The sequence below is a fragment of the Amblyomma americanum genome, chromosome 10, assembly GCF_052857255.1.
Source record: "Amblyomma americanum isolate KBUSLIRL-KWMA chromosome 10, ASM5285725v1, whole genome shotgun sequence".
NCBI lineage: Eukaryota > Metazoa > Arthropoda > Arachnida > Ixodida > Ixodidae > Amblyomma > Amblyomma americanum.
This window is the reverse complement of record NC_135506.1, coordinates 117,431,669-117,689,265: the sequence shown is the minus strand read 5'-3', so window position 1 is coordinate 117,689,265 and position 257,597 is coordinate 117,431,669. Positions and strand designations below refer to the sequence as shown.

The window sequence follows — 257,597 nt, the reverse complement described above, 5'->3', positions numbered from 1 at the left end:
TTAAAGAATATTGTTTGCAATGCTCGCCTCGGCGGCCTTGGCGAGACGGTTTCCACTGCCCAAAACAGAAGGCGCCACTGCCGGTTTTCACCGAAAAAGCGTCGTCTGCGGGTTTTGGCTCGCCGATCTCTCGTAGACGCTTACGTTTTCGCATCATGTGCGCCTGAACTAAGTAAGTACCATTGTCAAACTTGCTACGATACATAAGTCACCATAATACGCAAGCTCTGTGTGCAGTTTCACCGCAAACGAGCCAGCGGTTGAGGCGGAGAAATTTTTGAAAGTGTCAGCGATAAAAACGCACAATACTGTATATATGGTTAGTATCTAAACAGAAAGCGTTTCTGCCGTTGATTTCTACGCAAGGCATTGAATAAAATAAAATGGTTTTCAGATTTTGCGCTTGCCGGAATGATTTCACTTCGGAACAGTAGTGCCGGGAAGTGCTGGCGTTCTTTCGGCGGAGCAGACGTCTGCTGACATACGTACGTGTCGCGCTGTGCGAAAAGTGGGGACAACGTTGTGTCCCCGATCTCCTCTGCCTCGCTTAGCGCTGTTTTTAGCCGCAGGATCACGTACCAACCAGACCGACTTCCCTTGTTAAACTGGTCGATTTGATGAAAATTTCTGATTTCTGGAATTATTTACTTTCCTATCCCTGCATGGGGTCTTCTGTTTTGCGTCGAAAAATTACAGCAAAAAATTCAATAGAGGTCTATAAATTACGCTCTTTAGCTAGATGTGTGGTCGTCGAAAATTGTGAGGTAATTTCTTTGATTTCTTTGAGGCTTTCTTTGATTTCAGTGCCGCATTTCTTTAACCAAAGCGAAAGCGAAGATGCCATACACGAGGGAATAAACTTTAAGGTTCGTTTTGTGACCTCTCACATTTTTTTGCTACTGGATCACTCACCTTCGTAATTCGCATGAAAATCAGATGATTCCATTTGTCGCAAACTATTCCTGAGACGTTGAGGAGCGTAATAAATCTCTCGATTTTTTTCTGCACGTGCAGTAACATATGTTAGCTATTTTTTAAGAAATGTTGTCATGCAGCTATATGCAGCATAACTACTGACCATCTAAAAAAAAGAATACCGTCATCATACAGAGCAGGGCTTTGTGAACATGCTGGCATAAAAAAAATTGCGCCCATTCTACACAATTGTTTAAGATCTTGGGGTGACTTGACGAGGGTGTTAATTATAATTAACCCAACTGCACGAGGTATAGCTGAAAATAAAACGCATTACTGAAACTAGCGTAGAAAATTCATGTTTGCACGAAATCTAGTTTTTTTAAGCGAAATTTATTGCCCCAGGGCATCAATGATGGGTGAAGGTGTGATGAATGATGTACTAGAGATTAAATGAATGAAAACAGGTCAGCTGATTTGATGAAGTCCAGTAGAGAACGATGGTACGATCCCTGCATCCAGTGTTGCAAATGGGTTGCAAGCCCCAAGGGTAGCGTTGGCCTGGCGGCCTGGGGCACAGCTGGAAACATCCGAAGGTCCCGGCAAAGGATGAGTCGACTGGCAACAGAACAACTTGTTTATTCTGGCATCGCAAAAGAGCAGCCGGTCAGGGCGACCACGTTACTCGAAGGAAGAAATCTAAGTCTCTCTTTGGCGTCCGGGGCAGCTGCCTTTTATACCCTCGGAGTCGAGGGCAAGAAGGAACGGCACGGGATGAGGCGCCCGATACGGCGACGCTCGGACATGTTCAGACGTGACGTGCGCGTCCGCCGGGCCGGCGCCGGTCAGACCTCCTCGCCTCCCAGTTGGGGAGCTCCTCTCCCCGGCTGCCGCGCTTTGACAAGCGTGGGCACCAACATGCACACACACACACACGCACACACGACGACACGTGGCATTGAAACCTGCCTGGACGCGCTTGGCGGGAGGCGTTACGGCAGCACTGAACGGGCCCAAAATGACCGCCACTTTGAACGAAGCCCCGGCGTCCGTTGCATCCGCGCCGGCTATACCGCGAGTCGTAGGCGAAACGTAACAGACCGCCCCGCCGGGAGAAGGAGATCCCGATGGTCAGGGGACTGCATCCACTGTCCGGAGGGATGTCGCTCGATGATGCTCGTAATCGAAACCGGTCGTCCCTCGACGTTGCTTGAGCGCAGCGCACAGAGAAGGCCTCGTTCTCAGGTTCAGGTTCACACAGGACACTGCAAAGTGACTTCGGGAGAGTTGCCATTTTTGTTCTCGTTCCCAGCAAGCGGTTAACTACGCCGAAACGCAACTGCTCAGTCAGCAAGCACGAGACAACCCTCACTAAGCTCTGCCAGGCTCTTTCCCATTTTATACTACTGCCTAGTTCCTTACAGTAGTCAAGCAGCACTCAGAACGCGTCCACAAATTGGAAAATTGCACTAGAAAGCACATCATCACTTTGAAACACTAACAAAAGCAATATGTTAAAAATCCTGCCTCAGGAAGAAAACATCAGTAACAAACAACTTTGAGGCGGATTCCTACGTTAGGGGCTTCGACTTAAGCCATCGGCGTTACCGTTGAGACTCCCCTTTTTGTAACGCACCTCAAAGGAATATTGTTGCAAAGCGAGGCTCCAGCGCAGGAGGCGGCCATTTTTGGGAGAGATGGTCTGCAGCCATTGGAGAGGGCAGTGATCCGTCTCAATGATAAACCTCGAGCCGGCTAGGTAGCATGACAATTTCTGAACGGCCCACACGAGACACGCACACTCTTTCTCAGTGGCGCTGTACGCCTGCTCACGACAGGTCAGCTTACGACTAGCATACAAGACGGGGTGTTCCACTTCTCCATTTTCCCGTTGGCACAGTACAACGCCCATGCCTCGCTCACTAGCATCGCACTGAACAACGAACCCTTTTGTGTAGTCTGGCGATCGTAGCACAGGCTGGCTTGTTAGGGCGCTCTTTAGGGCGCTAAAAGCTCTTTCCTTTGTCTCGCTCCAGACAACTGTTTGGGGCTCTGTTTTTCTTAGAGCATCCGTCAGGGGAGCCGCGATATCGGAGTACCTGGGGATGTACCTCTGATAGTAGCCGGCGACACCTAAGAACGACCGAATATCGGTCTTCGTGCGCGGTTGCGGGAAGTCTCGCACAGCGGCCACCTTTATTTCAGAGGGGCGGCGACGACCCTGTCCAATCACGTGACCGAGGTAGACAACCTCGGCCTGTGCTAATTGGCACTCGGGAGCCTTGACTGTCAAGCCCGCTTCGCGCAGGCGGGTTAGCACTGCCCGCAAGTGTGCCATATGCTCAGACCAGGATGCGGAGAATATCGCTACGTCGTCTAAATACGGTAAAGCGAATTCTTCCTGTCCCCGCAACACTTTGTCCATGAGGCTTGAAAAGCAGTATGGCGCGTTCTTCAAACCAAAACTCAAAACTTTAGGACGGAATGTTCCCATTGGTGAAATGAACGCCGCATACCTACTAGCCTCTTCTGTAAGTGGAACCTGCCAATAACCCCTGACAAGATCTAGGGTGGAAATAAACTGAGCGCTACTAACTTTCTCAAGGCGCTCCTCGATGTTAGGGATCGGATAAATTTTATCCTTAGTGATGGAATTAAGCATGCGGTAGTCGACGCAAGGACGAGGTTCCTTGCCCGGTACCTCAACTAAAATCAAAGGGGAGGTATAATCACTCTCACCCGCCTCAATAACTCCGAGCTGTAGCATTTTCTTTACCTCAGCCTCCATAATATCGCGCTGGCGGGGTGACACCCGGTACGCCTTGGATCGTACTGGCTCTGGGGAGGTAAGTTCTATATCATGAGTAAGGACTGAAGTCCTACCAGGCCTCTCAGAGAACTGACCTTGAAACTCTTGTAAGAGTTGGTGTAGTTCGGTTTTCTGCTCAGGCGACAGCGGTGCTTTACTGAGTAAGTCACTAATGACCTGATCGGTGTCTTCCTTGTTCGTCACTGAGCCTAGTCCCGGAAGCTCGACCGGAAGCTCTTCTAACTTTCCCGTGTCGGGCATTTCCTCTCCAGTACCTGGTGCCTTCAACGCTACAGGCTCAATTTTATCCAGTTCGGACGTGCTCGGAATATCACCTTGCTGCGCCTCCGACCCTTTCTCATTGTTCGACAACGTCGGCCCCGCAACTACCGCCTTTGCAGCGAGCTCCCGAACTCTCGATCTGGTTAAGGCCTGAACGCTAGCCTCACCAAACAAAAGCCCCTTCTCGCGCAGGAGGTGATCGGACCTGTTCGAAAATAGGTACGGGTACTGGGGGGGCAGCATAGATGACACTACGGCCTCCGTCTCAAGTGCTCCGAAAGGTCCTTCAATAAGCACTTTTGCTACGGGCAGACACACGCTATGAGCTTCCACGGCTTGCTTGATCCATGCGCACTCGCCCGTGAACATATCGGGCTCTACGTAAGAGGGGTGAACTACATCCATTGTAGCTGCGGAATCACGAGGCACTCGGCACTCTTTCCTGTTCACGAGGAAGTCTCGCATGTAAGGCTCGAGAAGCTTCATGTTCTCGTCAGTGCTACATAATGACGAACACACGACTTTTCTTTTTGTTTCTGGACACTGCGCCGAAAAGTGACCCGGCTTCTGGCACGTATAACACACGCGCGCTTGCCTCCTCTCGAACCGCTTTCTGCGTTCGGCTTCGCCTGCCGCCGTCTCCTTACGTTCGGTCGGACTGCTTTCACTCGCATCCGCACTACGTGTGTCCCCCCTTGCTCTCATGGGTGTGAACTTCGGCCTCTCAGACTCGGAGCCAAATTCACCCTTTTGACCGTCCTTAGCTCCGCGAGCCCGACGCGTCACAAACTCCTCGGCTAGCTCGGCGGCTTTAGCCACTGTACTAACGTCTGGCCTATCCAAGACCCAGTACCGCACGTTCTCAGGTAACCGACTATAAAACTGTTCTAGCCCGAAACACTGCAGAATTTTCTCGTGGTCACCAAACGCTTTCTCTTCTTTGAGCCACTCCTGCATGTTTGACATAAGCCTGTAGGCAAACTCTGTATATGACTCACTTCTGCCTTTTTAATTTTCCCGAAACTTCCGACGGAACGCCTCCGCTGACAGCCGGTACTTTTTTAGCAGACTCGATTTCACTTGGTCGAAATCCTCTGCCTCCTCTCTCTTCAAGCGAGCGACTACGTCGGCCGCCTCGCCGGGTAACAAAGTGAGCAAGCGCTGTGGCCACGTTTCCCGAGAGAACCCCTGCTTCTCGCACGTTCGCTCAAAGTTAACCAGGAACAAACCAATGTCCTCTCCAAGCTTAAACGGCCGCATCAGGTCAGTCATTTTGAACGATACTCGTTCTCCTGCACTGTGTGCCTGACTTCCATTACGAGCGCGTTCCATCTCTACCTCGAGACGCTTCATTTCCAAAGCGTGTTGACGGTCGCGCTCTTCTTTATGTTCGCGCTCGTCTTTCTCTTTTTGCTCTTTACGTTCGCGCTCGTCTTTCTCTTTTTGCTCTTTACGTTCGCGCTCGTCTTTCTCTTTTTGCTCCCTCTCCTCAATGGTCTCAAGGCATTCCGACAGCTCGTCAGCCTCAGCCTCCAACTCAAGAATAGCCCTTAGCAGTTCTGGTTTTCTGAGTTTGTCTGAGACATCCAGACCCAACTCTCTTGCAAGCTCCAGCAATTTCGGTTTGCGCAACGACTTCAAATCCATGGCTGCTCCGAATGCTGCTTTCTCTACTGCCTACTATTGTCTTGCCGCAAACTAACCCGGCAGCAACGACAACCACAATTACCAGCTCTGTTTCTGACACTAACAAAAGCCTGGCAAAACTCAGAAGAAGAAAGTCCCGCACTCACCAAACCTCGCAGCCAAGAATTCAGCGCAGTCGTTCCGCTGCAGGCAACCAGTCATCACACAGGGCTCGTTGCACTGCTCCCGGATGGTCGTTGTGCTGCTCAGCATACAGTTGACCGCACATCTTCGCTGCTGGCCTCCGTTGTCGCGATCTCACCGCTGGCAACCAGTTGTTGCAAATGGGTTGCAAGCCCCAAGGGTAGCGTTGGCCTGGCGGCCTGGGGCACAGCTGGAAACGTCCGAAGGTCCCGGCAAAGGATGAGTCGACTGGCAACAGAACAACTTGTTTATTCTGGCATTGCAAAAGAGCAGCCGGTCAGGGCGACCACGTTACTCGAAGGAAGAAATCGAAGTCTCTCTTTGGCGTCCGGGGCAGCTGCCTTTTATACCCTCGGAGTCGAGGGCAAGAAGGAACGGCACGGGATGAGGCGCCCGATACGGCGACGCTCGGTCATGTTCACACGTGACGTGCGCGTCCGCCGGGCCGGCGCCGGTCAGACCTGGTCTGTTACGTTTCGCCTACGACTCGCGGTATAGCCGGCGCGGATGCAACGGACGCCGGGGCTTCGTTCAAAGTGGCGGTCATTTTGGGCCCGTTCAGTGCTGCCGTAACGCCTCCCGCCAAGCGCGTCCAGGCAGGTTTCAATGCCACGTGTCGTCGTGTGTGCGTGTGTGTATGTGCATGTTGGTGCCCACGCTTGTCAAAGCGCGGCAGCCGGGGAGAGGAGCTCCCCAACTGGGAGGCGAGGAGGTCTGACCGGCGCCGGCCCGGCGGACGCGCACGTCACGTCTGAACATGTCCGAGCGTCGCCGTATCGGGCGCCTCATCCCGTTCCGTTCCTTCTTGCCCTCGACTCCGTGGGTATAAAGCGAGCTGCCCCGGACGCCAACGAGAGACTTCGATTTCTTCCTTCGAGTAACGTGGTCGCCCTGACCGGCTGCTCTTTTGCGATGCCAGAATAAACAAGTTGTTCTGTTGCCAGTCGACTCATCCTTTGTCGGGACCTTCGGATGTTTCCAGCTGTGCCCCAGGCCGCCAGGCCAACGCTACCCTTGGGGCTTGCAACCCATTTGCAACACCAGGTATAGTACAGGCAATGTATGAAGCAGGGTTGCTTGGTTAAAGACCTGCTACCATCAGGTGCCGGATCCTTGTAGGCTTGAGAGCTGGGCAGTCCCACAGTAAGTGATGAATGTCGGCCTCAATGTCCTCGTGTTTACATATCGGACACCCTGGCCGAGGAAACACTCTTCTTTGCCGCGTACGTCCTCTCTCAATATCGCTACGTGTATCTGTTAGTAGCCCAGCTGCAGCTGCTTCTTTCCAAACAAGCTGCGCGATCATGTGTTACCTCATGAAACAGCTTATCACACATGTATGTCGCAATGAAAAAGCATGTGTATTTTAGCACACTTAAGGTACTCTATTCCAAGCACGCCAACGTGACGTACGCGCAAGGATGACACAACTTACCAGACTTCTTTCTACTTGAACTAAATAATTACGTCGGTCATATTAAGAAACACTTTCAATTAAGTAAATATTAAATGCCATAAAACGCGTCATTAATTAAAACATGCTGTGCTGTTAATAAAGAACGCATTGGTGGCGAGTGAACCTTCTGACACCCCGTGCACACCGGCTCAAGGTGACAAGGCAGTTATAAGCCTACTATGCTGATGTTCAGCTAGGTGAATGAACACAGCAACTTGCATGTCATTCAAGTACATTGAGTGGCAGTGCCGCTCGACTCCCAGACTTCGCGCTTTACTACCGCGGTTATCCAGTTTTCTAATGCGGTATTTATCTGCGAGAAACATATCGAGGCTAATTTAAATTTCCTTTTATGCTACTACGCGGATCCAACAGTAACCCAGCTGGTCAGTATACATGCTGCTTCTTCAATGCGCAGGCATGATGCAGCCGCCGGTATCTGCGGCAGCAGCGACGTACAGGCACGGGCAGGCGACCTGTTTTGCATACCACGCGAAAGTCGCTGCTGACATCAGCGCCACCGCATCTTCGTGACGTCGCGGGGTGAAGGAGGTCTATACTATAGTTTACCAACTGCCAACCACCTACCGACGGCTTCGTGTTCGCAGGTTCGCATTCGATGTGAGGTAGCAGGGCTTGTCGCAGCGATGGACATGAACGAAATTGGTTTTGGGGGGTAGGAAATGGAGCAGTATCTGTCTCACATCTCGGCGGACGCCTGAACCGCGCCGTAAGGGAAGGGATAAAGGAGTGAGTGAAAGAAGAAAGAGGTGCCGTCGTGGAGGACTCCAGCATAATTTCGGCCGCCTGGGGATCTTTAACGTGCATTGACATCGCACAGCACACGGGCGCCTTAGCGTTTCGCCTCCAACGAAACGCTGCCGCCGCGTCGGATTCGAACTCGGGTACCCCGTGCAACTAGCTAGAGTAACTTCCAAAAATGTCTGCCGACGATTCCCAATCCAATCGCAGCTCCCAAATTGTCACTTTATTGATATATCTTTTAAGCTGTGCTGACATTGACAAAGAGTACAATGTCATAAACTGCATGCATGCCGGATGAACCGCATCTGCCGTTCGCTGGACTAAAAATGCCAAACATTTAATTTTCTCTTAAGGAAAAGGCACATGGCTTACCGGCCGGTGGCTGCGTGATTGCAGCGCGAATAAATGAATTGCAGCCGCTACAACATTCAACATCTATTTAAAGCATGCCCACTTGTGATGCTTCGTCTGTTTTTCCTCTTCTTCGATGCTTCCTATCGGCCACTGTGTAGTGAAACTGTCTGCGCCAACAGCGTCGTCTGCCTGCGACGTCTGCTAGTGCGCGCTGCACGACGGGATTGCACCGCGCTCCACCGTCGGTCTCCACGGTGGCGCGCACTCGCGCCGTGCTTGTCCCAGCCGAACGTGGGGCACCGCACGAGTGCGTGAAAAACTCCACGAGTGCCGTCAGCTGAACACACGAATATTTTGCTCATTTATCTCCCCAGAACGACATAATCGTGTGGACATTTTTTTTTCTGACGCGACATAACCATAATTATGCTTTCGTATTAATAAGATCCCAAGCGGAGCGGAACATACGGAGCGCAACGTTATGCCCACTAATCTCCACTATGTGGCTGGATGCCGCATTCCCGCTTTCTGAAGTGGGTGTAAGTGAAGCCATCGGAAGTTCAGTGGCATGTTCGGGAAGTTCGGTGTCTGCTGTGTATTTCAGTGCAACAAGTCTCGTCTTTTGCCCTTCCGTCCTCAGTTTTTTTGCGTTGTTTTCGTGTAAAGTCTACTGTAATATCAAGGCAAGAAGCAAGCTCAACGCGAGAAGTGTGTAGATTGTTTCGGTAATCCTGTAATTTGAGAAACCAAAGAAAAATTGGAGGACGCCTAAGCTCCGCCTTTAAGAGTGGAACGCGACAGCGTGTTCCAGCACTGCCAGGGAGTCCACGGAACGCCAGCGCCCGTTCGGCTCGACGCCTTGCCCGTTAGACGAATCGCTCTGCTACGTACGGTGAAGCCGACGCGCGGAGCGGCAAACCACGTAGAAGCGCTGCCAGGCGCCTTGCCGAAACGCACGGGACTCAAGTTGCAGTCGTAGTTTGTCGCTACATCGTTCTCGGCAAACCCGATGCCATGAACGCCAGAATAGCTTCTGCGCCGAACGAACGGGCAGCAAGCCGCAAGCTTCGTGGGGAACGCGCTTTGGAAGTGCGCTGCGTTGTTCGCCGCTCGCCGCGTGATTCCTGCGTGCCCGCACGGCCCCACTGCGCCCGAACGAGACGAGCGGGAAGCGCTAGGAAGCGCTAAAGTAACGCAAAGCTTTGAACTTGCCGGCTTCCCTCCTCTCCTAGCGCTCCGCCGGATAATCGAGCCTCCCATTGGCAGAGGCGCCATGGTCACGTGTTAGCGCGCGCTTTTTTTGATCCGCAGCAGACGCCGGCGCCATTGCCGGGAGTAGGAGTCGCGCTTCGTTTTCTTTCTGTGTAACAGTTTTGGCGGGAAGTGTTTTTCCATCTTTGACGGCGTCTACGCGTTGCGGCGATGCCTAGCTTTTGTTGCGCGTATGGATGCAACAACCGAGGAGGCAGTGGGAAAATATTTTTTATAATTCCGTCCGGGAAAAGCAAAGCGGCTCGTCGAAAGGTTTGGATGCACAGGGTCGGCCGGGCAAACTTCGATAATGTGCTGGATCCGCCAGTTTGTGAGGTGAGTGGATATTCTTCAGTTGTCAGTCGTGTTTTCTTTTTCGGGTGATTTGGTGCGAAGCACGAGCGACCGCAGTCTTTCTTCGCAGTAAATGCTGTTTGGCATAGTTGTAGATGTACTCGTTCGTTCGTAGGCTACGAAAGCTGTGGTTCTTGTTGTCTTATGCCCACAGTGCCAGCTCTGCTAGATTCTACAAGTGCAGCTTTGATGTTGCGCGCATTTTGTAGCGTGCCGACGTGGTTGCAGTCAGACTCGTTCGCAGGCTCGACTCGAAAGTTACGCTTCATATTGTTCGAGCCCCCATGTTTACGTTGCTCGCGTTGGAGGTCTAGCTTTCATCTTGCGCACTGCTGCAGGAATTTTTGTCGCAGTTGGACTCCTTCGCTTACGAACCCCATACTGAAGAGGCGGTTCTCGCTGTACACACTGCTCGCAATATAGGTCTAGGTTCTGTGTTGCGCGCATTGCTTGCCGTATTTGTGTCGTTACAGATGGACTCCTTCGCTCACGAATTCGATAGTAAAAGGGCGGTTCTTGCCGTCTGAGCCTACGCTGTTCATGCTGCTCGCGGTGCAGGTCTATCTTCCATGTTTGTCGCATCACTGGACTTACTTGTTTTGTTGCAGTGGGACTCCGTCGCTCACGAACTCGACGCCAAAGGGGTGGTTATCGCTGTTGAAGCCCCCGCTGTTCGTGCTGCTCGCGATTCCTAAACGAACCAACGTATTTGCTTCAGATAGAACTGAGTAAATTCTAGTTTTGATTTTTCAGCATTTGAGTTTTTTTCTGTTGCACGCTACTTCGACCGAAAGCGATTAATTGCGGCAGCCCAGGCTACTGCGCGTTAGGCATGGATATTACAAGAGGGAAGGCAGTGTTCTCTTACAAGCCATTATTGCATATGCTGACCCAATATTATATTCGCCTAAACAAGCAGCATTCGAATGACTCATGCGGCGCTGTAGTTGCTCACGAAATAGCGTTTAAATGCCTTTTTTGGTTGCTGTTAATCAACCCAAACTATTAACGCTACATCAAAATTCTGATCCCAACCGTGTTATAGTGCGCAACTAAAGGGCTTCGTATTCGCCTATTTACAAACAAACATTACGTGGCTACCGTCAGTCGGATATTTTTAACGGTAGCCTGCGAGTTGTCCGAGGTACATTAACTCCGAAATAATCTCCAAGCTTTCCTGCACTAAAATAATTGAAATTCAGACGAGTAATCACGTACTCACTGAATAGCACAGCCCGTTGCACGAGCGAACACGCCTTTGATAGAATATATTATAGGAGCATTAAACCACCATCTGTTCAAATGAAGCCTAGGCAGCACATCTAGTCACATCTCGGTCCAAGTTCCTCTTTGCGGAGTTATATTTTTTATAAGATTGGGCAAAAGACGCCGGTTGAAAAACACGACTCCGAGGCATTCACTATAGTGCCACGAGCTCGCTCGCTCACTCCACTTGCACCGTGTGCGCTGCGATCAAAGCGATCGCAGTACGAAAAGTTCCGATAAAGCAGTGCAACGTGGGTCGGGGCAGTTATTATTTGGATACGTAATTGTTGTATCTCCCATGCCTTGCGGCCGGATCAGAGGCAGAAAATGCAACAACAAATTCATTCGGGTGCGCGGTCCGCTGCGCGCCAAAGCGCGAGCGTTGTGAGCACAACACGCTGAGTATAGGAGGTATTCACGTGACGTCATCCGCAAGGTGCGCTAGTGGCCGGCGCGGCATTCGCCATGTTGGTGGTCGCGCGCGCGGCAGCCGCAGCATTTACCTCGCTTGTGATGTGTGAAATGTGAGTGTATTTAGCGTCTCGCCGCAGATCATTTCTGCCCGACCCGTAACACCGTGTGACTGAGTGTATACGCCGTGAACTAGGCGAAGCAGAAAAGAGCGGGCACGCTGAAAATGTTACACTTTGTGAAAACGTCGACGCGTAGGAATGTGCAGGTGCCGGCGTGGTGTGCGACGTACTACAAGACGGCTGCCGTGCGTTGAATTCACCCATATTAAGGTTCGCCTTGTGCACGGCGTAATTTTGCCGACAGGTCGAGGAATTAAAGCATGCAAATCTATGAGAGTGTGCAATTGCTTGACAAGCGGTCGACCCCACATCCGTGCTGAGGGTGCCGACGGCCGAAGTGCCGTTTTTCACCTAGGTGAGTGAACAATGAGCGGGTGCCAACCGAAATGGTTATTGCCACTTTTGCGGGTACTGCCTGCCCCTCAGAAATAAAAGCATGGCCCCTAATCTTCCGTGTGGATCCCCTTCCGTCTAAGCCACTGCAGTGCAGCAATTGCTGGCGATATGGCCATAGTGCTCGTGGCTGCAAGTCCGTCCACATTGCGCTGTTGCAAATGCGGCAATAACCATCCAGAAAATTTATGCTCTGATCAAAACGAGAAGTGTTGCCTTTGTGTGGATCTCACGCTGGAAATTCCATAGAGTGTCCTTTTTGGAATCATGAATTGCAAATTCTAGACATAACCGACTGCAAACGCTGTTCGCGGCGCGAGGCAAGACAGCGTAGAACACTACATATTATTGCAAAGATTATATACTCTGCAGTTTCCGAATTACTTACTTGCGTGGATATCTGCGTTCCTTGAAAACAGAGTTTTTTTTTGTATACTAAACGGTGTGAATTCTGGAAGATATAAACAATCTAGAGGTATTCCACAAGGGACAGTCTTGTCGTCTGTGCTCTCTAATATTCTAATGAGCGCTATTCCCAGCCATCAAAACATTCGCACGTATGTCTATGCGGACGACATTGCATTTTTCAATGCTGCAGCTGACATTCAATCTCTCTATGTGCGCCTGCAATCGTATACCTGAATTTGCTTGAAAGTTGGTTGTGTGACTTACGTCTCACCTTAAATGTAAACAAGCGCGCTTTACTTGTTTTTCAAATGAAAGATCCTGTTCATCTGTCTCTCAATTACCAGCGACAAAATATTCAAGTTAAGCCATTAAAATAGCTTGGTGTCATTTATGATGACTGCCTCACATGGCGCTCTCACATCGACCGTGTCGCAGCGAAAGGGGCTCGTGCTGTGGGCATGTTGCGTGGATTAAGTAATCCCCGGTCTGGAATGCGAAGAGATGCACTTTTGCTGATATATGTTTTGTATGTCCGACCAATTTTAGAATTTGGATCTGCGCTGTTTTCTGGTACGGCTGCTTACAAAATTCGCCCGCTCGTTCTTTTGAAGCGGGCGAATGTGTGGCCTTCCCAAATGTGTGGCCAATAACGTGCTTTATCTTGAAGCCCGTATTCCTCCTTTATCATCTATAGATTTCAATTCCTAACTGTTCAGACGTTCCTAAGGATATATGAATCAGATTTACACCACTCCTTGTCTGTTTTTTGTTGCCAGCCGACTTCCTTTTTTGGAGTCCACTGGCCTAGATTTCATACTCCGCAGGTAGTTATGGTACAAAATTTGCTTGAACCTTTAAATGTTCTTTTGGATAATATCCTTCCGACAAAAAACGGTGGGTACTCTGTAGAAATTGTCTGTGATGACATTTTCCCGAAAAACGCTAAGCATTTACCACCCCGCATTTTAAATGAATTATTAGAAGACCGTTTACAAAGCCTACCTATTAGCTTAACGATAGCTACTGACGCCTCCCAATGATATGAAAAGGCAGGGGCGGGAATATATTGCCCGCTTCTAGATTGGTCTTTTTCTGTGTGGCTTCCCGACTACACCCCAATTTTCTAAGCAGAGTTTCTGCCGGTCGTGCTTGCTCTTCGCAAACTAGAGTCAGCTTTCTCTTCAGTGGCTGTAATTACAGGCTCGCTTTCTTTGCGTTCGTTCCTTGCTTCGGCTGTATATTCGCCAATCCTAAACACCTTCCATTCATTACTCCCTCCGCATTTGATACTCGTTCACATGATATGGGTGCCAGGTCATAGCGGTGTGACAGCCAATGAAGTTGCGGACTGCCTGGCGAAAGCGTCCCTCAATGGCCCCGTGCTACCTATCGTTCCGGATACAGCGCACATTACAGCAGCGAGGTTCCGGCGACAGAATTTGTTAAGAATGACGACTGGATCTCTTTTAAGATCTGATGATTACCTGCTCCTGAGGTATTCGTGGAGCAGGCAATCATGCCATTCACGGTAGGTTGAGGTATCTCTATCAAGGCTCCGCTGCCGGATCCCACCCTTAAATTTTTATTCGCACAGATCTGGGTTGGCGATTAATCCAGTCTGCGTATTTTGTGGTGAGCACGAAACCATAGACCATCTTTTGTTGTTTTGTCGCCGTGTCACGGATCTCTCCGGAGAACACCCGGACTGAAAGAATGGACTAGGCGACGGGTGTACCCACACAAACGCACATTTAATACACCCTACGTGACACACACACTAGAACACAAAACTAACACAACACACAAAGGCTATAAATACACACGACCTGGGCACACTACTACCAGCGTCTACTACTAGCGTTCTACTATTTGTGGTCGGCGTTCGTGCTCACGGTTGGTTCGGTGCGGCTGCGGCATTGTATGGATCCAGTATCCGGCGTCGAGGCGGCGTTCGACGTGCTTGGGCTGGCGTCGCTGGCGGCGTTCGACGCGCTTGGGCTGGCGTAGCTGGCTGCGTCGTACAAGCTCCCGGTCCAAGCGCCCGTAGAGGTGATGCCGGTGTTGTTGGCGTGGGGGCACCACCCGGATGGGTGGCAAGAGCGCTGGAGGCACTCCTGGCAGGGCATAGCAGGTGGTAGCGTCCTCTGTTGACTCCCCGGAACGGGCTCAGGCACGGCAGGATGTCCACGACGCGAAGCAGTAGGACGCGAGCTCACCGGAGCAGTAGCCGGCGTCGCTCTCTTCCAGCCGATGTGTCCCTGAGCTGCCGGAGCCTCCGCTTCTCTGCTGTTCCCCCCAGTGCCTCGCTCTCACTCGCCCTTTATAGCCTCGGTGTTAGTCCACGTAAGCCTTATCGTCGTCTTCTCTTCTCCACCAATCACCTCTCTCCTCCTCACAGAATGCTTCTTCTTCCTCTTCTTTATTCTTCGGTTAATTCGCGCCGTCTTCTTCACACCTTTTTCCTTTAAAATTTAATTTAGGCTCCTTAATACATGTGACACGCCGGTACACCATGATGCGAAGACGGTTTTTAGAGAAACCACTACAATAGTTTGGCCTTTGTTTGAGCAGCCCAATCATAGTGTCATTTGGAGCCACCATACTTGGGTACAGCCACAAGTACGTTTTTACCGCAGTGCAAAATTTTTTAATGGAATCAAGACGGCTACCTTGTTATTTTTTAAATCTTTTCAATATTATTTTAATTCTTACAATTATCATTATCATTTAACAACTCGGCTATAAACATCAGTCTCGATCTCCTGCGTGCTTTCTGCATTGTCCGTTTCATTTCGCTGTTCCTTTTTGTTTACTCCTTCCGTCCTTACCATTCATTTTAATTTCGTCCAGGAAATATTTACCTGAAAAACTCTCTGTGCCCCCGAATTTTTTGCCAACCCCCCTATGTGGGCATGTGTCATAGTATGAGGACAACAACAACAACAGTAAATCTGAAAATTGTCGTTCCGCATGAGCTTCGATGAACGCCATGCCGCGGAAGAAAACGTAAGTAATATAAATTCAAATTCATTCATTCATTCATCCAGAATTTATTTCAGACAACGAAGAGGTTGTCCAGGGTGACGTGGCAAAAGGCATACATTGCCTGACGAGGCCACGCCACCCGGATGACAGGCGGCACCACTGGCTACACAAAATCAAGAAGAGCATTACATAGTAGAACACACTTTCAGTATTTTTACACAATATATTAAGACATCTTTACAAAACACTGGCTTTACAAAACACACACAGCATACATTAACCAGAATTCGACCATAGCAATATTTACAAAACATACACTAGTGATAGGTATACGTTAAGTTTTTATCTTTAAGGTTCATTTATGAGCATTGCTTTAATTAACATTTTGTATTTACGTATAGAGGGGGTAGTGCGTGCAGTATCCAGAATAATAGGGTATTGGTTAATTAAGTCAGGAATTTGCCATCCTAACCTCTGAAAACCATAATTTGTGCGTACACGAGGTGTTTCCATACATTGTTTTCGAAGTTCGTATGTGCTAAGTTTAGTGTGATAGGTGGTTTCGAAGGTTATTTTGTCTAGTTTGTACTGGCGTAATATTTCGAGACATAGTTTGTAGGTGTGCAGTTTACTTATTTCTAATATTCCATAAGACCTAAATAAAGGCCGGCAGCTGCGCAATAACTGTATTTTCCCAACAGCTCGTAATGCCCGTTTTTGAATTACAAGGAGGGAATCTCGATTTGTCTGCGTCGTCGTTAACCACACAAGGGAGCAGTAGCTTAAACGGGAATGTATTAATGAATAGTATATTTGCCGCTTTACGGACGCCGGAAGATAATATCTCAGTTTGTTTAAAATGCCAACCGCCCGACAAAGATCACTGCGAAGCTGAACAACCTGCGAGACATGCGAGTTCCAAGAGAGATTTTCTTGAAACAGAACACCTAGAAAACGAATTTGTGAGCACTGTTGCAGCTGAGTGTTTTCAAAGTTTAAGTTTAGGTTGTCAGGAGCTTTTACACCTTTTGCCCTGAAGAGAATGTATTTGGTCTTACTAGCATTTAATTGCAACCTGTTTAGTTTTAACCATGTACTCAGACCAGTCAACCGAGCGCGTAGGGGTCTTTCGAGCGCGTAGGGGTCAATACCTGAGAAAAAGACATTTGTGTCATCAGCGTACAACACTAGGTTTTCGCTGCCTGGTATATTCACAACATCATTCAGGTATAAAATAAAGAGTGCAGGTCCGAGAATAGATCCCTGAGGCACACCATATTTTATTGTTTTTACATGTGAGGCTGCAGCATTTATGACAGTAAATTGCTCTCTTGACGTTAAATAGTTCTCAATTAAGGTCAACGACACGCCGCGGAATCCGTAAAATGGAAGCTTTCTTATCAGAACATCGTGCTGAACGCAGTCGAATGCCTTTCTGAAGTCGAGGAAAATTCCCAGGTTGTGTGCCTTTTCTTCAATGTTGTTTAGAATTTTTCCTTTATCCCAAGGAGCTCGGTTTCGGCTGATCTATCTTTCCTAAAGCCAAATTGCTCATCGGCTATAATATTTTGCGCGGTGAGAAATCGGACGAATCTTTTGTTTATAACCTGTTCGGCTACCTTTGCAAATACTGGTAGTACTGATATGGGCCTATAATTTGTTAGTTCGTTCGCGGGCCACCCTTGTGCACAACAGTCACTTTGGCCAGTTTCATTTTCTGCGTAAAAACGCCCGTAGATAAAATAATGTTGCAAATGTGAGCGAGTGGGCAACTGATTATTTCACCTACAGCCTTTAGAGGTTTCGGTTTAATTTCGTCTGCTCCTGGAGCACAGCTATTTTTTAGTGCCAGAATAATATCCAGCACTTCACGTTCGTCGGTGGGTGCTAAAAACAATGTGTTTGCGGCGTTTGATACAATGAACTGCTCACACGGTAAATTAGCTGATTTCTCATCGCATGATCCGACTGCAATGAAATGGTCATTAAATAAATTTGCGACTTCACTGTCAGTCATAGCATCGTTTTGATACGGAACCTTTTTGTGCTGGATGTTTTTCGAGAGTACCTCCCTCACGGTTTGCCACATTAGCCGTGAGTTACCCGTAATGTCTGCAAATTTAGCTATGTAGTATTCAAATCTTGATTTTCTAATATCTGTATTTAATTTGTTTCGAACTTTTTTAAACAGTGTAAAGTCATTTTCATGCTTGGTACTCAGGAATTTTTCAAAGAGCCTGTTTTTATGTTTGATTCTCATATGCAGTTCATGAGTGATCCAAGGCTTCCTTATCTTTTTTCGTTTTACCCATGGCTCGAGGGGAAAACACTACTCGTATGCAGCCATGAAGCAGGAAAGAAAAGCCTCGTACGCTTTGTTTGCATCTGTTTCCTTTAAAATGGTGTCCCACCTTTGATTTGAGAGAAGATATTTGAAATTGCTGATATTTTTTTCAGAGTAATGGCGGATAAAAACTGGTTGCTTATTTGAATTAGGCCTTTTGTGAGGTAAAATGCAGTAGATTGGCAAATGGTCACTTAAATCGCACATCAATACACCCGATTTGACGACGTCAGGGGGAAAGCTTGTAATACAAAGGTCTAAAGTACTTTGAGAGGTAGGAGTAATCCTAGTTGGCATTTCTATTAAGTTACAGCACGCGTATGACACAAACAGCCCTTGCAGGCGCGAATAGCCGGAGGTATCTGATGAAACATTTAGATTAAAATCGCCAACAAAAGCACACTGTAGTTTTAACTCAAGACTTAGTTCAAACAGTTCTTCCATAGAGTTCAAGAAATGGTTCAAGGATCCAGATGGCGGGCGATAAAACACTCCTAGCAGGATGTCATGAAGTTGTACAACGACACATTCAATGTTTTCATTTGCAATATTATACTCTATGAGTGCATTGTACTTGAAATCTGAGCGAATATACATCGCAGTACCACCACCACGTTTGAAAGCGCGACATACGGATATGCAGTCGTAACCATCAAGAAAAGCACACTCATCACCAGAGGAAAACCACGTTTCAGTGAAGCAAAGAATGTCAAAAGAATGGTTAAGGTCATTTAGGAATAAATCTACCTCATCAAGTTTACTTTTTAAGCTTCTAGCGTTGAGATGAAACAGGTTCTTCCAGGTTAGTTACAATGATGACCCTTTATCTGCTAAAACCTCGAATCGTTTTTTGTTCGTGGTGTCGTGCCCCAGACACTGGTTGCATGTTCTTACGGGTTGTAAGACTAGAATGGCACTCTGTATTAGCAGCATCCTTTTAGCGCTCTCTGGAGACGTAGAGTCAAATCCCGGTCCGCCTGGCACCGATCAAGAAAGCGTCCTGGCAACTGTACTCGAGACAGTCCAGAGAATTGAATCTGGCCAGGATGGTATCAGGAATGACCTACGCGCCCTAAAACAATGGCAGGCATCAGTGGACGTTGAACTAAAACAGCTATCTGCCAGAATTCGCACAATCGAGGTCGAAATGGTAGAAATGAAATCTACCATTTCTACGCCATCCACAGAACTGTCTACAATAGGTCCCTCAAATATAACCGAGCAATTAAAGATAATTACCTCACGATGTGACGACACAGAAAACAGACTTCGCCGCTCTAACCTACTTTTCTTTGGTATACCTGACAACGAGTCCGAAACATGGTCTAGCTCAGAAACAAAGGTGTTGGAGCTGTGTGCGGAACACCTTGGCTGCACACTTGGGCCAACACAAATTGAAAGGGCTCATCGGCTTGGTCGATACCAACCAGAGAAGTGTAGGCCGATCATCGTCAAGTTTGCTCACTACAAGGACAAACAGCAGATCATAGATAAAGGTCACAAGTTTAAAGACACACAGTATGTCGTTCGCGAAGATTTTTCTTTCCCAACACGCCTGGCCAGGAAAAAACTGATAGATTTCGCAAAGTCGGAGGGCGGATCGTTTAAGCTTAGGGTCGATAAACTGCGCATGAACGACACTGTATATATGTACGACGCTGCTTCTGACACTGTCAAACAATGTACCCGATAGCAAAAACGAAGAGCGGTTGTACACAATTCTGACTATCAGCCACAACCTTCATACGGCGGCACTGCCCACCCTTCGCTTTCCATATCTTTCCATAGCATCCTTCCAAAGCGCACCGAACTTTACTCATATCTTGAAGATAGTAACTCTGACATATTAACTTTAACAGAAACGTGGCTGCACTCGGATATAACTGACGACGAAATCTTACCTGACTCTCGTGATTTTGTTATCTACCGGAATGACAGACCTAATAAAAGAGGAGGTGGCGTGATGATCGCCATAAAAAAACACATTCCTTCCTTTCGTGTTAACATTTCGTCCCCTCTAGAAATTTTATGGGTTTGCATCATGTCCTCATCGCTTAAGTCTCTTCTTGGCATATGTTACCGACCACCAGATAGTTCAGACTCTTTCGTAACAAATTTGCATGCCAACCTCTTAGATATAAGAAGTAACTTCCCAAAGGCCGACATTTATTTATTCGGTGATTTTAATTACCCGAATATCAACTGGAATACCTTAACTGCATCGGCACAGGACTCACTTAATTTCGTTGAACTAACATTAGACTTTTCTTTAACTCAGCTAGTTTCTCAACCTACGCGCGACCTTAACATATTAGACCTTGTTCTCACATCGGCTCCAGACAATATAAGCCCGATCTCCCTCACGGATGGTTTCAGTGATCACGAACTGCTCCATTTCACTCTGAAAATGCCGTCACACCAACGCAGACCACCTCAGAAATATATCTTCGACTATAACAGAGCGAACTACGATGCCATTAACCTCGGCTTACAAACATTCTGTGATTCCTTTCTGCAATCCTTTCCTAATCAATCTGTTAACGAAAACTGGCGTCACTTTAAAGATAAGCTCACGCAGTTAATGAACACCTATATACCCCGCATATCTTTCCGTGCTAACTCATCTAAGCCGTGGTACCACAGGAACCTGCGTACGTTGATGAACAAAAAAAACGACTTTTTAAAACAGCTAAACGGCTCAAAACACCCGCATCATGGAAAAAACATAAAAACGCTGATAAAGAATACTGCGCGGCCATACGGAAAGCTAGGCATAAGTTCATGGCTCACGATCTGCAATCCCTCCTTAAGCACAATCCAAAAAAATTTTGGAAAACATTATCACCTTCCGAAACTTCTTCAGATTTTACGTTGATTGATGAGGCTGGAGACCCCATTGCTCAAGACGAACGCCCTCAGACTTTCAATAACTTTTTCGCCAATATGTTCACGAAGGAAGACTATTCCAATATTCCATCGCCATCAGAATATGACTATGACTACATGAGCCCAATAGACGTTACTGTTGATGGCGTTGCGACATTGATTAACAATCTGAAATTAAGTACTTCATGTGGTATTGACGGGATTAATTCGAAAATTTTGAAACATACCGTGGCTCATTCCAGCGTCATACTCATATATTTCGGCAATCACTTTCAACAGGCGAGATACCATACGAGTGGAAAATTGGAAAAGTTATTCCAATTTTCAAATCCGGTGACCGAACTGACGTTGCTAACTATCGCCCAATATCTCTGACATGTATATCTTGCAAACTTCTCGAACACATCATTGCATCTAACACGGCATTACATTTAGAAGGCAACGGTTTCTTCTTTTCAAAACAACATGGGTTCAGAAAAGGGTTATCATGTGAAACACAACTACTCGAATTTACTAATGAGCTTTTTCACGGTATGGACGAAAATTTCAAATCGACTGTATATTCCTAGACTATGCTAAAGCCTTTGACCGCGTTCCACACTGTCGTTTAATAGCGAAACTCTCATCATTGCGCCTCGATTCATTAACAATTTCTTGGATAAGAAACTTTTTATCATTTCGAAAACAATTCACTTCTATTGATAACCATTCATCCCATTTAATTTATGTAACATCAGGCGTACCGCAAGGTAGTGTAATAGGCCCGTTACTTTTTCTGATTTACATCAATGACCTCCCATTAGGCATTACCTCAACACTCAGAATGTTTGCAGACGATTGCGTTATTTATCGCAAAATCCGCTCCTTTAATGACCACATCGCCCTTCAGGAAGATCTACATCGCATTAATAACTGGTGCTCATCATGGCTAATGTCCCTTAACACTGATAAATGCCAGTTAATGACATTTAGCCGTAAACGGTCTAATTACCTTTTCACTTACTCGCTTAACAACAGTCCAGTCACTCTTGCGTCATCGTACAAGTACCTTGGCGTTCACTTTTTATCTAATCTCTCATGGAAAACCCACATAGAAAAAATTGCTGCCAAAGCTAGCCGTACATTAGGTTATTTAAAGCGTAACCTCAGAGGTGCGCCTTCTTCCACACGCCAGCTCGCATATCAGACATTCGTCCGCCCTCAAATTGAATACGCATCTTCCATTTGGTCACCTCACCAACAGTACCTAATTAATTCCCTAGAGCGCGTACAAAATCGTGCTGCTCGCTTCATTTCTCGCAACTATTGCCGACATTCCAGTATAACTAACATTAAGGCTTCGTTATCCCTTCCATCCTTAGAATCTCGCAGAACAATAGCACTTATCTGCCTCTTCCATAAAATTGTTTACAGCCATCATTCCTTCACACTACCCCTTACAAAACCGGCCCGCACTTCTCACCGATTGCATAATCACCTCAGTTTTAAGCGCCTTTCGGGAAGGACCACTGCATTCAACTCATCAGCCCTGCCCCGTGCAATCATTTATTGGAATAGTCTTCCTGATAACATTGTTCACATCTCAGATCATGTTATTTTCAAAGAAAAAATAAGTAGCATTTTCTTCTGAAGTGTGTTCTGTAGTGCGTTTTTCAATTTAGTTCTATTTTCTGGTTGGTTTTTGCTTGTTCTTTGTATAACGATGTTAAAAACAACCATGTTCTACTTGCTTCTTTTTCCCACCCCAGTTATGTAACCCCCCTCACATAATACTCCAGTCGGAGCCCGTGAGGTATTTGAATAAAAAAAAATAGAAAGTGTGTCTTTTTTTGAGAAAGCAGGTTCACAAGGAAGGACAAAACTTGAGTGCATCATTTTGCACTAAAGAACACAAATGATTTTTGATGTCGAGATTTTTGTCAGTTATTCCCGAGTAATTGAGTATGCTCTGAAAACAATATTATTGTGATATATGCAAAGTTTTCTTGTTTTTTTTTTCGGTCTGTCAAACAGCGCGGTGTCAAACGTCAGGCCGTGACGTCAAAGAGATGCGGCGGCGCTGGCGTCACCAGTGACTTTCGTTGTGTAGGCAAAAACCGGGAGCTTCCGTATTGGGTGCGCCACGCTTGCGTGTTTTCGGGCACAATTCACCGCGTGCCGACAAATTGTGGTGCGATTGGTTGAGCCGCAATGCAGAAGAAAGGAAGCTGAATAAGTTTCCACAAGTTTATTGCAGTCAGGCGCGAAAGCGACGGGCAGGGGCCGATGAGCAAGTCAAGTTCGGCGACGGATCGGCTTCGCGGCTAATTATTACCGCCGAGCTCGTTTCGGCCCTTGGGTTATTATATTGCGTTTCTGAATTCAAATCTAATAAGTTGGTTCGTGTTTCTGACTTCGCATCGTTGCTGTTCGGTCGCGTGGCAAACAGTGCAAAAAATCAAGTAACGCCTGCCACTCGTTCTCAATCTGTCGTGCTCTCAGCATATGTTTAGGCACGATATTCCGTGTGCTTGGGATTCGTTCTCAATCTGTCGTGCTCTCAGCATATGTTTAGGCGCGATGTTCCGTGTGCTTGGGATCGTAAACCGAACCCAAGGGGCCATTTTCAGATGCTTATCCCCCGGACAACGTCCCCATCACTTCGCGCGCAAAAAAAAAAAAACAAAAACAGAAAGCTGCCGCCAGTCGCCTTCAGCGTTCACACCGTGCCGAGCTTGAAGAAGCACCGAACCCGGGTAGTAACACGCACGACGGTTTTTTCTCTGTTTTCATTTTCGCGAATTTCAACAACTGTGTCGCTTCAACATCGCTCCAACGACGCTAGGATCTCGACAAAGTCGCGCAGTGTTATTTCCTAAATTATTTGAATTTTCACACTGTGTGTCGATCAGAACCTGGCGAACACAGCAAATTCCACGCCAAAAGCCACTATGATCAAACAAAATGCTCACACATGAATAAATTCTAAAATAAGAAGAAAAATTTTATAGCTTAGCAGATTCAGCGTAAATTTCGTTTGGAGCTCGAGGAAAACGTCTATGCATGCGCTCGTGGAGCTCTCGGATCGAATTTGCCTCATTCAAAGCAGCTATATATTGTTCTTTAAATTCCAATGTCTCCGGAGTGAAGCGGCTCGGTGAGAATAGGAAGCACATTACAAGGTTCGTCGTGTGATAAAGCTGATTCATGTCGTGCATCACGTTGTCCTATCTTGCACTAGCAATCGGATATGCTTTATCGGCCCATAAGTTGAGAACTGTGGACGACTAGTTCCTCCCCATACCTCGCGCTTTCACCCGCCGTAGCGCTGCGCTGTTGCTTGTCGCCAACTAGGAGCGCACAAGCGCCCGATGCAGCACTCCGCCTACTAATTCCTCCCGGCGAACAGGCTGAAAAAGTGCGGAACTACTCTCCGGGCATCAACAAAATGTTTCCAACAAGAAGCGACGCGCACGCTTTGAAATATTCGCATACCTCAGTTGGTTTCGAAGGCAGAGTCTCTTGGCGCAGTGTAGGCGTGCTGCGTTTTGCCTACACCCCGTGTCGCTGCCGACCGCGGCGCCACCTTTGTTTACAAACAAGACGCTTGTCTATATGTAGGGCGCTAGGCAGATCGGGGGTCGTTGTTCTGTCACTTGGGAACGCGCGATGCGTCGCGCGCGTAGTGTTGAAGCGACGTAATGAAAGACAAATGGACGTACAGTAGAATTTTTTTTCCACTTGCAGTCAGGAGATTCTCTGCAGTTCATTTTACCGCAAAGAGATCCACAAACACTCAACGACATTCTAAACAACATTGACGCTGAGGATGATGTATCGTCTACTGCGGCCATTCTTGCACCCGAAAATCACGCGGCGGCAATGACAGATGAAGAAAGCGGTGATGAAGAAGGCACCAGCATGGACCATCTGCCAGGAAGCACTCTTCGTGCTGAAGTTGTGGACGCTTGTTCAGGGTCAAGTGAGGACGAGAACGACCAGGAGCCACCAGCTAAGCAACAGAAACGACGTGTCAAATGGGAATAAGCGCGACTTGAACGCGAGTTTCCCAACTCGCCACTCGACCCGCCGCGGTGGCTCAGTGGTTAGGGCGCTCGACTACTGATCCGGAGTTCCCGGGTTCGAACCCGACCGCGGCGGCTGCGTTTTTATGGAGGAAAAACGTTAAGGCGCCCGTGTGCTGTGCGATGTCAGTGCACGTTAAAGATCCCCAGGTGGTCGAAATTATTCCGGAGCCCTCCACTATGGCACCTCTCCCTTTCTTCTTTCACTCCCTCCTTTATCCCTTCCCTTACGGCGCGGTTCTGGTGTCCAACGATATATGGGACAGATACTGCGCCATTTCCTTTCCCCAAAAACCAATTATTATTATTATTATTATTAACTCGCCACTCGTGTGATTCAGACTCCGCTGAATTAGCACCGCTAACTCCAGTAGAGGCATTTGAAAAATTTTTTGACGATGAAGACATCAACCTCTTTGTTGAATACACGAACACCTATGCACAACAGAAGAATTGGTTGCCGAACACGAACGCAGGTGAGATTAGATGTTTTTTCGGCATTGTGATTCTCAGTGGCTATGCGCCGGTTCCAAGGCGTCGCATGTTGTGGGAAAACTCACGTGATTCTCATAATGAACTCGTCGCGGACTCAATGAGGCGTGGCTGATTTGAAGCCATTTTCACAAACCTACATGCGACTGACAACAACATCCTAGTACAAGAAGACAAATTCAAAAAACTGCGACCACGGTTCAGGCTCTTCAATGAGCGGTTTCTGCTGTACGCTCCATTACTAGACTGCTTCAGCATTGATGAAAGCATGTGTGAGTACTTTGGAAAGCATTGATGCAAGCAGTTTATGAAAGGGAAACCAATCCGGCTTGGCTATAAATTGTGGTGCGTTTGGACCCCATTGGGCTATTTGCTTTCTGTGGAGCCCTACCAAGGGAGGTATGGCGTCAATGTGTATGATAAAAACAAGCTTGGTCTAGGAGGGTCTGTTGTTACAGAAATGGTGTACGTCTAGGATCAAAGGAAAGCTTGATTACTGTTTTCATGTGTTCTTTGACAACTTCTTTTCAAGTCTCAAACTTGTTAGTATGCTTTCGTCAATGGGTGTGAAGTGCAGAAGCACTGTGTGGGATAACTGAATAGAAAACTGCCCAATCCTCACACAGAAAGAAATGAAAACTTACTTTTAATTTCAAGGCTCGAGGCTTCTACGATTACACAGTCGACGCCGAATTTGAAATTATCGTATGTCGCTGGAAGGACAACAGCACAGTGACCGTCGTCTCAAATGCTCACGGGGTCGAACCAACGCAAATGGTAAAAAGATATTCAAGAGAGAACAAGGCAAAGTCACGGTCGAGCAGCCATTCTTGATTTCGAGGTACAATGGCAACAAGGGAGGAATTTATAGACTAGACCAAACTATTTCCAAGTACCGCACAGGCATTAGAGGAAAGAACTGGTATTCTTCATTCCTAACGTATCTGATTGATGCATATGTGAATAATGCATTCCAGTTATGGAGAATGGGAACGGACAAAACAGAGCTCATGAAATTTCGAAGGACGATAGCCATGTCATGCATGAAGAGATATGACTCCAAGCCATTGCGTAAAAAAAGCCGGCAATCATTACTGGAAGCCCAAAGCCGATTTGACCGCATTGGCCATACAGTGACCCCTCAAGACAAGTAAACAAGGTGTGCTCATTGCAACGGGAAGACCACCACCACCGCCATGTCAAATGCTTCAAATTGCATCATGCAAAATAGTAGTATATGTGCCTTGTGTCCTATATGTGTAGGACGGCTACGAAAACACAGTTCGAAAAATATTTTTTTGAATAAAAGGTTTATTCTGCTTTCTGAGGTCCCAGAAGCAATTATTACGTCAAAATAAATCACTTTTCTTAATTTCCCCAAGTTCAGGAATATATGAGTTAACAGGCACACTTTCAAAAAGAAGTATGTTTTTGAAAAAAAAATGTCGCTTCAATATTTACACAGCATTTCGGAAAACAAAAACCTTTTATTGGCGTCGTGTGCTGTTGCGTTTTCGCTACTATGGCTTTTGCACACTACTTTTATGCCAAGTCTGCGCGCGGAGCGCCCCGTGGATACGGAATGGAACATCTTAATGCTGTCTTCTTCTGGTCGCTTTAGATCGCTCTAGAGCGCTCTGAGAGGCGACCGCACATTCTGCTGGTCGAAACCGGCCGATCTGACTACATTCGGCTGGTTCTTTCCGAGCGCTCGCCTCCAGCTCAGAGCGCTCTGAGGCGCTCCGAGAAAAAAGTCGGAGAGGCTCCGAGATAAGGCCACGTGACAGAGCCACTTCCGCCATTTCGCGAAAGCGGTGCGAGGCCTTATTTGGCGTCCCCTGCGCGCAGGCAGACGCAAGTGTAGGCTTTTGACGCAGTAGTAGCGTCCTTGCTGTGTTGTGTTTTTGGGTGCCGCGCTGTGTGAGGCAAAATGTACAAGAGACGTCGTATAACTACGCTAGGAACGCGGTCTGTGTTGCTGTTGCAAGACAACAGCGATTCCAGCAGCAGCTCAGACGAGGACGATAGTGCTATCCACAAGGCGATGTTCGAAAAATGAGCGTCCCGTGGGACGGAAAGCCGGGGTAGCGATCGATACAGGCTAAGCGGCGACCGAGATGCAAACTGTGTGCGGCCACGTGCGGCTAGAGGTAATCAAGGGACCTTACGTGCAGCTACTGTTGACATCAGCAGCGGTGCCGCGTAGTGGCTCCGGAAGTTACGTCCCCCTTCTGCCTCCTGCGCTTCCGCTCTAAAAACTCGCTGACCATTCGGCTTGACTAGTCTCGTTATGCGCTCGGAGCGAGAGCAGCTCCCACTCTGCCAGATGCTAACCATTGGTACGCACCCCCAGCGAGGAGTCGAAGACATCATTAGTAACGCAACTCTTGTGTTCCTGAGATAAGCCTACAGTCCCACACCAAGTTGCTCATCGCCCCATGATGCTTTACGCGCCCATGCAGGTTCAGGTGCAGCGCCGCCAGCTTTCCCTCTAGTTAATAGCAAGAAACTCTATGGATGCTTCTGCCTACGCGTACGTAAGGGACGCCGGGCATGGAAGAAGAAAAACGTCGTCCTCCATGACGCCGGGCCCTCGCACCGCTTTCGCGAAATGGCGGAAGTGGCTCTGTCACGTGATCTCATCTCGGAGCCGCTCCGACTTTTTTTTGGAGCGCGTCAGAGCGCTTTGAGCTGGAGGCGAGAGCTCAGAAAGAACCAGCCGAATGTGCGGTCGCCTCTCAGAGCGCTCTAGAGCGATCTAAAGCGACCAGTCGAAGACACCACAATTGCTATTGACTAGAGGGAAAGCTGGCGCCCCGCCTATGGGAGTTTGCATGCAGCTTCCTCGAGACAAGCGTTTCCAACGCTTCTTCCTCGAGACCACCTGTACCACCATGGGCGCTCTAAGCCTCATGGGGCGGTGAGCTGACGACTGCAGAACCACAACTTTTGGCCAAAAGATAATGAAAAAACAAACGTTTTTCGATAATTAAGAATCTCCTATCATTCAATATGCTGTCTATAAATCGTAACAAACCAGCAGCAAAGAATGTAAACGCAAATTTTGCTCAAAATAAGCAATGGCTTGCTCTCCTATTGGCCAAGCATTGCAGACCACAAAAGCCAATATTTCATGCTTAAAAGGCGCATTTTTAAAACAAAAATGTCTGTAAAAAATGTTGTCGCTTCAACATTTTAAAATGTTTTTCCACAGCATTTCGGAAAACAAAAACCTTTTATTGGCGTCGTGTGCTGTTGCGTTTTCGCTACTATAGATTTTACACACTACTTTTACGCGAAAGTTTTCTACGCGCGGAGCGCGCCACGGGTAGAGAATTGGGGCAGCTTAGTAACGCCACTAACGTTTCTAAAAAACCTACTGTCTCGCACAAAGTAGTTCATCGCCCCATGATGCTTTGCTCGCCCATGGATGGATGGATGGATGGATGGATGGATGGATGGATGGATGGATGGATGGATGGATGGATGGATGGATGGATGGATGGATGGATGGATGGATGGATGGATGGATGGATGGATGGATGGATGGATGGATGGATGGATGGATACGGCTGAACCCTTTACATCGGGCGGTGGCTCAAGCCACCTAGCCATGTCTTGTGAAATTTTACTCCTGTCTTGCTTTTAGCCACCAATCAGATAACCTTCGCTTGGTTACTTCTAACCTCTTAAAATCCACTTTCCCTTCACTATCCCTAAACCCCAATACCTTGGGTAAGTCAGCCCCGCTGCTTTCCACTGTAGGGTGAAGCCCTTTACAGATTAGTATCAAGTGTTCAGCCGTTTCCTCCTCCTTTCCGCAAGCAATGCACAAAGTGTCTATCTCATGGTACCTGACTCTATACGTCTCAGTCCGCAAAACTCCAGTCCTGGCCTCAAACAACAAAGAACTTCCCCTACAATTATCATAGATATTGTCTTTGACAATTTCCTGTTTAAAGGTCCGGTATGTTCCCAGTGCAGATTTCGTCAGCATCCCTGTTTTCCACAAAGCTCTCTCTGTTCCTTTAACCTTTTTCTTAACCGATAATTGCTGATTTGCCCCCTTACTGCTGTCCAGATATTTGCTTGTCAATTTTCTAGTTCGCTTTCTCCATTTCGTGTCAACATTCATTATATACAGGTATCTGAACACTTTCCTAGCCCACCGCTTTTCCTCCATCTTTCTCAATCGTTCCTCAAATGCTATCTTACTGCTAGCCTCTCTGCTCTCGAAAGACGCCCATCCCATATCACCCTGTACCTTCTGATTTGGTGTATTGCCATGTGCTCCGAAAGCTAACCTCCCTACTCCCCGTTGCCTAATTTCCAGGCTTGCTTGAACATCTGACCTCATACACAGGACCGCATTACCGAAGGTCAGGCTAGGGACCATCACCCCTTTCCAGATCCCTCTTACCACCTCATACCTATTGTAATTCCACAGTGCCCTATTTTTCATGACAGCTGCATTCCTACTCGCTTTATTCATTACATATTTTTCATGCTCTGTCAGATACTCAACACTGTTATTTATACACACCCCAAGATACTTGTACTCATTCACTACTTTTAGCACGAACTCCTGTATTCTATGCTCGCCGCCCTCTTCATTAAATATCATGACTGCAGATTTTTCCTTACTATACTTGAAGCCTAATCTATCTCCCTCTGTACTGCATATGTCTAACAACTTCTGCAGGTCTTCCTTATTGTCAGCCATTATCGCTATATCGTCCGCGTATATTAGTCCCGGCAATGTCTGTTTAATCAATTCCCCTTGCTTGAAAAAAGATAGGTTGAAGCCTAGTCCGCTCCCCTCTAGCTTGGTCTCCAACCCTTGCAGGTACAACATGAACAACAAAGAGGACAGAGGACATCCTTGCCTAAGCCCCCGCTGTATCTCTACAGGCCCAGATACATTTTTTCCTCATTTTATGAGCACTCTGTTACCTCTATATATATCTTTTAAAAGATTAATTACTCCATTTTCCACATCCAATGTGTCCAGTATGTCCCACAAATGCTCCTGAGTAACGTTGTCATAGGCTCCCCTAATATCCAGAAATGCTAGCCATAAGGGCCTATGTTCCTTTTCCGCAATTTCTATACATTGTGTCAATGAAAATAGATTGTCCTCCAACCTCCTTTGTTTCCGGAACCCATTCTGTAGTTCCCCTAACACCCCCTCGTTCTCTACCCAAGCCTGCAGTCTATCCTTTATAATTTGCATCACCACCCTGTAAAGCACAGATGTCACTGTTATGGGACGATAGTTACTTACGTCTGCTTTGTCCCCCTTTCCCTTATATATCATGTTCATTCTACTTAATCGCCATTCATCGGGGACTTTCTCATCCACTATCATTTTGTTCACTACCTGTATTAATGTTTGCTCGGATTTTGGTCCTAACTTCTTTATCAACATAATCGGGATACCATCTGGTCCTGTTGATGTGCCACTAGGAACCTTCTTCTCTGCCCTTTCCCACTCTCCTTGCTCAAGTGAAGCTATTGCTGTAACCGGTCTATCCTCCTTCGATAAATTATGTACCACGTGCTTTGCTGTAAATTTTTCCGTCATCCTTGTTCCTATGTGTTTTATTGCTTCATCCCCTTCTAGTCGAATACCCTCATCTGTAACAATAAACCTTTGTTCTAGCCTAGTTTTATTACTCATTGCATTTAGATGTTTCCAGAATTTTTGTGCTGCCTTTCTATCCTTTTTATTTACTTTTGACATCCATTGGGCACCCTTTCTTCTAATTTTCTCATTAATCAAAAAGGATGCGTCTCTTCTACACTTTATGAAGGTATCCCATTTTCTGTCTACTTCGGGTTTTGGTTCCCCCCTCTTCTTGGAATATCTGTGTTCCCTGGACGCTTCCTGGCGCTTTTCTATTGCCCTCTTGACCTCCTCATCCCATCAACTCTTGGGTTTGCATCTTTTCCCTTTTAGCTTTACTCGCACCTTAGCTAGCTCTAGCTCCAGTAATCGAGTTAATTTGGTAGAAGTCCATTCTGTTTTACTATCCTGAAAAATTACTTTCTCGATTTGTTTGGCTGCTGCTTCCAATTGCTTTTCTGAGTAAAAATTCCCCCTGATTGTTCATCTTGCTTCAGTCCTACATTGCTTTTTCTTCTGAAGCTCAACTTGATACGCTTGTGGTCACTACCTAGACTTCTGGAATCATCTTCATCTATGCTCATTACCCCTAATCTATTATACATCCTCTGTGACATTAGCGCATAATCTATCGTCGAGTGCAGACTCCCCGCCTCCCATGTTATGAGCCCTTCACACTTCTCGGTGCTGTTGCATACAACTAAATCATGCCTGTCACACATGTCCTGCAGCATGCTTCCTGTCGAATCCGTGTACCCATCCAGGTCTTCTATGTGTGCATTCATGTCGTCTATAATTATCTCGCCCTGTCCTCCTAGCTCATCAATGTCGCTAGCAATACATTCTAATATTTTCCTGTTTTCCTCTTTGGCATTAACCCCTGTCCGCAGGTATACAAAGCCAAGGAGTGTTTGCTTGCCTGCCACTGTTCCTTTTAGCCATAAATTTTCCCTGCATCCCAGTCTAACCCTTTGAAAATTCATACTTTTATGAATGAATGCCCCAATTCTACCTCCATTTCTGCTGCCCTCTGTTCTATTGCAATATTCCCATGCGTAGTCTGGGTTACAGGGTGGTTGCTCCATGTCTCTAAGATGTGTTTCCACTAAACCATATACCATTAATTCCTCCTGCCCTAACTGCTCTTCTATTTCCTCCAATTTCAGTCTATTCCTGCCACCTTGCATGTTAATGAAACCTATATCTGAATTAACTTGGCCCTGGCGCTTGCGTCTCTTTCTTCCCCTATGGTTCCATTGTCCGTTTGGTCTTAATTCTTCCTTCTCCACACTGGTTCCTTCAGAGCTCTGGGTCCCCCCAAAAAAGCTGTTGCCTGGCGACCTATCCTATTACCCACCTTCTTGCCAGTGCCACCACCGTAGTGGATGCCATCCTGTGCAAAAGGGTGGGGCCTAACCTCGTACACTTCCCTGTTGACCTCAATCACCTCGTATCTTAGTCGTAGACTCAATAGTCTAATTACCCGATTAGCCTCAACGACCCTCCTTTCCGTTTCGCGAGCCTGCCTCTGGACCTCTGGGATTGTGCATATGGTCACATGCACACTCTCAGAGGCCTCTCTAAGCCTACGCATCCCCACCTCCAACTGCGTCTCAAGATTCTGGCTACTCCCCTGCAGTACATCATCGAGACCAGCATGGATGACGACAAGGTGTTCGCCATCCATGGAGGTTCAGGTGCAGCGCCGCCAGCGTTCCCCCCCTAGTTAATATTAAGAAACTCTATGGCTTACCCCTACTGGAGATCTGTAGTTATGCCTAGAGTCACTAAAAAAAACTTTAGAAATGATTTTTATTTAGTGACTCTAGTTATGCCGTCTGCGATCTCGAACTCAAGTTTCGCATGGCGCTAGCGTTGGCAGCGCTATTAAGGTTTCGCGGCAGGCAACAAAAGGGCCTAGCGAAGTTTAATTACATGACTATGTCTTGAACGCTCTATTATCGCTAAGATGGATGCGCGCAAGCGTCATTTAGCCGCTTTGGTGGTACTTTTGCGTGAACTGGAAGAAGAGGAGTCCTTTTATCCTGTCGCAAAACGATCGCGCCGTCTGGAGGAGAGCGCACAAAAGCGGATCCTCAAGGAGCGCCTGGACTCTGACCCAGAGGAGTACAGAAATTTGCTGCGTGTGAGCCGGGAGCAGTTCCTGCACCTTCTCGCGCGAGTGCGCGCGAGGATCGAAAAGGAGTATGCCGCTACAGGGGCACGCCGTCCAGTAAACGCTGAAACGCGGCTGCAAGTGACCCTGCGCTACCTGACGTCGGGTAAGTGTCGTCCGTGCGACTGTCCCTTGCATGCCTTCAGTGCAGGGTTAATTACATGTGGCCACGCTGCCGCCACGTTTCTGACCCCGCGGCATGATGACAGGCACAACTGAACCACTGCGCCAATCGAACGGGGTAAATGCCCCGCAGGGATTTGCAAGCAGTTTGGTGATGAATGCGAGTACGCGGTTTAGAGGCATATCGTGTGCTAGTCTTCACTGTCTTTTGGTTTGCATTTTAATTTACATCTGTGGCCCGAACATGCGCCCACTGTCTCAGTGGCGGCATTCGCTGCGTGTACTAATGTAACTAGAAGATAGCGAATGGCAGGGAAACGCAGAAGTGGCTTTCATTCACACAGCGCAAAGGCGAACACGAACAAGGGGGGAGACACCACAGAGCGCCGACTTCAACAACGTTTATTGCTGCGCGCAGCGCAACGAAAAGGGAAGTCACGCCGAGACTGGTAGCAGCGCCTAACCGCGTGAGGACACACTTTCGTCGGTACAAGAAAGAAAACAAAGCTAAAACCTAAAAAGCAAGATGCACAAAAATACGACACTCAAGTACGAAATTCCGAGGACACGACGCTTCTTATCACTTAACATGGACACAGTCACCTTTTTCCGCGATCTCACCAGCCTCAGCTCTCCGGCTGATTTGCTAACATACATTTGTTAAGTGATAAATTGTCTTAGGAATTTCGAACTAGTGTGTCATGTTTTTGTTGTTGTCTGCGTCTTGCTTTTTAGGTTTCATCTTTGTTTTCTTTCTTGTACCGACGAAATTGTGTCCTCGTGCGGTTCGGCGTTGCTACGAGTCTTGCGTGATGTTTTTGTTCGTTGCTGTGCATGCGCGCTGTACTGTATATTGCCCGCACTACTAACTCCTTTAGTGGCGCCGTATCGCGGCTAAACTGTATTAGCTGGCAGTTGGCAAGCCTTGAGCCATCTCTGGGCTAGATGTTCTGTCTTTTGTCGGGCTGCCTGCTGCCTTGCGCGTCCCAACAGCGTCTCGCGCGTATAAGCAAATTAAGTAAACCAGCCCTGCGTACGTCAGCCGTTTCTCGGTAACAAGATGTACGTCGTCACCCCTCTTGTTCGTCTTTGCGCTGTGTGAATGAAAGCATGAAATAACAACTCGCCCAGCAACTGATTTTGAGCAGAATTGGCGAAGTTTGATGTGCGAACGAAGTTGGTTTCGTGTACCCAACAAAAATCTCGCTGGTGATTCGAGTGTTTGGCAAATTCGACCGGCGTTGAAATCTAGCTAGCCATTAAGGCCAGCTGAATTTGGTCTTGTGGCTGTCCTAGTGTGGCGGTGGCCCTCAAGCCTTGCACCAGTACGAAGTGTTCTGCTGAAAAACATTCAAACAATTCTGTTGCTTTGCACTGTAGCTTTATCGCACATGCCTTTATTGGTACTACTTGTCAGCCTCCAGGTTGGGTGTTTGGTCTGAACACAAAGGATGAATACATTACGCTAGAGACATTCTCATCTTGTCCAACCCCTTATTTTCACTAACAGACTGCACAGCATATGTTGTCTCAGTGTTCAGTATGCCTCAACATGTGCATAGACATCCCAAGTTGCATATTCTGCTCTAACTCGCTAGTAGTAATCACTTATTGTTAATGCAGGCATGTGGTGTTCTGAAGCACTAATTTCTGCTCCGGTAAATTTTAGCTTTTCGATGTTCACTGAAATGAGAATTGCAGATGTCAAGATGTTGTTTTAACCTAGACCCACTGAACTACAGATTTGCACAGATGGTGGGGTTCAATGGAGCGCACACCATCTTTCGTTAGCTATCTGGCCATTGAGGGCACTCAGTTTCCCTGTCTTCTGATATGATGACCATCAATGTCTGCTATTTTGTGCTCGCAGTTTAAGGAAATTTACTTTGTCTTTCCCTGCTCTCTCAATATCAACAATGAAAACAGCCGTAATGACAACTTTTCCCATTTAACACTCGTCCTCCTCACTTTGTTTCATGGTCGGATATGAAGTACTTGTGCGACGTCTCTTTTTCTCTCTGCATCTGTGTTTGCAGGAGAGTCGCATGAGTTCCTGAGCGAGCAGTTTCGTGTGGCGCGCACCAGGGTGCGTGATATCATCCACAAGACCTGCGTCATCATTTTTGAAGAATTGAAAAAGGACTTCATGAAGTTGCCTAGGACCGATGAGGACTGGAAGGAGGTGATGAGACTCTTTGGAGACAAGTGCAACTTCCCAAACTGCATAGGTGCGATTGGTGGCAAACATGTCACCATCAAGAAGCCGGCGAGAGCCAGCATCTTGTACATGAACCACAAGAAGACATTCAGTGTGATTCTTCTCGCAGCTGTGGATGCAAACGGCAAGTTCATCTACATTGAGGCAGGTGTCCCGGGTGGAGAAGAAAGTGGTGAACTGTGGCAGAAAGCAGCTCTGCCAAAGGCCATAGAGGATAAGAGGACCCGCCTTCCTAGACTTGTAGAGGTGGCAAGCTCACCCAATGTTCTCCTGCCTCCCACTTTTGTCACAGACAGTGCGCTGCCCCTGCAGAAGCATGTGGTGAAGCCCTTCGCAGGTACCAGCCTCAGTGAAGACAAGGTAGTGTTCAACTACAGGTAAGGGCTTTTGCAGCACAACTTCTTATGGCTGACCTGTCGAGTTGCAAGGTTTCTGTACTTCCTTGTGATGAACCGGGCAATCTTGAGATCAGCTATGTGATCAGTGATGATCTTAAAGAAATTAGTGCTCACACTTTGTACAGGTGTTTGACAGTTTTTCTGTTTAGGTAGGTAAGTGAGCTAGTTTGAGTTTTGTTCTTCAGGAAAATTAGGAAAAAAACAAAAGTGAACAGAAGGGAAGCCGCACCGGAGCAGATGACGTTAGAGAAGCATGTAGAGTTATGCCGAATTCTACTGGTTGATCTGAAGCAGATTTTTTTTTCTTTGTTGGAGAATATGTCTGTTACTGGTCGATTCGGATTAGGTTGGCATGTCTGGCTGGCCAGTTTGGAGGTGCTCACGCTGTTGAGGGAGCACTTTCTTGACCTGCTGAGCAGAGCCAGATTTTATAATAATGTTAAATGACACAAGGGCAGTTTTGCCACAGTGTGCCACGGCTGACCTGTTAAGTATGTATGAGGTGGGGTGAAAGATCTATTTTCTCAAGCACTTCATTCACCCTAGAGAAGCCAAGCACTAGGCCAAGAGAAGGCTTGCACACATTGGAAAACCTGTGGATACCTGGCAGCACTGGGGATCAAACCCTGCATGCCCTGGGTGCGAAGCGGATGCTCAAACAACTGGACCACTAGATTTTGTCAGACTTTTCCTCAACTGTAAGCGAGTAGTGCTGCCAATTCAGGAATGGCTAAGGCAAGTTTGCCTGTTTTAAACAGTTCTTGGGACATGCTGAATAAACCTGTGCAGTCTTTTGCATAGCTGAAATGGTGTTGTCCAGCAGCTGTGCTTCTCATTTTTATCAGCATCAGCGCCGTAACATAGGATTTTGACAAAAAGGTATGTATATCTATATGTTCCTGGAGTTGGGCTTCTTGTCGTTGACCAAAAGGCCTTGTGAAATGTGGTGCAGCCCCTGCTAAACACAGGACTTGACTGTGGTGCCGCATTGTGACACACTGCTGAGAACCAAAATGTTGCGGACGGATACTTGCTCGAACCGGTTGTGTATTGCAACTCTTACCACACTTCCTGCTGGAAAATATTGGATCATCTAGTGGTCAGCCAGGTCCACTCCATGGTGGATTTTGTTGTCAGTGCATAAATTTTAACAGTGCGTTCTAAATCAACCAGTCGAAATTGCTATGTTATTACTGAAAGGCTGCTGTGTCAGTGTGTCTTGAATGCTTCTCACTAGGAAAGCGCATTTTCATTAGCCATGCATGCACTCTGCTAGCTGTACAAGGCGGTTGTTTGCTAACCTTTTTGCTGCTTCCCAGTCTGTGCTTTGTATGTTCTGCTTCCCTTTTATCTGCTCATGTCTTGACATCCCAACCTTTTTTTCATTGTGTTCCAGGTTGTCGAAGGCCTGGCTGGTCATGGAGACTGCCTTTAAGCAGCTGGAGGATCGCTTCAGATGTCTTCGAACTGTCATCCAGGAGCAGCCAGAAAAGGCTGTCGCCATGGTGACTGCTTCGTGTGCACTTCACAACTTTCTTGGGAACAGTGTGCCGTGTGTGCCAGACGCAAATTTTGATGAGGCCAGTTCACCGTTTTTTGGTCTTCGTACGTCCTGCGAAACTGGCTCGTCGGATGCCATCGCTGCACGAGACGACCTGTGCGCGTTCTTAAATGGCCAAGGTGCTGTGCCATTGCAGCGAGAGTTTGGTCGTGCAGTTGTCAAGTACAGCAGGGAGCCCTGACGACTTGTTTTAAAAACATCAAGAACATTTAATGACTCTGGCTTCTTTGTTAGTCATGTTCCATGTTGTTTGTTTTGATCTCTTGTCTTTTTTGTGACCTGTCATGTCACTGAAAGTAAAGTGTTAGTGGCTGGTTTCGTTATATGTGAAGAGAGGAGAGTGCATCTAAGAGTGCATCATTGGGATGCTAGCAGTAAGTAGCTCCCAGACTTGCCTGTGTGTCCAGGGCAAACATTTGTCAGCGATAGCTGTGATATTTCCCCTCCGTCCCACCTTGCACTGCATGACTGCGCATGAGTGGTGCATTCTTGTCGGAGGGCTGGCATGCATGTCAGTGCTGAATGCTTAGTGGTCAGAAGGGGGATGCTCTCATCCCCGAGAAGTGATGTTAATAGCTTAGTTTCTTTTGACACATTGTTACTACCTACCGTATATACACGATTGTAAGCCTACCTGTTCTTCAAAATTCGAAAATCTGAAGTGGGGGGTCGACTTACAATCGAAACGAAAACATGGCACTATAAGTAAAGGTAAGACAAGATATCGGGCATGCTACAGCGTGGTTGCATTTTTGCTGCGCGCTCCGTCGCATCGCTCTTGGTGCTGGCCTTGAGCAGCTGAGGAAGAGGAGAACTTTAATGAAACAGGACTTGAGCAGCTGCTATGTCAACACGCAGAACTGGCATCCCCTCCCCCCCGCGGGCGGCGGCCGATGGCGGCTATCGATAAGCAGCAAACTCAAACTGGCATCCCACACTCCCCACACGTGGCTGTGGACCGGCTGCTGATAAGTGGTGGCGGCCCGATAACGCAATTGCATTCTAAGGGAAGCTCAAGCGTTCAACACATTTTCTTTTTACTTTCAAATGCGCGCTGAAGGGAGCGTGGATAGTTGTTGGAAGGGCCGCTGTTCCAATCGAGGCGGCGCACCCACTCGGAACGGCAGCGGTGTTGGTAGCCGACGGAAGAGCCGACGCCATTCACGCGTAGTTTCTCTTTGGCTCTGATGTCTTTGACTACTGCCGGCCCGCTAACGCAAGCATGTTCGATAAGGATCTCAAGCGCCCAACACGTTTTCTTTTTACTTTCAAATGCGAGCTCGGCGCTCAAGGGAGCGCTTATAATTGATGGAAGGGCCGCTGTTCCAATCGAGGTGGCACCCCCACTTGGAACGGCAGTGGCGCAGGGTAGTGTCGGTAGACGATGGAAGAGCCGACACCATTCATGCGTAGTTTCTCTGTCGCTCTGACGCGTTTGACTACTGCCGGCCATGCTTCATAAGTTTTAATGTAGTGCTTCGTCAGTTGACATTTGTGCTCAGTGTCCCGTAAGCGACCGGCGCTCGTTCATGGCTACATTCAAGATGGCTGTCATTCTTTACGCCGAAGAAACGAACAACTGCGCGGCGGGCCACAAGTTCGACATATGCAACGGGTGATACAGGCGTGGCAGCTGCAGCGAGGAAAATTTTCAGCTGTTCCACGTGATGTCGTAATGTCGCTGTTTGCGAAGTGCGGGATTTCGCTCGACGACGACGTTAGAATGACGTGCTGTGGGACCGCAGCAGCGATGACGACGGCAGCGCTAGTGAGGATGATGGCGCAAGTGTGGACGAGTCCAGTGGCTAACACATTTTCGTTTTGGAATGTGCCCACGGGCACGACCGCGCGCGGCAGCCGATAGCGGCTGGCAATAAATGGCGGTCGCTGGATAATGCTATCGCGTTCAACTATTCAAAGCCAAGCTTAAACGACCTCAAAGTTTTTTTTTTTTCAAAACTGTTATTTGGGGGGGTTGACTTACAATCGTGTAAATACGGTACATAGTTGTTACTGTTACCACCACTACATATGAGTGTTACTACTAGGCTAATGGCAAAAAACAATGTAAATCTTTATTCCGAAACATGCACATGTTCAGATTAGGCCAAAGGCCAAGAAAAATGGCTTGAAAATTTCTCTGGCCTTTACAGAAACAATATATTACATACAGTAGAGGCAGGTCTCACACGAGCTCAGAATTTAAAGCGATGCACAATGGTCACCATTAATAACAGCGGAAAGGGTCCACATACACTACAATACAAAAACTTTACAAAATACATTATGATTAAACAAAATACATTCCAAGTGTCATAACACTGCTGAAAAACGAAAAACTGCCTTTAGGAGAAAACGAATAGCCCTGTCACCCTCGAAAAAATGAGTGATTTTCGCATGTCAAAACGCTGCCCCCACTCCTGACAGATTTCACTATGCTATGTTTGCACACCTTTCTCAACCCACTGTAGTGGCGCTTTTCAAACTTTTCAATAAAACATGGGGGAAATGGGTAAAATGCTGAAACATAGAAAATAGCAGTTAATGTTCCATTTTGAAAACTTGACAAAATGCCATCCCCTTGTAGCTACAGACTGATTTCACTCGCACGCTGTCTTGTGAAATCATTTGAAAGTATTATAAATACTAGGTTTACATCCTTGAGTCAAGCTATCTTGTCATTGATCAGTGTGGGATGCTCAACAACGGATCACCTTGTCCACTTTGAACACATGATATGGGAAGCCTTCATACATAAACAACACTGTCTTGCAGTGTTCTTTGACCTAGGAAAAGCCTGTGACACTTGGAGACGGCATCTACGCAACCTAGTCAACATAGGGGTTCGTGGGAAACTGCTGAACTGTCTGAAGGATTTCCTATCGAACCAAACATTTCAAGTGTGGTTAAGTACAGCACGATGAAAAAGTTTCATTCAAGAGAATGGTGTTCTGTAGGGCTCTGTCATAAGCACAAAACTGTGTACAATCAAAATGAACTCCGTAAGCACAGTAATATCTAATCTATCATGTATTTAATCTGTGTGGATGACCTATAAACCTATAAATTGTATTTTTGTCTTTCGAGTATATCACCTTTCGAAAGGCAAATACAGATTGCAAAAATAAATTATTTGATTAAGCCAAAAATTTTTTAAATTTTCACCACAAAAAACAGCGGCTGTGCTATCCTTACTAGAGCAAGGAGTACAAACTGATCCTAGTCTTTCTATGAACTGAACCCAACTACCCATAAATCTGAACAAATTTTTGGATGTAACATTCGACAAGAAACTCTTCTTTCCTACCACATATAAAATGAAAAGGTAGGACTGCGTGAAAAGACGACAGGAGACATAAGAACGAAAACGACACTACGAGCACAGTTCCTGTATCCCCTGTCCTTGTCTTATTCACGCAGTCCTAACTTTCAATGAAATGAATCAACAAGTCCGCAAGAACGTTCTGCTACCGCATATAAAAGCCCTGAAAGCTAAAGCTTCTTGAACCATGAATATTCTTAGTTTTGTCATGCAAATATCGGGGTTCCGACAGGTCTTGTCTTTCACATACAGTATTGTGCATTTTTATCGTGAAGACTAAAAAATTTCCCCACCTCAACCGCTGGCTCATTTGCGGTGAAACTGCACAGAGCTTGCATATTATGGTTACTTTCGTATCATAGCAAATTTGACAACAGTACTTACTTAGTTGAGCCGTGCTTGATGCAAAAACAATTGCCTGCATCGAGATTGGCGAACCGAAACCCACAAACACCGTTTTATCGCTGGAAGGCGGCAGTGCCGTCATCTGTTTTCTGCTGTCACCCTCCGATGGTTTCGGTGAGTCACGAAAGCAGACGATATGAGCTGAATTGGATAAAGTCACTCAGCAGAAAAAAGAGATCAAACGATATCCTTTGAAAGGTAAAGCCTCGTTAAAAAGTTGTTCTAATATTTTTTTCTGCTCATTAGCTGAAAATGTTGAAAGCGCTTCAGGTGAAGGAGACGAAACGGCCGAAACTGCGTAATCAAAGGGCCCGCGCTTCTTGCAACGCTCACCTCGGCGCCTTGTCGTGATGCTTTCCACTCCAGAAAAGAGATGGTGCCACAGCCACCCTGCAGCGAAAAAACGGCGTTTGCGGCTTTCGGTTCGCCGATCTCGATGCAGGCAATTAAGTTTTTGCATCAAGCACGGCTCAACTTAGTAAGTACCACTGTCAAACTTTCTACGATACAAAAGTTACCATAATACGCAAGCTCTGTATGCAGTTTCATCGCAAATGAGTCAGCGGTTGAGGCGGGAAAATTTTTGAGTCTTCACGATAAAAATGCACAATACTGTATATTGCTCCCTTGTATTGATCCACTTCAGATTATGGGCATACAGTATAACAAACAGCGAGATTGTCATGCCTGAAACAGACCTGGTACAGAAATTGGGACTGCGCATACAGAACATCACCCATACCTAGCCATTGTATTGAAGCTAATGATCCTCCCGTTGAATATAGAAGCACCATGCTGACATGCGCATACGTCTTTAGAATTCGATCACTTCCAGATAAGCTCTCCTGCCTCACTGTCACCCACTGCGGCTCCAGAACAATATTCTGTTAAACTAAGAGCAGTCAGACTAATTGATCTGAGGATATAGACTATGAATTAGAATTACTGGAAACACTACCAGGTACAGTGCACAAACCCAATCCATTGTCCCCATGGAACATGCTCCCCACGATGTGCGATCTGTCACCGACACTTCCAAATGAAACAAACTCCACAGGAACACGTCATGCTACTTCACACTAGACGAAAAGCACGACAAATACACTCAGTTTTACACATGTGGATGAAAAACAGCCTGCTATGTTGGAAGTGCATTTGCACAATAAAGCTGGGAGAAAGTAATACTATTACTGCAGAGCTCATCCATTTTTACAGCCAAATGCTACGCTGTATGTGTCGTAATCGGAAAAATATTACAAGAGGATATTGAGAGCAGTATAATCTACACTGACTACGCATTCTAAAAGCACTGCATTCCGCCAATGTAATCCAACCGTCAGTGGGATATTCACAATATTGCAACAGCCGAAATGTACGGAAAAAAATAAAATAATGCTGGGTCCCGAATCATATTGCCACAGCTTATAACGAAACAGCTGATGCGTGTGCTGCAAGAGGTCACCAAGTTAAGCTAGAGAAAGTAGATATTACATACAAAGATTACTTGAAGCTGGTGGAGACCAAACTAATAAAAATACTGTCCACTTACGGTAACAATATTAACAACAAACTACACCCGGTAAAGCCGATCCTCGGCAAATGGAAGTCTAATCAATGCCAACAACACCTTATTGAAGTCATTTTATGCTGCCTTCACATTGGACGTAAGCGCATCTTGCACATGACTTTATTGCCATCAAACAAGGAAATCTCTGCAAATTATGTGGTGAAGCAGTCGCAGTAAACCATATTTTATTTTCATGTAAAAAGCTTCAGAAACTAAAAAAAAGGCATTTCATAGTATTTTGCGACAAACATCCCTTTCCACCCCAGTTGCTCTCAGGAGAGAACATAATAGTAGTTTTATCACAAGTATTTAGATATTTAGAAGAAGCAAATGTCGTCAGCAACCAGTACATCAAAAACTAGAATAGTCTGCCAGCACAACAGTGAGATCCTTCTAACCTTGTGTTTGGCACATGATGGGCTCAGATGACACATGATAAAACCCAGCACACCAATCAACCAACTGGTGGCCAATGATGAGAACAGAAGAAAAGATACAGAAATGAAATAAAGTAGGAGTTGTGAAACTATTAACGAAATACAATTTGAAATCATGTCACGGAAGGTTATACACCCTAAGTCAATTGGATTCATACCTGTTAAGAGTGTCGGATATAAGTGACCAATTATCAGTGGATCAGGTTTGGACATACTTTTCCTTCTGCTCTAACAATGCGGTATTAAGTTAAGTATTACAAATTAATGACAGAAAATTTTAGATAGTACAATAGACAACATTCAAGAAAAATATTTACACGAATTAATTCATAATGGATATACAAATCAGCTGTATAGGCAGTAAAACTAGCCCTGCGATAAGCTTGGAAGTTTTCTTTCGATTAAAATTTTTTCAAGGTTGGTTTTAAATGTAGTGGCCCTAACTAAGTGCACAGTGACTGGAATAGGGCATGATAAATGGAGTGTGTGAATATTGAAATTTTCGATTATGAATTGAATACGAATATGAAGATGGCTTTGAATATCGAATCCAATATCAGTTCAAAATACAAATATTTTAGAAAATGATAAACAAGCAAATGTTGTTGCCCTTATTTTTTTCCAAACAGTGTATGGTCTTTGCAAATGAAATAAAGAACACTAGACTTACTCGACAGTGTATAAAGAAACACGATGTGCTCAGAAATGTATGTCACTAGACTAGACAGCATAACAGTGTCCAACCTGTAATGTGGCCATGCAAAATGAAATCCGTAAATGGACAAGACTGGCACAAAAAATAACATGATGGCAAGTAAAACCTCATTAATTCGGGTTTCAAGGAATCGGGAAAAAAATTTATGAGAGTCGGTGCGGTATACGATCGCTGGCAAGCATTCGGGAATTTTTGAATATTCGGAAATTCTCGAATACGAATCGAATGAGTTTTGATATTCGATTCTTATTCGAAATTTCGAATATTCATTTCTGTACTCAACTATGGGGCAGAAACGTGAAGGCTAACTAAAAGGGTTCAGCTTAAGTTAAGGCTAGCGGAGTGAGCTATGGAAAGAAAAATAATAGGTGTAACGTTAAAGGAATATAGACAACAAATTTTGGTGGCATGTTTTCTTCTGTATAATGATGTGGAAGACACTACTATGCATGAATCGCCATGTAAAATTCGTCTATGACCACTACATAATTTCTAATCAAATTTTTCTATCATGTTGTTTCGGTTTCAACAGCTGAACGATGGCTCTGACGTCAAAGTGCGGTTATATGTCACGTAAGGCATGAAAAAACCGATATAATAGTTGCTTCATCGTTTTAATTCACTACAGTGCTGAATTCAGCCTTCCTCGAGAGCTGGAAAGGCAACGAATGTAGAAGCAGCGGTTATATTGCATTTTTTTTCATGTCTCGGGTGACCTATAACCACTTTGACGTCGCAGTCATCGTTCAGCTGTCGAAACCGAAACAGCAAGAGAAAGAAATTTGATTATAAATTATTTAGCGGTCATAGGAGAGTACCACGTGGTAATCCATGTGTAATAATGCCTTACGCATGCATCATTGCAAAGAAAACACGCACAGAAAAATTTAGGTGTCTGCACTTAAAGAAACCTGAAGCGGGCAGGGTGCCATGGGTGAGAGAACAAACGTGGGTTGCTGTCATCCTAGTTGAAATCAAGAGGAGGAAATGGGCTTGGGCAGGGCACGTAATGCGAAAGCAAGCTTAGCAGGGGACGGCAGAAAGTTAGGTGGGCGGATGAGATTGAAAAGTTTGTGGGGATATGGTGGCCGCAGCTGGCAAAGGACAGGGTTAATTGGAGAGACATGGGAGAGGCCTTTGGACTGCAGTGGGCTTAATAAGGCTGATGATGATGGTGGTGATACTTAGCATTAGACACGAGGGAAATTCAGCGTGGCAGCAAGCAAGAAAACCAACAGAAGGTGCTATTTTCTTAGTACTGCATGTGCGATTTAGCTCGTACAGGTGTAAAGTAATACACCTATTTATTTGAAGCTGTCTACAATTCATATTTTGTGCTTCTTATACTCCGTTTCATACATAGCAGGCAACGCTGCCAAAGCTAGTGCGCCTGTTCGTGCGTGCCAAGTCCGTGCTCTAAAAGTAGTTCGTCATACCACCAAAATGAACACAAGCATATTTCGTTGTGATAAACATTAAGTGCCGTGACAGGCACCTCCTGGACTTCGGTTCCAGTGCCGTAGCCAGAAATTTTGTTCGGGGGGGGCTCATGTTGCAGCGCGGCCTCCTCATAAAATTTGTGGAAGGATAAAACGCAACAATAATAACTGCATTGTCATTGATAATGCCATTGTGTATTTGATAACGCTATGCGCTGTCTAGACAAGTGAAATATGTATTTTTTTAAATAAAAGAATGTATTCGTATGTCTTAAAAATCGTGGCAGACATGATTGCAAAATATAAAACTGAGCAGGGGACAAGACACAGGAGGGAAGGAAACAGGACGAGCTCGTCCTGTTTGCTTCTCTCCTGTGTGTTGTCCCCTGCTCAGTTTTATGACTGTAATCATGTCATACCAACTATCCCCTTATCGTTCACTCCTAGCTGACGTAACTGATACCAGTGCTTCCATGTTCTTGCGTATTTAATAAGTAAAAGAAATATCGCACGAAGTCTAGAACTATATCGGTCTGGAACCAGCAAAGCAGTGCTTGCCACTGATATGAAAAACGTAAAGGCCATGAAATTAGCAAGTAGCGGACAAATATTTTAATGAATGTTTGTCGTTCAAGAACCTTTACATTTTTGTACATATGCAACGGCCACGGAAAAATTTCTTTGACGCTGTCCTTCGTTCCAGTGTACTGCGCAGCAGCAGCTGTCACCAGTCATATATTGCAAGTAATTGCGCCGAAATTTTAGTTGCAACAGCAAGCCATCGATAGGCCTTTGAAAGTTTGTGCTAGGATGGGGCCCCTTGCATTTCATGACTCCAGGTGCATGGGTGTTGCCAAGAAATCCAACCCGTGTTAGCAATGTTCGCGCCAAAATGTCTTTTCTAGTCTGAAAAGGCACTGTAGGTAACGGAATCCAGAATGACTTCCGGCGCCGGTGGTTGTTTTGGTCAGCAGTGCGTGACAGTTCGGAAAAATTTCTAAGGGGGGGGGGGGGGGGGGGGGGGGGGGGGGGCTGAAGCCCCATAAGCCCCCCCCCCCCCCCCTGGCTACGTCCCTGTTCGGTTCACCTCTTTCCACATCTTCGTCCTGTGACTCATTCAGGCTTCACGAAGCACGTTCAACATGTGGCAATATGATATGCTGTTAGTAAGGTGAATTACTTCTACTCAATCCGTGACCAAAAAATAGTTCACACTCCGTGAAAATTATAGCCAGAGGACCCGAACACTGAGTGCCTCACAGCTTTGACTATGATTTTCAATGCTACAACATCGTTTTATACCGCTCTGTCTTCTCTTCCTAACACTGACTTGAGTTTCAAGAGGAATGAATGATACAAAGGCGGAGCAATATGGTTTCGTGGACGCACTACTTCTGCAGCCTCCGCAGCGTTGCCCACTATGTATGAAAATGAGTATAAGTAAGATATCTTCGCTTGAGTTAATTTTGAAATTCTTGTGGTATTAAAGGCAAGCCATTATGAGAGGACCACACATGCTGTGCTTCAAGAACAGGGTTGCCGCGATTTAGTAACTTGTCTGTAGAGGGGCCCGTAAAAAAATACTAGTGTCATCAGTGTACAGAATGTGCTTCTTGTTATTGGCAATGTTTACAAGGTCATTTACGTCCACGTTAAGGAGAAAAGGACCTAAAAAGATACTCTAGAGCACACGACAATTTATGGCCTTAAGACTGGATCCAAATCCATCACAGAAGATGGCGTGTTTTGATCAGTAAGGTAACAGTGTAAAATATTAAGATGAATTGCTCAAACAGCACATTTTTCCAATTTAGCAATCAAATTATGGTCAAGAAAGTCGAAACACCTTCCTGAAATCAACAAAGATGCCGAGAGTTGAAAATTTTGCAAGATAAGTAATTTTTGTGACAGAAGAACAGATTCAGTAGAGTGATCATTTCAAAACCCAAACTGTGAATCAGTTAGCAAGCTGTGTTTAATAAAAAAAAAGGTTGTCCAATCTTTTCAGTGTTATCTTTTAATATATCTGAAGAAATCGGAAGTATGAAAATCGGACAGCAGTTGGCTAATGCATCTTTACCACCTCCTTTGAAAATAACTGCTACTTTGGCATTCTTCATTTGATTAGTAAAAACAGCGGATGAAAGAGATAGATTAAAAATGAAAGCTAGATATGGAGCTCTTCAGGCAGCAGCAAACTTAAGTGGCTTTATTTGTAGCTGATCATAATCACCACAGCATGCTGATTTCAATATCACTAATACCGCAAAACTTTGAAATCCGTTCAATAAAAAACCATGGATTCATCAGGCATATTGGTAATTATACGGCATTTCCAGTAGGCATAAAGCGAGTGAAGAAACGGGTAAATTTTTCTGCGAGGCCCCGGATAACAGCTCATTTTCATTAAATTTTCAATAAAACGACATGATGTGGTATCATTGGCAAAGCATCATGGAAGGCTTAGGGTTGCTCACACCTAGCACTCTGTTCTAGGCTTGTATGGGCTGGTGTCTGAAGTGTCTGCTCTGCGTCATTGTCCCTTTTGCTTTTGCGAACTTATTTCCAACCCCTTTTCAGCACAGCTGCCTTAACTATCAGCATGGTGCAAGTAAAGAAAGGAAAGTAAAAACCTTAAAAGTAAAAAGACAAAGGCAGCAACAGCTTGGGCAACAGGTTCCTTGAAGAAGGTTGCTGACGAGTAACACACATGCACCGAGAACCGTGAGAATAGGCCATCTTGACTAGCCTGGTCTGTTTTGCCAGGCAGTTAGCTCGAGATGAAGAATTTCTTCGTGCCCCCAGGAAACGTGCAATCACTTGCTGGCTGACTACATGGCAATAGTTACATGTGTCAACACTAGGTACTTGTCCGCAGTTGACCTCCTTATGATACAGGAATCTTGAGACTTGTGTACAGGCCTGTGGAATCTTTTTGGTGGCTCAGTTCCTTGCGATTCCTTGCTTGCAACTGCTGCACTACTATTTTAAAGCTGTGATTGGTTAAAACTAAATGCTAAAAATACAGTCGCTTGCTAAGCCACTTCTAATTCACCACTGCTCTTCTCAGGCCAGAACATCTGCATGCGTGAGCACATTCAGTTGAGCTTTCACCTCTTATGTTGCAGTATGCTCTATTGCATCCTCTTTCATTACACAGCCACAAATATCTATTGGCTACATGTTGCTGTGAGGTGATAGTTGGTGTAGCACTGCTGTAGTTCACAAGCCAATGTGCAAAAGTTAGGTGGGTGATGTTAACCACATTTGTTATCTCCCCCAAAGTTTGTTCTCTTATCCGAGAATTTGGTTTGCCAGAGTTTACCTTCCAGAGAGTCCACCGCACATAACCGGAAAGAAGAGGTGATGCGACACCACATGTAAATTTCCCTGCGTTGTGGTGTGCTGGGTATGTTGAAAAAAAAAAAGTGAAACAGCCTAATTGTTTGCATTTGTTTTCAGCTTGACTAACTTTCAATTATGCATGCCTCATTGATCGAAACTAAGATGATCTTGAGGTAAGATGCACCAATACATTTCTTCACTTTTTCTCGCTGCACATGTACGAGATGAAGTTCGAACACGTAACTGCTTTATGCACGGAACAACACATCCCTGTGCATAGGCGCCTGGATATTCGTATGCGGCACACTGTGGAAGTTTAGCGTGACAAGCTGTAATTAGAACGCATGGCTTATGACCGGCTATTGAAATGAGTAAATGCATTTGCACCTTTGAAGTGACTTTTAAGTGAAGTGATCAGCTGGGCAGTGTCATAAATAATAAGTTGATAAATTTTGTTAAAATTTAATATGATTAGACATGTGCGATATCAGCCAAGTTTTGTGAAACTAAAGTTTCAACTCTTCTCTACAGGAATCTACATTCCTCGTCAAAAATCCAGCAATAATCATCCAGTGAGCACAGCTGGATGTAATCATGGCTAAAGTTTAGAAACCTGTTTTCTGAGCGGTGCTACGCTGTCTACTGTTCACTTATACAAAGGTTCAGTAACAGCTAGCTACCATAACCGCTCTTACAAAAAGTGAAGCTCAGGCTGTGCCAAACAAATAACCATACCAGAAAGGTGAGACTGGAAAGGAGCTCTCTACATTTGCAAAGTTGTATAAGCTGGAAGAACACAGTAGATAGGTGTGGTATGGCATGGCAGTGTGGTATGTTCAGCCCTTTGCAAGTTGGCTGTGCTACACCCCCATAACCATGCACTTGGCAAAAAGAATGTCAGACAGTGAAAAGTGGAACGGTACATGTTTTGCAAAGTGCAGGGCTACAATTGTACATGGAGGTATGCTGACTTTTGAGGATATGTGCATCAAACAAGGTGGCTGCTTCATCAGTGAGCATCTCTAAGCGGACCAGCTTTTTGTAAAAAAACGAAAAATGGGGTCTTGTCTTTATTTGCGCGGCTGCACATCTGAGCCATAGTAAAATGAAACAAGGGCTTTAGAACAATAGCACAACATGGAAGTTTCCTGAGGTGTTTTTCGTTACTAACAAAGGGAGTGTTCTCATAACTGCACTATTGGTTGAGCAGACAAGGGAAGGAAAATGCGGGGGGGGGGGGGGGGGGCTTGTTACAATATGCATATTAAGGAAGCCAACAGTCACTGAAACCAAGGATCATAGAGGAATGTTTCAATTTTAAATTTGCAGTGTTGATCAATGGGAAATTAAGAGCGTTGTTATTAAGGCATACCTTACTTGCCCCACTGAACAAAAACACATTGTGTGCGTGTGCATACCCATAAAAATTCCTCGTGCAACCTGGCAGGTGACAGTTATATTAATGATTGGACGTAAAAGGTTGCTTGGGACAACTTGGATCGCGCAAGTCCCACCAGTGGCAGCACCTGCCACCCCAGGGTAGTGGTATGAGGACTCCCAGGGATTTTAAGTCGAGAAAGACGAATTCTGCATATATGGGCCCATTAGCTATCGTGTCGTACCCTAAAGGCTGATCATGGGCTGTGGTACAGCGACGACTGCCTTTAAAAAGTTAGTGCACAGATCAAAAGCGCTGCGGCAGCGGCTACGTAAAGCCATGCAGAGGTAGAATTGACAGCTGCGTGGCATCGGGTTACATCACACCGCAGCGCATGGTGACTGTGTTCGCAAACTGAGCAGGCGGGCTAACGGTTTCTTACACGTAAGGGGTCTTAGGTGTCCGCCGACGTTTTTTACCACTGAAAGATCATTGCTTAGAAGTATAAGGAAAAACAACCACATGCCACCAGTGGGATATGAACCCACGACCTCCAGATTTTGTGTCCTGTACTCTACCAACTGAGCTACGGCGGCGGTTGTCCAATCTACTTTCTGGGGTTATTCATATGAATACCCCAGAAAGTAGAAGACTAGACAGGCGCCGCCGTAGCTCATGGTATACATACGACTGGAAGTAGAAAAAAAAACGTCTAAAGCTTGTTAACAGGCAATGCTTCCATTTATGTTTATGTTTTCTTCTGTGTCTGAGGGCATTACAAGGATGTTACATGGCACAATCCCAAATAAAATGGGACACGAGTTTTTGCTTCTCCTGTCTGCTTCATTTTGTGTGTGTCTCCGCTGCACAGTATTTCTGAAGGGCAAAGTTTTACTTCACGTTATACAAGTCACCAAGCCATGGACTGCTCTGCACTATGGCAGCAACACTTGTAGGTTAAAGAACATAGAGGTAGGAGAGCTGAAGAAAAGTTTGTGCTTTCTTTCTGGATATTGTTGGTCAACTAGGACTTAAAATCATGCAATAAGGAATAAACTAGCACCACACGCCGAAACAAGACAGTGTGGTGAATGGTAATGTACATAACTTGTAGGCAAGCAGAACAAAAAAACCCCAGGAGTAGAAATGTACCCAACAGCATAGAAATCGTATATCATACTGACAATTAAGGAATCATATTAAAACAGCAAACAGCATAGTTTCGCTGTCCAACCACCTTCACAGTGTGCATTGAAGCCACAATTTTTTAAATTCTTTTTGTGCAAATAATTACCAAAACAAAAATTTCTAGAGAATTCTCATTAAGAAGTTTATTATTTCTTTATTTTAGTTTGAAAAGTTATACACAATTCTTGGCCCTGAAATCTTGTGTGAATAGAACAAAAATGACGACCACAGCTGTATTGTGTGCGGTTATGGAAGTGCATTGCAGGATTGCAAGCAACTCTACCATTGCTAGGTCTACTGCAAAGAACCCTATCAAACAATGATTGTGTGAAATTGAAGAATGGCTACAATTTATTACAAAATGCAAGGATAATGCCTGAAGCATAAAAAATCACAAATGCAAATGTAATGTGCATGATTCTAATAGTGACATTTACATGCTGTAAACATACACTAACAGAGCTGGAGCGAAATTCTCAAAAGAATATATGGTGTTTGTGAAATAAAATCCGCAGTAAGAAGTTTAAAACCACAGCAACTTCACATTGCAATGGTAACAAAGCTGTTACGTTCAACCCTGTAAAACCACCTGGAAAAAATCTTTAAAATCCTACATGCTCGTACAAAGGGTCATGCCACACCATAAGTTGGTGCTTTAGCACCATACTGATTACAGCACTCAGCAGGCGTGATTGAACACAAACAGAGAACACGTACATGCACGCTTGCCTGCCGTGCTTTCTTTCAGTTCACCAAATAAAGTAAAATAAACTTCAGCTAGTGCGAACGTACCTACATTTGTCTATAATTGGACAAGACTACAAATATGTGACAAGCATGTGGCATTTTGAACAGCCTTATCATTACTATGTCAGATGCAAAAAAATTTTGTTGAACATGTATTTTCTCAGACTTAAGATCGGCTGCAATTTATAATGAACAGAAGGAACAATAGGTGAAGCACCAAAAGACCAAATCCATGTAGAATACGCTCGATTGTGACAGTATTAATACATCTGCATCAGTGCTGTGTGCATGTGATCTGCATTTGGGTTTGCATCTGTTCAGCACTACGAGAAGCATGGTGTTTTGCATTTGAACTTTCAAAGGCAGTTCCCACTTTCACAGGAGAAGCAAGATATGATGCATTAGGAGCGGTGAACACACGGTGTGAGGACAGAAATGCCTGAAGGCGCAAAGATAACAGCGTATACACATTCTTGCAGCAGAGGTCACCAATGCAAGCACACGTAAGCATAAAACAAAAAAGTCCACTGCAAATGCACTGTGATGAGGTCTCATGCCTACAAGAGCAACACTCAGAAAGCAGCGGTGATTACCACTTGGTCATCCTATTTTCCTCAAACAGTCATGAAATGCAGGCCACTGCAGCTGCTGCTTGGTCCACGGTAGAACTTGACTTGTTATTTTTTCCTCTGCATATAGTAAGCTAATGAACAGCATGAAAGCTGGCAGCTATATTGCTCAAATTCAAGCTTTACAAAAAAGAAAAAAAAATATCTCAAAAAGACTAAGTTGACACCTGGTTGCACGGCAGCTCTGCTCAGCAACATATTGTACCAATACCACGTGTTTCACCTAAGATGTTGCGTAGTTTTTAAAAACAAGCTTTTTGAGTTCGAAGAGCACTTCTTTTGGCATAGCATCGTTAGCTGTGAAGTGCTTCGGAATACAGCTAAGATGTGCTAATTAGTGGGCTGGTTAACTTCTTAATTATTACTGTTAGTCTTGTTTATTGAGAGGCGTGCAGCCCACCATAAGCAATATCTATATCAGTTTTTATAATTTCAAAAATGCAGTTACCCTTGGTACTATGGCCCAACAAATTTTGCCTACATTGCACCAAAATGCCTGTGCTTTAGAAAAGCTTGCAGGCAAAGCAACCTCTCCAATGCACACGACTTGTCGAAACGGCCAAAATTTGCTGGGCCACAGCTCGAAGGGTAACTATGTTTTCAAAATTCTAAAAATTGATATGGATATTACTTATGGTGGGCAATGGGCCTCTCAATAAGAAGACAAACAGTAATTGTTGAAAAGTCAGCTACTCAATTTTAGTTTAATGGCAGCAGAACATATAACGAGGTTCAAAATGCAAGTTTGCACAGGGCCCCTAACTATAATAGCTGTCTCAGTACTAAACAGAAAGCACTAAAAAATTTCAAGCATCAGAACAGGCGTGTACATTCTCTGTTTTTGAGAGTACATTATTTTCTATTCAGTTAGCCGGCAGCAAGTACAAAAAAAAAAAGCCAAACAAGAGATTTCAACTAGAGCAAGGCTGCAAAGATGATGGTATGTGCCTTAGGTTTTAGAGCATAGTGGCTTTCTGGGATAATGTGAGAAGGGCATAAAACCAACTGAGTGACTTAACTGTGCTACAAGATAAATTCAAAAAAATTAAAAACCTATTAAAATCACAAAAATCATGAAACAATGGTATTCACAAAAAAAAAAAAGAAAGATGCTACAAAGCTCTTTCTCGCCTCCATCGCATCGCAGTGCTTTGTCTTGTTTGCAGGTTTTCTGGTGTGTGGTTGCCGCAGCAAACACCCATGGCTGAGGACTTTTTTTTGGTCTGAATTTGGTGCTCAATCCAGGTTTTGCGTCTTGAGCCAGTCATGGTACTTGTTGAGCATGTGGTCATTAGGCTTCACCTGGGAAGGGAGAAGAAATGGCACAAGCCAGCATGGAAGAGCAAGCAGTTAAATGTGGATAGCATGTCGCAATCTCTCCCACCTCCCCATCTCTCCTCTCTCTCTCACACACACACGTGCACAACAATGCCATTCTAGCAAAGATTGTAACATTTTTGTTGAGTAAATACTAAGAGGCCCTCGAAATAAATTCAGTTTTCAGGCATCTCTTGCAGTACCTATACCCACAGCAGCACAAATCTGGGCTATCTTTAAACTACTGGCCCTCTCACCGGTGTGAGCTGATAAACCATGTGCTGACAATGCTTAGTCCTTGCTGTCAAGGCTTTCCTTCTCCCTAGTATGATGCCGTGGATGGTGTACAGCAGCAAACACAGCATGGCATGTGTAGCTCTCCAACTGTTTGTCAAGCCATATGTTACACATCTGAACAAATTCTCCTTTACTCTAGTAAAAGAAAGCTGGCCATGGTACTAACAGCACTTTATTTTGCTAACCAAATAAGGATCCCTCTGGAAACAGGAGAGGCAGTGAAACAAGTATGAAAAGGACTGAGAATTGCATTGAAAGGCACCTTTAGAGGCTTACCTGACTTGTACTGAAATCGAAATTACGCTTAGTTACTGAACGGGCAACAAAATAAAAATAATCGATAATCGAGGTTCGTGCTGTCAGGTTAAGATGCTTGCCAGAACATAGCTCAGGCTTGTTTGAGTGAACTTCACTAAAAATGACTCATATTAAAGGGACCAACAACTGAATTTTAAGCAAGTTTTTTTTTTCAGAAAACCTACTGCCTAAGGTGCTTGAATCCACTATGGTTTTGTCTGAAACGCTGTAGAAGATATTTACCTAGAATTTTTCGATCAGTGGATGCACCTATTTTTATGTATCCCGATGCTGGAAACCATGGCAAGGAAGTGTGACTGTGATTCCATGCCAGCAAAAGTGATGCACCAAAAACTAACATAAATCTCACATGCCAAACAGCAATTAGACAGCTTTAGCATAGAATAGTGGCCATTTGAGTTTCCACACCCACAGCTGTTATATGGCAAAGTGACGTGCTTGTCGACGAAAGCTTTAGTGGACTGTGGTTACCGTCTCATCCAAGAATGTAAAACACTGTGGTGGCATCTAGTGACAAATGCTAGAGGCACTCCACTAACAATGCAAAGAGAGTGTTGCTGTTTGTTGAACTGTACACTATTGGGGAGGGTAAACTAAAATGAAATGTGACAAACACTGCTGGAAGAAAAAACTGTGCATTTAACAACAAATCAGTAACAACTTAGCGAAATGTGCTCACATCGTGGGGTACACCGATAATGGCAAGGTTTCACGGCAAGACGGCACTTCATTCTGTTTTATCCGATTTTAAGTGCAAACATAAAATTATAAATCCTTGTTTCTTCGATATTGCAGTGCTCAGTTGTCACAATATGAGGCAAGATCTATTCCCACCACAATCTCACGACGCGTTTTTCAGAAAAAAAAGAAAGCAGACAGGAAAGACAGATGTTTCACTCAAAGCACGCCATTAACTTAAACATTACAAAGTGTCAGGAGCTAACAGCATTCTTACCAATGAAACAGCAAAAGCTGCTTAAATATCTGCCTCACCTTTCTCCACTCGTTGATGCAGAAGATGCGATATGAGTCGTTTCCGTACTTGCCGATGCCATGCAGCTCATTTGGATACCGCCACTCCTTGGTCAGGTACTCCTCTGCACAGAAACCACGCCAGTTGAAGCCAATATTCTAATAATGCAGTCAATAATGGCAGTACAAAAACATTCTTAGGATGATTACGACACTCTTTAGTGCAATATTTGAGCGCAGCTCTGTAGTTGTTTTGATTTTGCGATACATTGATGTAAGAAGTTGAGATATGTGTATGTGTTTGCAGTTAAAGCTGTGAGTGGTGTGGCCAATGCGGAGAATCTATTGCATGCAGCACATTTCACAGCACTGCCTGCCAATGAAGTGGAGCGTGGTGCGACTGCGAAAGGGCAGCGTATGGGTGCCGCTGCAGACAGACCTCCCCTCCCCTAGCCACCCTACCTATGCTCATGCAGTGGTGATGGACGACAGTGTGCACGGTGCGCACCACTCTAGCGCCATTTATGAGCGAGCAATGGTACTCTCGTTCGCTCGACTACACCAACAGCTGCGATAGCAACGCGGCTCAACCCACGAATGAGTGCTTAAGAACTGCACTCCTCCTTCAACAACAATAGCAGTAAAATGAGACACGCTTTTTTTTTTATTTCAGAGATGAAGTCAAACACTAGTGACTAATAGCAACAGAACCAACGTTTATAGATAAACTTCAGTTTCGAAACTCTCCCGCCGGAGCCAGGCGTGACTTGCTTCTAGGGAGTGTGAGGGCGCTGCAGTCGATACTTGCGCCGTCGTGGCCGTCGCGTGGTGCGGGTGACAGTGAGCCTCTCGTTGGATATGGTGGTAGAATATTTCGTGCCCGTTCACACGTCATCCATTCATTTGTCATCCCTTCACACGTCATCCATTCATGACTCTTAGTAATGGCTAGTATATATCTGTCAAGGAGAAGTTTGAAAGGTGTGCCATTAACGCTCATGCATATGCAGCCGTTCCCTGTCCGGAACTTATTCTCATCGAACTTCCAAGCATTTAAGCCGTGTGGCACTGCTTTATCATCCACGATAAGCTCAAATTCAACAAGTATGACTACATGCATCATGCGCAGTTGCACCAGCGGCTGCGAATGTAAGAATGGAAGCTGTTTGCTTCCAATGTGACCCTCTGATCCTCAAAAAGTGAGAAACAGGACAATCTCTATGCTGTCAGGCTGCCCGAGGAAACACGTAACATATACGATTAAGTTTCAATCACTTCGCCTAAAAACGTAGACATCAACGGTGACGCCACGGATGTAAACAGGAGTGCACACGCATTGAAGAAAAAAGATGTTATGATGCAATTTCCGATCAATCCTGCCTAGCCATCTGTGGTTTACCAGTATCTTTTAGTCAGCAGCCAGTAACTTTTAGTCAGGTTAAGAGAGTTGAGGCACAAAATTATTTGGTGAGCACTTATCTCGCAGCTGTTAGTGAAAATGGCGCTTTCGTGCGACTTCCACAGAAATGGAAGACACCGCAAGGCCAAATTGCTTTGATGCCGCTTTTAGAACTGGAGCCTGATCTTCGGGAAGTGCACTTTCATATGAAATAGAAAGGTGAGGTTTATCTTCAAGAGTATCGAGCATCACTTTTCGATCGACTGCCTGGTAAGTTAGATGAATTTACATCCCATTAGTTGATTTTTGCTTGGTATCACACATGAGTTTGTTATTTTAATTTTTTTTGCAAAAGTAAGATGGCAGAAAAAGAAAAATCCCATCCAGAGAGAGCGTCTACAGTGTTAGGTCGCCCCAGAATGAGGCTGGAGCAGTCTGAAACCGCCTGGAAAACAAAAAGAGCACTCATAGGACTACCTCTCAACGGGCCCACAGTACAAATTAGTAATAAATTTAGGTGCTTCCCTTCAATTTCAATAGCCTTAATCTCGCACTTTTAACATTCTCAGTAGTTTGCGTTGTGTCACTTACATTTAGTCATTGCGTTTGTCCCCTGCGATCCTTCATTAGGAATTTTCGCATTCAAACGAAGGTACCTTTCCCAGTGCTGCAGTGATGAGTATTTCATGAAGCAGTACGTTGAGGAATGTTGCATCATGAGAAACAACAAAACCAAAAGAACGGGGCGCTGAGTGCACTTAAAACAATTGGACATCGCCAGGACATGTGTGCACGGGGCTACGACGGCCTGACATGACAGGTGACGAGCAAGAGATTTTCAATGTATTCCGCAACACGCCTACACTCGTGCAATTTCACGCCACTTTTTGGGCACACTTGTCGCAACTGTCAGCACAGTGAACGCGACATGCAGGAGCATGTCTCTGCTGTGTGACAGAAAGAGGTGGTGCAGAACACATGCAGTGTCAGCAAAAAATCAAGCCAACCCAACTCAAACCCTGGTCCACTAATTAAAATAATGCCGCAAGGGGTCGCAAAACAAACATTCTACCAGCGCACTCGGAGCCCCCTGTGCAAGCACAAAGTCGGGTGCTAGCAGATGACGCTTCCTCCAATAGCTCAACCGTCGACTGCAGCGCCGCGGTGGCAGGAATCACGGTGGGCAGGCTCCTCCTCATGAGGAGGTTCGAAACTGAAGTATATCTACAAACGCTGAGCAGAACCTTGATACAGGTAGCAAAACTGATGTTTCCAAATAAACACGTCTTCTGAGTTACTGTGGCTTAAAATTTTTATTTATGAAGATTGTGAATTCTGATGCCACAAAGGCAGTTTTTTTTGGTGTGACAGCCTTTCTGCAAATGTCATGATACAGCCTGAAGACAGGGTAGATAGAAGTAAGGCATGATGTAAACAATGTGAAACAAACACCTAATGTGAAGCAAACAGCAGCAAGAATAGCAATAAGGAATGTGAAGTGTGCAACGTGCCTTTCAGCACAATGCACCATTGTCAACCTAGCTAGCTAGCTATGATGCCTCAAAGAAACCAATCTTGCAGCATGGAAGAAAATCCACCCTAACGTAATTATTCTCCATGCTTAGACAGTCTATACACAGAGTATCAGAAAAAAAGACAGTCAAAATCAACAAAACAAGGATGGCTGACCAGAAAACTTCTGTATGATGGCCGCGCGCTTCCTGTGCAACCCAAGCGGTTGCAAGAGCTCAGCAATCTCATTGGTGTCTGCTTCAATGGCTGCCTGTGCGGTTGGGTAGAGGGCCAGGAACTGCCACAGGACAGGAATGGCCGCCTTGCCTGCATTCGCATGAAGGGAAGTTCACATCACCTGACATGCAAGGTGCAAGCTGTACCATTATGAAATATTGCTCACTGCTCAGGTTGCGTTGCGCATGACATGTGACATCCGGGGATTACTCGATTAAGGACGGCCATCACTGTCACCTCTTTTCCTCGGCAGAGTGGCTTTCCATTACAACTAAAACAGCTACAAGTGAGGTACTTGTGCTACTAGGCCGAGTTCAAATGCAAATGATGCAACATGTCATTCCTCTAGCATACATAATGTGATGCTGATATGCAAACAATTGGAACATTAATTTCTTAGAATTGCTAATTACAGTAACATATATTGCACAATTAGGTTGCTCGCTAGAAAGGAGAAACATTCTGCTCCATGGTCTTATTCCATCTGGATAGCACATTGCAGTGCAAACTTCCCCTGCATATACAATGTTTCTTAAAACAAGTGTAGGCAATAACTGATATGAGCTGACTAAAAGCTGTTGAGAGAGCAATTACAGAGGCTAGTTGGTGGTTCATCGTGTGGGAACCACGCTGCACTTAAACAAACAAGACACACTGTAAGGACGACGAACGAAGTGCAAACTTTCAACTAATTTTATTGTGGATGGGTTCCCACATGACGGTAGAAGCTGTTGTCCCAAACAAGAACTACAATCGCCCTCTGAGAGCTCTACATGCTAACACATAGGCGTGCACTGCAGAAATATACTTCTGCCTGGACTTTGGAGGTATTCTTAACGCTTTGAGGGACAGCATATATTTTGCGAAATTGATGAAAAAGTTTTTGCTGCAAGAACAAATTAGGTGCACAGAAACGGTTCTCAACTAATTTCACAATCTTAGTACAAACAGTCAAGTGGAAAAAGTAGGACATATTTATCCTGTTGGCACTAAATAGGGATAAAGAAAATGGGACGTATTCGTCTCACTGACCTACATGAGTTTCCTCTCTCAGTTAGTTTCTTCTAACCACATCATCAACCTGTTTGTACTTGTTCGCTCGTTGTTGAACTTGTTTGCGCTACTTCTCCTGTCTTGTAACACTAACGGCATCTACGCCTTTGTTCGATTTTCTCAGAGGTTGTGCTCTTTGCCGATGAGCTGAACTTCACCCGAGACGCTAACTATTTTTGGCCATTTTTTTTACCCTCTATCTTCATTTCGAAGGGCTTCTTGCTGCTGGTGGTTCTGAATGTTTGGCTAGTGATGATTTGGCACCCAAGAACGAACCCTAGATACAAAGTTTGAAAATTACCACTCAATATTCAGTCATTAAATGTCCAACCATTTTCAGCATAGTAAAAAAAAGTACTTTCCTCTCACTAGTTCCCATCTCAAATCTTCGGAACAAGTGCACATTGTGATCTAGAGTTGTTCCTCTCTATGCAGAAAAAAGGAATCACTCACGGGGCATTCCTATCGTTTTTTTTTGCCAGGTCGAATATAGCCATAAACGTGCAAAGCACTCGAAAAAAAAAGAACTAAGCTTCAAGGCCTTGACTTGCTACCTCACCTACTGGACATGGCTGAAACCATTTGTAAACAAATGAACGAGACCTTTAGATGGGAGCACAGCATAAGTGAGACTGCTGCGTCCCACTGCCTCTTTAGAGCTTTTCAGTATGGGGAACAAAGCAAAACTCAACAAGCGATCTCAGTGCTGTGGTGACACCAGGCATAATACACTTCATGCAGAACACATAAAGCAGTCAACGGATGCAATCTTCACTTTACCAGTGGTGCGATTGAGGAAGATAGTTGCAATCAAGACCTTCCAGGGATCCCTGTACAGCTTTTCCTGGATGAGATTGTGTGGTGACTTGGGTGGCACCCAGGGCTTGGCACCAATAGTAATGCCTAGAGGCTGGCCTGCTGCTCTGAAGTAAGGGCTCTTGCTCAGTCTTGACCTTTTCTGTCTTACTTGCTCCTTCTCTATTCTTGCAGTGCCTTCACTTTGCTGTCCTTCAACTTCAACTGCACCGTGAAGGTCTTCAACTACTTCTTGTTTTCTTCGAAGAGCCTTTGATCCAGAGGACCTTGCACCCTTTTCGTTGCTGCTGCCTGCCAACCCTTTGTCCATGTCAAGCAAAGAGTAAACTGCATGGCTTGCTTCAACTCTTTCGGCGTCCTGCGAGCCCACCTCATCATCCGCAACTGGGTGGTCCATGCTCAACTCACTGATGCATGATCTGTACCCAGCTTCACCTCCCTGCGACTCCTGATCTCTCGTTTTTAAGCCTGAGTGCCTTTTAACAGCAACTCTACGTCTACGTGTTGTTGAGCTTGTAGACTCTGAGAATCTGCTGTAGAGCCCGGTACTGCATGGCAGTTCTCTATCCTTGCCCACTGCAGAGGGCTTGTCCACTTCTGCAAATGAGCACATGCTTTCTTGAGATGTTCTATACAAGGTGTGATCCCCACTTTCCATCCAAAGCAAGTCATCATGCTCCTCAAAGTACAAGTGCCTTTTGACAACCAGCTCATCCTGTTGATGAGCTGCTGCTTTAAGCTGCTTAGATGACCTTAACCTTGTGCTTTGTTTAAGAACTGCAATATCCTTCTCGCTTTTGTCATTTAAAGACAACTGGTTGACTGCAAGCTTGGTTCTACGAGCAGGCTTAGAAATTTGCAGGTCAGCTTCTTGACAAGCTAACTCATGCTTGGCTAACTTTACTGAAACTTCACGCTCACACTGATAAACTTTTTTGTCACATGCTGGTTCTTCCCGCTTTCTTCGATGACCTCTAACACGAGTTGCAGGCGTAATTCTTGCTGCAGAGACTGAAAATGATGGCATGTCCATCATCGGGCTTTCTTTGCTTCCAAATCTATTTCCTGGTTCCTCATTGTGGTGCCTTGCCTCTTGAAAGATCATGCGTTCAGCGAGCTTTGCAAACCGTGAACCTTGTGAGAGAGAGAGAAAAGAGATTTTCGCACAATCAGCACATTATTTTTGAAGAATCAAATGCACTACCATGAAAGGGAATGCTTTATAGATCTAGTATCTTTAAAACAGTGTTTTGCCACTACTATCTTACTGTAATATTTGCTGCAACTCAGGGACTCACTTGGCTATTAAAATGATGACATCCGAGAAAAGCAAGCCTTTGGATGCCATCACTGAGATTTCAGTAACATATCCAATTAAATGTTAAGCTCTAAGGCTCCACCATTCACTCGATTGATATTTAGTCATAATTGCAAGAAATGGTCTCGCGTTCATGATTCTCATATAGCGGGTTCATAGTCTAGTCAACAGGTAGGCGATGAAAAGCTCTGTTCTCATGAGTGCCAGATCAGTGTAAAAAGATGGTTCAGATACGAACCTCTAATACAGTGCACAAGGCTCGCAACATAAAGGCACATTTGTACCTGGTCAATGAAAGTAGGCAAAGAGGAAGTGTAAATACAATTCTGCAAACTCAGACAACTCAGGCCGTCAGGAATAAAAACTCCATGAAGAATTATAGCCTCCCTACTATGTTCATCATGCACAAAAAAACAAACAAAGCAAAATTTTATTAAACAAAGCGTACAGATTTATAATTCGAGAAATTTAAACACTCTTTCATGTTTTCATACGTTTTCAAGCACATCAGAACTACGCTGAAAGTGCAGCTTTGAGCATTTTTTTTCAACTACCTTTCAAGGATCAGCTGTGTTGCACTAAAACATGCAAACAGCAAGTTCCAGGGAGCCTTATTTGCTGGCCACTGCCCACAATATTTTCAACCTTTGCAGGCATCCAAGTGAAACCTTCAAAAACGAGTGGAACTTGACACAATTCATTTGTTTCCGATTGATTTCCAGTTAGTTTCAGAAAGTTGTGATTCGTTGCCTCCCGGTTGCGTTGGTTCTGACATTTTCTTCAAGATGGTGCTTGGTAGCTTCCACTTTCTCAGTGCACGCACTGGCTTTATCAGTCAAGTCGTTAAGCATTGTTACCAATTTCTTCTGCCTTTGTGCCAAACTTATGCTCAGTAAAACAGTTCCTGCTTTGACTTTTGTATTCGCTGCTTACTTTGTGCAACAGTGTGAAGAGCATGGCCATAAGCTTGCTCGCAACAAAGGGGTGTCCAGGAGGTGATAGTAATTAGTGTCCCAAGGGAGATTAAACACTGTTTTCACAGTAGGAGCCGTGGCTGTGTGGTTGGTAAGGATGCAAGCAAGGAGCTGTTGAAAATGACAATGCCATATAAGAACGGTGGTGCCACAAACAGCAGAGAAGTGATGAATTGTACCAGAGACTTGCACAAATACCCCACTTGTTCATGCTTAATGTTCACTAAAAAATGCTAAAATTCAAGACAAAAAGCAAAGCTTCCCAGTGGAGATATCTCTATGATGAGGTCAACTCATTTTTGTAGAGTGCAGCTCTCAAGCACCCGTCTGTGGGCTGAGTAGCGTCTCTTGCCGTCAGCCTCGGCGTAACTGGCAGAGCAAACAAGCAGCATATGGGAGAATGAAGAAGCATGAACACAGAACACAGAAGACGATAAAAATATGGTGACAGTGAAGGTACATGAAGAGAATTGCGGAAAATGAGGTCAAGTAAAAATTCGACAGAAATGTGAACAGTGACACTGTCACAATAATTTCAAACAACCACACACATTCGCAATAGTGACCATGAAATACTCAAGTAAAAAAAAGAAATGATGGTCGATTTGCATATTTAGGCCAATACAAATTGGGCGCACAAGCAGTTCGGTTTTCTCTTTGGTTTCAATGGTCAGATCCAGTGTTCACGGATGGCAGTTGTTCGGATAGCAATAATGGGTTAACGTCCACATATGCGGAATTGGTCATTCTCTCCATTCACTGATCCCTGAGAGACTTCCTACCATTTCTGGCATAGTGCCGCAGCAGTCAAGTGATGCGCCACTGCCCTTCTATGGCAGGTACTGCCATCGGTGGGACTTGGGTTGGGTTGCAACCCAAGTTGCCCTTCCCGAGCAGCCTCTCATGACTAATTGAGCTGCCGCCTGACACGGTGGGCAGGTTGATAGGTGTGTGTGTGTATGTGTGTGTGTGTGTGTGTGTGTGTGTGTGTGTATGTATGTATGTATGTATGTATGTATATATATATATATATTGTAAAGACGCAAATCAAACAAGAAATGTGGACAGCCAAAATCTTTGTTAACACAGTGCAGCTCTGTAGCCAAGCGCTCGTGAGCTTCGTCTCTGTCGTGAGCTTCATCAGCTTTGTCTTCCATCGGCTTTCTCTCCTTCGGCGGCACTGGCCGCTGGGGCAGAATTGTATGCATAGGTAACGAATGGTAGGATGCGTTGCAGAATTGTATGCATAGGGAACGAATGGTAGGATGCGGTCCCAGTTGGAGTGATCGGATGAAATGTACTTGGCCATCATGTCGCCGAGTGTCTGGTTAGAGTGCTCGGTCATGCCGTTCGTCTGGGGATGGTAAGATGATGTTGTACGGTGAACAATGGGACACTCCCGAAGAAGAGCCTCCAAGACGCCGGACAAGAAGACGCAACCTCGATCACTGAGCAATTCCTGAGGCGCACCGTGGCGAAGAATGATGTTCTGAAGTACGAAACCGGCTACGTCGGAGGCTGTTGCAGCTGGTAACGGGGAAGTTTCCGCATAGCGCGTGAGATGATCTATGGCGACAATAATCCAATGATGCCCTGCAGAAGTGCTAGGAAGAGGGCCATAAAGGTCGATTCCAACACGGTCGAAAGGGTGGGCAGGACAAGGTAAAGGTTGCAGAGGAGCAGGTGAGTGCTGTGGTGGAGCCTTGCGACGCCGACACTCCAAGCAAGAGCGGACGTACGCGGGTAAAGCAGTCTGGCATGAGCGCATTGCGGGTCGTCAGAATAACTGGAACAAATAGCGGAGCGGAGATGCCGTGCAATCACGAGCAGCCATTTGCAACCATCTGGTAGGTAGTTGCGACGGTACAGCAGCTGGTCACGCACGCCAAAGTGATGGGCTTGACGACAGAGTACTCCAGAAGGGGGCCGCGCTGAGCGGTTGGCTAAGGCATCCAGAACAGAAGCTATCCAAGGATCCTTGCGCTGCTCAGAAGCCATATCAATGGTATTAAAAGAAAGCGTGAGGCTGGAAATAGAGGGTTGGTCAAGTTCAGAGGACACAGGGGAGAGTGAGAGGGCATCAGCATTGGAGTGTTTAAGTCCGGAGCGGTAAATGACCTGAATGTCGTAATCTTGTAAATGGAGAGCCCAACGATCGAGGCGGCCGGAAGTATCCTTGAGTGAAGACAGCCAGCAAAGGGCATGGTGATCTGTTATGACAGCGAACGGGCGCCCATATAAGTAAGGGCGAAATTTTGTGATCACCCAAATAATCGCCAAACGTTCTTTTTCCATGACTGAATAATTAGTCTCCGCTTTTGTGAGTGCACCTCGCATAAGCAGCGACATACTCATAGAAGCAAGGTTTCCGCTGAGCAAGAACAGCACCCAGACCGATGCCGAGGGGCAGAAGGTTCGAAATGGCGCAAGAACGGAGGAGAAGTGAGAAGATGGCGCAGCGTTGCAAAGGCTTTGTCGCATGCAGTGAACCAGGCCGGTAAGACGTGGCCGTCGGCGAGGAGGTGTGTCAGCGGGGCGATAATGGCAGCAAAGTTCTTGATGAACCGACGAAAATACGAGCTAAGTCCAATAAAGCTTCTAAGTTCTTCAGGGAGGTGGGCTTCGGGAAATCAGCAACTGCTCAGAGCTTGGCAGGGTCCGGGAGGACACCATCCTTGGACACGACGTGGCCTAAGATAGTCAGCTCTCGGGCGCTAAAGCGACACTTCTTCAAATTAAGCTGCAGGTCAGTGTTGCTGAGACACTGAAGGACACCCTCAAGACGAAGAAGATGAGACGGAATATCCTGGGAGAAGACGACAACATCATCCAAGTAGCAGAGGCATGTTTGCCATTTCAGCCTGCGTAGGATGTTGTCCATCATGCGCTCGAAAGCTGCAGGCGCGTTGCTGAGACCGAAAGGCATCACATTAAATTCATACAGCCCATCAGGCATGATGAAAGCGGTTCTCAGGCGATCAGCTTCGGCCATCGGTGCCTGCCAGTACCCAGAGCGCAGATCTAATGAAGAAAAGTACTCCGCTCCCTGCAGGCAATCAAGCGCGTCATCTATACGAGGCAGCGGGTAGACGTCTTTCCGTGTAATTTTGTTTAGCCGGCGGTAGTCGACGCAGAATCTAATGGATCCGTCCTTTTTCTTGACGAGTACAACCGGAGAAGCCCATGGGCTTTGAGAGGGCTGCATCACTCCACGGTGTAGCATGTCACTCACCTGGTCATCAATGATGCGGCGTTCAGCGGAGGAGATGCGGTAAGGACGCTGGCGCAAAGGTCCATGTGTCCCAGTGTCGATATGGTGGTGAACCACTGTTGCACGACCCAAGGTGTCTTGGTGATAATTGAAGGACGCGCAGAAGCACTGAAGCAAGGCGATAAGCTGGGCGCTTTGGAGAGGTGGAAGAGCGGCATCGATGGAATGGGCAAGCCGGTCGGGTGAGGTTTGGTTGGCTGCGTCGATGGGAGGAGTGAGGCCGTTGATGTCACACATGGGAGGGTCATCCAGAACAGGAGAAGCATCACCGAGATCGATGACATCAACCGTGCCAAGCGATTTGCCTCGAAGTAAAGTGGTCGGGATAGGAAACGGGTTCACAACGTACAGGGGGCTACAACCACCAGAAATTGTGAGCACAGCATGCGGGAGCATGACAGATTTGCAGTGCGCACAAGGGGTGAGGGCGTATAAAGGACAGTAGCGTCAGAGCGTACAGTACAAGTAAGGGGCACAAGAACAGAAGAGAAAGCCAGCATGTCGGTGTCGTCAGCGGCGAGATTATGCGCATCGGTAGCAGGGGAGGCGTCCACAAGAGCATCACACAGCGGCGACAAATCAATTTGAGCACGTGCACAATCGATGATTGCGTGATGCGCGGACAGAAAGTCCCACCCGACGATGATGTGAGAGGAGCGGGCAAGAATGAAAAACTCAATGGTGTAGGAGAGGCCTTGGATGATGAGGCGAGCAGTGCATGCTGCGAGAGGTCGAATGGGGTCAGCGCTGGCGGTTCGCAGGGAAATTTCAGAAAGCGGTGTCATCACTTTTTTTAGTTTGAGGCATAACTTGCGACAAATGATGGACACGGCAGCACCAGTGTCAATAAGCACATGAACAGGAACACCTTCAACCAGCACTTCGATAACGTTAACAGGAGCGGTAATAGAGCTTTAGACGGTCGTTGACGGCGCAGTTCTTGCTTCCGGAACTGCGGCGCCCAGTTTTCCGCTTGGAGGGGTGGTGACTGGCGGAGCATAGGAGAGACCGAACGGCGGCGAGGAGACGGTGACCGGGGGATTCGGTAATAGGAATCGGAGCGATACATAGACGGATGCTGGGGCAGAGGAGAAGAGACAGGTGCGGAGGGCACGGGAACGTCGTACGTCGGCGCTCGCCCGTAGTCGTGAGTACGGGATCTATGTGTACGGCACCAACGGGCCACATGACCAGCGAGACCGCAAGTATAGCAAATTGGGCGGCTATCTTGCGTGCACCACAAATTCTAGGGCATGGAGCGGTGCGAGGCAAAGGCTGGTGAGTGAGTGGCATTGTAGGGGCGAGCAGCGGCTGAGAGAAGACGGTGCCGGGTGGCGCATAGGCCGGAACAACTGGCTGAGGTCGTGGCCGGACGACAGCTTCAGCATATGTCAGTGGTGCAGTGACCACAGGGGATGGATTAGCGGGCGGCAGGACCTCTGCAACCTGCTCCTGGAACGCACGCTGAATGCAAGGCGACAGCGTTGGTGTTAGAGTGCGTGTGCAGGTAACCAACGATAACTGGCGAGCGACCTTCTACCGTACAAACTGCTGGATATGCTGGAGGTGTGACTGTTGGTCCAGAGCACCGTCCCCTGGGAAAGCCAAGCTGGAAAGTGTGGCCTCCTGAAAGCCAGCACGCCGGGTAGAAAGGTGCTGTTTGCAAAGCTCATCGAAACTTTGGCAGTAGCCAATGACACCGGAGACAGTCTGGGGATCCTTGGCGACGAGCATCTGGAAGGCATCATCCTCATTGCCTTTCATAATATGCTTGATCTTGTCAGTCTCGCTCAAAGAAGGGTTGATACGCTTGCAGAGGTCGACGACATCTTCTATATAACTGGTGAAGTTTTCACCAGTTTGCTGGGCCCGACTTCGCAAGTGTTGCTAGGCGCGAAGCTTGCGCACTGCGGGATGGCCAAAGACTTCTGTCAGGCTGGTTTTGAGAGCTGCCCAGCTGGAGATGTCAGCCTCGTGGTTTCGGAACCAGAGATTGGCTACGTCGCTCAAATAAAAGATAACGTTGGTCAGCTTGATGCTGTCGTCCCACTTATTGTATGCGCTTACGCGTTCATAGGAGGCGAGCCAGTCTTCTACATCGGTGTCGTACGTGCCGCTGAAGTTCGCAGGGTTGTGCTGACGCACAGGACCGGAACAGACGACGATGGCGGGAACAGTTGGGCCAGGCTGTCAGTCATCGTGGTAGAGCCTGGTAAGGGGTGTAGGTCTTCAGGTTCGTAGCTCCAGGGTGGGAACAGGCGGCACCTCTACCAAGTGAAAAGACGCAAATCAAACATGAAATGTGGACAGCCAAAATCTTTGCTAACACAGCGGAGCTCCGTAGCCAAGCGTTCGTGAGCTTCGTCTTCGTCGTGAATTTCATCAGCTTTGTCTTCCGTCGGCTTTCTCTCCTTCGGCGGCGATGGCCGCTGGGGCGTCAAACCCCAATTGTCTGTCTTACAATATGTACATGCATACCTGGGCAGGTTGCTTACCACCTGGTGGGCAGGTGAGTAGCCTGCCACAAAACCGGCTTGCGACAAACACACAAAATGCGAGGAATGCTCACGACAAGTACTAGTGCGCTAAAAAAAAAATGGAAGACTTTCAAGGAATTGAAAAAACATTTTGATATCCAAGGGCTTTCAAGGTTTCCACGAACCTGTGGAATTAATGCTTTGCAAGTGGTGCAACTGCAAGAGTTCCTGCTCACTGCAGTAGTGCTTAATCTGATACATCTGAGTGGATCCGAGAGAAAAAGGGACGCACTCTACTGAAAAATATGGCAACTAATATAAGGAATTAGACACACATTGTCTAAAAGAAAAGTTGACAGCGTAGGGTGCCCTCAAATGAAAGCAAATGGAAGAAAGCTTTACATTAACCAAAACTCCCTCCAACATTGCTAGGCAATCCTGTCCAGTAGTGTAGAACGGACTCACGAGTAATGCATTGACCAGCAGCGAGAGTGAAGGCCTGTGACGATTTGTTCGTGACAAACTGACAAAAAGATGTCTACTTGAAAGCACAGTTTGCAGCAAGTGCCATTTCTCTGAAGGGATGTGGCAAGGGTGGCAACACCAAACCCTAGAACCATCTAGATGAATTGACAAGCGGCCACCGAGAACTCCTTGTTAACACAATACAACCCGAGACGGCTCGATCTGCCCAGTTTCTGTCACACTGGCCAGAGGGAAGGAAAGGAACAAAATAAGTGATAAAGATGATCTCTAATGTTGCCGGAGATGCTGGCCAGGGGACATAGTCAGCTTATCTGAAGAGCTCAACGCCAACAATGTCCATTTGGTACCAGTGGCAACTGCTGCAGAAAGGGCAAAGGCAGAATGACGGCTGCTGCAAAGCCTCGCACATAAATGCAAACAGACGAACGCAAGAGCCAAAGGGGGAGCCAAGTACCTGGAAAGCACTGCTGAGAACCCACCATACCCGTCATAAAAGAATAGGCAAGAGAAATTGTTCTCCCATATTGCCTTTGCCTAAAGCCCCGAGTCACTGACAGCGCAAAGATGTCAACAGGAATGATCACCCGAAGGAGCCGTTAAACGATGGTAACCATATGTGGACTGTTATGTGCCAGGCCATAGCGTGTTAATCCATAATAAGCCTACGTACAGAACCAGCAAGCGACAGCTTTTGCAGTTGTATGTAGCCTCCCCAGTGCAAGGCTCAGCGTGGGATGTTGCCGCATTGTTGAAGAGGCAGACAATGGCTGGCCAATTTTAATCACACTCTCTGTGGCCTCTAGTGGAAATGCACACTACATTGAAGCGCCCGCCTAGGTTGTTGGCAAATGAAAAATTTGAAATTGTTAATGGAAAGATTTTGCTCCAGATTTCCAGTTCAGCTTCCCACATTCTCTCTTCCTTCGCCTTAGATCAAAATCTTTGACTGGCTGGCATGCATACAAGTTAGGAATGAAATTCATAATAAAATGCTCTTAAGTGATCAGCAGATAGAAACAAGTGTTTACAAGACCAAAGTGCTGACAGAAAGCATCATATAAAACACACGAGTTAGTGAAAAGCAAGGTATGCTTTTATGTGCCCATGCAATCAGGGGATTGCGCTGGCATGTCACTATAGCATGTCACGGAAAGACATAGCTTCCCCTTACTGACAAATGAGTATGTCATCCATACGAGTTTCACGAGACATTGAGGATATGGGGTGCCAGTACACATGCTGCTATCACCTCTTCACTCGTGGAAATGGTAAGAAGGTTGGCTGTCTTTGGCAGTATAGCAAACACTGAATATTAATGCAAAAAAGATTCTTAATAATGATCTATCTTACGCATCAGTTTAGCTTCCAGAGTAATTGTTCTGTTACAACTTCTCGTGTCATCTCCGCTGTGGGCAGCATTGTTTTCTGAAAGCAAAAATGAACCACCTGACCAGTGGTTAATGCTGAATCACACATCAATACATAACTACGTGCGTTCCATTTCCTTTTCTGCATGTTCAGCACTTAAAGGGCAACTGCTTAGGTTTTAGAAATCGACGAGCTTAAAGGGGTCGAATGTGTGAAACTTGCAGGTAAAGTATGTGAAGTCCTTTTAGGCTAGCACTTGAAATGGTGACGTAATCGCTGATTAAAATCGTGACGGTCTTCAAGCTTCACTGCAGCACACAGTGAGAAATTGGGGTCGCATGATGATGTCATCGAAGGTACCAACATATTACCAATGCATAAATGCTTGCTTTGAAGGAAAAAACAAACGCCACCAAAGGCAAAGCCCACGTAGCATTGTTTGGCAGCATGCGAGGCATGGCAGGGTGTGGTCGATGGCAGCGGTAATCCGAAATCGTAACTTTCCGTGATGTCACTCCGAGTTTCCCCGCACTCCTCCGATGCTTTGAGGAAAAGTATAAATTTCAATCGTCGGTTACGTCAATAGTTTAAATGCTGGCACAAAAACACTTGGCATGCTTTACCTACAGCCTCTGTAGATTTGAACCCTAGTTTATCGCGGAATTCTGAAAAAGTGATGCAGTTGCCCTTTAAATGGGGAAAGTCAAATTTGACAACTTACTGTGTGGACAAACAAAACCAGATTTTTTTCTCTTGGAAATGGTGGTGTCCAGATTCAATCTGATTGAAATCGAACACAAAAAGAATGAAAAAAATCAGACAAACATGCTTGATTTGGTAGCAAGTAAAGAAAATGAAACAACCACCATTTCCTTTTCTTGTAATTTGCTGACTGTGGTATTAAAAAATGCCTTTAGAACATATGAAAAAGCATGTTTTAAAAACTACCACAATTAGGGGGACACTTAAGCTCCATCTTAAGGGTATGATGCGATAGCGGCCGGTGGTCCTCTCCAATTACGCACATACCCATTAGCATACAGTCATAAGATACCACTTTATGTGCAAGACCACACGACGTACATGTAACTCGCACTTGTTCCCAAGTTGTGCAAGCGTGCCTTATGTGGCCTAGTCAATAGCATGTCTGGCTTGCAGCCAAAGCGATCTGGGTTTGAATCCTGCCTAAAATTAAATTTTTTTCTTTAAGCCAAATGCATTACTTTATAAAAACCATTTGAAACACGGGGTGACTTTTAATTTTCATTACGTGTCATGTTTTTTTATCGTTTTCATTCCACTCGTGAAATTTTGTTTTTTGCGAGTGTTGTCGGTTGTTTGAAATTCCCATGCGAGGCCATATGGCCGTGAGATGACCCAATCGACCAATCAGGATTTTCGTGTGACAACGCAACTGAAGCTGGCTTTTCTGCGAATTGACCACCTTAACGCTATGACATTGAAAAAACGAAAACAAAGATCTGAATTACCACACCCATTCATACAAAACTGGTGCATTATGGTCCGTGTGGTCATTGTTGCCAACACCCAGAAACCTGTTTAATACTTATGTAGATTGTTACAGTACATTGATGGCAGAGTGTTAGAGCTGTTGCATGAATAGAGTCCACAGACACTTCGAAGTGATGTCAAAAATATAGCAGCCTGCTTTTTTGCAAATGAAATACACAGTAACAAAAGACGGTGTAAATACATTTTATAAATCTAACAACGAAGGTCAGTCTTGCTGATATGGTATCAACAAACCTTTGTCGATACCACGTTCTCACTCTTAAATATCCAGGTCAGCATTTTGAATGTTGCGTGCGCTTGTATTCTAAAACTGATCATTTAATCAAACAGCTTTGTGCTCTTTCTGGGCAGCTGTATTTTGTATAGGATAAAATACAATACACCTGGAAACTTCCATCAGCTTGTATATGTGGCTTCAGGATATTTATCTCTTGAATATCATGTTTCAGTTCATGCTTGGCATGTGCCTTCTAGGCTCACGAATACTGACAGATTTACTATGCAGTATATGAATTTACTGCGCAGTACACTTCATGAGAAGTCAGACAATGGCACAAGAATGGCTGTAGAGGAAGTTAGTCTTCTTCATGGCTTGCACTTAAAGGGACTATGCAATAAATTAATTGAGATTACGTAAAGCAGACCGGAGATAGGCATTCCATCACTCGTCACCCTAACGCAAGAATTTTTAAGCTAGCATCAACAACAACGAAGATATAGACGATTAAAAATTACACTCCTCTCCCCCCTCAACTCGTACACGCGGGGCACCAGAAAAAAATAAAGAAAACAGCTCCGGGACTGGGCCCCGCCCATGAATGCGTCATCCGCCGACGTTCCTTTTGCAACTTCCGGTTGTTGCTCCTAGCATCCCAGCAGCAGCGTCAGCGGCATGATTGCGGCGTGCGTCGGGTTTCTTTGCTTGCCGTCTGTTGTAGTTAGCCGTAAAGGACCGGGACCTCGAGGTGCGACTGCTCGCTCTTACGGCCGCCGCGATGGGCATCGAGCCCTAAACGTTCACATGCCGTACCGGCTGAACGCCAGCGACGACAGTAGCGACTCGTCGAGCCACTGCGAGTGGCTCCGGATCTCCCGACAGAAGGAGGCGGCAGAGAAAAATTGAAACCATATGTGCGAAGGCAATGCCCTGGCTCGCACGGCGGCACGAGCGTAAGCGTGCCCGTGACGTCGTGGCTGCCGTGGCTCCAGCGAATGAGAGCGTGTGGTGGCCTGGTGACGTCATGGGTATAGCGACGTCTTTTTTCACGATTTTAGTTTCAAAATCGGTCACTACGAGCACACCAATCGGCCCGCGAATTTTAAAAAGCATGGTTTTTAGAAATTCAGAATAAATTACCAGCTCAGTTCTGGAGACTCATACTTGGTGTGAATGCTTCTTAGCATCATTTCTAAGTATTGAAAACATTTACAAGCGACTTTTTATTCATTGCATAGTCCGTTTAACACGCTGTAAAAGGAGCTATTTAAGAGTTTAGAGAATTTCATCGTAAAAAAAAAAAGAACGATGGCTACCTTAACTCCTAGTTTTCACTGGTTCCTTTGAAGTAGTCGCCTTGAGCATTGATCCCAACATTTCTCCCATGATTTCATGCATCCATGGAAGCTGCCAAGTGCGAGTTCATTGAGGAGCTCCTGCGATTCCGGCTGGATCTCTTGATGTTAAACCAATGCATTTTCACCCTCAATTTCATTTTCAATAAGATTAAAAATTCATGGGGACCAGATCAGGTGAATAGGGCGGGCGCGGAAGAATTATGACGTTTTTGAAAGTCAAGGACTGCTGCACCAGTGATGTGTGAGCAGGCGCGTTCTCGTTGTGAAGCAGCCAGCTGTTCAATTTTTCCGGACGTTTTTCCAGAAAACTCGCGTATGACTGTCCTACAATATCGTAGACACTTTGCCTATGATCTGCAAGGGCAGCCTCGTGAACTTTTGCTATTATTTGTGGTGTTATCCTTGTTGGTGGGCGTCTGTAAAGCACACTGCCAACGATAGAGACATTCGACCATCTTTGAAGCAATTGTACCACAAAAACATTTTGCTTTCGATCATGAAATTTGCAGTGAAAGCTTTCTGTAGCGTACAATGAGTTTCTGCAGCTGTTCTGTTAAATTCTAAACAGAATTTGATGCAGATTCTTTGCTCTTTAAATTCCATCATTTCAGGTGAAAAGAAATGAACTGACTCACTGAACCATACGCTTGCAAAATTGAACAGGAAAAAAATAAATGTATCTGCTCAGCAGCATTGTTGACAGTGCATTGATAAATATGGCAAACTGCAGAAAAGCACAGCACACCAAGCTCTCGCGCACTTTATAAATTCTCCGAACTTTTGGGCAGCACTTCGTATATATTGGAAAATTTCTCAAATCAGTGGTAACACCCCGAGAAGAAATTTAAGCCACTGGACACACACTGCCTTATGAGCTTCCAAAAGTTTGCATAAAATATGTGGAAAGAACGACAATTTTTTATTTCCTAATGTGTTAACGAACTTCCCGACGATCTGCTGTGCTCAGACTCAAGTAGGACTCCAAAGTCTACACGAAAGTGCTGGTGAATAAACCTAACTGAAAGAATTTAATATGCGGCTTTGCAACTTTTGTGGAGTTCTTGCTGCACCATTTTCTGTCCATTGACCGCAGACCATTGCAAACCATTGGATAAACGACACAAAGGAAGGCACCATCTTTACGTTAGCGCAATAATTTAGAGGGGTGTATATGCGTGCGAAAAGCATACCATTCGCTTGCCCACAGGTGCGTCTGATAAGAAGTCTCATGCTGAGTACATTTCATTCATGTTAACCTAAATTCTCAAGAACAAGTCACTGGGCGTGGAGGCACGAGCTCCTGCGATACGATGGAGAACATCCAGCTTTATCTTTAGAAGTTGTACAAGTATGACGCAATTCTTTCTGAAGAAATTAAGGGCTATCAGGCGCATTAGCCCACAGGAAGCAGTTGTCTACCCACCTTATATCTTGCCTTGCTTGTATATGAGCAGACCACAGTAACAAGAACTCATTTTTTGAACCTGCGCATTTCTCAGAATATTAAAAAAATACTAGATCACTTTGAAACTGGTCTCCTGTAGGCACAAAAAAAAAAAAATTCTCGCCACAGTTTACATTGTTTCATACAGTTACAACACTATGAAAAATAGCTTTACATCTTGAAAGTGCTCTTCCGAGATTCTTCATACAGTCATCCCACTCTTGAAAAATTGCTTCACATCTTGAAAGTGCTTTCCTGAGGCTCATTTTAAACCAGGAACTGAAGAAAGATGCACAGGGCAAGGGTTAGGTGACTGGAAGAAGGTGGAGGACACCGCTGTCATAGTTGATTAAAAACAACTTCCACAAACTTCAGGCTCAGTCAATGAAGTCAGCATGAAGTAAGCTTTTTCTGTTAAATGACCCCCTTAACTTGTGTGCTGAAAGAGCTCGTGAAACAGTTTGCAGCGAATGCAGTGAGGCACCAGAGTGCATTGTAAAAAACCAGTGCACAAGGAGACAAAGTGAGGTTCCGCACCACACCGGCCTTCATTACTGTTGTCTCATCCTTAAGCGCGGGTTCTTTTCAATGTACAACCAATTGGCTCATCAAGCAGCTCTTGCGAAGGATGATTCAGTTATGCCGTGTTACTCAGTGTATTCACAAAATCTTGCTGAAGCCAATGTAGTCATTTTTTTTCGACACGTGAACGAGCTGCCTTCAGACATGGGTTTATTACTAACCGACAACATGGCTTCCACTAGCGAAAGACAAAAATTCTGATGAAAGCAGTAGTTGAATGTCGCATAAAAAAAAACCAATGTCATAGTTAAGGCAATACACTACAAAATTCAGAGTCAGCTGGAGGCATGCCGCTTGTGCAACAGCAGAGTGTTATCACCAGCTTTCCCATCACATCCGAGAGTGAATGCTATGCATGTGCCTTATTCTACAGTAATGATGTCATCTGCTTTACGCTGTACAATGTGGGCAGCAACCAATCTGCATTCTCCAAAACCAACCACAGCCAACTTCTGCATTTGTCATACCTCTCTGCATATAATCCAGTTGCTCACAACTACCTATGCCACTGAGAAGGTCCTAGCACAACCTCCTTTCACAGGCACCTATGAGACTAGTTTGAGATGACAGTCATGGTAACGTTGCATGGGAAGGGTCGAGTCGGCGCAAGCCTGATAGGACCAGGCAGGCACATCCACTCTATTTCACGTGTGTGCATACCCTTGCAGCTGTGCACCATGCATACATTTCTATGGCGGATGTATTGCAATTTTGGCTACTAACATCTGTCGCCATGAAATACTCTACGTAACTGTACTTTCCTGGCGTTGTACAGTGGCCTATGTGCACTATATGGCGTCTACAGGCTGCTGCGGTGTTAAGAAGTACCGAAATTAGGAATTTGCCTGCCGATAGCTTGTGTGGGGTACCCATAGACAGATCAGTGGTATGTGAAGGTTTGTCTCTAGTCATTAGATGCTTGTCTAAGCATGTGTTGACGTGGCATGTTTGTAGCTGAAGCTGCAACTTGTCAGTTGCTGCATGGTTGGTTTTATCACCTGGAAGAATTGATGTTCCCTACAATAAGCTCAGAAGCTATTCATGAAACCAGGGAGATTAAGCTAGGTGTCAAAAATAAAACATAAGATGTTTGACTGCAGCAGAAACGGGAGGGCGTGGAGCAGAATCCATTTTTTTTCTTCTAGATGAAAGGCGTGAGGCAAGGTTAAAAGGAATCTTATAAACAGAAATTAAACCTCAACATACCACTAATCTATCTATAGACCTTTTAACAAGCAGCTCCACGGGCACTGCCACATTGGGCACTGCACTGTGCTCTTAGTATAAAAAAGAGTTGAGGATTTAGCTCCCCCATGCTCTCCCCACAGCCCAGAAGACCGGTTTTCCCGAGGGTCGAGAAAATGTCTATAGGTATCTCACACAAGCCATCAGCAGCAAACGAATTTTTGATGTTAGCATTCTTTGCTGAACATTGCAGCAGCTTGTAGATGGCACGCAGTGCATTGATTTGTTTCACTGTATTGTTGACAGTGTTGCGATATTCCATACTTTTCACTCGGTTGCCTGCAGATTTAAAATTTAACCATAAAAATGTCTACTTGGAAATCTTATGTAACACCCCTTTGAACTGCATTTTGTCGACCTCCTCCACCAAGAAAAAGGGGTCACAGAGAATGGATCCGTTGCTCCGGTCAGCTGCACTTCTCCAACTACCAAACCACAAACCCTTCTCCACTCAGTCGTGCTTCCCGAACGCTTTAACTGTCAGCACAACCGTTCGTAAGTTCTGCTTTCCCAACCCCTCAACCATAAGCCCAATCGCTCGTTCATCAGCTCTGCTACACCAACGCCTTAACCATGAACCCAGACGGTCAAGTCAGTTGCACTTCCCCAACCACTCGTCAGCTGTGCTTCCCTAACTCCTCAACCGTGAACCCAACAACTCCAGTCAGCCGAGCTATCCTGAACCTTGCCACATTCATGTTCCTTGGTGCAGTGCACTGCAGAAACAACACTGAAAACTCCTCGAGGACAGCATGATAATGAGTTCTTTATTATACTAAACAGTGATGGCTCATGAGATGCTACACTGGGACTATACCAAGAGAAAAAGCAGGAAGTAAATGGGAGTTCGAGACACAGCAATTTACAGCAGGGTTGATGGAATCAGCTGAAAACAGAAATAAACACAGAGCAACAGCTGTGGCTGCTCACTGCATGTTTACCAGGCACGGCACCATCAAGGCAACAACTGAAGCCCTGGGGAGCAAACAGGCCACAATCCAACAAGAAATGTGTCATGAAATTGCCAGCGGCAGTATTTTGCTGCCGCATCAGCAGATATTTTTTAGCAACAAGGTCAGTGGCCAAACACTCCACGAGAATGAAACAGTGGAAAGTCAAAATGTTTTGAGAACTGCACTGTGCCATGTGCATAATGTGGAACAACAATTTGTTCCAAATGCTTATCACCTGGACTTGAAAACAGATGCCAGAGCCAGCTCTCCTCCAGGGAATTACAGTAAACCCTCATTCACTCAATAGCACATCTCAAATTACTGGCCCAGGCTGACGTGTTTTACATCACACCAAGTCACGTGTTCACATCTACGTACCTTAAAAGGTTTGTTCACAAAATGTGGGTATCTCGAAATTTGGTGCGTGAAAACACATGACAATTGACAACAGCCAGTGGTTTGTGCTGAAGTGCCGCAATGCATGCCGCTCACCAGCGCTCCGGACCACTCTGTACTTAGTGAAATTCTGGTGCCAATGTCGAGGCCCTCCATCTTCGCTTCCAGCTTTAAAGCTTGCGGAATGTTGCAAGGCTCAGACAGGGTGTGGTTAATGCAGTAGCGGCTGGACAGACTAAGAGAGAGAACAAGTGCAGTGGGAGCCTTTGACACAACCCCCGGTGCAGTGGCATCATCTCAGCTGTGGGAGTGATGGTGGCAGCTGTTGCCAACACCACATCAATGCAAATGCACTTTCAAAAACTCGCGCAATTTTTGGTAGCAGTGCTTGCTGCGCTGATCTAAGTGCTCAACTTCCAAAGTGTAGTTCACAAAACAAAACAGCTGATATTCACAATGCACTGTAAGTGTACTGAAAGTATCAAAGCTTTCCTTATTTCAAAACTATGTTTTTACCTGAAAATTTTTTGCCACTTCAGCGGCTTTGAACCAATGAGGGTTTACTGTAGCCCACTATGACAGAAGCTTGTGCAAATGGCCAGCAGCAGGTTTCATGGTTGGCTTCGTGTCAACGGTAACGAGCAAACCAGAACTAACATTTGCCAGGACGTATGCGGCTGGTGACAGTGAGAGTTCATTCTGCGTGATAATGCTGCCACGCAGTCCAAATGACATGACACTGCGCACGGGGGAAAAGCCTTGCTGCAAAAGTGTGATGAGGTTTGGCTCGTCTTTTTCACTGACACGTCGCACCTACACTCGCTGGAGCGAGAATCCAGATAGCGACACAGACATGCTCCTGCGGAACCACCCCAGCACGACTCAAAGCAATGCTTTTAGGCGTCAAAGCTGACCTGACACACAAAGCTGATGACCGACAGAGCAGTCGGGGCTGCTTAGCACGACTGCGATAACTGTACAGAGAAGTGGTGAGCTGTAATAATAATGGGGTGTCGTGCAAGGAAGCGCCGTGACTTGAGGAAAGCAAGAAAATAATGGATATGACAGTAAAGTGCTATGATGGGGCAGCAAGCACCAACTGGATGAGAAAATAGCCATGCTATGTACAACTTTATACAGTGATGCCCCTTCTTCCTCTCTTGTTGCCACAGGCTGTGTGTTTTACCTCAGCACAAATGCAAACACCAAAAAAAGAAAGCCCCAAAAGAACCCTGAAAGAGTCGATGAACGATGACGTGCTAGCTTCTGTCAAGGCCTCCTCCCGACACGCAAAACCACGAAGCAACCAGGTTTCGTTCCCTGCAATGCTTCATTTGCACAAGGTGCCAGATTGGCAAGCCTTAAACCAGTGCACGAGAAGAGTAAAACATCAACCAATCCGGAGAAACAGCAGCTGCAAGTGCACAGCTTGTGTGGCAATGTGACACGCAAACCGTTTGCCGACTGAACCGAGCTTAGTGTTGAACAGTAACGATGCTCACTTCAGCGCAGTAAGTCGCTTCGCACTTTTTAGGATAGCTCATCCATGAAACTACTCCAGACAAGGGAAACACCCGAGCCTATCTAGGCCAAGGGGAGCACTCATTATGGTTCAACACCTCAAAGACACTCACTATTCCCAAGGTTCACATTGTGCAGCTTTGTGAAACAAAAAAACCTGTAAATTGACGCTGTGCTTGTGAATTCTCCGGCTAAAATGCCTGATGGGCCTCGCCCCTGCTACCAATGCCCAAAATTACAATAGAAAATGTGTGGCCAGGCTCTTTGAATAATCCGTTTGAAGATCTCGGGGATAACAGCACTTCTAATGCCAAGTATGTTTTCTTGGACGTACCTTGTAAGCTATGGCTATTTTAAGAAACAGTCCCTTTGATTCAATCAGAGCTGTGCTCTGTGAGAGAACATTGCCTTCGAATTTCTGCACAATGAACACAGAGAAACAATGTAACACTAGGTCCACAGTGTACGAACAACCCCAGTGAGACCATGTACAATGCATTGTCAGTGAACCAATTCACTAGTTTCAGTCGCATGCAAGTCATGTTACACAACTAGACAGTTGCAAAAATTCAAACAAGAAATAAAACAAACGAACCTAACAAGAATAAAATGCAGTCCCACTTCCCGCAATTTCACTATTCCAAGGCAGAAGGTGTATTAGTGGCCATTTAAAAACAAGCCTCAACACTTATTTGGAGGAGGAAAAAAATAAGATGAGAAGAAACCCAAACTCGGAGGAGCATGCGCCTCCCAGAACCCTCTGCTTTCTTTTGCAACCCGTTCCACTACAAAGAAAAAAAAAGGAGACAGCACTGCAACAGGGCCGAAGTGGCGTTTCTTGCTGCCACCCAACATCGCTGTCTCGCGGTAAATACACACAAGGCTCTTCCCTTCACATGAAAGAGTGCCAAAGGCAACACTGAAGAAGTGCAGGACACGCACATGCGCTGATGCGAGCCTTCCGCCACCCTGCTCAGCTCTGGCCCACAATGAGGGCCGCAGACTCCCCCTTGGGCTCGCTGCTCTCGCTGAGCCCCTTCTTCCGCCGCTGCCGTCGCCGTGGTGACTTTGCCTCTTCACCGGTCTCCGCCTCATTCTCTAGGGTTAACGAGCGGCCTCTCTTGCGTGTTGGCGAAGGAGAGGTTGCCTGTGGCTGCTGCTGCTGCTTCTGCGTGGCATCCACACCTTCGTCCTCGGGGATCTTTGTGTAGCTGTGCTCGATCAGGTGCGGGCTCACCTCGTACAGCTTGAGCTCTCGCTGCGTCAGCTCCAACATCGACGGTGCCTCTTCCATGATCCCGTCGTCCTCCTCATCCTCATCGGGTATGGACGGGACGTCAGACGGCGGTGGAAGAGGGATTTCATCCAGATCCACCGGTTTCTCGCCGTCTGCTCCTGGCTTTGCTGTTGCAGCGTCCTTGCCCTGCTTCTCATGAAGACGTGAATTGGCGCTGCCTGCAGACAAACTGCCATCAGTATCACCTTTCTTGTCATGCTTTGAATCTTGGGACAGTGCCTTGTCCGCCTTGGTGCCTTTCCTCGGTTGTCTTTCAGTGCTGTGCTTCGCGTCTAGAGAAAGCAACTTGTCTGCCCTGCTACCCTTCCTGGTTTGTCGCTCTGTGTCGTGCTTCACATCTGCAGAGAGAGCTTTGTCTGTCTTGGTGCCTTTCCTGGACTGTCTCTCAGTGTCGCTCTTTGCGTCTGGAGACAGAGCCTTCTCTACATCGGCGTTCTTCCTCGAATGCCTTTCAGCTTGTCGCTTGCTTTTTTCTCGCACTGGTTTGACTTCGGCGTCTGTTTTTTCTGCACCCTTCTTTTTTTCACGCTCCTTTTTGCCTTTCTTGGGTGATAGTGGTTTTCCCTGACTTTCAGCATTAGTTGGTTTGGGGGTTGCCTCCTCTGCTTCTGATGGTGCCTCAGGTGTGTCCTTTGCTGTGTCAGCACCGTTTTCAGATACTTCCTTAGCAGTTTCCTCAGTCTCCTTCTTTTGCTCACTGTCCTTTCTGGACCGCTTTGCTATGCGGTTCACAACATCTTCCTCCTTCAGCCGTCTCTTTTTCTGCTTCTCGGCTGGTTTAGCCTGCACTTTCCCCTCAGCCTTCACTTTGGACTCGGCATCAGGCTGGGCTTCGACCTTGGCTTGGGCTTTGCCTCTCGAGAGGGCCCTGCCTTTGGGCGAGGATTCAGGCTTGTGCTGGGCTTCAGCTTCAGGCTTAGCACCATTCTCTGGTTGGGACTCAGCTTTGGTCTCAGCTTTAGTTTCGGATGGGGCTTCGGCTGGAGCCTCAGCCTCGGATGAGGGCTTGGCCTCAGAATGCTGTTCGGTCACAGGCTCGTCTTCGGCCTTCGATTCTGCTTTGGTCTTGTTTGCTTTGGTGTCCGCCTTCTTCCTGCCCTCTGGCTTTCCCTTCGCATGCTCCTTGGGTTCTTCAGGCAGTGCGGCCATCTTTGCCTCTGTTGCTGCTTTGATGACAGCCACATCGTCTTCCAGCCTGTCCTTTGCCTCAGCCTTTTTCTTGTCATCAGCTGGCTTTGCCTTGACTACGGGCTTCCGTTCAAGCCGGTCAAACTCCTTGAACAGCATGTCCTCCACCTCCACAAGCTTCCGTTTCCGAACCCGGCCCTCTGGCTTAGATGGAGCTGCATCCTTTTTTGCTGGTGCCTTGTCAGCCTTCTTTGTAGGGATATCTTCTTTCTTTTTTTTCTTCTTCAACGAAAGCTTGTCTACCGCATTCTCCTTGTTCTTTTTTGCGGCGGGCTCACTTTTTGGTGTGCTGTCTCCTCCTGAAGTAGTATCGGCATCTGCATCGCTGGCACTCAGCCCGGTGTCTGCCGGCTTCTCGTCCTTGACTGTGGGAGGAGGGGCTTCGTGGCCCTTTGCAGCAACATCACTCGCCGTACCCCCATCAGACCCACCCCCTTTCTCCCCGCTGGTCTCGACCTTATTTTCCGAGTAGTTTTTGAGGATCCGCTTTTTTGGAGAAGTGAAATTGAGTCGGACCATCAACTTACGGCCCGTGCGTGGTGCTAGTGATGACCTTGGCTTGGTTCCGGAGGCCGCCTTCCTGGCTGACTGAGACTTCTTTTCCGCTGGGGTCTTTTTCACTACCTGTGGCTTCTTCTCAGCTGGGGTCTTTTTCTCCGACTGCAGCTTCTTCTCTGCCTGAGGCTTTTTCTCCGACTGCAGCTTCTTCTCGGCCTGTGGCTTCTTCTCGGGCAATGCTTTTCTCTCTCGTTTCACTGGAGTTGATCCTACAGACTTCCGAGACGGTGGTGGAGGCAAACCAGCCGACTTGGCTCTGGACTGCTCCCCTTTGACGGTGAAGTCGAAGTCGGATACCGAGAGGGGACTGTTCACTTGCTCCAGATAGGCCGATAACTCATTCCGTGACCGAAACTTCTTACCCTGCGGACTATGTTCGAGGATGGGAGAAGAAAAGAAAGAAAACAAACTTTTAGTCAATCTCTACAGTCAGATGTAATAGTCGAAAAATCACTCTGAGCATGCCCAAGTGTGTACTGTGTACTTTCCTTGTAAATCTCCTTTGAAGAAAAATGCTGCTCACAAAAAAAAATCCCAAGCCATATTTTATGAACCAGGCATTGGCAACTGCCACATGCCATAGGGTATCTCTAAAAAAAAAAAAAAAAGGAACTTTAATTTTCGAAAAGTTAACAAGAACTTCCTATATTCAACACTGGTGTGGCCAACTGTCTGTCGGGCCTTTATCAATGCAGTAACTCCGGCAAGGGGACACGGCAATTACAACATGGTGAAGTTTTGTGTATACTTCAAAGCAATGTCAAATTAAGACAATACACAGCACCATCTTTAAACAATGTGAACACACTCTGGCCCTCCACCACGACTGCAGAACAAAGAGGACAAGGCGGGTGGCTCTCGTACCAGTGCCATGTGTGCATAAGATACAGCACCGGGTGCTTCATTACATCAACTTCATTTTTTTCGTAGGCATTGTCGTCGGTTCAGATCTAACTTCATGGTGCACCTAAATGATGATGTCACAAGTTAACTACCTAAAACATAAACAAACGTTTTGCCCTTCATCGAAACGTGACTGCCAATGGGCGGGATTCTAATCCACAAGCTCAGCAGATGGGCATGGTAACTGCTGAGCCAGCACGGCACGTTTCATTTAATGAAATGCTCATTTATACCCACAAAAAAAATGAAAGAAAGAAAGAAAAGAGTACCTGAGTGGCCGTTTTTGTGCAGTGTTAGATCAAATGAAAACGAGAATTGTGCCAACAAAGCTGGTGTGCAGATGACAGAGAGAAAGGCAGCAAAAGAATCCAAATGGACCAGTACGCAGGCCATTTTCTCCACTTACACTACGTAGTATTAGGAAGGCTTATGTCATATGAAGGGCATAACATCTGCACCACGGCAACAATAACAAATATATACTACCGGCCTTTTGTACATATGCCCATGCCGAATGAGGTGCCCCATGAACAAGTAATTATGATTTGCGTGTTATACTTCGGGGACTGGCAAAATATTAGTAAACTTCATGGTTTTCAGTAAGGTTTTCAATAAGGCTTCAGTGCGATGATCATTGCTCCTTAGCTGAACCTAAATGTAAGATAAAGGTAACTGCAAGCGTGGTTTGCGGAGATAACGATTTTCCGGTGTATAAGTTTTTAAAATTGTTAGTAGGACATGAAGCTGGGCTAGTCGATTCATAGTTGATGCGAACAAAAACTTTCTTCCCGGGCTTTCCGGAGGTCCTAATCACATGTGGCTCTCGATACTGTCGTCGCCCTGCGCTCGCTGTTCCCTTTGTGCTGCGCATGTACCGTGTTCGTCATGCCGTTTGCCTTTATAAGCGCCCTGTTTTCGAAAAATAAAATCAGTTGGAAGTTCTGTGCTTTGTGTGTGTTTTGTGTGCGTCTGTCATTGTCCCTTCAAATTCGCGCAGTTTTTTATTCGCATCAATTAAAATTGTTAGTTGGTGCATCCGGTGCAACTTATATTTTGTGAAAAACGATGTACCATCACACAATATCTTTTGCCGTGCTCAATAACTATGCACAAAAAAAAAAACAAGCGTAAAAGAGAAAAAATCGGATTATTAAGAGACCTTTAGCACTGCGCGGTCTGCTACCGTGATCCGCTTCCATGGAGACTCAACTGTGCCTGCACTGGTAACACCCCGCTGATGCGTAGCAGAACAGGGATCGCACTAGGCTACAACTGTACATTTTTAAAACGTTTCCTAGGGTAGAAGTGTGTGCCACCGCCGCATCGAGTTCAGCCGGTCTAGCCACATTCTAAGAAGTTTCAATTTCAACACTGCATCCGCATAGCTACGTGCACATAGAGCGTTTTGCTCAACGTGATAATGTCTGTGAGGAGAAGCTGTGACGCAAAATTTAAGTTGTGTGGCGTTTAATATGTGCTGGAGAGCAGGAACTGGGCAGCACGAAGACAGTTTGAAGTGGGCAAAAAAATTATCTGGGACTGGCACAAACTTGCAAGAGCGCTATGGTCGACGAATACAACACAACGCAGGCCGCGAGAAGGAACCCCTTTTAGGGCTTGAGGATCGTCTGCACACGGTAGCTGGCAATTGCTAGCAGCCACAAGTATGTATTGTTGTTGCACTCTCCGCCTAAGGGATCCTCGGCACATAAATATAGAGCTCACTGAATGAACAGGTGCGCCATATACACTGGTGTGACTTAAGTGCATTTTTTTCCCCGGAAAAACTGCCATTTACAGCAGGGCAGGACTTCTAAACTAGAAAATACGGTGCTAATTCAGGGCCCTGATCAGTACAAATTACTTTCGTGATTAATAACAAGAGCCCTATAACGAAGAACTGTGTGCATTTGAAGGAGCAAAAAGAAGCTGCTGAGTGAGTACCTACCACCACTGGCCATAAATGAGGTATCGGGCTTTCACTTCGTCTTATCTAGTTTAAAACAAATTGCATGAGCGGTAAATTTGCTTTATTTCTTATTTTGAGTGACGATTCTGCCACTTCTAGGCCTAAAAGGAGTGTCAGCTTGTTGACAAAAATGGTTTCCATTCTAACAGCCAGATGGCGCCACTACGCTGAGCTTATCGTTGAGTCTTCATTTGCATTTGCTGAACTAAATGTGCGAGTCTAAAAATGCCATAACATCCCGCAAAATGCTTGTGTTGTGTTTAGCGTACCTAAGCATGCATACACTTATGGTACGCAAACAATACTGGTTTATACTTATTTCTAACCATGTCTGAGTATGCTGCGAGCAGATGACATAAAGACGACAAGGCCCGAAGGAGCACGCTTAACGGGCTCTCCTGATTGGTTGAGGAGGTCTCTGCCTACCACCGTGCAGCAAGGAACTTATGAGATGGAGTACAGAGAAGCGCTCATAGACATCGGACACCTGATAAAACCTTGCTAATTTCTTACATGAAAGCACTGCAAGGTAGCGCCATTCACTGCCAAGCCAGTAGCTCTCTTCTGTTTGGCATTTCATATTTTCGAGCTCTTCAACAAAACACACTATGCTCCAGAAGCCACTACACATATTCCAGTTGGCAAATGAAGCCCTTAACAGCATGTGACACTGGCTACTGCAGCCAGTCAGCCCAGGAAAACAGCAGATAAGTGCGTGGCAGCACTCTTGGCATAAGCTCTACTGGGCTGATGAAAAGGACTGACGAGTTATGCATAAGCTCCATTTGATTCGCCTGCACTCGCTGCACCAGCTCTGTAAAGTTCTGTGGCAGTGCAGCGAGGGTGCAGCGCCAGGTCCGGCAGTTCACGTACACCTTGGCACTGCCTGCTTCCAAAACGAATGGTAGAGTGCAGGCCTAGTCGTCTTCCAGCCTTGGCGTTGCCCCCAAATTGCAGCCAGCTGTGTGCCATCCACCTCTACAGCACCAACATCATGAACCACATGAATTTTCAAACAGCATATATTGCTGCGAAGTGTTGTCATGAAGAATTGGTCTCAATGCATGCGTTGTTGTTGCCCTCAAGTGGTAAATACGGCACTTACCCACTAGGGGGATTGGCCAAGACACTGACACAAGTTCGAAAACTGCTTTTGAATAAGAAAAAAAACAACCTAAAGACATTACGAAACTCCCTAATGCCTCTGCTCTGCTCAGGAAGCTTGTTTGGCAGGCGCGGCAGACGAAGCATTTCCACGGTTTATTTCCGTCACGCTTATACTATACTATATACCACTCTAGCATCGTTTTGTTACCACCCAAGTAAAAGTGCATTGAAGATAAATTCCAACTGCGCAGCACTGCTCACATATATTTATATCGTCGCTGTACATTTTCCTAATCCTCTTAAGCTCGTCAGCATTCAAGCACAAGGGAAAAAGCATGTGACTGCGTAAACAGATTTCTAGGCAGGCCAACGTGAGCAGAACATATGCAAAACTTGCATTTTTCAAGAGAAAGCGCGTTACTCGCGCAGTTACTCAATAGGAGGGGTGACCGGCCTGCCCGGTCAGTTGTGGGGAGTCGGCCCGGAGACGGCGCTTTTCACTGGTGCCTGCAGCGCCTCCCTATGAAGCTGCGGTCCCCTATCGTGGTGCACCGTCCTCGCCAACGAGTGGAAAAACATCGAGTCCCTTCACCGCGTTTATCACAACTCACAGGCCATTGTCTTCTTCCATAGTGGCTACAGCTGCATGATCTGCACTACTTCGGCACTGGCCACTAAGGAGGGGCACAGTTTTCCTGAACTAGACCTGCATGATGTCTGCACTTTTTTGGAACGAATGAAGTCATGCAGAGGGCGCCATGTTGCATCTCCGAGAGACCCAGTTCATGTAGTGCAGGCGAGAACGAATCTATATGCAGTGGCATCTCACTGACCGGACAGTTGAATGAGGTTCAGGCTGAGCAGTGTCTACAAGACATCACATTGTTAAACGCTTTTTTCACATATCTGCTCTGGAATTGCGTCCCCTGCCTGTATGATGAAATTCATGAAATGTATGTCATGTTCACGTGGGCCAGACAGTACCTAGCAGAAGGGGAAACCAGAGTAAAGACTGGACACAGTTTGGTCAGTGCCGAGTGCACGCGCCTCTCTTCAAACTGTTCTTGCCACAAATGAAAAGCATTTGACAGAACAGGGCCGCACATAAACAATTCTTCAACCTAAGCGGATACAGCCAATGCATGAGGGACTCAAATGCCAGCGCAACGCTTACGCGTGGCTAAAACTGAGTCACTGAACCAACAGCAGCATGTGCGCATCTGCAGCACTGGTGGTCCGCTTTTTAGAAACCCTTATTGCATAGGTCTATTCACTGCAACTTGAAAAAGAAGCACGAAGAAATGAACAAGAGCAAGCCAACGGCTGGCCCATATTTTTAATTCTTTAAAATTTTGTCAAGAAGTAAGTTCCGGCAAAACCACCCTACATTTCATTCTGCTGCAATGACTTGCATTCTAGGTTGCTTATGATCCGGCGATCAATTTTTCGAACTGTGATGACTTGGACTAGAGCGGTATTTCAGACTTTGGTGATGTGCGGGCAGACACCCCAAAGGAATGTGTATATGTTCACGACTGGCATTTTAGACTCTGTATTGGCGATTTTCATGACCTGAAGGGGCGCCTCAATTGGGGCAATACAGCGGCACTATGGAAGACTGTCAGCCATTCACGATAAATTGATATTCGTTTGCCGATGAAAGTAACTTAGCAAGAGTCAAACAGTCTCACTTCTCAAGAGCGACAAAGAATGAACGAGAAACAACGAAGCTATGCTGCCTGGCATTTGGAAACAGCCGGCGTGAAGATGGAGTGGTAGACGGTCGACGTGTGCATGGAGGGAACTTAAAATCAATGACACTCATGATGAAGGATTTTGTACAGTGGTAAGCGACAAAAACAGGCGATTAGATGAGCAAAACCCAGCGATTGTCAAGCCTAATGGTTTGAGCATTTGCCTCGCATGCGGCAGGAGGTGTGGGGGTGCGATCCCCGGTGCTGCCAGGTACCCACCGGTGATACAATGGGTGCAAGCTTTCCCTTGGCCTGGTCCTCAGTTTATCTGCGGTGAAATGCTTGGAAGAAGGGTTTCTGAACCCACCTTGCACAAATAAGAAAAATCTTGCACCACGATGCCTCGCACCATAAAAATTCATCATCAATTTGCATGCAAATTGATCGCCATGCAATTGCCATGCACTGGTAGTTAACTTCTTGCCCTCCTTCTGATGGGATAGCTGGTTTGGGCTGGTCGTTTGCTCATCGCGAGCGGTAGATGGTGATAGCACGCTGGCCAGTGATTGATACACGGCGGTTAGCAGTACGAAGGGATTAGCGGTCTGGCAACACGTTGCCAGTTGGGGCAGCAATTCCAACTTCTTGGCAAACAAACTGATTTATTCAAGACGGGATTGACATAAAAAGGCACGTGAGCAAAAGGCAGTTTAAAACGGGCGGTTTTGAAATGGCTGTTAAAAATGGCTAAGCTTGAGACTCGGCGTGCTCGTACCAAGTCAATGTCTCCAGCGGGTTTTTAACCCCTTCGATAATTTGGCGGAGCTTTAGTAAACTAGCTCTTGCCCAATTTTAACCAATAGTAGTGCAGTGGCACCGTATGTGCAAGTGGGCAGAGCCCAGGGCTCCCCGGTCCGAGCCCAGTGGACCCCGCACCTCCTGGAATGTGCAGGGCGCGTGATTCCGCGTGCGCAGCTCGCTGCATATGCATTCCATCGAGTGCCACGCATCAGATTTGCCGTCTCCGCTGACAGAAAAAGAATGTCTTCCGCAAGACAAGGTCCTGCGGAAATCCACAGAACCTCAGATGAACGGATTTCACAGACTAGCAAACCAACCTGGCAACTGCTATGCATAACATGCACGGGTGATGACAGTGCTAAAAAAGAAAAAAAAAACAGTAAAATGTATGTGTTTTTAGCAAGAAGAAGGCGTGGCAATCCAACCATTTCAAATGTCAAGCCACACGTAAATGTGGAGGTGTGCATCCTGTTCCCACAAAATCTTAACAATCTTAAAATCTGCCAGCTATAACAGACATAACTACTTTGAAGTCTGTAGGCCGTTTGAAGGAAAACTTCTTTCAGAAACTGTGTGTCTCGGCCGTGGTGCTATATAAATGCAGTCAATCTCGGATATATCGAACTCGGAGGGGACAGCGAAATAGTTCAATATATATAAAAAATAAAATGAAACTAGATAAGCTTGTCTGTAACCTAGGAGCAAAAATACCGTGCTTCAACACACTGGTGATGTGCGTCTTGAAGCGACGTGCCACACTTCCGTGTGCTAGGAATAGCTAGGCCTAGCCTGCTTGACAATGAAGCCGCTGTCGATGGTGGTTTTCGAACTAGGCAATGCCGCTAATAAAAGGTCCAATCCTGTTACTGGTACACTAGAAACAGAATAATATTTCATGAACATAGATGTACAGTTGGTTTTCAGACTTTCCTCTATGCCTTTGGCAGCGAAGCATGCCTCTCATGGGCTGCAGCTAGGCTTTGGTCAGTACGGTTGGTTTCCTCGCATCAAAAGCTGCCTCCGTTCAGCACTATGTCTTCCGTATGCATAAAAAGAACAGAAAACTGGGCAAGTTGGAACAGATTCATCTTTAAGCAGAGCGAAACTCACGACAAAGTGGAAGAAACAAGAGACCGCACGAGTGCTATGTCGTCTTTCTTCCACTACGTCCTGTGTTTCGCGCTGCTTAAAGATAAATCCGCTTCAACTTGCCCAGTTTTCTGTTCTCGTTAACCAAATTTTTTTGTACAATGGGCTCTTTTCATTCCGTAGCCTATAGCTTTCACAACCCAGCAGTGGTGACTGCTCTCATAGCAATCTGTGTGTGCAGAGCAAGAACGGCATCTTGGCATGCAAGACACCAGCAGTGCCCTACCAACATCCAAGTTTTGTGCGGTTGGCTGCAGCCCTCCCCTGGGCACACGAGACGGTTGTGCCGTGTCCTTTGCTCCGAGTGGTGGAGACAGGCACGCTTCTACAGGGTTTGTCTTTGCGTCCACTGTGGCCTTGCAAAGAATGAGCAACACCAACTCCGGCTTTACGTCGGCTGGTCCAAGACAGTGAACCGCGTAAGTGAAGTTTTGTGGAATACCGTGCGGCCTACGTTACCCACTAGGAGAAAAGCCTCAGCAACGAGAGGAAATGTTTGTTTTCTTGGCAATGGGGCGACTGAAGATTGTCACAGACGTACTCTGGAGCTTGGTAGCGCTTTTGTCGTCTCGTTTCTTCCACTACACCCTGTGTTTCGTGCTGCTTAAAGACAAACCCATATGCAGTCGCCTACAATTCGAGTACCACGGCAGCTGCACTCAGAAATCGCATTACCAAGAAGCACAATCGTTGGCAAAATTTTTTTTGTGGCGATTCGACCTTCAGATAATTCAGACATTTTTCCCTGTTCCTTGGGGTTTTAATGTGGTTTTACTCTATTGGGAAGATGTTGATAACTATTCAACTCCACATCATTGCCTGTTACTCATATTTTATGTTGTGCTAAAGCTTTTAGCTACATTTGCTCAAAGAAATAGATCCAAAGTACAATTTGTATGCATGGATACCCTTAAAGCAAATTGCATCTAGCTTTGAATCACGTTAAGGTGCACTTCTGACAGTTAAAACAAAACCTCCGGCCCCTTGAAACCTCTGAGCCCTTTCCTCTGCACCCACTGCAGAGGAAAGGGCTCTCCCATGTCTCTCCAATTAAACCTGTCCTCTGGCAGCTGCGCCCACCCTATGCCCACAAACATCGTAATCTCATCTGCCCACCTAACTTTCTGCCGCCCACTGCTACGCTTGCCTTCTATTGGAATCCACTCCGTTACCCTCAAGGACCCGTTGGTTATATTCCCTTCGCATTATATGCCATGGCCAAGCCCATCTGTCCACCTTGATTTTGACTAGGATGTCATTAATACGCGCTTGTTCCCTCACCCACTCTGCCCGCTTCCGGTCTCTTAACGTTACACCTATCATTAATCTTTCCATGGCTTGTTGCGTTGTCCTTAAGATGAGCTGAACCCTCTTCGTTAGCCTTCACGTCTCTACCCCGTAGCTGAGTACCGGTAAGGTAGAGCTGTAGTACACTTTCCTCTTGAGGGAAATTGGTAAACTGCCATTCATGATCTGGGAGAACCTGCCATATGCGCTCCACCCCATCCTTATCCTTCTAGTTATTTCCCTCTCATGATCCGGATCAGCGGTCACTACCTGCCCTACGGAATATATATTCCTTTACTACTTCCAGCACCTCGCTACCAACAGTGAACTCCTGATCCCTTGCTACACTGTTGAACATTACTTTGGTTTTGTGCATGTTAATTTTTAGACCCACCGCTCTGCTCTGCCTGACTAACTTATTGATCATGGTCTGCAATTCATCTCCTGAGTGGCTCAGCAAGGCACTGTCATCAGCGAATCGCAAATGACTCAGGTATTCTCCATGAACTCTTATCTCTAACTGTTCCCAATTCAGGTCACTGAATACCCCCTGTAAACAGGCGGTGAATAACATTGGCAAGATCGTGTCTCCCTGCCTGACGCCCTTCCTTATTGGAATTTTATTGCTGACTTTATGGAGGATTCTGGTAGCTGTGCAGTTGCTATATATATTTTCCAGTATTTTGAAATAAGGCTCTTCTACACCCTGATTACACAATGCCTGTATGATTGCTGAGGATTCCACTGAATCAAGTGCTTTCTCGTAATCAATAAAGCCTATATACAAGGGTTGGTTACATTCTGCGCATTTCTCTTTCACCTGGTTGATAGTGTGAATATGATCTATTGTGGAATATTCTTTGCAAAAGCTGGCCTGATCATTTGGTTGATTGAAGTCTAAGGTTGCCCTGACTCTATACCTTGTAAGTAAGGAACAGTAAGCTGATCGGCCAGTAATTTTTCCAAGTCCTTGGCGTCTCCTTTTTCATGAATTAAGATAATGTTAGCGTTCTTCCAAGCTTCTAGTATGGCCGAGGTCATAAGGCACTGCGTATACAAGGTGGCTAGTTTTTCTAGCACAATATCCCGCCCACCCTTCAACAGATTTGCTGTTACCTGATCCTCACCAGCTACTTTTACTCTTTGCATTGCTGCTAGGGCTTTCTTTACTTCCTCTTTTGTTGCTGATGGGATGACGCATTGCTGTTCGCTGCTCTCTCTCATTAACATTCTGATTACATTGGATACTGTACAGATTTGCACAGAACTCTTCGGCTACTTAACTATCTTACCCATATTCCTAATGACATTGCCTTCCTCGTCTCTTCCCGCATACATCTGAATTTTCCCTATGCTGTTTTTTGTTCGCTGCTTTTAGGCTGCCTCCGGTCTTTAGAGCATGCTCGATTCTCTCCACGTTAAACTTCCTTATGTTGGCTGCCCCCTTGCGCTTATTTATTAACTTTGTTAGCTCGGCTAGTTCTATTTTGCCTCTAGACACCTTCATGCTTTGGCGTTAATCAGATCTTTCATCTCCTGAAATAGCTTGCCGATATCCTGTCGAACCGTCCTACCACCTACTTCTACGCGCACTCCTTAACGATAGCAGTGATATTATCATTCATTGTTCGAGCACTAAGATCGCCTTTCTCAATTAAAACCGAATATCTGTTCTGCAGCGAAATCCTGAATTCCTCTACTTTCCCTCTCACCGCTAACTCGTTAATGCTAACGTTACTGCTAACTCGTTAATAAGCCTTTTCAAAGAGCGTAAAGAAAAAATTTCTAGCCCGAAAAGTATCTGAGTTATAACTTTTGCACTTTAGTGCCATGTTATAGAAGGATTTGAATCATTTTGGAATTGCTAGAATTTTTTTAATAAATTATATTGAAGTTATTGTCATGTAAAACGTGACAATAACTCTCATGTTCATTTTGTTCATCTCCAATTTTTTGTTTTTCGATTTTTTTCACAATATTTAAAACAAATATTTCTGTTGAAATAAATTTGAATAGAAAGCTCAATCCATTCCAACCGGTGTTATGCATTTCGTATACTTTTACTTATCATACTTTTTCTAGAAAAATGTTTGTCTGAGACCTATGAAAAACAGTCCTTTTTCCAGTGGTAACGAAAGAGTTAATGCCCGCTAGTTCAAAGAGCAGTGTTGCTAGGCTAGCCTCACTAGATGAAGTTCTAGCATTCCAATGGCGGCCTGTCCGGAGCCAGTGAATCTTAGCACCCTCCGCTGCACCACAGGTCTGACTGCTGCCTTGTACAGTTGCTCCGCAGCCGCTGGGGACTGAGGGCCGAGGGTTAATTGGTTTGTTCATAGAAGGTTGTGGCCAAGTACTACACCAGGGTGGCCAAATCCCGTTCTGGTGAGGGAGTGCATTGTCGGTTCTGGTCATCAAGATCAGGCCGCACTCCAGGCCTGGATATGCAATTTTAATGACATGCGGAGTTTTTTTTTTTTTCAAACCCAATGGAGAATTGCGCTGCCCTGGGATTCGAACCCCGGTCCTCTTGCACGCGAGGCGGATGCTCCACCTCTAAGCCTTCGCTGCCTGAGTCTACTGTACAGTATAATCTTGATGATACGAATCTCACAGGACTGCAAAATATATTCGTATCATACAAAATGAATAACATTCACAAGCAGAAGAATGTAAGTGCACCAGCACTTATTATGGCTGGCGGGATATATTTATGGCCACGCGCCTCCGCTCACTGTTCGCAGTTTGTATCTTGCAGAGCTTAGTGCTTGAGGGTATGGTCACGCCTCACATGTTCGTATCGTCCATAATGGCATGGGCAAGTTTCAGAACATCTGATGTTGAATTCCAATGGCACATCCGGATCAAGCTTTCTGCTCTGTTGGGAGCAATCGCATTCTAACGGCAAAATGAGAGTGCGAGTTGTCTGATCCAATGGCAGATCGGGGCCAGGCGTCGATCCCAGATCGCTCTGTGGAGCAGCGATATTTGCTCCGTCGAAGTCGGGAGATTTGACCGGAACCTCGTGTGATTTTCTCTTTCTTCATGCGTCTGCTTCCTGTCATGACCACCTGCTTCCTTCTTGTCGCTGCTACACGGGGATGGAGGCAACATGAAAAAAACATTTTTGACCTTTTTTTTTTTAATTGGATTCTCCCAAATGTACCATATTTACTCGAATTTAACGCGAGTTTTTCCCTGCTTGTTTTCCCCTTAAAGTCTACCCTCGCGTTATAATCGAATACCACACTTCGATTGGCCTAAAGCAGTGCCGTGGTGCAGCCATTTCAAAGCAATCAGCTTGGTTTCGGTTTCCGCAGTTTTGCGATCTTATGCTGACAACATGGGTACCATGGAAGCCAAATCCTCATCCATTTGAAGTCAAAGCGTTGTTCTCTGTTATTTTTTTGTGTTCGTTGCGACCTCGTGCTGAACGCGTCCTCGCGTCGTGTTCTTGTGGCGTCACTCGCGGTGTATTGATTCAGTGCACACGATGGCACCGCGTCGTGCTCGGTACGACGCTCGTTTTAAGAGAAAAGCGATCCTGTTAGCTGAAGAGTTCGGGAATTCTGTGGCAGCTCGAAGACTTGACCTCAACAAGTCAACCCTAAGCGGATGGCGGCTGCAGCGGCAGAGGGCTTTTTACATGTGAGCCCGACCGCAAAGGATTTCGTGGGTTTCGCTATGGCCATCACGTTGAGCTGGAGAAAAAAGTGGCGGAGTTTATTATCGAGCAGCGCAACCGTCCCATGGGGGTGTGTCGAACTGATCCGATGGAAAGTTGCTCGGGAGGTGGGAAGTTCAGAGCATCTTGTGGGTGGGCCCAAACGTTCATGAAAAGGAATGGATTCTCTCTGCGGCGAACAACATCGATACGGCAGAAGTTACCGGGAAAAGAAAAAAAACGACTCCGTTTCCGAAAACAAGACCCCCGAAAGCGAGGAAGATGAGTAAACATGTTGGCCACGATGTCTATTAAAGGTACTTTGTTTTACATCCTTAAGCCTTGCGTTACATTCATGGTTTTATTTTTTCGCGCTGGGCAGTATGTAAAGTCACCCCGCGTGTTACATTCGAGTAAATACGCTAATTATTTTTCATTTTGTTCGCATTGCATGAATAAAGAAAATTGTTTTAACAGAATGTAAATTCTTTGCGACTGCTCTTTTACAGCAAAATCGTTGACCCGTTTGAACCTCCCGCGCTTTCTGACGTCAGCCGATGTGTCCTCGCTCATCCTAGCAGCTCTGTAAATATGGAAGCAACCCGAAAATTTGGCACGTTTTATCGGTAAAATTTTGTGTTGTGGACATCTTCAGACAAAGTGAAAGCTGCGTGTACCTTTCGTTTGTCGTCAACGTGAGAGACAAAGTGGCAGCAAGAAGGAATCTGTGATGAAGCGAGAGGCCCCGCCTCGACGGGTACCGCCACGTTGCCTGAAAACAGAGCTATTCTTGCGATGCAGTGCCCCGCAGGAGAGCATGCATTCCATTCGCAAAATGGGAGGAAGTGATCTCTGCTGGAGCTACGTGCTCCGTTCGTGATCTGCCGTTGGAATTCTGCGGTGTACACAATGTACTATGGCCAGGGAATTTTAAAAATTCATATAAACCATGCTCATAGCATTGAGAGACTAAGGTAAAAGAACCAGACAGCTCACTGCATTGTTCTGAAGTCCATGAGTGCCATAACAGCTTTGTCCAATACAGTGAAATTAACCTTAAGAACAATTAACATTACTCTAACAAATAAACATTTTGTTTATTTAATAATTTTGCAAGCTGACTGTTTGCATACATTCAAAATAGACAGTAATGATAGTGAAACTCCATAAGGCTGGTTTGAGATAACAGAATCTCTTGATGGTGATTTATTTTGCTGTCTAGCAGTTGTGCAATTGAGAATATCAAAGGTAAAGGACCAGACAGCTCATTGCATTGTTCTCAACATCCAATTGAAAGTGGCTGTGTGACAGTGGCATTATACAGCAATGCAGCTGTTTTCCCAAGCAAACATCATCACTTTTCAAGGGGGGATGCAGATTTCAGAGATTAAATTTTTTTACTTTTTGGCCTAGAGTGATGAAAATTGGCAGAGATACTGGCAAGTGCACTAAATGAGTAAATGCAAATTTTCACTCACATATCTTCAGTAGTTCAGACATTACAAATTTTGATGTGCTTCATTGCTATGCCAAACTTGCAGAGAGCCTGGCGTGACAACAAAGCAAGGTAGGAGCCTAGAGTCGCTCTAAAGTTTTAGTCAAAAGAATGGTTCATGCAGTGACATTCCCCAAATATTTTCATCAACCGGAGTTTTTCTCTACACACAACATTATATCCATCCTTGCAAAATGCACTCATTACTATCATGTCAAATCAGTGAGAGAAAAAATGAGAAAGTAATTCAGAATTACAGGAATGTCACTGCATGAAGAATTTAAAAAGGAACACAATGCAACAAACTGCATGAAAATCCATGAAGCCAATGTCATGCTATGCTTTCTGCATGCAGGTCAGTCAGGTAAAAAAAAGTATTTTAGAAAACTGGCATTTTCTCGATCTAAGCCTGTTTTCTGCTACTTACGGTCACAAAAACAAAAAACAATATTTAATGTCACCTTTAGGCTGTTTTGGGGTAAAAATCTTTTGCAATATAATTAGAAAGACCTTATAGATACGAAATGTGGTATTTTCTAATATTAATTTTTATAGAGATTTTTGCAATTTGAAAGCCCCCCCCTTAAGCAGATGTGGTTGGCACTCAAGACCGAGTGGCCAGCTTGATGAAGCTTTATGTGTGAAAACAACACTGTGAGGTGCGTCATTTTGATAGGCTGGCTATAAATTATACTCGACTACCTGTAGTTCTTTAACATGCACCAAAATCTGCGCACAGCAGTACTGTAGCATCCCACCTCCATCTAAACGTAGCTGCTGCAGCCAGGAACAAGCCCGCAGCCTTGGGTATAGCAGCCAAACGCCACAACCACAGAGGCATCGCGACGGCCAGTCATTCCATTACATAATGGCGCCCGCATTACCTCTCACTGAGGCTGTCCGTTTCTGTGCTTCTCACACCTTGCCTGTGTTGGCATTGCTTTTCTAACAAAAGCCGCAGGATTATAGCCGCTGCAGAAGAACACTGCTCTTGAAGCAAATACCATGAGATACCAGCATTCTGCGTGCTTGCGTGGAAAAGCCAGCCAACATGGCATTTTTCCTTTTCAGTGTTGCGTCAAAGGTGGTCTCGGTAAAGTGGAAGCCGCAGAGAACAGCATGAAAAGACAAAAATAATCCAAAAAAGGGTGCTTCGGCATGCTTCCAGCGGCCACAAGAGCATGCTAGTTTTGCGATGCTGAAGGTCTTGGTTGGTTCTGTGTCATACGGAGTGGAATGACTCCAGGAACGTACTTGTATATGTAGACGTCGAACTTGCCAGCCGAGCGGCCGCTCTGCCGCTGGCAGACCTTGCGGTACCAACCCTCGGGAAGGTTCGGGTCATCAAACATGGCCGGACTGTCCAGCTGCATTGACAAGACCAAGAACAGGCTGTGAATGACACTGATTTTATGAAAGCTCCAGGCTGTAAGCGACGGAAAGGATGGCAGACCCACCTCGGTCGTGAACACTGCTGTTGTGGTCGGTGTCTCTGATCCATTTTTGCCGTCACCGCCTGCCATGACTCAGGTTCTGCATTTGGAGAAAGGAAATTCGTAAACCACCTTCTGAAATAACCATGACAAACCAATGCTAACCAAAACAATAAAGGTCCACATATACATTTAAAGGCACTGAACCAGGCTACTAAATCACTGAGCAGTTTGGAGAGGGAAGCAAACAAAACTATGCCACATTTCACAGACGACAGCTGCCGAGCTTCCTAGCGCGTCTGATAACACGCGTCAACAGTTGCATGCCAAATTCGGCACTGCATCCATCGCATATGCCTCCTGCACACGGAACGATCGCGAGGGAACCTGAACGCGCGCTCCCCCCGTTCTCTGAAAACCTACACCAGCCGAGGCGTCCCTCGGCAACGCTTTCTCACGCAGCGTGCACCCAGCTCCGCAGCGGCGGCGAAGGTCAAAGGCGGCGGCGGCAGCTTCCCACTGAGGTTCACTGCCAGCGCGCGCGCCACACGTCCGCTTCGGCAGAGAAAAGCCGAGTTGGCTGCCGAGCCAGTCACGGGCGCACGGCTAGACGCTAGATGAAACGCGACGCGCGCGCGGCCCGCCAAGAGCCCACGCTCGTCGCCGCTTCGCCTGGCGGCTTCAGCGCGGGCCAGAAGGGCTCTGCCGCGGCGCATTTCGCGCGCCTCTGCAGGAACGCGACATTTCTGTGGGAGAGGCAGCACTAGGCGACCCTTTATTCCCGTCCGAGGTACGAGGCGGACGTCGCAGAGCGCGCATAACAGCAAAACGGCGCCGATGGGGGGGCCCCAGCGACTCGGGCGCGCGCGCTCTACTCTCGAGGTGGCCGCACACACAACGGCCGGAGCGCCGCCACCGAATCGCCGCCAGCCCCGCGCGACTCACGGTGAGGCACGCTGCCCTGTCTTCTTGTCTTTCGAAGCGCGCGATGCGTCTCGAAGACGACGACGGAAGCTTTTTCCAGCAGCTCGGTTCTCCCGCGACGATGCGCGATTTGTAGAAAACGTTACGATGACGGAACTCAAAAATTTTTCGACTCTTCGACGATGTCAACACACTTCCATTGTGAAAAACGAAGCCAGGTTGGACGCTAAAATTGACGGGCGGGAGTTGCGCACTCAAGTTCCATGGAAGAAAAGTTGGGGCTAGCACAGAAATGTCTTTGCTGGTTTTCTTGTGATTATCCGCTACGTGCCGCCAGCAACAAAACAACCACACGATTACTAAAACTTACTCGTCGAACTTAGGATTACCAAACCTTTTTATAACTGAATTGATTTAATTTACAAGTTGCATTTTAAGCACTGCTATTTTCTTAAATAAGCTATAAAATCACAATTATCATCATCATCACCGTTTCTTTTTTTTTTTGCGAAGAGCCGTTGCGCAGTTTCTCGCCTCGTAATGCTTGCGCGCAAGTAATGAGTTTCAAATTATTCCTGTTCGTGAAGTTTTGTTTCAACTTTGTATGTAATGTGAGAGCCATATGAAAATTTAAGTTTCTTTTGGATGTCCAATAATGCTGCAGAGGATTGTTCGAAATCTTTATGCTTTAGACAGCCGACGATGAACGCGGCGTGTAGCCACAGCGGCAGTGCGTATGGATACATACAATCGTGTAGACGCGCGTTGTTCGTCCGTTGTCCGTCAAACGTCAGGCAGTGGCGCGAACGCCCGAGCCGCGGGAAGGAAACTGCTGGACTTTCGCTGTGCTGCAAAGGTTTGCTGCGTCGTGCCCAGCTGATTAACCTCGCAGCGCGATGTTCGCCACCGCGGCCGAAGACGTCCGCGTCTGGTCTTCGGCGTCACTTCAGCAGTGCTGCCAGTTTGACGTCGTGAGGGCGCCGAAGGTTTCGAGCGTCTCTTGGAACGCGGACGGTTCGTACTGCGAGTCTGCGAATCGTGCTCGCGGCTTCTCGGTGCCTTCTTTATTTAAAGCTGTTTTTATGTTTTCCTTTTAAATTTATGTCGTCTCTATACTGCGGCGAAGAGGCGTTTTCTACCTGCTTTCACTGCTTGCCTTGCTGGAGCAGGAATACAGCCTTTACAAAACAGGAGTTTTCACGCTTTCCGTGTAAGTGGCTCGTGTGACAGGCCCACTAACGTGAACAAAAGCGTCACTTTTGTGCTTGCTGATGACAGTTTTAAAATATTTAAGTTGACCAGGTTTTTACGTGATAGTTTTTGGTTAGGCCAACGCCGCTAAGATGGCGACTACTCGGAACGCGTCTCTTGGAACGCGGACGGTTCGTACTGCGAGTCTGCGAATCGTGCTCGCGGCTTCTCGGTGCCGTCTTTATTTAAAGCTGTTTTTAGTTTTCCTTTTAAATTTATGTCGTCTCTATACTGCGGCGAAGAGGCGTTTTCTACCTGCTTTCACTGCTTGCCTTGCTGGAGCAGGAATGCAGCCTTTACAAAACAGGAGTTTTCACGCTTTCCGTGTAATTGGCTCGTGTGACAGGCCCACTAACGTGAACAAAAGCGTCACTTTTGTGCTTGCTGATGACAGTTTTAAAATATTTAAGTTGACCAGGTTTTTACGTGATAGTTTTTGGTTAGGCCAACGCCGCTAAGATGGCGACTACTCGGAACGTGTTCATAGTGGTGGGGGGAATGCGGGGCTTGCTGATTTTATTGAGAGCTAAGAAAGATGCGAATTATACCTAGGCGTGAGCAGAACATGTCAGGCTCATTTGCTGCATTCCTAGAAAATGCAAAGGCTAGTGCAACTGAAACTGGCCCCATGTTCATTTTCGTGCCGCCCATTTCGCACAGACCCTTCTATTTTGGTGTGAGCTTTGTTTCTAGAACATTGCCACAGACGCTGCACAAGAGCTTCTTCGCAGGTTCCACTGCTGACTTTGTCTGACCCCTTTGAACAGACTAAAGCGGAAGTGCCACTGAGTATTTTTGATGTGAATAACGTGCTACACACTGACAAAAACAACTGAAACGGTGGACCCAGGACAAGCACCGTTTTCACTTGTCGTTTTTGTCAGTATGTAGCGCGTTATTCACACCAAATTTACAACCAACTAGCCCATATTGCTGCCTTGCTTACCACTGGGTATGTCGTTTATTTGAACTGCAAAGCCTTGCCCAGTTTTTTTTTTTTACTGCCTGTGGATCTGAACTGAAAATTGAAATAAGTTCTGGTGATGGCCGCAGTTTCCAAGATGCTACAGAAGCAAAAAGGAATATATAGTTATTTGTACCGGTGCCACATGGACCAATTTAATTCTATTAAAGTGCTTAATGGCTTAAATTTTAATGGCATTTGCATGGCGTCACATGCGTAAATGTAATCGCATTAGCCGTACTGCCATTTGGGACCTACAGAGTTCGCCACAACTCATTTGCCTGATCAGTGATCCTCTCCATACACACACAGAAAAGCATGTTAGTAACAGCTTCCTATCTATTTGAAGGTGCCTGATTTGTAGCTGTCAGTCATGTGAGGCATCTATACTGCATTTACGACTCGAAAAGCAATTTTCTGCAAGATTAAGTTTTATATTACATTTGGGTGACTTTGCGGAGATATTGTGCCCACTGGCACTGTTTACATTCAGGTGAAATTTGTCTGCAAGACTGTCGGCATTATCATTGTGACTTTCATGTAATGACATTAACAAACTTAATGCCGTAATCACTTACTGCGATTTCTTGTGCGTGTGTGGCACAGGTATTAGTTCTCAAATGGTGAAGCTCTGCTGCAGTTTGAAGTAACATCTTGCTGCTGTCCTCATTTCACTTTTATCTTCTTTTTAAAAGCGGCCGGATGCATATCATTGGGAGTGGTGAGTTGTTTCTCTTGTAATTGTCACTCTGGAGTAGCTGTTTTCAGGGCACAACGAAAAAAATCTATGAAGGCAAGCTGCACTTAATTTTACTCATTCGATGGGCATGCTTGTCACTGCGGAGGTCTTTTCACTATAGCTAAGGGGTCCTTTGTTGCTGTTCTGACATGTGTAGCACATTTCTCGTGCGTACTGTGCAGATACAACACATTGTGAGCTCTGGGCCAACGCTTGTGCTGAATATATTCAACTGTGCCTACTTTGATGTGGATTGGGCTCACTTTTCTAGGAATGCCTGTTAAAGAAGAATCCTTTGTCTTGCTTGCAAATTTCATTTTCTTAAACACCGGAGGTGCGGCTTGACGACTATCTGTTCTGCAACATTGTACATACAGAGGAATTTTTGCAGCACAAACAGTGCTAGCGTAGGATCTCACGACTACAAATGGCAATGGTATTCAAGAGGAGGTATGCACGTGCAGCCATGGGTGCCATATTGTTCAGCATGACAATTATGGGTATATTTGCATCCCGTGAGGTGTTCTGCATGGCTGCCGTTTTTGAACAGAACATTTGGGTAGTGAGGTGTTTTTTGCCACACTCTGACCACATCCTGCTCGAGAAGGCCTGCTTGCTACAATTGTCCCGGATATCCTTGGTGCTCTTTGCAGAAACTCTAAAGGGGTGGTAGGGATGACTACTCTTTTTAAATGGAGCTTTTATTGTATAGAAAAGGCCAAAAAAGGAAATACAGGTGTCGCCACCACTAGCTGTGTGAGCGAGCAAACTATGGTGTCTCATGAGCTGGATATTCACTTCCATATGGAGGTTACAGAGTCCTTTTAATGCGGAAGCACTTTTTGTCTCGCGAGTGGCGTGCGCAGGAGCTGTCAGCAGAGAGTGTCCGCACGAAAATGACCATTTGAAAAAGAAATTCGTTAGGCAGGCACGCAACACATGCACCACGATAGGTCGTTGGCTAAATTGTGTTAGAGGGGCACGAAGGGAACGTGTTGTGGTGTGTACGACGGTAAAGTGTGTTGGGGATATGTGCTGATGTTAGACAACAATGGTTTGCAAAAAAAAAAGTTGCTGACGTTCGGACGTAAATGCTTTCACATTTCTCCAATGCAGCAGATTGCAGTGCTCTACAATTTTTGGTCTGGTCTTGATGTTACGACTTGTAGTGGAGTTGCAGGAAAATTGAAATCTAATTTTCTGATAGACAGATAGATGCCTTTTGCTGCTAGGCAAACACCAACATCTAAAAAGCCACAGGATCTATTTTTTTTTTACTAAAAACTAGAAGTTGGATGGTGTCCCTTCATCAATTCTGGCGCTTTTTTTTTTTTCTTTCAGCGTCATTCCACCCATGAGGTGAATGCTTGTTCGTGACCTGTCGCGTGCTGCGCTTTGTTTTCAGGAAAGCAGCTGGCATCCATTGCACGGAACCAAGACGTTGTTCTGTTCACGGCATTTGGCAGCGGACAGCCGCGACACACACTGATGCAAGTTGAGGTGAGCTTGTCTGAGCGCGTCGCAGGACCTGCTGGTTATAGTTATTCTGTGGGGTGCAGTGCACAGATGAGCTATATTTAACCTGGAGTAAGCGCAGTGTGGCAAATTTGGGCACAGACTGGCTAATTAATTGCACAATAGTTTGTAGCCTAGTGATCTCTGAAGTGTGTCCCCTATGAATGCTACCAAGCTGCCTGCACCAGTCCTAGTTGCCAGTGCGAAGCTGTCTTCAGAAATTAGTCACATGCATGTGTGGAGTCTTTGGTTTTTCACAGCCCAAAGTGTGAGCGGAGATATATTACTGTGAGCAAATTTACCTAGTAGTTTGCTGCTACCTTTGCAATATTGAGCTGTGTATTAGTGCAGTATGGTGGCATGTGAGGTAAAAGCCCAGTGTGTACGAAGCTTAAACTGATGCTTTGTGATTGCATTCTGCTGTGGTGTGCATGTGTGTTTTTATTGGTGAAACTGTCCTGGGCTGCTGCTATGTGACACTATTGCACAGAAGGTGGGTTGTTGGCTGCATTTTTATTCATTTACTTGCCGCATAGGGGGAGTGAGAAGAGTGGGAGCTACCAGAGTTCTTCGACACTTGCTATGGTAGTACACTGGTGCTGCCACTACACTCTAGACACGAATGTGCCTGTATGGGAACAAAAAGGGAGTGAACTGCTTTCTAGCACACAGAGGACGGCTTGTTTCCTTTTTACTCCTCTGTGCATTGGCCCATAACCATGGAACCTCCCATGAGTTGTGGAAGCCATTGTTTTATTAGCCTTGTCTCTTGTCTGTTGCTACTGCATGGCTTAGATGGAGGCGATGGCCACGTTGATTGCAGGTTGGTGTATAATGAAGTAGGATCGTCCTTGCTTCAGATGGAAGTGAAACAGGATTGGTGATTTTGTCGTAGAAAGGGGAGTGGTAGGACAGTGTACCGTATGTATGGGGTCATTATAAGATTGCCTGTTGATGTGCTGGCAGCATGGGTTGCGTACGAGGTCATTGTGAAGAGTACCACTTGAAGCCAGTATGCAGCTTGAGTGTACCCACCTGTGCTCAGATTTCCCGATATTAGTTAAGACACTCGAAGGACAGTGCTCGTTTCGGTGTGGAATTTGAAGGGTCTCTCTTTTGGACGTCTCAAAACTGGCAGTCATAAAAATTGCAGTTCAGCGATTTAAAGATGCTTGTGCCAGCATGGAGAGCTTCCACGGGCTGTTGTGCTTTTGTTCCCCAGAGTGCGTGCGTGTGCTGCCAATTCAGCCATCGTGACACCGACTTTGTCTGCCTGGGCCTGTGCGACGGCACGGTGCAACTGCTGAAGAAGGGGAAGGCTGTCTACTCCTACAAGGTATGCAAAAGTACCAGCAGGTGTTGCCATGCCATGGGGGTAAATCGTGAAGCCAGGCCTTTTATGAGCAGTTCAGAGACGCAGCATGTAATGCGGGACGCAGGAAAGAAAAAATCTAAGCACCTCTACAGTAAGAGCTTGTGAATTGTAACTTGAGTAATTTGAATTTTTGGATGATTCAACATGTACTGCTAGGTGAGGTGACTCTGTACATGCTCCATTAAACTGTGCATAAGGTAGCTCATTAATTCTAGTGCACATGTGGTCTACCACTGGTCATCCGAGCTATGCACCCCATGCCTGAGTGACTGGGGCACATGGCCAACTGAGCAATGTACCCGTGAGGTAGCATCGCCTCTTCAGAGGAGATGTAGAAGCACCACGAGACAAGGCGAGGGTGTGGTGGCTCTTTCTCAGTGATCAGTGACAGAACAACTGTATCAGCTAGTGATCTATGGTGCGTTTTGGACTTGATATGCAACTTTACAAAAGCTGTGAAGGTAATGCACATATGAAAGCATATCACTCATACTTGAAAACTCTGTGAGCGTTTGGATGATAGCCTGGAACAGTGCAGTAAGAGCTTATTAATTCGAGCCCCGTTAATTCAGAAATTCGGATAAGAGCTGCTTGCTTGGTTCAGACAGCGCCCATGCAGTTCTATGATGTCGCACGGTTGCTAATTCGGACGCCACAGGTGTCACACCGGTTAATTTGAACAGGCTTCCAAAGGAAGGCTGCGTCCAAGTAGGACCAGTGGGGTGAGGGATCGTCGAAAAAAACGTGAATTTCATGCTGCAGAGTCGCATCTCTGAGGTGTGCCACGGCAGGTGAGACGACGAGTAGATGGCCCTTCTTCGAGAACAGTCCGTCCACTTAGTTTGTTTCACTTTTCTGAACGTCAAACCAACCCGCATTGTCGGCAATTTGAAACACTTATTGGCACATGGCTGGTGTGTTCTTACCCCATGTTTTTTTCTCGTTGCTTCGCCCCTGCTAAGTGTTTCCTTCGTCCAGAGCGTCGAAACTGCGCTCATGTCGCGTGCCCTTCACTGTTTGTGCGGTGAAGCTTCCTCATGAAACTGTGCCGCTTATGATGAGTATGATACGGTAGCAACGGAGCTACACCACGCCGCATCCTTAAGGATGTCAGTGAGGCTCATCCGATTTTGTAGCAGTTCTGCTTCGGTGCTCCGGACAGCATGCATGCAATAAAGCAGTAATGGAAACTTGAAAAATGGTCACCACCACGCTGTTCTCATCTCGGAAGCAAGCAATGATTACCAAGTCTTTCACGAAATGAATTTTGCCGTGATGCGAGCAGTTCTTGAGTTTTTCGGCGTCATTCGATAATCTGCACTTCTGGATAACTCGAACATTTTTTCCGCTCCCTTGAGGTTTGAATTAACGAGCTTTTAATACAAAAATGACATTCTAGGCAGTGCAAATCAGTCAGCACAGTCAAGTGTTCAGTTATTGAATCCTCTGATTACAATTTTCACTGCTGGTGAGCGACCTTTTGGACGCAGATGGAGTGTGAGTGAATAGGCAAGCCAGCTGCATTTCACTCTGCCGCATGTCACTCTTAGTTCTAGAGGTCTCTGAAGAGCAGCGGGAAACGCGGCAAGAGGTAGACCAAAGTTCAGGATGTTGCCGGTATTGGCACTTAAACTGAGGACAACTCTATCAAATTTTTTTCGTTAGCAAAATCTGATAGTTCAGCATTTCATGGCTATATTGCCGCTTGTCCGGGAGCGAAAGATGCATTTATTTCAAGGAAATTTGGATTCGAAGTTGAAAAAGTTTTTCCCGCCGCTCTGATTCAAACTCGAGAACTCTTATGACGTCACGGTGAAGTCTTATCACGTCGTAGGACGGAGTGACGTGAAACGTGACGTTAACGCAGACTCCGTGATTTCTGGTGGCTAGCGGTGCGGTTTAGCAGCTGTCGAAAAAATGAAAGCTACCGCCGCCGCACGTTGAAGGCATCTATCTGGGGTCACTACCGTCGCTTCGCTTACGTTTGCACCGGCGTCTTGCCAGCGTTACGATGAATCCCGTTCCCGAACCCGACGACGAAGTTCTCGCAAAAACTCCGGCCTGCATTTCAGCCACCTCAGCCCCACAGAGCGTGCGATGCTTTTGAGGGAGCACGGTTAGGTTAGGCGCCGGTGGGTGCTTTCCCCCTTCCTCAGTGAGCAGCCATTGCAAACTAAATATCATAACCCCAGTGCGGGGAGTCGCGAGGGGCCAGGACAAGGTCGGCGCGTTGCACCCATCAGAGGCTGGCCGGGGCTTTGGGGCCAACGGATTGTGATTCCTTGAACGGCGCGGAAGGACCAAGTTATTTATTTTTTTTGCCACAAAAAAACGGGCGGGTGCTCAAGGGCGGTCGCGTTTAAAGTTTGTGGCTTGAAACTAAAGCCGGCGCACGACGCGTCTTCCGCTAGATCCAACGGGTCCACGGGATCGGGCTCTCTCGCCCACTTGCATGTGCCTTCAGATGCGTACTATGAATGGATTAAATTAGCCGAGAGCTCGAAAAGAAGAGCTCCGCCCAACTGCTGAAGCTATTGAATTAAGTCACAGCACGCACCTCGTCGCGGAGCCGTATCAGTCTGGCCGGGCCGGCGGCAGCCGGCGCACTCGGTGCGAAATAGAGACATGCTCCAAGTCTCCACCAGTGCAGTCTGAGTGCGCCGTAGCCGCCGAACGCATCGGCGGTCAAGCGCAGTTGGAGTATAGAGGGTCTCGCTTTGGCCGACGTGATGTCGCCGTGCAGCGCGCGCGCGCGTTGCGCAGGAGTGTAAACGCGCCTTAACAGAGCCTGCGGTTAACCGCTAACCAACGTATTCGGTGGCGGCATCTATGGGAGCCACTGAAACCCCCCGCCCACGCACTGAATAAAAAAAAAATCCTGTGCCGAGGCTCGGAATTGAACCAGGGCCTTTGATGTTTAAGGTGGAGACGCTACCACTCCGCCACGACATCTCAGGGTAAATTCATCGATAAAGGCGCATCTAGTGAATGCACTCTTCCGATGCAGAAATCTCCGCGCTTTCGCAACGTATATCCTGGCCTAACAAAGCTAGGTCATCAGCAATTTTTCTTAACTGCCTTGTACCTTGGCACCCGTCCCTAATAACCGATTCCCGTTAAGTAGTTTGAAGTTGACTGGCACAGCCGGGAATGTTTCGTCGGGTGAGCATGCGAACACACAAGTGCTCTTTATACTGCGAACTGCCTTGTACGATCACCGACCGTCATGTCATCATAGTTTTTCATCGACCGTGGCGATCATCTGACCAGCCTTAACAGGCTCCTTCAAAGGTTAACTAGCACTTGAAGCGGCACTTGGAGTTGCTCTGCTTTTCGGTGCTTGTAAATCGAGGTGCGTCAAAAACAGTACCACAGGGCAACCAAAGCTCATAGACGCGAAGCGCCATAACAAATCAAAACTCTCCTGGCCGCCTGTTGGCGCCGCCAAGCATCGGTTTTCTTTGCTTCCAACATTCAGGTTGTCTTTAGTCTGTCTTCCTTGTGTGATAAAAGTGCACTATAGGTTTTAAAACAAAACTTACATCAATATTGAACCGCGCAACCTTCCTTTGTCAGCCTCAGAGATTCGCGGTTTCCATGTAAAAAGGAAAATTCCTTCAAGGTGGCGTCTCTTGTCCTATGACGTCGCCACAATTGTACTTGCGAGATTGGCCTGTGGTGGCGATACCTGTATTTTGGTTCTTGCTATTTTCTACCTTACGAGAGCTTTGTTTTCAGTAAGAGCGGCGTTTTTGTGATCAGGAGCTGGTATTCTATCGATACAAGCCAACTTCAGTTTCTCCTCAGTGTCCCTTTAAGCTTTGCCACAATGAAAGGTGCTTGTTTTTACTTTTATGCATTATTGTTGCATGCTATGTGCGAGTATGGTCTTTATGCTTGGGCACGGAACGTAATGCGAAGCCTAGATAACAGATGGTCTTTGAGTGTAACTGATTGGATTTCAAGGGAAAGCAATCTTTAGCGGGGGTGGCAGAAAGTTAGGTGGGTGGATGAGATTAAGAAGTTTTGCGGGACAAGGGTGCGCAGCTGGCAAAGGACAGGGTTGATTGGAGAGACATGGGAGAGGCCTTTGCTGCCCTGCAGTGGGCGTACTCAGGCTGATGAGTATGAGTATAGCTGCATCACCGCTGACACTTGACTGACTGTTGCTTGTCAGCAGTTATCTCGAAGGGATCAGTAGCTTGCTATGTTCGCTGTTGTTGAGTGATAGATGGTGCCACTAGAACGAGGTCCAGCGAATCAGGTGTGTTGCAGCATCACTGGCACTCTCAAAATGAACGAATGGGAGCTTTCACTGATGTTTGCTCTGTTTCAGTCTGCACTGAAACACTTTAAGAGAACATGGAATATTGAAATCCTGCTTGAACTTGATATTGGACTGTTTTACAAGCAAGACATCGCCAAAAAACACATGATACTGAAAAGCACTGTACTGACCTTCATGAAATAATAAAGCAACCTGAGTAGCAGCTCTGGTTGTTGTAATGGCTTGGGGTTGCAAAGGTGAAAAAAAAATTGAGAAGGTTGCCAGAGTTACTGCTACAACAATCAGCGATGCCTTCAAGGCACCGCCGTCATTATTAAAATAATAAATCTGTTCACGTGAAATGGCAGTGATAACCTTCAGATTATGTTAGGCTCTGTGGGATGAGTAACTTGGGACCTCTGGGCAGGCACTGTAATTACTGGAAGAAGGGAAATGCCTTTGGGAGGGAAGCGGAGACTAGTGGAAAAAATTAGCTAGGATGGGGCGTCTGCAGTTGGCGCATTTTGTTGCCTCCCGTGGCTTATGGGCCTGAAATCTATCTATGGTAAGCAATGTGCAAGAATGTGTGCAGAATGTGTACCTGGGTGTCTGAAGTGGTGGAATTCAAGGTGACGCGAAAAAGAGACGGAGGCTCATTTTTGCTTTCAAGGAGAGGGCTGAGGAGAGCGCATGTGTCTGTCTCGCCTTCTTCCGTCCTGTCCATCAGCGCTGTTTTGCATACCTTTTCATTTTTGCTTGTAGTCTTGCGTTGCCAAAAAAATAAATTTGTTGCCTGAGAGGGTGTTCAGTTTTTTTGCTTCTGCTGCCTAGAACTGGAGGTTGATGTGTCTCACATTGTTTGTGCTGCTTTTTATGGCCTCCTTACAGGTGCACAAGGAGACAATGTGTGTGACCTTCAGCAGCGATGATGGTTTTGTGGCGAGCGGGGCATCTGATGGCAGTGTGGCCCTGCTCCAGTTGGAAACCAAGTGTGCCCAATGTCTGGGTGAACCGACTGGTGAGGTAGGTGGGCCTGCCAAATACAAACAGAGACTCGGCAGTGGCGTTTACATGGCCGTGGCAGGAGTGTGGCAGCCAGCTGGCACAGTGACCGCTGTAGTAAGCCTTCATTTACAACAGGGTAACCATGTGGGCTAGTTGGTGTGTCTCAAACAATGTAACCAGCAACGAAAACGCGAGTACACAAATACACAGAACAGCATTTACAAGAGTGCACATCAGTGTTTTTGCAGTGGTGGTGCCCCCTTGTGTCGAAGATAAAAGTTGGGTGCTGTGGCTTGCCCAATTCCGCTGCTGGATTCAGCAATTTTCGGTTTCTTGCCGGTGTTGCCAGCTCATGCTCCAAGAGAACACCCTCGCTGACTTGCTCAGTTAATCGGAAATGCTTAATATTTTTACTGCTCCCCTGAGAATCCCACAACTGTGCACTCTCTTTGCTGGGACGCACCTTTGCGTTCACATGCATTTCTGGTTGGCTCAGTGTGTACACTCTCATGCTGTGACTGCACCGTGACTACGTAATGAAGTGAGCCATTTACATGGTGCCAGCACGAGAAAAGCCACTCTTTCTGCCACTTTGTTGTAGCCATGTAAATGTCGTTAGTATTTAAGGGGGGATGCGGCTTTCAACTGGCGGAAAATGGTTTTTGGTTTTTGTTGGTTTTTGGTTTTTTTTGAGGAAAGGAAATGGCGCAGTAAATGTCTCACATATATCGATGGACACCCAAACAGCACCATAAGGAAGAGAAAACGGAGGGAGTGAAAAAAGAAAAGAAACAGGTGCCGTAGTGGAATAATTTGGATCACCAGGGGATCTTAACATGCGCTGACATCGCACAGCACACATGCGCCTTTTGTGGTTCCCCTCCACTGAAATGCGGCCGCCGTGGTCGAGTTCGAACCCAGTTACTCCGACTCAGTAGCCGGACCCCTTAGCCACTGAACCACCACGGCAGGTAGGGAGGGTTGTCCTAAGGTAGTTTGGACGAGTGGCAGGCATACAGCGCAATCCACTTACAACGGCATTGGGAAAACCGGAAAATTCGATCGTTGGTTATACAGCATAGACCGCTTATATGCATACCGCACAAATCAGGAAAATCCACATTATGAGCGGTACTGCACTGTAACCAAAATGTAGCTTTTCTATGCATTCGCGTATTCAGTATGGCCAGCCGACCTTTCGAAGTGCACCTGAAAACGCATCAGACGAAATGCCATAGTGAATAAAAGAACGGCGTTATTTTCGTCTTGCGCTGCAATTTACCGTAAAAACCCGCGTATAATACAAACCCGAATATAGTACGAGGTGAAGTTTTAGAGACGTGACATGGAAAAAAAGTTTTACTCGCGTATAATACGAGTGACGAAAGCTCAGAGAGACATTTATTCAATTCGCATCCCGCACTTCACTTCAATTTCATCTTCAGCAGCACTTTCTTCAGACATTTCTTTGTCTGACAAATCATCCCAAATTTACTCATCTTCCGTGCCATCGAGGACGTTTGATATGCCGCACTTCTTAAAAGAATGACGCACAAGATCTTCTGGGCCACCCACGCTTCCACAATCCATTTGCACAGTGTCGCTGGTGAAGTCCGCTTCAGCCGCCCAGTTAGCGTCACTGCAGGCTCGCCTGAGCGCATCCACTCTGCGTAGTACCGCTCAACTGCGTCCTTGAAGGGTTTGTTTACACAAACATCAACGGGCTCATCCCAACCATAATTACGTTTTCAGTGCCGCAGTCTTGTAGCAGCCTTTTCACAGAGTCTGCCCAAATGGCAACGAAATGTATCCAGCACAAGGATGGACGGCATAGACAACAGTGCACCAGGTCGCCTATACCACAGTCCATGACTAGATCTTCATTCATTCACCCTTTCTCGTGACATCTCACGTTGACATTTTTCAGCAGCTCCTCACCTTTTCGTATTGTTTTCACAGCCATCTGCCGTGCATGATAACATGACTGTAACTCGCGTCTTCTCGTTGCTAGTGGACCGTACGCTAACTTGTTTAGGCTCCCTCTCGTGCACGGTGAGGGGCGATGGCATGTCCAGGTAGACCGGCGTCTGATCGGCATTGCCTATTTGACCCTGCAGAAAGTTCTTCGACTTGCGCAAAGAAATAACATGGCACTGAAAACTCACAAGCAGCTCTTCGAGCGCTTCAAGCAGCTTCTGTGAAATTGAGGTCCGCCGGTGTAGTGAAAAGCCAGTATGGCACATGTAGCGATGGATCCAGTACTTGCTCGCTTTGAAGGCAGAGCGCGGTATCTCTTTCTTTCTTTCTTTTGCACGCTTTCTAGCTTTTGCCTGCATAAGCTCCGCGCTCACAGCTAGATGCGCGGCTCGCTGTTGCCGTACGAACTCCGTCAGGCCAAGTTCAATTTCTGGTAATGCGCCATTTTTCGGGGCCATGAAAGCTTCGTTGCTTTCCGCTGTACGCGAAAAGGGCTTCTTTCTGTCACCGCCAACCACGAATGCTTCCCTCGACGACACTAAACTGGCTCCTGGCCGCACTGTTGCCGATGTCTCCGCAGCCAAAATCTTTTTCGCTTGAATGCAGCCGAGTACGGTTTTCGAGGCCCTGACATCATGCTCCCCCAAAAAAACGTCCACTTCACGAAGCGTGGCTTATGCGAGCACGTGCGTTGTCAACAGGCACTTGGCACACCCAGTGGATCAACAACAAAGAAACGACATCGTGACGTTGTTTGTCGAGAGTAATGAAGCCAAGCTGTAGCCACGCCGCAATTACGAAACCAAAACTTGGAGCAACTTCGGAAATTTTTGTTCGGATCCACAAATAGTACGAGGCAGAAATTTAGGACGCTAATTATGGGAAAAAAACCTCGTATTGTACGTAGGTTTTTACGGTAATGTTGAGCCAGGCCTCAATGCAGAGTCGTTGACTTCAGCGTTTTGCTGGAGATAGCCTGTCAGCTTATCCCGTGCTGGTCCTTGAAACACTGAATCCAACCGTTCAATGGCTTGAAACCATCATGCCCCAAAAGGTTTGAAAAGCACCTGGCCTTGGCTTGCAATTTCGGGCCACTCACAGGAGCACATTGGGCTCGAACCTCTCGAAATAATTTAAACGATACGTTGTTAGATCTGGTCTTGTTATAAGTGGATTACATTGTAGTATGCGCCCCTTGCCGGTGCCCGTTCCCAGCATGCTGCATGGGGCTCCAGGCATCAAAGAAAGTCAGTTTGTATGCAAATCAGTTCCTCTACAGAAAATTTGAATTGCACGCCGTTAGCCTGGCTCATTTGCTCTCGCTTCTTCGGACGAGCAGTAGTTAGTGCGAGAGCAGGCTTCCAATAATCACTGAGGTGTGTATTATGCTGGAATCCGAAATTACAGGACTGTTTGCAGTTTGCTTTGCCGCTTGTCAAATGGGCTGCAGGCAATTCTGGAACACTGGACGGAGCACCGTTTTTCTCCTTTCATTCTGCACAGTCTTCAACACTTTTGTCCTTGTGATCGCATCATTTATTGTTTTGAGTTGCATGCGTGCTGTGGCGCCATCTCACGAATAACTACAAAACAAGGTGCAGCGGCGTGGCAATGTGCGGGAGTGGAGGGGGCACATAGACTTGTACAATCGACGACCAATTTTTCAGACCCTCTTAGGACTACAAAAACGAGCGAAAAATCAGGCAGTCCGGAAAATCAAATTTCACTGGAAAAATCACAAACTTATTATCAATATGGCGGAGGAAGGGGTCAGCTTTATTGCACACATTCTAAAGCTCCTCATGACTAAATTTCACCGCGTGACATATGGACAGACGGGCGGCGACTGCTTTCATGAGCTCGGCCTGGCTGTGCTGCCCTTGGCATGTCGCCAATGAACGCACGGGTTGGAACACTCTTAAACGGGAAAGCTAACACTGTTTCCTCCCGCGCTCACACTCTCCGTGCGGCCGTATGCCTCCCATGCGCTTCGCTGCTAACTCATTCCCTATTCAGGACGAAAGTCTCTGCACATGCGAGTTCTGCGAACTCTGACTGCTGTTCAAGTTCGTGCTGCGGAACACATTCAAGAACAGTACGAATTTGAAACCACGCGGGCGCAATGTGCCGACTCGCGTAGAATTTCAGCATCGCAAGAGGCTCCCTTTAAGCTTGAGTTTTGTTTTGTTTGAACAAGTTTTCGATCTCTCCTGCAGTTTGAATTAATTAGGTCCTACTGTACGCGTTACAGTCGAACCTCGTTATAACGAAGTAGCATCGGGACCGTAAATCAGTTCGTTATATCCGATGTTCGTTGTAACAGTAGACATAAATATCGGCTGTGACAAATTCGTAATTTGGCTCGCGCAAATATTCTAGACACTAAAATGCATTATATACTTGGCTTTGAACCCACTACAAACGTGGTAATCCTTACCTGTCTCCTTGTGGCATTCAATCAAAATAGGCCGGAATATGGGAAGGTTGACACGACTGTTCTTACGTCGCCGCGCACGTGAAAGTGCGTGGCGCGAAACGACTGCACCATGTGTCTGCGCATAGGCGACGTGGTGTAGAGAGAGGAACTCGAGTGAGACACAGCGGGAACCATCGCGCCTGCGTGCTCTGCCGAAGCGCGATTGGTGGCCCCGAGAGGGACCGTTGAAAAAAAAAAGCTGCCAAAGCAGCTTTGAGAGAAGAGGAGGAGGAGGAGAGGGGGCGTTGGGCGAGAAGAGAAGGAGGAGAGGCGGCATTGGGCGAGGAGACATATGCAACGCCAGCCCGGGATCAGCCAAACAGGTTTGCATTCGTTCATTTGAAGAAAGATGTTATCTTCGTCTGGTGGCTTTTCACAGCGCTGCGCAGAATGAAGTTTTCTACATTGTCCATTCTCAAGAGGGCCTTTTCTACGTCAGCAGTTTTCGTCGTCGGGAGTTTTTCCAAATATCCTTTCAGCCTCCTGGCCATGTCCGCGGCATCCGCACTGCTCATCGTTGGTTCATCCCGTTCACTCTCACCGCTGTCGCTGCTGCTGTCATCCTCGGGCAACAAAACGCGATCCACAATTTCTTGATCCGTCAGCTCGGGCGCCACGGCCAAGTTCTCATCGGCCGAAACGAAATCGTCGAATTCGACGCCTGGGACTGCCAGCCGATCCCAAGTTCTGTCCAGCTCTGCCTGGTCTTCGGGCTGCACTTCTTCTTCGTCGGCAGGCAGAACAAAACCGGCATCCGCGAAACAGTTCCTTATTGTCGACTGCCTCACCTCATTCCACGACCCGTACAACATTTCGAGTGTCGTCTTGATGTTTATTGTCGATCTATGTCGATCGATGTCAAACACCAGTTGCGTCACCAAACGCTTCCTATAATTGCACTTAAGCGAACGAATAATGCCTTTGTCTAAAGGCTGCAAAGCAGAAGTTGCGTTCGGTGGCAAAAACTGCAAGCGAACTGCCTTCAGCACGATCGAAACTTTATGCGCCGAACAGTTGTCCAAAAGCAACAGGACCTTCCTGTGCTGCCTCTCCATGTCCTGGTCGAACGCTCTCAGCCAGTCCTCGAAAAGCTTGGTCGTCATCCACGCTTTTTTGTTCGACGTGTATTGAACCTGCAAATTCCGGACGCCTTTCAGGCACCTCGGATGTGCAGACTTGCCGATGACGGTGAGCCGTCTTTTGTCGGAGCCGTCCATGTTCACGGCAACGACGACAGTCACCCGGTCTTTGTTTTTCTTGCCCCCATGGCAGGTCTCGTTCTTCATCGCCAGTGACCACTCTGGCAACAACTTGAAAAACACGCCGGTTTCGTCGACGTTGTATACGTCGCACTCGTCGTACTCCTGGAGCAGAGGACGAAAATTCTCCAGCCACGTTTGACATGTCTCCATGTCGACAGCGGACCCTTCGCCAGACAAAGTGTGGCACGCGATCTCGTGCCTATCTTTGAAACGTTGCAGCCAACCGCTGCTTGCACAGAAATCGTCATGCCCCAGTACGCAGGCCAGGCTGTGGGCCTTCCGTTGAAGAAGTGCTCCCGACACCGGCAAATTTCGCGCCCTCACATCTTTAAACCAAGAAAGCAAAGCCGCTTCCACGTCCGGGTGATGGCAAGGCCTAACTCGTTTACGGTCGGCTTTTATGGCGTCCTCGGTGTTGCCCTCAATCTTCTTTCTAGTGGCCAAAATGGTGGATAACGTACTTGGAGGAACGCCGAATTCCGAAGCAATATCCTTTTTCTTGCGGCCACTGTCCACAGCTCTCAGTATCTGCAGCTTTGTCTGGAGCGAGATCGCTTTCCTCTTCGATGCCATTTCGAGCGCTGCAACAACAAGACTGGCCGCTGTGCTGATGTCAGAACGCCGGCCTCAAAGTTGCCAATGTTGCTGCGCTTGCCTTTCTTTACCGCTGGACAAGTGGCGCCGCCTTTCGGCCCTCTGTCATGTCATGAGCTTTCAGAGTTTTCGCGCTCTGTTCACAGGTGGCGCGACCATCCAAACGCGATTTTTGTGCCAGACGGCAAAACTTTTTCAAACGATAAAAAAAAAATTCAGCTGTGTATCGGCCTTCGATTTTCATTTTGTTTTTTTTTTTATGCTACTTTCAAGTTCTGAGCCTCGTGTAAACCAAATATTTCTTCGTTACAGCCGATATCGCGGCGGATCTCGCGTTTTCGGTTTCGTTATAAAAGAATAAATGTCACTGAAATGAAGCATGACCAACCAAAATTCGTAATTAGTTCGCTATAACCGATAATTCGCTATATCAGTGTTCGTTATAACGAGGTTCGACTGTATATGGTGAGTTGGGTACTGGCGGCGAGTGCGAACGAGGTACGAAAAATCGAGCAGTCAGTTGGGGTGCGTCCGAAATTTCAGGCGCTCTTATACATTGGCTGCATGGGCCATGTCGTGGTGCCGCGAAAAAGTCTGAATAATCAGATGGCCCTTCCATCAAATATCGACGCTCCCTTGAGTGCCGAGTGCGCGGTTGTAAGGGAAAAAAAACTTGGATGATGCCTATTAAAGGGGCTGCGAAACGCAGCTTGAATGGATGGCGGTTACACTTCAGATGGATTCTTTGTCACAGATGCTGAATCAAAAAGAATTACAAAAATCGATGCATAGGAACGGGAGTTATTCAATGAAGAAATTTCAAAATACAAGCAACAAAATGCTGTCCTCAACTCGATTTTTGCTCAGCTTCCCCTTCCCATTTCACTCTCCCAATGACGACAACAGCCTATCTGAGCACGTCGCGAAAGTTTGCACTCAATGGTTGCCTGTTCTCTGTAACTCGTTCTTGCCAAGGCTGGCAGCGCCGTTTGCATGGTTACAACCACCATGTGAATGCCCAGCTGAAGGCACAGAAGGGAACACTGATAAGTGACGTTCCCTGACTTATGGATTCGAACTCGAGTGCGAGATACTGCGATGGTGTGATGGCTTGCATAAGATACCAGACACATTTAGCATGGCGCGTGCGATACTGCTTACTGCCTACCATGGCCCGTCGCTCCTAGCGTGCTGGTTGGGCACGGCGAGCAAGGAGTGCGCGCTGTTGACTGGAACATGGCGCCATCTGGTGCCACCGCCCTGTCATCCTCCACAAGCTGACGATGCGCACTGCTAAATGTGAAACGAACAGCTTTTTTCTTTGCATCCTTCCTTTGGACCGAAACGAACGTTTATAGAGTGCAATGGCTCGATCGAATCGATTCCGCACAGCCGTTCTCAGATACATAGAGAATAGCCATAAGTGTTTAGTGCTAGGTCGTAGGATGTTTACTGAGAGGCACAAATTCCTTTGATGCAAAAAGTAGCCAGAGCCTCTGGTGGTGTATTTTTGTTTTACTTGCCTTACAGTGTTTTTATCTAAGGCAAACAAGTTGGTTTTGTTGATGTAATATAAAACACAAAAACTTGACAAAACTTATCTCTAGTTATTAACCCAATTTGAAGTATAATTACTCTTTGTCCAATCATGAAGCTTCCACCGAGCGATCTCATATTCACTGCTAAAAACTGTCACTGTATGGTGACACCATCAGCGCCAGGAATTTGTTTTTGCAAGCTAATTAAAATATTAAAAACCGTAGTATACTAAGTACGACCGATGCTAATTGCATCACTATAACTCATTCTTGGTATGCAACCAAGAGGCAAAACAATGCACTGATTGTGCCTCGGGGCCCCTTTAAGTGTAGAAGGGGAATGTGGTATCGGCCCACCGCTGCTTATCAGCACACACAATCCGCGGCCACGTGTGGGCAGTGGGCTGGTGCTGGTTTGCTGCTTATCGACAGCCACCTTCGGCCGCCTCACGCGAGGTGGGGTTGCCAGTTCTCCGCATTGACATAGCAGCTGCTAAAGGCCAGCACCAAGAGTGATGCGACGGAGCCGCGCAGCAAAAATGCAACCACGCTGTAGCATGCCCGATATCTCGCTTGTCTCGCCTTTATTTATGGTGCCATGCTTTGGTTTCGATTTTAAGTCGGCCCCCCCATTTCGGATTTTAAAATTTTGAAAAATAGGTCGACTTACAATTGTGTAAATATGATACTTGTTACCATGCTGTTTTATTTTTTACCCTCCATACTTTCTACACATTGCGCATTCGAGCTTTACTGCAGGTGCCATGGTTCCGTCTTTATTTTGCTGCCACTTTCGTATCTGCTACTTGCCACACTCACCAGATGAGTGTAGTGCGGTCAAGATGGCGACGAAGCAGCAGCAAACCCATGTTGCAAAAATTGTTGAAGAAATGTAAAACTTTGGTTGAGTTGGTGGCACATGTTAGGCGAAGAATGGCACGGCAGAAAAATGCAAGGATGACTGGGTAATACGCACACAAACACCAACGTAGTTGTAAGCTATCGCAATGTGTGTGTTACCCTCTCATCCTTGTCTCTTTCTGCCGCGCCATTCTTTGCTTAAGGGGGGACACGGCTCTTTGGCACCAAAAATCGGCCCAAAAATCACATTTTCAGTCTTTAAATTTTCGTGTTCCTCGCACCATTCCGCATCTGTATGCAAATTTTCATCATTATACCACACGTAATTAAGAAGTTATAGCGATTTAAAAATGCAGTACCACACCCACTGCCCTTTAAATTGTGGGCAAACGACACCCAGTTTCGATCACCCGGCGCATCGAAACTACGTGCTCTACCGCGGCCATTTTGGTCTCGTTAGAAAGCGCGGGCATTCGGCTTAATTTTTCTTTCAAGCAGCAACCCTGTACATGCCGCCTTCGCCAAAAAAAATGAAAGAAAAAATAATAGCAGCGCGCGCTGCTATTGGTCGGTTTAGGCACGTGATCAAAATGGCGTCGTCTGGTTGGTTCCGGCAAGCTAGCCATGGAAAGCGGACGCCCGGCGACGCCATTTTGTCTTTCTGCCGACCACGCTAGTGCAACACGAGAACCATGCCAGGAGGCGCGAAGAAGTACCACTCTGTGCACAAGTTCAGGTGAAAACGTGCAAAAGGAAAAAGAACGTGTTAATGGCGCGACATTGTTGCATACTGTGCAACAAGCAAGCACCAGTGGTACGGGATTGCGTGACGGTCACGTTGCGGGTGGCGACGCTTCTCCGTCTCCGCTGGATAACGGCGGTGTTCTTTGTGCCGATTGTAGTCGCGTACGAATTGACACCGCGCCTGTCACTAACAGTGACATAACTCAAGCGGGTGCCCATAAGCAGTGTACACTTGATCGACTGGAATCGACGCCGGCGACGGCACGAAAGACCGCACTGTTCGCCGATGCAAGTGTTGCGTCCACAGGATCAGGCGCAGACGGAACAGCTTCCTATGCAATAATTGACCTCAGCGTTGTGAACGTCCTCTTGGATGCCGTGCGGTGCAAAACGTCTCACAGATGCGTGAGGTTGATTACCAGCGGCCAGAGCTATGGCCACGCCATGAAACTGATCGTGCTATGTGACAACTGTGGTGAGATTGCGGCCGAGTGGAACTCGCGGAGGTTTGACGGTGAGAAAAAGTGCAATCCTTTCGAGCTCAATATTCTTGCTAGTCGAGCAATGCTGTCGATCGGTAACGCCCAGACAGCAATGAATGATATCTTTTCGGCGATGGGATTGTCGTGCCGTGGCATGCACAACAAGATGTTTCAACGGCACTTGAAAAACACACTGCAACCTGCTGCTACTTGAGCAGCTGCGACAGCTATGGCACAGGCCGTGCAGGCAGTGGTGAAGGTATATGACGACTTGTGTTTTGGGCACAGGGGGAAAATTGCCGTGTGTTACGACGGCACATGAATGACGCGTGGGCACTCGTCACATATCGGTGTCGGTGCCGTAGTGGAACTCTTCACTGGTTATGTGCTCGATTATGTGGTGCTGTCAAACTCTTGTCTGGGCTGCGAAACTGGCCCAAAGCCGAACACTGACGGCTATGAACTCTGGAAATCGCGCCACGAGTGCCAAAAGAACACCAACTGCAAGGCTGGCCAAATGGAGGTGGAGGCAGGCAAAATTCTATCTGAGAGGTCTCTACAGCGCCACAACATGTGCTACACAACGATGTTATGCGATGGGGCAGTCGCACATTTAATGCCCTTCAAGATGCTAAAATCTATGGCTATATTGAACTAGTCAAGGAGGGTTGCATAAACCATGTGCGCAAGCGTATGGGAGCAGCTTTGCGCAACCTCTTGCCGAGGCACAAGGGTGCAGGAAAACAGTCTTGGTGGCAGAGGAAGGCTCACAGCTGATGTAGTTGACAAGCTAGCTATATATTATGGCCGAGCGCTAAGGTAAAATGTAGGTAATGTGGATGCCATGCAGCGAGCCGTGATGGCGACATATTACCACATCACGTCTACTGATGACTGCCCCAATCACACTTTGTGTCCCATTGGTGAGCAGTTTTGGTGCCGCCACAACGCTGCAAAAGCAAAAGAGGAGCCCGAACCGAAGCATAAGTACAGTCTGCCAAGCGATGTGGCTGAAGCTCTTTTGCCTGTGTACAATCGCTTATCAGAAAAGAGCCTGCTGCAGAGGTGCATTCGGGGGAGGACCCAGAATTCAAACGAGAGATTCCACTCGATCATCTGGACCTTGATCCACAAAGAGCGGCATTCTTCACTGTTTGCTGTGGAAGCAGCCACAGCAGAAGCTGTGCTGCGCTTCAATGCCGGCTGCAAGCATACAGCAACAGCAATTCTGCAAGAATGCAATGCGAATGTGCCAGCGACTGTCTCCAGGAGAGCTGAAGAAAAGGACTTGCGCCGTAACACGCGTTCTGCGAAGAAGCGGGCGGCTTCGCTTTGCTTTGCTAAAGCGGAAAAAAAGAGAAGCACCGCGACAGCATGCACCCTGACTATGCTCCTGGTGCATTTTGAAAGCATGCGAAGGTCTTTGGGGTTTTCTTTCCTGATTAAATATGCTGTGAGGCTTGAGTGCTTCTCACAATCCCCCAATTTTGGTGGTGTTGCATTTTTGAAAGATTAATATCTCTGGTCCTGTTCTTGCTATTGATATATATTTTTTTTTTTTTGCTAGAAAGGGAACCTTGTGAGTCACATGACACCAAGGTAAATGCAATAACCACAAGAAAAAAATTACTGAGAAGGTTATCTGTCTTGGGTTGGGTACCCAAATGGACCTTTCCTTTCAAAAGTTTCCTATTGCATAACTTAGGCTGAAATTGGCATAAGCCATTAATTTTTGCCTTAGTTCACTTTCCACTAGTTTCTGATCATGTTGACATATCAATCATTGACATAATTTACATGTAGATACTGTTCGATATATCGATAATTCGAAATATAAAATACGTCTATTGGGTGCTTTTTTCAAAATTGCGCACATCTTGGACAATTTCCTTGGGATTGTGACAAGTGGGAACTTAAATTGATTTGCTCCTTCAAAGTCCGCAAAAAACGAAAGCACAGCTCCAAGGCCTCTGCACTTTATTTCGTAAGAAAAAAAGGTCCGTGAGCTTAGCTTTCCTGTTCTGCACAATGGAATTCATTAATCTGTCCTCAAGCTTGTTGATGGTATCCAAATGAGAAAGTCCAGTGCCTTCCATTGCACCACAACAGCGACGAATGACGCTGAATGCGGATGAAATTTCAGCCGCAGCGCATGGCGGCTGGGTCTCTTCGCCACTGCTCGGGTCCGCTTCCTCGGCATCTATAGTGTCAGCCACAATCTCAGCATCAGCATGATCCGCAATGGCTTGCACGTCGTCAGCCACAATCTCAGCATCAGCATGATCTGCAATGGCTTGCACGTCGTCGTCAGCACTGACAAAATCTTGTGCTGTTACGCCATCTGGAACGGTGCCTGCAAATGCTGAGAGCTCACGAAACTCGCTGTCCAGACATCCAGCGCCGTCGTATTCTATGTCTAAATGCCCGTCGTCTGAAGCCACCACAAACGCTGCTTTGTGGAAGCAGTTCACGATTGTGCTTTGCGTCACGTCATTCCAGGCACCAGCCAGCATCAGTATGGCTCCGAGGAGGTCCACCTTGTGTTCGATTCTCAACCGGAGCCTTTGCACCAGTCGGCGTCTGTAATTAACCTTAAACGCTTTCACTATGCCGTTATCGAGAGGTTGAAGCTTTGCCGTTATATTTGGCGGCAGAAATCTGATGATCTGCCTCAACTGGCAGACGATATGATGGGCACAATAGTTGTCTAGAAGAAGACAAAACTTGTGGCCTGACTTCTCCAGTGCGGCATCCCAAGTTCGGAGCCACTCGATGAAAAGATAGCGCGTCATCTAAGCCTTCTTATTAAATGCGCATCGAACCGGGAGGCCTTCAGTGTTTTTGAAACAGTGTGGTGACCTGCTTTTGCCGATAACCATTGGCCGCAGTTTGCATGACCCATCCATATTTGCAGCGAGCAAAATCGAGACGCGCACTTTGCTGTTCTTTCCATCATGGCTTGCACTGCCCTTCAGCTGCAGTCTTATTTGGCAGCATTTGCCAAAACAATGCGTCCCATTTGCATTGAATATTTGCGACGGCGAAAAGCTATCGCAAATCTCTGTAAATCTCTGGCCATTCTTCTGACAGCCACTTCTCCTGCCAATGTTGCTCGTCGCCTCGCTTTCACCCAAGAGGGTCTTTCCGACGATGCTGTAGCGACTCTTAAAACGCTGCAACCAGTGCCACCAGTGAAAATCTCTTCTCCAAAGGCTACAGCAAACCATTTCGCTTTCTCCATGACAGTTGGGCCGTTGACAGGGATGTTTCTGGCACGTGTCTCTTAAAACCAGGCGTACAAAGCTTTCTCGACCTTGTCGTAGGTCGAGGCACGTATATGACACACTCCAGGGTGACTAGATTGTGCTGCCTTCAGCTTCATGCAGCGCAGGCTTTGTTTTTCAGGATTGTACTCAGCATATTGCTAGGAATTCCGAACGTATCGGCGACCAACTACTTTTGCTCGCCGGCCTCCACGTGCCAAATGATGTCCGGCTTTGTTGCCAAGTCCAAATTCTTGCGGTTTTTTCGCTTTCATGGCTCCCGAACGTGCGAATAAAGCGAAAAGAAAACGCACGCCACCTCACACGTGAACTCACATTGGCCTCGCGAACGAAGTGAAAAGTGAAAGCAGCTCCAACAGCAGTGACAGCCAAAATGGCCAAAACGTTGGTGACAGCTAGCTGACGTTGCTTGTTTTGGCTGCGCCAGCGTAGTCAGTCAACCAGCATGCAGAAATCGCGGTTTCCCTGCGGCCAACGCGGTTTCCCCCCTTCCCAGCACCTTGCATGCCCCTATGGCCATTTCGATTTTCATTCACACCCCACGAAGTTCTCCTCACGTGACTCTTACTTGTGCAGCTCTGCACCAAAGTGCCCGAGGCCAGCGCCGCGCTCGAGATGCGATTTCGCGAAGATCGTGGCTCCATTAGGAGAAGCCCATTTGCAGGGGTGCGCAGCGATGGGAGAAGCCCACTTCCAGGGTGGGCATGTTGGGAGAAGCGCACTTGCAGGGTCGTGGCGTGCACGGAGTTCGATATGTGAAACATGGGGTGCGCTGAAGTTCGATAAACGCAAACAGATTCAATACTTTTGCATGGGATTCCGAAGGGGATTCTACAACTGTTCGATGTTCGATATATAGGCAGTAATTCGGTATATCCAGGATCGACTGTAAACAGAGTTGGCTATACCGAAGTTGAACAAAATTGCAGTAAATTGTGCTGTTCTTTATAACCAGGTTTGACTGTATACGGTTTTGTGTCAGTTATTAGTGTGCTAGCACTAGGGCTTCCACTCAGCCAAAAAGCCGTTGTCTTGTGGGCAGGCTCCCCACCTGCCCTCTGGGTTGTGGACATCCTGCCAGGTGTGTGTGCATGCATGCATGCGTGTGTGCCCTGCCCACAGTGGCAGGTCACCAGGCGGTTCAGTTGATGACTGGTCATGAGTGGTTGTTTGGGAGGAGAAACCTGGGTCTCCCAAGCCCCAGCACCTGCCATCGCAGGGCAGTGGCACATTGCTTGACGGCTGCACTACTGCACCAGTGGGTTCCTGTACGAGGGTTCCCGGGAATCTGTGAATGTTTAGTAGAGAGTGACCAGTTCCTCATATATGCGCATTAACCCATCATCGCTATCCGGACAACTTCCATTCGAGTACAGTGGATCCGAACACCGGAACCAGAGTGCTAGCGGGCCTAATTTGCATTTGGACCAGCTGTGCAAATTGACTAGTTTTTTTCTCTGGCAGCAAAATGCACTTCTTGTGAAGAAAAATGCATTTGAAAACTTTCCTGCCTTTTTACTCGAATCCGTGGTGCCAAGAATGATAAGGACTGCATGCTTGCCATCTTGAAGTGAATGGTAGTGTAGTCTAGCTTCAGCTATCTACGCCAAAAAACAAACTGCCGTGCAGTATAGGTAATGGTAACATGGTACACGGTATGCTAAAGGTGTCTAATGATGAGGCGTTCGCTGCGCATACAAGAAATTGTTACGGTGTTTAGGGAGAGAGCATCACAGTAAACTCGGTAGATGGGCGATTTCTTAGATATAGTAATGCTTTATATAGGCTGCTGATGCAAACGTGAAATATGTAGGCATGCAGATTGCTCTGTAGGCTTCACATGCCTCGTGTTTCAGATATTGAAATGAGTTAGCGAATGATTGGGAAATGTTTTGCGTTCATTCATGGATGACCTTTTTTTCTCCTTGCAAGCAACTGCAAAAGTCGGAGCAGTGTTATTTGATTTGCAATGCACACTCGTTGAGCCCTTGCAGGCAGTGATGGGCCTCCAGTGGTCCCCGCATGGCCGCTTCCAGCTGCTGTCCTGTTCGACGGACGGCCAGCTGTCCGTATGGGACGCCAGCACCCGGCGCTTGAAGGGCAGGCACTGCCTACACCCTGGACGGGTCGCCACCGCCCTCTCGCTGTCGCCCGTCAACGAGGCGCTTGTCGTGACCGTGGGCCTCGACAGCAGGCTGGTCCTTTTCGACATGGCTACAGCCAGGTGGGTGACTGGCATAGTATCTCAGAATTGCCTGCAGGGAAAGAAGTCTATGCCAGTTTCTTAAAGGCCCCTCAAAAAAACTTCGTTCTAGTGGTACGTCAAGAGACAGTACCAAAAGATGGCGTTCTTAATAGAAGTGAGCGCGGTGAGCATTGCTTGCAAAAACCGTAGCTTTTCAAACAGAAACTTGGAAAAGGCCAGCCATTACCAAGTGCTGGAAATGGTTGGTTGGTTGGTTTATGGGGGTTTAACGTCCCAAAGCGACTCGGGCTATGAGGGACGCCTAGTGAAGGGCTCCGGAAATTTCGACCACCTGGGGTTCTTTAACGTGCACTGACATCGCACAGTACACGGGCCTCTAGAATTTCGCCTCCATCGAAATTCGACCGCCGCGGCCGGGATCGAACCCGCGTCTTTCGGGCAGGCAGCCGAGTGTCGTAACCACTCGGCCACCGCGGCGGCTAGTGCTGGAAATGATGTAAAAACGGACCACTTGGAACTACTCGGGTCGCTGTAGTTGTGGCGTTTCGGCAGCTCACCGCTGGCTCCAGAAACCAGAAGAAATGAGCAGGGTGTAGTCTTGTACTGTGAGCAAGATGAATGTTGATCGCATTCATTCACTGCACTGCGAATGCCCGCAATGGGGACTACTTTTTGTTTTGTGGCGCCGGATTTCATCCTTCAGTCATGGATGAGATGGAGCTGCTAGTGCAGCTTTTGCGAGAACTGTGGGTTTTGGTTGTGGAATTTCAATTCCTGTATATATACTCTTGTTTTGTCCCCTTTCCTGCGTCCTTCGTCCGTTTGCGCTGAATTTTACCGCCAAAATGTTCTCCAGAACTGTGCTAATTCGTCGCAAAAATGCATGTCGCAGCATAAAAAGGCAGGGGACTCAGCTGTAGTCTGAAAAATTTTACAGAAAAATGCCAGTCCCGTCCGTGTAAGGTCCACACCCCACCAAAACCATGGCCCGTTACATGAGTATATATAATAATAATAATAATAATTAATAATTGGTTTTTTTGGGGGAAAGGAAATGGCGCAGTATCTGTCTCATATAATGCGCCATTTCCTTTCCCCCCAAAAAACCAATTATTAATTATTATTATTATTATATATACTCATGTAACGGGCCATGGTTTTGGTGGGGTGTGGCCCTTACACGGACGGGACTGGCATTTTTCTGTAAAATTTTTCAGACTACAGCTGAGTCCCCTGCCTTTTTATGCTGCGACATGCATTTTTGCGACGAATTAGCACAGTTCTGGAGAACATTTTGGCGGTAAAATTCAGCGCAAACGGACGAAGGACGCAGGAAAGGGGACAAAACAAGCGTTGTCTCGCAACTAAGATTTATTAAGATAGAACGCAAAAATATATACAAACACAGAAAAACGACACAGGTGCAATAGGTACGAAGTACACAGATAGCGATGAGGGCACTATCACCTCACACGTTCAGAAACCCGAATGCACTGCGTCACAGATCAAACAAAAAAAAGTGGTACATCAAGAGGCATCTAAAAAACCTCTCACTATCATATAACGCAACCGAGTGAGTGCTGACACAGACATCTGTTTTCTTTTCGATGAAATATGCCTCCACTATCTCTCTAGTGCTCTGGTCGCGATGCCGGTGCAACACGGTGGTTTTTTTTTTGAAATCAGGTTTGCACACCTCTTCATTTTTCTTGGTGCACTCTGCACAGTATTGAGCGATGCTTGAACAAACGTTGTCTGAAGAAATGTTATTGTGTTCCATGAGCCGAACGTTCAAGCATCGCCGGTCTGTCCAATATACACTTGTTTGCAAGAGAGCGGTATCTCGTAGGCAACACTGCAAACACAACCTAAAAATGAGGAGCGGTGATGCACTGTGCACACGAACAGGCTGAACAGGCTGACGTTACTCCGCCTATCTACAGTGGAACCCCGTTCATACGTTTTTCACCGGACCGCGAAAAAAAACCGTAACAGCCAGGAAAACGCAACAGTGAGGAAAGGTCCGAAAATTAATGAAAACAGTGCAGCTTTGCCTTGAAACAATTTATTTCGACATCAAGTGAGCTTAGGTCTTAAAAAAATCGAGAATGGTTGATTGCCGTTTTTTCCGCTCGCTGGAATACACCACGCGTTTCTCAATGGCCTGGAAAGCCGCATTGCTCTCAGCGTCGCTTTGAGGTGCGACATACCTGCAGAGGAGGTCCAGAGCCGCGACGGCTTCTCCAAAGCTCGGGTCCGCGAACTCCCTGGAATCATGCGGCTCGTGCTCCTCGTCGTCATCAGTCTGGGGCTTCACTCGCGACCGAGTCTGCAACGATCTCTGCGATACTCTGACACTCGGACGTCACGACAGCAGCATCCACGGCGACGTAGTCGTTTATACGTGACTCCTGTGGCACCCAGCGCATTCAAAGCTTCACTCAGCTCTTGATCATGAGAGGCTGCTTCCGTCTCTTCAGCTTCCGTGGCAGTTTTCTCTCCGCCGTCCATGCGAAAGCCACACCGCGTGAAGCAGTGCTGTGCAGTTGACGCGCTCATTGCAGTCCACACTGGAGCGGCATTCCCTTGTATCTCGGCACGCTTCGTGACGAGGCTGTTAAGCGTCGAGGGTGGCAGACCAAGATCCTTGGCGATGTTGACTCTTTTCCGCGCTGGCTGCCTGTCGACTGCGTTGAGAACATCCAGCTTTTCCCCGAGGGAAAGCGCCTTGCGCTTGCGCGACGCCATCAAAGGACGACAAATCGCTCGCGGTGTTAGCGAGGCCCGACGAGGCGTAGGCAGCGTAGGTGTTGACGGGAGGACACGGACGACTCGGATGGGTTGAACCGCACAAACAAGGACTGGATTAGCGAGGCCTGACGAGGCGTAGGCAGCGTAGCTGTTCACGGAAGGACACGGACGACTCGGATGGGTTGAACCGCACAAACAAGAAAGACTGGATTAGCGAGGCCTGACGAGGCGTAGGCAGCGTAGGTGTTGACGGGAGGACACGGACGACTCGGATGGGTTGAACCGCGCAAACAAGAAAGACTGGATTAGCGAGGCCTGACGAGGCGTAGGCAGCGTAGCTGTTCACGGAAGGACACGGACGACTCGGATGGGTTGAACCGCACAAACAAGAAAGACTGGATTAGCGAGGCCTGACGAGGCGTAGGCAGCGTAGCTGTTCACGGAAGGACACGGACGACTCGGATGGGTTGAACCGCACAAACAAGAAAGACTGGATTAGCGAGGCCTGACGAGGTGTAGGCAGCATAGCTGTTCACGGAAGGACACGGACGACTCGGATGGGTTGAACCGCACAAACAAGAAAGACTGGATTAGCGAGGCCTGACGAGGCGTAGGCAGCGTAGCTGTTCACGGAAGGACACGGACGACTCGGATGGGTTGAACCGCACAAACAAGAAAGACTGGATTAGCGAGGCCTGACGAGGCGTAGGCAGCGTAGCTGTTCACGGAAGGACACGGACGACTCGGATGGGTTGAACCGCACAAACAAGAAAGACTGGATTGCTGCGGGCCCGCGGGTATTACTCGCTTCGGCTGACGAGGCAGTGGCCATCTAGTGGCAATCTCTCCAACTCGCGTGCAGCTTTTTATGGCCTCCGAGATTACCCACGCGCCTGCAAGGGGGTGATCTCGGAGGCCATGGTCTTGTAGCCAATTCCGTAGCCAAGCCTGGCCAACACTCTTCAAAATGGCGGTTGGCGCGCGTTGCCCGGCCGGGTTCGGGGTGCCAGGTTGCGACGTATCATGCGGGAACGTTTTCACAGCTACAATGTAACAGCGGGGTACCCAATACATTGGATCCTATGGGAGCTATGCCGGGACCGGACGAAAACGACATAACAGCCGGGAAAACGCAGCAGTGAGGAACGTAACAGCAGGGGTTCTGCTGTACTCTACTTTTAGTCATGGCACAAAGGTGTTGCGCTTTAAACGGTGCTGTGCACACGACGTCAACTCCAAACTTCCTCCCAACATTTCTAAGGTTGTGCGACATGCGATGGACATACGGAATATCCACGGTTTCCTTCTTTTCTCTTTGTTCTTCCTCCTCACCGTTCTTAGTGTTCCCGGAACGACCAGCCTTTACCGTGGAGAGGAGCTTCTCACACGCTCTTGAAATGACCGAGTCTGGAAACTCTGCGGCTGTAAGCCTGTGTACTTGAAAGAACACACCTTCAGGAACGCTATGCACACAAGACTTGTCAAGTGTGGAACGTAAACACGAGAGAGTGATGCTAATCTTAACCAACTTGGAATGCCCTGACGAAAAGTTCAGTATCGGCTTCTTGGACCTAGGTTTTTTCACCCAACACACATGTCCCTCCTTGAACCTGAGCCTGAGGTCGAGAAACTGGAGCTCGTCGTTTACTGGCACTTCTAATGTGAACTTAAGGGGGGACACGGGTCTTAGAGGTAAAAAAATTGCCAAAAAAATCGATTTTTTTGAAAATGCTATTTCTGAAATCTGTTGCCTGTTCTTCTCCAGTCTGCGAAGTTTCATGCATCTAGGATAAGTAGTTTTCGCGCAGTACCAATATTACCGCCGATATCGACTGAATCTGATCCGAAATTGAGATCAAAACGGCGCGCAGCTCCTATTCTATGCATGCTATCGGAGCCATCTTGGTCTCGTTTGAGAGAGCGACCTTTCCTCTTCAATTTCCCGCCACCGATGTTTCTGTCCGCCCATTGGTTGCAGAAAAAAAAAGCGCCAAAATAAAAGTCCTACGCGCAACCTCATTCGTTACTCGGGGCACGTGACACGTGTGCGCTAGCGGATTGGCTAAATCTGTCTCTGTCGTCTGCAAGACGCGCTGGCCGTTGTTGACGCGGCAGACCAAGTGCCATTTTGTTGTGCGTTGACTCCGGTGCAGTACGCAATGAATCGCAGGTCGGTAAAATTTCGTGCCAGGCACCAGTTCGGGAAGAAGATGAATCGTTCATTGAGCGATAACTTCAAACCGCGCACCGCCTCACCGCAGTGTGCCCAAGGAGACGAGCTTCATGCGCCCAGCGACGGCTGCCGGCACTGCCGCGCTAGGCCTAACGGACCTAACAGCCGAAAGCGGTACCAACAGCGGCCGCGTACTCCACGACACAATATTTTTAAAGCCTTCTGAAGCAGAAGAACGCAAAAATATAGCAGCGAACTTGGTAGAGAACCTTTCAGCAACGGCAGCAACAGTTCGCCACGCGTCGAAGGTATGCAGAAAGTGAATCATTTCACCGTGAACGTCCTCGCCACGCGTGCGATGCTGACCACTGGCAATCGCCAAACGGCATTAAATGATATTTTTTCGGCAATGAATATCAGCCGTCGGGGTCTGCACACAAAAACGTGGCAGTCGCATATGAAAGGCAAGTTGATGCCTGCTGCCAGTCGCGCGGCACGAAAGCTGACCAGTAAGTGCGCGCAGTCCATTTGCGAACTTTACGCAGAACTGAACGTGAGTAATCCTGGCAACATCGCCGTTTCATACGACGGGTCATGGATGACGCGCGGGCACACTTCCCACATTGGCGTCGGGGCGGTAATTGAACTGTTCAGTGGCTTGGTGCTTGACTATGTCGTGCTGAGCAATTTCTGCGCCGGATGCGAGTCGGGCCAAAATGAGGACGACCCCTCATGAATCGTGGACAGCCAGCCATGTGTGCCAAAAGAACACGACGAAAAAGGCAGGAGAGATGGAAGTGGCGGCTGCCCTGATCCTGTTCAAGAGGTCCATCGAGCGCCACAACCTGCGGTACACTACTGTACTTTGCGACGGTGACAGCAGGACCTACCTTGCGTTGGAAGAAGGGGTGTATGGGTATATGCCCATAAACAAAGAGGACTGCGCCAACCATGTGGAGAAACGCATGGGTACTGCTTTGCAGAATGCAGTAGCGAAGAACAAAGGCTGTGGCTCCAAAAGCCTCAGTGGAAGGGGCAACCTAATGGGAGATATGATAAACAAAATGAGCTCCTATCATGGGTGGGCTCTGAAGACCCACAAAGATGTAGATTCCATGCAGAGGGCGGTGATGGCCACATTTCATCGCATCACATCCAATGATGCAAAAAGCAACCATACATTTTGCCCAACGGGGCCGAGCTCCTGGTGCAAGCAAAATGCGGCAAAGGCCAGGGGTGAGCCAGCACCAAAGCATCCCAGGAACCTGCCCCCCCATGTTTGTGAGGTCCTGCTTCCCATATATCAGTGCCTCTCGGACAAGAAGCTGCTGGAGCGATGGCTGCGTGGCAAAATGCAGAACAATAATGAAAGCCTACATTCTATGGTATGGGCACTTGCTCCCAAGCACTCCCATGCCTCACTGTTCGCGGTGGAGGCTGCTGTAGCTGAAGCCATTCTCAAATTCAATGCTGGAAATGTGACAGCATTAAGAGCGATCCTCAGCGAACTGGGCTTGAATCCAAGCAACGAAAGTAAAAAGCGCTTGCTGGAGAAGGACCTGCGCAGAAGGAAGGCATCAGCACGCAAGCGTGCTGAGAACGCGAACATGCAACGGGCCCTAAAAAAGCTCCATGATGGTGGCAAAAGCCAATCAGATTATATGCCTGGTGCCTATTAGCCCTTTTTGAATGTAAATATGTAAATATTTTTAGCTTTTCCTCATTAGATATTGTTCTGCTTGTTTTTTGCCATTTTCTCAAAACTGTGTTTTGTGTCAAGTTGGAAGTTTGCTCAAGGTGTATCTCAGCACTTAGAGCAGCTAGAGCTACAATTCTTTTTGCATTGTGCAGCTGGAAGCATAAGGCATGCAACGCTGGGAACAGATTTTTAATTTTTACCTTCAAATGTTTTTTTATTTTCTTGTTTTTTTTCACTCCAATGACCATGTTTCGAGCACCAAGTTCATTAGGCTGCTAAATCTATATCATTAGCTTAATTTGAAAACTGCTTCCAGCGTTGCATTCCTCACACATTGTAGTATCTACCCACATATTAAAATTAAATTTCTGATGGCCCATTTTATTGTTTGAGCAGACAATGGCATGATATATATTATCTCAGGAGCTAATTGGCCTAGATATAAACGAATTGCATATTTGAAATCAGCGAAAAAAAGTGAATAAGTCTGTACAGTTTCATCAAATTTAATCTGTAAATAAAAAAAGCTCAAAGACCCATGTCCCCCATTAAGGCCCATGGCATTCTCTTTAAAAACCTTCCAGACATCTGCAGTACGCCTCGCCTGTCCATCCTTCTCAATCAGTGCAAGGAAATCGTCCACATACCTCCAAATCCGTAATGCCAGACCATTAAAGTTTCGAGATATGGCCTCATCTACTTTTCCGAGGAAGATGTTGCTGAGAACCGGAGCTACACAGGACCCAATGCATACGCCCTGTTTCTGAAGGAAGATTTCATCACTCCATCCCACAAACGTCGTATTTAGGTAGAAAGAAAGCAGCTCCAAAAAACTCTCAACCGAAATCCCACTTCTACCTATAAACTGCACTTCGTCGTTTTGTTGGGTGATACACCCCTTTACTGCAACTATGAGTTCGTCATGGGGAAGGGCGTAGTACAAATCCTCTACATCAATACTGAACCCAAAACACGTTCCTGGGTTGCTATCCAGAAAGTGCTGCACAACTGTTCCCGAGTTCCGGACCCCAAAAGGGTCGGCAACTGTTAACTGGTCAAGTTGCGTTTGCAAGAATCCGGACACAGCATGTTGCCAGGTGTTACGCTCGGAAATTATGGTGCGAAAAGGGATGTCCGGCTTATGCGTCTTGGCAGCAAAAAAAACATCTAGTAGCGACAGTTTAGCCTTTTTTACACCGGTGGCGAGCTTCGCAAGGTTCATCCTGGATAACAGTTCCACTGCACTGCCTTTTACTTTATCGCACTTGACTGTCATCTGCTTAAATTCTTATCAAGGGCGCCCCATGCCTTCTCCGACTACGCATTCTCCGGCATCAACACGAAAAACCCCTCTTTATCGGATACGACTAGACGTAGGCTACTGCTCTCAAGATACTCGGCCGTAGCACGCAGGCTCCTTGAATTCTGCGGCCTACCTACAGTTCTTGTCAACGCGTCGACGCACTCCACAGCGATGTTGGTCTTCCTCGGCTACGCGGCTGGTGATGCTCTTCACCAAGGCCACCTTCTCGGGCGGCGATATCGGAGGCTCCAGGCAAAACTTTGGGCCCAATTTCAGCATGTCAATATGCCGCTGTGTAACCGGGTCATCCCCCAGCACCAGAACGTCCGGACTGGATTTCACCTTCGTCTTCTGCTTGGGTAGGTGAGGACGCACCGGCGCCCAAATAAACTCGGTAGTCTGGTCCGCTGTGACTGTCCACTCCCTGAAACGTGTGGCTTGATGACGCTTGTCCCCATTCGTGTTGTAGGCGACGCGTAGGCAATCCTTGAGAAATAGGGCTTGACGCCACAGCTCAGAACGAAACATGCGGCACATCCTCCTCGAGTGCCCTGCTGACGGAAGCAAAGGCCCGCACAAAACTTGACGTTCGGAGGGGCAGGTGGCAGTCTTAATATGCCAAGATGTCATGCGTGCCCTCCATACGCATACCATGTACGTTGAGGCCAACGTGGCCGGATTGAACAGAAAGGCATTAGACCAAATAATAGAGCTTGATGAAAAAGAAATCTGTTGCAGAAGAATGGTGAGTTGGGCGAGTTAGATGTAGTAGTTCATTTTGGCGGTAAAATTCAGCGCGAACGGAAGGACACAGAAAAGGGGACAAAACAAGCGCTGTCTCGCAACCAAGATTTATTAAGAAGGAAGGCAAAACTATATACATATACAGAAAAACAACATAGGTGCACAGATAGCGATGAGGGAACTATCACCTCCAATGTTCAAAAACCCGTCACAGATCAAACAAAAAAAAAGTGGTACATCAAGAGGCATCTAAAAAACCTATCTCACTATCATATAACGCAACCGAGTGAGTGCTGACACAGGCGTTTTTTTTTTGTTTTTGATGAAATATGCCTCCATTATCTCTCTAGTGCGCTGGTTGCGATGCCGGTACCACACGGTGGTTTTTTTTGAAATCAGCTTTGCACACCTCTTTATTTTTCTTGGTGCACTCTGCACAGTGTCAATTGAGCGATGCTTGAACGAATGGTGTCTGAAGAAAGGTTATCGTGTTCCATGAGCCGAACGTACGGTTTTTTAGATGCCTCTTGATGTACCACTTTTTTTTTATCTGTGACGCAGTGCATTCGGGTTTTTGAACGATGGAGGTGATAGTGCCTTTGTCGCTATCTGTGTACTTCGTAACTATGGCACCTATGTCGTTTTTCTGTATATGTATATATTTTTGAGTTCCCTCTTAATAAATCTTAGTTGCGAGACATCGCTTGTTTAGTCCCCTTTTCTGTGTCCTTCGTCTGTTCGTGCTGAATTTTACTACCAAAATGAACATCCAACTCGCCCAAATCACCATTCTTAGTCCTGGAGAATCCTTCCAATGCATAATGCATTGAAAGTGTAGATGATGGGACGCACAGGCCACAACTGTTAACCGCATAATGTAAATCAGGTTGCTAGGTCAGTTTACCGGCAAACGTCACCCGATTCTAATACCCCTGTCAGGCGTACAAAATAAAGTGCACTTATGAAGAGTGTCACTTGCTAAAGTGCACTATAGCACAGCTAAACTCATATCTGCACTCGCTTAAGTGTGCCGTTAGGTCTGAGTGTGTTTACAAAACACACTTCGAGGTACGCAGCCTTTATGGCAGTGATTTTTTGGGCATGATGTGTAATATATAACAAAATACACATACAACTTGATTTTACCTGTTGCATATATTTGTGCAACAATATTATGATAGTGGCAGGCTGTAGTCTGCCATGTTGTTTGTTGTCCAGTATCTGGATGTGCTAGGAACTTGTCTTGATTTGCTACACTATTACCATAAAACAAATTTAATGTGGCTGCCTAACATTAAGTTGCGTTCATTTTTATATGATCTGCCGTCGTAAACAAGCATAATTCTGCAGGTTATGTTTAGAGATCGTCATATTGTAAAACTTTGTTTTAGTCAGCCGCCAATTTCGTATCTGCGAGCGCACTCTGCTTTCCCATTTAGCACGGCATAGCGTAAAGTGCACTTCGAGGGGCAGAAGTTCGTTCCCTGTAAGTGCACTTTATTTCGCGCACTTGACAAGGGTATTACCTTATTTACTTGAATCTAGGCCGACCTCGATTCTAAGCTGACACCCGAAAGTTGAAGGCCAAATAACTTCCTCGAATGCAAGCTGGCTGAAAAAACGATTTAGAACGACAGCAGGGGCAGCACGCAAGTGGCATGTATTTCCAGGAACCTGCTCCTGCTCACTCGTCCTCGTTACCACTGCCCTCTCCGTACAGTACACCTCTGCACGGGAGCGGCCCTTACCAGAGTATATCTGCCGTAATTCCAGCCAAACCAGGCGAGGACCCAGAATCAACACCACGTGAAAGAAAACCATATAGTCATATGCCGCAAAATGCTTGCTGTTCGCCGTACTTGGGAAAGGCACACGGCGCGCGCGTCTGTTCCCCAGCGGCTACACAGCATTTTGGCATGGTATTCACACCTGAAATTTGTAAAGGCTTGCCATAATTTTAAACCTAGGACTGATAGCAATACATGGGTGCTCACCACGCTAGCGAGTGCCCATTTATTGCTAATAGGAGTGAAAGGCTGGAGGCTGAAATGATTTTATCAAACACTCAACTAAGCCTTTCACTTCATGCTGTCTGTAAACCATTCACTCCTAGTGGGCCTGGTTTGAGGGAGGTTCTCTGGGGCCATGAGGTCTGGTAAGTTGCCTAACTGCGTGACACGCCATCATGTGCACGCATCATCTGCTGCAGAGTGCTTTGTAACAAGTACCCAACATATTAAGAAGCATTCTAGCCAAAGTAGAGTTTTGTTGCAGTTGGCCATTTAGTTGTCACAATGGTAACGTTTGCCATAATGTGTCAGTCATTTTGTGCCAGTTCCATTCTGTAAAGCAAGCTCTTTTGTTTTTAAATGATTTTGTAAGCCTAGTAAAACATTCTGCAGTCTGCGTTATGCTAAACCACTCGATACCTTCAAAGAAATGCCCTCCTGCACAGCGTCACTACTAAGAACCACTAGGCAAGCAATAGTCTGATCCTTTTGCATAGAAGGTATGAGAGCACAATTCGCCAGCACGTATGCAGTTCAAATGAACATCACTATTTTGCCGGGATTTTCATTGAGCATCATTCTTCACACATTTACTGTATTGAAGGCGCTTCATTGCGGTGCCGCATTCCTCTGCATGCCCACTATTGTGAGTGAAGAAATTGGTGCTCAGTTGCGTGCTTTGTTCTGGAAATGTTTCACCACTGCATTACCCAGCTCCTTTTGCTGACCTGCAGGCTGTCCAAGCTTGTGTGCTTCCAGTGTTTTGCCCTACCCTGTCCTCGGGAATGCTCTCTGATCTTGCCTCGGTGTTTGTTGTCTGCGCAGTGAGCAGGCGAGTGTCAGGACGCCAGAGTGCCTAGAGTCGGTGGCGTTTCTGCCGGATGGCCAGCGGGTAGTGGTTGGTGCCAGCTCGGGCCGGGTGTACCTGTACGACCTGCGCAACACCCGCCAGACGCCACCCACTGTGCTGGGAGCGCACACGGCGCCCGTCACTGCCATCGCCACCATGCAGAGCACCCAAGTGGAGGCACAGGTTGGAACTTCAACAGCTATACAATAGGCCTGTTTGAAGTAAAAGTTGGGATTAACATCAGGAGAAAGGCATTGTAGATTTTGGTCTTGTCTAACTTGATAATCTTTCATGAAGGCTGCACAAGACCCCTTCGTTTTTCCAGAATTCAGCTTTTTTTCCTCGTCTTCAGGAATGTATGGTTGATCGCCTTCCCATAGGTCTTACTTAAGCAACTGGAGAATGCTATTTGGGTATAGTTTTCAGGATCTGAGGGACTTTCCTGGCTTTATGAGGGGCAGTACAGTCGAGCCCGCTTATAACAAACATGAGCGTCACGCGGCATCCGTTCGTTATATCCCGCAGTTCGTAGTAAGTGGACCACAGCTTTAAAAACAGTTGCTTGTCAAAACACAAAATTTTTTATTTGCGAAAAAGTCCGTGATGGACATCTGTTTTTGCAGCGCAGATCCGATGAGGGAGGTTTCCAGTTTATTTAAAGCAGAAGCATGCTATTGCCGAGTCCCTCGGCATGGACAAGTTGTCTGAGGCTCTCTATGTAGCCCACTGCTGCAGGCGCGCTTATGGGTGCTGGCTCCGAAGTCTCATCCTCATCCAATTCCTCCGCGTCATTCTCGTCCCGCAATTCAGAAACTATGCCCTCGTCCGTGCACAGTTCGACGGTATCTGCGTCGTCATCAACAGAAATAAAATCATTACAACCAATGACATGACCCCCCATGTCGGAGTCGACGACGCGGTGCCATAAATCGCTGCCGGGCTGGTCATCTTCCGAAGCATCAGGCTCGGCAACAGACACCGTGTGGACGAAGCCGGCCTTGCAGAAGCTATTCTGCAAACCAGCAGCGGTCACCTTCGCCCTGGCCGCTTTCATCACCTCTACCACTGATTAAAATGGCAAATGAGCACAGTGTTCCCGTCCGCCATCCTAAATTACAACCAGGGCCCGAGATTTGAACAAAGCCAACGAAACGCATCATAAACAACAAGATTGACAAAAGCGCGCGACGGTGTAGACATGCAATGTGCACAGGCGGCAATCAAGGCAATCAAGCTAAAGATAGACGCGCAGCGCCAGTGGAGAGACCAATGAAGGGCGTCCGTGAGTGTCAGTGCAGCCACCTTTTGGCTCCCACGGAAAGCCTGCTCCCTGGAGCGTGGCCTCCGCGATCGGCACCTGCGGCGGCACGGTTGATCGCGGAGGCCATGTGCGGATTTGTAAGAGAGTGAGGAGAGGGGAGCGGAGTTGCGAGGAAGGCAGGGAAGGCGTGTCGGCACGGAAAGGGTAGCTCGCTTCAGAGCGGCGGGCAGTTTGCCTGGGATGAGGCTCAAGGAAACATGCCGCGCGCCGGCCGCACAAAGGGGTCGGAGTCAGGTTATCTCGCATTGCGGTGCCGGGCTTACGCCGTCCGTTTGCTGTGACCGATCAGCAGGGTTTAATGACGTTCGTTATATGTGTGATTTTGTGCCATTGAAACAATGTATATTTTGACGGTCACATAGGTCTCGTTTGTTATTAGCAAAAGTTCGTCTTAAGTGGGGTCATTATATGTGGGTTCGACTGTACTTGCCTTGTTTTTTGTAACATTCACCGGTTCTGTGGTCTTATGGTGGCTATACGCCATGCGTAGCGCCTATAGGGGCTAGGGTGCCTTGATGCGCGTGCCCCTCTCCGCCACTCTGTGGAGGGTGGGGACATCCTTTGAAAGGGTCAGTGCCACCTCGGCGAGGGCGCGTGCCATATTTGTGCCCACCCCCTGTCCCGCGTGCGTCAGCTGCACATGCGGCGGCCTTTTTCCGGTCGATTGCAATTTTTTTTGGCCTCAAGACGGGGAAGACGTGCCGGGGGGTTGCGTGCCTGCGTGCACAAATCACTCCTGAAATGGCTGGAGAATGTTTGCATATCCAAGAGATCCGAAAAGAAGGCTCCTGTGGACTGTAAATTTGAAACCTGACAAGTGGCAACATGCTGAAGACAACCATCTATGCTGTTGTTGATTCGGAGTATCCGGTCGACCTTCTAACACATGGCAAGCGCGCGCTAGCTGAGCTAGACCTATATGATATCAGACTCCGAGATACGCTTCATCGAAGAGCTGACATTTACAGAATGTAGTGGAATGTAGCATCTTCTTTCATATTGGCGGATTCCTCGTGAAAGGCATTATCTAAGAGATAAACACTTGCGAGCAGTGCAAAGCTGCTCACTAGGTTCTAGACAGTCAGCATTCATACCTGACGAGTCTAAAGGAGTACATCCAGAACAGTGACAACCTGCATTACCCTAGTGCTCAAGTTAAGAGTAAGCTAAAATCTTGTGAGGAACTTTTTAAGGGGGGACGTGGCATTCGGGATCAACTTTCCTATTTCTTTATGGATTCTGATAAAAATTGCCAGGGTTACTGGTAATGTTTCTGTTATATCACCATAAAAATTTCAAACTGATATCTCAACAACTTTTTTATTTAAAAAATTTTCCTCCTTTTCATCTTGTACCAGGCTTGAGCGACTTACAAAAAATAAGATAGAAGACTTCTTCAAAGTGTGTTGCATTCCAAAATGAATGGATGAGGTCGTGACATTCTTAGATTTTTTATTTACAATGTAAAAGTTTTTAGTTTTAATATTTTATGAGCAGACATTACAATGGGCACCTAAACAGTGAACAACTAGTCGAATCAGTAAGTCAGCAAACGGGATGCCGGAAAACCAAGAATGTCACGACCTGAAACATTTCTCAAGGAATGCAGCGAAAAAAACCGTATCAAAATAGCCCCAGCGGTCGCAAAGAAATCAGCGGAACAATCAGAGCAAATGACAAAAAAAAACAGTTTTGAGAAAATGGCTTCCGAAGTTGCACCTTGTATTTCACTCATCAAAAGGCACCGGGGTTGTAGTCTTCTTGGATGCCTTGACTCGAGATTGAAGTGCTTTCGCTGCCTTTCTTTTCCGCAAGGCGTCCTTTTCCGCTGCTCTGCGAAGAGCATGTTGGCCAGTTTGCAGCCCAAGTGTCGAACAGTACTCTGTGTAAGCACGGCGGGTCCCTGCATTGAACTTGCAAACCGCTTCGTTGAGAGCTGTCTCTGTTGCAGTCAAAGATGCGTTTTTATCTTTTGGCAGCAGCGACCAAATTACTGAATGAAGGCTTTCAGCCGCATTCTGGGTTTTTTTCCCCAGACAACGGCTGAGGAGCTGGACATCCGATAGCCGCCGGTAAACAGGCAACAATGCATCTGTGACATGCCTTGCAAGCTGGTACTTGTGGGAGGGCAGAGGTTTGCCCTCTGCTTCTGCAGCCTGGTGTTGGCACCAATTCTGTGGTCCTTGGGGGCAAAGCTCGTGACGTGGGCGTTCATCGGTAGATGTTACGTGATAAAAAGTTGCCATCACAGCTTTCTGCATGTCCTCAACATTGTCGTGATCGTGCAGGGCCTTGCCATAATAATTTGTTAACTTCTTAAAGCCTGAGTGAGGCCACCTTTCCCACCTATAGGCCGACCCTTTTCGCCTGGTGCCCGTGGACGGCGTGGCGTCGTCGCGTGAAGTGCCAAGAAGACCCGCGACATGCGCAGTGCCTTCATCACTTGATTTTTTCGACACAGAACGCGGCTCCAGGTGCGCCTGAATGGTGCACCCGGTGCTCGTGGACGGCGTGGCATCGTCGCGTGAAGTGCCAAGAGAACCCGCGACACGCGCGGTGCCTTCATCGCTTGATGCTTCCGTCGATGCAGAGCGCGAAGTAGAAAGTTCAGAAGAGTCCCCCGTGCTCGCACACGATGTTTCGTCCGCGTGTGAAGTGCTCGGCAGCGGCTCTGGAGCGGCGCCACCAACAGTCGTAGCCGCGCACGAAGTACTCGCCTGCGAGCCCGTAACTTCGTCAGTGCGCTGCACATCAGAAGTAATTGAAGCAGACGACTTCTTCTTCACCATCGGCGATTTTCGCTTACGGGTGCCATAGGCACGCGCCGTCTTGTACTTCAGAGGTCGCCGACCCATGACCGCCAGTGAAAGCTGCTTCCGAAACTATGCTCCGCGCGTGCTGACGAACATGGCGGCCGCGTAATCCGTATTCGAAACTAAGCTCTGCGCTAGAGACAGTCACGGCGAGCCGAGGTTCTCTGCTCAAATGACTAAACCCCATCATACACGACGAGCAGCGGAGCCGCAGAGTCCAGAGGCACGCGTAGCAGACGACGCACCCGCCAAGGAGACCAATTGTGCAGCGCGCTGCTGTCACGTGACGTGCGGAGCCAATCGGAAATCACCGTGCGACCGTGAAACTTTTGCTTTTTATGCGTTTGTTTCAGCTCTGAGGAGACCGCTGAAGCGGGAAATTTAAAGTCGGAGGAACACGCTTTCCATAGAGACCAAGATGGCAGCGCTACGTTGGGCGGTTGCCGAGAGATCGGGGCTTGAAAAGCGGCGTTTTTTCGCTACTTGGAAGAAATTTTCCGCCACCCTTGATTATCAAAACAATGATTTGGCGCACTTCTTGATGGTTTTCGACGATGAAAACTTGTAATCACACAAAATATGACTTGTAAAAGCAGAAAATAAATATTTCAAAAAATCGCTTTTTTGACCATTTTCCGCGAGTTGAAAGCCGCGTCCCCCCTTAAATACTAACGACATTTACATGGCTACAACAAAGTGGCAGAAAGAGTGGTTTTTCTCGTGCTGGCACCATGTAAATGGCTCACTTCATTACGTAGTCACGGTGCAGTCCCTGTGTTAAACTGTGTTAAACCCGCTCTCCAAAATAACGGCTCTCGCTGAACGGTTGGACACGGCTCACTGAACGAGAGAACCTGCTCTCCAAAAGAACGGCTCTCACTGAACGGTTGGACACGGCTCACTGAACGAGAGAACCTGCTCTCCAAAAGAACGGCTCTCACTGAACGGTTGGACACTGCTCACTGAACGAGAGAACCTGCTCTCCAAAAGAACGGCTCTCACTGAACGGTTGGACACGGCTCACTGAACGAGAGAACTCGCTCTCCAAAAGAACGGCTCTCACTGAACGGTTGGACACGGCTCACTGAACGAGAGAACCTGCTCTCCAAAAGAACGGCTCTCACTGAACGGTTGGACACGGCTCACTGAACGAGAGAACCAGCTCTCCAAAAGAACGGCTCTCACTGAACGGTTGGACACGGCTCACTGACCGAGAGAACCTGCTCTCCAAAAGAACGGCTCTCATTGAACGGTTGGACACGGCTCACTGAACGAGAGAACCCGCTCTCCAAAAGACCGGCTCTCACTGAACGATTGGACATGGCTCACTGAACGAGAGAACCCGCTCTCCAAAGAACGGCTGTCACTGAACGGTTGGACACGGCTCACTGAACGAGAGAACCCGCTCTCCAAAAGACCGGCTCTCACTGAACTGTTGTACACTACTCACTGAACGAGAGAACCCACTCTCCAAAAGACCAGCTCTCACTGAACGGTTGGACATGGCTCACTGAACGAGAGAACCCGCTCTCCAAAAGAACGGCTCTCACTGAACGGTTGGACACGGCTCACTGAACGAGAGAACCCTCTCTCCAAAAGAACGGCTCTCACTGAACGGTTGGACACGGCTCACTGAACGAGAGAACCCTCTCTCCAAAAGAACGGCTCTCACTGAACGAGAGAACTCTCTCTCCAAAAGAACGGCTCTCACTGAACGGTTGGACACGGCTCACTGAACGAGAGAACCCGCTCTCCAAAAGAACGGCTCTCACTGAACGGTTGGACATGGCTCACTGAACGAGAGAACCCGCTCTCCAAAAGAACGGCTCTCACTGAACGGCCGCACACGGCTCACTGAACGAGAGAACTTGCTCTCCAAAAGAACGGCTCTCACTGAACGGTTGGACACGGCTCAGTGAACGAGAGAACCCGCTCTCCAAAAGACCGGCTCTCACTGAACTGTTGGACACGACTCACTGAATGAGAGAACCCGCTCTCCAAAAGACCAGCTCTCACTGAACGGTTGGACATGGCTCACTGAACGAGAGAACCCGCTCTCCAAAAGAACGGCTCTCACTGAACGGTTGGACACGGCTCACTGAACGAGAGAACCCGCTCTCCAAAAGAACGGCTCTCACTGAACGGTTGGACACGGCTCGCTGAACGAGAGAACCCGCTCTCCAAAAGAACGGCTCTCACTGAACGGTTGGACACGGCTCACTGAACGAGAGAACTCTCTCTCCAAAAGAATGGCTCTCACTGAACGGTTGGACACGGCTCACCGAACGAGAGAACCCGCTCTCCAAAAGAACGGCTCTCACTGAACGGTTGGACATGGCTCACTGAACGAGAGAACCCGCTCTCCAAAAGAACGGCTCTCACTGAACGGCTGGACACGGCTCACTGAACGAGAACTTGCTCTCCAAAAGAACGGCTCTCACTGAACGGTTGGACACGGCTCAGTGAACGAGAGAACCTGCTCTCTAAAAGAACGGCTCTCACTGAACGGTTGGACACGGCTCACTGAACGAGAGAACCTGCCTCTTCATGGGTTATTGGATCGTGTGCTTCGAAGCCTGCATGGTGGAAGCACCTCTGTACTGTTGTTGCCTGAACTTGTTCCCAGGCACGGGCCAATATGTGGATAGCAGACAGCAAGTCAATGAAATAATCCTTTCCACTGTCAGCACAAAGCAGCATGCGGTGAAGCAGTTGGCGGCGGTAGTGGACCTTGACGTTCTGGATGACTCCTTGGTTCATTGGTTAGATGACAGCAGTTGCATTGGCAGGGAGGAATTCAAGGCTGATGGACTTCAGCCCTTCCACCTGGCCATGGGCATTGCAATTATCTATGATGAAGACAACTTTCCTGCCCTGTCTCGTAAACCTTGCGTCCTCCTCCCGCAGCCAATTTTCGAAAATTGCTGTTGTCATCCACGCTCTCCCATTCGCAGTGTAGGCCACAGGTAGATTTCTAATGCCCTTGAAGCAACGTGGGTGTCTCGATTTTCCTACCACCAGCAGCTTTAACTTTTCATCGCCTGCCATATTAGCGCCCACCAGCACGGTAATGCGCTCTTTGCTGCGCTTCGCCTCTGTGGGCGAGTCTTCGATGGAAGCGCCTTGTAAAAGAGGCAAAATCTGCCTCATGCGGTAAGCCCACTTGTGGCCCTCTTTAGAACCGCAGCGGTGGCCATGTGGTACTGCATCCACTTAGCATTCGGGTGGTGCCGGATTCGATCCCCAGTGCCCCCGGGGACGCACTGCGTTTTCTTTTGCTGCTGGCTGTGGCCTCCATGCTGGCACCACTGGCACGCACAAGGACAGCCATCTGCAAAAAGGCACAGTGGAACGAATCGCTGGCCCATCAACACAATGGTGCGGTGCAATACCTTTTCCCAAGCAGTTCACTCCAGAAGAGCCGAGCACCAGGACGGGGGAATCTTGTACCCAATAGAAAACCGGCGCACACCCGCTGACACTGGGGGTATGAGATTTCCTCCGGCCTGGTGTGCGGCTCTTATGGGGTGAAATGCTTGGGACAAGGGTCTTGGACCAAATCGTTCAGTCCAAGACCCTTTATTCCAAGCAGCTTGCCCCAGAAAATCCGAAGTCCAGGCAGGGGGTAATCTCGTACCCATTAAAAAACCAGTGCGTCCCCAGCGGCACTGGGGATAATACCCAGCTCCTCCCGAATGCAAGGCGGATGCTCTTCCACATGGCCACCGCTTTATTAAAAAGGGCCACAAGTGGTGTTTTGCCGCACGAGGCAGATTTAGGGTCTCTTGACGGTGGAATGAGTCAATGGCCCGTCAACGCAACGGTTAAAAACTTAATTGGTGCTCCACTGTAGTCTGAAAAACCTTACCAAAAATGCCGGCCCCTTGTAAGGTCCACATCCAGCCATAACCGTAGGAAAAAAAAATTGGCCTTACATGAGCATATACGGTAAGGAACAAATAGTACATGGCAGTCATGCTTGTACAGTTGGCTCAAATGTAATTTGTGTGCTATGCATCCTGTGAACAGAGCTTTGTATTGGCACTCTTGCAGTGCTCGCGAAGTGTAGTGTTAGCTGCCCCAAGCCTTGATGCCTCTGTGCGTTGCAGTGTTGGAACGAAAACATGCTGTGATGGCCCTTGTTTGGTGCAGTGGAAGGTAGTCATTTGTGCAGCCTGTAGCATGTGGTGTCGGGTGCCTTTTTGCAGATGGCTGTCCTTGAGCATACCAGTGGTAAGCAGCTGCCTGTTTGCTTTTTTCTGGGCTTGGGTGAGTATCCCCAAGATCGTTTCCTACTTGTCGTGAAAGGTGCACACTGAGTTACGGGAGAGCTTTGTCTACCTGGAGTGTAAGTGTTTATTGGGGGGCGCAGCCTTCTCTTAGAAGAAAGGATGGTACCATTTAATACACTTGCAGTCTCTGGATTACTAACACAGTGTTGTTCTGTAGAACATGTGCAAAAGCAGCGGGAAAGCGGACAGCTTGCGTCTCAATTATGCCTTTTCTAGAATGAAAGAGCTGTGCTGCCCACCTGTATTCTGCTCTCTGCTTAAAGTCATTAACTCACCATGTGCGAGAATTCTTTCATGGCAGACTAGCAGCTATGCTGTCGCCCTTCATAGAGATCTGCTCTGTCCCTGTGTTAAACTTGTGGAAGGTTTATAGCCAGTAAGCCTGTCGAAGGAGACTGGTACTGTCCAGTAGGCATCCAGTGGTTAATTTTGTTTCTATTGATATCTGTTTGGAAGTGAAAGGCACTTTCATTGCCGATCAGTTTGGAGCTAAAGTTTGAGAGTTATTTCTGCCTCTCTGATTCAAATTCATGACGTGGGTGATGCTGTAGTTCTTAAGTTTGCTTTTGTGTTTTATATCTGGCTTTTCATTGAGGAAACAACAAGTCAAGGGGAGCAGGTGATCTGCTGTCAGCAGAAAAGCGTAGCACACAAACAAAAACATGATGAGAAGGTGGAGGGCCAGCTGATACACTGCAGTAACCTGTGTTCGGCCCATTGTCATGATTCCAGAGCCGCATACATTTCTGTGGTTGTAGAGTTGTAGATTCAGCGGTGGCTTGACGTGCCAATGACTGGGCATCTCAATCTCAATCCGACATTTTGTAAGATCCAAAGTGGACAAAATTCATATGCAGAACCTTGGGAAATCCATTTACACAGATCTGTTTATGGCTGATGGGATTTATGACCCCGCGGCCACATCTTACTACTCGCTGTTCTTGCAGCATTTCTAGCAGTCGAGATGTCAGCGACATTCAGGCTGTGTGCCCATGCTCGCTGCTTCCTCTGTGTACCCCTTGCACCTCAGGCGATGCCGGCCGGGCAATGCAATTTTTAGTTCTTGTTAGCCCAATCTATTCTTTGTGTGACTAGAGATTGCAGAGGTGGTTATGTGCGAGCAGAACTTAATGCTAGAGGATGCAGTCACGGTGGCGCATTTGGATCGTCTATGACACAGGAGAGTTTGGAGTGTTTGAAATTTTGCAGAAGCATGCGAGTTTCATATCGATCAAACACTGACTTGCATAAAAGGAACGGCTACGGTCACAATGAGCGACCACAGTTGACACGGGACGCCATGCTCCAGCGCCGTTTTGGCCTCTATAAGGTACACACACGCAGCAGTCTCTGCGTCTTTCGCTTTTGTGACATCACACCACATGCCACTGCTGTGGCTCAGAGGTTATGGCACTCGGCTGCTGAACCGAAAGACGCAGGTTCGATCCCGGCCACAGCGGTCGAATTTCTGTGGAGGCGAAATTCTAGAGGCCCGTGGGCTGTGCGATGTCAGTGCACATTAAAGAACCCTGGATGGTTGAAATTTCGGAGCCCTTCACTACGGTGTCCCTCATAGCCTTAGTCGCTTTTGAACTCCCATTTCAGACCCGTTGTGATTGCTGCTTAGTTCCCATTCTGGAACTGACGTCGCATAAATTTCTAGTCTCCTCTACAACTGCTTTGTGTCATTGCAGATGCCGGATCCCGTGCCAATCTCATTCATTCAACACCAAGTGGTGAGTTATTGCTCTTGCGTTTGACTTGGTGACTGCACCTCTCGGTAATTCGTGGCCTGCATGCCATCTTCATGTGCCAGGCCTAATGCATGGTTTGTGAAACACGCCTTAGCTGTTTCTGTGCCTTGCGGCTGTGGAGATACCGAGTTAGTCTTCATGTTGCTGTTTTATTTTTACTGAGCAAATTTGGAGGGAAGGCTGAGGAACTGCAGTGTTCGCAAATCAATATGGAGTCAAAGTAGGACTCAGTCATGTAGTTACAGTAGCTGCCCGGTTTTTCAGACTGTGATAATGAACAATATGCAAAATTCGCAGTGCCGTCTCTTGGCGCTCCAAGAACTAGGCCCACCATGTTGGATCAGTAGAGAAAACGAAACCGCTGCCGAGCATTGGCTTAAAACTGCTGTGCTTCGTTTGAAATGTGAAGTGCCGATGCACTGTTGTGGTACGTTGTGCACTCTGCGAATACATTACGATGTGTGCGGAACCAGATAAGTTTCAGCTTCTCAATTTTTAATTTTTTAAAACTCTGTGCCAACACTTTAATAACACCAAATCCCATGCGATGTCATGTGTTGTCACACTGAACAGTGCGCAGCTGTTTTGCTCTGTGCTGATTTTTCAAAGCTTTATAGGTGATTTGCGTTTAAATTAGCATCGGGATCAAAGTTTTTGTCCTCTCTAATCAAATTGGGAGCCAATTTCGAGTATTTACTAACTCTCAGACAGCGCATAGTCATTCAGACATGAACATATCAGCGCATACTTAAGGGGGGACGCGGCCCTTGAAAACCGAAAAATCGCGAAAAAGTCGATTTTTGGAAAAGTGAATATTCTGACAGTTTGTGTCATAAACTACCGGTTCTGCAAATATCAGCGCCTAATTCGTCATGAAAGTACTTCAAAATAAATATCGAACAAGGCGCGGCAGCCGCTGAGCTGCGAGAAAGCGCCGAAAATAAGCCAACTTCGAGCACATGCCGTTTCTCAGCCAGCGAACCGAGCGCCGCCATCTTGGTCTTGTTTTGTTCGTGAATTCTTGCTCTTATTTTTGCCTCCTCCGACGACCGCGGCGGCAGCATGGTGGAAGCGTGGCTCGCTTGTGATTGGGGCCCTCAAAGCGCCTTTCGAGCTTCCCGCGTTTGAAATGCGAGGCTGCGATTGGGCGAAGGGCGCGCTCCTCGAGAACGCGGGGGATCGCGCGGCCGCTATTTTTTTCTGCTGCATGCGCTGACGAGGCGGTAACCTTTCGGCGGCGGCCAGCGCATCGTCTGCACTGGCCGCCGTGGCTATTTCATTTTCTTGTTGCTGGCGGTCTTTGTGGTTTGTGCGCTCTCCACGTTTTGCCAGGTTTGTGTTCGCTGTTGTCACCGTCTTTACGATATCTTGCCGTGCCGTTTGAACAGTTTACTGCAGACTGTTGCGCGGTCAGTCACGATGCGTCCAACAAAGCGATAGACGCTACACGCGTTCGGTGCGCGGAAGCGTGCTATGAAGTTGGTTCGTGCGGCGAAGCGTGCCATCAACAGCCACTGTGTCGATGCTTCCAGCTGCGTAGCTTCTGCTACGTCGCTACCAGACAGTGATTGCGTTGCCGCTTTCAGCGATGTACCAGCAGCTTCTTCAGTGCAAGAAAGCGTTGCTTCGGGCTCGCCTTGTGTACCGAACTCTTCAACCTCTGCGATTGCGGCCTCCAGCTCCGGTCTGGAATCTACCCCGAAGCGTGACAACGCGTCGCGTGCCATTCACTTGGAAACGCATTTCCTGACGCGCGAGGAGATCGAGGCGGCGGATGCACAACGTGCTGTTGTTCAAGAAAGACTTGGCACCATGCCAGCGACACAACAGAAGTTTGAATCGATGACGCCCGATCCCAGATCTGCCACCGCTACAAGTGGAGGTGCGAAATTTTACCTTGTGCAAATGGATACCCTAAGCGACCTGCTCTCTAGCACATTGTGCAAGCATTGCCTTGCGCCCGGGTTGACCGTTCAAGAAGGCACCCAGCTTGGACTGGCAACAAAGCTTGAACTGATGTGCCCACATTGTGGGATGGTTGCAAGCTCGTGGAACTCCCAACGCCAGAATGAAGCAATGGCCTTTGTAGTGAACATACGAGCCGTTATGGAAATGAAGCGGATTGGCAAGAGCCAGACAGCTCTCAACGCCTTCTGGGCAACGATGAATGTATCTCACAGAGGGCTTCATCATAGCATCTGAAGAAGACATTCAGGGACAGAGAGATCCAGTGCATAGACAAGTTCTACGCTGAATCAGCTGCTACAGTGAAGGAGGTCTACAAGGAGATGGACCCAAGCTTTTGCGGAGACATCACTGTTGCATATGATGGAACTTGGCATAAGCGTGGCCACACATCCCACATTGGAGTTGGGGCGGTGATTGAGTACCATACAGGCCTCATCATGGATGCTGTGGTTCTGTCTAACCAGTGCCTTGGTTGTCAACTAGGACCAAAACCTGGAGATGCAGATTACTCAAGCTGGCATGAGCGTCATGTTTTCCAGAAAAACACTGATGCTAAATCCGGGAGGATGGAAGTAGAAGCAGCTTTGATTCTTTTCAACCGTTCAGTCTCAAAGCACAACCTGCGTTACACAACGCTTGTTTCTGATGGAGACAATGCCACCTTCTCAGCCCTTGTGGAAGAGAACGTCTACGGACTAGTCCCCATTGTTAAAGAAGAGTGCCTCAACCCCGTCCAAGAGAGGATGGGCACGGCACTGCGGAACCTTGTGCAAAAAAGTGAAAAGTCACTGGGAGGGAAGGGCAGGCTGACAAAGGCTCTCTTTGATAAACTGACGGACTATTATGGCTGGGCCCTGAGAAACAACTCCAATGATGTGGCTGCAATGACGCGTGCAGCGATGGCATCGTACTACCATGTCACATCAACTGAAGAGGAGCCTCGCCATGACTTCTGCCCAGAGGGTGCCAACTCGTGATGCCGTCATAAGGTTGCCAAGGCAAGTGATTCACCACAGCCAAAGCACAAGTACAGCCTTCCAGGTTACGTCGCTGAGGCTATGCTGCCTGTTTACCAGCGCCTCTCACAGGCTTCTCTTCTGCAACGCTGCCTGGGTGCAAAGACGCAAAATGCGTCCGAGTTTTTCCACTCTGTCCTATGGTCCCTGATGCCAAAGGAGCAGCGCGCGTCTTTGATTGCTGTACAGACAGCACTGCATGAAGCAGTGCTGAGATATAATGCTGGTTGTCAAAGGGCCACCAAAGAAATCTCTGTCAGTGGGGCTCACACCTGGCCACCAGCGAGCTGCAGAAAAAGATGCCCTGCGCATGGACAAGGCCAAGAAAAGGAATCTGGTGAAGAATGAGAGGCGGCAAAGGAAAAAAGTCCGCAAGGACACCACCAGCTATTCTGCAGGGTCATTTTAGACCTAGGAATAGGTTTGAAACTTTCACGAGGGCCATGTTTAGAAATGACTTTTTTCCTGGTGTGGCTGCTCATTCTGACTGCATTTCGGGAACCACTTATTGGATTTCGATGGTTTTTTATTTATTTCGTACCTGAATAAATTTCTGAGGGCAAGACAAGCCTTCTTTTTCATGTTATTGTATCTGAAATTTGTCATAAGCAAATAAAATTTACCTAATGAAGGTCTAATTAGTGACACTGTGCTAAAATTTTTCAGCAAGCAAATTCAGTAAAAGGGCCTTGTCTTGCCCTGCAGTACCTATCTAGCAATAACCATAATGAATTTCGCAGTGACCGCGCTGTTTTCAAATTCTCCAGGTCTGGAATAAGGGACCTATGTGAACCATTTTGATATACTCCCGTAACTTTAGAACCATTTTGATATACTCCCGTAACTTTAGAACCAGCGTGCACAGCTTCATGAAACTTGGTATTTCTACAAATGTTTCAGATATCTCAAGAAACAAGAAAGCTGGTGTTCTCGCAACCTTTGGGGGCTGTTTTCTCAATGTATTTTTTGCCTGGCGTGGCTGCTCATTCTGGCTGCTGCTCGGGAACTGCTTATCGGATTTCCATGGGTTTTTTTTTTATTCCGTACCTGAATTTCTGAGGGCAAGACAGGCCCGCTTTTTCAAGTTATTGTGCCTGAAATTTGCCATAAGCAATTAAAATTTGCCTAATGAGGGTCTAATTGGCAACACTAGATTCAGTGCTGTGCTAAGCTTTTCCAGCAAGGAAATTTAGAAAAAGGGCTTTGTCTTGCCCAGGGGCCCTATCCAGGAATGACCACAATGAATTTCACAGTGCCAACACTATTTTCAAATTCTCCATGCCTGGAATAAGCGACATATGTGAACCACATTGATATACTCCTGTAACTTGAGAACCGGTGTCCACAGCTCCATGGAACTTGGTACAGTGGAACCCCGTTCATACGTTTTTCTCCGGACCGCAAAAAAAAACGTAACAGCCGGGAATACGCAACAGTGAGGAAAGGTCCGAAAATTAATGAAAACAGTGCAGCTTTGCCTTGAAACAATTTATTTCGACATCAAGTGAGCTTATGTCTTAAAAAAATCGAGAATGGTTGATTGCCGTTTTTTCCGCTCGCTGGAAAACACCACGCGTTTCTCGATGGCCTGGAAAGCCGCATTGCTCTCAGCATCACTTTGAGGTGCGACGTACCTGCAGAGGAGGTCGTCATCACAGATGAGGCTTCACTCGCGATCGAGTCTGCAACGATCTCGGCGATACTCTCACACTCGGATGTCACGACAGCAGCATCCACGGCGACATAGTCGTCATACGTGACTCCCGTGGCACCCAGCGCATTCAAAGCTTCACTCAGCTCTTGATCATGAGAGGCTGCTTCCGTCTCTTCAGCTTCCGTGGCAGTTTCCTCTCCGCCGTCCATGCGAAAGCCACACTGCGTGAAGCAGTGCTGTGCAGTTGATGCGCTCACTGCAGTCCACGCTGAAGCGACGTAGTGCATAGTGTCCAGTATTGAAACGATCATAGGCTTCTGTCCGCGATCAATACGCGCCAGACAGCGCTTTACGATGGACTTCCTGTACGAGTGCTTTAAGTTCTTTATGACGCCGGCATCCAACGGCTGCAAGTGGCTTGTAGTGTTTGCAGGAAAAAAAAACAAGCTTAACGTTCCGAAGAAATGACGGGTCTCTCGGGTGGGCAGCACAATTGTCCAGAAAAAGGACAACACTCCTGCACTGGGAGCCCATCTTGTTGTCGAAGTAACGAAGAAATTCTTCGAACAAAGAACCCGTCATCCATGCACGACTGTTGCTCCTATAGTGACATGGCAGCAGGCGAATGTTCTTTAAGCACCGTGGGTTTCGGTATTTTCCGATTACGCATGGCTTCAGCTTGTCCGAGCCATCCATGTTGCAGCAAAGGAGCGCCGTCAATTGTTCTTTGCTGCATTTGCCTCCGTGGCATGCTTCGCCCTTCAGGCTTAACGACTTGGATGGCTGCACCCGAAAGAAAAGACCCGTTTCGTCGGCATTGTAAATGTCACGAGGCTGACAACACCCCTCATTTATGGCAGATAGTGTGGCCTTCCAATCATCGACTGTTTCCAAGTTTACACTTGCTGCTTCCCCGGATACCGTCTTTTACGCGATGCCGTGCCTCTTCCGGAAACGGTCGATCCAGCCATATGACGCTGCGAAGTCACTCATGCCCAGTCGGTTGGCTATTTCCATCGCCTTCTCGGGCAAAATGCTGCCGTCGAAGTTAACACCGGCAGCGCGAGCTTGTTTAAACCAAGTAAGAAGCGACTCGTCGAGGTTTCCTACTTGGCGCCACGAGCCTGCTTAGCTTTCGGACCGAAGAGCGCGGCATTCCCTTGTATCTCGACACGCTTCGAGACGATGCTGTTAAGCGTCGAGGGTGGCAGACCAAGATCCTTGGCGATGTCGGCTCTTTTCCGCGCTGGCTGCCTGTCGACTGCGTTGAGAACATCCAGCTTTTCCTCGAGGGAAAGCGCCTTGCGCTTGCGCGACGCCATCAAAGGACGAAAAATCGCTCGCGGTGTTAGTGAGGCCCGACGAGGCGTAGGCAGCGTAGGTGTTAACGGGAGGACACGGACGACTCGGATGGGTTGAACCGCACAAACAAGAAAGACTGGATTAGCGAGGCCTGACGAGGCGTAGGCAGCGTAGCTGTTGACGGAAAAACATGGACGACTCGGATGGGTTGAACCGCACAAACAAGAGACTGGATTGCTGTGGGCCCGCGGGTTTTACTCGCTTCGGCTGACGAGGCAGTGGCCATCTAGTGGCAATCTCTCCAACTCGCGTGCGGCTTTTTATGGCCTCCGAGATTACCCACGCGCGTGCAAGGGGGTGATCTCGGAGGCCATGGTCTTGTAGCCAATTCCGTAGCCAAGCCTGGCCAAGACTCGTCAAAATGGCGGTTGGCGCGCGTTGCCCGGCCGGGTTCGGGGTGCCAGGTTGCGACGTATCATGCGGGAACGTTTTCACAGCTACAATGTAACAGCGGGGTACCCAATACATTGGATCCTATGGGAGCTATGCCGGGACCGGACGAAAACGACGTAACAGCCGGGAAAACGCAGCAGTGAGGAACGTAACAGCGGGGTTCTACTGTACTCTACTTCTAGTCATGGCACAAAGGTGTTGTGCTTTAAACGGTGCTGTGCACACGACGTCAACTCCCAACTTCCTCCCAACATTTCTAAGGTTGTGCGACATGCGATGGACATACGGAATTGCCACGGTTTCCTTCTTTTCTCTTTGTTCTTCCTCCTCACCGTTCTTAGTGTTCCCGGAACGACCAGCCTTTACCGTGGAGAGGAGCTTCTCACACGCTCTTGAAATGACCGAGTCTGGAAACTCTGCGGCTGTAAGCCTGTGTACTTGAAAGAACACACCTTCAGGAACGCTATGCACACAAGACTTGTCAAGTGTGGAACGTAAACACGAGAGAGCGATGCTAATCTTAACCAACTTGGAATGCCCTGACGAAAAGTTCAGTATCGGCTTCCTGGACCTAGGTTTTTTCACCCAACACACATGTCCCTCCTTGAACCTGAGCCTGAGGTCGAGAAACTGGAGCTCGTCGTTTACTGGCACTTCTAATGTGAAATTAAGGGGGGACACGGGTCTTAGAGGTAAAAAAATCGCCAAAATATCGATTTTTTGAAAATGCTATTTCTGAAATCTGTTGCCTGTTCTTCTCCAGTCTGCGAAGTTTCATGCATCTAGGATCAGTAGTTTTCGCGCAGTACCAATATTACCGCCGATATCGACTGAATCTGATCCGAAATTGAGATCAAAACGGCGCGCAGCTCCTATTCTATGCATGCTATCGGAGCCATCTTGGTCTCGTTTGAGAGAGCGACCTTTCCTCTTCAATTTCCCGCCACCGATGTCTCTGTCCGCCCATTGATTGCAGAAAAAAAAAGCGCCAAAATAAAGGTCCTACGCGCAACCTCATTCGTTACTCAGGGCACGTGACACGTGTGCGCTAGCGGATTGGCTGAATCTGTCTCAGTCGTCTGCAAGACGCGCTGGCCGTTGTTGACGCGGCAGACCAAGTGCCATTTTGTTGTGCGTTGACTCCGGTGCAGTACGCAATGAATCGCAGGTCGGTAAAATTTCGTGCCAGGCACCAGTTCGGGAAGAAGATGAATCGTTCATTGAGCGATAACTTCAAACCGCGCACAGCCTCACCGCAGTGTGCCCAAGGAGATGAGCTTCATGCGCCCAGCGACGGGGCCGCCGGCACTGCCGCGCTAGGCCTAACGGACCCGACAGCCAAAAGCGGTACCAACAGCGGCCGCGTACGCCACGACACAATATTTTTATAGCCTTCTGAAGCAGAAGAACGCAAAAATATAGCAGCGAACTTGGTCGAGAACCTTTCAGCAACGGCAGCAACAGATCGGAAGAAGGAGCTTCTTGCTGACAGCGACGGCGCCGCGGTTCAACTGCACAATGGAACTTCGTTCACGATTGTGTGTTTGGATTCATCTGGCCTGCATCTGTGTTGCTTAGTCATGTGGTCGAGTCGCGAAGAAGCGCGTTCATTCATTTACCAGCAAATTGTGGCCATGGCCACATCTACCTCGATCGCTAGTGCAGTGGCAAACTAAGTGCACTCTGAGAACTGTATGCAGATTACTGGTTAGTTTTCTGTGTGTTCATTTGTGTTCTACGTGTTTGTGTCAGTTACTTCTAGAAGGGTTAGAAAGCTCTTTCCACCGTGGAGGCGTTACAAGGTCCCATGCACCGTTTTCCTCTAATGCTGTGCAATCGCGCTGTTATGTTATATGCGTTTATGTGTCTCTGTTGTGTAATACACATTATGTATAAAAACTGAGTTGTGAATGTTTTATTTTTTCAAGGTTGCTGCAGTCGATATCCGTGGCTATGAAAAAGTGTGTTCAAAAAGTAGGAAATGCAGCTATCTTATTTTGAAGGAAGGATTGTTTCAAGTTAGATAGTTCGTCAGGCAGTCTGAAATTATTATCACTGTGGCAAGCTGCGACAGCTTGCTCCGCGACAAAGCCACTTGTCCAGCTTTACACACCTGCACACGCAGCTTGACCTACGTATCGAGTCCGTGCATGCATCTGCTGCTGTAGGCTCTTCCTCTAATCAAGCATGCTCTTCATGGCAGCAGGGAAAGATCCATGTTACCATCAGTGCTGTTATATGAAGAGGAATTCAGGATCTCTCAAGCTGTTAATAATTTTTTCCTTGCTTTCCTCACAACATCTTGCCGCAAAATAAAAATGAATTCAATTTAATATCGCAAGTAGGAAACTGAAAAAAGAAACCGCATCTTTGCTTACAATATTTTGAATTATCTGTTTTCCCCAACAAATGTACCGGAATGTGGGAAGTACAGCCGTTTACTGGGGCGAGGCTTGCTGAACAGCCGCGCTCATTCAAGACAAAGAAGACGTTCCGTCATGCGCTGGGAAACAGGTTTGGCTACCAGGTGGTGCCAGCAGAATGTCAGCAGTGTGGCATTGCCCCCCTCCCAAGAGGCATCGACTCGATGCCGCACGCGAGGGGGGAAAAAAAACATATGCAAGGCGGAAAGTTAACGGCGTGAGTGTCTTCGTGGAAAGGGGCTAACGGGAGTAATGCGGCTTCATTCGCGCCACGTGGACTACTTCGGACGTCGGTTGTCGAGACGACTGGACAGTTCCTTGAGGGAGCACCTCATAGGTCACTGCGCTGAGGTGCCGTAACACCTGGTATGGACCAAAGTAACGGCGAAGAAGCTTCTCAGAGCGCCCTCGCAAACGGATCAGACTCCATACCCAGACTTGGTCACCGGGTGTGTAAATCGCCTCCCTGTGGTGGAGGTTGTAGCGCTCGGCATCACATTGTTGTTGGCACTGGATTCACTGGCGAGCAACTTGGCGAGCGGCTTCGGCGTCACGAACAAATTGTTCAGCGTCCACGACAGAAAATGGAGTAGGATCCGGAAGAAGCATGGCGTCCAGCTTGGTCAAGGCTTCGCGACCGTGCACCAAATGGAACGGAGTGAAGCGCGTTGTTTCGTGGAGCGCAGTGTTGTACACGAACATGATGTAAGGCAGTATCCGGTCCCAGTTCGCATGGTCATCGTCGACATACATAGCAAACATATAGGCAATTGTCTTGTTAAGCCGTTCAGTGAGTCCATTTGTTTGCGGATGGTAAGCTGTAGGCTTGCGATTGCTGGTGCCACTGAGTCGAAGTACCTCGCTCGTAAGTCCCGACGTAAACGCTGTGCCCTTGTCAGTTAATACGACTGTTGGGGCTCCGTGACGAAGCACAATGTTGTGAATGAAAAAATGTGCAACTTCGGCGGCAGTACCACGGGGAAGGGCCTTGGTCTCGCAGTAGCAGCTAAGATAGTCAGTGGCAACAGCAATATACCGGCTACCCATGGAAGATGCCGGAAATGGGCCGAGTAAGTCCATACCGACCTGTTGAAATCGGAGGCGCAGGGGATCGATAGGTTGCAGGAGCCCGGCTGGTTTAGTCGGCATCTTCCGCGCTGACACTCGCGACAGGTTCGCACGTAGCGGTGGACAACCGCAGCAAGCCTGGGCCAGTAGTACTTGTGGCGTATGCGCGCCAACCTGCGAGAAAACCCTAGGTGGCCCGAAGGAAGGTCGTCGTGGCACGCACGCAGAACTTCGTCACGAAGTGTTGTTGGCACTGCAAGGAGATTGACAGTATCCGTTGGGCCGTAGTTCTTTTTGTACAGAACACCATCGCACAAGCAAAACGATGACAGTCCGCGCTTGCGAAGAGTCGAAATGGAGATGGAGCGGTTCCTTCGAGGTACTCGATGAGGGGCAGCAGCTCGGAATCATCCCTCTGTTGGCGAGCAAGGATGGATGCTGTGGCAGCACCGAGAAAAGCGGAATCGTCGTTGGACTCGTTCGTGGGGCAGGGAATAAGAGCACGGGAGAGACAGTCAGCATCACTCTGTTTCTGGCCGGACTTGTGCCCAATGGTGACATCAAATTCTTGTAAGCGAAGGCTCCACCGAGCAAGCCGCCCCGAGGGATCTATCAGGTTCGCCAGCCAACACAGTGAATGATCGCTGACGACCTGAAACGGGTGGCCATACAAGTACAGTCGAAATTTCGTAACTTCCCACAGCACAGCCAGACATTCCTTTTTCGTGGTGGAATAATTGACTTCGGAACGGGATAAAGTGCGACTGGCATAAGCAATCACACATTCTAGACCATCCTGCCGCTGAGCAAGGACTGCACAGAGACCAACGTTACTGGCATCAGTGTGCAGTTCCGTATCGGCCTCTTCATCGAAGTGGCCAAGCACAGGCGCACATTGGAGATGGGACTTGAGTTCCGTGAAGGCTCTTTCCTGGTCCTGGCCCCAGAAGAAGGGTTCAGCGTCTTTCGTCAGGCGGGTCAGAGGCTCTGCCAGATTGGAGAAATTGCGAACAAACCGGCCATAGTACGCGCCGGCCCAAGAAACGACGCAGGCTCCGTTTGTCTGGTGGCTTGGGGAAGGCAGCTACGGTGTCCGTCTTTTCGGGCTCTGGACTAACACCTCGTGCGCTGATGATGTGGCCCAGATACTTTAACTCATGAAACGCAAACTGACATTTTTCTGGCTTGAGAGAGAGACCAGCGGAACGTATGGCCTCGAAAACCGCACGCAAACGTCTCAGGTGCTCATCAAACGTATCAGAGAAGATCACGACATCGTCGAGATATACGAGGCACGACTGCCACTTCAGGCCAGACAGCACGGTGTCCATCATTCGTTGGAATGTGGTAGGGGCCGAGCACGAGCCAAAAGGGAGCACCTTAAACTCGTACAAACTGTCAGGAGTAGTAAAGGCGATCTTCTCTCGGTCGCATTCTTTGACCTCTATTTGCCAATACCCACTACGGAGGTCAAGGGACGAAAAGTAGGTGGCATGGCGCAGACGGTCTAGGGAGTCATCAATGCGTGGCAGAGGATACACACCCTTTTTCGTGACGTTATTCAGGAGTTTGTAATCCACACAGAACCTGAGGGTGCCATCTTCATGATGAGGACAACAGATGATGCCCAGGGGCTTGGGGACGGCTGTAAGACGTCGTCCTGGAGCATTTGTGTAACTTGGCAGCGGATAGCGTCACGTTATTTTGAAGACACCTGATAAGGGCACTGACATAGTTAGTGGTCTTTGGTCGTCAGCGACGATAATTCCGTGCTTTGTAAGTGGCGTCTGTCGCACTTTGGAAGTCGATACAAAACAGTCACGGAAGGAATAGATGAGGTTTTCCACGCAGCGTTTGACTGGCCAAGAGGTGCGGGTTTACGTCGTTCGGAATGGCTCTAGCCATTGCATCGTCGAGGTCTGACGTGGCGGACAATGAACACTGCCTGGTACACTCTCCAAGCTCGTCATAATAAGTGACGGCCTCTGTCTTCGTTAAATGCTGCGGTTCACGGGTAAAGTTGGTGACTAAGATGTCGGTTCAACCGTTGGCAAGTTCTACTAGGCCTCAAGGTACACAAACTTGCCGAGCGAGGAGGGGCGACATGTCCGCTTCGGCGATGCCAAGAGTGCCGGTGCTGTCATTACACTCAACTGTGATGAACTTGCTGGCTCGGGGAGGGATTGTTATGTGGTCGTCACATACGCGTAACGTTTCTCTGCTGGGCTCGGTGTTTGTGTCAACGGCTTGCTGGGCGGAAAAAGATGCCATGAGCTCCCTAAGGTCGATGACCGCACCATACTCTTGAAGGAAATCCATGCCCAGAATGAGATCTTTTGAACAGTTGCATAATACGGCAAAGGAACCAGTGAAAGTAAGACCGGTGATCTGGATGTGACAGGTGAAGATGCCGCACTACATGGCCACCGGCGATGCGGAACGTCGGTGACAAAAGCAAGTTGACGGCGCTGACAATCTGGCTGCCACCTCAGAGATCGCAGGGACCTCTACTGGGAACTATGAGGTACAGAAAGTATGTCAAGCCAATCCAACTGCAGTGTAAATCTACCTCAATCCAAGATGGCGCCTTTTGCGCCGTCGAAAAGCCTATAAGATGGCCGATTTTGGCTTGCAGGCGACTGAAATTAGTCTGAAGAATCGAACTTTCGGACTTTTGATGTGCGAAATATCCGTCGCGAATATGTATGTGCTCCAATGGGATGACTGACGGTGCCTCATCGAGGTCCGAAGTATCCTACAAGCCTGAATTATTGGAGTCTGAATTACCCGTCGGCTACTGTGCTAAAATTTCAGCACAAACTAATCGTTCACAGCACGTCTGTGAGGTCGTCAGACCGGATCATCGCCGCTCGGGCCATTGTGTCGAATCGTCGGGCGCAGGCTGTTGACTCTGTGCAGTGGCGGCAGCCCTACCCCCAGAGGACGCCGTTTTCAGTTTTCTTAGTGAGGGGACGTGCCTCTGACCTGACCAGAGGATGAGGGCCGACTGGGCGAAGCAAAGCACCTTGGGGACGGCAATCGCGATTGGCGCCGCTGCGAGGTCGGGGGCAGCACCTGAGTGGCCAGGTACTCAGGTGAGTGGCATGGAGCACATTGCCTGTAGAAGGTATGCTTGCCGACGGAGCATCCAAGTGGAAGTGTCGCAGTTCTTCGCGGACAATGCTCCACACAAGTTCCCGCAACGCCTCGTCCCCAGAGGCTGGCAAGGATGTGTAGTAGTGAGCGGCCGTTACATTTGCCTGACGGCTGTATTGGGTACTCCGTTCCTGCATTTAACGTTCCATGCTCGTAACTTCCTTGGCGAAAGCGGCGACTGTTCTCGGAGGGTCGTGCATGAGGCCAGCAAACGGCTGCTCCTTTACCCCCACGCATAAGGTGCCGCACCTTTGTAGCTTCGGGCATGGTTGGGTAGGCCCGATTGAAGAGGCGGGTCATGTTCCCAATAAACATGGTCACGCTCTTGTTGGACTGCTGTGACTTAGGGCGAAGGGTAATTCCAGCATTTTCCTTTCGCTCGCTCGAGCTGAATGTGGCAAGCAACTCAGGGCGAAAAGCGGCCCAGTTGGAAAGCACCTCCACCAAATGTTACCAACAAAAGTACCGGGACGCGGGAAGCACAGCAGTTTACTGGAGCAAGGCTTGCCGAACAGCCGCGCTCATTCAAGACAAAGACGTTTGGCCACGCACTAAGAGACAGGTTCAGCTACCAGGTGGCGCCGGCAGAATGTCAGCAGTGTGGCAATATGCATATTTTCTTGTTTTTAACGTTGACTGCTAGCCGGAGTTGGTCGCGGCGCCCACAGCGCATGCATTCGGAATGCTATTCTCGCGTGGGTCTTGGAAAGTTTGGGTGCGGCCTTTACACGGATATTATTTTTTTAATATTTCCTGCCAGAAAACGGGGTGCAGCCAATACACTGGTCCGGCCTTTACATGCGTTTATGTGGTATATTGCAATGGACGTAGCTGCTAGCGTCGGCATGCACACTGCCACTTTTGGTTCACACTGCTACCGAAGCTGGTCAACACATCTGTGATGATGATGATGGTTTTTTATGGCACAACGGCATCCGTGGCCAAAGAGCGCCATGGACAAGGTTTCTTCTACTCAAGGGGTGGTCAGAGATCCATTTCCAAGCATTTTACCCCAGATAAGCCGAGCACCAGGCCAGGGGAAAGCTTGTACCCACTGCACTATCACCGGTGGCTACCCAGCGGCACTGGGGATCGAATCCCATACCTCCCGCATGCGAAGCGGAGGGTGTGGGGTTCGATCCCTGGTGCGCCGTGTCAACACATCTGTGCACTTAGCGGGAAATAACTGCTTGCTACCCTAAAGAATGAGTTTGCAACCACTTGAAAAGAAAATAGCGATGTTAATGCACAACTCTTAAACCGGTTGCTTAAATGCGTGCATTAAAACAATGGCACAGAGTTGACTTTCCAACTTCATTTCCATTGTCGATTCTGGCCATCATCAGCACCAAACTTAAGCGAAGCTGAGGGCATGGTAGGAGTATGCTGGCGCGGCCTGAAAGTCCCTACATTTGGTAAAAGATGAACAGTGCAAGCAGCGCAGCTGGTAAAGTTTGGCTCTTTAAATTCCACTCTGAGAATCATGACAGCTGCACCGGTATCAAGAAAGTACGCATAGCAAACGCTGCACCAGCTCGACGAACCCGACTGAATCAAAATGGAAAACGGAAACTGTGGACGTGTTGTTGACAGACCACCATGTAGTTTCACATGTTGTCTGTTCGAACGGCATTCTGTACTATATTTCGGACCTTGTAGAACCCAAATTTCGATTAATCGGAATAAGTAAGCCGCGAGCGAGCACTGCTGCCACTGCCGAGCCAGCTCTTTGGCGCCGAGGAATGTGCCATTCTGGATTCTATGTGCCAGTGCAAGGGCTTAGGTAGGATGGCAATTTCTGTGCCTCATTGCTGCGACTTGAGGCAGTGGTACACGCAGCGATTATTTTTTTAATTCCTGTGTATTGATAGCAGCAGCGCAAGCAATACAGCCTACAAAGATAGTGCTCTGTCGAGCCAATAACGCAACTGTGGGAACATTCATTACAGCTCGGTAGCCACTACGTCTATAGAACGAGGAGTGGGGAAATGGGGTGAAGGGTTGTTGTAGCTGTCAGCTTTCTGTGTGTTCCCTCTCGGTCCTGTGGACATGGCCAGGCCACCGTCGCCCTGGGTATGAACTCTGTAGTTTCGACATATTCGTAGACAACAGCGCAACGCCTTTAGGCCAAAGATACACAGAAGGAAGGGCTGAAAATACTAACACAGCGCTGCGTTCGTCCTTTCCACCCTTCCTTCTGTGTATTTTCTTCGGCCTAAAGCCGTTGTGCTGTTGTCTATGAATATGTCAAAACTACAGTACCGACCAGCCCAAAAATTAACACTTCTGAACTCTGTCCACGACTCGCGGAAGAGAGAGGGGAGGCCGAAATCTAGCATTGCAGAGAATGTACAGCCAGGTGGCAAGAGGCGTGCGCTACAGCACAGTAGCACAGAATTCGTTCACGACATGGTTTGTGGTATGACCTGTGGGCCGCCCGCGCAAATGGTCTCTGTAGCATGCGGTGTGCGGTCACACCTGCACATTGGGCATAACATAAGCATAACCCCATCTCGAATACAAGGTTCATTTGATTCACTTGCACTACGTGAACTGGCTCTCGAGGTGCTGCACTTTGCCATTCGTTTCAGCGGTGCAGCATGGTGCTCTCTGCACGACTCCGTTCATTAAAAAAAAAAAATGCTGATGTCGTGTGGGTCTACTTCAGGAGAAGTTGAAGAAAACTGTGCACCTCCTCAGTGTTCAGTGCCGAAATCATGCAGATTGTGCAGTTGCATTATGCTATGGAAAAGCCAGAATTGGGTGCACCCACGCTAGCACCGCATTTCCTTGTGGCGATGCGCCACCCGCGAGGCTCGGGCACTGGCGGAATATGTGCCATAATAGCATGCAGTTCGTTTACCCACCACTGTGGCTCAGTCGTTAAGGTGCTCGTCTACCAAGCCGGAGTAGCTGGGTTTGAACCCGACTGTGGTGGCCGCATTTGTTGGAGGCAAAACACAAAAGGCGTGCCCGTGTGCTGTGCAATGTGTGTGCACATTAACGATCCCCAGGTGATCGAAATTGTTCTGGAGACCTCCACTACGGCTGCACATTAACGATCCCCAGGTGATCGAAATTGTTCTGGAGACCTCCACTACGGCACCTCTTTCTTCCTTTCTTCTTTCATTCCCTCCTTGATACCTTCCTTTACAGCTGTTTGGTTCCCGTGCCGAGATATGTGAGACAGTCACTGCATCATTCCCTTTCCTCAAAACCAATTTTCATTTTTTTTTTACGCAGTTTGGTTGGTTTCGCTGGGCCTAGCATGCTTCACATCGAAACCACAATGAAAGTACTCAGAATCTAGTCAAAGTTTATGATAAAAGACGTAACCTTGTTACCAGTTTGCTGCAATAATCTCGCATCAAAATGAACATATAATTGATTTCCACAAGGCCTTCGACTGTGAAGCGTGCAGAAAAGCAGGCCAGGCGCAGGTCATCCTTACACCGATTGCCGCGGGTCACACGCATGGAGTGCCGCTCCGAACCGTTGGCCAGGGCATCATTACTGACATTCAAGCACCGGATCTTTGCGAGGATCTTAAAAACTTATAATCACACGATGCTTCCTAGTAAACTGATCTAGCAACCGGTTTTACTCCGGACGGTTAATTCGTGCTGGCCGTCAGGCATGCGTCCTGTCATCCATAGTTTAGTACATTATGTATTTGATGGATTCGCTGCGACTGTGCTAATGCATCATAAGTGTTTCTCGGCATAAAAGGGGTCGCGTAATTTGGGCCGAACTGTAGTCGGAAAAATTTTATGAAAAAATGCTGGTCCCATATAAAGGCTACACCCTGTCAAAACTACGAAGAAAAGCTTGGCCCCTACGTAAGTATATACGGTACATTTCGTGATAATGTTGGGCTTACTGTTATGATAATGGACTGCATAACAAAGATGAGAGCTGAATGGCAAGTTAGGTACAATGACTTTTTCAAGACTTGTGTTTTGAGTGATTCAAGCCTCACTTAAGTAAACTGCTCCAAACTGAAGGTTTTGTTTTATTGTGCTCTGAGCATTATTTTTTGATGACCTACAAGGCTCAGAAAGTCAACTTGTCTGAGCTTGAGATCTGCAAAAATGTTTAATTGTATTTAAGAGTATGGCACTCCATACCGTACAGTGTACAGTATCATGTACAGTGCCTTGTTGCAGTTCGCACGCATAAAACGCATGTCTGCTGTCACTTTGGGTACAGGATTGTTGGCGCACACGACACCTTTGCCACATGCGGCTGCTTTCAACAGAGGTTCGAACACTCTCTAAATCAGGAGAGCAATGATACCCCACGAGCGTCAGTAATGAATAAAGGGCACCGCCAATAAAGATTGAGGTCAGCTTTCGCCAGCCTCTAAGAAAATGCCATGAAGATAAAAATCAACTTTCGCCTGCCTTCGTTACTATCACTTGAAGAAATAGAAACCACGACAGTGCATCAGTGCAAACCACTCGACTCATGAAAGATCGAAATCTGTTCTTTCCCCACTAAGGTAGCATGAGAACTGCTCGTTCACTCCATTAAGCTTGTATTTTCATTAGGGCATGAAAGTTCAGTCACAAGGCCGGAATCGTTCCCATAGGGCAAATATGCTGTGGCACGGAAATTGGTCGCTGTATATGAATGGAAAAACCAACGAAGGGTTAAGGCAGTTCTGTTTTTGTTCTTCTACCCTAGAAAGGCAATTTATCAGTGCCGAATCAGTTTTTTTAAGTTTATAGCCCCTGTAACGATCACTGTTACGTTGTGCAGTGGTGCTCCAGCTGCGCCATTTGTGCCATTCTGATACATTTACATTTTGCTGTGCCACTCTGCTCCAAAAGCGCCAGATTGGTCATTTTTGCAAAAGAAGACGCAGTGACGGAAAAATAATAATAATAATTGGTTTTTGGGGAAAGGAAATGGTGCAGTATCTGTCTCATATATCTTTGGACACCTGAACCGCACTGACATCGCACAGCACACGGGCGCCTTAGCGTTTTTCCTCCATAAAAACGCAGCCGCCACGGTCGGGTTCGAACCTGGGAACTCCGGATCAGTAGTCGAGCGCCCTAACCACTGAGCCACCGCGGCGGGGCACGGAAAAATTGGAAAATTGAAAATCACGGCGTGGAGCTGCGAAGCTAGCGAGAATAGCCACGTACGCACAAGTTTGCTGTCACAACGATTGTCTTCTATGGGCAAACTTGTGCGCACGTGGTTATTCTCGCTGTCTTCGCCCCTCCGTGCCGTGATAAGGCGCTGACAAGCAGTTTGAAACTTGCCGTATTGTTGTGATATCCCATCGCAAGACACAACCGAACAATGAAACACAAGCCATCAGAGCCACCAAGAAAAGCGTAGCCGGCAGTCGAGTCGCATGCATCAGCCAAACAAACAGCGGTGTTGGCTGTTCTATCAGCTGCCGACCCTCCCCTGAAGCGCTGCTGGTCGTTCCGAGTGGCGATGCCGCTGGTGCCGCCGCGATTGTAACAGCATCCTCTGACACCACCATGAACGCCCATTGCACAAAAGATTCAAAAAGTGTGCCGAATAAGCGCGCAGAATAGCCGGATGCTACTGGGTAGAGTAATAGGGTAGAGCCCGCGTGCATGATGGTGGTCTAGCGCAGCGTCGTGCATAAAATATGCGAGTAAGAAATGTTTTTTTGTAAACCTGGGTCATAAGTTAAGGGTGCGCAAATTATGTGCGTAAATATGCTCTACTGTGCGATGGCAGTGTGCACCCCAGGTGTTCTAAATTTCCGGAGCCCTTCACTGCAGAGTCCCTCATAGCCCAAGTCGCTTTGAGATGTTAAACTCCCCATAAACCAAGCCAAGGCACATAAGAGCCTGTACAGAGACTGCGTTGCACTGTGAAATAGGCCACGGAGAGCATTGTCATTATGAAGCAGTTCAACTTCCGACACTCCTGTTAGTATGTGTGCATTAAAGCGTTTGATGGAACAGTGAAAAATCGTCATTGCTGTGCACTTTTAGTCTCAAAAGCAGGTGATCTTTGCACAGTTAGTTACTAAATAAATTTGCTCTCATGCAGATGAATTTTATTAGTTTTTTGGGGGCCATTTGATCATTCGACCTTTGTATATTTCAGATGTTTGTTTTGCTGCATTCAAGTCCGTATCAGTGTGGTTCTACTGCAGTTCATGCTGCACCATTTGTGTTTAAATATTTGGCTTCATTGAATGTTTTGGTACAATTTGTGCATTCTTTGCGCCCAAAATTGACTTTTCCCGGTGTTCTTGGTCATGTTTGCCTCCTTGTTGTGGCGCGTGATGTTGGGGGACTTCATTTGGCTTCCCAACAATGGCTTGCAGGTCCTGGTCTGGAGCAAGGAGATGCAGGCGCTGCCCGCTTTCAGTTCGACCTGGTAAAACGTGAGTGCAGTTGGGGCACCTTACAACTCTCGTCATATCACGGTGATGCCACAAGCCTTTTTGTATGCACATTTGTTAGGCGAGGCTAAACAGCCATCATCTTGTGACGTCACTGTGATGTCGTAAGTTCGAATTCAGTGGCGGAAAGAAAAAAGCTGCATTTTTAACACGTTTATGTGGCAGTGATATTCGGAGCCTGAATCCCTGTGATTATTGCCACCACTGGACCCCCCGTAAATTTCCTTGGGCACAACGTGACCAACCAGTGAGGCACTGGTGAAACCAGTTTGAGCTGCCACTGGATAGGAATCGGGACCTGGCACGTCTGCTTTTCGCAGGCTCTTCGAAACTTGCTGAACTATCCCACCGTGGTGTTGCGTGACTTGGTACTCGTGGCCACACAGATTTCATGCACGACGTGACCCACTGGTAACACATTCCTCAGTGAACATGTTAACTTCTCTCGCCAATAAATGTTTCACTGCTGAACAAATACTGGTGTAGCCACAGAAAGGTGCACAGTCAATTTTCAGAAAGAACGAATATTAGGCAGAGCTGTTTTCTGTGCTCTTTGGGGACTGCCTGTGACATTATTCTGTCAGGCACTGCAAATCAGATAGTCAAATTTATTTCACATCCATAGCAAATCAGATGTTTTTAAAAATGTTTTTCATACATTTTTGCAGTTCGAACCCTGTTTTTTCCCTTAACTGAAGCTCCAAGCCACAAGTATCAGCTAAAGTGACTGGCACTGCACATTGCATATCGGAGTAGCGGTGGAGCAGTGACTGGTGTACCTGCACACAGTGCGAATTCGACATATCATCTCGAGGAAAGATGATAGAATACGTGAGACGCAGAGGCCTTCATTTCATGCTATGAAAGTTCGGCAGACTCCCACAACGCCCACAGTGTTGCCGCTGTTGCATGCCAATGACACTAATTTGCTTTGGGGACACGGAAAGCTTGGCGTTTCTACTGCACGCGAAAAAGGCACACTCGCTGTTTTCCTTGGTATCGGCATCTAACGCATTTAGGCAACATCAAACTCGCATGCTGCCACACAATTTTCCAATGCTTCCTCGCATGAGAACTTATTTAAATGTTGCTGAGAACAAAAACCAGCATTCGGGAGACATGACTTGCTGCGCAGTTGAGTGACTAGGAGGAGTTTCGTTTTCACGACAAGGATGGTTGACGGGGTTGACGTGGGGATGGCACAGTGGAACTCCATGCTTATCTTTGTATCTCTCTTATCTATGTAGTAATTATTTGTGTGGCTCTCTTTAAATGGAAGGGACATTTGAAAGCCACCTCTTATACACTTTTGTTTGTAAACATCTATCCACTTTTCATGTACTATGGCCTTGTTCCTCGCATTACATTCTTGTTCTTTCACTTATTTTCCTTTGCGCACCCGCAAAGTCAGACCTTATGTTACGATCATGGCCACATTACATTTGGGTAAATATGGTGCAGTAGAACTTCAGTTATAAGACTTTCAGGAGACCGCGTGAAACCGTCGTGTAATCTAAAATCTCTCACAAGTGACGCAGTTGCATAATTAAACACATCCGCTACTCCGGCTTTCGAAAATTAGTTCTTTTCCCTGTACTTTATAAAAGCGACCATTTTCATTCTGCAAGTATTGATTCTAAGGCCGTGCGCAGCGAGGCTTTTCGGAGTTGAAGGGATGGCTTTAGAAGAGGCGCGCCCACAAGCTCCCGTCCTTGCACATGAACTCATTCATTTTCATGCACTGAAAATGTCAAATAAAAGTTAGACTTAATCATTAATGGCTCCTTGATTGCAAAAAAAATAACATTCATTAAACAAAAACTAGTTACCTAGCACTTGATTTTAGATTATTTTTATAATACGAGTGCCTAAGGTCCACAAAATCATGTGCTAACACACAGGCACATGCAGGAATTTAAGTGCAAAATTCAAAACTGCTGTCATCTGTGATTGCAGCAGTACAACCACACAAATTTCCCACACAGTACAACCATACAAATTTCACTGTTTTGCATTAGTGCTAGCTTTTGCAGGACTATCTTTTTGCGGGCCTCCTGCATCTCTGGCATCTTGTACTTTGGCCTTGCATGAGATGAGTGTTACTTGAAGTATGCTAGCAATTCAAGTAGATACATATGCAGGCAGAAATTACGATCATTTACATTTTTGCTCACTATCACATAAGCAAAGCCGCACATTACAGGGTTAAGTAGGCATCACATGTACCTTGAAAACTATTTGGATGATGCTGGGTATTTGGATTATCATTGTGGAGAAATTTACTGAACGTGTCCTAAAGAAAGACTCTACAAAGGTCATAATGCACAATATGTATCGTATAACCGAAGCGGTGGCCTAGTCGTTTGAACATCTGTCTCGCATGCGGGAGGTGTGGGGTTTGATCCCCAGTGCCACCGGGTACACACCGGTGATACAATGGGTACAAGCTTTCCCCTGCCTGTTGCTCGGCTTCTGTAGGGTGAAATGCTTGGGAAATGGGTTTTTGACCCCACCTTGAGTAGAAAAAACTTTTTGCCATGGCACTGTTTGGCCACAGATGCCCTTGTGCCATAAAAATTTATCATCAATATATGTAGTATATTGCCGCCTATACGTAGTCCCTCCATCTTGCACCCCTCTCTGTCCAACAAAAAGTTTACTCCAAATATAACCGTACCCTCTTCCTCTTCCACTTCCATCCCGCGTCACACTGTAGTTCCCCATGGTATGGCATGACGGCACTTGTGCAGCTCAAAGCAGTAATCGCGCAATGATACAATCGCAAAGCCAGCAGCGGAGGCAAAGGAGATAACGGGCGATACATTGGTTTCCTTACGTGCAGCCCAGCTGACTTATCAAACTGAACAGCAAACAGTTCGGTAGCTTCGGATTCGAGCATGCACGCAACTGTTCGTTCGGGAAAGTGATTTCCAGCGCTAGTGAGCCGGGTAAATGGTGCACAATTTGTGCCTTCGCCACTCTTCTTTTGCTACCACACAGGGCGACACGGCTGTGCCAATCTTCCCAGCTTGCCTTGCGTGCCCCTGTGTACATGCTCAAAATGTAAGAGTAAAAGTTTTTTTTAATAAATCTGGGTAAAAAGTTAAGGGTGCGCAAATTATGCGCAGGCACAAACTAGATGAGCAAATGCGATAATTGTTCTTAAGGCAGCTGTGGTAGTGCTGTTTTATCTCGGGAGTTTTACAGTGGTGTTTCTGTTCTCAAACAACGGTGGCTTCCGAGTCTGCCAAATGGCATCGCTGTTGTAGTAGCCACTATAAGTGCTGGCACATTGCAGCCATCCTGCGGCCTTCGCTGAGCCCTGCGGACTACGTCGATTCCAGCGGTTCGCCTGGAAACGTCTTCACTGAGGTAAGTGCACAGTATGCTTTAGAGATTTACCTGTCTGAATCTTGGCTGGGGTACAGCCGGCGGGTTGCATTTTCCTGGTTAGTGCAAAGAATAAAAAAAAAATTGCTGAAATTTCCAACACTTGTGTTTCTTATAGGTTCGACATGGCAAGAAGACACCCCTTGTTCAGTCTTGTGTGTTCATAAGAAAATATAATTCACCTTTTTTTTTGTTATCCAACTATATTTGTGAGGGAATATTCTCAATCTATATACTTGGTAGGCAGCTGTTCTGCAGGAGTGTGCCAGAGCTGCCATAATTATAGATTACATTCTACACTAGCGTGTCGGTCGAATTGAAGTTTGTTTATATGGTTTGGTGGGTAACGAGATATAAGTTGTGTGAACTCAAAAAAAAAATTTAAAAAACAGACTTCTGACAACAAATAAATAAACCCATTTTCAATATTTCTAAACTTCGACTGCATATTCTTCAGTATATCAGCAATTCGGTAGTCAAAATTATGTTGACTAATGTTGACTGTGTAGTTTTTACAGCTCCAGTGGTGTGCCAAGACCTTTGCGCGTCTCGGCACACCATGTAGCTCTGAGCAGGATACGATATTTGTGAAATGCATACAAATTTTTTAACATGATAGCTTCAAATGTCTCGTTTAGCAGAGAACCTGTCGCCGCTGTTAGCATTGATGTGTGAAGACAATCTGGATTAGTCGAAAGGGTCGTGACAGCACACATGATGCTGGCAAATCAAAAGGTGATTAAAATATTAGATTAACTGCGATTGTAAGGTTTGGAACATGCCTCAAAAGTGATTGACATGTAAGAATGTGTAGGGGACACTAAAGCTCCGCCTTAAGGGTACGATACGATAGTGTTAATGGGTTAACTCCCATGTATGCAAGAGTGGTCATTCTTGACTTCACATTCATAGATCCCTGGGAGTCCTTATACCGCTCCTGGCGTTGTGGTGCAGTGGTTAAGGGTTGGGGGACACTGGTCTTTGAAAAAAAAAATTATTGAGTCACAATTATGCAATCTTCAGGGAACATGCAATTTTGTGTGCCGATTTTAGATGTTGTCTAATTTGTGTACTTATGCAATATGCTACGCAAGTCTTTTGCTGCAGGGTACTTGCTGGAATGCATGCCATTGGTTTCTATTGACATCAAGGAATGCAGTAAGGGTAAAATTATCCTACCTATCATAGAAGTTGAGTTACGATGTTCTGAAGTTGCCATTTCAGAAACGTGAAGGAAAGTTTGTATCCCTGTTTCTAGAGTGGCAATTTAAACACACTGTAACTCAGGTTCGATGATAGACAGGATGATAATTTTGCCCTCATTGCATTCCTTCATGCCATTAAAAAGTAATGCCATGTATTTAAGCAAGTTTCTTGCAGCAAATTTTGTTAAAAGCTCTCCCCATAAAATTGCAGAATGGGAGCCTTAATGTTATGGAGTTGAAAATTGGGGTAACTAGATGGGAATCGAAAATGGTTAAAGGATGGTCTTTTTTGTGATGTCCGACAGACTGTGTCCTTTTCTGTGAAGTGAAATGCAAGGACCCCAGGCTGCTGAAGGAACCCATTAACACTATTGCGTCACACAAGCTTGCTAAAGTATACTGTCATTATTCTGGTTAATTTTGATGGATGGCTGCATTTTGGGTGTTTTGTGAAGAGCTGCGGAGCCACAGTCTGCGAACACCTGCCTATGAGCTGGTGGGCATGACGTCACGCCTACCCTCAGCAGTGCTGTAGGCAAGCTGGCTTGACAGTGTGCAGTTCGAGAATCCCTGTCCATTCGTTCCTCTGTCGAGATGGCACTACCAGTACAGTCTTAGTGAAATTCGCTGTCGCTGCAGATGATGGAGATTTCCGATTAGTTCTGACAGAATCAGGCAAGTAGTCACCCAACGTGTACAACCAAGATCTGCAGGCAGAGAATCTTGAAGTGTGGACACGAGGAAGCTCAACAAAATGAACTGTAAACTGAAGGAAAAGCATGCCAAACGCGTTCACTTCTGTGCGGTCTGTGCTGGCGATAGCCTGCGACTGTTAAGACTGATGTCACATCCTGTATTGTGAGAGTTTCCACAGGCCGCCACTAGGTGCGGCGGTTCAATAAATATTAATTAAAGTAACTTCTTTCTGCTCATTTCTGTTTCAAAAATGTTGTTTTGGTTATTACCTGCCACGCTGGCTCAGTGGTTAGGGCGCTCGGCTACTGATTCCGAGTTCCCGGGTTTGAACCCGACCGCGGCGGTTGCGTTTTTATGGAGGCAGAATGCTAAGGCGCCCGTGTGCTGTGCGATGATGTCAGTGCACGTTAAAGATCCCCAGGTGGTCAAATTATTCCGGAACCCTCCACTACGGCACCTCTTTCTTCCTTCTCTCAGTCCCTCCTTTATCCCTTCCCTTACGGCGCAGTGCGGTTCAGGTGTCTGATAGATGAGACAGATACTGCGCCATTTCCTTGTTTTGGTTATTCTCGGTGCCTAGCTATCATTTGGACCAGAAATCTCCCCGGAAGATTTTTTGTTCACTATGTCTTTAAGGTGGAGCTTAAATGTCTGTCCCCTGAATCTTCTAATGTGGTATGATATGGTATGTGGTGTTTAATGTTCCGATGCTGCGCATGGATTATGAGAGACGCCGTAGTAAAAGACCCCGGATCAATTTCGACCACGTGGGGATTGTTACAGTGGCCTGAGATCTCGCAGCACATGGGCACTTTTCGTATTTCGCCTCCACACGAATTTGGCTGGTACTCAATCCCTCAACTTTGATTACAGGTTGAAATCAAGGAAACTAAGTTCTGGCAAATTTGGAGCGAAATGGACAAATTCAAAAATCTTATGGAAAATTGCTTCATTAACTAATGTCCTTACTGTGGAAGTCTTCTTCTTTTGAATAACTGAAGTTTAAAATTTAATGCCATTGTTAAGAAGACTGATATACGCGCGAGCAGCATGGCCACCGCTTAGTGCATGCTTCTGGCTGGACTGGTTGATCTCGGACTGCTGTTGGCCCTGCTACCATTGCGAAGCTTCTCCAAATAAACCCCACCTTACATTTGGTACAGATGCGGGGTAACATCCTCTTGCCCTGGAACTCCGCAGCCGCACGCTACCCCCCGCCGCAATGGCCATGCAGCTAATGCGTATATCCGACTTCTTTACAATGGCCCCCAGGCATTGTAGGAAAACTAGGCGCAGCAGTTCATGAGGCGAGAACTGCGCAGTCATCGAAATTTGCAAGGCCTCGTTTGTCTGTCGCTAACTTAAATGAAGTTTTTGTAGAGGGCGTATTTGACTGCGTATATCGACGCCGGTGCTGGTTTCTGTCATGGATGCAGTGCTTTGCCTTTCTTTGTGGAAAGTGAAGACGCCCCCATTTGGCCTGTCGTTACAAACTGCAAGCGCGTACCTCATCCAGCCATTAGCAGCATCCACTGCTCTGGTAGTCATACAAGATATTTGATATTTGGTTGAGTTCATCATTCTGCCGTCATGTTTGCATGCGATCATCCTGGGCTGGGACTTCCTATTGCTCCACGACGCGGTCATCGACTGTGCTCGGGCTCAAGTAGTGCTCTCTATGCTGCCGAATCCTGTGCCAGAGGCTGAACTTTGCGATGCTTCTGTTTCTGCCAAAGCTCTTGTAGCTGACAGTACCAATATTCCTGCGTTCTCTTCCGTGATTGTGTCTCTCTCCTATGGTTCTGTTCGCGATGCCAATGTTGTCTTCACGCCATCTCATACTTTCCTGCACAGTCACTGTCTGTCACTGCCTTATGCCCTGCTCACCATATCCGCCGGCCTCACTGCATTGTGGGTCTCCAACCCGTGTTCAGGCCCATTTGGTTTGGGACGTGGCAAATGCGTCAGCACTGTGCAGCTCTTCAATTCTGTTCTCAACCACGACACCACCGCAGATTCGCCATTGGTCGCCATGGACGCCCTCAGCTCACCTAGGCCTGCACCTGCCCCATTGTCGACTGACCTATCCTTTCGTTCTGTTGACGCCTCTCTTCTCCCAAATCAGCGAACCCAGCTTCTTGCACTTCTTGAGAAGTTTCACTCCTCCTTAGATTGCCACCAACCTGTTTTGGGGCGCACGCCGACTGTCGAGCACCACATTTACACTGGTGCCCATGCCCCTTTGCGACAGCGCCTATATTGTGTTTTCCGTCACTAAATGAGCTATTGAAGAACAGGTGGACACCATGCTTAGTAGCGGAGTTATACAGCCCTCCAACAGGTCATGGGCATCCCCGGTTGTCCTTGTGAAGAAGGATGGCTCCGTTCAATTTTGTGTCGATTACCGCCGCACTAATAAGATCACACGCTAGGACGTCTGCCCTCTGCCTTGTATTGATGACGCTCTGGACTGTCTCCAAAGCACGGATCTCTTCACTTGATTTGCGCTGTGGCTATTAGCAGGTACCAATGGCAGCTGCAGAGCGTGCCAAAACCGTGTTTGTGACCCCTGACGGCCTCTACGAGCTTAGTCGTGCCTTTCGGCCTATGTAACGCTCCTGCTACTTTCGAGCGAATGTTGGATGCAGTTTTGCGTGGCCGCAAGTGGAAGATGTGCCTGTGCTACCTGGACAATACAGTCATCTTTTCGCTTGACTTTGTGACACATCTATGTCACCTCAAGCACGTCTTGACTTGCCTCACAAATGCCAGCCTGCAGTTGAACTTAAAAACATGCACTTTTGCTGCCAGTGAGCTCACAAAGCTAGGTCACGTTGTGTTGAAAGACTGCGTGCGTCCTGACCCTGCCAAACCTCGGGCCGTGACTGCGTTTCCCAAACCTTCCACCACTAAGGAACTCTGCAGCTTTTTAGGGCTCTGCTCTTATTTTAGGCGTTTCATTCGCAACTTTGCATCAATTGCTGCTGCTTTGACTGAGCTGCTCGGAAGCAATGTCGATTTTTCGGCTTGGTCACCCACCTGTGATGACACCTACAACAACTTGTGTCATCTCTCGGCACCTCCCATCTTGCACCATTTCGACCCGGTGGCCCCGACTAAAGTTTACACGGTCTCCTGTGAACTATATTGTTGAGTCACTAACATTGCCTCCCAGTCTCCGGCGCCACAGCCATGAGGCTGTACATGTCCAGCAGTTTAAGCCCTACTATGAGCCCGTTGTCTTGTCAGCCTCTTAAGTCGCCAGGATGGCGCCTCTTCTGCTTGGGGGCCATTGTAAAAAGAAGACGGATGCACGCGCGAGCCGCATGGCCATCTCCTAGTGCATGCTTCTGGCTGGACTGGCTGATCTCCGAGTGCTGTTGGCCCTACTGCCGTTGCGAAGCTTCTCCAAATAAACCCCACCTTGCATAGTACATCAAAATGAAGCCAATTAAAACAATTTTTATTCATTAGGGCTTCGTTCAAGTGTTTTGTCTTATAAAACTTTGCGAATGAGTTGAAATTTGACAAACAATTTGCGGGGGCACTTTTGTATTAGGAAATAAACTTGGGAATGTACAGAATGTCTGCCTGTGCATCAGTACATCTGTACAGTTTTTCCTGCTAGAAAATCGCTTTAGGCCTTATAGTTGGCCACGCCATTTGGTGAAACAGTTCGATGAATGCTTCGCAGGGCAGGGGATGTCAAATCTTGCTGAAGTGATGAGGAAACCTTACAAATGAGGCTCCTATTTTAACGTCAGTATCTTTTTCAAAACGGAAGCTGAGTCTGCAAAACAGGCCCAGATATGAAACAAACTAGGTGCTGTCACCAATGTTCTGAGCTGGTTCCTCAGGTGGGCACTGTGAAGGGGTCTTTGTGTGGGATGGGGTTCTGCTTTGTAGCCAGATGGGCACTATAAACATGTTCCTATGCCCTCAGTCTCCTGTAGAGTGGTATGCTCATCTGGCTGGCATGTGCACTCGGAACAAAAGTGTTGAAAGCTGAACTTGCCAGGATTTGTTTGCATTTGTAGCAGGGCTTTTAGTTTAGTTGTCACTAGTTTCAGAGCTCTTTTATTGCATTCCTGTTGCAGATGAGTGTTGAGCCATGTCATTGTTCCAAAACTATGGGTTGCAGTGTGAGTGAGTCATTGAACAGGCTGAGGAGGCACACATGGCACAGGGGCTGTGCATGCCCGCTTTGTCCAGTGATTGTTTTGTGCACTACTGTTCATTGACACTTCTGCTGCCTCTGTGTGCAAGAATGTGGATTCAACTTAGTTCATTTTTCTTAAAGCCAGTGTCCCATTTCTTTTCTCCTCTGTGTGACGCATGCAGGGGCCGTGCAATGGCAGAAGTCTGATGGATGCCTCCTGGGTGTCTGCGGAAGGGAATGCTCAGCCTCGAAAGCAATTCCGTGAGTGCCTCCAGCGAGTTTGGATGTTTTACTGACATTGTGTTAGTTGCTGCTTTGCCTTGTATTCTTGTTATCATCATCAGCAGCAGCAGGAACCAGTTATACGTCCAGCACAAGACAAAGGACTCCCTGGTTTACCTCCAACGAGCCCTGTTTTGAGCCATCCTGGCCACGTTCTTCATCTTTTGGAATCTACTTTGTTACACATGGGGGCCTCACTTCTCTGTTCCATTCACTACATGTTCTTTCCAAGTTCATTTCCTGGTTTCCAGGATTCCATGGAATCCTGAGAGGATTCGCTCTCTCATTCCGCTGCTGTGCAGTTCGCTCCTTTTGCTCCTCGTCGCCCACCACCTACCTTCGCTAAGGTTCTCGTCTGCTGTTCAGGCACGGATCACCTGTCAGCTCCTGTCATGTCTGATGCCGAGATCAAGCCAGCCGTTCCAGCCACGCCGAAGGCCAAGGGCCGCAAATCCACTGCCGGAGGCCCCAAGAAGCCTGCCAGCCACCCCAAGTACACAGAGATGGTGAAGAAGTCCATTGAGGCCCTGAAGGAGCGCGGCGGTTCTTCTCGCCAGGCCATCCACAAGTACATCATGAGCCACTATGACGTCAGCAAGGACTCTTAAGGTGGCCAACACGCACCTGAAGCTCACGCTCAAGCGCGTGACCAGTTTTGTAGACCTAAGCAGTGACCTTGTGGTAGAGCATCCGACTCGCATTCGGGAGGTACTGGGTTCGATCCCCAGTGCCGCCGGGTACCCACCGGTTTTTAATGGGTACAAGATTTCCCCCGGCCTGGTGCTCGGCTCTTCTGGGTGAGATGCTTGGGAAAAGGGTCTTGACCACAGTTGCTCTGATGGATCAGCGATAAGTTCCACCGTCAACGTTAAATCCGCCTCGCGCGGTAGAAGCCCATTTGTGGCCCTTTTTTACCGCAGCCGTGGCCTCGTGGTAGAGCACCCGCCTCGGCTACGGGAGGTGGTGGGTTCGACTCCCGCTGCCGGCTGGTTACCCACCGGTTTTCTCAAAATGGGAACAAGCCATTCCCCGGCCTGGTGCTCGGCTTCTCAGGGTGCATGGCTTGGAAAAACGCACAAAACCGCAGCCGTGGCCTAGTGGTTTGGGCGCCCGTCTCGGCTGCGGGAGGTGGTCGGTTCGAAACCCACCGCCGGACACCCACCGGTAAAAATGGGTACAAGCGTCCCCCGGCCTGGCGCCCGGCTTTCTTTAGGGGGTGTCCGCTTGGGAGAGGCTCCGTAAACCCCGCTGCGCCCCTCGCGGGCGAACGGCGAGGGGCGAACGAAGCCCCAGTGTCGGAAGAGCTCAGTTCCTGCTAAAGGTGGTGTCACGGCCAACGTGGCTCGAGCCTTCATCACCTGCAGCAGCAGTCATAAAGTGCGTGACGCACGTGCGGTCCAATCTGGTCTGCTGAAGCGATCCAAGGGCACGGGCGCGTCCGGGTCTTTCTGCCTCGCTGACAAAGCTGCAGCTGGACCCAAGAAGTCTCCTGTTAAGCATGGTCCCAAGAAGGCCGGAGCAGCGAAGCCTAAGAAGGTGGCAAAGCCCAAGCCAGCAAAGTCCGCCGCGGCCAAGCCTAAGGTTGCGAAGAAGCCCAAGTCACCCAAGAAGGCGAAGTCCCCGAAGAAGCCTAAGGTCGCCAAGAAGGCTACACCCAAGAAGGCGGCAGCGAAGAAGTAAGCTGGCCATCCCTTCATCCACGGCTACGGCACTCGTCTCCATTCATCGCCCTCATCAAAAGCGCGGTGCGGCTACAAGTAGCTGTGCACGTAAGGCGCTTCCCCCCTACGTCATCCCCTCATGTTCATCGAAGTGTCGCCCTCATGTCTCACCCGGTGCCGGCCACCCGAGGACTCGCATCTGTGAATATTCATCTTCACCTTGCATGAAGACGTCCTGGATTTCCTGGTCAGCATACCATGAACTTGGGTTTACTCTCAAATCCTTGTGTTCCCTTTCTGTTTTATCAAACATTGCCCATACCTAAGGCGCCCTCCACGTGTCTCCCGCGATGCCGCGAAAAATCGCAGATTTTGGAATTTTTTTGCAGAATTGTGTGTTAGCAGCTGCATTCCCTTTTTTGGGGACAGTGTGTTTGGGGACATCAGCAGGAATGAGGGAATGATTTGTATCTGCATAATTTAATCATCCAAATTCTCTCGAAAGGTATAATCTGTTAATGAGCTGATGCCTCGATATGCTTGCTCCCCTCTCCACTCGAGCAAGTTAGCATCTTGAGTTTAGGTTTGCTGTCATCGTCATTCTCTTGTTAGTGCCCGAACACACTGCCTCTGAGGCCTGGAGTGAAGGAGTTGGGGAAACGAAGGCAGGCGGTTGACGGCGGTGGCCATCTTAGCGGTGGGCCACCCTGGCTCTCCCTCTTCTCCTTCAAGTCAGCAAGTGTAATAATAATAATAATAATACTTTATTCGACCATCACGCGATACATGATGACAGGGAGCCCGGAGAAAAAGCTGCCCATTGACTGCTTGACTGAGGCCTGGTCCCCCTACATTTTGTCAACAGCATTGAAGGTCGATATGAAAATTTATTACAATGGAAGAAAAGGCAACACAAGTAATCACGAAATAGCACTTCAAGGTGAAAAACTACACGATCACAAGAAATAAAAAAACACCAAGAAAACATTAGCACAGCCAACCATGGACACCTTTTCATATTGCAGAGAGGTGAGTAAACATGCAAAACCAATAGCACTGTCACAAAATATATGTTCAAGAAGAAAAAAATATGAAGAAAAGCAAGAAAAGTTGTGTGTGAGGAAGTTATAGTTCCTCGAAATGTTTGTGTGAGATATCCCGCAAATTTATGTTCTGTTCTAGAAGTTCGTTCAATATTCATGGCAGCCTATTTTGTAGCGTATGTAGACTGTAGCTAGTTTCATACGTTTTTAATTTTCAATTGGTTCCTGCTGCTTGTTTCATTTGTAGGAGTGTGATTGTTTAATTCTGCAAGTGTTTGAAGGAAGCGTGTGTGATTAGATAATTCTTGTTTGAAAGCTGGACTTATACGATAAGGAAACATGTTTGGTATAGGAATTATTTTATGCTTTGGGAAAAGTTCGGCGGTGTGATAAGACCACGGCACGCTTTCAAGAAGGCGCAGAAAACTTTTTGCAGTGTGTGTATCTTTTGCAGGTTTTTCTGAGTTGTAGCACCCCAGACCAAGCCACAATAATTAAGGCGAGAATTAAAAAGGGAGTGATAAATTAAGAGCATCGCAGATTTTTGCAGTACGTGACGGTTACAGTAGAGAAAACCAAGAATTTGAGATAATTTTGTGGTTATGTGTAATATGTGGGCATCCGAAGACATGCTTTCATTAAATATAGCACCTAATGTTTTGAGCATTGCTGCTACTTCTAAAGGACAGGACCTTAAAGATATAGTTTTGCTCAAATGGACTAGTTTGTTTTTAGAGCGGAAGATTACAACTTTCGTCTTTGTGATATTTATTTTTAACACGTCTCTCAGGGCCCATTGATCTAGTTGCTCTAACACGTGGTTTGCTTTATCTACGAACTCATGTTGTCCCCAGATATGAAAACACTAGTGTCATCCACATAAATAACATTTTACGAGCCACGCAGCACAAACAATGTCATTAATGCACTTACAGGAAAGAAACGGACCAAGTATACTTCCTTGGGGAACGCCAGAGCAGACGGGCTGCTTTGCAGATGTGAAACCTTGTAATGCAACTGCCTGTTTGCGAAATTCTTAATATGATTTTATTAGACTGCGTGCCCGCAAAAGCCGCATAGTTCTAACTTACGGAGTCGCACTTTGTGATTAAAAAGATCAAAAGCTTTCGTGAAATCAATAAAGATTCCAATTACTATCCTGTTTTGTTCAAGCTCCTTCAAAATGTGTTCTTTCTGTCGTAGTAAAGCATATTCTGTCGATAAGTATTTTTTAAAACCATATTGAGAGCTCGTAAATATATGGTTATCAGATTGAAAAGAAATAAATCGTTGATAGATAATTTTTTAAGTAATGTAGAAAATATAGGAAGTATTGATATTGGCCTGTAGTTCGTTTTATTTCTATCACCTTTTTTGTAGAGGACAGAAACACGTGCACACTGCATACCTCTACGAAAGACAGCATTTGAAATACATACATTCATAATATGTGTAACACAAGGCAAAATAAGGTCAAAAATGAACCAGATAGGATTCATCTGCATCCCGTTGACGTCACAAGCCGTAGAGCAGTTTATTGCATGAAAAAGTGTAAATACTTCAGCTTCATCAACAGGCTTAAGAAATATAAAATTTGGAACTCTATTCACATCCCTTTGGTCGTTTTCAACAAGAACAGCGCTAGGGACACTAACAAAGTGTTTATGAAATGTTTCTGCTAAATCCTGCTCAGAAATTTCAATAGCATTTATTTTAATTTAAGAAATGGCATTTTATTAATGTTCCTCGCTAATAAATTATTCATTTTTTTCCACATGAGATCTGAGCGGCCATTAGTTGAAGCAAATGCAGTAGCATAATATTAATTTCTTTCCTTTTTGAGTTCTTTTTTAAGGCGGTTCCGGTATGTCTTAAATGTATTGAAGTCGCTTTCTTCTCTTGCTTTAATAAAATTATGATAGAGCCTATTTTTGAAGCATATCTTCGCATTAAGTTTGGGGGTTAGCCACAGCTTGCGAAAACTGATTCCGCTTCGGAGTTTTCATAGGGAAACTAGCTTTTCCAGTACACAATTTCTAACTCCTCTGTCGACCTCGTCCAGTCGTACAAATACTTAGGTATCACCATTTCTAATGATTTATCCTGGCGTCTGCATGTGACTAACCTGATATCATCAGCTAATAAAACACTTGGCTTCTTGAAACGTCACCTGCGGGATGCCCCTCAACATGTAAGACTACAAGCATACATTTCACTCATCAGAACTAAACTGGAATTCGCATCGGCCATCTGGAACCCTCACCAAGCATATCTAACAAACGCCCTCGAAGCTGTGCAGAACAGGGCCACCAGATTCATTCATTCCTCGTATTCATACGACGTTAGCATATCATCTCTAAAATTGCAATCAGGTCTATCTAATCTTTCTGCTCGCCGTCGCACTTATTTCACAAGTTTTTTTATTCGCCACTCAGACAAGAACCCTACATCTGCGCACCCCCGCCGCGCAGATCCCATCGCATCAGTCACCCTCTTCAAGTTTTGCGCCCACGTGCCCGTACCACTGTTTTCTCTAATTCATTTTTTTGCCGAGTAGCAGCTGACTGGAACGGCCTTCCCCATGATATCGCTGCCATCACCTGCCCTGGAACATTCATGACTGCATTGAACACCTGTACTTCATAAAAACCCACCCCTTATGTAACACCCCGCAAGGGGTCTTTAAGGAAAATAAAGTGATGTGATGTGATGTTTTAAAATGAGCATGAGCTTGTCATAAGCTTTGTTTGGGTCGTCAGTGAAAAGGTGGATTCAAAACCGGTGTTTTCAATTTTATGTCTAAGCATAGATAAGTTATTGTCAGTTATTGCTCGGAAAAGGTATGTTATGTTGTTTCGCTTCACATATTGTTTTCTAAAGCAAAAGAATACAGGCATGTGGTCACTTCGGTCATGTACAATGACACCGCATTTAGCCATATTAAGGTCAATGTTTTTGACAAACAGGTCAAGCAATGACGTTTATCTAGGCGTAATACGCGTTGGTAGTTGGATTACATTAGAAAAAACATTTAAATTCATTAACAATTCTAGATTTGTCTTACGCGCGTCCATACTTAACATATTAATATTTAGATCTCCCCCAGGTACAAGTGTCAGACATTCATAACAAGCAAAGGAAAACAAACATTCCATTCTTTCACTCCCTCTCTTATCCCTTCCCTTACGGCGTGGTTCAGGTGTCCAACGATATATGAGACAGATAGAGACAGATACTGCGCCATTTCCTTTCCCCAAAAAAACAATTGTTGTTATTAAGAAATTAAAAAAACGTTTCAACTTTTCACTGTGGAAGCCGGACAACACTTCGTGGTCAAGAGCACACTCTATAAACAGAGGTACAGTAAAAGCTCGTTAATTCGAATTCCACGGGGCCGCCAGGCCAGTTCGAAATTAACCAAAATTCGAACTAATGAAAGTGAGCAAAAATAAACGCGTTCGATGCGCGGAGGGCACGAAAAACATTTAGCAAAACAATCTGTTATCATCTTCTGCTTCTCTCTGAGGGCTACCGTAGTCACTCGGTCTTCTAGCGCGCGAATGCGACGCAGGGAGTCTTCTTCCCCCTCTTCAAAGCTGAAGAAAAGGCGCATGACATTCAGCGCTCCCATAACTTCTGCCGCGGACGGATGCACGGGCTCTCGCTCCTCGTCGTCGTCCTCGTCTTCTGCCTCTTCTGGGACAGATTGCTCCCCAACAATTTCAGCGACAATGTCCTCATCACTTCGGGCACCGCACACTGCTGCATCGCTGTCTAATTCAACGTAATCATCAAAACTAACGTCCTGCAGCACAGCACGCACAGCCGCAGGCAGAGGCTCTAGACTCCCATCGTCGCCACTTTCTTCCATACTTCCGGCAGCAAAGCCACAGTGGTGGAAGCAGTTTGCAATTGTGGACGGCATGACCTGCTCCCATGCACGCACCAACATGTGCATTGCTGTGAGCAATGTGATGGTGCTGGTCTTCTGGTTTCCAGTGCACAAAATCTCGTGCTCGATCATGTGGCGCCTATAGAAACATTGTTTCTGATCACCCCCTGATCCATTGGCTGCAAGGCCGCAGTCGTGTTGGCGGGCAAAAATACTAGCCTTGTGGCTTTCAGCTCGGCGTCGACTTTGTGTGCCGAGCAGTTACCCACAATGAGGAGAATTTGACGCATCCCTAGCTCCATCCTCCGATCGTATTTCAGGAGCCATTTTTTAAACAATTCGCCCGTCATCCACGCCTTGCTGTTGGCGGCATAATCTGTCGGCAGTGTCCTAATGTTCTTGAAACACTGAGGCTTCTGTGCCTTCCGACAACAAAAAGACGGACCTTCTCCGTCCCGGTCATATTAGCGGCGACCAGAACAGTAATCCGCTCTTTGCTTCGCTTGCCGCCAGCGCAGCTGTCGCCTTTAAATGTTACTGTTCTGTTCTGGCTAAAACACTAAAACGTCGTTCCTCGAAGCAGTTGCGGCAGGAAAGACTGGTTAGTACTTGTTCCAGCACCCTAGCGGCGCCCCGATGGTTGTGCCATCTATCGTTTTGCCGTGAAAGCTTCCCACGATGGTTTTCAACAGCGGCGCTTGGCGGCGCGCAGTTTGAATTATGGGTGGCGGCGCCAATTTTTGAGTGAATTAACGAGCTGTTACGCGCTTAGACTTCTATGCACTGCGGACCAGACCACAATGACTATTTCGAATTATCCAAAATTTTGAATTAACGAGTTGTGAATTAACGAGCTTTCACTGTAGTAGGTGACACGGCCATTCTTTCCGGACCAACATGCAAACACCACCACCACGTCCAGTATCACGGTTTAGATAGAATGTCTGATACTCTGAAAGGCAGACATCAAATTCGCTCGTACGCCATGTTTCTGTGATCATGATGATGTGAAATGACGTACCAATGTTATCGAAGAAGGCATTTAAATTTGCATCCTTATTTCTAACAGATTGGGCATTAAGATGTATGCACTTAAACGCTTTTCGGAACTCTGCACCTAGGTAGCTTACAAACTGGCTTGGACTTATGAATGATGCACTGGTAATGTTAGCTATTAGGAAGCACGAAAAAACAGAAGCAAAGCTGCCGTTTGCAAACCTAAGACAGCTCATCAAGCTTGCTGACTTGAGACGCAACAATCGCCGGCGCGCCGTTGATTTTCCAAGTAAAGATTTTGCCATTAGAATGCCAGACATACTTGTAGCCCTTAGTTTTTGCCGATTCTTTCACTACTGCAAGCAGAGAGCACCTACGCTTAGTCAGATTTTCAAGCACGTGTACTTCACTGTTGGTATCGGAAATATTCCGTCTGTTTGACCACCACTGATCTCTGCTTCGTGAAGCGACAGATAGTGCCAGGAATTCTATCTCGGCTGGTTGGCAAGCGGTGGATTGCCGTCACGTCAGCATCAGTAAGCATTGGTAGGCTACTTTTGCCAGCAAAAGCGTGCTTATCCAAAAGATTTTCATTTTCTTCCTGTGGTACTCCATGAATCTCCAGATTTGCTCGGCAGCTGCGCCACTCAAGGTTGTCAAGCTCATGCACGATTGACTCAGTTTTACTCTCAGTGGGTTCAAGTTTTTCTATTTTGGCCCCGAGTTCCTAAATGTCCAGTTCATTTCTCTCGGTTCGGTGCAGCAACTCTATCACTTGATCGGGCACGTATTGAACAGACAGCTCAATTCCATCAACTTTTTCTTTGAGTGGCATCAGAACATCGAGCTTCTCATTCATTGCTAGAAGCATCGCCCACGCATTTTGAAGGTTAGGCTCATTTTCAGGCTTATCAAGTTGTTGGGAACGAGATTTCGCCCCCTTTGCACTTTGAACACTTTCAATTTTTTCTATATGATTCGCCTTTCGATTTCCGAGTTTATTCGGATACGCCAGCACATTTACCTTTATGGTACTCAGATTCACACATACTACAAGACACTTTCATTGGGATTGGCTACGAGCTGTTCACATTCACTACACTCAACAGTGGGAGACATGGTAAGGCACTTGGCAGCAGCAGAGGCAACAGTAGAAGCGTGGAATTTACAGCGGGTTAACGAGAAAGAATGTATCGCCAACCTGTAACGGTACAGTAGACGTGATCAAGCAGTGTTCCCATGGCCCTTGCTGCTGCCAAAATGTCATCTTCGGCCTTGCGTGGGGGTTTATATCCAGCGAAGTAAGAGCAGCATTCGTCAGAAACGGCGCTGGGTCCTCTTGCGGTGGCAATCAGCGACTTGCATCCAAAACGGAGCATGCGTCGGCAGCCTCTCGGTTGAAGGCGTTCTGGTTATTCCTTGACACTGGGCTATTGGTGAGAGTAGATTCCCTCGATAGTACACGTGGCTGTAACGATACTGTAGACATGATCAAGCAGTGTTCCCACGGCCCCTGCTGCCGTGGTATCTGGTATCTTTCAGTGAACAAGCAATGAAATATAATTAGGCCTGCCCTGTGCCTACCTTTTCCACTGTAAGTGAGAGTGTGTGTCATTGCGTGTTTGCACGCGTTGTCAGAGTGGGAAGCAAGGTTGTTGGATGTGAAGTGAGAGCCAGGCTTCACAGCTGATGGGGGTGCCGATGGCTCCGACCCTTTCAGTCCTTTTATCGAGCTTTGGGAGTCTTTAAATGTGATAATCACGGAGCACTAATTTTGGGCAAGATTTTGGCCAAAACCTGTGCCAGTTATGGGCTAGATAACGAGAGCTTCAGGCTGCCCTTACTGGCCGTATTGATGCTCATGCCAGCTTTGCTCGTACTGACCCAGATGGTGCGACAGGTGGTGTGCTCGCCAGTATGATCGTCACATTTCAATCTGCCTACGTGCTCCACAGTCTCTAGCTGGCCAGTGCCGACTTCCACGTTTACGCTCTGCTGAGCCACATGAGGCCGCAGACAAATTTTCGTCTGGTTAGTTCCAAGCGAGGTACCAGATTTTATACCATATTTTATATTGACGCTAAAAATACATGGTGTTCTATGAATCAGAAGTTATGAAAACTAGAATACATGCTTGGTTGCATTGAGGTTTAATACATTCCACCTTTGACCTGATCATTGCAGTATTTTTTTTATATTTGCTCTATCAGTTGAACTGTTTGATGGATGGTGAAGCCCCCTCAGCAGCGGCGTTCACTTGCCAGTTGCCTTCATGCCAAAAGTTAAGCCGCTCAGAGCGCCCGGGTTTTAAAAACGTTCAAGAAACTGCGAGCTCTTAAAATGGTAGTCTTTTTTTTTTTTTTCTTCTGCATTTGTTTGTGCACGCAGGTGTAGAGAATCAGATACACAGGGCCAGAAGTATGGAGGCTTGCTTTTCTTTTTTCCCCCTCTTCAACAGGGCTGAGTGACTTCATGCCGGTGCTGGCAGACTCTTCCCTGTCAACGGGGCCCTCCTTTTGGAAGTCCCCGATGGCGTCACCACGCGAGGAGGACATTCAGGCAGGAGCAGCTTCAGCAGCAGGTGCAGCAGCAGGTACGTTGCTTGTCACTGTGCCCGTTCAGCATTCACCATCGGTTGCTTTTTAATTTCTGTCCTTTGTGGGACCGTTGTTGTCCCACCTTCAAGTGCTGGCAAACTGACAAAGGTGCACCATGTGTGCGATCCCTTTGCATGCTGTATTACCAAACAATCGGACATACCATCATTCAGCGTGTTTTTCTGTCCCACGGATAGGCCTCCTTAGTGTTATTTTTTTACAGCAAGACCTTGCTAGTTATACCACTCTTAATTAGGAAACTCTGTTAAATCTGACTGCTGCCGGATTCGCGCCAGACGCCCATGTAAGCCTATGGTGTCAGAAGCTCGTTAATTTCTATGCCCCGAGGCTGGCATCGGTTATTTGAGACGGGCTCCAATTCTAATTCAGTGGGCTCTAGGAATGATCTGCTGGGCAAACGACCACCAAAATAATCGTTTTCAAGCCTGCACTGCATAAGACATTGTTACCCGCGCCCCTCTGATATGTGCATGATGGCGGGCGTGTTGACGATCTCCATGCCTCCCATCAATAGGCCAAAAGAGAGCCCGGTGGCGCAGTTTCAGTCCTGTATCTTCGCTGCCAGCCTGCGGCGACGATGGCTATCAGTCACGCATATTGATTAGCCAATCAAGCTCATCGTTTAGAATGACAGCAGTGTTGCTGATCTTTTTTCCTTTGTTTTGCGAAGACTTGTTGCCACTCCGGTGCCGGTGGTGCTTCCCTTGCGGCCGCTCGTCGTGAGGTGTTTTCGTTCTTCCAGTGGACCGAAACTCTGTGCTAGACACGTGCTGTTTGCAGTTTGTGCCATGGAGCCTCCTCGCATGTGGAGCCACATGCAAAGAAGCTCCAGCGCTACCGCGTCGCACACTGAAAGAAGCCGCGGACAGCCTTCCCATTATGTAGCAGTTCTGGTTCCGGCACTCCCAATAGCATGCATGAAGTAAAGCATTAGAGAGAATGGCGAAAAACTGCAGCTGTCAAGCAATTGTCGTCTTAAAAGATGAACATTGCCGTGGTTTTCACCAACTAAATTTTATTTTCATGCAAAAGACATTCGGATGCGATTTGACATTCGGATAATTTGGACGTCATTTTCCACTCCATTGAAGTCCGAGGATTTACCGTGTATTGCCAATTATATAAGTCGACATTTTTTCGAACAGTGACCCTCCTAAGGTAGGGGGCAGGCTTATATAATTGGAGCGTACCTATGCGCGGACGCATTAAGCTGACACACGTGTGAGGTCAAAAGTTGTGTCGATCGAGCCGTGGATGTCATGCATGGTGCTTGCATAAGTACGTAATAATTTTCAGAGGTGATGCGAAATTGAATTTGCTCAAAAAACAGGAATTTGAGCAGAAATTCGCAGTTCAAAGCAAAAATTCTGAGGGCACTTAAGTCTGCTTACGTGGAGGAATGCGAAAGCATGTGCTCTGTGGAAAGGAAAGGTTTTCGAGGAAAGGAAAGGTTGCAGGAGCTCTCACATCTCTACATCTCAGTGGGCATCTCAAGCATAGCTTAAAGCATGCAACTTAAGGTGCATATGTCATTGGTCCGAACCCCCGTTGCAAGCTAGCCTTCAAGTTGACTAAAACATGTAAGCTATACGCAAAGGGAAATATTCTGACACCACCTGGCATGACGAACAGTTGCTCAAAATTTTGATGCGAATGTAGTCGTCACAACTGTCACCATATTGATGTCAGCCAGTGATGCCATCGCTGGGATTTCATTTACACTTTCATGTATTAGGGGGCGGGTGGGGGCTTCGTGTGACATTACATTTACATCGCCCCATACGTGACTTGCTATGATGTCACACTCATGTCATTACTATATATACTAATTAGTTTTGGTGTTGCATAAATACCTTAACATTAATTAGGTGCGTGTAATTAGCATTAATTATGTGATGCCATCATCTTCATCAATTGACTCGTCAGCTCATGTCATCACATGGCGCCATTTCTTGAAGACGCATTTTTGCTGATGTGACCTTGAAAGTGAGCCATTTAATGCTTTCGCATTAATAAATGAGCAAAGCCAGCAGTCGGAGTCAGATGGAGATAATAGGCAATAAAATGGCACATTCGTGTAGGGCCGGCTGACTAGTGGCAAACAGAACAACCAGTGGTTCGGTAGTTTCGACTGTTGTCATTGGAGGTTTCCTGAAGTACACGGCGATGCGGCCGTGTCAGTGTTCCCAATCCTGCCTTGCGCACACCTGAATGCATGCTGGTGGTCTGGCGCAGCAGGAAGTGTAAAATGTGCACGTAAAAGTATTTTTTTAATAAACCCAGGAAATAAATAAGGGGTGTGCAAATTACGCGAGTAAATACATTAAACCATGTGACCAGTCACATGCACGCAAAGGGCGAGGAGAGCCAAAAGATGAGGATGACGGAAGCACAAGGCGGGGCAAGTCGTCGAGGAGCGGGAGGTGAGCTAGGCGTGCTTCAGTCGTACAACCTACGGGCGGGGTCTGTGGTTGGGAGGCAGTTTTGCGATGTCCCAGTTGGTGCGGACAAAGGTGTGGCGTGGGGAAGACATAGAAGTGGAGGCGATGCATTGGCCGCGGGCAGTGGCGAAACAACGGCGGACAGCACTGAGCGTGAGGTCTGCGGCATGAGGCACGGGCTGCCTTGTTAGGTAGTAGTCGAAACGGGCGACGGGGTGTACCAAAGGGCTGCAAAAGTGAGCTCACCGTGGGTTTGGGACCGGTTGTTGGGGGCACAAGAAGCAAGTCTGGGGAGTACTTGTCGGACTGAGAAGGATACGGTAGGTCCGAGTCCATAGAAGGTATTGGATGGGGCACGCTGCAATGCATCACAAGCATGCCACCACCTGCTGAGGCTGTCTCGGCCGTCGAGGAGGCACATGCAGTGGTGAAAGCGCCAGGTGGGCAGGGATGCGTGGCAGGCGTTTCGGGTGGCGCGGTAGGCGCAACAAGGCTCAGGTGTGGCGTGCATATGCGCCTCGTGACAGGTAGGGCAGTTGGGTTCACTGTGGTTGGGCTTGAGGGAGCAGGTGAATTGCGGTCGAGAAATGAGTCCGGGCCTGGGTCGGGAGAGGGTGCTGCCGTTGATGGTCCAAGGGCAGGTGCCACAGCTGGGAAACGGCTGGGCAGGAGGCGCCGTGGGACGGGAGCTCGCAGGTGGATGGTCGTCCATAGGGGCTGGTGGAGAAAACTTGGGAGAGACGGGGATGCACGTTGGTGCAGCTGGGTGTGAAAGTCGGCAAGAGACCGACTTGTGCTCACGTGCCACTTGCCGAACCGTGGATGGGCGCTCATTCGGCGGCGGCAATAGCCGACGCACCGGTGTGGGGAGCGGCTCCGGTGCATAAACTGGCGGAGGGAAAACCGAAGCAGCTCGGGTCGGGAATGCGGCCAGGGGTGGCGAGTCGAGTGGCCCCGCAGCTGCTGAGTCGGGAACAGGAGCGTAAAGAGTCTGTGGGAGCTCCAAGTCAAAATACGCCGTCAGGCCCTTCTTGAAATCGGCGTATATGTCTGCGCCGGGAGGCGGCAACCGTAGCTGTGCTAGGAGACCGGGTGGAAGTTCGCGGCTGGCGTGCTGATAACGCAGCAGCTGGCTGGACACGTTGATATGGAAGTGCGAGTCCAGCAGCGCCAGCCACAAAACGGGGTCCCTGGCATAAAAAGCGGGCAGGCTGGGCAGCCGAGGAAGGTAGGGGCGTTGATATGGCTGGAGGAGCTCACCGGATGTGATGGGAGGTGCGTACATGGCGGCGAGAGGCTGCCGAAAGCCGGGTGCGAACTGCGGCTGTGCAGCGGCAGGGCCAAGTGGAGGAACAGGACGGGCAGGAGCGCAGAGCCGGTGGGAGCGGCGTTGTGTGCGTCGGGGCTGTCGTCCGGTATCACCAGATGTGGAGGAAGAACCACATTTATTGAAGTCCCGGTAGCCGCCGCGTCTGGTGAGCTGGAGGAGCGGGTTGTTGATCTGGCTGGCTAGTTGCTGCCGGCGTTTTGATGGGCACGAGCGAGAGCTTCTTCTGCTTCATCAGCGACGCTGGCGATGCCAGCGCCGCTACATGTTCGAGTTCAAAACCGTTGGTGTGCGGGAATATCACTTTGTTATGCGAGATGCGATCAGTGTTATCTGGAAGGGAGGAATGCAGCCAGGCGCAACTATTTCGACATTATTCTGGGTTGTTGTAGTTGTTTTTAGCGCCTTATCTTGAAGGTTCCTCTTCGATGACCACCGAGCACCGAGCTATCGGCGTCGCCGAATTCTTCAGTTTATTTATGGGCGATAGTCAGTTCCGTATCTAAATTACTGCTGAAATACTTCGTTTCATGTCTCCTTCACTGCTTATAATTTCACCACGAAACAAATCAGACTTGGGTAAAAGGGTTAGATGTGTGGTTTGCAAAAGTACTGAGATCGTCCTGTTGCTATTTTTGGTGACCTTGAACGCGAATTTCATCATTGCACAAGCGACTACCAACTGTTCTGGACAAAGTTGCTAGTAGGGGTTTTTTTGTTGAAAATAATAAAAATTGCAATTTAATAGATGGATACTGCAGCCACGCCAACCGCGTGTGCTCTTTCTGAACCCAAAAACGGCAGCCCACCTGAATTGTCATGACGTCTGGAGTTTGAAAGGGAAAATTTCACACCTACTACGGTTTCCGAAAAAATCTCATTATGAGCTCTGCCTTATGTTCTTTTATATATTTTATATGTCATATACTTTTATGTATTACATATTTTATATATGTATTTAATAGCGCCCCTTCCGAGTGTTTTTCGGATTGAAATGTGAGACTTTTTGAAGCGTAGTGCAGGAGGTGCGACTAGGTGTGGCGCATACCGAGGCGTATCTAATTGGGAGAATAAAGACGTTTGGGGAACGCTTGACACATGTGAAACCGGTTCAGGAGCAAAACTGGATGATTTTGCCAGCCAGGCCATGAACGTTCGACATCACGTTATTTACACCACGGAGATGTCTATTCTGGAGTAGGGGGCTCGGAAATCCGCGAGCTCCTTTCTGCAGATAAGGTGCAGCCATGCTTACCCGTGTAGAGTGGATAGCACCTGCACTGGTAACGCGAACGTTCTGGCAGAGATGTGCCTGGTTGTGAGGAGAATTGGGGGAAAAGAGCAACGCTCGACCAAAGATTCGTTAGAGAACCGATGCTTCGATGCCGATCCAACACATTCTGGTTTCACTAGATTGGAGCCAAAGCTGAACGTTGGCTTCGACCGTTTCTCATGACGTCGCAGTTGCAGTGCAGGAGGGGCTTAGCAGGAAAAGGAAGGTCTTTCCTCCCCTTGATATGGGCTGTTGCACTGGTATACATAGTTGTCCGCGAGTGTAGCGTGAAATCGCACGTGATTAGCAAATGCCTCAGTGAAAGAGGGTAATCGCTACGTCATGACAATAAGTCTATGCCATTAGTCCTGTTTACATGAACCCGATAGCATCGGGTCAATTCGGGGGTTGGGTTGAGCATGGTCAATCCAACTCAACCGCTGCGTGTTTACATGAACTCGATCTTAGCGATTTGAGACCGGTTCAGCTGTAGCGACACGAAGCGTCGAGCAAGCAGTAGCTCCAAGATTGAGGCACGCCATCGCTGTATTCAAGGTGCGACGGCGCACGTGAAAAGCAAGTTCGCCTTTATCCCCTTCCCTCTCAGTAACCCTACTTTTCGATCCAACAGCGTTTACAAGCACATCGTTTTAGGGTCGAGTTGAGTCACCTACCCCTTGTGGCGGAATTGACTGGACCCGACCTGTCGACTTCCAGCTTGGCGTGCGTACCAGTACCGGTTTTCAAACAACCAGGCGTGTGGGTTCCTGTAAGCGCCGGCTGCTATCGGCTCGAGGCCCTCTTGTGAGGAATTTTTGCAGCTTCATTCTTGACTTGTATCGACACCTGGGTCACTGCGAACTTGCCCTGGGCAAGGAACAATGCTGCTCTCCCAACAGGGAGCCCCCATCCTGTGTTTTGTTACTAACAATGCCTTATTGTGTGGCTGCCTTGAGCGGAGGTGGGGGGGGGCACTTTTGGGTGTGGCCTTGCATTCCACTTCTTTTCCGCACCAAGAGCTGGAGCAAAAAAGAAACGCAGAAATCTTTTCCGAATACTGCCCAAGCAAGAAAAAAGGAAAGAGCTCAGGTCCGTCCATGTTCTGAGTAAAAACCTGCGTGCACGAACACAGACAACCAAGAGGCTGGTTCTGACGCCAGACGGAGCCATGTTGCGCAAGTTAATTTTGGCGTGAATTTCAAATCCCCGCAGAAAATACATACACAACTTTCAGAGCTTGTAAAATGCAAATACTAGGCTCGATATGAATGAAAATTGCGGCTTGACAATCAAAGAAAAAGGGAGGAAATGTTGCAGACGAAATTTCGATATTTGGCTTAGTTTTTTCACGAGATGACATGAAAGACCGACATACCTAAAAGTGTAATTTTTCTGGATATTTACCTCTGATTTGTAAAAAAATGAAACTTAAAAAATATGTGTCTGCAACATTTCCTTCATTCATTAAAGAAGAATACTCTGCCACAGACCTCATGAAAATCGAGGCATTTTTAGACTTCCTACAGCTTCTGAATGTTTCCATGTACAGTAAAAGCTCGTTAATTCGACACTGATGGGACCGCGAAAAATTGTCGAATTAACCGAATGTCGAAATATCGAATGAACCACAAAAAACATGAAATTTGCCCCAGCATGACATACCTTTATTTGGCAAAGAAGTTTGTTATCGTCGTCTGCTTTTTCGGGCGAATTTGAGCGGCTACAATAGCTCTAACAGCTGCCAGATGCTCCGCGGCACGCGAACCATCCGGAATTTGTTCACAGAAGTCTTCCAGCACGGACAAGGCTTCTGCGTCTTCTTTCACCGTGCGCTTCGGCGCTTCACTGTCAAACGCCTCCATAATGCTGTTTTCATTCTTCACGTAAGTGGCCAAGGTGGTTCTTTTAACATCATACTTGACCATCACGTCAGAGCGTGAAACACCATCCTTCAGCACCTTCAATATTTCCACTTTCGTGGCTAGGTCCTTCGCCTGGTTGTACTTAGGCCGCTTTGCCGGTGTCGCCATCGGAGCAGGACGCGATGGCGAGGCGCGCAGGCACGGCGCTCTACGCACTCGAAAACAGCACAGTAAACACGCTGGCAAAGCACGCAATATCCAGAAAAGGCGTGTTAGGGCTCAATAACCGCGATCGTAGCAGCAAGAAACACGGGGCAACGACGACACACGCCAAAACGAGACTTGCTGAAGATAGCGTTAACACGACGACTGAGCACGACTGCAAGAGGCAACGAAGCACAAAGAAAGACACCGGGCGCTTCGGCCACTGCTAACGTTGCTTCCCTCGCCCTCTCTCGCACTGCTGATGACGATGACCGTACGGATGGCGTACGCTACATTCTTTTTTTCCAACTTTACAGTAGCGCCGCTCTTGGCGGGCCGTGGAACTACGTCGAATTAACCGATGGGCGGTAAAATTTGTCCGAATTAACGAAAGTTTTGCACCATAGACTCCTATATATAATTGTAGGGACCATGCGTGCAGGTCGAATTATCCGATTGTCCGAATTAACGGGGGTCGAATTAACGAGCTTTCACTGTATTTCCTATGGACACTGTCACAGGTGAACCCTCTTAATCCATTGTGTTTGGCAACACAGCTAAAGGAAGGAGCCCAATGAGGCGCTGCGACATTTCTGGTCGCAGCAGCTGTGCGAGGCGCAAGTAGAGTGCCTAAGCAAGCAAAAAAGCTACACACAGCAAAAGCGTGGGTTGTCGCCGCAGTCGGACTCATCACTATCGGCTGTGCTCACCGCACGTGAGCCCTGCGGCATCTGCTGACTGCATGCAGCCGCAATTATACCAGCATCACTCAAGGGCTCCAATGTCCACGTAATGCACTGCTGTCCACGTAGCTCGAGGTACCAACAAAAAGCACGACGGTGGCACCCGAACCGCCGTACTACAATTCACTATAGACAAGCGTCAGGACGTGACATCAAGGAGATGCGGAGGCACTGGCGTCAGCAGTGACTTTTGTTGTGTAGGCAAAAGGCGGGGCCGTCCGCATCAGGTTTGCTGCGCTTGCGTGTTTTGGGCAAAATTCACGGCGGGCCGATAAATTGTGGCTCTGTTCGTTTAACCGTAATGCACAAGAAAGGAAGCGGAATATGTTTCTACAAGTTATTGCAGTCAGATAGGCGCGAAAGTGACGGGCAGGGGCCAAGGAGCAGGGCAAGTTCGGCGACTGATTGGCTTTGAGCTTACCATTGTGTTTCTACGTTGGAATCTAATCATTTGGTTCGTGTCTCTCAGTCCACATTGTTGCTCCTCCGTTGGATGGCAAACAGTGCATGAATCAAGTAACGCCTGCAACTCTTTCTCATTCTATTGGGCTCTCAGCATAAGTTCAGGCACAATATTCCGTGTGCTTGTGATCGTAAGTTGAACGCAAGGGGCTATTTTCAGATGCTGATCACCCGGGCAACGTCCCGAGCATCATTTCACGCGCAAAAGAAAACAAAAAAAAACTGCTGCCAGTCGCCTTCAGCGTTCACACCGTTTGAAGCAGCACCGAACTCAGGGCTGTAGCAGGCACAACGTGTAGTTTTTGTTTTCATTTTCACGACCTTCAAGTGCGTCGTTTCAACACTGGTCCAACAAAGCTAAGATCTCTGTAAATTCATGCAATGTTATTTCCCAAATTATCTGAGTTCTTCCACTGTAGGTCGATCAGAACCTGGCAAACACAGCAAATACTACACCAAAAGAAGCAAAATTTTTTGTTTATAGCTTAGCAGAGTGAGTGTAAATTCTGTTTGGAACTGGGGGTAAACGGCTGTGCATTCACTTGTGCAGCTCTGATCGCATTTGCCTTATTCAAAGCAGCTATAAGACTTAAGTGTTCATTGATTGCCGCGGCCTCCGGAGTGAAGCGGCTCGGCGAAAATAGGAAGCACATCACAATGTTCGTTATGTAAAAAAGCTGCTTCACGTCGTGCATCATGTCGTCCTACATCTTGCACTAGCAATTGGATATGCTGTATCGGCCCAGAGGTTGAGAAGTGTGAACGATTAGTTTCTCCCCATAACTCGCACTTTTGCCCGCCGTCCCTTGTCTCTAAATAGGAGCGGAGGAGCACCCGATGCAGAGCTCCACAGACTAATTTCATCTGGCAAACAGGTTGAAAAAGTGCACAACTACTCTCTGAGCATCAACAAAAATGTTTCTGACCACAAGTGACGCGCACGGTTTGAAATATTAGCATACGCAAGTTGGTTTCAAAGGCAGCGTCGCTTGGCACAGTGTAGGCATCTGCATTTTTGCCTACACCCGTGACGCTTGTCTATAGCCGTACTGTGTTGTGTACACCACATGACCAGCGACCGCGGCACAATGAAAACCTGGAACGACTTGCGCCGAAGCATTGGTGGCGCAAGCGAGTGTGGCAGCGAAAACCTGCTTCAGCATGCGCCGGAGCACGGGCTACACCAGCCTTGTGCGCTCGGCTTTTTTTTTCTCATTGTTTTAGGTCTCTAGTAAATTTGCAGCGCGTTGTATTCGCTATGGGTCAACTTCTTTCTACAAGGAGCAGTGTCAGCCAGGGGCTCCTAGTACGAATTAATCGAAGCAATGCCGGCTTGTTCGAATTATCGGGAGTTTTTCCTCATTGAAATACACAGGGTTGTGCCTGGACCCGGGTGTCAGTTTGAATTGAGAGTTAGAATTAATGAGGTTTTACTGTAGTCAGTTTGCCTGTGATGGTTGAGTGGTACTCGTTTATAAAGAACGGCAGATTGGGCGAGTTAGTTCTGCATAGTTGCCATATAAACATGTGTAAGGTCCGCACTTTTTTTTCCGGATTTGAGGGCCAATTTTTGGGGTGTCCTATACACGCAATGTGCATTAAAAAAATGTTTTAATTAAAAACGCACCAATCGGAGGATGAGCGGCATTTATTTTACCTTCAGTCGTGACTCCCAGAGTCTTAGGGCTCCGAGCTGGTGCTGTGCTCTGGTGCATGCTCATCCCAATACAAGTCTCCCAGCATGTCTGCTGTCAACGCGCAGCCGTTGTTCCGCGCTTCCATCACTTAGCAGAGCAGCTCTTCTTCCAGTTCGGCAAACTTGCACGGCTTGCCTCGGAAGGTGCGCTTTTTGCAGCTTGTGTTCCTCAATGCATCTTTTTGGTTGCAGCATCGTCGGGCGCACTCCTCGGCCATGTCGAATTTCCTGCCTGCTGCACGCTTGCCGTGTTCGACAGCACATTCCCTGCGGTGTAGCTATTAAAGTGCTTGCCCATCGTGCTAAAACACTTATGCTCGGTGGCGGCATGCGAAAGCCACGACTATCGTGAACTAACATGCTACCACAACTTCCGTTCCTTCGACTGCCACAAAAGGCTGGAGCTGGTAATGCTGATGCCGATATGCGGCTTGCTTTGGCGGAAAAAGTTGATGATGACGCAGCCTCAGTGCTATCCGTGGGCGGCACCTGGAAGCTCCTGTGCGTATGCATCGCCTCCGCGATAAAGCAAACCATTGCTCGCAGCTGGAGCTGATTGCGGAGGCCACAGTTCATGCATGTCGAAGGCTATTCCCACGTAGGTTGTGGAAAGTTTGGGTGCACCCCTCACATGGACCTTTTTAATATTTCCTCCTGGAAAACAAGGTGCTGCCCATACGCAGGTGCGGCCTTTACAGGTAAATTATACAGGGGCACAGGACAGAGAAGAAAAGGACACACAGTGCCCTATGTGTCCTTTTCTATTCTGTCCTGTGTCCATAGCCCGGTTTTATTAGTTTGTTTATAAAGTTCTTCCCTCAGTGAGGAGGGCATGCTGCATTTTCTCTTGGACTTGCTGCTGTGCTTAAAGTGTTCCCATTTCTCCCTCGGGCAGACGTGGCATTGGAGGCACCCATGGTAATCAACGGCAGTGAAGCATCGCAGAGCCATCACTCAGTCAGGGTGGAATCCGCTTCGAGCAGCTCTGCACCTATGACTCCCGAGAAGGCCACTAAGGATCAAAGCCTGTCTGATGGACGCCTGGCTCGAGCTGCTGAGCCTGACCAGCCGGTGAGAGGCCACAAAGCGCTTGCCAAGCACTCGTTCGCTATAATGGCCATCGTGGTGGCTCAGTGGTTATGGTGCTGGGCTGCTGACTCGAAAGAAGCAGGTTCGATCCCGGCCGTGGCAGTTGCATTTCAATGGAGGCGAAATGCTAGAGGCCCGTGTACTGTTGATGTCGGCGCACATTAAGGAACCGTAGGTGGTCGGAATAGTGCGGAGCCGTCGACTATGGCATCTCTCATAGCCTGAGTCGCTCTGGGACATTAAACCCCATAAAACCATGTTCGCTATAATAAGGTTCAATTGTAGTAGGATACCACATAGAGAAAAAATAGTTGCAACAGTGCACCATGCCCCACGGGTTCCTGTATTGCTCGGCTAACCAGTCTCATCATCAGCAAATAAAAACAGAATTTAATGCCTCAAGCTTTCATATATGTCACAGGCATGAAAACTCAAGCACAGATTGCGTCTTGTGATGAGCTTTTTACTTGTGTAAAAAGGAAACTTCAAAAATAAACTGTTTCCTTGTGGCTGAGGTGGCAGTCTAGGAAGAGTGGTGCAGCATTGCGGGGAAAAACTGTGGCTGGTGTGGAGAAAGTGCTGTGCACCCACTGACTGCTTTTGTGGATCCGTACAGGAAGCCCTGGTGCGTCGGCTGGAGGACACAATCAATGAACGGACTCGCCACCTGGACGCCCACCTGCGACACATACACATTCAGCTGAGCCTCATGCAACGCACGTTCATGGTGGGTGCTCCCTGCCTCTTCAACCCTGGCCCTGCCTGCCAGATTGAATGTGGAGGGGTCTGTCTCTGTCCATGCTTGGGCTGCAGGGGTTGCTAGCAGTTTTTCTATGTGCCCATGTTGAGCCCAGAGCAGAGGTGCATACGTTTGAACGGACCCTGGGCCCATATAGGAGCGGAAGATGATGAAGAGAGACAAAGCAGTAGACGAGGAGATAACCTTGATAGAATGCGTAGAATTCTGTTGGCACTTTTGCAAGAAGGTGGACTTAAAGGGGCCATGACATGGTCGTTCTTAATATTGCAGTTTTGTGCTTCAGTAACTAATACAAGACCTTACGAGTCAGTTACCGAAATTTGGCTGCCCTGGACTGGCAGCCACCGCCATATTGAAAGCTCTCGTGACCTCACTAGCACATGCAGGGAGCAACGTCGTCTGCTCTGGCTGCTGCAATATGCGCAGCGAGGTCTCATTGCCCCCTGTACTTTCGCGAGTGATCGAAGTAGCAGTCATCCCCCATATATGAATGACTGGTACCGCAAAAGCGGTAATAACAGTAACGCAGTTTTCTTCGATATAGGTAGGGTCCGGTCACACTATAGGCTGATGCGACGGCGATCGAGGTCGGTGGGCTGGTCGGCATGCAAATGCTGTTGCTGACGCACTGGTCTGTCACGCTAGACCAACGACGACGACAGCACGATCAACGATTGCGTATCTTAGTAATGTTAAGAATCAGCTTAGCGGGAACCAGAAGAGTGTGATAGGGGACAAGTGGGTTTGACATTCTATAAACTTAAGAATTTTAAAACTTATTGGACCTCATGCTAGCCACGGCAACAAACGCGATGTGCATGGGCCAGCGAAGATGTGCTTTCAATCAGTGCCTGCGCATAGAACCGATAGGCGAGGCAAGCGACACGGGCAGAAAACGCTGCACAGCGGTGTCGCTCGTCGCTGTTGCCTGGGCTTGTGCGGCCGAGCGAAAGCTTCACGCCTGGCCAGGCGACGGCCGGAAAAACTGCGCTTCTGTACCATATCCGCATCGAAAAAAGCGAAACAAGTGGCTACATATATCTTCACACTTTCTTACTAATCAGTGAGGAACTTGCCATATTCTTGAATTTCGGTCGACGGTGGACCGCCGGCCCCTTTTGTGACGAGGCCTAGCGAGTATGCAGGATTTGTGTGTGCGATTTCAGCGATTGCGGAGAGCGATTCGCAAGTTTTAGCGCCTGCAAATAGCTGTCGAGCGTAGTTTTGGCTACAGTGCCCTCAAAGCGACGACTGCCTACATCACAGGACGCGAGTACAATAAGGGGAAGTGCCGATATATGTGGCCTCGTCTGCATAGAATGTGCAGAAGGCAGCCGGCAGCGGCCGTCGGCGTCGACTGTGGTTGTTTTCAGTAATTCAAGTAATGTCCGAACGTATTCTTAGCCAAAGCGATCTAAAATTAAATTTTGGTGACTTAAGAGAAAGCAGATACAATTAGCGGGTAGCGCAGGTATCTTACGCGAAGCGTTTCCCAAGCAGGCGATATAGATTCATCGGCGCTTATTGCAGTGTTATCATGGTGTGCAAATGAGGAAAAGTGCAATTATTTTTTTAGCAAGAGTACGTAATATTTAAGATAAGCATAGCCCACCTGGCGTTTTATGCCACGCAAACGAGCAGTACTGTTTGCGCACAGCCATGTAAACTACCACAGCGCGGAGCTGCAGTTGTCGTAATCGTGGCACTCCTGGGGCACAATGCGCACGCACAGCAAAATGCTAAATGCTGTACGATTGTTTCGAAGCACTCATTTAGACGGCGGCGACTATTCATCGCTGTGGGCAGTGAAAGCATTCGAGCCGCATAGATTTTTGCAAGCAGCTTGGATCCTGCAAAAGGGTTCTCGAAGGAAATGTATGTTCGACTTACCTACACGTACATGCAGTGGGGAAGTCGTCGCACTCGGCACTTTTCTTGGCTCCTTTCGTGCCTCAAGGTTACTGTAGTGCCACTTTTTCATAATTTGAGTTTAATTATCGGGCCGATGAATAGCGGACAAGTAGCTAAACAGAACGCCGCGGCTTTCACGGCGCACATCGGCGAAGGCATGCACGGCACGTGCCGCTTTTCACATACGGGAGCACTTGACTGCTCAAAAAAGACCACACTCATAACATACGAACAGCATGCTTCTAAGCGTAAATAATAAAGCAGGGGTCCATCGATTTCTGTTTTCTCAACAATCAGAAAACGGGCGCCACGAGCAAGCCCGCTTTCCTAAGGATCACGCAGCTCGCGTACTAAGTTGAAGGGTTCCCAAAAGAGAACACGGAAAATGCATTTTATTTCTCTAGGCTAAAATAAAAAAAGTTTTCTAGCGACCGCTGTCTACGGTGTGCATGCAAGCACCTCAACAGCTCACAGCAGACGAAGCGGGGCATGGGCGTGTATGCCCTCGTGACGTCAGCGATCAGGGGTTGCCAGCCCAACAAGCAGTTCGCAGAAGAAACGAAAAAAATTCGTTTTAAATATAACTACTACACAGAACGAACTGAGAATTTGGGGAATTGTAATTTAACCTGTTGGGAATTAAAAATGATAAGCAGGGTATGCTTGAAAATAGGCTGTCATGGCCCCTTTAAAAGCTCCCTGGAAAGGGTTTTTGAGGTTGCCTATAATATGCTAGCGTTACTGTATTTACTCGCATAATAGACACTTTTAGTAAAGCGTACGCAGACATACGCAACGGTATAGCGAACGCTATAAAAATTGCGTCCTCCGTACTGCACATGCGCCAAACGCTATTCCAAATCGAGGTTTAACGTATGTGTGCGTTACGTACGCTGTTTTTCGAATCTAGCATGCATGCTCTTATGCTAGGAAAAATGGCGTTGTCAAGATGGCGGCGCCCACGACACCCGCTTCGGAGAGCATAACGAATGCGGGATAAACTTGCCCAATTTTCGAATATGTAACGATTCCGTAGTTCTTAACCCTAACAAGACACTGCCGACTGTGGATTGCGTAGATTTGGATTTTTACTCCAACGTAGCCTAGCCAAATGTAGTTGTTTCGGCAGTAGGCAGAAGGGCCCGAAAGAACTTAACATGACGTTATTAAGAAACTTGCTTGGTTCAGTTACCTAAAAGAAATTGGGCCCTGGCTCGAGTTAGTTGGCCATGTAACTGGCTATCTACGTGACACAACTTGGACAACCCTGGCTAAATGCGGAAAATGTGTCACAAAATATATTCACATTTTAACACCAGATGGTGCCACTGCTGCCTGCGCTACCGTTGCATTCAGGTTGGCACACACAATAAACTACCGTAAAAACCCGCGTATAGTACGAGGTTTTTTTCCTATTATTAGCACCTCAAATTTCCGCCTCGTATTATTTGCGGATCCGAACAAAAATTTCAGTTTTGCTCGAAGTTTTGGTTTCGTTATTGCCGCGTGGTTACGGCTTGGCTTTGTTACCCGTGACGGTGTGGCTAGGGCTAGCGTGGCCTTCCTGACAGCGTACGCGCCGACGCATAAACCACGCTTCGCGAAGGGAAGGTTCTTTTTTTCTGCCGTGGAGGAGCACGATGTCAGGGCCACGAAAACAGTATTCGGCTGCTTTCAAGAGAAAGGCTATTTAGTTGCCGAGAACATCGGCAACAGTGCGGCCGGGAGGCAGTTCGGCGTCACCGAGGGAAGCATCCGCGGATGGCGGCGACAGAAGGAAGCACTTCGCCTGCAGCGGAACGCGAAGAAGCTTTCGCGGCCCGAAGAATGGGTCATACCCAGAAATTGAACTGGCCCTGATGGTGTTCGTAAGAGAACAGCGAGCCGCACATCTACCTGTGAGCGTGGAGCTCATGCAGGTAAAAGCTAGGGAGCTTGCTAGAGAAAAAGGTATTCCAAGCACCGCCTTCAAAGCGAGCAAGCACTGGATATACCGGTACATGTGCCGTGCTGGGTTTTCGTTACGGCGGCGAACGTCGATTTCCCAAAAACTGCCCGAATCGTTTGAAGAGCTGCTGGTGGCTTTTCAGCGCCACATTATTTCTTTACGGAAGTCCAAGAACTTTCAGCTAGGGCAAATAGGCAACGCTGACCAAACGCCAGTTTATCTGGACATGCCATCACCCCTCACAGTGCACGAGAAGGGTTCCAAACAAGTTTGCGTCCGGTCTACCGGCAACGAGAAGACTCGGGTTACGGTCATGCTATCGTGCACAGCAGACGGCCACAAGCTCCCACCCTATGTCGTGTTCAAACGCAAAACAATGCCGAAAGGTGAGGAGCTGCCAAAGAATGTTATCGTGAGATGCCACGAGAAAGGGTGGATGAACGAGGGTCTTGTCCTTGACTGGGTGAAGTCCGTGTGGTGTAGGCGGCCCGGTGCACTATTGTCCTTCCCGTCGATCCTCGTGCTGGACGCGTTTCGCTGCCATTTGGCCGACTTGGTCAAGAGAGTGTTACGCGATTGCGGCACTGAACTTGTCGTCATCCCAGGCGGAATGACTTCCCAGCTGCAGCCACTTGACGTTTGCGTAAACAAGCCTTTCAAGGACGCGGTCAAGCTGTGCTACGCTGAGTGGATGCGCTCAGGTGAGCCTGCAGTGACGCCGACTGGGCGGCTGAAGCGGGCATCGCCAGCCACGCTGTGCAAGTGGATTGTGGACGCGTGGGCGAGCATTCCTGCGGACCTTGTGCGTCGGTCTTTCAAAAAGTGTGGCATATCAAACGCCCTCGATGGCACAGAAGATGAGTGCCTGTGGGAAGATTTGTCCGACAAAGAAATCTCCGAAGAAAGCACTGTTGAGGATGAGAGCGATTGAAGTGCGGTGTCCAATTGCAATAAATGCCTTTCTTCGTGCTTACCTGGTTTACCTCACTCGTATTATACGCGGATAAATTTTTTTTTTCTATTTCGCGTCTCTAAAATTTCACCTCGTATTATATTCGGGTTCGTATTATACGCGGGTTTTTACGGTAAGTGCTATGCGATTTCCAGACTTCTCACAATAGTTATCACGATCCTAACCAAAAATAAAAGTTGAGTAAGGCTTACCTATAATAAACGCACACATTGCATAGGCATCACGTGAACTGCGCGTTGCCCTTTTATTTTTCTCATTCAATAATTCCTCTATTCAGAGTCTGAATAGTCACTGTCACTGCTGCATGATTCGTTGTCGGATATGGCAGTGTCGTCGCTGGGCATCTTCGCAGTCCCACAGAAAGTCATCTTCTGTTCCATCCAGCATGTTGGATATGCCGGTCTTCTTAAACCTCTTGGCCACTACCTGGTCAGAGATGCCACTTCATGCTTTGACAATCCATGAGCAAAGCATCTCCATGGACGGTCTTCTGATTTTGCTGCTTGGCGTCAAATCATGTTGGCACACTGCCATCCACTCTGCTTCGAACATTGTCCTTGAACGGTTTGTTCAGCGACACGTCAAGAGGCTGTTGCAGCGGCTTCAGACCCCCAGGGATCACTGCAATGTCTGTGCATAGCTCTTTAAGCTTAGCACGTACGCTATCCACAAGATGGCCTCTGAAGCTGTCCAAAACAAGAAGCGAGGGAAGCAGAAGTGTTGCTGGTCTTCGTCCCCAAACATTCGTTATCCAGTCGACCAGCAGTCATCCACCCTTTTATATAATTGCGGATATGGGTTCTGTTTCTCTTCGGAACAGTTTTCCATTTAAATATACCATATAAACGCGCGTAAGGACCATAGTTTTTTTCATATTCGAGAGCCAATTTTCGGAGTGCGGCACATTCATGCGGTGTTCGAAAAATAATTTTTTAAAGCAAAAACACGCCAATCGGGGGATGAGCGGCATTCATTCTACGTTCAGTCATCACTCGCGGAGTCTTCAGACTCCGAGCTGGTGTTGTGCTCTGGTGCATGCTGATCCCACAACAAGTCACGCAGCATGTCCGCTGTCGATGTGTAGCCGTTGTTCCACGCTTCCGTCACATAGCAGAAACGCTCTTCTTCCTTGAGGTTGGTAATTCATTGCAACACTGGAAGCATAGTGTGGGAAGAATGAAGACGAGACTGGTCAAGTGCTAACCCGTCATGTCCCTCCCGCGCTATGCTTCCCGCGTCTTCTTCGATTTTGGAAAACTTGCGCGGCTTGCCTCGGAAATCGCGCTTTTTGCAGCTTGTGTTCCTTAATGCATCCTTTTGGTTGCACCATCGTCGGATGCACTTCTTGGGCACGTCGAACTTCCTGACCGCCACACACTTGCTTTGTTCGACAGCAAATTCCCTGCACTGTAGCTATTCAAGTGCTTGCCCATCGTGCTAAAGCAGTTATGCTCGGTGGCGGCATGCGAAAGCTACAACTACCTATCCTACTACGGTGAACTAACATGCTACCACAACCCCTGTGCCTTTGACGGCTGCAAAAAGCTGGAGCTGGCGACACTAATGCCAATAGGGATAGCGGGAGCTCACGGCGGAGGAAAAAGTTGACGATGTTGATGAGCCTCGGCCTCGCACGTCATTTGTGGGTGGCACCTGGAAGCTCCTGTGCACGTGCATGGTCGGGCTCAAGGAGCGGAGGCGGCGGCGTGCACGCGCTCCTCTCCAGACTGGCTCGGTGTGTGCGTGGCCTCTGCGACCAAGTGCACCCTTGCTCATAGCCAGAGCTGATCGTGGAGGCCACGGCGTGTACATTTCGAAGGCTATTCCCGCATGGGTCGTGCAAAGTTTCGGTGTGGCCCTTACCACGTGTTCATACGGTAGCATATGGTGGCAGCTTCTGCCCAACGGCCGTCACAGCAAGCATGACAGTGCATCACTGGTTTTCTGCACCAGATGTCTTCACGAGGACACTCCGAGCGCCCTTCTCATTGACTGTTGTTTCAGGACATGTCGCAGGTCAACAGTGCTTGATCGGCGTTCCATATTAGCGAGAAGAGGTAGCCACTCTTTTCACGGATCTTGGTGATGAAACGGTGAAAGTCGACGTCCTTGTTTTCGTACGCGGATGGGAGCCGCTGGCACAGTGACGTTCGCCGCTTCAGTGAAAGTCCATTTCGACGCATGAAGCGAGTCGTCCAACTGTAGCAAGCGCGGAAGTCCTTTGCGGCGATTCCCAGCTTCCAGGCAGTTGTGCTTACCTTTGTTTGTATCATTTCTAATGATACTGCACAACCATCTTTGCGTAGGTCCCTCGTGTATTCAATGACCACCTCCTCAGCGTGACAGACTGGCCCGTTTTGGGTCTGCGGAATGTCCAGCAAGTCTTGTTAGTAGCCATTAGTTTCTCACGATGCTTTTTCCAATAGCATATTCGGATCTCGTCAACGCCGAAATGCCTGCCGCAGCACAGTTGCCATGCTCCAGCGCATAATCAACAGCCTTGAGCTTGGACGCGGCCATGAAACTCGTAATCTCCCCATGGTGAAATGGCACTGATACTCCCACAAGACCACAACGCACACCGCTGACTTGCAAATGGCGAAACGTGTTTTTATCAAGAATCATGGGAACTTGTCGGAATGCGTTTGCTGTGGAGTCACCCAACAGGCAGCTGCCGCTGTAACAGTGCGGGACATCAAAACAGAAACGGCTGCTGACAGAGCAAGCCGAATGTAGCATTCAGCAGATGGCAAGCATGATGATCAGCAGCTATACTTGGCACACGACAAATCGCAGTGGCAAGTTCAGGGTACGATCTTTCATGATCTTGATCACGAGATCATGAACATGATCACGAGAGATGCTTCATCCGTGCCGTGATGGTCAAAGTCGACACAGCCACACAATCATCGACTTCAATCTTAAGCGCATTGGTTCAAATTTTTATTATGATGTTGCAATCACTGCCACATGTTGGCGCACAATTCCTCTTCGACGCGCACGTCTTCACTCAATGGTGCGAATACTGCTTGCTGGGTTATTCCAGACTCCTTAAGGGGGGACACTGCTCTTTGGCACCGAAAATCGGCCCAAGAATCAGATTTTGAATCTTTTAATTTTCGTGTTCCTCGCATCATTCCGCATCTGTATGCAAATTTTCATCATTATACCACACGTAATTAAGAAGTTATAGAGATTTAAAAATGCAGTACCACACCCACTGCCCTTTAAATTGTGGACAAACGACACCCAATTTCGATCGCCCGGCGCATCGAAACTATGCGCTCTACCGCGGCCATTTCGGTCTCGTTCGAAAGTGCGGGCTTTCGGCTTATTTTTTCTTTCGAGCAGCAACCCGGTGCATGCCACCTTCGCCAAAAAAACGAAAGAAAAAATAAATAGCGGCGCGCGCTGCTATTGGCCGGTTTAGGCACGTGATCAAAATGGCATCGTCTGATTGGTTCCGGCAAGCTAGCCATGGAAAGCGGACGCCCGGCGACGCCTTCTTGTCTTTCTGCCGACCACGCTAGTGCAACGCGAGAACCATGCCAGGAGGCACGAAGAAGTACCACTCTGTGCACAAGTTCAGGCGAAAACGTGCAAAAGGAAAAAGAACGTGTTAATGACGCGACATTGTTGCATACTGTGCAACAAGCAAGCACCAGTGGTACGGGATTGCGTGACGGTCACGTTGCGGGCGGCAATGCTTCTCCGTCTCCGCTGGATAGCGGCAGTGTTCTTTGTCGCGTACGAATTGACACCGCGCCTGTCACTAACAGTGACATAACTCAAGCGGGTGCCCGTGAGCAGTCTACACCTGATCGACTGGAATCGACGCAGGTGCGTCCGCAGGATCAGACGCAGACGGAACAGCCTCCTATGCAATAATTGACCTCAGTGTTGCGAACGTCGTCTTGAATGCCGTACGGTGCAAAACGTGTCGTGGATGCCCGAGGTTGATTACCAGCGACCAGAGCTATGGCCTCGCCGTGGAACTGATCGTGCTATGTGACAACTGTGGTGAGATTGCGGCCGAGTGGAACTCGTGGAGGGTTGACGGTGAGAAAAATTGCTATCCTTTCGAGCTGGCTCAAAGCCGAACACTGACGGCTATGAACTCTGGAAATTGCGCCACGAGTGCCAAAAGAACACCAACTGCAAGGCTGGCCAAATGGAGGTGGAGGCAGGCAAAAGGTAGAGGCAGGCAAAATTCTGAGAGGTCTCTACAGCGCCACAACATGTGCTACACAACGATGTTATGCGATGGGGACAGTCGCACGTTTAATGCCCTTCAAGATGCTAAAATCTATGGCTATATTGAAGTAGTCAAGGAGGGTTGCATAAACCATGTGCGCAAGCGTATGGGAGCAGCTTTGCGCAACCTCTTGCAGAGGCACAAGGGTGCAGGAAAACAGTCTTGGTGGCAGAGGAAGGCTCACAGCTGATGTAGTTGACAAGCTAGCTATATACTATTGCCGAGCGCTAAGGTCAAATGTAGGTAATGTGGATGCCATGCAGCGAGCCGTGATGGCGACATATTGCCACATCACGTCTACTGATGACTGCCCCAATCACACTTTGTGTCCCACTGGTGAGCAGTCTTGGTGCCGCCACAACACTGCAAAAGCAAAAGAGGAGCCCGAACCGAAGCATAAGTACAGTCTGCCAAGCGATGTGGCTGAAGCTCTTTTGTCTGTGTACAGTCGCTTATCAGAAAAGAGCCTGCTGCAGAGGTGCATTCGGGGGAGGACGCAGAATTCAAACGAGAGATTCCACTCGATCATCTGGACCTTGATCCACAAAGAGCGGCATTCTTCACTGTTTGCTGTGGAAGCAGCCACAGCAGAAGCTGTGCTGCACTTCAATGCCGGCTGCAAGCATACAGCAACAGCAATTCTGCAAGAATGCAATGCAAACGTGCCAGCAACTGTCTCCAGGAGAGCTGAAGAAAAGGACTTGCGCCGTAACACGCGTTCTGCGAAGAAGCGGGCGGCTTCGCTTTGCTTTGCTAAAGCGGGAAAAAAGAAGCACCGCGACAGCATGCACCCTGACTATGCTCCTGGTGCATTTTGAAAGCATGCGAAGGTCTTTGGGGTTTTCTTTCCTGATTAAATATGCTGTGAGGCTTGAGTGCTTCTCACAATCGCCCAATTTTGGTGGTGTTGCATTTTTAAAAGATTAATATCTCTGGTCCTGTTCTTGCTATTGCTATATTTTTTTTTCTTTTGCTAAAAAGGGAACCTTGTGAGTCCCATGACACCAAGGTGTAAATGCAATGACCACAACAAAAAATTTACTGAGAAGGTTATCTGTCTTGGGTACCCAAATGGTCCTTTCCTTTCAAAAGTTTCCTATTGCATAACTTAGGTTGAGATTGGCATAAGCCATTAATTTTTGCGTTAGTTCACTTTCCACTAGTTTCTGATCATGTTGACATATCAATCATTGACATAATTTACATGTACATACTGTGAGATGTTTTTTCTCATTTTCTCAAAACTGCAATTTTCAGGGTTCTGCAATTTTGGAGGAGCGATATCTCTTAAACTATTTGTGCTATAGCTTTCATTCTTGTTCTGTTAGAAAGAAAAACTCTTGGACAGTGCATTAAGACTAAAATATGTTCAGTTATTACACGGCAACATTTACAAAATTATCAATCTTGGGTGCCAACTTGGGCTTTTTGTCACAAAAGTTTGACTAGGTGTAACTTTGGTTGAAATTCTTCTAGCACATTAATTCTTGTCTTGTTGCTCTATATGTTCCTTCTAGATCACTCTGGCAGGTCTATTCTCATCATGCCATAGAGTGCAGCGATGGAACTGCTGTGCCAAACTGCGCCAAATTGTAAATCCTGCTACATGCTGCTACAAAATCGATTTTTTGCCTACTTTTGCGCCACGTCTGCGCCGAAACATCGCTGAATAACTCCAATAACTGCCGAGAACGAAACCGAAACTCATTGTAGTGAAACCAAAACTGGTATCTGCCGGCAACACTTCCAGCAACACATCTGCCGGCGGCCACATCGCCATCGCTGCTTTGCAACTTGCAACCGAAGGTGAACAAAGGGACCGGTGTCAGCGTAGCCCCTGAGTGGAATGACATTTGTCGTCTTCGATGTCTTTATCAAAGCTGAAAGGTAACAAAACTTATGACTAACTTATATCGTGCAGAAAATGTCTGTGTGACTGTAGTGGGAGCTCCTGATGCAAACCGCCGGCTTCTAATTCGCTATAGTTTGCACGCTAGCGTGCTGATGTTGATAGAAGCGCAGTGAAAGGCTTGGATGCGAAGAAGGGAAGGAAAGAAGAAAGCTATAGGTGCCGTTGGAATTTAACCACCTGGAGTTGTTTAACGTGCGCGCGTCTTTTTGCATTTACTATAACTGGATACCGCCCCCGCGGCAGAGATTCGATCCGGTGATAGGCTGTGAGAAGCTGGCCTTTTAATATGTTCTTGGCGCGTGCGCTTTGCTCCCACCACAGTTTCATGGATGTGTGCGAATATTCATATTTTGAATCGTGTGTGTATGGTTTGCTATTCAATTCGTGTCGCAAATATTTGCCTCTCTATATAATATCCGAAAATCACGGGTTTCCTTAACTCCCCTGAACTTGCAAATATCTTGGTACTTCTTTGGCTGACTTACCTGTTTTCGTGCACGCGATTTCGTGCTTGTTATGGTACATTCACACTTGCAAGACGACTATGCGGTCGCTTTGTTATTCTCGTTTAGAGTGAGCACCAACGTGCGCGCGCTTTCGAGGGACTTGTCTGCATCGACAGTGTCTCCGTACTGGTGCTTTGTCTTGTAAAGTAGCCTAGTTAGTCGCTTTCCACGATGTTCAATGATGGCCTGAGCAAACTGAAGGATGTCATGGCCGTTTTGACTTGCACCGCTTCCGTACAAGCACTTCAAACGCGTGCAGAGAGGTGACGGCAGTGGTTAGTCCGCCCGTGCCTTCGTTCACGGGAAGTGGCTGGGCATATGCTAGCCGCCTACTTCCAGTGTTGCGAGGGCACGAAGAGGAGTATTACTAATGTACGTTTTCATTTCTATTCTCTCTCACGCGTGTGTTTTCCCTGCCTCGAATGCCGCTGCTTTGCCGCCGCGCACTTCAAACATTGATTGTTTGAACGAGTGCTGACAACTGTGCATTAGAGCAGGGGCACCACAGTTTGCTTCACCGGAATGAGACTCGCAGTGGCACGCCGGAAAAATCGAGCAGAGAGCGACTGGCCTGCGACTGCCGCTTTTCGACCAGAGTGGTCACAAAGCCTGTGCGACTCGCAAGTGTGAATGGGCCCTAACGTAAATAAGCATGTGCTTAATTATGTGCTTGGGCTTAATATGATCTCCTAGGCGCTGTGTTCCTTAGTTGTGTCTTTGCTTTCATTCATATAGGCCGGAGCAGCGCTTTCAACTCAAAGTGGCTGGAAGGAACCGACACCAATGGCGATCTCATCGGAACTTGGTGCAAAAGAGGAATTAAAGAACAGCAAGCATATTGCATTTTTTGCAATGCGACCATCAACTGTTGGCAGCATGGTGTGACTGCAGTAAAGAGACATTCTACGAGTAAGCGCCACTTGGAGATCTGCCAAAAATACAGAACCAGTGGAAAGCTGCATCGACCTGCCACTTCTCAGAGTCAAGTTGATGTTTGCTTTGCTGCAAAAACAGTGATATCTGAGACCGACCGGGCGACTGTAGCCGATGCCTACTTCGCACTTGGAGTAGCACTCTCGGGCATTCCATACAGCTGGGGAGACACAGCCTCTGCAGTTTTTCCCTTGATGTTTCCGGACTCAGCTGTCGCCAAAAACTTTTCTTGTGGAAGGAAAAAATTGTCGTACATTATTTCTGATGGTTTAGGCCCATATTTCAAAGATAGTGTGTTGCTAGAGTTGAACAAGGGGAAGACCTTTTACACCATACAGATTGATGAGACACCACTGCCGGAGCAGCGTTGCCAGCAGTTAGACGTCTTAGTTAGATTGTTCTCAGAGCGTCAGAAGCAAGTTGTTGAGCACTTGAAATCTTTTTATTTGGGTTCTGCAACTTCAGACATTTTACTTTCATCTGTAATGGAGGCCATGCAAGATCTTCTGAACAATAACTTGCTGTGCTTCTGTAGTGACGGACCCAATGTTATGAAGAGCCTGAAAAGAAAGCTGAAAGATTAAGTGAATGCAGCAATTTTAGATATTGGTGAATGCTTATTACACAAGGTGCATAATGCGTTTGGACAGGGATTGGCTGTTTTTGGTAGCGAGGTAGAGGCTGCTCTCCTAGACTGTTACCATTTCTTCAAAAACTCTGCTGTTCAGAGTGAGTGTCTGAAAACACGACAGAATGTTTTTGGTCTACCAGAGAGCGTTTTCATTCGCCATGCAAGCTCACGCTGGCTGACGCTTGGACCTGCATTAGACCGCTTCATACAGCAGCTGCCTGCAGTAAAAGCTGTAGTTATGTCTGAACAGAAGTCTCGCCTTGGCACACTTTATACCCGGCTTAGAATGTTCTTTAATGATAATACTCTTCTTCCCAAGGCACTTTTCTTGTGCAACTGAGTTGACCTCTTTGCAGGATTCCTGAGTTTGTTTTAGCGGAGAGAGCCCCTTGTGCACACTCTTTTTTTGTGAAATGGAAGGCTTAGTCAAGAAAGTGCTTAGTTGCTTTCTACGTGCGGAAGCATACCGTGTCGAAGTCTGTTGATGTCAGGATTCAGCAAACTGGAGGGAAAGCATAGAAATTGGTGCAGACACTGAAGCTGCCATTGCTGACTGGACTCCAGATGAAAAGCGACAGTTCCGAATTGCTACAAGGAGTTTTTATATAAAGACAGCTGGCTACCTTCTTTCAAGGCTGCCATTGGAAAATGTTGTCTTAAGGAACCTCATATGCGTACATCCAAGCCACATCAAAGAAGAAATCTCTACTGTGTACCTGAGGAGCTTGGCCAAGGAACTGCCACAGGTCATCGCAGCACACGAGGTCTCTGCCCTGATGGATGAGTTTAGTCTCTGGGCCACAGAAGATATTAGCCAGACAAAATCCGAACGACTTGATGACTTCTGGCAAAAAGTTTTCGACCTCAAGCACGAGGATGGGGCGCAAAAATATCCCTTGTTGGTGACATTCGTTAAAGCGCTTCTGTGCCTCTCACACGGCAATGCCGATTTGGAGAGGGGCTTCAGTGAAAATCGGCGAGTGTTGAGAGACTGATCGTCCCTTTCAATACATAGTGTAAATGGGCTACGGTCTGTAATGACACATTCCCAGTGTTTTGGCCAAAATCCAGCTGCCATTCCTATGACGCAAGAATTAATCAGAGCGGTGAAAGGATCGCGGAAGCGTCAGCTGCAACGGTTGGAGGCGGATGCAGCAGAGTAGACCCGTGCAAAACGAGCCAAAGAAGACTGTGATGTACAGGACACTCAGAAAAGAGGTCGGAATGAAGAGAAGGTGCAGGAAGAGATCAGACTGGCCAGGAATATGATCACTAATGCTGAACTGCTTTTCACCAAAGGCGTGAAATCTAGAAACTTTGCTGACGTTGAGAGTGGACAAGCCCTTCTGAAGAATGGACAGGAAAAGCTCATAGCGGCACTCTCTAAGCTGGAGTCATTAAGAAAGGAGAAGCAGTAGTACCTGAAGGTTTGTTTTAAGAACGGCATCATTTTTTATAATTCTGTTGAGTATCTCGTTATGTCGTGCTTCTGAATAAAAACGGCTGTGCTTTTAGCAAAACCTCCTGTTTGCTTATTTTCGAGGCTTTTTAAGGAAAGAATAGCACTTTAAACTGCATTTGGGAGTGAAGCTTGTTTTTGCATGGCTATGGATGTTGTAAACACCTGAGCAAATGCCTGTTCCAGAATTGAACTGCGCGAAAGAAACGGGGACCAAGAAGAAACACGTACACACACACAGGGCAGACTTCCAACTTTTAATTCCTTTTATGCACACCTAATCACCACATGACACAGCCAGGAACCAACACAGCAGATAAGTTTAACAATTGGGTAGATCCGAACTAGGGAACCAATCTAAAAAGCAATCTGTAAGCGTGTGCATGCATGCCTAAACACACTTGTTACCTAGATAAAAGGAGAGAGAGGAGAAGGCAAGTGAACACCTGACATTGAAACTAAATGACACACGGCCAAACCATATAATACAAGCAAAAGAAAAAACTTAGTAAGCAAAAAGCGATGTGACATGGGACCAACAGCAACAACAGTAAACGATGAAGGAGCAAACACTAAAAAATAATCAAAAGGGCATAAAAGCGAAACCATATGAATGATACAAAACCAGAATACCAACGAGGTTAAAACCGAGAGTGAAAATGGAAACAACAAAAAACAAAGGTAAAAGCGACGCGATGATGAATGAAAAGCTAAAACCGGGCTAAAACGTAAAAAGGAAGGAAACAAGTAACAAGAGTAAAGGTGCAGCGTTACAAAGGGCAGTCTAAAGTTTTACCTTCTAAAAACGAGATTTCTTCATTTGAAAGCAGAATGGATGGAGTGCTCACGCAATTGTTCGTATTCTTTGCGATTAAGAAGGCCTCAATTATTTCCCTTTGTCTTTGTTGCGGTCGAGGCAAGGTAGAATTTCAACAATTCAAGGAATTGTTCCAACGACATGCTAACTGCGTTTTGGAAACTAACTTCACCATATTCTTCTATTTGCTGCTTGACAGCTGCAAACAAGGCTTCATGCGGAATAGAATAGAATAAGTCTTCTATATCTATCGAGAATGCCGTGGTGGCCGAAGTGATGTCATCCAGAGTGGCAAGAAGTTCTTTTGAGCTCTTCACTAAAAACGGATCCGGTCCCTCAACTTTGTCCAGGTGCTTTTTTAGAAAATCCCCTACCATACGCTGCCAGCTGTCCTTCTCCAATACGATGACACGAAGAGGACACTTCACTTTGTGGGTTTTCCTGTGAAGAAGACATGCAGGAACCCATTTTGGTCTTTCTTGACTTCTTTGGCCATTGATTCAAGTTGTACCTTGTTCAGAAGCGTTCGCAACCTGTCTACCAATTCAGGAGGAAATTTAGCCTTACATTGCAAGAAGTGCAAAAAAAGTGATTGCCACCCGTTTCTAGAAAGTACTAAGTTCCTCGCTACAGCTAGAACAAAGACAGAAAGGGAAATAATTGAGGCCCTCTTAATCGCAAAGAATACGAACAATTGCGTGAGCACTCCATCCATTCTGCTTTCAAATGAAGAAATCTCGTTTTTAGAAGGTAAAACTTTAGACTGTCCTTTGTAACGCTGCACCTTTACTCTTGTTACTTGTTGTTTCCTTCCTTTTTACGTTTTAGCCCAGTTTTAGCTTTTTATTCATCATCGCGTCGCTTTTACCTTTGTTTTTTGTTGTTTCCATTTTCACTCTCGGTTTTAACCTCGTTGGTATTCTGGTTTTGTATCATTCATATGGTTTTGCTTTTATGCCCTTTCGATTATTTTTTAGTGTTTGCACCTTCATCGTTTACTGTTGTTACTGTTGGTCCCATGTCACATCGCTTTTTGCTTATAAAGTTTTTTCTTTTGCTCGTATTATATGGTTCGGCCGTGTGTCATTTAGTTTCAATGTCAGGTGTTCACTTGCCTTCTCCTCTCTCCTTTTATCTAGGTAACAAGTGTGTTTAGGCATGCATGCACACGCTTACGGATTGTTTTTTAGATTGGTTCCCTAGTTCGGATCTACCCAATTGTTAAACTTATCTGCTGTGTTGGTTCCTGGCTCTGTCATGTGGTGATTAGGTGTGCATAAAAGGAATGCCCGAGGCATTTTTCGAATTGTTAAACTTATCTGCTGTGTTGGTTCCTGGCTGTGTCATGTGGTGATTAGGTGTGCATAAAAGGAATTAAAAGTTGGAAGTCTGCGCTGTGTGTGTGTACGTGTTTCTTCTTGGTCCCCGTTTCTTTCGCGCAGTTCAATCATGAACGAAATCCACCAACTAGCCCGCGTCAAAACCCTTCCTGTTCCAGAAATAAAGCAAGGCTTCTTGACGGGACAGAACTGTTTTGGGACACGAAATTTTGATACGAAGCTTTTTTTTTCTGCTACAAAAGCTCGAATATCTGCTACAAAATGCCAGTTTTCCTGCTACAAAACTTGTAATTGCTGCTACAAACTGCGATTTCTTCTGCTACAAAAGCTGCTACAAGGAGCCAGTTGCCAGTTCCACCACTGAGTGTGTTTAGTAATTAGCATACCTCCAAACGAGCAACATGAATTAGGTGAAATTTTGGAAACTATTTCATCTACAAGAAAACTAATCAGATATTTGAAATAAGCATGCAAAAATATACAAATGGTGCAAGTTTCAACTAGATCCACCCATAAATAAGGAAAAAAGTTCTAAGAGGGGTCTCCCCTTGTTACCCCCTTAAGGGGGAATGCGAGCCTGTAAGAGTCAACTTTTGAACTACTGCACCAAATCTGATAAAATTTACAGGGATGGTGTATCTGCTTCCTAGGTCACAATGAAAAAAATTTAACTGGCATATTGAGTAATCAGGTGTGTCAACTTAGGACAACAATTGTTTGAAAAATAATTGAGATATACTAATAGTTCGTGATTAGGTATCTTCTAGATGGTTTATAGTGCAGGATAAGGTCATTCGCGCGTTTCAGTCAAGAAACCAAGAACCATGTGTCAGTCAAGAAACCACTTCAAAGCAGCTTTTGGAGGTGCAGTTTGGAAATGATAGTCTTTCTAGCAGTTTTGTTTTCCGTAAAAGTGTAAACTGTGAAAAATGAGTTCAAAGATTGAAGAACATGCTATTTTATTTTGGGATAAAAAAAAATTAATCAAAGTGCCCTCCTCCATAGGTCGGGCCCTCCTCTTCAACACGACACTGCTCTGTGGCAAATGCTTCAAGCCTTGTTTTCTGTTCTTGAAATACTTTTGATGGGTTGCTCGCTGGATGTGCTTCATCGTCTCGACTCCATGTTCTAGTTCCAGCTTGCCAAACGCTCGTCTTGATGCCATGTGCACCCTCATTAAATTGTAGTACAGCGAAGGCTGCTGTAATCTCCACGGTTCTTAGTGATGCGAATTCGGTCTTCGGCTGATGAAAATCACCGGAGGTTGACGGGTTCGCTTCAGTCGCCGTTGGCAGGCATAAGCCTGGCGAATGCACAAGCATACGCTCACTTACTGGCAGTTTCCCAGTAATGTGTAGGCTTCTCTCCTTCGTGATGCGTTCTCGCTTCCCGAAGCTTCTTAGTGTTGAAGCCTTCGGTGCGAGCATCTTCCGGTCACACCACCGGCCACCCGTTGTTCGCAATAAACTCGCAGAAGGAAGAAAAGGTGACAGATAGCAAGCGTCGAACACAACCAGAGCGGGAGTGACTTCGAATGGCGCAAAAACAGTGTTGGGTGGTCACGTGATATATTTCCGCCAATCCGAGGTCCTGTTTCGGTTTGCCAGTCACTCTGCAGTTGCTACGGCCAGAAATATGCCATATGCCTTTTTTTTTTAGTTTTTCATTAGCACCCTTGCTCATTCTTGATGGAAGGTCTTCCGTGACTAAAAAGCACGAAAAACAAACTTTTTAACATGGGCATTCACTTCTCGTTCGGTTTTTTGCCCACACTGCGGTCGCGCCTTGAGAAGGGCATTCATAGACTCCTTCAACGGCCTACCATGCTTCATGAAGAATTACTTTTCTTCTGCTCAGATAACAACAAATATTTGTGAGAATATTGTTCGTTAAACAAGCAATCTAAAACAACTCAAACATAAAAACCGCATTTTTTCCCGAAAATCACTATTTTAACCCCGCATCCCCCCTTAAGCCTTCATTCAAGTGTGCCAACTATTTTATGACTTTCATTCCCGCTTCTTCGCCGTTTTACCTTTACCTTCAAATCCTAGCTGTGGCTGTTCGTGTGTGCGGCTCCCCGCCTTTCGTGTTCGCCTTGTGTATCTCCTGACTGCTGAAACTGAGTCTTCCACGGGAACCTTTGCCTTAAGAACTAGCGCTCTAAAATGGGAATCTATAACAAGCTGCAGATACAGGAAATGTTAGCTGGGAGTACCGTTCGGGCCCCCTCCTTCGTCCTCACCTCATCATTTCTTCCCTCCCTCACCCTCACGAATTTTCACGCACTGATCCTTCCTCACCTCACCAAGTCAGATCCTCATGAGGTGAGGGTAAGGACGCTTTCATAATGGCTCACCCTATTTGTACATATATGTTAATGCAGTTACATCAAACCATGGCAGCAGCACTGCTTGAGCTAATGGCCTTGCTCTTCAGGAAAATGGTGCCGCTTGTTTAGGCTGTATGCACTTGTCTTGCTCTAAACAATTATCTAAGGACCTCTAATTCAGTTGTCATGTGTGCATTAATGCTGAAATGTGACCCTTTGAAAGAGTTTGATACTGCACAGTACCTTCAGTAATCATGTTATTTTTCTGTTCATGCTTTTTGCAGGGGGAAGTTCAGACCATGCTGCAGGAAGTTTTCGATGAAGTTCTTTCACTGCGAACCATCATCGATGAGATGAGGGAACCCATCTAGCAAGCAGCATGCCTTGTACATAGCCAGAGATTAATATTGTGTTTTCATAATTTTGTGTTTTGGTGAGTCTTTATTTATTTGTAGGCTATTTTAAGTGAAAGTAGCCTTTATATTTTCGGCTGGTAAGGGAACAGTGCAAGGGACAAAGCACAAGGAAAGAAACATTGAAAGACACCTGGGTGCTGACTATTTGGATTTTTTTTTTCGAAGTACAGACAAGATGTAGCCAAGGGAAAATGTGGCGGTACGTCTATAAGAGGGTTGCTCGGTCACCGGAATTCGGGGAATAGTCTCACGTCTTGAGTAAAACATGTATTTATAAACACTAATGGAAAGTGAAGTAACAGGTGTTAAATGGAGGCTAAAACCTATAAAAACGAAAAGCTGCGAGGCGTAGAGGGCCTTGCAGCTTTCCATTTTTATAGATTTTAGCCGCTTTTGAACACTTGTTACTTCACCTTCGATTAGTGTTTATCCGTTGTTCGCGCAAGGGCCCTCTACACTCCCCTCCCCCTTTATCACCTTTCACCACCACTTCTTTCACAAATACATGTTTTACTCAGATGTGACTATTCTCTGAATTCCGGTGACTGAGCAACCCTCTTATCGACATACCGCCCTCTTTTTTTCATTCGCTATATATTCTCTGTACTTCGAAATAAAAATTCGGTTGATAGTGAGCACCCGTGTGTGTCTTTCAGTGCTTCATTCCTTGTGTCTCTAACCAACTACTAGCCTGCCAACTTTCTCTTACTAAAATCTCTTTATTTTTGAACAGAACAGGTGCAATCTGTTTTTAGAGTGCTTTTAATTTGCGAAAATAAAGACATTTGAACTGCTTCTGCATTGTGAATGGATGTTTTATTGCAGGGGCTGCAAACTAGGAGCAGTGTGACAATGGCTGTCGGGGGAGGGTCACTTTCTCGTGAGATCTTTCATAAAATGAACGTACAGGTGACCGTTAACCTTAGAAAACAGTTTTTTGTACTAAATACAATAAAACCTCGTTGATGCGATTTTTTTACAAAATTGCAGAAAATAATGTATTATCCATGGAAAGGTGTGACCCAAGCCGCCTAATTTTGAAAAAAGTAACTGTTGAATGAGAGGTACAAAGACATTGACAATTTTGCTTCATAAAAATGTTGATTAGCATTCCTTGGCACAAGATCTAAAGAGATCCTTTTCTAGTGCTCGCAGAATTCAGTCCGTGCCTGCACTGTCTTAAGCGCGTAAAGGAATTTCATAACTCATCCAGTCTATCGATGACATTGACAAAAGTGACCAAAATCGCTGCCTTGTCGTTTTAAAATACTTCGCCCATTGGCACCTGAGTACTGCGGGGAAGCCACCGCAGCGTCTGATGCAGAGTTTCTGCACCAGGTCCGCTCGTAAGCATGTTGCAGTTCATGAATTCTTCATGAGTTCATGAATTCACCTCCTTGCCCTTATGCACCATGAAGAAACTCTGAATTTTTCCTGTTCATATCGTGTCCCCGCAAAAACGGCTCTCGTGAATGCTAGCTCGCAGTTTTTGTTGTGGTTGGCGGCGGCGGTGGTGGTGGTGGTAGAATCAATTGATAATTTACCTTATCCAGTGACTAGGTGTTAAGCACCTTGCTACAGAGAAGCCACCACGGCGGGTGGCTGTTGCCACATTTGCAGCTTTTCATGTTGCGTGCTTTCAAGTTCAGCCCTCTTGCATGTTTGCACATGTGTGGTTGGTCAATAGATGTATTATATGACCACAATTTGTCCAAATTTTAAAGGTAGTATCCGGGAAATCTTGTAATCTGGAAACTTATAAACGGGGAGAAATATAGCGTAACTCTATGGGACATTTTAATGTTTGCGATTTTGAGCCTACGAACCGGATAAATCTTGTCAACCGAGAACGTATCAGCGGGGCTTTGCTGTGTATTTCAAACTTTATTTCTGCACAATATTGTTATGTGACGGCAAGCCGTTGAAGACAGGAAGACTGCAGATGATGAATGCATGGTTTAATGGCGGACGGCCTGGCACAAGCACACTCGCCCGCACTACTGCCCACTTTGTAGCCTTATATTCAGTGACACAACCTGCATACCTGCCAACTCTTCCGAATTTTTCCGTAAAATGTGCGAATTTTGACCAGTATTAAGTTTTACGAATCTTGCGTGAAATTTTATGGAAAACGTCTTATTTTCGAAAAAAAGAAAGTGCGGACATCTATTAATACTATTATGGCACCCTTCGCCGTCACGAGAGGGCAATTTATATTCGTGATATCATCATCAGCAGCCGCAAACGTAACTTCTGTCGTCTACTTGGGGGGGACATGGATCCATATCCAAAACTCGATACCGCCTCCGCCAGGCTAGTGGCTTAAGTCAGGCTGGTCAGGCCTCCATGCGACCTCCGCAAACCTTTGTTCACATGTTTGGACGACTTGGGTGTTGGCCTCTGTTTTTGTGTGACCTGCAGCCGCATCCGACGCAGTGCGACTCTGGTGTTTTAGCAGTAGTGGTTTCACGGTGCAATGGCAGGCTCAAAGCCACGACAATACTAAGTATTTTTGAAGTCGTACATGTCAGAATTTCCATGCTTCGTGCCGTCTAAGAAAGGAGAGAAGTTCGGGTTTCGCACCACGTGTGCCTGTGATCTTAGCATTTCACATGGTGGCAAGTCTGACATCAAGGTCCACGTAGCTTGGAAAATGCACCAAGGATCCGTTTGAGCCGCAGACAGTCAGCCAAGCCTGACAAGTTTTGTACGCAGTGACAGCGACCTCTGCGTGATTCGTGCAGGATGCCATTTTACGGCGTTTTTAGTTGAATACAACACCCCGCTAAGTGTCGGTGATCACCTGGACAACTTTTCCGGAAAATGTTCCCCAAGTGCGAAGATGCCAAACGATACGCCTGTGGACGAACGAAGACGACTGCAATTGTTCGTGAAATGGCCGCGAACGCAGCGACTCCTTTGCTGGATGCCCTAAAAAAAGCAGGCATTTTCGATTGCTGTGGACGCAAGTAACAATAGGGATACGCAGCTTTACCCTATTCTTGTGACATGCTTCGTTAAAGAGACCAGTAGAATTGAGAGGCGCCTCCTTTGCCTCGGGACAATCCAAGGGGGAAGCGACGGGTCATAAGATTGGAAATGTGATTCTAGACGAACACAAGAACGATTTATCTGGTACTTCACTCAGGAATCTGCCCGTACACTGCCGAAACTGTGACCCACAAAATCCATGCCATCCTTTGTTCGAAAAAGCCACTGTGATAAAAAAGCACAGGAACAAGTTGACACGTGAAATAGTGGAAGCAACCGAGATTGCTAGGCACGAGGGTGAATGTGTAAGTGCACCCTCGGTTTCATTGTCGAAAAAAGAGTTAATCTTTCTATCGGGGCCTGTTTGAAGTAGTAATGGTTTTACAAAGGAGTTAAACAAAATTTTTTTTCCCACTATTCTCTCCTTTTCGCTTTTATTGTTTTTATGCACCTCATCTTTTAGCCTTAGCCGTGTTTTTTGTTGGCTTCATCTTTCATGCTCCTCCCAGTTTTTTACCGTTTTATCTATCCAGTGCATTTTATCTTCTGTGTTTAGCCGCGTTAATTGTAGGCTTCACCTGTATCGTTAAATTTTCATTTGCCTATCCAATCACCACTGTGCTTTTTCATTGTTGGTTTTTGCTTGCCACTATGCTTTTCTTTTTTTCGCCACGTTTGATTTTTGTTATACGCGTATATTTTGGTTCAGTGTTTTCGGGAACCGTCTTCAAAATTCTGTCTGTCATCTGCCCCATTTTTTCACGTGTCGGAGTGTTTCTTTCAAATGACTTGGTAAAGTTTTTTGCATCTTCTTGCTCTGCTTTTTCCTGCTCTGTTCAAAATTTTTCCGTTTTTTTAGCCTTTGTCATTTTGCCCCACCTGCCTTATCATCTCTGTTTCCACGAGCGCATAAAGCTTCCGCCGCTTGGTGGCGTCTCTGTCATGGGTATATATGCAGGGTTTCGATGATTCTTGAATAAAGTTGAAGTTCAGCGCCTGTGACGTCGTCCTCTGTGTTTCTTCTGTCCCTGTGCTCTAAACGCGCTGTCAACAAGAATAAGATATGTGTGTACTCTCAAGATTGCAAAGAATGAAAAAGGAAACAAAGCATGGGGAATTTTTCGTAGATAACCAACACATGAAAACCTAGTAAATTTCAAAAAGGCAAGAGCCAAAGCGAGGCATAGCCGTCAAAGCGCTGAACATGGAGGAAAAAAAAAAACTTAGGAGGGAGCGCGACGCCAAGCGGTCAGCCTTCGCAAGCCAAGCGCTCGTGAAGTTACTCCCTCCCCCGTTTTTTCGCTCTCCCAGTCAGTCCTTAGTATTTTGGTGTTGGTATGTTTTAGTGCGCGCGTCTGCGCGGCCCGTGGAGCGGCCGTCTACAGTATAGTGTTTTAGAAGGGGGTAGTGGGGTCAGGGAGAGCCCGCGGGTGCAGCATCTCACGTCGACAGCGTGAGATGGCGCCACCGGAGCACTGGCTGTAAAGAACCCACGACATACCCGCGATACGCGCTGCATTCGCAGCGCCGAGAAAGCTGTGCGCATCTGGTGTAACACTGAAAATCGGAGATCTGCAGCTCTAATGCATATTTTCTTAAAACCTACTCAAATCAAAGAGCCCAGAAAAGGTGGAGAGGCGGACATGCCACAAGTTTGGTCGAAGATAAAGTCGACCCGACGAAGAGACAAAACCGCCGTACGACGGTCCGGTTGCATTTCTAAACGCAGATCTCACAAACAGGGCAGAACTAAAATTGTGGATGAGTAAAACGCTTAATTTTCAATCAAAATTTTTTATGCACGTCCAGGCGCAATCACATTCACTGTTAAAGTTAGCCAAACAATTGCGGCACGCGTACTTGCGCATCCTGAACAGAGATATCCCGAATCGACTAGGCTTTATTTCATCAAATTCAGCTTTTATTTTCCAAAGTACACATTCACTGAAATCTAGAAAGATAATTCCTGCCACGGTGATGCAATTAGTAGCTAGGCGGTCACGGCGGTTCCTAAGATGCGCGAAATTTCGTAATACACCTGCAAAAAAAAAAAGTAGGGGAACTGCACCAAACAATTTTATTGGTACAACAAACGGGCAGCCACCTCTTTCTCTAGGCACTGCTTACGGCTTCTACGAGAGAGGCGCGATGAACAACGGCTTATCTTCGCGTGCAATTTCTTTTTACGTCGTTCCTGTCGCGATTCGTTCAGCCCTTTTACATAAAAGTGCAGCCTTGTCAGCACATAGAACTTCATCAACTCTGTTGTGAGCTCATCTGCGTGCTGGCTACCTGAGGCATAACCAAATTTTGCCTTCACAAGCAGCATTACATCTACTATGCTGTCACTGCAGAGTTTCTCGCGACTGAAGAAAACTGTGAATATATTTTCTAACTTCTTCACTGCCCGGAAAAAGTTCTTGCGAAGGATACCACAACCCTCCCTTCCTTATTGGAGCTTTCCAATAGGCTTTGCAGTGCGTTCAGTGATAACGTGTCAGAAACTTTCGGGCAACATACCCTGCCATATAATGCATAAGGCGGTCGTCGCTCTTCTGCTCTAGATACTCTCTGTGCTCAGCAGGAATACTCAAGCATGCGCTCGGCTGAAGCTAGGTGGCCTTTCTCGATGAGCTGGTCGATTGCAACAACCCTGTCTTCTTGAGCAGGAGCATCGCACGGATCCAAGAGAGAACTTACTTCTCCACTACCTCCATTAAGGTCAGCATTGCCTGAGCGCACTGTCTTGGCAAGATTGTAAAACGGCAAGCAGTTGACGGCAATTAGAAACTGTGTTGGTGTTTGGTGGTCGCTGGACCTGCACGATTGCCTGATTATGCGAAATAAATTTTCCAGTGGATCCTGGCTCAATCCGGATGTCATGATGTACTTAAATCCCTGGCTGGCAAATTCGGCGTCTTTCCTCATCTTTCGGCACGGTAAACAAGGACGGCTGCTTTCCTTTAGTCCACTTGTAGCCGGTTTGACACCCGCGGGAGCAAAGAAGTGTTGCCGTTGACGGTTCCAACTTTTAACGAATGAAGAAGGCAGCCGGCGAAACAAACTAAAATGATGCGCTGAAAAAACGAAGAACAGCGGCGGCTGCGTTTTTTTTAGAAAAAACGCTAAGGCGCTCGTGTGCTGCGCGGTGTCAGTGCACGTTAAAGATCCCCAGGTGGTCGAAATTATTCCAGAGCCCTCCACTACGGCACCTCTTCTTCCTTTCTTCTTTCACTCCCTCCTTTATCCCTTCCCTTATGGCGCGGTTCAGGTGTCCAATGATATATGAGACACATACTGCGCCATTTCCTTTCCCCAAGAAACAATTATTATTATTATAATTAAGCCGCAAACCATGCTTGAACAAACGTGCGAGAGGCAGCACATGGGCACCACCAACAGCCAGCCCACGCGAATACAGCGCCGCCGCTAACATCCGGGTCCCGTCCGCACTCGCCGCCTCGCCGCAATGTATGGGGCGCGTCGGCTGCTGAACCCACTACCCCCTTCTATGGCTGCGTTCCAATAGTACCAAGTAGACGACTACTTAGACGTCTAGCCGGACAGCCGCCATCTTAGGACGCGTTCCATTTCTCGGCGAAGCAGTCTCATAAGACTGCTTCGCCGAAGTCCACATCGATGCAGGCTAACTTGCTGTCTAAAGATGGCGGAGCTGATGTACGCGGATGAGCGAGTCGTACTCTTGCGGGCGTCGGAGTGTACACGGACTATAGGAAAGGAAAATGTGAGTCATTTCATTGTTATTTGGCACGCAAACTAGTGGCTAATTAATCTTCGTGGACGTGCGATTCCTAGCAGTGAATCACGCAGGAAAAATCGTGCAGTTGAGAGCTTTGCTACAGCAGCGGACGCTGTAGGTCTGTTAACGTGATCCGGCATCTGACGATGCTGGATCTTAATTAGCACCTTGATTTTAGAGAATACTCGTCGCTGTCGTTGGTTTCCTCGACGGGCGTTAAGACGGCTGGCGTGACGGTTAACAAATGTGTTCTTCTGTTGCTGTATTAGTTGCATCAACTCTTTCGCGTGCGTTCTTTTTTATCTCTACACTCTCGGAACAAATACACCGGCATGTTGGGAATTGATTTTAGTCTTTGCATGATTAAAGATCGCTGCTGTATTTTGGTCTCTCGCTGTCTCCGAGTGCCACGTACGGCAGACAGCAGGTTTAATGTCACGTATGTGTTTTCCGATTGCAGTGTATATTAGCCGTATCGCATTTCGCGCAAATTGATTACAGTCTTTCGTATTCTTTCTTATGTTTACAGGACCGTCTGAACGAGCACGTTCGAGGAGCATGTACAGTTTAGCATCAATAATAAAAGAATAATCTCATATCTCTTTAGCGTCGTCTTCGGGGAGCGGCCCCGTCTGCTACAAGTAGACTGACCGATAGGCACATCCACCAGTCCGGTTTACGCGCAAAGTCATTGCAGAAGAAATGTGTAAACTTGTTGAAAACACGTTTTTAATTATCGTTATTGCTCAGTTTGTGAAAAATAGTAGTACAACTGTTCATAAGCTTTAGTTACATTATTATGCCGCGAGGCGGCGTGAGCAGTAGACAAGTTCCAATACATGGACATGTAGACTGCTTCCTAGACGTCACACTAGACGTCTTGTTAGACGTCTAGAGTATTGGAACGCAGCCTATATCTACAGCAAGGAGGTTGATCTACACTTCAGTCTGCCGCGCATGCGCGCGCCCAGCGGCGCTAGATATCACCTCACGCTATCACGTGGCGTGGTCACGGGGGAACCGACTCTCTTCTTTTTAATGCATTTTTACTTTTTACGACTCTGCTTCAAGTCCGTCGCCGGATGCTCCCTCCTCAGTTTTTTTTTCCTCCATGGCGCTGAAAAACATGATGGCAAAAATATATATCATCTATAAACAGTTCAATCACATCGAACAAAATGCAGGAGCAAGTCCATAAAATAAATGGCAGCTATACAACCCCTTCACGAAGCATCCCTTTTCTCACGGCCCCAGTACACAAGTAATGAGAAACGGGCAGATTTTGCGGATTGGACTGGATTCGAAAACATTTATTCGCCGGGCGGAAGTGGTAAGTCTTGGTCGCGCTAGATGGCCGTCATCCCGTGGGTGACTGCGACCTTGTTGGCTCTCTCCACTGCACGGAGTTTGGTCTTCGGGTCGGAGCTGAGCAGCATGGCCTCCCACTGCTCGAAAGTTAGGAGCTGAATTAGATCCGGGTGAGGCGGATCCTCTGGAAAGTTCCACAGGATGTGGTCTAGCGGGGCTCGTTCGCCACACTTGTTACATTGGGGGGAGTATTGCACGGGGTACATGAGCGAAAGTACCGCCGGGTTGGGGTGGGAATTGGCTTGCAAGCGACGCCAGGTGGTCTCCTGGGTCTTTGCGAGCGATTTATGCGGTGGAGGGAAGGTGCGTCCTCTCGATGCGAAAGTGGTGTGTTATGTCGATCGTGAAACGAGTTCAGGCCAACCTTCGAGAAACTCGGGTCAGAGGAGCCCACTGCCCGGCCGACGAAACCTCGGGCGTAATCGTGGGCTGCCTCGTTCCCCGGTTTTCTCGAGTGGGCCGGAACCCATAACAGCTCAATCTCCTTTGCGGGGGAGTGGTGGGTGCTTCTGAGGATTTGGAGGGAAATGGGGAGACGCGGCCCCTTGCAAAGTTGCATATGGCTGCTTTTGAATCGCTGAATATTATGTCAGCTGAGGTGCTAGCTATGCCTAATGCAATTGCCGCTTCCTCCGCCGTCTCGGAGGAGTTGGTGTATATCGTGGCGGCTGTTAGGGCCGAACCGGTCCCGGTCACTGCGCCTATCGCGCACGCTGAATGCGGTGTTGCATTCTGCCGCGTCCACGTAAGCGACCGCGGGGTAGTTCTTGTATTTGGCGTGTAAGGCTCGGGCTCTCGCCTTGCGCCTTCCCTCTTGGTGCGTAGGGTGCATGTGCTTGAGTAAGAGTTTGACAGTAAGCATTCAATGTACTTCGGGGAGGAGTTGCTCCGAGTCTTCGGTTAGGGGCTCAGCGTTGATCCTCATACGGTGCAGGATGGCCCTACCACCATTGCATCGCGTGAGACGTGCGTATTGGGAGGTGAGGTGTGCCACGCACAGTTCGGGTAGTGTGTCTTGTATGCCAAGGGCTAGCAACCTGTCGGTAGGCGTGTTATGGAGAACACTGAGCGCTGTCTTGTAAGCTTGATGGATGAGGCATTCTATCTTGATTTTCTCCGCTTGATAGATGTGCAGGTACGGTAAAGTGTACACGAACCTACTGAGGACGAGTGCATGGATCAGTCGGCAGAGGTCGTTCTCCCTCATGCCGCGTCTCTTATTGGCTATTCGTCGTATGAGCCTGGTGGTTTGATTTACTATGGCGGTAAGTTTGCCTATTGTTTCGGTATTCTTGCCGTTGCTCTGAATGAGTATCCAGAGAATTCTTATGGTGGGTACTTCCTTGACAGGGTGTCCTCCTACAGATATGTGTAGTGGAGGCGGGGGTGCCTGGTCTCTGAGGTTGCCTCTCGGTCTGTCTCTGAGTGCCAGCAAGTGCGATTTGGGATGCGAGCATTCGAGCCCCGCGCCCGAGACATTCGACTCGATGACGTTCACTGCCTCCTGCAGCGTCTCCTCTACTTGGCTGTCGCTCCTCGTGGACATCCACAAGGTGATGTCGTCCGCGTATAAGCTTATTGTAGACCCTCGATCGATTGCGGCCAGTTTCGGTGGTAGTGGGAATATAGGGAGAGTTTGAAAACAAAGGGCGAGAGGGCCGAACCTTGCGGCGTGCCTCTGCTTCCTAGGGGGATGGGATCCTTGGTGAGACCTCCGAGTGATAGCTCGGCCGTTCTCTCCGAGAGGAAAGAGTGAACGTAATTGAACATTCTCTCCCTTTGGTCGATTAGCTAGAGGTTTGTGAGAATGGCATCGTACGAGACGTTGTCAAAGGCCTTTTCTACGTTTAACCCCAAGATGGCCCTCATGCCTTTCCTGTATGCTGGGTCTAGGACGTCCCTCGAGAGTTGGAGCACGACGTCTTGTGTGGATCGGTTCGCTCTGAATCCTACCATCGTGTATGGGATGAGGTCGCGGTCTTCCGCGTAGATTTGTAGCCTGTTGAGGATAACGTGCTCCATGAGCTTTCCCACACGCGACGTTAAAGGGGCCCCGAAATACATTTTGAGTGCATTGTTTTGCCTGTTGGTTGCATAGAATGTGTTATAGCGATGCTATTAGCATCGGTCGTACCGCGTATACTGCGGTTTTTAATATTTTAATTAGCTCGCAAAACGAAATTCGTGGCGCTGACGGTGTCACCATACAGTGGCGGTTTTTAGCAGCGGATATGACATCACTTAGGGCGAGCTTGATGATTGAACAAGGAGTAAATATACAGCAAATTGTGTTACTAACTAAAGATACGCTTTGTCAAGTTTTTGTTTTATACTACATTAACAAAACCAACTTGTTTTCACTAGATAAAATCACTGTAAATAAAGTAAAACAAAAATACACCACCAGTGGCTCTGGCTACTTTTTGCATCGAAGGACTTTGCGCCTCTCTCTAAACATCCTATGACCTAGCACTCATCACTTATGGTTACTCTCTATTGGTGTCTTCGACTGGTCGCTACCGTGATCCGGTTTGGATTTGGCAGAGTGGGAGTCGCTCTTGCTCTGAGAGCGTAGCGAGACTGGTCAAGCCGAATGGTCAGCGAGTTTTCAGAGCGGAAGCGCAGGAAGCAGGAGGAGTACGTAACTTCCGGAACCACGACGCGGCACCGCTGCTGGTGGCTGTTGGTGTCAACAGTAGCAGCATGTGGTCGCACACGGTCTGCATCGCGGTCGCCGCGTAGCCTGTTTCGATACCTACCCCGGCTTTCCGTCCCACGGGACGCTCATTTTTCGAACATCGGCTAGTGGATAGCACTGTCGTCCTCGACTGAGCTACTGCTGGAATCGCTGTTGTCATGTGACAGCAACACAGGCCGCGTAGTTATCCAGTGTTTCGACATTTTGCCTCACACAGCCGGCACCTGCAAAACACATAGCAGCAAGGACGCTACATTAACTGCGCGACTGCGTCAAACGCCTACACTTGCTTCTGCCTACGCGTAGGGGACGCTGAGGCCTCGCGCAGTCTCCGCTTTCTTCTTTTTTTATTCGAGAAGTGTTCCATGAGGCATAAGTTGAAAAAAAGGAACAGGGGAACGAAGCGCACCGCTTTCGCGAAATGGCGGAAGTGAATCTGTCACGTGGACTCATCTCGGAGCCGCTCCGACTTTTTTCTCGGAGCGTGTCAGAGCGCTCTGAGCTGGAAGCGAGCGCTCAGAAAGAACCAGCCGAATGTACTCAGAGAGGCCGGTTTCGACCTGCCGAGCGATCTGAAGCGACCAGTCGAAGGCACCATATGTATCCGAGAGCGGCTTTGCGGAATCGATCCGATCGAGCCATTACACTCTATAAGCGTTCGTTTCGGTTCCAAGGAAGGATGCGCTCGTTTCACATTTAGCAGGCAGTGCTCATCGTCAGCTTGTGGGGGATCACCGGAGGCGGCGCCAGGTGGCGCCACGTTCCCGTCAACAGCGCGCGGTTCTTGCTCGCCGTGACCAACCAGCGCGCTTGGAGGGACGAGCGATGGTTGGCGGTAAGCAGTAGCGGTACGCGCTATGCTAATGGTGTCTTCGACTGGTCGCTTTAGATCGCTCTAGAGCGCTCTGAGAGGCGGCCGCACATTCGGCTGGTCGAAACCGGGCGCTCTGACTACATTCGGCTGGTTGTTTCTGAGCGCTCGCCTCCAGCTCAGAGCGCTCTGACGCGCTCCGAGAAAAAAGTCGGAGCGGCTCCGAGATGTGTTCACGTGACAGAGCCACTTCCGCTACGTCGCGGAAGCGGTGCGAGTTAACCGCGGCGTTCCCTACTCGTAGGCAGAAGCAAGTGTCGGCTTTTGGTGTAGTCACGCATTTGTAGCGTCCTTGCTGAGTTGTGTTTTGCGTGGGCCGCGCTGTGTGAAACAAAAAAAATGTCCAAGAGGCGCCGGTTAACTACGCTTGGAATGCCGTCTGTGTTGCTGTCACATCTAGCACATAACAACAGCGATTCCAGCAGCAGCTCAGACGAGGACGACAGTGCTGTCTACAAGGCGATGTTTAAAGAAATCTTCAGCGTGCCACTGTGTGTGCCGAAGGTTGCTGACTATGTCTGCACAGTGGTGAAACACTACTCCGGAGAAGAGGTAAGTGTTTATGCGCGAGTATGGTCCGATGAGTAATGATGTTTTACAGTTCCGCAGGAATTTCCGCCTGAGACGCCAGGCATGCTATGACCTCATTGCGATGTTCGAGGAATCTGAATGTTTCCCGTCGAATAGACACCACGGCGGTTCTCCGGCAAAGACGCCAGAGGAACACATTCTTTCCTTTGTCTGGTGAGCTTCATTTTAAGCACCAAGAAAATGAGAAACGTTTGGTGGGGATGCGAATACTGCGCGTGATAGATGAAAAATTTTTCTGAGCTGTGTGACTGTTTGTGGATGCAAAACAAGATATGCAATCTCACTAATGTTTTCATGTCGTACTCACGTTTGCTATAGTTTCTTCCAGTTGAATATGTGCTTAATTATAGTATAATAATAATAGAGTTTATTTCCATCAAAGAGGTGGTTGCTGAGTAAAAACTGCCCGAAGGAACGGCAGCTTGACTTGAGCTCAAAGCTCCCTCAGCATGTTTCCACTTCTTTTTTTTTTCTTTCTACAGCACGCGTTCTAAAATTGAGCCTTGGTTACTTCTATAAAATTATTGTATTGTATGCACTTGAAAAGAGTGCTGAGGAAAAAGAAATCGATGATACCTGTTATTAGATCCCAGCATGTTTTTATTTGGCACACAAGGACATGCTGTGAACAAATTTTTAAAGACAATAAATGTAGCAAGGCTTGCTCAGAATAGCTCTACTAAATTATCATGAATTCTATTCATCATGTAACTGCAAGAGTGTTTGATAGTGACTGCTGGTTTGGTAAATTATAATTACTGTATTTATTTAACAGGTATGCTGCCAACAAGGCATCGATGCGAGAGTGTTCTGTCCTGTTCAACATGGCAGAGTCAACCCAGCTAGTGGTCATAAATAGGGTCCTGGATTTTCTGTGCCACATCGCTTCGAATGTGATTCACTTTTCATCAGATAAGGACAGGTTGGCTGAAGATTTCCGGAAAGTGAGTGTTTAAATCCCTCTTAGCCTACTGTTAAACTTTGAATAACTGATTTCACCAATGCCATGTTCATGATCCTTGGGCTTAATGCAGTGTAAACAATGCATATGTTTAAATGTTGAAGCATTTCATGCATTAAATTTTCTAGCTTTTGACTTAAGCATGCTGAAGAATGCTCCTTTCTTACATGTAAAACTGAGGCAAATAGAAAATGCTCAGAAGCAAAAACTAGTTAACGGTTGGTTTTGCCTAAGCTTGCACACTGCTGTCATGTAACTAAATTCCCCCATTTGCCACAGAGTTATACCACCATGCTTGAGCAGTTTCATTGACCAACCACGGTGAAGGTCCTGGCTTTCCCATTGTAACTGTTGCTGTCTCGTCTTTTCCAGCTTGCAGGCTTTCCAAATGTCATTGGATGTATTGATGGGACCTACATACCAATACGGTGCCCTAGCAACAAGATCAGGTCTACTTACATAAATAGACATGATCAGGTGTCAATAACTATGCAAGGAATATGCGATGCAAGAGGAAAATTCATGGATGTGTTTACCGGGCCACCAAGCAAAGTGCATGATGCACGAGTGTTGAGGCTGTCTCCGGTGCACGAAGACTTGCCTACACTGTGCGAAGTCAACAAATTCCACATTTTAGGTGATGCCGCTTATCCCATTAGAGAGCACTTGTTGACGCCATTCAAGCACTACGGGCCGATGACAGCAGCCAAAACTAATTACAACCAGTGCCATGCAACTACAAGGGTGATCATTGAAAATGCTTTTGGAATGCTGAAGCAAAGGTTTCGGCAGCTTCGCTACGTTGAGTTTACAACTGTAGACAAAATAACAAAGTTCGTCGTAGCATGCTGTGTGCTCCATAACATATGCTTGGATGGAGGTGACTTTGACGTCAATGATTTGCTGACAGATGATGAGAGAAAAGAAAGAAGAATTGATGCTGCCCTTCACAACAGGCTCAGCCTAGCAGAGGTAAGGGCAAGTCGACAGCCTGTGTCCGAAAGCGAAGGCGCTCTTCGCCGATTGGGCGAATTGAAGAGAAATTCCTTGGCCGAGAACCTATAAGCTGCATTCACAGAGATCAAGTTTTTGTTGTAGAAACATTTATTGCACATCAAATGTTTTTCTTCTTGTCAAGTTTGCTTCATCATGAACTCACGACGCATGCAACCTGTACATATTATTGTATAAATAGTTTTTGTATATACTAAGTCTTCTCCTTATCCTCTCTTCCTGTCCCCTCACCTCTTTCATTTAATTTCTCCATTCGGCCTGCTATCCTTTACTTCTGCTGCCCCAGCTCGGGTGCTTCAGTATTGATGGCAGATGCCGGGGCTAGCGAAAATCTTTTCCTTCCTTTTTATTATTATTTTAATAAACCATTTACTACTACTACTTGTCAAATCGTTTTACAAATGACATGCTTCGATTGTATGAAAAATGAGATCAGAGCAGACATTTATTGCATGCTAGAAAAAGTGTGTAAATAAATTAGAATCAGTTTTGACGGGAGATATACCTCCCGTCAAAAGTATTCGGCCCAAGGGGGTTTGCTTGTGAGGCATCCTGTATGCATCCTCAGTGACCATAACCTCTCAAAAAAAGGTATGGCTTCATGTCCTCAGTCCTCCCAAGCTTTGGACTGCTAGATAATAATAATAATAATAGAGATTTATTCATCACAACGATGAAAAGGGCCGAGGAAAAAAGCCAGCAAGGCTTGACGAGCCCTCGGCCCCTACATATACAAAGGCATCAGCGGAACAAAGAATACATATTGTGCAACAGTATCACAATAACAAAATTAGTACTACAAACTTTTGATGCAAACACTGAATAAAAAGGAAAAATGAAAAGATTATAAAAGCAGACTAATTTTTGAAACACAGGAAATGTTTACAAAGGTCACGGATCGGCGAACTAATTATGTCAATATTTTTATGATGTAACGTGTTTAGGTGTTTAGGCAACTGGAAGGCAATCATTTGTAATCCGTAGTTTGTTCTTGGAGTTTTAGTCTGCCACGGGGAGTGTTGTCTAGTGTTATACAGCTTCTCGCTCGGCGTTAGGGAGGCCAGTCTCCTCAAATAATGCGCTAGGGATCCCAACTGAATAGCTTAAAAGCAAACCCCTAGGGGTATATTCTTTTGACAGGGGCTGTACACCTCAAACCAAGTTCTGGATGCTACTCCTTTTCTGCTAGAGTTTTCAAAAGTGCCATATGCTCGGAATGAGCTTTTAGCAGCTCCTGATGCCTTTGCTCCTTCCTTTGTTCTCTATCTTCCTTTTTTTTCTCTTTCTCCCTGTGCAGTTTGTTCATTTCGTCACAGAACAACTGCAGGTGTTGCATTCTAGAGTTGCTTGGGCGCAACCTCCGGTCGGCTCTTTTTTTCTTGGGCTCTTCGTCCTGCGAATCTGTACCGGCTTCAAATGAACAGTCTCCCCCTGATGATATCAAAGACAGGGTATCACCACTGAACTCCGAGTTTTCCTGGACGTCTGCGCTGGTTGATGGTCGAGGACTTGCTTTACAAGTCGACGCTTTCTTATACCTCACGGTGTCCACACCGCGCAAGACTTCCGGCTCCAAGCTGTCATCTATAGCCTTTATGGCATCAAACTCTTGCTCATATTCCACGCGGCAGCGGGAATTTCCTGATGTATTATTGTGCTTCTCTTCGTTCCTCTTCCGCTTTGACACTGTCTTGAAGCGTGTTTCGCACTGCACAGCAGTGCGATGAATGCCGAGAATGCCGAACATATCGCAGGCAATTTGCTCGAACATAGCTCGCTTGCTGCGAAATTTCTTGAGTGGGCCCACGTCTCTGGCATAGCGTGCATAGTAGTCCAGAAGCAGCTTTGTTTGGCGTGCATCCCATGAAGCTGCGTTTGAAAAGAAATAGGTGAAACAAGCTTCTCTAGGCATTTTTGAATTCAGTCTCACAATTAAGTTTGAGTGTTGTTTATTTGGTTTAAATATACATTATACCTGGAAATTTATCTTTATTAAGACCTTTTTTATGTATGTTGTTTAACTCTAGGTGAAACTTTCAAGCATGACCAAACAGATATATATTATTGCATACATGCTCTCTACATTCATTTTTTTTTCAGGCATATTCACCACACCAGGTAAAATGAAGGCATCCTCTTTGTGGGTACATGAAAATAAGCATGCAGCTTCACCATTAAAGCATAACAGTGGAAGAAAGACGAATTGATTTGATGCATGCAGGGTAGCTAACTCAGGTTTGCCAACTGCATCTGAATTGCTATGGTATTAACATGCATTCAGGAAAGTTAGTATCTGAACTAACCAATTGACACCGCAGTTTCGTTCGGCTTCTTTGAAGAGTCCATAACTTCAGGCATTGTATGGTCTTCCTCCTCTGCATAGAGAAAACATCAAAATAAAAAAAAAATGACTGGCAGTTTAGCATTGTCAAGCCCAAAATATTGCGCGAAAGCACGTTAATTTCTTTAGGCACACTGACACAGATAGCCAGTTATACGGCCTTCCTTTCCTCAAAATGAAAGGGGTCTAAACTTTGCGCTGTTTTTGAGAAAAAGAAAGGCGCATAACTGCCTCAGTTTTGCAGGTGGACGTCACCGTTTACTCGCAGAACGATTCAGGTGTCCGCCAACCCAGTTACGCTTTTTACTCAGAGGCTTCACGCAGACACACACTGCTGAAACCACGGGGACTGTGCTGTGTAGCGACACGCGAGGTAAGTGCAGGATGCTAGACATGCAGTTGACACGGGTGTTATGAACACGGACTTCATACGTTGATTACGCATTTCTGCTGGCCACGTGAAGAAAATTATCTGCCGCGCCAGTAGTGTTATTGGTGAAGGCTTATTCCAACGGCCGACCAAAGACCATTATTCATTCCCGGGCAGACAGATTGCACTGAAGTTTGTCTGAAGATGGTAACGCTAGGAATAGACGTGCACAAGCGTCCTCCGTGAGCTGCTACAAAATGTGCAGTGCGTACGCACGGAGCACGAGGGAAGGAAAAAACGCAAAGTTGGAAACAGTCACACCATAGCAAAAGTTATTGTCCATTTTTTTTTTACACTAGAAATCGCACGCCAACGCGCACGATATTAGGAAAGAACCACAATGCTGCTTTCGGCGTCGTACGTCGCTAGAAACTTCCACAGCCCTCAAAACAACGCCGCTGCGAAAAGGCGCGGAAGCGCGTTGTTCGTCCGGAAGAGAAATAAGGCCCGACTTACCGTCGATCATTGTAGTCAACACGACTTCGGCTGGTGAAGTATATCCAGAATGGTCCCATGGGGCGCTCATTTTTGCCGGAGACTGACAGCCGAAGTAGCGACAGGTACACGTGAAGCAGAAGCGGCGACTGCGACGCAGACTGAGTGCGACCACGTGCGGCTACTGTTGAGTGTTGACACCAGCGGTGCCGCGGCGGGGTTCCGGAAGTGACGGCCCCCTTCTGCCTCCTGCGCTTCCGCTCTAAGAATTCGCAGACCATTCGGCTTGACCAGTCTCGCTATGCGCTCGGAGCGAGAGCGGCTCCCACTCTGCCAGATCCAAACCGGATCGCGGGAGCGACCAGTCGAAGACACCATAAATGTGTCTGATATTTTGCGCAGGCTGTCACAGCGTCGCAGGATCTTGCGCTCTAGTTCGGATCCATAAGTAAGAGAACGACACTGATCAGTGTTCCCTTCTGCGCCGTCGACGTGACGGTGAAGCATCGCTGGGTCAGCTGAGCATTTACATGGTTGTAACTATGCAAACGGGGCTGCCAGCCTTGGCATGAACGAGTTATAGAGGACAGGCAACCATGGAGTGCAAACTTCCGCCACGTGCTCAGATAGGTTGTTCTGATTGGTCGCTCAAAGTGTCGTCATTGGGAGAGTGAAATGGGAATGGGAAGCTGCGCGAAAATCGAGTTGAGGGCAGCATTTTGTTTGATTGTGTTTTGAAATGTCTTCATTGAATAACTCCCGTTCCTATGCATCGATTCTCGTAATTCTTTTTGAGTCAGCATCTGTGTGACAAAGAATCCATCTGAAGTGTAATCGGCATCCGTTCAAGGGGTGTTTCGCAGCCCTTTTAAGGTCGTAGGTTTTCTATAGATAAGTTTCTTGCCGGGTTTCGGAATGAATGTGACCCTGGCGTGTCTCCATACCTGTGGGATCTCGCCTTCCCTCCAGTACGAATTCATCAAGCCTGTCAGTGCCGTCACCGACGTCGGGTGTAGGTTTCTGAGTGTCTTATTGGTTACTCCCTCCGGCCCTGCCGCTGAAGTGGTGCGGAGTCGGCTGAGTGCGAACCACACTTCGGCGTCTGTGATGTCCGCGTCTAGGGTCTCGTTGGGGAGTCCCTCGTACGCGGGAAGCGGGTCTATGTGCGACGCGTTAAGGTTTCGGTTGCGCAAGTCTGCAAGCAGCTGCAAGTTGATTACGTTGGGTGGACTTTGCGTCGTATCTAGCAGGTGTCGGAGCAGGAGCCATGTTTTCTTTTTGCCCGGCTGTCCGCTTAGATTCGGATATCTGTCCCCATTGTGGTTTCTCCGGTTCTAGCGTGATTCCGGAGCCCTGCACTATGGCAGCTCTTTCTTCCTTTCTTCTTTGACTCCCTCCTTTATCCCTCCCCTTACGGCGCGGTTCAGGTGTCCAACGATATATGAGACAAATACTGCGCCATTTCGTTTCCCCAAAAACCAATTATTATTATTATTAGTTCTAGCGTGTACGCATTGATCTGTCTTTCTAGCTGTGCTCGGCACCTGAGCTGTCTGTTGTGACGCTGGGTGTTCCAGCGTTTGAGTATGCTGGCATTCACCTCCCACACGTGCAGGAGTTTCGTGTCCGTGGTTTGATGTGGGTCTATAGTTTGTGTGTCTACCGTGGTGGCTGAGACGTCCTCTTTGAGCGTGCGAGTCCACTCAGCGAGGTCGGCTATGTGCGTGGGTGCGGCTTGTTCCCGGAGATGTCTGAATCTGTCCCAGTCCGTGATTGTGGTGCGCGTTGGTGGGGGTTTGTGTGGCGTGGTAGTGAAAATCGTGGAGACGATGCAGTGGTCGCTGCCTAGCGTGTGTCCGGTGTTTGACCATTGCGCTTCGCGCACGTTTTTGGTGAGGGTAAGGTCCGGTGATGTGTCCGCACTAACGCTATTGCCAAGCCACTATTGCGGCAGAGCGCTACGCGGAGGAGCTAACGAGAGCGGGCGCGCATCGAGGCTCCCTAGAGCTAACGAGCTCCAACTGGCACAGACTGCGCCAGGCTGGAACGCACTCGGTACGGCGTATACGTGGTTGCTCCTCCGTGGCCTCCTCGACCCGTCCAAGACCAAAGAGGAAACCTCCAAAGCGGCCGCCAAGCTCTTACATAATGAAGCGAAGGACACTACAGCACTGCTCCATGCTATGAAGGCGTGCTGCATAGTGACGGGTCCTAGACCGCAGTAAAAAGACTGCCCCAGTAAATGTGGATGCACCCCCTAGACGACGACATCAGGGAATCAGGGGTCCGAGCAGTGCTCGCCAGCTTGACAAGGAGCACAGCACCCGGGGCAGACGGCATTACGCAGAAGATGCCCCAGAACCTTGAAGATGGCTCAGTAACCACCCTAACAATATTATAATGAAGCGTGGGGGACTGGAACATTCCTGCAAGAATGGTGCCACGCTGACATAGCCTAATTCTTAAACCAGACAAGACACTGGTCCTCCAGAACCTTCTTCCCATATCCCTGACGTCTTGCGTTTGAAAACTCATGGAACACGTTGCGCTCAACTGGCTCCACCCACACTTAGTAACTAACGTCTCGTTCACTGACACAAAGTTTGGGTTCCGGCCGCATCTCTCGACTCAAGACGTGCACCTTCGACTGAAAAAGGAAGTGGTAAATCACACCATCAGGACCCAGGCCCCTGCTGTGCTGACCTTAGACTTGAAGGGGGCCTTCGAAAAAGACGGACGTAGCGAGGTCACACTTTCGCCCGCGACTTACGACTTCGGGAGGATCTTGCTCTCAGATCGACCCGCTACCCTGGGCTTCGGAGACGTGCTCTCCGAACCTATCTGTCTCAGAGGTTCTGTCACCCCACAGGGCTCGGTGCTGTGGCCAACGTTGTTACACGTGGGGATGGCAGGACATCCAGCGCTGCTGTCAAGAATTCCTTATGTGCTCTATGCCGTTTGCCGACGACATCAGGGTATCGATAACAAAAGGCTCGGCGGCCACATCCAATATAGCCTTCAAGAAATCATAGAGGTGACGCGACTGAAAGCAGGCCTACGTGAGCCCCCGAGAAGTCGGAACTGCTCGTTATCCGCGCACACGCGATGACCCAATTAGTTGACTTCGATATCGACCACCACCTCGAAGGCGCTCCTATTCCTAAAGTGGACATGCTGAGGATGCTAGGCATGTACCGACAATCCAACGGCTTAGCGATCTACTCTGCGTGTACAGCTGCTCCACAAACAATTCGTAGGTTGCACACTTGATCCGCAGCATCTTCAACAGAAAATTACAGACCGATGAGCTTGCTATATATATCCGTTGCCTACAAGGTATTTACTAAGGTAATCGCTAATAGAGTCAGGGCAACCTTCGACTTTAAAGGGACATTGAGGAGAAATTGAAGTTGGCATGTATCGTTTGAATACCAGGTCCTGATCCCAAAAACGCCACTCTTACTGAAAACAAAGCTCTTGTAAGGTAGAAAATAGCAAGAACCAAAATACACGTATCGCCGCCACAGGCAGATCTCGCAAGTACAAGCGTGGTGACGCCATAGGACAAGAGACGCCACCTTGGAGGAATTTTCCTTCCTACATGGTGTTCTCGAATCTCTGAGGCTGACGAAGGAAGGTTGCACGGTTCAGTATTGAAGTAAGCTTTGTTTTAAAACCTATAGTGCACTTTTATCACACAAGGAAGAAAGACAAAAGACAACCTGAATGTTGGAAGCAAAGAAAACCGATGCTTGGCGGCACGACAGGCGGCCACGAGAGTTTCGATTTTTTATAGCGCTTCGCATCTATGAGCTTTGCGTGCCCCGTGGTTTTGTTTTTGATGCGCCTCGATTTACAAGCGCCGAACGGCAGAGGAACGCCAAGTGCCGCTTCAAGTGCTTGTTAATCTTTTAAGGAGCCTGTTAAGGCTGGTCAGATGATCGCCACGGCCGATGAAAAACTATGATGGCACGATGGTTGGTGTTCGTACAAGGCAGCACGTGTGTATTCACACGCTCGCCCGGCGAAACATTCCCGGCTGGACCAGTCAACTTCAAACTACTTAACGGAAATCGTTTATTAGGGACGGGAGACAACGTACAATGCAGTTAAGAAAAATTGCTGATGGCCTAGCTCTGTTAGGACAGAATACACGTAGCGAAAGCGTGGAGACTTCCGCATCGGAAGAGTGCATTCACTAGATGCGCCTTTATTGACGGTGAACCCTATGCCGGCGTGGCGGAGGGGTGGCGTCTCCGGCTCAAACGCCAAAATGCCCTGGTTCGACTCGGCACAGGGTTTCTTTTTTTTTTTTAATGAGTGAGTGGGCGGGGGGTTTCAGTGGCTCCCATGGATGTCGCCACCGAATACGTTGGTTAGCGGTTCAGCGCAGGCTTTGTTAATGCGCGTTTATGCTCCGCCGTAACGCGCACGCGCGCTCTGCACGGCGACGTCACATCAGCCAAAGCGAGACCCTCCATACTCCCAGCGCCCTTGGCCGCCGATGCGTTCGGCTGCTTCGGCGCACTCTGACCCGCACTGGTGGGGAGACTTGGAGCATGTCTCTATTTCACGCCGAGTGCGCCAGCCGCCGCCGGCCCGGCCAGACTGATTCGGCTCCGCGACGAGGTGCGCGTTGTGACGTAATTCAATAGCTTCGGCAGTCGGGCGGAACTGTTCTTTTCGAGCTTGGCTATTTTAATTAATTCACAGTGCATATCTGAAGGTACATGCAAGTGGGCGAGAGAGCCCGATCCAGTGGACCCGTTGGATCCAAGGGAAGGCGTTGAAGCGTCGTGCGTCGGCTTTAGTTTCAAGCTGCCAACTTTAAACGCGACCGCCCTTGAGCGCCCATCCGTTTTTTGTGGTAAAAAAAATAAATAACCTGGCCCTTGCAACCGTGGGAGACCTCGACGACACCTGCTGCACCGTGCAACCGCGCCATTCAAGTAATCACAATCCGTTGGCCCCAAAGCCCCGGCCAGCCTCCGATAGGCGCAACGCGCCGGCCTTGCCCTGGCCCCTCGCGACTCCCCGCACTGGGGTTATGATATTTAGTTTGCAACGGCAGCTCACTGAGGAATGGGGAAACGACCCGCCGGTGCCTAACCTAACCGTACTCCCTCAAAAGCATCGCACGCTCTGTGGGGCTGAGGTCGCTGAAATGCAGGCCGGAGTTTTTTGCGTTTTTATGGAGGAAAAACGCTAAGGCGCCCGTGTGCTGTGCGATGTCAGTGCACGTTAAAGATCCCCAGGTGCTCGAAATTATGCCGGAGCCCTCCACTACGGCACCTATTTCTCTTTATCTTTCACTCCCTCCTTCATCCCTTCCCTTACGGCGCGGTTCAGGTGTCCAACGATATATGAGACAGATACTGCGCCATTTCCTCCCCCCCCCCCCAAAAAAAAAACCCAATTATTTTTTGCGAGAACTTCGTCGTCGGGTTCGGGAACATGATCCATCGTAACGCTGGCAAGACGCCGGTGCAAACGTAAGCGAAGCGACGGTAGCGACCCCCGATAGATGCCTTCAACGTGCGGCGGCGGTAGCTTTCATTTTTTCGACAGCTGCTAGACCGCACCGCTAGTGCCAGAAATCACGGAGTCTGCGCTTACGTCACCATCACGTCACTCCGTCCTGAGACGTCATAAGAGTTCTCCGTGACGTCATAAGAGTTCTCGAGTTTGAATCGGAGCGGCGGGAAAAACATTTTCAACTTGAAATCCAAATTTCTTTGAAATAAATGCATCTTTCGCTCCCGGACAAGCGGGAACAAATCCATGAAATGCCGAACTATCAGATGTTGCTAACAAAAAAAAAGAACTGATACTGTTCTCCTCAGTGTCCCTTTAATCAACCAAATGATCAGGCAGGCTTTCGTAAAACATATTCCACAATAGATCATATTCACACTATCAATCACGTGATAGAGAAATGCGCAGAATATAACCAAGGTCTATATATAGCCTTCATTGATTACAAGAAAGCATTCGACTCAGTGAAAACCTCAGCAGTCATACAGGGATTGCGTAATCAGCGTGCAGAAGAGCATTATGTCAAAATACTGGAAGATATATATGTAGCAACTGCACAGCTACCATAGTCCTCCATAAAGTGAGCAAAAAAAATCCGATAAGGAAGGGCGTCAGGAAGGGTTTTCTGGCGGTTTAGTTGGCGCTTCTCGTTCATGATCAAACTGCGCGAAAGAAACGGGGATAAAGACAAGAAAACACGTACACACACAGAGCGCAGACTTCCAACTTTTATTCGAAAAACGCTTTCGAGCATTTAAACGCACCACCCACAACGTGACACATCCAGGATCCAACACAGCAGATAAGTTTAACGATTTAGTAGAGCCAATCTGGAGAACCAGTCTAAAAAACCCCCAAGTGTGTGCATGCCTAAACACCCTTGATACCTAGATAAAAGGAGAGAGGAAGATAACAGCCTGACGGTGAAACAAGAAATCAAAGAACGTAAATGAAGACTGCCTAACCATGTATTAGGAGCGTAAACTTACTAAGCAAAGGGATGAGACGTGAAACCAACAGCAACAACAGTAAAACATGAAGGTGCAGGCACTAAAAAGTAGGCAGAAAAGCATAAAAACGAAACCATACGAATGATACAAAACAAGATTAACAACGAGGATAAAACCATGAAACCGAGGGGGAATTATGGAAACAGCAATAAACAAAGGTAAAGGCGACGCGAAAACTGTACTGCTCTTCTTTCTTTTTGTTTCCATCCTTCACAGATTTTAGCCTGGTTTTAGCCTTGGTCGTTTTCGCGTCGCCTTTGCCTTTGTTTATTGTTGTTTGCATAATTCACTCTCCTGTAGTGTATGTTTCGAGATTGATCTGAAGGACGTGGTGGTGGCGGTGGTGGTGGTGCGTGGTCGTGTTAATAGTGTCTGTATGGACCTCCTTCACCCCGCGACGTCACGAAGATGCGGTGGCGCTGATGTTAGCAGCGACTTTCGCATGGTAGGCAAAACAGGTTCCGCCTACCGCAGCTGCCGCAGTTACCGGCGGCTGCTTCAAGCCTGTGCACTGCAGAAGCAGCATGAATTGACCAGCTGCGTCACTGCTGGATCCGCGTAGTAGCATAAAAAATATTAAATTAGCCTCGATAGGTTTCTCGCGCATAAATGCCGCATTCGGAAACTGGCTAACAGGCATTGGGCCACGGTAGTAAAGCGCGAAGTCTGGGAGTCGATAGGCACTGCCACTCAATGCACTTAATGCATGCAAGTTACTGCGTTCATTCACCTGAACTTCAGGATAGTAGGCTGATAATTGCTCAAGGAAAAAAAAGACATATGTAGCTGCACACGTACTTATCACCTTGAGCCGGAGTGCACGGGGCGCCGACAGGTTCACTCGCCCCCAAGGAATGCGTTTTTTTGTTAATAGCACACCATGTTTAAATGACGCGTTTTGTGACATTTAATAGTTATTTGAAACTGTTTCTTGATATGACGACGTATTTATTTGATTCGAGTACAAAGAAGTCTGGTAAGTTGTGTCAATCTTGCGCGGTCGCGTTGGTGTGCTTAGAATAGCGTACCTTAAGTGTGCTAAACGCCATATGCTTTTTCATTGCATCATGCATGTGTCATGTTTCATGAGGTAATACATGATCGCGAAGCTTGTTTGGAAAGAAGCAGCCGCAGGCGTGCTACTAACAGACACGTGGCGAGATTGAGAGGGGACGCGGCATGAAAAGTGTTTTCGTTATTCATGCATGCGATATGTAACTAAACTTGATGCAAATATGAAATTCCTACGCTAGTTTCAGTCATTCCTTTTATTTATAGCTATACCTGGCGCAGTTCTGGGTAATTTAATTAACACCGTCGTCAAGTCCCCCCAAGCTAGGTCTCAAATAATTGAGTAGATAGTGCGCAGTTTTTTTTATGCCAGCATATGCATAAAGCCCTGTTCTGTATGATGACGCGATTAGTTGTTTTTATATATGTTCAGTACTTATGCATGCATAGTTACATGAAAACGTTTCTTACAAAAAATAACTAACACAATACTGCACGTGTAGGGAAAAAAATCGAGAGATTTATTACGCTCCTCAACGTCTCAGGAATAGTTTGCGACAAATGGAATCATTCTATTTTCATGCGAATTACGAAGGTGAGTGATCCAGTCGCAGAAAATGTGAGAGGTCAGAAAACGAACCTTAAAGTTTATTCCCTCGTTTATGGCATCTTCGCTTTCGCTTTGGTCAAAGAAATGCGGCACTGAAATCAAAGAAATTACCTCACAATTTTTGACGACCACACTTCTAAAAAGCGTAATTTATAAATTTGTACTCAATAATTTGCTATAATTTTTCGTCACGAAACTAGACTTCAGGGCTAGGAAAGGAAATAATTCTAGAAATCAAAAATTTTCGCCAAATCGACCAGCTTAACAAGAGGACAAGTCGGCCTGGCTGGTGCGTGTTCATGCGGCTAAAAACAGCGCTAAGCGAGACAGGAGATTGGGGACACGACTCTGTCCCCACTTTTCGCGCAGCGCGACACGTACGTATGTCAGCAGACGATGAGCGCATGTCTGCTCCGGCGAAACAACGCCAGCACTTCCCCTCACTACTGTCCCGAAGTAAAATCATTCCGGCTAGTGCAGAGTGTCAAAACTTGTTTTATTCAATATGCCTAGCGCATAAATAAACGGCAGGAACGCTTTCTACATGTTTACTACTAACCATATATACAATACACAGTGGCAAACTATTTCTCTTTATAGGCCGCACGTGGACAACGCGAGCTCGTGTACTTCGACAAATTACTAAGTTGGAAGCATCGACCATTGCTGTGATTCGCAGAAACTGGAAACGCGCCTACAAGCCTTGAAAACCCGCGGACAACACCTATCCGCGACGCCACTCCCCGACCTTTTGCCTACCACGAGCTCGCTAGCGACTGCAGCGCCACCTCGTTTGTTTACAAACATGCAGGAGGTCCATAGAAGTAGAATTTGTAAGAGAGTGCAAATAGTACTTTTTCCGATGAGAATATGAATTTTGGTGCACGTCTTCAATGTGTGGAGTTTTTGGAAGATTAATTCCAGGAAAATACATTGGAGCTTAAGCGTTGTGTCAATTATCCGAAAAGTATCTGGAAATTTGAGAGAAAATTTGATTCATTTAAAATAATTTTGAACATTTACTGTTGGATTCGTTCGGCTAATTAAACAGGAATTTATTCAATTTGCTGTCCATGAATCTCGAAGATTCACACACCCTTAAATATGGGCCTCATTTTGTGGGAGGGTTGGGAATGGTATGTATGGGTGTCTGATCTTCATGTCCTGAAAAAGGAGTCCTGGATTGGTGTTGCCTTGCGTTACTGTCAATGTCTGGTCATTTTGACATGTTTTGCAGTGCTGCAGTGCCGATGTTGAGGTAGGCAGTGCTGTATGTTTTGTCCTTAATTTTTGGGGATGTGAAAGATTTCAAGCTGGCTCTTGCTCGGTTCACTGTGAATTTGTTTGTTTCGAGTCATGTCTTTGTTAGTACATGTCCCAGGAATTCGATTTTGTTGACGGAAAATGCACTGCTTTTTGAACCCTGTGCAGACATTGGTCAGGTGCTAGTTGTATGAAATAATCTTGTTCGATGGCTGCACTTTTTTTTTCAATTTTGGAGTGCTTTACTGATTTGTGTGTTGGTGTAGCTCCACTGCACGTGTCCTTTAATTTGTATGCACTGTGATCCATTCCACTGGCTGTTTCCAGAATGAACCATTTCTCGCAAACATCGGAGGGTCAACTGTGAACATTCTTTACTGTCCTGTCTCATTTATTGTTTGCTCTTTCGAAATATTTCTTCATAGCGTTGTACAACTTTTACTGCATTCTTACTTGGCGCGCCAACAGCTCGGAACTCCTTTTGCCTGGCTGCATGAAAATCCTGCGTGAGCAGCTTCTGCTCTTCTAGGAGAGCAGGGAAATCGAGACAAGCTGTCTTGCCTCTGTATTGCCTTCATATATATTTGTGCACGACAACAAATGTGTAACTCTTGAGGCAGTACTATTTTCTTTCACTGTGTGAATCAATACTATGTTCTAAATTTAACACCTAACACGGGAAAACAGGCCATATTGGAGTGGTTTGTGTATAAACTATTTGACCCGTCAGTTTAAATATACTGCTCCTTTGCCCCATATCGTAGCCCAGTTATAGAGCTCTCTTTTCAATGATAAAGGAAAACGCGCTTTGCTTAAGAACAAAAAAAATTATCTTAAAAAAAACAAAAGAATTGCAGATATGCGCAAGAATTTTGCATATATGCAGTCAGAAAATAGGCGATTAAGAAGTCTAGATTATGTTTTCTGCGCTCATGTATGATAAACAAGCTTTCTAAATTAACAGACATCTTCCTTCTGAACTTTACGATCAGCAAAAAATAATTGCTCTCGCCAAGTCCTTTGGGCTACTCTATAGCACAGTGCCAAAGGTAGTCGCAGACTATTTTCGCGAAGACTGGATCCGCCGCTAACCGGTTGCACGAAACAATTCATAGCATGTCAGGTACCTTAAGAGAGTCCCACAAAGGAGTGGGTTCCTCGGCAACGGCGAAGTCAAAAGTTGCAGACGGCCACTTGTTAATCGGGTCATGGCGGAGCACTCACCACTGTGCTAATTGATTAAACCCGACGAATGAGTGTCATCTTGTCACACAAATTTCTCGCTTGCATCTAAAAAGTATAGTCAAAATGCTGCAGAATCGGTAAGAAAACCGCCACTGCTGGCCAAAAGCCGGTGTGAGCTCACTGACAACGGATTTAGGACAGCTCACATTAACGCGGTATGCATCAAACGAACAATGCATGCAGTTCATTTCAGAACGCGGCATAATATTCAAGCGATTCTGAACAAAACGAGATTTCTCATTCAAGCCACGCGAAATGCAACTTGCGATGAAAAGAAAATGTGCAAAAAAGTTTCACCATGCGGGATTTGAACACACGCACCACCAGTTGCATGTCGATTCTCCGGAGCGACGCGATAGAGCACACGACTACAGAACAGTGCGGAGTGATACACCTCTCTTAATTTTTTTTTTGCTGACTACTTCCGTATCCTTCACAGCGTTGCACTTGATGTTGAAACGGGGTATAGGGGCTTTATAGATGCCTCGATGCGCGCGCCCCCCTCCGTGGCAGAGCGGGGCGCGCGCATCGAGGAATCCTACTAGGAGGCGGAGCCAACGCCCCCTAAACTGGTTTGGCGTTGGCTAGGCGAACCAATGATAGCAGTCCGCTGCTGACGTAACGAGCGCTCGATGACGCAATGCACGCGGATTCGGGCGAAAGCCCTGCGCCGCTGGTCGCTGCGAGGCGCGGAAGCTGGAGTTTTTAAAATTGTATTCTAAACCATGCGATTAATAATTTTGCTGATATTGAGTGGGTTTACTTGTGGCTAAATCAAGGAGTCGATCGAAGTAACGGGATACATGACCTGTCGTGGCCAACAGACATCTGCTATGTGTCTCCACTAATTTACTTGCTGCGCTATAAGCTCTCTAAAAATTGGAGGGGACATTTAAGCTGCGCTTTAAACGGTCCCTGAAAAGCGTGTTTGAGGTTGGCTATAAAATTCCTGCATTATGTAGAGTATAGACCACCCAACGCTCATGCCGCGTACAAGACCGTAATAGCGAGCCGCACCTCACGAGCACACTGTGCTGTTTCCATTCTGTTACCTTAACTGACCTTCGGTTCTAAAGTATTGCAGGTAATTCCTTTCTCATTATTCAATCAGCTGCCATTATTTGGCATAGATGCATTATCACTGCTCAGTGCCTATCTACTCATCGTAAACTGTTTTCTAATAGACTCTTGGATATTTAGTTCATTTTGATTTTTTTCTCGGACCATCGTTCCAGGCTATTTGTTGGGGCCCTTAATCGTACGCTACAATTCAGCCCTCAGTTATTTTGCAAAATGAAGGGATAAGAGTAGTAGTGCGTTTAACAAGGTGTTTTGATGAGATTGCATTAGAGTTGTCTCAACGACACCCCGCCGATTTCCGAAACGAAATTTGTTGATTGGTTGAGAGAGGTTACGGGACCTTGCGGCGTCCTCCCAACCTGCCCACTGTCATCATCATCATCAGCCTGTCTACGCGCACTGCAGGGCAAAGACCTCTCTCATGTCTCTCCAATTAACCCTGTCCCTGGCCAGCTGCGGCCACCGTATAACCCGCAAACTGCTTAATCTTATCCGCTCACCAAACGTTCTGCCGCCCCCGGTTACGCTTGCGTTGTCTTGGAATCCACTCCGGTGTACCCTCAACATCACAGTGTAACTATGTTGTTACGGTGTCAGTATATTCTTACACCGTGGTTAACATGCATTCCATGCAGACATTTTCAGTGACACTTACATGTAGTACTTCCTGTACGCCCTGTGCCGCCCCGTTGGCTCAGTGGTTATTGCACTAGGCTGCTGACCCGAAAGACGCGGGTTCGATCCCGGCCGCGGCGGCAGCGTTTCGTTGGAGGCGAAACGCAAAGGCGCCCGTGTGCTGTGCGATGTCAGTGCACTACGGCACCTCTTCCTTTCTTTCTACTTTCAGTCCTTCCTTCATCCCTACCCTTACGGCGCGGTTCAGGTCTCCGCCGAGATATGAGACAGACCCTGCGCCATTTCCTTTGCCCAATAAACCAATTTTCAAATTATAGAGGCCCGTGTACAGTGCGATGTCAGTGCACGTTAAAGAACCCCAGGTGGTCTAAATTTCCGGAGCCGTCCGCTGCAGCGTCCTTCATAGCAAGGGTCTCTTTGGGACGTTAAACCCACAAAAAATCATGAAATATTTCAGGCGAAGCCTGCTGTGCTCATTGGGACCTATTGAATTATGCGTAGCTACCATTTATTGTCATTGCATCCATCGTTTTCATTGCTGTTTTGTTATTGTGCTCATTTCTCTTTCCCATCTCACTGCACCAGTGTAAAAGGCGTATGCAACACCTAGCAATGAACAAAAAATTGTTATTATTAATTTCAAAACCTTAAGGACTGGTAAATGGTAGAAACTTGAAGCCACATAATTATTGAAGCAGACACAAAGCGACTGCACGCAGTCTTCCCAGGCAAATGCACGTGTGTGTATCCCATAAGGAGAATATAATGTTTATCATGTGTAATGTGCGCTCTCTTTAAAATGAATATATATTTAATGACTACTGCAGCTTACATGCCTTTCCCCTGCTGTCAAAAAAAGGAAGCTGTACACGAGCTGTTGCTTGAAGTGCTGAAACCATTGGAGTAGTACATGTTGCTGCGCTCGTTTTGTACTACAGGGAAAATGGGCACAAACCGAAGACAGGGATACGTAGAGAAGACCGGACGAGTGCTTCTCACTGCACCATTGTTTTGCTGCTACTATTTTTAGACTAAAAATGCTTTCATGTTTCTACTTCATTGTCACCGCAGATACCAACCACTGCTGACTGGGAGAGGGTTGCCTCTGGATTTAATGAAAAGTGGAATTTTCCAAACTGTGTTGGTGCCATAGATGGCAAACATGTTCAAATTCAGGCCCCAGCACATTCAGGCTGCCTTTATTACAACTACTAGGTAATGTACACATTGAATGGTCTTTTATAAATTACATTATTTTTCTGTGTATATAAACTTTGGTCATTACAGGGTACGTACTCTATAGTGCTAATGAATGTGGCCGAGAGGAATATGAAGTTTGTCATGTTTGACGTTGGCGCTTTTGAAAGGCATAGTGACGGAGAGACCCTTAGCGCATTAAGGCTGGGAAAATGCCTTTAGCGTGGCCTGCTCAATCTCCCACTTCCCAAAGTGCCGCCAAGAACCTCAACCGTCGCACCTCACGTTTTTCTTGAGGACGAGGCTTTCATGCTGCGCCCTGACTTTCTCCGACCCTACCCGGGCAGGAGCCTGGACGAAGCCAAACGAATATTCAATTACAGGCTCAGCCGTGCAAGGTTTGCTACAGCACTAAACTGATCTACTGCATAGATTTTATCACTTTCCTGGTGGCAATGAATGCAGATATTTTTCATGTGCGTCTGCAGTTGACAAATGCAATGTACTCAGTGATGTTTCATTTTTTTTCAGAAGGTGCGTTGAAAACGCTTTTGGAGTTATGGCGTCCAGGTCCCGGAACTTCCGGCGCGTCATTAATCTCCTGCCAGAAAACTTCGACTACGTAGTCATGGCTCTATGTGTTCTGCACAACTTCCTAGTGGATTCAAGAGGACCTATTTTGCATAATCTAAATTCAAGCATTTGTCACATTCTGGGGAACTGCCTGTTCTTTGGATTCTCTGACGCCCAGCGTTTATCACATTCTGTTAGAAGTTACCTCAGTCAATATATTTGAGCAACGGACAGTAGACTAATTGGTCTAAACTTTTAAATGATGCGGCAGCTGGGGAAATGAAAATAAGAACACGATAATAGCAAAAGGTACAGAAAAATATACAGAATAGTTACATGGCTGAGTTGCACTTATGATGAGCAGTCGTCGAGCATCTGGATCAAAAAGCACAACCACATTATGCAGTCCCTATCCTCCAAGATTATTCTCTCTCGCGTTCATGTGTAGCCAAGCGGATCGACAGTCTCCTCATACTTTGAATGCTGATTTAACCTGTTCGTTCTTACGCCATATCAGCCTAACGTGTCAGTAGTTGCATGAGCCTGACAATCCGCAGTAGTCTTACACATAATTCTTCGAGTTACTTGTGCTTCCCAACTAGGTCACCGCTCTCACTGCGCGTATAGAAATGGAAGGAGTTGCGAATTGTTAGGCTATCTGTCATGGAAGCACGTCAGTTCTGTCCCTCTAGTACTTTTAAGAGCGTTAGCTCTTACTATTTACATTTGCACGTTTCGCGTCCGTTTCTCCGTCCACTCTCAGATTTCATGATGGCGGCTAAATCACGTGATCATAGCTGTAACACCTCAGGTCTGCAAAATGTGACACCTCAACACGTGGCCGCGCGCGCGCAGTCGTCGGGCAGGCACGGCAGGCAATACCTGCACATAGCCCAAAGAGCGAATATTAGTTTGATAGCAGTATTAGTTGAAGAAGACGACGTGCAATGCACAGCGCGAGGAGAAGAAGAAGAAGAAGAAGAAGAAGCGCGAAAGTGCCGCAAGGATCTGTTTTGTCTCCACTGCTTTTCAACATATTAGTTCAGGACATACCCATTCATCCAAACATTACTGCTTATGTACACGCAGATGATACAGCTTTTTTCGCAGCAGCAAAGGATATTCATGCACTACACAAGTGTTTGCAGGCATACCTGAATGCTATTGAAGTCTGGTTGAACCAAATTAATTTATCACTTAATGTCAGCAAATGTGGCGTGCTGGTATTTCCGCCCGACACTCCTCTGTACATCTCGCTAGTATACCGCTCCACTCCAATTCCGCAGGTGGAGTCGGTTAAATACCTAGGCGTTACTTATGATCAAAGTTTGCACTGGTGACATCATATTAAGAATAATATTATTAAAGGGGAACGTGCTCTGGGCCGGTTGACACGAGTTGGCAATAAAAGTTTGGCATGCGTCGTGACACGTTACTGTTGTTCTATAAGGCTTATATGAGACTGATTCTGGAATTTGGTTGTGTCTTGTTCTCTGGTAGCGCAAACTACAAGCTGCAGCCATTAGCTTTACTGGAAAGGCGTGCCCTACGGCTATGCCTCGGGCTCCCAAAATCAGCTTCAAACGCTGTCCTTTATCTGGAAGCCCGTATCCCCAATCTCTTTTCCCGCTTCCAACATCTAACAGTGCGTACTTTCCTCAAGTCATTTGACCCGGCCCCCGGCGTTAGTAGTCCCATTTTTCTATCCAAACCACACCTGTTTTTCACTAATCATTGGCCACGCTATCAGCTTTCGCAACTTAGGTTCACGCAGAATCTGTTAGCCCCGCTTCAGGTTGATCTGATCTCCTTGCAAGCAGTTGCAGGTGCGCAGGCTGACCCCGTCTTCTATTATGACCATATTTTCCCGTCCCATGCGAAGCATATTCCCGCAAATATCCTAAATGGTCTCCTTTCTGAACACCTACAGAATTTTCCTCTTCATACTGTTATCTCCACTGATGCCTCCGGCAGCTGTGAGATGGCGGCGGTTGGGATACATTCGCAGGAGCTGGCTTGGAGCTATTCCGTTCGTATCCCATTATTATACTCCTATATTCTTCGCAGAGTTTCAGGCGATTGGTTTGGCTCTTCTCAAACTTCCTAGGCATGTAGCACGGGTTCTTATTCTCGCAGACTGCCTTTCAGGTCTAGTCTCTCTCCAAAATTCGGGAAAATCTTTGTTGAATCGTTCGCTTAGGATCATTGTTCCGCGAACAGTGCGTGAGATCCGCTTTGTCTGAGCACCTGGACATTTGGGCGTCTATTTTAACGAGGTGGCTGATTTATTGGCAAGGTCAGCTCTCAGCGCTCCTGTAATCTTTCCCGTCCCTCACCTCATTCTGTTAGAAACTTCACGTTTCCAGCGCTTCCAACATATTTCAGCCAACCTGAGTGATCCATTGCTCAATACCGTGGATTTTAACCACTTATAGTTACCATGGAATATCCGGTGGTGTAAATTAAGGCTCTGTGAAATGTCAATGACGCTTCTGCGATGCAGGATCCCTCACTTCAATTTGTACTTATGCAGATGTGGGTTTGCTGCGACAAACTTTTGTGTATCATGTGGGCAATTTGAAACAATAGATCATTTTCTCCTCTCTTGCCGGCGGTTCGCAGTTCAGAGAAAACAGTATTTAGAGGTCCCTCTTTCGAGGTTAGGACTCCCACTGTCTCTTCCAGTTATTCTTTCGTTCGGTGCGAGCGCAAAGGATTCCCGTTAAGGAGTGTCTGCGGCTACCTTCATGATTACATAAGTTCAACTGATCGATAACCTTGTTAGCTGCATACAAAATTTTGTCGCATGTCAAAAAATGCTCGATTCTATTCCTGGTAATTAATAATTCTTTAATTCATTTGACTGTTCCGATTTCTATATTGGTTTAGTCTTCTCACGCCTTTTTTTTCCCGCGCAAATACCTCATTGGGATTATCTACTGGACCTTGGCCAATCCCCCTGCATGGGTATGTGCCATGCTTACTGAGGAGAAGAAGAAGAAGTGCGAAAGTTGAACTTGATACGTGATCGGCTGCTATGATAGCGTAGTGCTCTCGTGCAGTGACCAGCGAAACAGATCCTTTCGCGCTGCCGTGGGTTCAAATTTCAGTCGCCTCAATATCTATTTTGTTTATTTATTTTTTACCCAAGGTTACCCTCCAGGTCAAGCATCGCACAAACCGGTGAACCTGTTTGACCTCGTGAAGTAGTGCTTTCGCACTATAATGTACGGCCTCCCAGACTGTAAGCCGCATTCACCTCGCCGTTAGTTTAGGCGTTGTTCTGTGCAGGCTGCTGAGGTTCTTCCACCAAGAAGGCCACTTGAGGAGAAGCCAGGGTGGAATTCTGCGGCATTGTGGTAGTGCCGTTGGAGTCCTCGCTCGTGACCTTGGTGCTCGTGTCCAAACTGATCGCCTCAGGATCCACCTGCGCAGAGTTCTCCGGACCAACCTCCGAGTACGTCTCCGGTCTGACCTCCATGGGGTTCTCCAGACCATCCTCCGAGTACGTCGCCGGATCAACATCCGTGGCGCTCGCCGTGCCCGTTAAGTTCGACTCAGCAGAGGTCGTCGTGTCCGCTGCTGGGGGCGGTGTCCTCCCGTACACCAGCTTGATTTCGTCCTTGTCCCAGGCCGACAGTCGAACCAGCGGGTCCTTATTTTTGATCGGCGGTCCCCAAGTTGTCGCCGTCACTTCCACGTGGCGGGTGAGTGCAGAGAGGGCAACAATGACCTCGCGAGAAAGTTACAGTGGACCATGCCCTGGGAGGTAATTAGATTTTCTATTCCTCGTTGGTTGACGGACATAACACTGCGCACTGATAGGGAAACGAGAGAAATCTGACAGGATGCGTCGCTGAGTGCTACAGCCTGCCTTTTCTGCTAATTTCTGTGCACTCTATCTTGGGTCTCTAGCTAGCGTGAAACTGAAAGCGAATAGGCACAGCCATTTATATTTAAGTGATCTATGCAGAGAGGAGGAGGAGGAGGTGACAAGATTACGGACTTTAAAACATAGGTATATATTTCGGTTTAAGGGGGTTCAACGTCTCAAAACGACTCAGGCTATAAGGAACGCCGTAGGAACGCCGTAGTGAGGAGCTCCGGAAATTTCGGCCACCTGCGGTTCTTTAACATGTGCTTGCATCGCACAGTACACAGGCCGCTGGAATTTCAGCGAAATTCGACCACCGCGGCCGGGATCGAACCTGTGTCTTTCGGGTCAGCAGCCGAGCACCATAACCACTGAGCCAGCGCGGCGGCATATAGGTAAATGCGTGCTCTAGCGGACGAGAGCAATGCTGTAGCGAATGAGATCAATAAAACCTGGAAGCGTTACTCATCTGTTTAAATGGATTGCATGTCCTACGAGTGGGTAATGAAGGCAGTGCACATTTATGTGGTTTCTGAGTTGCAGAGCAAGCGCCGATGAGAATAGCTACATGGAATGCTGCCAGAACTACCAGCCACGTGATCGAAAGCTACGAAAAGCTTTGACATACGCATAAATTCTAGGCAAGCGCTTTTTTCCACGCGAAACAGTTTGTGCACGCATTGTTTATTCGCAGATCTGCTGTTGGCAGGCTTGCATTCTTTTGCTATTTTTTGTTATCGAGTTGAGTTGAGTTGAGGTGTTGATTGCTACAGGTGGGATTAGCCTTGCTTATTCTGCCGGCAATTGCTCCACCGTAACGTCACTTCTATGTTAATAATGCCCTAAAACCTGTCGGATCTACCTAGCTATACGCACAGTCACTTATAATAGTACATATTCCACTCCCGGAGTCGCCATCTATGCACACATTCACTCGCAGCAGAGCACAGTCCACTCCAGAAGTCAAAATCTATGCACATAATCAGTCGCAGTAGAACATAGTCCATTGCAGTGCCACTATCCATACACACATTCACTCACAGTATACATAGTCCACTCTAGAAGACACCATATACGCACACATTCAATCAGAGTAGACCATAATCCATTCCTGCTGTCACCATTTAGATACAAGATCAGTGTCCTGCAGAAATGTTAAAAGAAGGCATGCAGCCTCCCTTCTGCATGTATGGTTTCCACTCGGGTAGACTATGTCCTGAACTGTACTGTGAAGGGCTCCTGTCTTCTTGAAGGAAGCGAACATCACATACCTTTCCGCGTTGTACACTGGGCAGTACATAATATAATGTTTTATGTCCCCGCACACAACACATAAAGAACATAGCATAGACGAAGCCATGCCCGTCTTACGCATCCAGACAGAAGTGCGAGCACAGGGCGTCCGAATTCGAAGTAGTAGAGTTGCCTGGGATCTTTTCACTCCCTTGGTCACACATGGCTGGTGGGGTGCACTCCACACGGTACGAAAATGATCGAGCACCGTTTCTTTAAGAGACTTTTTCGAGCTTGAAGTACTTTTTTTTGATGGATTCCTTGACAGAGCTTTATTGGCGAAAATATCTTCCACCTCGTTGCCTGACTTTTATGTGAGAGGTCACCCATTGGAAATACAGAGTAAAGCTTCTGCTGTGCAGATTCTGCACCAAGCGTAGAGAGCTTATAGACAAGGCATCAGTAGGGAGTCCGCGCTCTAACATCTTAAGGACAGATTTGGATCAGTTAGGATGACAACATGTTGAGCCGGACAAGACCCTAACTTCTGTAAAGCCGCCTCAATAGCATCACTTTCAGCCGTTTTCGTCGACACGAAAGCAGTAAAGCATATATACCACTTGAGGTCCAAAGAAGAGATGTAAAACGCCGCTGCGCTAGGTTGTTTGACCTTGCCCACAGAACCATCCGTGAAAATTTTAAGATGGCGGGCATACTCTGTTTGCAAATGTTCAGGTACGAGCGAACCCGCTGCCGCCAAAGGGGAGCTGCGCTTTGCGCTCACATGGGGAATTGTGACCTTACAGTCGAGGGTCGGAAAAGACCAGGGGGTTTCGACCGTTTTATTTGCCTTGGAACAGTAAGACCTAAAGAACTAAGAGTATTAAGTGCCAAGTATGCCTTCGACTCATATCTCTTGCAGAGCCGCTAGAGAAGGGTCGCCCAGCTACCGTCCCTTCTAGGCGGCCAACATGCCGTTCACGCTTCGTGAGCTTCAGACTGCGCTCAGTGGCCTGCGGCGCTGGTATGCACCAGGTCCCGACGGCATCACCTACCAAATGCTGCATAATCTGGCCTTGGAACTCAAACTCAGGAAGGAGCTCCTAAAATTGATCAATCGAGTTTGGGAGACTGGCGATGTTCCTCCGTCATGGAAGGTGTCGTATGTAGTTCCAGTGGCAAAGACATGACAGACCTTGCCTCGTATGGCCCTGTGTCATTGACCTCCTGTGTAGCTAAGTTGATGGAGAAGCTGGTAAATGAGCGCTTATCGTGGTGGCTTGAGGACAACAAGGCACTGCCAATATGTATGACAGGATTCCGCCGAGGTCTTAGTGCCCAAGATAGCGTCTTAGACTTGGTGAGTCACATTGAACACCAGAGAGCTTTCGGTCTTTCCACGTTAGCCATTTTTCTTGACGTTGCGAAAGCTTACGGCAACGTGCTTAAGAGCTCAATTCTAAACAGTTTGCTAGGCATGGGCATACAGGGCCATGTGTTAAGATTCAGTTACAAGTTTATCAGTGATCGTGCGGCTCGTGTACGGTTAGGGAGTACCTTAAAGGGACACTGAGGAGAACTCTATCAGATTTTTTTGTTAGCAAACTCTGATAGTTCGGCATTTCATGGCTTTGTTGCCGCTTGTCCGGGAGCGAAAGATGCATTTATTTCAAAGAAATTTGGATTCCAAGTTGAAAAAGTTTTTGCCGCCGCTCCGATTCAAACTAGAGAACTCTTATGACGTCACGGAGAACTCTTTTGACGTCACAGGACGGAGTGACGTGAAACGTGACGTAAGCGCAGACTCCATGATTTCTGGTGGCTAGCGGTGCGGTCTAGCAGCTGCCGAAATGAAAGCTACCGCCGCCACACGTTGAAGGCATCTATCGGGGGTCGCTGCCGTCGCTTCTTTTACGCTTGCACCGGCGTCTTGCCACCGCTACGATGGATCCCGTTCTCGAACCCGACGACGAAGTTCTCGCAAAAAACTCCGGCCTGCATTTCAGCTACCTCAGCCCCACAGAGCGTGCAATGCTTTTGAGGGAGCACGGTTAGGTTAGGCGCCGGCGGGTCGTTTCTCCCTCGATATCATAACTCCAGTGAGTTGAGTTGCGAGGGGCCAGGACAAGGTCGGCGCGTTGCACCCATCGGAGGCTGGCCGGGGCTTTGGGGCCAACGGATTTTAATTCTTTGAATGGCGCGGTTGCACGGTGCAGCTGGCGTCGTCGAGGTCTCGCACGGTTGCAAGGGCCAGGTTATTTATTTATTTATTTGCCACAAAAAACGGATGGGTGCTCAAGGGCGCTCGCGTTTAAAGTTGGCAGCTTGAAACTAAAGCCGACGCACGACACTTCAACGGCTTCCGCTGGGTTGGGTCCACTGGACCGGGATCTCTCGCCCACTTGCATGTACCTTCAGATGTGTACTGTGAATAGATTAAATTAGCCGAGAGCTCGAAAAGGACAGCTCCGCCCAACTGCCGAAGCTATTAAATTACGTCACAACGCGCACCTCGCCGCGGCGGCGAATCGGTCTGGCTGGGCCGGCGGCGGCTGGCGCACTCGGCGCGTAGACATGCTCGAAGCACTCCGCGAGTGCGGTCAGTGTGCGCCGGAGCCGCTGAATGCGTCAGCGGGTCTCGCTTTGGCCGACGTGACGTCGCCGTGCAGCGCGCACGCCCGCGTTTCCCCGGCGTATAAGCGCGCGTTAACAGAGCTTGCGCTTAACCGCTAACCAACGTATTCGGTGGCGGTAT

The 257,597-nt window shown here is 47.3% G+C and overlaps 6 protein-coding genes, 1 non-coding gene and 2 pseudogenes across 12 annotated transcripts; 4 read left to right on the top strand and 5 right to left on the bottom strand.

Annotated features, from left to right (window-relative positions):
• Nucleotides 1–50,620: 50,620 nt before the first annotated feature.
• Nucleotides 50,621–50,693, bottom strand: TRNAL-CAA (transfer RNA leucine (anticodon CAA)). The gene has a single exon. It is a non-coding gene; the product is annotated as a tRNA-Leu (tRNA).
• A 3,070-nt stretch (nt 50,694–53,763) lies between these two features.
• Nucleotides 53,764–56,086, bottom strand: LOC144107011 (methyl-CpG-binding domain protein 4-like). The gene is made up of 3 exons (XM_077639988.1): nt 56,028–56,086; nt 55,587–55,690; nt 53,764–53,963 (listed from the first exon to the last, which is right to left on the bottom strand). The coding sequence occupies exons 1-3, from the start codon at nt 56,035–56,037 to the stop codon at nt 53,898–53,900; spliced, it is 180 nt and encodes a 59-aa protein (XP_077496114.1). The 5' UTR covers nt 56,038–56,086; the 3' UTR covers nt 53,764–53,897.
• Nucleotides 56,087–77,601: 21,515 nt separating this feature from the next.
• On the bottom strand, nt 77,602–99,479 carry LOC144107010 (uncharacterized). Its single transcript, XM_077639987.1, has 4 exons — nt 99,213–99,479; nt 98,292–98,367; nt 98,089–98,201; nt 77,602–83,138 (listed from the first exon to the last, which is right to left on the bottom strand). Exons 2-4 carry the CDS (start codon nt 98,355–98,357, stop codon nt 80,699–80,701), a joined length of 2,619 nt encoding a protein of 872 aa, XP_077496113.1. The 5' UTR covers nt 98,358–98,367; nt 99,213–99,479; the 3' UTR covers nt 77,602–80,698.
• A 226-nt stretch (nt 99,480–99,705) lies between these two features.
• On the top strand, nt 99,706–249,882 carry LOC144107922 (protein NEDD1-like). Of its 5 annotated transcripts, none has more exons than XM_077641157.1 (15): nt 99,706–100,205; nt 103,551–103,645; nt 104,883–104,996; nt 110,191–110,325; nt 125,520–125,749; nt 137,236–137,443; nt 145,603–145,627; nt 147,381–147,422; nt 166,806–166,865; nt 170,182–170,255; nt 176,516–176,594; nt 186,666–186,800; nt 197,729–197,904; nt 198,539–198,649; nt 217,984–218,912. In XM_077641157.1, exons 1-15 carry the CDS (start codon nt 100,088–100,090, stop codon nt 218,068–218,070), a joined length of 1,689 nt encoding a protein of 562 aa, XP_077497283.1. In that variant the 5' UTR covers nt 99,706–100,087; the 3' UTR covers nt 218,071–218,912. The 5 variants fall into 5 exon arrangements, with proteins under 5 accessions (XP_077497283.1, XP_077497284.1, XP_077497282.1 ...); XM_077641158.1 differs by lacking the exon at nt 217,984–218,912 and adding an exon at nt 249,694–249,882 and having other exon boundaries at nt 99,729–100,205; nt 125,511–125,749; XM_077641156.1 differs by having other exon boundaries at nt 99,730–100,205; nt 125,511–125,749.
• Nucleotides 148,670–151,120, top strand: LOC144106385 (uncharacterized; annotated as a pseudogene).
• Nucleotides 176,937–178,492, top strand: LOC144107923 (histone H1-delta-like). The gene is given in 3 exon segments (XM_077641161.1): nt 176,937–177,220; nt 177,222–177,267; nt 177,994–178,492. Coding segments are annotated over 3 exon segments (561 nt in total). The 5' UTR covers nt 176,937–177,007; the 3' UTR covers nt 178,296–178,492.
• On the bottom strand, nt 178,406–183,456 carry LOC144107296 (uncharacterized). The gene is made up of 2 exons (XM_077640297.1): nt 182,796–183,456; nt 178,406–178,520 (listed from the first exon to the last, which is right to left on the bottom strand). The coding sequence occupies exons 1-2, from the start codon at nt 183,341–183,343 to the stop codon at nt 178,406–178,408; spliced, it is 663 nt and encodes a 220-aa protein (XP_077496423.1). The 5' UTR covers nt 183,344–183,456.
• LOC144107921 (uncharacterized) lies at nt 209,310–213,360 on the top strand (annotated as a pseudogene). Its single transcript, XR_013309438.1, has 2 exons — nt 209,310–209,656; nt 210,923–213,360. The product of XR_013309438.1 is annotated as an uncharacterized LOC144107921 (transcript).
• LOC144107295 (uncharacterized) lies at nt 233,540–234,281 on the bottom strand. Its single transcript, XM_077640296.1, has one exon. The coding sequence runs from the start codon at nt 234,279–234,281 to the stop codon at nt 233,541–233,543; it is 741 nt and encodes a 246-aa protein (XP_077496422.1). The 3' UTR covers nt 233,540.
• Nucleotides 249,883–257,597: the final 7,715 nt, after the last annotated feature.

Coding starts and splice junctions, on each gene's coding strand:
- LOC144107011 (XM_077639988.1), bottom strand. Junction 53,964..55,586: donor GCATCAACGAGTGGAGAAAG/GTGAGGCAGATA, acceptor CTCCCTTCCCAG/GTGAAGCCTAATGACCACAT.
- LOC144107010 (XM_077639987.1), bottom strand. CDS start 98,357: ATGGCAGGCGGTGACGGCAAAAATGGATCAGAGACACCGACCACAACA. Junction 98,202..98,291: donor CAGCAGTGTTCACGACCGAG/GTGGGTCTGCCA, acceptor TTGTCAATGCAG/CTGGACAGTCCGGCCATGTT. Junction 83,139..98,088: donor TTCGACGTCTACATATACAA/GTACGTTCCTGG, acceptor CCTCGAACATAG/TCCGCAGGGTAAGAAGTTTC.
- LOC144107922 (XM_077641156.1), top strand. CDS start 100,088: ATGTTCGCCACCGCGGCCGAAGACGTCCGCGTCTGGTCTTCGGCGTCA. Junction 100,206..103,550: donor CGTCTCTTGGAACGCGGACG/GTTCGTACTGCG, acceptor CTTTGTTTTCAG/GAAAGCAGCTGGCATCCATT. Junction 166,866..170,181: donor TCAGTTCGACCTGGTAAAAC/GTGAGTGCAGTT, acceptor GGCACATTGCAG/CCATCCTGCGGCCTTCGCTG.
- LOC144107296 (XM_077640297.1), bottom strand. CDS start 183,343: ATGATCGAGCACGAGATTTTGTGCACTGGAAACCAGAAGACCAGCACC. Junction 178,521..182,795: donor TGTTTTGCTAAATGTTTTTC/GTGCCCTCCGCG, acceptor TATGCTGACCAG/GAAATCCAGGACGTCTTCAT.
- LOC144107295 (XM_077640296.1), bottom strand. CDS start 234,281: ATGCCTAGAGAAGCTTGTTTCACCTATTTCTTTTCAAACGCAGCTTCA.